The following is a 238,777-nucleotide window of genomic DNA, read 5'->3' as shown; positions in this document are numbered from 1 at the left end:
CACTTCACATCCTTTGAGGGATACACTGGGCTGAAGCTGGAGGTGCTGACCACAGCACTTTCAGCACGGGGAAGAATAAGGCCACAGACTTCCAGTCTCTTTTTTGTACCAACCATGATGCTGTGACCACAGGCCGCCCTCTAATTGCTCTTTTCAATCAGGATACATCTGCCTTACAGCGTCCTCCTCCTCCACCACATTTAAATTCTGCTGCTAAAAACCATTGCACATGCAAATTATACCTTTCTAATGGCTCGGAGAACCATTGCGATTTGTGATTATCATCGTTAATAACAGATATGTTAGACCTTTGGCTAACTGTAGATAGCACCTCCATTATTTACTTGTGGTAAATGTTTTTTAAAGGTGCTTGCTGTTCAAATACCTGGAAGAGCTACCGGCTATACAAAAATTACACAAAATTCTATTTTGGAATTTGGTTTAAATAATCCTTTCTTGATAGTAATCGCTGGATGGCTTTTGCTCAAAATCCAGAGTAAGACACCAGTCCCAGGTGAGGAAACTGCTAGAATACTCTGGGAACTTGTAGTCTCCCACCTCCCCTCTGCATCAACACAGACATATCCGAACAGATGCCTTGAATCACCTCTATTATCTGCAGAAATCCATTTGCGTGAAACAAAACAATAACCTGGATATTATGCTTTAGAGAAAGGTGAATAACATTAAGATTCCTGTCATAGGCCAGAGAAGAAAAAAACTTTGCAATTCTCAAATGTGACTCCTGTTTCTGCTGAAAATCATGGCAAAACCTCTCCAGCCGCATGGCCTTCTGTCCAGCTACCAGAACTTTGGGGATACTAACTTAAAAGGGATCTGGAAGGCATTTGCTTGACCTCTATGTCATAAATCAAATGCTGTGCTAGCACACTTCCTATAAATATTGTGTTTCAAAATAACATGATGGCTGTAAAAGGCAGGACAATGACTCTTTCTTTACCTCTGTGTTTTGTTTATTCTCCCCGTGTGCTCAGATCCCACTGGAGGCTCTTTCAGACTGAGAGTTTAAGATCCTGGCTTGCTGCACAGTGCACTCTGTAAACCCAGCTTTAGTCCAGCTTAGGGAGCCTGTTCTTCAGCCTCTCTTGTCCACCAGGAGGCAAAATGCCTCATTAGGGAGCCAGACTTCTATATTTCAGCAAAGCCCAGCTACCAGAGCTCAGTATTTTGACTGTGGGACACTGGGGAATAATCTAAAGAGCTTCCACGTGGCTTCTTTGGTGCTGAGATTTACAGGGGCAAAAGTACAGTCCTGTCAGTCGGAGGAGCAGATAAAAGCAATATGGACCAAGTGCTTGAAAGGAATCAATGGGTTAATACACACTCTTGACAAAGAAGAGTTTGCTCTGTTTAATGTTTAGACTGGCTTCTGTTTATCCTATGTAGTGTTGGCATTAGATGCCCACGACATTTCTCGATCCCAGTTACCTCCTCGCCAACATTCCCACTAATTTGGTGGCACCATGCAGAAACCGCAAAACAAATGAAGCTCAATAGTGCTCGTCCTTCGTCTCAGAACCCAAACTGCCAAGCACTATTGCATTCTGGGGATGTTTGAGCACTTTAAATGTTGTGCATACTTATTAAACTAGTTTTTTGGCGTTGGGCTTGTGCATTGATGTATAAACAGTTGTTATATGGTGTTTTTGTTACTGAGTTACTGCTGCCCCCTAATCCAAGGGCCCCTCATCATAAGGACATTGAAGTGCAGAGGAGGTGATGAAGCTGGTGAGGGGCTGGAGCACAAGTGTGATGGAGCGGCTGAGGGACCTGGGGGGTTCAGCTGGAGAACAGGAGCTGAGGGGAGACCTTCTGATCTCTGAACTGCCTGAAAGGAGCTTGGAGCATCAGGGGTGGTGGCCTCTTCTCACAAGTAACAAGTGATAGGACAAGAGGAAATGGCCTCAAGTTGCACCAGGGAAGGTTTAGATTGGATATTAGGAAAAAATTATTCCCAGAAAGGACTGTTGGGCATTGGAACAGGCTGCCCAGGGCAGTGCTGGAGTCACCATCCCTGGAGGGGTTTAAAAGGCGTTTAGATGAGGTTCTCAGGGACATGGGTTAGTGCTAGAGTTAGGTTATGGTTGGACTTGATGATCCTGAGGGTCTCTTCCAACAGAAGTGATCCTATGATTCTACAAAAAGCTACCATGTGTGCGCATCAAGGCCCGTTTTCACAGAATACGGTGTCACACACATCATTACACCTCCCAGTGGGACAAGATTCCGAAAACCCACCACTTTTACACACCGGAGGGCCCTGCTAGGAGACACGTTCCGGCTGCCCGCAGCCCGGCTGCCACACATCACTAAACTCACCTCAGAAGGACCGACGAGGACACCCCCCCGCACACCGCCCAGGCCCGCAGGGGTTAACGCTCCGCCGCGGCGCGGGGGCGGGGCCGCGCTGACAGGTGGCGCATGCGCCCTGGCGCCTTATTGTGCCCGGCCGGCCCAGCCCCCGCGCGCCTCAGTCGGTGAGAGGCCGTTGGCGCGCGTGGAGCTGCTGCCCCCTGCGGCCGGCGCCGCGCCACCTCCGCTCCCCCTCCCCGCCCTCCCGCCGCCGGCACTCGCCATGGAGTAAGGCCCCCGCCGGCCGGACGGGGGGGTTCCCGCCGCGCCTCGATGGCTCTGGTCACGGTGCAGCGCTCTCCTACCCCCAGCGCCACCTCCAGCCCCTGCGCCTCGGTGAGTCCGCCCGCGAGCCGCCCGCCCGGCGCTGGAGGGGAGCGCGGCGGTTGGTGGCCGTTAGGGTCCGGCACGCGGCGGTGCGCATGCGCGCGCCAGACCGCTCGCGCTGCTTCCACCCCCCCTCCCCACCCACCCCGTTCCCGCCGGTCGCCGGGCCCTGACAGCTCCGTGTGGGGGGAGCGGGGCCGGACACCCCGCGGGGCCCTGGCGGCGCGGGGTGCGTCGCTGCGGCCTGGTGACAAGCGAGGGGAGAGGCGGGGGACCCGGGTGCCCCTCAGCAGGCCCGGGCTGGGGCCGGGGGAGCCGGTGGGGCTCCGCGGTGCCAGCCCTCCGGGGCACCGCGGCCCGGGTGCTTCCCAAAGGGTCGTGGGCAGAGCCCCAGCCGCTGTGTCAAGGTGCTGCTGCCCCGAATAAAGCGGTCTGGTTTAGTTTTGTTTCCGCCGTGTGCGGTGGGAGAGAGGCGGGAGCTGTGTGTGGAGGCAAACTGACATTGTTCGGGCTGCGGCTGTTTCAAGATGATTTAATCTGACAGTCCCCTCTGGGTATCTCCAGTACGTGGCCCTGCCTTTGTGAAGAGCTAAGATATATAATTTTTTAAAATTTTTTCCCCTTTTCCGAATATTGCTTATAATCTTACGATCCTAAGAGACTGTCAAGCCCCAGCCAGCCCCAGCAGGGCCGTGTTTCCAGTCTCAGGTGAGATGTGCGGGAGCAGATGCTCCTCGCTGCCCTGAGTCAGGAAGCGAGGCAGGCGGCTGGACAGACTTTCTGCTTTCCATGCTCTTTAAACTCGGGATGGGCTGTTGTTTTAGTACTTCTGTATTGTAAAATCTTGCATGTTAACCCCTTAAACTCCTGCCTACCGATTATGTGGCATGTTTCTGGTACAACTAAGGATGAGAAATAAACCAGTGAGCTTGCTGTCGCTTTCTATATGCTTAGTTCTCAGTTAGCTTTTTTCCTTAAAAAAACCTCATGTGTTATCACTGGTGTCGTGTCTGGTTTGCAAATGTTTGGAGCGGAAAAGAGTTGAAATCCCAGTTGCTTCCCTCATGCGGGGAGGATGAAAAAGCCAACTACTCTGAAAATATTTCTCCTTGTGTTAGGTAATCTCTTCTGAAACTAGATCAGCTACTTGACAAGTCCTGCCTGCCCTGACAGCAATTTAGCTGTCAGAACACTTTTTTTTTCTTTCATTTCCATGTCTCTACTATGTTTATTTAGCGACACAGATTAATTTTGCTTATATTCCTCTGCTATGAATATTAATGTGCTGCATTACTTCAGAGGTTGCTTCTCCTTTTTGACTTCTTTACCCTTTCCACTATTCCTTTTCTGATGTATTTCTTGCATTTAAGACATCTTGTGGAAATAGGCAGGTGTCTCTTGGCATCTTCATTCTTTCTCCTACTTGGATGCATAACGTCTTCCTTTGTTAAATATTTGATATATATGAACAATTCGTTGTATTCTACAAGGCTTTCCCATCTGGAATAGCAAGGCTGTTTCCCTGCCAGTTAAATTGAAACTGTACTGATTTTCGAGCACTACTTAGTTTTTAAATATATAAACAACTCCCTCTAGGCCTGATAAATCCAGAGAATGCAGCTTTCAGTATGTTTATCTATGTTCTCTTTCTTCAATCTCATAGTACGGAGGCATAATCTGTACCAGTGGTCTCTATAAATCCTTGGTGCCCTATGCAAAAAATAAGTGTGTGACCTGGTTCTGCTCCTCATAAGTACTTCTACTTTCTCAGACTTCTGTTGCAGTTTAAAGTGGAAATGATATTCATCATAATCTGCCCTTAACTGCCATTATTTGAGTACTTCTGCATTTCCTGTTATAGCTTTCTAACCACACTGTAGGGTTTTGACTGCCCTCTTGGCCTCTTGTTACATAGCTGGGGTTGGTTGTTTCTCCATCCTACTGTCAGAATTTTGTTGAGCTTGTGTGTGTTCCTGCTCTGTCACAAAGTTGTTGTTTCTTAATCAAAACTTTAAATATGATTTTAGATTATGATCCTCCCTAGGCTGGTAAGGGTTGGTGAAGAGTGCAGTCACCTTTTTTGGAAGGCTTTGGTCCTACAAGCTTGTGACGCTTGCCATTCTTACAGATCTTTGATGACTTCAGGGGGACTTTATTCTTTTAGTATAAAGTGTAATTGTTTCAACCCATTTGTTGTAAACTGCTTGTGGTAGCGTCCTTCTATATGGACTGATAACTCTAGTTCCAAGTTACATCTTTAAAAGAAAACTCCTCTTGTAAAATAATATCTATGAGTAGTGTGAGGGTGTAACTTGCTGCCTGAAACCTGTCTGGTTTTGAACAAAGATTATCTGGTAACTACTGGAAGTTTGCTGTTCCAGCTTGTGGGCAAGGAAGAAGCATGTTGGTGTGCAACCATATGGCTATGTCTAATTCTGTTTCCAGGTCAGTAAGAATTTTGAGGACAGAAATGGATTATCTTTTAAATTGCTTGATGAATCTTTGCTTTAGAACTTCTCAGACAAGGAGAAAGGGTGAAATTGATGTCCTCAAACCAAATTTTTGCATTAAGTATGCCCTATAAACAGCTATAATTGGCTCATACGGATTCAGGGGAATAGCTGATCTGAATCACTCTGAAATTGGATGGCTTTTATTTATAGGTTTTTATCTTGTTCTCATTGCTATAGAGCCTTTCATGAGCATTCATTTCAGGGTAGTTCATGCAAAGTGTTGATTATACATTTACAGCCCTCTGGTTGCTTGATGACTTGTAAAATTCCCTTAATTGTCTGTCCAGACTTCTGCTATCTGTTGGTTTTGGCCTTTGGTTATGCAGCCACTTTTGAGAAATAAGACTGCAATGTTCTCTACAGCAGAACAGTTGTCTCTTGACATGCTGTGTTAGCAGAAAATGGCAGAAGGCGGGACAGTACTACAGTAAAATGTAAAAAATCTAGCCTGTTGCTTTTTTCTTTGCAGCTCAGATTCTTCAACCCTACTTCCAAATATCTCTGTCATATTCTTCGTCTCTTAGGACAGTATGTAGTCAAGTGGTAGGGCTTTGCCATCCTTCCCTTCTAGCACCTTCATTTCAGTGCCCTCATGATGATGGGAGCAGTGTCTAATACTCATTGTGACTTTCCAAAAGACTTTTGATAATTCCCTGTGTTGGGAAATAGTCTATTGAAACTTGCCCTTTTAGATTATTTTATGCACAGTTCTAAAAAAAAAAAACCAAAAAATCTGTAATTTCTTTTAAGTGCTGTTTTTCCTTTGTCTATGACATCTCTCTGCTGAGAAGTGAAGAAGCTGGGCAGGCAACGTGGCCACGACTGCTCTCGCAGCTCGCTTGTCTTCCCTACCCTCAGGGAGACAATTCGCTTTTATTGGAAGGAAGCGACTGACCCAGAAAGAGAGGCTGTGCTGCATATATTGTTCTGAAATACACAGTCAAAAAAAAAAAAGTTTAAAGCAAATGAAAACCTAAGCCGTTTGACTTCCCCTCCTTAATCCCAGGAGAACAGCTTGAGCAGGAAGCAGAGTCCTACAAATGTGTCTGGGAGTCTCTGTCATGTTTTGCTTCAGAGCTCCTTGCTGGTGGAACATACAGGAAATATTTTCCCACTTATTTATGGGGAAGCTATTTGTAGGACTTTGTCAGTGTTGACCTAATGGCCATTTTTAGGTTAAGAGAGAAATTTTGTCTTTGTACTTATTTCACCTTATTTTTTTAATTCCACTGACCATGATGCCATTTGATGCACTTTAGATAAAACAACTATACAGCTCAGTTGCATCCTTTGAAATACGAAGTTAGATTTAAACCGAGTGAAATATACATGGAAGTTTTCTCCTCTTGAGGTCTAGTACATAAATTCTTGTATTTTGAAAAGGAGCTTGTAATTTGAAAATGCAAATAGCCTGTGATGCTGTAATGAGTCATTATCTGACCAATATTGATTCTTTCTGTTTAAGCAATGAAGAAAGGTTGAAAAGGGCAGGGTCCTGTAATATCTACAGCTATGCTGAGGGTCAATGACATGTTTTCTTAAGTGGAGAATGGTATTTTGAGTGAAGACTGCCATTGAAAAAACAGTCTGGAAGTATTTTAGTGTAAGAGGGCTGACTTCAGGCAGGGGTAATGTCTGAGGATTTCCAGTTCCTGGAAAAAAATCCTGAAAGATCTATAGCTGCAACTATTTTGTCTTGGGAAATTAAAAAGAAAATAGCCTTTAGGCAGCTTAGCTCAGTGTAGCTGCTCCCTGATCACAGCCTGCAGCTCAAGCTTTCATTCTTCGGTCCCAGCAAACCACATCCTCCCAGTGCCACCGTGCAACTGCGCTGCGCTGGAAGGCTCTTCTGGCTCTCGGCAACATCTGGACACTGGGAGCTCTTGCTGTCCTTGCAGGAATGCGCTGGACGAGAAGACTTCAGAAATGCTCTTGTACTTTTTGAGTTCGACACTGACTTGAGTTTTTACTGTCGCATAACTGCCACATCCTAAGGGGCTGGTCTTCTGTGACTGCTGCTTTAGACAAACTGGCCTTGCAAAATGAGAGCACCAGGCTTGTCGACTGCCTGCTCCAAGTCTTTGAGTTGTGTAGTTCAGCCTGTGAATTTAAGAGGAACCTCCTCTCCATTCCATTCATTGCCTGAGCATCCTTTAAATTTGTTTATTAGATAGTGACAGCGAAGCTTATATCTTTATATAAAGGTTGGGGGAATCTTGGAAGCAGAGAAGGAACAGGTGATACCTATTGTTTAAATTACTGACTTCTTCCAAGGCAGAAAGGGTTTCTTTCTTACCTTTTGGCTGGAAGCTGTTCCTCTAGAGCACTCTCTTTTAAGGGATAAACATTTATGAAGGCTAAAAACCTTTTTTTTTGCATTTCTGAGTTGGGCTGTATAAATTCATTAGATCACTGTCAACCATCTGCAAAATGTCTTATTGCAACAGTATAGTATTGCAATGTTTGCGTTATGTGATTTAGCATTTGGACGGGCTTCGGTATATGCAATTTTGAATGTGTCCATAGCTTTTTGCCCAAATAGAATTGCTCTGAGTATGCATCTTATCAGTATTGCTCATTGCAGGCTGATCTCCTCTCAGAAGGCATAAAACGTTGCTATAAGATGAGTCACACGGTTAAACAGCTTGTTGCTTCCATGGTGAGACGCACCCTTGCTGTGTGTGCCAGCAATCACGAAACTCCTGGCAAATACCCTGTGACGTGAACTTCTTATGGCCTTGGTAAACGAAACGCCTGTGACACTCGCTCAAATGCATTTTGCTTGTGGCCGCTCGCTGCGTTTGGGTATGAAAGTCCTTCTTCTCCCAAGGAACTCCTCAACCAAGGCTTCAGGGAAAGGATGAAGTTGCTGCATCAGTGTACGCTGTTTCAAGGTGAAATTAATGAGGAATTTAAGGCCGCAGTGCAAACTTCTTGTATTGAAGTGATCAAAGACATCAGAATATTTAATCTGACCTACTTTGAAATAACTGTTTTATCACAGATCGTACTGTCCCTGTGCTAAGCTCATACCAGAGCTTAGGAGGTGGCTTGGGTGCCTGAGCTTTCCACTGTATGATACTTTCTCATTAAGAAACAATTTGCAGGCTGCTCTGGTAGTGTGCCTGCAGCTTCGCTGTTGTAGGAGTGGGGATACCCCAAAGGGAGGTTGGAACAGGTTCCAAATCCAAGAATTTGCTCTCCCTCTTGGAACAGAGGAGAAGCGATAGGAAGTGGTTGGGGAAGGATGGACTGTGAGGGGTTGTCTGAGGGATGCTCCCTTCAGTTGGAAGATCTCAATACCTCCTGAGCAAAAAGACAAAAGCTGCTGAGCTTGGCACATTTGTCTTCAGCTTTTAACTGGATTAAATATCTGAGACGTGGATTTTGATGTGGAAAGCTGGTCCTGTCGCAGGGGACTGTGGTTCTCCCATTACTCTTGCTGGCTGCTACCATGTCCCTTTTGGTTTTGATGAACAGAATTATCACATTTAAAATTGCCGCAAGAACATTGAAGACTTGTTCAACTGGATTGTTTTGGCTTCAATAGCTAACATCTGAGAAACGTGTGTGTTAGGATTCTTAGGAAAACAAAACACAACACTTTAAGCTTTTCATCTCTACACATTTTAGCGTGATGATGAGAGGGATAGGGCATATGCCTTGCATGTGTAAAACGCTTTGTCTTCCAAAGGAGAGCTTTGTTGTTAGTTAGAGATAGTCTCAGTCTTCAGCGTGATGCAGCACCAACCCTTTGGCTTAATCCGTCTGACACTGGAGTTTCCCACAAATCTCTGAAGCTGCTGAATGCTGTTAAATGTTCAGGGTGACACAGTACAGGCATTTAAAAATAAAAGCCTGTAACCTTCACTTGCATGTGGAAAACCTGTGGGTTGCTGTCCCTCTGTCTGAAAAACATTTGGGAGGTCTTGCTCAGGCAGGAAGGGGCCAGTCCTGAGCAAACTGTAATTAAAAGAACAGAACTTCTGTGTGCTAATGTGGACGTGCAGGAGCAGAGGGTTCCGCGGTTGTCTGCGAGCGGGCCCGCTCCATGCAGGGCAGCGGGTATCCTTTGGGGTCTGCTCTTGCTTTTGGAGTAGTCCTGAGTTCTGAAGCATCTTCTGTAGGAAATGGGGTGTCACCCTGAAAATGTAGCTCATAAATAGCTGGGGGGCAAGCAGGGAAGTGACTCAGCTCTGACCCACAGGCGGGAGCTAAACCTGGTTGCAAGAGGAAATGCTAGGTGACAAAATAAAGGTGTTTCTGGAATAAGGATTGATTATTTTTGTTGTTGCCTTTTTATTTTCCTTTCTGCAGTCCTCCTCAGCAGTTTAAAATAGTTTAAAGAGAAACAACTCTGGGCATGTTCTTCAGATGGTGCTGTAACCACTGTATTTAAAGACAGTGCTTCAAAATGTGGTATGAAACAGTTACCTAGCTGCCATATTATATTGTCTTCCTGAATGAAGGGTAAACCTTGAAATGACAGCTTTCTCCTTTGCCTTTTAAAATTGCAGAATGGTTGCCAAAGACTTAATTCACTTTCTGAACAAGTGCTTTTCTTGTGTAACATCTACCAAGTTTCGTTACTGGGAGTTTCCTCTGTTTTTGTTTTGTGCTGAACTGTGCATATGTGGGGTAGCGAGCTTGTGACTTCAAACAGTGAAGTGAAACAGGACGACTTAGGCTTTTTTGTTCTTTTTTTGGCATTTCTTCCTTCTTGGGTCGTATTTTGGTTGTGCAGCACTTAATAAAATGTGTAAGCCTGAATTTTGACAATTAAACCAATCTCCAGACAGCAGCTACCCCTGTTGTGTGGGTCAAGTGCAATATTGCATAAACTTGTCAGTACGGTTGCCCATGGAAATCATACATTAATATGTTATCTCTTCCTTTTTGTGTCAGCCTGCCCCTGTGTCCCTCAGCGCTTTCCCGTGTGGTGGCTGGGAGTGAATTGTCCTTCTGTGCAGCTGCTGCTCTGCTCCTGGATCTTAAATAAAAGAGATTATCAGGGCAAGCCAATATGAGCATAGCGTATTTTCAGATGCCTTCCCAAAAGTTGAGTGTAGTTATATAAACTTTAAGGCAAGGGAGGCACGATCAGTTAGCGTTTATAGTACGACTGGAATAGAGTTTGTACAGTCTTAGTGGGTGAAATGAATATTTTTCACATATACTTTACAGATCCCTGATCTCAACTCGTGCTTTCTGCAAAGATAACAACTGTGCCACAGGCTTCTGCAACCTACACTTCTGGTCTTTGAAGTGGATTTTTTCTCTTTTACACATATACCAGAAACTGTTCTTGTCTGGAGAAAGCTCTGTTTAACTTAGATCTGTTCGTGTTGACTGTAGATAGCTGAGACGGTTATTTTGGGGCAGTTTCTATCTGGTTCTGCTATAAGTAAGGAAGTTCAAACTTGACTTCCCCTTGAGGAGAACGGAGAAGTTTTAGGTCTTTTTACTGTTTGAGGAGAAGATGGCATGAGCCAAAATACATTTTTAAGCTTGAGTGATTGATCACATCTTGATTCTAAGCCTGAGATGTGCCTCATTTAAAAGCAAAGAAAAAAATCCCACCCAAAAAAAAAACCCACAACCAAACACAATCCCACTCCTTCAAACACCCCCCCAAAAAACCCCAAATCAACCCTAAAACAAAACTCAAACCAGAACTACTTAGCTTGAAGTTTAAACTTGCAAGTTTGGTTTTAGGACAGATGAGCACAGAAATGCCTTGAGCCAAAGAGGGTTAGCACGAAGATGGCTTGAAGGGAGAAGCAATCTGTATTTGTCAGAATTTCATTCGCTTGCTGTGAAGTAGGACACCCTGAACATACTTCACTCTTTTTAAACTTCGCTTTGATGGCGAACGCTTCTTTGCACATGCTGTGGGAAATACTGAAAAACCCCAGAGTGATTACGAGATATCAACAGGGTATTAGTGAAGAATCTTTTCTGGGGGCAGAGGATGGGAAGTGATTTGCAGCTGACTTCTGATAGCAGGCGGCTTTGCCAACGTTGGCGTGGCTCCGCTTGGCTTGGTTTCAGTGCCTGTGTGTGGTGTGGAAACGCGCTGTGTAAAACGTGAGAACCTCCCGCTGTGATAAGGAACCAACAGCTCTTCCAACAGGTGCAGCCTTTAGCTGGAGTCCTGAAGACGTACGTTACAGACACGTTTGTTGCCGTGAGCCTTCGATATTCTCAATCTTAAACTGGGAAGGAGCAGAACAGGCCTGGCCTGGGCCTGTTTGGAAAGCAGAGCTTTGTGTTCTTGGTTGCACTGCTCTGATAAGAGAATTAGGAGGTGAAGCTGTGCTCAAGAATCTCTAATCCATTATGGTGGCTCTGACTGAAATGGAATAATCTTATTTTAAAGGGTGCTCTAAACCACTAAAGCTTTATAAATATTAATTTTTCTTCTTTTGTTTCCTAATAAAAGGCTTTTATTCATGAAATCACTGTTTATTTATTAACCTGACAAACTAATAGCAAGCTCTCTTCTTTCAGTGTATGCATGTGCCATATCACAATTCTGCTTGTCACTGTAATAAGAACTTCATTCATCTGCTTTAAAATGTCATTGATAACAACCTGGCAGTGGCCCAGCTTGGAGCAAGTTAGCTACAAAACGCTGCATTGTAAACCTTCCTGAGAGTACATGCTACGTTAAGTCTAAATTTAAAGAAAAAAAAGGGAGAGAGAAAAATGTGCAGACTGATCTGGGCTGCGTGCAACTGCCAAACTGCTTCAAACCTCTGAAAAAAATGGAGTTCTGCTGAAAATGGCATCATTTGGCATTAAGGGTGCATTCTGCTCACTTTAAAACCTTGAAGGTGCCTTGCATAAGCCTCATCTTAAATGGATGGAATGTTTTACTGAACCACAAGCAGCTAAATAAGAACATGTACACATAAGGATTTTGTTCTTTCCTTTAGTCTCTTCTTTCTTCGACTGAATGCCCAGGATAAAAACTAGATTGAAAATAAGTCACAAGCCTCTGGGAGTTAACTACTAGTAACTGTGAGGCAGTTTGTCTCGGTTACAATAACCTTCCCCGACCCCAGCTGCAGTCTGTACACCAAATGTATTTATCCAGCTGTAGGGTCATGCAGCACAAGCAGCGTGTCTGTCACACACTGAAGTTCAAGTGCTTGGTCCTTCTGCCAGCTCCTCTGGAGGCACCTGAGCTGTTCCTTGCTCTGGCAGTGCTGTACATGGGGCTTCGCATTCACGGCAGTTCAGGGCTTCTTGCCTTTGACTCTCCCGTTCTTTAAACTATTACAAATGCAACCTGTAGCCTGGACGAGGGTGAAGTGAATTGTCCTTAAAACAGATTCAGAGCTTGTGAACTTCTGTGAAGGAAGATCCCGTGCTGTGTTTTCATACAGACCCTCACTGAACTCTCTAGTCTCACTGAACAGTTTAACAGAACGTGGAGCTCTAAGGCATCTTCACCTGAGGTCTTCTGGGAGCAATGCAAACATGCAGTAAATCCCCGTGGCTCTCATCTTGCAGTCTAGAAATGGGAAAGGTTTGGGCAGTGTGGTGAAGAGCTTGCTCGGAACTGATGAGTGTACAGTCCAATTTCTTAACTGGAATGAGGACTTGTAAGAGTCTTTTAAAAAAGCTACAATTTCATGCTGCTTCACTTCTATGGTTTTTTTTGTTTTGTCTCTTTCTGAAGTATAGTGTATGGACAGCGCCACGGGTTAGGGAGCACTTCAGCTTCATCTTCAGAGACTATTCGTATGTAGCCCTCTACTGAAGTCAATGGGCGTGGAGGTAAGCGGTGCTGAGTGCTTTCTGACCACACCAACTGCCACCCACTCTGGAGCCTGATGCACACAACACAACTTGTACTTGAGCATTGTTTTCCTCAAAAAAAGTCGCATGCAGTTGCACAATGAAGACACTGCTTATTTGTGTGATGCAAAAACCTATTCCTACATGTTGGTGCAAAGTGCAAGCGCTGAGCATCAGAGCACGGGAGGCTTCACAGATACTGCATGAACACTTGCCACCGAACTTTAGTGACATCCCTGTATTATGTCAAAATAAAAGGCGACTTCACAGTTGGTCTGTGAGTGAATGGGATTTGAATGTAGGGTTGAATGTTACTGCCTGAAGCATTTGTGCTGCTGATGCCCAACACCAATTGCCCTGCTATTGTTTATTTTTGCAACTGATGAGTTTAGCCTCTCAATAGTTAATCATTTTATCGCAGCCAGTCAGAATCAGTGAGAGTTTCCTGTTTCTTTGTCTTTTGGTTGATTTCCTTTTCTGTTGAAACACAACTTTCTCTGTTGGAACAACTTAGTTGCCGCATTCTTCAGTTTCCATCTAAAGGCTTAAAGTGGAGGGAAGGGGAACTGCCTGAAATGGCCTGATATTCTCACAGACATATTGACAGCTGGGTCTGGTGGCTAAATTGTTATGATAAAACACAAATTCATTAGTTGATGCTGTTGAAATCCGCTGACTTTTCTGTACTCCTAATAGAAGGCTTTAAAATACCCAGCTGCAGACTGAGCCTCTCCAAGCATGTGACACTGACATCAGTCCTAGAAGTGAGGCGTTGAACCGCCTCCAAACATGAGCTCATTGGGTGATATTCAATGCACCGATTTAGCAAAATATTAGCTAATTTGATTACATGATCACCTGTACATACTGTTCAAGAGATGGAAAGTCATGCCAATTTTAGCTGCTGTCATTCCAGATATCAGTGTTATAATCCTAAAATCTTTTTGGTAGGATGCTGTGGTCCCACTGTATGTTGGGAGCTGAGCTTGGCAGAGCCCATCTCCAATTGCCACTAATCTGCTCCAAGACTTGCCAGTTTCTTTGCTTTTCTTCTTTCTGCATCCCTCCCGTTAAGTTATAGGAAGTAAGAGTTTAGGACTCTTATTAAGCAGGCTCTCTAATAGAACTTGCTTAAATGGCAGCACAAAAAACCAGCTGTGTCCATTCCCAGGAGTCGGGGTAGTGGTTCATCTTCAGCCAGACCTGCCACCCAAAGCAGAGTGACTTGTCATGACCAAAATAAAATTAAAACCTGGCAGAACCGTCTTGGAGACAAGCTGCTGTGTGCACTCAGCTTCCTCCCCTCTGTAGCTTGAGCTCAGCAGTAACCGCCTATTTTCTTTTATAATGTGCACAAAGTTGTGCATTCAGGCAGCACATCAGAGCGACGGTGCCCCCGAATAAACATTATCTTGTAGACTTGAAGAAATTCTGTATTTACCTGCAATTACAGTGGAAGTATGTTCTGGATGTTTGTGTCCAGGCATCTCAGCATATGCCTGACTATTTATTTATTTGAAATATGGGCACAACAGAAACAGCAAGTTAGAAGAAGAGTTTAATGTGAATTTGTGCAGAAACATTATCTCCCTCCCCCCGCCCAGTATTTTCTGCCTGTTATTGCACATTACAGGATTGTTTGGTTTGGATGCTGTTTCCTGCTGAATAGAAGTCTTTATTGAGCTGGCCATAATGTTGCTCTTTTCTTTCAAGAAATACTGCTGCTAACTTAAGACAGAGGAAGATGCTGTATCTTACAGCAATGTAACAGTGTTGCCTAAATTATGATCTCTAGTGCAACTAAAGGATTACACTGTGAAAAACTGAACGGAAAAACTGCTGATAATGTATACAGGAAGTTGAGATGATGAGAAGCTCTTAAAAGCCCTACGTGTAGAGCAAGAAAAGAAGCTGGATTTGAAGAGCAAGCAGCAGAAAATTAGATGGTCAGAAGAGTACTCCTGCAAGAGTAAATGACCCCTTGGAGTAGCCCAGGAGGCTGGTGGATGCGAACTCGTGCTCCATGTCCGGGGTGATGCTGTCTCTTCCTATTCCTTGTTCACATGAAGCTGCCACGTTTTCTGAATAAGCGTCCAAAACATCCTTGGTGGAGAGGAGGATTGGGATGACAACGTATTCTTTTGCATCTAGAAAGTCAGGTACAGTGGTGACTATTCAAGCTGGCTTAATGTCTGCTGCCTGATTTTTGTTAACTTTGGGGATTGTGCAGGTGAGAAGTGAGGTCTTGGGCTAGGACTGTACAGTCCCTCATGGGCATACTTCAGGTGCTGCAAAATGATGAAATAAACTTCTCCCTTTCCCAGTAAAATGCCTCTGGTACCCGCATCACTCAGATCTTTTAATTCGTCTTGATTTAACAACAGCAAGAGTTGTCCAGAATACGTGTAGGGCATGGAAATGGAGACCTGAGCCCCATCCATCCCCCGCTGGTGGTGGGGAGAGAGGGAGAGGAGGAGAACAGCTTCATCCCTGCCTGTTTTGATGCTGAAGAGCTCTCAGTGATTTGAGAAGGGGGCGGGGAGGGAACCAGATGCTCTTAGGAAGTTCATACCGTTGTTAATAATGTAATTCACAGATGGTGGCGAAGGCCTTGAAGAGGCTTTCAGGCAGTACTTATGCTCTGTAACAGACAGATCATCACATAAGGCTTCGCAAATAGAGATGACTTAATCCCAAGGATGAGGCCACCGTGATCTGTTTGATAGTGGCCCTGCAGATCATTGTAACATTTTTAGCCAGTGAAGAGCCTTCAGGATCCCAGGATTGGACAAATTCCTAATTAAATTGTCAGGATAAAATGTCAGTATGGCTTTGAGACTTTTCCTGTGAAAGTGGCTCATATGAAATAAAACCCAAGTTTGTTTGTTCTGCTATGGAAATCAATACAGGCTGTAGAAGTGTGAAAATCAGTTTGTACAGTGCTATCTTACTAAGAGGTGGTTCTGCTTTTATTGGTTGGAGTTGGAAGCAGACCTTGTACGTTTTCTTCTGAATAGCTGTCAGTACTTGTTGACAGCTGAGGAGAAGGATTGGGGATTACACGTTGGTTTGGCTGGAGCGGGTCGAGTGCATCCACCACACACTCTTACCTATAAGCTTTATAGCACATGAACAGACTCCTGGTTTTCAAATGTGCAGAATCAGAAACATTTTAGCTCTAGTCTGTGCAATTAAATTCAAATATTTGTATGTTTGTGACAGCCTTATTGATAAGGACTTCACTGACTGCTGGTCAACTTTTCTATTTGCTGTAAGCCTTGCAACTAGAAGTATATATTAAGGCATTCTGAGCAATACTAGCTCACTTGTCTAGCCCTAGAAATCATGTTTCAGATAACACGAGAACTTTGCTGCTCTATTTTCAAGTGTGGCTCCTCCCTTCCTAAGAGATGTTTCCATAATGGTTTTTATTATTATTCTTAACTTCTTAAAGTTTAAATTGTGTTAGTAAATTGGCTTCTTGTGATGTTCATGAGCCCCGAAGAATGTGCTCCTGTGACTTCAGCCGTGTATCTGCCCGTACCAATGCAGGGATCATGTGTTCTTGTTGGTGTTGCGTTTTGAGCTAAGTAGTGCAGGGGGTGGAAAAAAGGGGGACTATTAGAGGGCTAAGATACCAGAAATTCTCAGACTACTTAATTTGTGACCTTGTTCACTAGTTAAATACAATCCAGGATTTTCTGCCTCTTCCATATTTCACAGAAATGTTTTCTGCAGTAGGAACTGGGGTTTTTTTCTTACTATCCTTTTCTACAAAAACCAACCCTTGGTGAGGGGTGTGTGCTTCAACCAAGAAAGCTGGAAATCACCTACTCTGTTCCACATTTTGCATATATCAGCTGTGGCATCTGGAAAGCAATATTTTTATTACTGCAGTGAAACAAACAAAGTTGAAATGACTGTATGTGTGCCAAGAGTTTACTGTTTCTCCATAAGGGCCAAAGGTTTTGAGCACCAGAAGTGCTGTTACTGAGCCTGTGCACGGCTCCCAGTGCCGCTGTGTGATGTCTGTGTCCCTCCCACCTCTGCACAGGGAAGCTTGGCCCTCCGAGGGCTGAAGACTGACAAGGTCGGACTTCATGTTAGGTTTGTTTTAAGCCATGATTTCAAGCATGAACATCCTTTTATTTAGCTTTAATTTCCTCCCGTAACACCCTGTAATACTGTTTTTCACACACGCATGTGCTGCTACTGCTGTCCAGTGCTCTGTTTCCCCTGCCTTTGGTCCGGCGACCGCTGTTGGATATAAATTGGTGTTCTGAATGGTCTGAGATCAAGTCTTTACAGGAGAGGTGACTGTCAGCTGAAGGTGTTTGGGCCACCGAAGTCCTTGCATGTGGATGCCCTGACAGTAACGCTGCCCATCTTCAGTAGCTTTTGGTTTTCAGCAGATGGGCTGTGCTCTAGTCCACATACTATTAGATTTTTTTGACTTTTAATGTCTGTGTGGGCTAATGCATTTCTTCAGATTTGAATCCAACATCAAAGTAACCCTGGTTTCATTCACTGTTTTATGTATCACCTTTTTTCCTCCAAATGGGATATTTTTTCAGCTCTGACTGTACTATTTGTTGCTTCATAATTTGGGGCTTTTTGCTTGCTCTTCACATTGTTTTAAAAAGAAAAAAACCAAACCACAACCCACACACAAAACTCTGTTTGCTTAGCTCATACAGTATTTCCACTTGGCTCAGAAGATGTGGATCTGTGAGCAGAGGGAATCCTCATTTGGCTGGTCACCCAAGTTTTCTTCAAGAGCATTAGAAGGATCTACAGCTTAAGTTCATCTGAGGGCTGACCTGCTCTGGTTTTAATGGGATTTATTATACATGTACCTTTTGGGTGCTAAGGCTTTGATCTTCAAAATGATCTGTATAAACCTGTTAGCAAAAGCAAAACTGTTGACAGAAAACTGACTCTTCACACTGAATCTGGCCTGTCTTGAGATTATTGTTTTTTGAAATGAAAATAATATGCCTTGTGCCATTGGCATGCAACTTACATGTGGTGTTTGGCTAAGTGTTTGTATTCATCTTCCCTTCTCCGCTCCTCCAATCCCTCTTCTCAGAAAAACACATTGATAAACCCGTGATATTGCGGCTCAGGCTTGGAGAGGGCAGAACAAACCTGGATGTTACAGTTGATGGGTGATTGTTTGTGAGCTTTATGGGTACAGCTGCAATCCGAATGCATGTAAGAGAGATTGGGAGGCTGGTGGATCTTGACCAAACACGAGTGTGTGTTTTTCCTAAAATTGTCTTTGGCTTTCATAAGTGCTTGACAGCATGTAATAATTTGAGCTTTGTTAGCTTAAGAAACCTGGGAGTTCTTGACTTGCTCCAAAACAAGTTCTTGTGAAGCTTCAGCTTTTCAAATACCCGGAAGGGCATCCAGAGGTGCTGGCGGGATGCAGATGTGCATTTGTTATCACTGAGTGAAGGCAGCGCTGGAGAGCGTGGGCAACACGAGCAGGGAAACTGGTGTGTGGATAAGAGATCTGGGTCAGCCTCCTCCAGAGCTGCAGGACACCTGAGATGCTGCACTAGTTGTGTTTAACTTTGGTGACTTCTGTAGCTGTGTTTGTATCTCTGTGAAGATGCAGGTTGAGAGGCCTAGAGGAGAGATGGCCAGTGAATGCAGTGACTTGTTCCATCGGGATTTGGAAAGCCTAGCGACTAGGTGGTCTCTTGAGCTGTGAAGAAAAATGTGGCTTGTCAGTAAGAGAATTCAGTAGCTTTGCTTGCGCTGGGTGTTTGTACATGCAGCCCTCAAATGCCTTGCTGGGTGTAACGCCTTTCCTTTTTTTTTTTTTTTAATAAGTGTACCTATTAATGGAAGCAGAGTGCATAATGTAATCTTAAAATAGCTACTCCGTGAATGCAGAAACATTCCACTTCTGACTAATCGGCCATTCAGAATGAGCATTTAAATATGCACCAGAGTCTGAGCGGCAGCTTTCCAGATCTGCGTGAATGGAGTTAGAAACGTAACGCAGCTCAGAGCTGTGCAGGCATCTTGCTCCTTATTTTGTCGTCTTACACGGAGATAAGCAGGTGTGGGGTAACTGCTGTAGCCTGGGAAGCAGAAGCATATTCTGCTTGCTGTGTCGCTGTGGTTAGACAAGCAAACTGATGGGGTTGTTCATTCTCACTGCCCCTGAGACTGAGGAATTTGGAAGGACTAGGCTGATAAACAGTCCTCAAAACCAGATTTCTGCTACTCTTGGTTGTGAATGACCAGCAGCACAAAGAGCTGATGGTCCGTGTCCTGGCTCCGGTGCCCAGCTGAAGAGCCTGGCAGGCACCAGGGAGCACACGTGCAGCGTTTGCTGCTCCCCAGCGATGTCTGCGGCTCCAGAGCCTCTGGCCCAGTGGGAATAAGACACGCAGATACACGGTGGGGCTGCAGGGGCAGGATCTCTGTGCTCGGTCGGGTCACTGACGGAAAGCATCTCCCAGCTTAAGGCTTTCTCTTGGAACTGCTCGCTGCCTGCCCGGGGGACAGTGCCAGGTTACACAGGACTCCCTCCCAAGGGACAAGTGCCATCGCAAAGGGACACGCTTTCATACAGCCACTTGTCCTCGCTCGCTCTGTGCTATAGCAGGGAGCGGGAAAGACTCTTCTTAGGATTCCTCTGCGTTTTCACTGGTTGTGTTTTGGTTTTCCTGTGGGGCAAATGTACGTTGTAACTGCATTAGACTGTTGATGCCTGGTGCTCATGGTCTGTGTGGCGGCTGTGCTGCCCGCTCCGAGAGCTGCCTCCGCTCTCCTGCCCGGGTTCAGCGCTGAGGGACCTGGCTGGCCCAGATCAGCCAGGCAAAGCCTAAAGAAGTGATTTTTCTTTTGCTGACCAGTGTTGCTTTCCCAAATACCCCTTGGCCTCTGTGACTATAATTGTATAGCCATCTCATTTAGAGCTGACCTCGAAGGCAAGTTCTCTCGTCACAAAAAGAAGGATTTTCACATAAGGGCTTACACTGGTTTAAGGCTGCTTTATCTTAGTATAAACCTGTTTCTAGTTATCTTAAGGCAGAAAGCGACTGGGGGATTTGGATTGGACTGGATGATTGATTCCCGCTGACTTAAACAATCCATAAGGAGTGCCTTTTGCCCTTACCTAGCTAATCTTGATTTCCTTTTCTGGCATAGGCAGTAAGTACTTCTACGTTCTCTCTTGCATCAGGACAAAGGAAGTGCCAGACTCTGAGCGTTGGCTTCTGCAGCTCCGCTCTTCAGGTGGTTATTTATGAAATACACCAGCCAAAGGGAAGGGAGAGTTTTAACTGGATTAACCTCAAGAAGAGAGTGTGGGGATTTAGGGATTAAGGAACCAAAGGCAGCCAGCAATCACTGACTTTGAAGCAGCTGTAAGAGAGCCTGTCTCTATAGACTGGAAATACGGTCCTTCCTTACCTGCATAGTGTTGAGATTGGCAGCATTTTTACCTCTGAGGCATTAGAGAAAGTGCTCTTAGGGATGCGGAGTGTTTTCTTCTCAAACTTGTGTATTGATTGGAAACCGTTCATAATTGTCACCTCTTTAAGAAAAACTCTTGAAGCACTGAGTGCTTTGGTGAGATCTTAAGCCTGGCACTCAGAAGGTGTGTTGGTGGCTGGTTCCGAAACATCTGGTTTCGATAGACCTGTAGCTCTTCTAACTTTGTGCACTCCGCTTTTACACATTCTACCCTTGCCCCGAAGTGTTTCTGTTGTCCCATATATTTTTTCACTGATGCTGTTACACATCCCCTGCAGGGAAAATCCTGGTAGATTACAGGATTGATAGAAAGATTGGGAGGCGCGGGAGAGATCAACAAAAACCTGTTACTAAGGAGACATGAGTTCTAGCATTGTGTCTCTAATGGCCAGTCTGCCGAAGGGGAAACAGATGGTACAAAAGAGACCGGGATTATATAGACAAGTACCACAGGGCCACAACTCTGATGCAGCTATTGAACTTCCAGGGGTCAGGCGAATTCAGTCTGGTGCCAAGACCACTGTGGTTCCTTTGCCTTTGGCACAGCGTTTTTGTCCTGCTGTCATTAAAGGCTGTTCCGGACAGGGGGGGTTTGCATGGGCCATCCCTGCTCCTGGGAATAGCCACGTTTGGCATGGAGAGAGTGAGGGCAAGTGGCTGTATGGAAATGTGTCCCCTTCTGACTGAGTGTTGCTCTACTTCCTTTTCAGAGCCTTTATTTCACAGTGATACTTGCATCCTGAGAAGGGAAAATAACCAAACATAACATTCTGCTTTCGTACAGTTTTTTTCTTCCGTTACTGATGTACACATGTAGGAATGTGACTTCTATCCTGGGAGAATGGGAGGACGGTGGCCGCAGTCGCTCCTGGCTTTTGGCACAGCCTGGCCCGTATTGCAATAGAACGTTGTGCAGAGGTTTAAATTTCAGGGGCTGCGGCCCCTCCTGTGCCTGCTGGCCCTGGGGAGCGTGGAACGACACCGCTGGTCTGGGTGGAGAAATAAGCAAAGGCAGAACTCATCCTGGCCGATGACAGTCAGTGCTGGAGTCACTTTTGCGAGAGACTAATTAAGATCTGCTTTTCTTGTATTTCACTTCCAGGCTCTAGAGAGTTTTGCAGTAAACAGGACACTGATTTGTTAATAAATGGAGAGCGCTAGATGACTACAGTACTGGAATTAATAGCTTGACAGCATTTCTTTTTTCCTTTTCTCTCCTCCCACAGCAATTTGGACTGATACCCAAATAAACAATAACAAATAGATTTTTTGGAGGAGCTGGCTGGGAGAAATAACAAAAGTCAAGGGGCAGTCGTTATGCAACTTTGTTCTGCTCCTATTTGACTCATCCAGAAAACCCTGTTCTACTCCTCAGATTCATTTTCCTTTCTTTTTTTTTGTCCAGCCCTTGTTGGAGGAGGTGTCATTACATTTGCTGCCTTTTTTTGGTCCCTCGGAAACCGCTCAGAGCCGCGGATCTCCAGCTGGCTGTGGGCATGCAGCGCTGTAGGAGTATAGAGTTGTACCGTGGAGAAAGTGTACAAAGAGCCTATAAACCAGCCTGTATCAGGCGACAAAATGGTTCAGCGTGTTCGCTTGAGTTCCAGCAGCATGAGACTTATACCTGGGTGTATTTTTGAAGACGTGAGCGATTCTGAGTAGTTTATAACCATTATGTGTTAGTTTTAGTAGCAGGGGTCCCCTGGCAGAAGTGGGGCAGCCGGGAGCTGTTCTGCGCCCCGGGGAGGGGGGATGTGAACACGGAGTACGCTTCGTACCTTGTGATTCTCTCTGCAGCGTCTTGCCAGGGAATATCTTCAGGCGTTCCTTTCCCTCTGCTCCCCCAAGACTCTGTGTCCTGCATGTACAGCAAGCTGTCCCAGCAATTCCTTTTGAAGTTTTGCCTGAAACACTCGGGGCTTTTTTTCCTTACCCAAACGGAGGCTAGAGGTGAAGAGACTTTCCTGCCAATTCCTCTTCTGATACAGTCTAAACTCCTGCTGTTAAACCTCTCCCAGCCGCTTCTGTTCTAGATCTGTCACTGCGATGGAGCAGAGGCTCCCCGGCTGCGCTCCTGCCTGAATCGGGTTACGCAAGAGCAGCCCGCGAGTGCCAGCACAGATGCTGCTGCGTCCACACCCGCTGTACAATGGGCTTGCTTGGATACTTCTTATTGTTTTTCTCACAAATGCAAGGTAACAATTTGCAACTTATAATTGTATTGCTGAGCACAGATTCAGATTAAGCAATGTTAAGAATTTGAAATATTAATGACTTCCCCTCCATATTGCTTTCTTAGAGGTTGGGTATCGAGGAATTTGAAAAGACTGAGTGTTGCTCTGCTTCCTTTTCAGAGCCTTTATTTCACCTTTTTAAGTGTTAAATAACTCCCCACTTTGAAACATTTTTTCATCCAGAAAATGATTCTTTAATTATTGTTGCAGTAGGCCAAGGGCAATTAGAGTTCACGTAGGTCATGGAGATTTCTGCACTTCTCCTAATTCATCCCCTGTGTCGTACATTTATTACGTCAAGGGCAGATTTGACGGGAGCTCGCGGGGGTTGGATCTCAGAGGAGCTGAGTGGGTGAGAGTCTCTTCTGCCATTCTGCTCCCAGGTTGGAGCCCCTCGGCTTTAAGGGAGAGCGGCTGAGCCCGTGTGGGGTGAAGATGCAGTTTAAATGTGTCTCATAAATGGCTGCATGTGCTTTCCTCTGTGTAGTTTAAGGCAAAGTGTCAAAATAAAAAGCCCCTGCCTGGTTATGCTGCTGCTGACCCTGAATTAGACTTTTATATAGATATAAGCTGTGCTGGTGCAGCTTCATTCTGTAGCTACAGTTATGACATAGATAGGAATGGTATCCAGATAGCTCTATGCTTGTCCCGTTATGGGAATAATATATTTCATATAAGATGCAGGTGAATCTGCATTGCTTTAGTGACCCTACTACACATTCTGGGAAGAGTCAAAGCTCTGGAGTTTAACTTGAGCTGTGTCCCCTGGTTTTAATGGAGATAATCACAGCAGGGATAGAAATGAGGCTGCTGTGAGCGTGCACCATGGTGAACTGGACGCGAACAGGAAGATGGCTGATTGCAAGACAAAGACCCTTCCCTTTGCAGTGTGCCTCCCTTCCTTCCACCCTCCTCCTCCTGAAATAGCCCTTCAGTACAAGCAGCGAAAACCAACCATTTCCATCTTCCAAAAGCACCTTTAGTGGGTTTTGAATGGGAAACTGGCTTACTGCCTTAAACCAGTGTTGTCTGGTCTACGTCCTTATTCCTTGTAAAGCGTAATAGTATCGCTCATGAATGATAAAAGATCATCAGCTGCAGTTCCAGGTCTCCACCTTCTCTGCATATGGCTCATTAGCCTGTTTGCTTTTCAGGCTCCTTCAGCCTTGGTTAGTTCTGGCTGTATTTTTTTTAATCACTGCAGCAGTTGAGGAGACTCTCCCAGCTGGAAACAGGCCCAGGTTCTCAGGTGAAGGTGCCAGCCCAGGGTGAGGAGCTGCACATGGCCCTGCTGCTCCCGGGAGCTCTCGAGGGCACTGGAAGGTTGAGCAAGGTCTGTGGATTAACAGGTAGTGACCGGAGAGAGTCTGAGGTGTGAATGTCCATCCTTTCTAATTGCATAGGGACAATTTAATGGATGTAAATGTGTCACCCTGCATGAATGGATAATGAGCGGCTGCTCATTGCGGTAAGCTGTGGTGCAGGGATTTCGTTTTAATCACAGCCTGTTTGTTGTGTTGAAGCCCTGCCCTGAGATTCACCAGCGTACACACACGTATCTGTGACTTGGTCTCAGTCAAACTATCCCCTTGACGTCAGGAACAGCTCTCAGTATGAAAACTGGAGTTGTGGTGCTTGTGTGTAAACAGCAAGTGAGTTTTCTCACACTTGTCCCATTACCGTAAGCATTTATTATTGTTGTAGGGAAGCAAATGCTTCTAGATTTAAAGATTTACAGTGGACAACTTCATTAGCTTTGCCAAAAAGGAGATTAAGCAGGTATCTTCAAGATGCTGGGAGGCATTAAATCTGGCAAAGCATCATAATTATTTCAAATATCTGCCTTTTCTGTCATAGTTGTGTGATGTTGAAAGGCCTTTGAAAAGTTAGAGGAAAGCTCTGAACAGATAATATATATATATTTTTTTTTTCTTATTGTTGTAAGGTCTAGAGATGATCTGCTACTACACAGGTTTAGAGAGAAGTTATATATAATACTCTTTCGGTGTAGGGGTATTTAATGTGAATATGTATCCGTAATGTTTGTATTATTTTTTTCCCTTGGCTGCGTCCCTGTGATTAAGGCAAAAGCTGTTGTACTGCCCATCGGGCAAGCTTATTTCATTGCAGAAATTCAGTTGACAGTAATCTCCTTTTTAATCTGCTCTTGTGGTGTCGTGTAGCAGGCTGTGTCACACTGGATTTCTCATCCTGACTCTCGTTGTACCAGTTGGAAGCTTCTAATTTTTGTCTTCAAGTGTCTGAGTTTTATTTCTGCAGTTTTCAGCGAGGCCCAATCTAAACAAGGTTTGCATAAATCTCTCGGCTCCAGCAGGAAGATGAAAGCTTGCAGAAGGAACTTGTTCTTTTCTCTCTCTAGAGCAGGAGTGCATTGTCTTTGACCTAAATATACCAATTACTGACACAGCAAAGTGATAGAGAAAACAATCCAGAAGGAATGCCAGCCTCGGAATGAACGCTCGGCTACAGACAGCTATTGCTTGTGTGGAACCTCAAACACAGAAGAACCGCGAGGAGGAAAACAGTGTTCATTCAAAACACTTCATGCAAATAGCAATGGGTGAGGGCGAAACGGCTGGAGAAAGCTGCTTGTTTACCCCGTATCCCTGTAGCTTTGCAGAGGTAGCAGCGCCATGCAAAACACAGCGCAGTTCCACCGCTTCCCATTGGCAGCCTAGTTTGCTCAGCTTTTATGTCAGACTTAAAGGCTTCCTGATAGCAGCTTCTATTTTTAAAAAGCGTGTGATGGCAAATGTAAGTATTCAAAAGGTGCCTATGAGCTCTAGGGAGCTTTCTGGAGCATGCTAGGTGATTTTAATTAGTTTCATAATTTCTAATAATGGGGAAGGTTAACCATCTCCAGAGACCAAATATTCTGAAGTGAACTGGTTTTCAGTTCAGCTTTGAGACCTGTCCTCGTATGTGAGTACTTGTGTATTGCTGCCAAGAAGGTGGTTTCCATAAAATGCCGAATAAATAGGTTCCTACAAACTGCTGCAGATTTCTGGTTGTCTTTGTTCTCCACTTGCAGCTGTGGAACTTGTAAGCTCTGGCTGCCTATTTGTTGGTGGTCAAATCACCCTTTTTAGTACCAAACCGGTACTAGACACAGGCTGGAAATGGTACGCGGTACCGTTCCACATCCCCCTGGAAGCTCTAGCTGGTGGATTTGTGTGTAGTCTTGGACTTCTTGCAAGAAAAAGGGGAACCTTTTATCACCCCAGGTTTTGGAGTCAGCCCTTGTTTCTCTTACCAGCCAGAGTGTTGTTGCTGGCACTTCAGCCTTACTGCAAATGCAGTATGTGTGGGCTTTTTGCTAGCACAGTTTATTTAAGAGATTGATACAACTCAGACTACTGTATGAAAGTCTCTCTGCTACAGAAATATGTCATAGATATTTGGCAATCTGACTCGAACATTTGTCTTACTTTGTTCCAGCAGATGATTTGAGATTATTGATAGGACCAGCCTTGTGCAGGGTCTACTGTTGAATAAGCATCTGTCAACTATTTCATCTTGGAAGGTGTTGAAATTCAGTTCTGTGTGATCATGTCAAGGTCCTTTGGACTTCACAGGCCTCTATTCATTTGCTTCTTTGGGCACCTAATGCCAGTCCCGTGCAGATGTCAGATACCCCAGGGCATCTCTCATGTCACCATGTGCCTGTGTCAAGAGTTGAGCCCTAAGGAATCTGAAGTGGATGCTCTTATCTGTAGGTGAGTTGTGTTGCATTAGAGGAGAGGCTGTGGCTGCAGTCAGGCCACCTTCTCTGCAATACTCAACCACGCTGGGTTACCCACACGTTGGGTAATAGCGGAGGGAGGGTGGTTTTTGGACTGGCTTGCTCAATACTTGCTGACACACAAGGAGAACTCTCGTAGGGAGCAGCTTGCAACTCGCTGCATGGCTGTAACCTAAAGAAAGATACACTGGAGAATCGGTGGAGTGTTTGCATGGTTTAACAACTGGATCTCTGCCTGGATGCACAACCTCTGATGTGACTGAAGCAGCTGCCTTCTCCCCAGGAAAGGTCATGTTCAGCTCAGAAGCGCTTAGTGTGTGTTTGAACAACTGGATGGGATCTGGCCAAGGAAGAGTGGGCAGAGAACTAGAAGATTGCTCATTTAATTACAAGCCTTTTCTTTGTGGTGCCTCCTTTGAGACTGGGTCCAGAGTTGTTCACATGATGGTGGCTTGATAATGTTAAGTGAAAAGCCTCTCTGATGGCATGGCTACGGCTGAATCTTGCTGCAGGTTTGGGGAGATCTATATTAACTAAGTTTCTGTTGTATAGATAAGAAGCTGCCGGTTGCACTTCACTAGGAGAGGTGAAAAAGCTTCAAGTTCTTTGTCTCATGTAGTTTCTCACAAAATAGCTTCTGCATTCCTACTCTTGCACAAGGCCTCTCTGCCCCTGCTAATAAGGATCTTTTTAACAAAGAACAATACTGACTTTGAAAATTAAGAGCTTCATGAAATGACAGTAGTTTCACATCCATCTCTTGGTTCTGCCTTCCCATGAGGAATTCAGGATCACTCACTGCTGGGGGTTGTTGTGCAGAGGATTCCTGTGAAAGGGAAAAGTGTACAGAACACTGAAAATAATGAAGTTGCCCATCCAAAAAGCAACACCCAGCCAGGATTTAGAAAATGGAGAAGGGAAAAGTTCTGTAGTGTCTGAAGTGTGTATGTCACAGCTATGAGCAAAACGTTGACTTGTGAGATGAGAACTGGAATCTTTGTCCTGTCCAAATTGTCAGTGCTCTCTCAATAGCGACGGCTGTGACCTCTCAGCTTCTGATAAAAGCACTTCCCAGGCATTGTCTATACAGTCGGGTATGTTGGCATAGAGTCATATGTAGCAACCACTTATCAAATTGGAATCTCTTTTAAGGTTTGAAAGATATATTTTTAGGGTGTAGCCTGTGTGAAATGTTCCTTGGTGAATAGAAATGTAGTGAATGTGAGATGCATGACTTGTGCTAATAATCATATCTCTTACAGTAAAAGAACTTGCTGTGATGTTCCTGATGTTAAATACAGGCAGACAGCTCCAGTCTGTCTACGTAAGAATGCAGATTGAATCTTGTTTATCATTACATCAGTCTGCAAAAAGGAGATTTGTAGGAGCAGAATTGTTTGCGTGACATGGAGTGACTCCCATTGTATAGAACAGAATAGCACTCAAAAATGTCTCTCCTCTCCCTTGCCCTTTTGATGACAGATAGTTGGCAGCGGATCAAAGAACAAACAGGATTAATGTTTTGCATATTCTGTCCTACATGGCCTGAAAGGAGCAGAGATGGAATTTTTCATCTTTCACTTTAAACGGCATTTAATATCGTGGCCTAGTTTAGAGCTATGCGACTCATTCCTTCCATTTCCCCCGAGGCCTCTGTTTCTGGTCAAGGAAAGCAGGGCAGGACTCCCTCTGGAGCTCATCAGTGCTGCTCGGCTTCCTCCGCCTGGCGGGCTGCTGGAGAGGCTGCTCCGAGCACCAGCAATCGGCAATCGCTGCTGTCTCTCGCGCTTATTGCTGTGGTTGTAGCACGGGGAACCCATGGCAAGATTCAGGGTTCTTGCTACCTCCAGTACTAAGGGTCACTGTCACGGGTCATGTCTCCAAATGGCTGGTTTCGGTGCCCAAGGATGCTGTTCAAGCGTGTTTCTTCTCCAAGTGCGAACTGCCTTCTCAAAGATGTCCTCAGGAAGGGATGTTTCCAGATGTTGATCCACTTTTTGGCTGATGAATAGTTGCACGGGCAGCAGTGCCTCCTCCTCTTTGGAAATGAGCTGAAAATGGCCGGAAAACGTGAAGGTGCTTGTTTTAGTTGTTGTGTCAATATTGGAGTCATTTCCTTCACCGCAGCTTGCACTTGACCATGCGTTGGACACTTCTTCTCTGTCCTGCCCTCCCCTCTAGTGGGGTGACTTGTCATTGCAGCTTAGTTTTGGCTGATGGTTACTAAGGTTTTTGTGATGTTTCACAACTGCGGAATTACATGGTGACCAGAACGAAGTGCAGAGGACTGTAGGACAGGTGCGGTATACACTGGATGGTGACACAGATTTATGGAAGAGGCGAAATAGTAGTGGTGGGATATGCGAAATATGGAATACTGAATGCCCTCTGTCCGTGAGAAGGTGTGGATGCATTTGCAAAGGAAATAGTTGATGGGGTGAAGATGATTCAGGTATCTAAATCAGATCACTTTGTAACTACCAGGACAAAATATGAGCCGCAGGGAAGCCGTAGGCTGCAGGCCCGTCAAAGTTGCTGGTGAGAGGAGGAGGAGGAGGAGGCTACTGAAGGTGAGAGAAGGTTGGTTTTGTTCCAGGTACTGGCGATGGATCTCTTGCTCAAATTGCACTTGTTTACAGTTCTGTAATACATGTGTTTCTCACACGAATCTGCTACATTTATGCCTAATATTAAAAAGATCCTGTAAGAGCTTCAGCAGAGACAGGTGGGAAGGGGCTGGGCCCTGTCTGGCCTGTCCACACTGAGCTCTCAAGGGCTGAATTGTGAGTGGAGCTGAGATAATAATGATCTGTGTATTTCAGGATCTTCCCCTGTCATTTGTGGAACTCTGGCTATGGCGTACCAGGCTTGCCACTTGCTGTGACAAGGATTTTTTTGGCATGTGAAAATGACCATTCATTATAATACTAAAAATGTTTGCATAGCTCAGGTTTCTGAACAGCGCAATAGAGATTTCAAGTGCTCTTTCAGTTGTTTTAGCTTACTGTGGGTTTGAGGAACTTGTTCTCTAGCCAAATACATGCTTTTGAGCTGTTTTGACTTACTCAAAAACCCCATCATGTCTTTAGCTACCCTGCATGTAATGAAACCTCTTCCTCTTCCCTCTGGGCTCTTCCTCTTGCTCCCCCAAGTCAACTTTTTGTGTCAACCCGCAAGGAACTCACCAGAGCTTATGCTTGGGCAGGATCTAAGAAGTTCCAGCTATAACAAACACGCCCATAGAAGTTAATGGTGTTTTCAGAAGGACTTGAGATAAATAATTTGTTCAACAGAATCCAACTGCACACCTGATGCTGGATTCCAGTTTCTTGTTTTGCTGATCTCCTTTAGGACATTTAGCACAGCAGGTCCTTAAGGTGATGCAGCATCCCGAATGAAAGGTGTTGTGGTTCTAGTGTCTTTCTTAGGCTCGAGCTTGTCGTCCCCATCTAACACCAACACCCGAATGCTGTGAGGCTGCTGCATTGGGTCCTGCACCCCGAAGCAGTGGGATGGGTTTGGGGATCGGGCAAAGCCAAGTGATGGGAACTGTGGTGCTGGTGTCTTTCTCAGTTTAATCAAGCTGATGATAGTTCACTGAGTTGACCCTTCAAAGATCTGAGTCCTCATCCTGCAGGTCTTGTATAGAAGAGAAAGGAACAGAGTATCCAGCAGGAGTCTCTGCATTTAACTCTGTATTAAAAAGGGAACCGAACATGAGCTTTGCATGCAAGAAGCACAGAGAATGTAGTTCAAAAGATTCTCAGGGAAAAAAAAATCATCTGTTTATATGGTTATCTTAGAGAAACTTAACTTTTCCGTTCCTCCCCTTTTCTGAGCTTGACGCTTTAATGTGTTCGTGTCTGTAGGTTTTGTATATGTGTCTATTCCAGAATGTCTCCGTCTCCCATTGCTCCCCTTGCTCTCCTGCCCGTATCCAGCCAGTGCCTGGCGGTGCATATGTAAATGTACTCTGAAGTGGAGTTAATTGCCGAGATCTCTCTGTTGAGGTTATTGCTTTGGGCCTTAGTAGGAAAGCCTAGGAAAATTCCACAGCATATTAGAAATTGTGTGTGTTAGTTTTGCATCCAAAGCAGCATAATGTGTCAAATTTCCACTTTCTAGTCTACCTGCGCTCACCCAGTCCTATTTGGCACGGTTATTACTTGCTGGTTTTGTGGATTCTTACACTTGATTGCTGACACTGGACTATGAATTAATATGATCTATATAAAGGTAATAAAAAAAAACAGAGTTTCTTTGCCCAGAAGTAAAATATGTGTTTGGCTCTTGGCCTGCCTTGTTTGGCAGGGTCATGGGAAGTCCATGCAGAAGCACGTTAAATCCTGCAGTGGCAAAAATTCTTGTAATGTAGAGTATTTAAAGAGGTTTGGAGAGAACATGAAGTGACAGCTGAGCAGAAAGTGAGTTCCTGCGCAGTGACAGCCACATGCAGCAGGGAGAGCCTGAGTTTCTTCTGCCTTCTGCAATCAAACCACTGAAACGCGAGTCTTTGGATTCTGCATATATTAAAGAATATTAACTTTTTTCTCCTTTCCTATGTATGCAGGAGGCAGACAGTGGGGAAGAAGAATGCCGGTCCCAGCCCAGAAGGTAAGATTGTCACTTGAGGCTCGTAGGAGTCCTCGAGGATGCCTTTCTGTGGGAAATGCTCCACAGGGGGGTTTGTTGTTGTTCTGGCATGTTCGGCGAACATGCAGCATTTTCTGCCTGTTGTTAATGTTGAAGAACCGTCTTATGTGTACCTTAATGAAAAATATATTTCACTATGACCTAAATGATGTTCCCAGTAAAAGGGTTGCTGCAGCAGGAAACAGGAAAAGTCAGATTACACACTAAATATATATATGTATGTATGTATGTATGTATGTATGTATGTATGTATGAGCTCTTTGGCTGTTAAAATTCTTCTCTTAATGTTCTTTGTGTCACTAGGTAACAACAGAAGCCATAAGTTCTAGTATTTAAACAAAATTTGGGCTTTGGGGCCAACTTGGATGAATCTGCAAAAGCAAAAGCTGTCCTGCTTGCACATTCCCGTTATTTCAGTGTAGTCTCGTGATTGTGTGGCCCGGGAAGGTGACTGGTCTGTTTCCTTCAGTCTTCTACCCTTAAATGATGATTGAAGAATGGCTATTTCTTCATTTTACAGTTTTCATGACTGAGAGGAAAGCTGGAAAGCACAATTCCCAAAGGCTCAAGCTGAACTCAGCTAAACTCTGATTTTTAATTTCACTCTTAGCCTTCCAGCAATCACAAGATCAACTCATGACTTGATCTCAATATACATAATGTATTGGAGGGGATGGGAGGTATTTAATTGTTGTGGACACTTAGCAACAACTTTAGGTTAGGTTTGAGATGAACATTTTTAAAAATATATTTGAAATAAACTTCCTGGGGTAGGAAATGACAACCCGCTGTTGATGTGATCTGAACACCATGCCTTCTGTTGCTGGGGTCAGAAAGCGAACTGAAACCAAGATCCTTTTTAGGGAAGACAAGGGGGTGGGCGTTAAAGGTATTTGATTGCAGCAGGATAAAAATAATACAGTCAAACGTGGTAAGTGGACAACCTGGAGTCCTGCTGTGGAGGAGCAGCAGTTGTCTGTAAACAACTTTTGAGTCTATCTATCTATCTATCTATTGAGATACATAGCAAGTAGTAGCTATAGGGAACATAGCAAGTAGTAGCTATTATAAATCCAGACAGTGAAAAGGCCACGGACTGGGATTAGCTTTAAAAGCAAGGTACGATATCAGCTGCGATGTCACCACCACAGCGCTCTGCAGCGGCCTGACATGCCGAGCTGCCTGCCCGGACAAGGCCGCGCCGGGGAAGTTCTCCTGAGGCACAATTCGGGTGACCTGGCTGGAGCTACAGTCAGTTTTTGGGGTGGGATTTTTGCTATTTGTAAAATTCTTCTGACAAGAAGTCCTTTCACCTCCTGCACTTACGTGTAATTTGCTCAGACACTACCTCAGGGTAGTATGGTCGGCATCAAGCGTGCCCAAACTCATCCCCTTAACTGGACGTTAAATGCAGGAGTACTGCTGTGGCTAAAGCACGTTTGGGTTAATGAAATAACTTTTCAGTATTTATTAAATAGGGTGTTAGTGAATAGAGATGTTAATGCTTGCAAGAGAATTGGCTTAAGACATAAGCACGTAGACATATTTGGTGTCAAAAGATTTTTGCAGCAGTCAGTCTGGAAGGTAATTTTGTACAGTCTCCATGTCCATGCGCGAGTCCCCGTGTCCCTGGGCAGTCAAGGGATTGCTGTCTCAAATGAGACAAATGTTCCACTTAGATCCAGCTCAACAGCATTGCCAGTCCTGTGCCTAGTGATTTCTAGATAACTTCTTGTGTTAAGTTGCTGCTGTTTATCTTTTTGCACTGATGAGAGAGGGGTTACATATTGAGGTGAAGGGGAACGTGCAGAAAAGACTGTCAGTGTGACAGCGGGAGTGACTATGGGCTTGTTGAGTGGAGGTTATGAAGAGCAACCAGTCTAAACGTCCTCCAGAGAGACGGAGAAATGAGCTTCAAACAGTGGCTTAAACTTGTAGGTAGGTACATCGAGATCATTGTTACTAAAACAAATCATCTGTCTGGGTGTCGACCTATTCGTGCAGAGAGGACTGTGATCGCCTGGACTCCAGTCTCACAGACATGGGAGAAGTATGTGAAAATGCTGTTTAAACTTAAACCTGCTTTACAGAGCAAACGACACGACAGGTCTGCACTCGCCGCAAGGCCGCTTCTGCCAGCACCATCACGGAATCAGGAGTTTTCTGCTTTGTGAATGAGCAGAATCCACTTAAAGCTTTTCTGCAAAAGATGGAAAGAACTATTAGATGCACAGAGTGTTCGTGTGCTCTGCAATTACCCTTGGAAGGTGCTTCAAATGGTATTTTCTTGTGAACTCTTTTGTACTGATGCAAAGAGGAATGCTTTGCTTTCCTACTTGAGGAAAATACTTGGGTAGCATGAACATGGACCTAATTTTTATAAAGGCTTCCATCCGTTACTAAAAACCACGGCAAATTAATACTGCAAATACCTAAAGCTGAGCAAATAGGTGAGAAACAGCTTGGCTTCTGGAATTCCTTTTCCTCGCGCCCAAGCTCTGGGGGAGCCCCGGGGGGTCTCTGTGCCTGCCGTACCTGTGGCCATTTTTGCAGTTTACTTGTGAGATCCCCAAACTCCTGATGTGGGCCCAGGTTCTTGCTCTGGAGTCCCTGATCCAGCCAGTCCCTGTCGCCTGCATAACTCTTGGCTAATGGGGCTGAGACAGAATACTGCATAAGCAGATGTCCTGAACAATCTATTTATTACATTTATTACCTTCATAGCTACCTCCTAGACATTTTTATTAGGCTGTCTGGAGGCTGCACAGCTAGCTGGCCTGACATCTCTCCTGCTGTCCCCAGACGTGCTGCTACCACGCTGAATATACTCTTAATGAAGCATCTGTGTGAACAATCTTTTCGCATCATCCCAATGTTGTTAAAACTTACCTAAAATGTATGTGCATCGAGTTTCGAGTTGCGTTTACACCAACTGACGTATTGCCATTCAGGTTTTGTGCGCTCTCCACCAAGGTTGCAAGGATTCAGCATCTTTGTTTTGCTGACAAACAACGTCTCCAGGGCCAGGGGCAGCAGTGGTGCTACAGTCTGCATTGGATTTGCTGTCAGAATCAGCTTTTTGGGTTTATGATTTAAATTGTCCCTCTATTTCCACACTAGCTGTGAATTTACCACTTCATGGGCCTTGAACCAGCTCTGGTTGCTGAAATGCAGCATTTGAGGCTGCATAGTAACTGCCGCACGTAGAACTGAGTAAACTGTATTGCCTAGCAGAGGAATTCTTTGTAGTTTTATGGCCTGGTGCTTGGTCAGACTAAAGTCCGTTTGCTCAGGTAAAGCTGAGGAGCCAGTCCTTCAAGTGCCATAGAAAGTGATTAGGTCCTGCTTGAAACCTGGAGTTTGTTACCTGAACATATTGTTTTAAAGTGCTTGTCCTCCCATCTTCAGGTGTGGGCAGGAGAGTGGTAAAAAAAAAGGAACCAAAAAAAGCCCAACTCAGAACACCTTTTGCAGCTGAAGTACATTTACCTTCTGGTTTGGTTTTTTTAGTCAAAATAGTTCCTTCCAGGAATAAACTGGGAAGGAAAGCAAATCAGATTATTACCATGATAACAGCTGGATGTGCCAGGATGCCTCAAGGTTTCAAGCTGTGAGTAAATACCTTTGTTTTAGGAGAGGAAGACCACAGTCCAGTGCAGGAGCTCAGGGTTTGTAACTGTATAAAAGTTATTTTCAGATAGGAGGTGGAATTGGTGCATGTGTTTCCTTGTATAGGGCAACAGCTCAATAAATCATAAGCCAACTTGTTTGATTTTTAAATGGAGATCCCATTGTAGGCTTTGCACTCCCTGAGGATAACAGCAGACGTATGGGAGTGATTCTGTGATATGGATTTGACCACACTTCAGAAAGCTCATTTACAGTCCGCATTGAGATGTGTGAACCTTCAGCATCCTGTGTCGTCGTGACTTTTGGAGATGTGTATCAGTGCCATTTGGTGCTCCTGAGGTTGCTCACACTTCGGTTATCCTTGAGCATATTTTATGCTACAGGAGGGACTTCCAAAAACCATGTGCCGTGAGTTCTAGTGATTAAACCTTCCTTCGCTTGCTGCTGCAGCTGTCAAACATTTATTTTGTTGGTACTTGAACAGTAGCTGGATCTTCTAATGGGTGTGCAAGGCAGTTTGTTAACTCCAGGTCTTGAGTAAGAGGGGACTGTGTGTGTATAGCGTACAGGAAAGCTGGTGTTTATCCATGCCGGAGATTACTAAGCTCTTGTAGTATGAACCTTATCTTTAGAACGTGTTTCCTGAATCCATCTTTCTGCCTTTCCTTTCGGTGACAGCTTAGTCTCTCTGCGGCATTTACTGCAGCTGCTTGTGGAGTATGTTACAGGGAGATAAAGGACTGTTCTGTTCATCTGCCAGCTCTGCTGACCACCAGGAAAAGTTCTGTGGGCCACACGAAAGTGGGTCCGTGGTCTTCATTTCTGAACACCAGGTGTTTTATCACCAAAGTGTGAGCAAAGGCGTAGCACTCGTAGTAAAATCTGGGTTTGTTAGATTAGGAACAGATATCCGCAGGGCTGGTTCGCTGCGAGGTCTGTGTCTGTCGTTACAACATGCTCAGTCCAGTGCGATTACATACTTGTGGATCACAATAATGTGAAGATGACTTCAGATGCGATCATCAGGCTGAAGGATCAAACAGACTTAAAATCGTTGCATTACCAAATTACCAAGTAAACATATGATGCTATAGCAGGGAGCTCGCTAAAATAGGAACGCTTAGAAACAGGTTTTTTTTGTTTGTCATTCTAAGTGTGTGAACAGAGGAGAACGAGGAACGAGGCAAAGACAAACTGGGAAATAAAAGGAATGAAGGTGGGTCAGATCCTTCAGCTCCAGAAAGGTTCTGCTCGGCGCTGAGCAAGCCCAGAAGAGCTGCCCCATGAACCCGTGCTCTGTCTTCAGCGGTGAGCGAGATTCCAAGATTCCATACGTGCTTGTGTCTCCTGCTGAGCATGAACCAGGTGCTCTGAGCTGGAGGAATCTAAGGAAGGATTCCTGTTGTAAATAGAAAGGGAAACTCCAAAATAGCTGTTCTGGTCCCTCTCCTGGTAGGGCACCTTGGCAAGGCTTCAAAGCTAAACATGAATCCTCAGTGTTTTCAGTTCTGTGTTGATTTCAGGTGCTTAAAGGTATTTTGAGCATCTGGACCAGGGTTTCTGGAGGACTTGTTGCCATTCAGCTCTTTGGTATCTTTGGATCAACAACGTTCCTTTATAAAATTAGGGGTGTGGGGTTGACAGTTCAGAGGATTTAGATACTTCAGAGGTCACTGAAATAACACATTAGCTATTTAATGATCTCACACTTGTCACTCAGGCACGTTTCTTCCTTGCTGGACTTGGAGCAGCCTTGTAACAGTTTGCAAGGGTCTGGATTCACTTTTTAGCAGTGATGTGAATGTTTGCATCCTGAGCAGTTCACTGTGCAAACAGGATACGTTGTAGTTCTTGCATCCAAAGAACTGGTTTCTTCAAAGCTCCTCTTGAATTGCCCCAATACAAGGGGAAGGCAGAAAGCAGGAGGTGGCTGTGCGAGAAGATGTTGCAGCAAAAGTTGCTCAGGTCCCTTCAATGTTATTTGCTTCTGCGCTTGTACAACGGGTGTAATTGAGCATTGACCTCTTTGTGTCAGACCCTCTAAGATTTGATGATAAGTAAACTATACAATGATTGGGTGTGGGGTTTGTGAGGGAAGGGTTTAATGAAGTGATAATATTGCAAAATAGGTGTTGAATTCTCAGCTAAGAAGCCTAATCATTGATCATGATGGGCAACTGACCAAATGGGCTCTAAAAGAGGGGTTTTGTTCTTTCTGCGATGCTTATCACTCTACCCCTGTGCCCGGCTGATTTCTTTGCTCAAGAGCTGGAAACAGAAATACTCTTTGACAGCTTAAATAACCAAATTTAGAATGCAGCTTCCTGTTCTGACTGGTTCTTCAGGATTCAAGTGTCGTTTTGCGTGCTTTCCCTGTTCCTGCCTCCCCCCACCTTTTTTTTTAATTCTTTTTAACTAGATATGGGTTCCTTTATAATTACTTTGTTAAATTTCCCTTACTGTGTGTAACACCGCTGTAAGTGCTGCCGTGGTGGGTGGTATGCCTCTTCCTCACTGCAAAAGCTTTGTTTCTTTGCTATATCTCATTCTGCCCTGCATGCATTGGCTTGTTTCTGATGGCTGCTACTGAAATGCCTTCGTGTTTTCCTGATAAATTAGACTACAATTGTCTCCCATGGTAAAAATGGCCAGAAGACTTGACAGATCATCTTCTCCCTCCAAAGGGGGAGGTGGCGGTAAGAGATGAGCACAGGAGGTTCTGCTCTCTCAACAGACCCGTGTCTACCTATGTACAGGTTTGCTGTACTAATTTGAGGCTCTCCTTAGATAAGTCATCTGTTTGGACTCTTAATCCACTCGGATTCATCTCTAGACTCTGCTCATTGCTCAGTCACACGTCCTCCCTGCAAAAGGCTGAATTAACTGACCTCCCACCGAAAAAACAGAGGCATCGGACCCTTTGACCCTCAAACAGCTGGAGTGTGGCACCATATTCTTCATAGCTCCCTCTTAGGACACTTTTGCCCCATCAAACCTGATACCGAGACACTTGTCTTTGCGGGGAAAGATTAAGTTTAGCTCGGGTGAGAAAAACAAAGCGCTCGGCCCCACCTCTGCACACGGAAATGAACTGGCTACCCCGTGCTCGTGCAAGGCTCCAGCGCTCGGCTGCGGCAGCGACGTGTTGTTTTCAAAATTGAGTAACTTCACAAACGACACCGGAAACAGCTGCCCAGCAGTAAAGAACAAACTTTCCATGTGCGCGGTGAAGGTGGCTGAGCAGGCGCAGCGCTCTGTGCAGAGAGGATGTGATGGGGAGGGGGTGGTTTGTTTGCCTAACGCAGCAACTTCACTGTTTTTTGTTATAATAATCCCCTGAAAACGTGGGTCTGTGTTCTGCATTGCCTTATGTATTACACTGATGCTAACAGATTTAGGCCAAAATTCCTGCGCCTGACGACATCCCACTGTTCCCTTTACCTCGAACATTATGGGAGTACTTCCCACAGGTTTACCCGTTTTACAGCGTGTGTCTTGCCTGACGTATGTAACTGTAGTTTAGTAGTTTTTGCAGTGCTCAAAGGTTAAGTCCTGTTGCCCAACAAGGGTCGCGTTGTACCGAGTGCACACACAGTGGGTTTTGCCGCCGGCCCTGCTAATCCTGTGAGCTCCTGGGGGGCATGAAATGCCGCCCCAGACTCGGCCAGGCAGGGCCCTTTTCCCTGCAGAAAAGTGTCATTTCATGCACTGGGCTGGGAAGCGCTTGAGACCCTCGCCAGACTTATTTACATCTTGTCGCACAGTGATTAATGCTGTGCTCACATGCTCGCTTGCAGCAGGGTAGTGATTTAGACTGTCACCTGTCAGCACTGCCATCTCGTGCACTTGGAATTCCCGGGGTGTCAGCCCACAGAGCGCACCTGCTTCCAGCAAGGAGCAGTTCCTTGGCTGTTTTGCAACCTGCTGCCTTCAACTCCATCTCGTTGTCCGTCCCCTCAAAGCCCCTTTGCTCTGCCTGCTCCTTGCTCCTGCGTGCCGAGGGATCTAGTTATTAATACTTCTCGCTCGTGTCTAAATGTAGAATGAAACTTGGACAAAGAAATGTGTTTGTTCCTTAAGTCTGGTTTTAAAAGCAGAATATGAAAACATCACGTGCTGTACCAATGGACAGTGGGAACTGAAATGTGAATCTCACTGTTGCCTCAGGCCGGCCTTTCGATCCTGGTGGCAACAAAAACACTCAAACACCTTTTATTAGTGCAGATTTCAACATATGAACTTACTCGAGCATTTCTTACTCCTGTTTTTTAAAGGTTCAAAAAAAGAAAAGCTGGGATATTCTTATCAGCATTGGGTCTCCCAGCATATGGAGATGCAGCGCATCATTATATTAATCTGGGACTGATTAATTTACAAATCTATTATCCATTAAGGATCTGCATTCAGAGTGTTGTTTGTAGTTAATCACTGCAGTTGTTTTTTAGCCATTTTGAAGGACTTGCCTTTGTAATGTTAGTTGCATGTAAGAAATCTGATATCTGTCCAGACAGTATCTAAGTGCATTTATTCTTCTACAGTGCTTGAGTAAAGCCCTTAAGTTATTAATTAGAATAGAAGTTCTGGGTTTGTTTTTCAGTCTATGAATGTGTGGCATGTGTTACTACTGAATATGAGGTTCTTGCCAGTCTCCTGACCTCGGGAAGGATTGAGTTACCCTCCATTTCTCTAACGTCCTGATTTTTCCATTGCTTCTTGCAACTGACTTCATTTCTGCCTAACGAAATGATTTTTCTTGGCACTGCAGCAAGCTGGCACTGCGTTTTCTTTACAGCTGTGAGGAACCATTACCAGAGATGTGCTCTTGGCTATGTGAGATGACATTGCTTAAATTAATGCAACCAAACCACATTCTAGCAAACCTGCACAATCACCAATTCTGCTGCTCTGCTACTCTGTGAATCCCTGAAGTGGGGTTGGCTGAGACATTTCAGACGAGTGTCCGTCTTGCTCTTATGAAGTCTCAGACCTGAAGCAGTTGCCATCACGCTGTTTTTCAACCCCTCTCTGCTTCTCTGAAAGTTTTAGCTCATAGTTGGAAGGAAACCCTAGATGAAGCTTGCTTTTGGCTGCCTGATCATAGGGGCAGTTCTGCAGTGACACCCCAGCAATTTTGCTCTTGAGTAGGTGTGATTAATTAAGAACACGTGTTAAAACTTACATTGTCCACGACCACCTCACTTGTGCCTTGGTACGGGGTCTGAGCGTGTGCCATCCGCACCAGACAACTTAAGAATCATGTTTGTGTCCCTTTGTGCTGGGATGTCCCGCATTCCTATGGGAAACAGAAAACCGAGCCAGCTTCCAAGGTTTCTTGGTTGTTTTCCCACACTCATAGTTAAACGGCAAGGGCTGAAAAATGCAGATCTGGAACAGACAGTTGGTGCAAGACTGGATGGGGCACCTTGCCCCCCAACCCTCCCCACTGGAAAACTGGATTAACTTTCCCTTGTGCTCTAACATCTGAATTCCCAGCAGCCAGAGAACAAGATTTTTGTTCTAAAGAGCTTCCTTTCTTCCTTTTCTCCTGAGGGGTGATGGAGCTAAAGATTAAATAGCAGTGAAAGGCAGCTGCTTCTCTTCTCCTTTGGCAGAAAACAAGTCGTCAAGTCTCTGCATATGAAACTTATTGCCAAGAACTATTTCCCCTGTCTTCTGCAGGAGAGAAATTAAGGTCGTTTCCTCAGCACCCGAGTTGTCGCTGCCTGCCTTTCGCAAAGAAAATCTTTTGATGTGCTGCTTCAAACCTAGTGTCAAAATTTGCAGCCGGGTTCCCGGCTTTTCTGCCCTAGATTTCTTTTTTTTGGGGGGAGGAGGAAAGATAATTTTTAAAGCCTCGCTTGGCAGTGTCCCCTCTCCCCTCTCTCCCGGGGGAACCAGCGGTCCAACCCGGCCCCGGAGCGCCCCTGTCCCCGTTCCGTGTCCCCGTTCCGTGTCCCCAGTCCCTGCCCCGCCGCCACGTGCGGGCTGGGGCGGGGCGGGTCCCTCCCGGTCCCTCCCGCTGCCGGGGCCGCTCCTGCGCACTGGGCGGGGGCGGCGGGAGCGCGGCGGCCCGGGGGGCAGAACGGTGGAGCTCCCGATGCCGCGGGGCAGGGCGGCCGCCTCGGCGGGGAGCCGCGATGATCCCCTACTTCTCCGACAACGCCGTGATCTCCCAGGGCGCCATCGCCCAGCTGTGAGTACCGGGTGAGACCGGCACCGACCGGCAAAGCCTCCCCTCCGCCGGCACCCCGGGTCCCGCTCCGCCTGCCCTGCCTGCTGCCGGCTCCCCGGTGTGCCGGGCGGCTGCCCCGGTTGCGCTTTCTCCGCTCTCGGTAGTTGACTCCGACGCAGGTTTCCTTCGGGCAAACTTTCCTCCGGCCGCGGAGCCGGCACCGGCACTGCGGGGCTGCCCCGTTCTCCGTTACCGCTGATTCGCCGGTTTGGTTTGGTTTTGTTTTCCTACAAAAACTCTGGGTCCCAGCCAAGCGTTTTGAGCAGTGTTGTAGAGGAGCTGCCCAGGGGAAACTCGGGGCTGCGGGTCCTCTCGGCTGAGCTGCCGGCTCTCGGGTCCCGGTGCGGGTCGGGTCCCGGTGCGGGTCGGGTCCCGGTGCGGGTCGGGTCCCGGTGCGGGTCGGGTCCCGGCTGTCCCTCGCTCCCCTGGCCGCCCCTACCCCCGGTGGCAGTGGGGTGCAGGCTTCCAGGGACTATGTACCTTGGCCGTCTTGTAGGCTTAAAGTACAGATTAGCCCCTTTAGTTGATCTCTTGTTTTGGCTTATCACAAGGTGGCAGATAGGGGCTGTGGATTTGGGGTTGGTTTTTGGGTCGGTTTTTTTTCAGGTCGGTGCCATAGGAGCGGGGACTGAGACTTTACACTCAGCACCTGCAGGTCATGAGGGAGAGACATGAGCTGATTGCCAGTTTTTAGGTACTGTTAGTCTTGGGCAGCTATGAAGTGCAGACTGTGTGCCCCTTACTAAACCGCTTGAAAAATCAGTCTCTCCAGCTGCACACCCTCCTTTGAAATGCAGATGCCAATAATAATTTAATTTGTAGACCATTAACAGTGCCCGCCTGAGTTGTGGGGTTTGGCTGCAAGGATTAAGGAGGGAACTGGCTGCTATGGGCTGGGAGATAAGGCTTTTGGAGAGATAGTCGCTGTGGTCTAATCATGTTTGATATTTCTTTAAAGAAGCCAACGGTTGTTTTATCTCTTGGAAACATCATGAAAGGCTTAAAGATAGTCGGATAAAATGCTGGGTCCCACCTGAAGCATGTTCTTGTTGCAAGAAGCTAGAAATTGAGCTGCTTTGCACTTACGAGGTCTTTAGTAGATATCCCTGCTTACGCTTGGTATGGAAATAAGTCCTGGGACTCTGTGGCCTCTTTTTTGAGCATAAGCAATCACTGCTGTAGTTGGTAATCAGTTTAGTTAAGTCTCTCTGAGCCTTTCATACTCTACCCAAAATGCTTGTAATTAGTTATTTTTGTATTCCGCTGGCAGTGTTGCCTGTAAACATTACGGTTTTCCCGGTGGTTGCTGATAATGAGTGTTTAACAGTGATACACTCGAACTGTTCTGTGGAAGCGAGGATGCAAACTAGATACGCCCTGGGCTTTGGGAAGCAGCACTAATTCTGGAATTGTGGGGTAAAAACCCAAGCTAGTATAGGCGGAAACACTTCCTTACAACTCAAGATGATTTACCAAGGCATCTTACGTAGTTAGGTAACAATTTAAGTCATTTTAAGATGTTTATTTAATGCACTGCTCAAACACTTAACCCACAATTTGATAGGGTATGGAAAGGGATCAAAAGAAAGGGGAAACACCGCTCGTCTTTGCCGGCTGGTATCCACTAATAGTTTAAATTGCCACCGGCTTGGAAGAACCACCCTTTCCTTTTCTGGAGGGAGAGATAACTGAGTTATCAGAAGAGCTTAGGCCGTCCTTTGCCTCCTGGAAGGGAAGATTAATAAGCATGAGAATGACAGAGCTTTTGGCCCACGCATAAATATTTGCAAAATGCTTGAGCGCTGGGTTAATATTTTGATAGAATTCTCAATCAGGACAGTGGTGTGGCTTTCAGGCTGGTATAATAAATATTTAAAGTTAGAATCCTAATCACGAGTTCACAAATGCTGATTAATAATAGGTGTCCTAAAATCCAGCTTTTGTTGTTTTACTGTGCTGAAAATGTGTTCTCTGTGGAATGAGAAGGGCAGTAGTGACCCAAATGTTATCAGGAACTTCTGTTTCAGTGTATTTTTTAGGAGATGCATTTGGCTAATCAGCTCTGGCTTTCAGAGATCAGCAGAAATTACTCTTGTGTTGACACTTTTTAGTCAGTAGTGTAGTCAGCTGCTCCGGGTCTAATTTATTTCAGGTTCACAAGGATTTCAATAATATCCGAGAGGCTTGTTTTTAGCAAAATGCTCAGAATTTGTAGCTGTAACTCATTCCAGAAAGTCTTGCTACTCTCATTGAACCTAGTGGGGATTCTGCTGATTTACTAGTTTATTTGTGTGCAGGATTCAAAATTTACTGTGCTCTACTAAAACTCTAAGGCAGTTGATGGGGAAAAAAATAGAACAAGGCAAAACTTCACACAGTTTGCTTGTACCGAAGGATTTTTAACAGAAACCCGGAGGAACAGCCACAGATCAGCTCTTCCTGCCTGCGGCCGCTTCCTCCACCGTTGGCCAAGTTTTCGGTATCTCATTCATTGTTGTGTCCCAGGAGTGTTTTTTCCGTGTCCCTGTGATAGCGCCTGATTCCTCTGTCGCTCGCTTTTCCTCTTTATCTCGGTGGCAAAGCAGGTTGTCCAGCAATCAGGGAAGACCCAGCCACATCCTTCCTCTGCGGCCCGGCCGGTGTTCAGCAACGAGCGGGGGCTGAAGATGCACATGGATGTTTGGCCTTTCTTTTGCACCTGAGGATGAGCCACCCAGCTTTGCTGCCTCCACCCCCCCTGCCATTTTTGTGCCATTTTTGTGTGTTTAAATACTTGTTGTCTTTCTGAGCTCTCCCTCAGCTCCCATTGAGCACACGTTAAAACGCTCCAGTACTGATTACTCCTTCCAGTACTGTTTACTCCTTCATCCTCCAACATTTTAAGAGCCAGATGGATCTACACACATGAATATGCTTGCTACTTTCCATGGTTCTCTTACTTTATATTACTCTGTTTTCTTTTATAAGATGTTAACTGATAGTTTTCATAAGTATTTTAAAGTTTGGGGAAAAAAAAGGAGCTAGAATAGAGTTTCTTCACAGTGTTTTGGGTGTATCTTGGAGCTCTTAAAAAAAAATAAACCCTCCAAGTTAAACAGGATTATTTTCAGCTAAAGGTAGCCACAAAACATTCTCGCAGACTTGGCTTATCAGCCTGTTGCTCTCTCACATAATCAGTTTTTGTGTAAGTGACAAACCTTTTTCTGCATGGTGTGAAGAAACAACACTTCCCAACGTCAGAGGAAGTTACGGGCTGTGCAGGTAATTACAAACTGCGCTGAATTACACCGCCAGGTGACTCGGGCTCATTGTGCTGCCTCCTGTTTGTGCCCGGCCTCCCCACCCCTTTCATTTACCTTTGTCATGCAGCTCTGGCCTTCGTGTGAGCGTATTTCATGACCACCTAATTTTAAATTATGCCAAGTCGGGAACTTAGGTGTGTGGCTGCTCTTACCATTGTTTGAAGAGCTGCTTATTTATTTATCTATTGTATGTGAAACCTTACAACCTTTTTACCTGCTTGCAGTCTTATTGCTGTCGAAAACCTTGACCGTTCAGCAATTAGACCGTAATCCTCTGAGCAGCGTGTTATTGGAAATCTTTAATTGCCTTTGTACCATTGTAAGCGCTTGTACCTTTGTGAGCATTTTACCATTGTGCTGAGAGTTGATGCTATTTAAGAGCTGACGAGGAGATGTTTGGAAACAGCTGCTCAAAAGCCTGGCAGATAGCAGAGTGATTCCCGTTACCACCGTCAGCTGTGGCTGGAGTTGCCTGAGGGTCCCTCTGGTTGAAGGCGCTTGAAATATGGAAAGAAGTTGGTGATCTCGTCAGCTCTTGTAGGGGCTGGTGCCAGTGGGGACGGCAGCAGCGCTGTGTCCCCGTTGGGTGTGTTGAACGCTGGGTTTGCTGCAGGACACAGCGCTGTGCTCCTGTGGGGGGGGGCAGGAGAACCTGGTGACTCAGCCACGTTGGGGGGGATTTCTCATCTTTTTATTTCTTTGCCGATTGCGATAACACAAATGCAATGAGTAAAAGGCCCCTTACAACCTGCTGATTATCAAAAACCACACAAATAAGTTTTGGTGATTGGGTAAAAGTAGTGTGCTGTGTGCTCCAAAGTTGATCATTAACTAAGCCAGGGCTGTATTGTTCATTACTACTTTTCCTGTTTGGCTTTTCCTTTGATTCCCCTGGAAGCTCTGAGTATTTGTCTCACCGATCCTTCCTGGTAGGGGGTTGGAACAGAGACAGAGATGGTTATCGGATGTAAAATCAAAACCTGAGCAGCAAACTAGCGTTCAAGGACAAGCCCAAGCCCCCCACGCACATACACTGTTTTTCAAGCAATACGTTTAAGTTAGGAAGCCCATGCTGCTGGGCTGCCAAGTCCATGTTTTAAAAGGTTGTGAATGGTACAGTTGCCTCTGAGATTCTGTGTTTTCTTGAAACTTCTGCAGATGTTCCAGTCTCTGGAAATACTTGGGATTTTTCTACAGACTGCAAAGCAGAAGGACCCGAGCGAGATTATCAGCAGAAAGGACCTTTTGGGGCCAGTGAATAGACCAGCTGGGATTTTCTTTTGCACGACTGTACTTCCTTGTACCTTTATCACAGAGCCCCTGGCTAAAATATTACTTCATTGGTTTTTAAACAACTTCAGGCTAACTTTCTCAAAATGTTGCTTCTAACCAGTGTTTATGGGGTCAGAGAAAGTTTAAAATGTTGCATCCCATTCTGCAATAGGCCCTGAAGAGTTGCCGTCTCCTCTGCATCGATCTGACAAACAGCATTTAAATTATCAGCCCATATGAGCCTAAAACTAGTTCAGCAAATATTTTTTCTCCAGTGTAATGGGCGGAATGTGTGCAGAGCGAATCTGCAACTTGAGTTTCCAGCCGCCGTGTTTTTTAGCAGCTGGCTGAGGACACACACACGTGGGGTAAAATTCCCTCCTGCCATTAATTCTGATTCCTTGTGCTTTTGCTGAAATATCCTGAGGATCCATCCCCTTTGCTCTGTGTGTGCACTGGGGCCAGAGCTTAAGTTCAGCAGCTTGGGATGTAACTGGAGACTGGCAATAGTTGTTCTGCAGCCGCCTATTGCTGTGTTGTGTGGGATTAACCCAGTGTTTTGTGACAGAGAAGCCTTCTGGTTCAAGGACATCGGCCCACAGATGAGCGAGGTTGGGGAGGAGAAAAACCTGGAGAGATTAATGGTAAAAGGAAGCGTTTGTGAGGGCTGCGAGTGATACGGGAATCCAGCCCGTGAGCTCTCTGTGTAGGGTCGGCGCTTCTTGGCATCGGCAGCTTTTCAAATGTGGGTGTTGCTAGGTATATTAAGGCCACAGGCTCTTGTTCAGTGCATTTTCCTGTTGATCCAGTACTTATCTGGCCCTCATCAACATTGTGTTCAGCCCTTTGGGGTCTCTGGGTTTATTTGTAATAAGCCATTTAAGAAGCATGCTTTCTCTCAAAACACCTTTGTTACAAGTAGGCTAAATCCATCAAGTGCTGAACCATAAATTTAGTCCTTTTCTTTTAAACAAATGATCTTTGTCAGCTAGTAGTGAAGTCCGTGGTTTGTTCACACACTTCTCACAAGTGGCTTAATGAGGTCCCTGCTGTCCCAGCGGCCTGGGGTCGCCACAGTTCTGGGCTTGGTTCACACTCGCTTACATTTCCAGCGCTTCACCAGAAAAGTGCAGATGGGTTACACCTGAATTTTCTGATAGGGCTCTTGTTGGAGGCACAGAGATGAATCAGAGTGAGCCCGTCCCTTTGAAGTGCCCAGGGTGGGCTGGGACCCCTGCAGAGCGCTCTTGAGCCGAGCTTAAACTTAATTATCCGTACACCAATGTTACCGTGCATAACGAACTGTGCTGTATTTCCTCCCTCCCTGTGCTTGTTCTCCAGCGCGAAGAGAACAAATTGCTCATCTGCGCCTCTTGTCCCGCAGCCTCAGTTCTTGCGGTGTCCCAAGGGGACGTTTTGAGGGGTTGTCACTTGGTCTCGGCTCAGCCACCTCTTCCTCACCTGCAGCTCCGTGCTGCTTTAAAATGAACCCAGAACTTTTGTTCTTTCTTTTTTTAAGGCTCATTATGTAGCGGTGTGTGAGTAGCTTGTCACTGGCTTTTATGTTGTTGTTATTGTTAGGGTTGTTTGGGTTTGTTTTTTCTTTATTTGCTTTGTAAAAGAGATGGAGAAATCAAAAAACAACTGCGAAGTGGAACAGCTGCATTCCTCTGTGTTGCAAAGGCTGAAAGGTAGTTAGTCTAAATAAAAACAAATCATTTGTCAGCACCATTTCTAGCGCTCCTCTTGGTTTGCCAGGAGGAGAAAGTTGTAAGGACATGAAGGGAGGAGGATTCATGTCCCTGGTTGACAAGCGGGGCCGAGGAGCACGGGATGGGTGCTCTGTGGGACGTGGGGAGATGGCGCAGGACATCACCGAGTTTCCCAGCACACAGCAAAACCTTGATGCCTTTGTAATGTTCCTGACTTTTTTGTCCTTAGCTCCTTCAAGTACACCATGAAATGTTTTATGAGAGGCTCTCTAGCTTGAAATTAAGCAAATATCTGTTCTAGAGCCTTTTAAAAAGCCGTTTAAGAGTCTTTTCCCTAAAGTACACCCTGTTCTTGTTAGAGACTTTGCTGGGTCTGTGATATTCAGCGGTGTTTAGTATTCCGTTGGTCTTTCTGCTTTAATGTGTGGTTTTTAAAGGGGTTTGCATGCTTTTAGGAAACACGAAGACCTGAGTTAGCCACTGGAAATTGGCTGCCGAACTGCCTAAAGTGCGAATTCTGATGAAATTTAGCACCTGACTTTTGCAGGGTTAAACACATCTGGAATCTCTACTCTTCGGAGTTCAGGCTCTTGTAAATTAAAACTTTATTTAATGCGTTTCCACTCTGAGTCTTAGCCAGCAAAACTTTGGAGGGTTTTTATATTGAGTTATAAACTCCTTAAATGCATTTTGAAGTTAAGCACCAACGTCTTCAGCTGAAAGTCACATTAAGGTGCTAAAAGAGTAAGTTAATTTGCAGCTGCCCTGAGGGGTCACAAAGGCAAAACTGCAGGGTGATGCTTTAGACGATGCAGGGTGATGCTTTAGACGATGCAGGTTGCTGTGTCACCTTTTATTTGCTTGTTTTGTGAGCAGATATAGTGAAGTGCGGATGGTTCAAATGGTGCTGCTTCCCTGCTTTTATTTAAAGCCTGTGGGGGTCTGTATAAAAACATTGCAATGCTCGGGAGCAGTTTGAAGAAGTTCACTTGTCTGCTATGTAGAAACCCCCCGATTCCTTTTGCCGCCTTGGGCTGCCCTTCATTTCAGCCGTTGTGTAAGTGGGGAGATGCTGCGGTGGTGTTAGACGTCCACAGTGTGTCAGCTTCTGTTTTAAGTGGTGTATGGTGAGTGATTAATGGAAATTATTTCAGGCATAAAGGGCTCCTGGTAAGCTGATCCCTATTCAGAGAGCCAAAAGAAAAAGCAGAGTCACCAGGGACGTTGTCTCCAGGAAGAACTCGGCATCTGCGGGGGGAAGAGTTGGGTTGGAAGGCGATGCTGAGTCTGCGTTTTGAAATGCATCATAATTACATCTCACGGGCTGATTTGGAGAGCTCTTCCTGATGGCTCCAGCGGCTGATTGTCACGTACACCAGGGGAACGCTGACGTCCTTCTCTTGGCTGTGTGCTCTGAGCATCAGGGGACAAGGCAGCGAGTCCCCATCTGCTGGGGAGCAGAACGGCTTTAAAGGCTCAGTTACCCCATTCCCCGCCGTGTTGGGTCGGTTAACTCAAAGTGATGCTGTATTTCTTTCTTGGTTTGCAGCTTTAAATTGAACCCGAAGTTTGTGTTAACTTTGCTTATGCTAAGGACTGTCCTTCTAAGTGTCGAAGACACAGGAATCCATTAAACTATGCCAACTATGAAATGTTTCTGATCCTTTGGCTTTGTTTTCTCGCTACTAGCTGATTAAAATTTCAAGTCACTATTCACAGCCACTCTATAGTTTGCACTCCCTCAATTGTGGCTTTGCTCCATAAAATACACTGGTGTATTTGCAGTGGTGAGCAGATCAATCGTCTGGTTATGGGCCGTATCAGCACAACAGGTAAAGCTCCCCGTGACTTCCAATTTCAAATCAAAACCTATTGAAAGAAATCTGGCACGTGGCTGTTCTCTCTGAAACAGTTCACAAACCGTCTCGCGGTGCTGGTTACCGCTGACTGTCGGTTTTGCTAATCTAAAGGGACAGTCAGTCCTGAACCGATGGTACTGTTCCTGCTGGAAACTCATTTAGGGATCAGAGAGCCCCGTGCATGGGGAGGCTGCAGTAGGAATGAGATAAAATTGAAAGTGCTGAGTGCTGCAGAACTTAAAATACCGAACAAATAACTTCCTTTTAATTTTTTTTTTTTACAAGTTAAATCCAACAGCCTCTTGATGATTTTTTTTTTTTTTATGCTTTTGGTAAACAAGCATCTGCTTCTTTTTAGCACAGAGGAAAAGGCTTATTATTCAGCATTGATTTCTTTGTGCGCAGACAGAGTGGTCCTTGTTTTGGTGCTCTCTTTACAGGGGTCCATTAATATATTTACCGAGGGCAGGCAAGAAGGCTGCGAGCAGAGCCAGGCTGCTTCCCCGGCACAGTTCCCCCATCCCATGCCCCGCCGCGGGTGTGGGGATGGTTACAGAGCCGAGTCCTGGCACGGGGCCGCTTCCCCGGGCAGCCCAACCTCTGCGCCTGTGCCGAGCGCGCAGGGTGCCCCAGTTTGATCGGGTGCCAGTGCCCTCGCCAGCTCCTGGTCAGACGGTCCCGTCCTGGGGATTCGGCCAGCGCTGGCGAGGCTTCAGGCAAACCAGTGGGCTCCTTCCATCTCCAAAGTGCTGGGCATATTTTGGCTAAATATAGATGCCCCTGGACTTGGCTGGTGTGCCGGGGGGACAGCGTGTTGACCTCAGCATGTCTCCTGTGACTTGTGTTACGGGCGTATTTAAAGCACAGGGTTCCTTCTTGCGGTGCTGCCAGTCAGGCCAAACATGGTCAGGTCTGTAACGGTGATGAACTGGGCACGTGCGGGGAGATAGGAGTGAAAATTAGTCATAAAATATCCTGTCTTAAACATTGGTGGGGAGAGACCTTTCAGGCTTGTTAACCAGCTGCTTGAGGATGTGTCAGCTAATGTTTGAGGTTTAAAAAGAAATGCGCTTTCAAACTCAGGTGGCAAATGAGTTTTCTGTGGGATTTAAAGATGATCAACATGGACTTTGTTAATTCAGACAGGAAAAAAAGATAAGCACGTGTCAATCAGAGGGGTGCTCTTTCTGACGATAACTAGCCAAAAAGCTGTTTGGTTTTTGGTTTTTTGGGTTTTGTTTGTTTTCCTCTAATCCTTGATGCGATAGATTCTCCTTATGAAGTTTTCGGATGGTGATTAAAGTGTTTTTAGGAATGTATTTCTGAGGGCAATTTATTCATAGTGCAGCAGCTGGCTGGTGTTGGACAGACTGAGCTGGAAGGACGGCACATGGTGGTAAAGCACTGCGGAGCACTCCCGGGGGTGTAAGTGTCCCGCTCCGTGAACCCGATGGTATGCATTAATGTCCATGGATATTTAAACAGTATATAGTGCAAGAAGAATGTCATGTAGGGCTTTAATCTGGGAATGTCTTGACTTGGAGACCTAGAAGCCTTTGGGGACTATCATGTAAAACAAATTCCTTTCATGGTCTCGCTTCCGGTCTGGGTCTCTTGCTTAAAAAAGTGCATAGAATCAGATTTCTTCTATAAACACCAAGTGCCCGGATTTCTTAATAAGCATCCTAATTGTCTTAGCCGCCCCCTTTCTAGTACATGAACCACCGTGCTCGGACTGTAGAAATTATTTTGTGCGTATCATCGGTCTTGAATTCCAGAGCACGTCAGAGATTTGCTTGCACAACTTGTTTTGCTGTTGCTTTTTGGCATATTTTTCTTTGTCTCCGGGTGGATTCTCTGAAGCTGCCTTGCAGGCTGACTGCACCTTGCTGTGATGCCCTTGGTGTTGTGCGGCAAGGTACAGTCAGTAAAGCTTTTTGCTCTATGTGCTCTGTGGGAAATGAGTATGTTTCAGTGTGTGACACCTTCTATCCATCCTGCATAACTGTTGGTCATTGCCGTGGTGAATCATACAGTCTGTGCCCAAGTTCCTGTTCCTTGAAATAATTACCTGCCGATCCGTGCTGCAGCGGGACGTCCCAGCCCAGGTTGCGTTTCGGTGACGGTTTCAGCATCACGAGCCGGTGCGTCTCGCCTATGAACTGCTCAGGTTTGGCACGAGGCCGTTCGCTCGCAGCTCCGGGGCTGCCGAGCGCTGGCAAGAAGCGCTGGAGCCGGGCTGGGCAGCGAGGTGGCTCGGGGAGGGCTCCGTGTGTCGCTGGAGGAGCTCGCAGTCAGCAGCACCCCGGGGACACGCGACCCGGACCTGCTGGGAAGGCAGCGCCGAGCTCCTGCCTGCAGTCTGCCCGCATTGCCTTCACTTACGGGTTTGTATGTTGTTGGGCTGGTTCATTTGTAGGCCAGGAGTGCATGAGAGGAATGGGAAGCCCACGCACACTTTGACTTTTATCAGAAATGATAAAATGTCTTTTGGAGTCCAGCTTAAAATGCAGCCTGCTTTCCGGTGCCTGTAGCAAATAAATCCCAGCCCTGCCTGCGAGGGAATCCGGTTGATGGGAGTCCAAAGGTCGGCTCCCGCAGAGCGGGGCCGGGGGCACCGGGCGGCTCAGGAATGCTCGTGGTTGTCTCTGGCATGGGGCAGAACCATTGTGGCTGCAAACAGCAGCTGTCCCCGCTCTCCTTGCTGGCAGAGGGGCGTATCTGGCAGGGATGAGTTTCCCAGCCCAGAGCGGGCATCTTCTGTGCCACCTCCAAAGGATGCCACTGCTCTCACCAGCGTACACAGGCTACCCAAGCTGCTTTGACTCTGAAGTTCACAAAAAGGTTTTTGGAGCTCAAGTCAAGCGATCGTGGTGCCAGAGGAGCACGGGTGGCATGTGTACATTTTGGTTTTTCCAGTAGCGGGCTCGACTCGCAGACCGTTAACTCAGTAGGGTGTTGAGTGGGTGTCAACACTCCTTATGGCCTTGGTGGATGACCCGAGGCTGGTTAGATCCCATCTCTGAAACTGCTTCTGCGTGGTGGTTTTGTGCATATGAAGTGGTTGCTCTTGCAGACACAACCGTGCTCCTCAGTGCTCCCTTTTGCAAGTAATACAATATAAACTGCTTCTTCACTTGGAGAAGATAAAGGGATTGCCTTGGAGTTGCCGTGCCTTTAGAGTTCAGATTCACGCCCATCATCCTCACCTTCTAGCCAATTAAGCTGTTGTCCTAGCCCAGCTTCAGCAGATGTCATATCAGAGACCAAAGCCAGGGACGAGAAGACTTGGCTACGGTGGGAAGGGATCATAGATAAGTCAGTATGAACAAGTTACCGCTGGCATTGCAAATCATTCTGTGCTTGTGGCTGTGTCGCTGCAGCTGAGCGGTGTCCCCAGGGGGCCCCACCTCGGGGCACAGGAAGTGCCTGGAGACAGTTCCTTTTTCTTAATAATAAAAAAAAAGGGCAGAAATGCAGATGTTGCTAAAAAAGCAGTTTGCGTCAAACATCTGCGATGGCCTGGGTTCCCACGCTTGCTTTGTTTTTCTCCTCGTACCGTTTCTTAAGTTGCAAAAGCACTGAGTGGCGAGAGACGGCCTTTGTCGGAGAACCGCTTCCCCTTTCCCTCCCTGCCCTCGGTGTTGTCACCTCTGTTGACATTGTTACAGAGCCCTTTTCGGTAAGTCGTGGCCCTTGTTTTGCTCTGCACTGGGTTTGCTGCTATTTCAGATATTGGAGATGCCTGGACTTGTCTGTGTGTGCTGCCAGCTGACCCTGTTAATGCAAATGTCAGTGTAGAGCAGTCCTGAGGTGTCCTTGCCTTTTTCATTTCCCTGTTGTTGTGGTGGGTTTTTCATTTTCTGAGGTTATTTTATTATGATTTTTATTAGCGTCTGGCACCGCTTTGCTTTACACAAGCCTGGGTTCTGGCCTCTGTGTGAAGAGAATCAGGTGCCTTCGTCACTTGCCCAGCAGCAAAGGCTTCAAACTGAAAGCCAAACGTTGCTCTCCTCTACATACTTTGTTAATGCTCTTGGCAGTTATTAAACCAGGTGCTTTAAAAAGTAAGCAAGGGAAATAGAGATGTTGTTTATTGAAAAACAAATGACAACAAAGGTGAAAGAGTTAGGCTCTTCGCTAGGGAGGGATGCTGGAGGTGTGTGATGCTCTCATCTGCTGGTTCAATGGAGAAATGCCCTTGGTTGCCGAGCTGCACTTATTTCCCACACTGTCGCACCCATGGCTGGGGAAATGATGCTTCATGAACCAGGACTCTTCTTGTGGCCGGGTAAAGTCTGGGGGAGGCTGATAGTGAGAGCTGGTTGAGGAACCGTACACTGGGTTGGCCTGTGCGGGAAGGGAAACTGCTTGGGAAGGGAAGCAGGAAGGGGGAGGGAAATGCCTTGAGGTGCTCAGAAGCCAGCAGGCTGCTGGGCCTGCCGTCCTGTCACCGTTTCCACAGCAGGCACAGCGAGCTGCGCTGGAGCCGCTGCTCCTGCAGGGCGAGTCCTGGCGTGCTGCGCGAGCTTTGCTCCGTGTCCCCGGCTGCCCTCGCTCGCGGCCTCGGGAGCGAGCGGAGTGTTGACGCCGGCTGCGCCGCTCCTGCAAGCATCTCGAGTCTGGTCTTTTTCTCGGTTTAGTGTTTTGCAACTTATCAATTAAAGGAGGATGATAGACCTGAGCTGGAGTGGGTGAGAAGCGCAATGCACAGATGTGCACTCCCTCCCAAAGGAGCAGTGTGAAGCTTCACTGGCAGTTATTATTACAGCTGTCTGGACATTCCTATAAATTTTTGCTTCTCCTCGCAAGATATTCTTTACTGCTTGAATCTTGGAGCAAGGGCTCAGTTGCGTGTTTGTGCATTATGGTATTTTTTTTGCCAGGATGCTGTGCTGGATGCTGATGTGTGTGTGGTGTTGGGAGTTCGTGGCAGGTGATGCTGAGAGTGCCAATAATGTGCTGTGCCCTTGTCCGTGCACTGAGTGTCCCCAAAGCTGTAACTGGCCAAAGGACGAGGCTCTTGTCACCACCCATCTGCTCTTTTCCCACCCGTGCCTTTGGCCATCCCTACCTGAGGTGCTGCCTGCTTGACCTCCCCGCTCTACAAGAATTATTTGCTTTGCCACATTCTTCAGCTGCTCCGACCCTTCCCATGGACAATTACATTCTCTTTCCCTAGTCTTACCAAGTCAAACTTGTTGTTCATGGTTAGTGGCCCAAAACAAGGCTCTTGGTGGCCTTAGGAGAGGAGGTGGAAGGACGTACCTGGTGGGAATGGCCTTAGTTTTGCCCGTGTTTCCTTTCCAGGCAGGTGGCCGAAAGCTGAGCGTTGATGATAAGAGAAAGTGATGGGAGTGAGAAAGTGTTTAACCTCCCAGCTCTCCAGTTCCGTGCTGCTTTATCCACTAAAATAGTTGCTAATTCAGCCTTCTGGGGAAAGCTCAGGCACAGGCTAAAGGGTTGCTAATAGCAGTTGTTGGCTTTGCTGATAAAATTAACTATGTGCAAACTGGCTGTGACTGCTGAGTTTCTTCTCCTCCTGTGCAGCTTGAAATTAATTTGCCTCTGTAGGGAGATTGTAAAGGCTGGAGAAAGCAAGAATGTCTTCGCACTCTTTTTAAAGTCAATGGCTTTGGGATAACTTGGTGTTTCAGGCTTTAAGAAACTGTATCTTGGGGCTTTCAGGGGATCTGTTTGTCACCAAAAGCTAGAAAGGCTCAGTCAGATTTTTTTATATGAGAAGGGTCTGAGGAAACATCTGCGCTCAGTGTGCCCAATGGATTTAATATTTTGTGTTTTGTTTTAAACTTCAGCATAGGTGAATATCTCTGATCCATTTTAATTTGTGATGAGTGCTTTTTTTTCCCTTTTTAAAATTCTGGGTTTTTTTTGAAGCATCCAGTGCAGATTTGACTTCTGGTTTAATTTTAGAAAGTAGTCCTGGGAGAAACTTTGTGAGTGAGGAGGAGTGCTGGGGTTATGACAGGCAGTACAGTCTGAACATTGGGATGCGCTACAACCTCAAAAAAGGTCTTTCCGAGTGTGCGCATCTGCCCTGCTGGAGCTCAGCAAATTGGATTTTCGTATCCCCACCAGGACAATGGAGAGGTGCCCAGAAATGTGCTTGAGGATAGGGGGAAATCCAGCTTTAACACAAGCTTTTCTAATCCTTGTTAGCAATAAAAACATAGTGGACAAAAACAATTGCTAAAGCGGTCGAACTCAAATCGTGAAACCAGAAGGTGACAGGTTTGTGTCATGTGCTGTCTGCTGGTTCTTGGTCACGTTTGATCTCCCTGCGATGCTGTTTTCAGTCATGCTGAGACTCACAAATGCCTTTGAGGATCCACCAGAAGGTCCCCAGGGCGGGTGGCAGCTGATGGCAGAGCAGAAGCAGCCGTGAAGGTGGCGAGTTGGCGTGTTCCAGCCTTCACCTGCGTTTGGGACATGGAATTTCTTCAAATACATGGCGGGGGTTTTTACTCTATTATTATTATTTCCCGGTCCTTGTCTCTTAAAGGAAGGGAATAAATAATTAGTTTTGGTATTTGTTTAAGCAGAGAAAGGAACTAAGAAGTTCTAGTCCCTTGTTGAGTTGCAGAGAGCAAGCCAACGGCTTTCTCGAGGCGCGGAGCTGCCGGGGTACGTGATGCCAGGGACTCTCCATCCTGTCTTACCATATTCATCAACCATCCTGTTGACCGTGGAATTGTTTCTGGCTTTTTTTGAACCTTGTATGACTGTCTTATCAATTCTGAGGAAAGCAGGAACCCCTTAATTATGCAACAGGATGGCTTAATTGCAAAATCTGTAGCATGTCTCGTCTTTTCCATGAGCCACAGCCATTAGAAAACTGCTGGAAGACACATTTAGAATATCAGCTGTTCCACAGAACTTGCGAACTCTTTATTGCCCTTTTCCATGAACCTCTCTCCTCATGTGCCTTCAGAAAGGGCAAAATCAAGGCAGGAAGTGATGTTTGAATTCATCAGCATTACAGTTTTGCATTTAATTTATAAGTCTTTGAGAGTTAATTATCGCACAACTCATAGACAGTAGTTTCATGATTTCTTAATCTGTTATGTACACTGCTGAAGGGAGACATTTGTTTCTGCAGGGCATCAGCTGCGTCTGAACCACAAAGCACGGGGTTAACAGAATCCGCAATTATAGTGATGCGTGGGCTCGCTGTATTAATCACCGTTTAGAAATGTGGATCTCTCATCTTGACTTTCAAATGAAAATATAGCCATAGGTTAATCCCGTCTGCCTGCTCAGGTTCCACCTCTGCAGGCGAAACGGCACCAGGCATATGTTCTTGTGTTCAGTGTTTCTGTGTTTATGTTGTTCTCAGTTATGTTTGCAGTATTTATATGAGGTGGGGAGTTCTTTACCAACAAAATAATTCAGTGTAAATCACTTTCCTTGCAGAAGAACAGAGCGTGCATTCAATGCCTTGAACCTCTCTTGTTCCCTTGTGTTTCTCCTTTTAAAGGCAATATAGATTTACCCTCATTTGCTGTTTGTCTCTCCCCTTGCAGCATCAGTGAGAGCTTCCTGACCGTGAAAGGTGCCGCGCTCTTTCTGCCGCGAGGAAATGGCTCGTCCACCCCCAGGATCAGTCACCGGCGCAACAAACACGCAGGTAACGTGTCACTGAGCCTGCTCTGTTCCCCAGGACACCTTCTGGAGTTGGTTCTCACCAGACAACACACGTTTCTGTTTACACCAGCTGTGTATTAAAGCCAGACCTGCCAGTCTCAAGGCTGCGATATTTAATGCTGATAGAAAAAAAGGTTTCCGTACTCTTTTGTTTATACTGTAAAATCAAACAGATGAGTGGCAGTGGGGCAGCAATCATGACATCACAGGGAGTGGAGAACAACTGCCCCCCAAATATCATCCTGTAATTTGTGTGTGAGAGCAGGGCTGGGGGATTGCCATCCAAACCAAAATGGGTTATGATACAGGATGAGTAATTGTGCTTCCTGATCAGAAAGTAACTGGTTGTTATAGAAGAGAGGGAGGAGACACCTCTACGTGGCGGTGGAGAAACCTCTGAGCAAAGTTGGTGTGACTTTTCAGACATGTGAGCAGAGTGAATAAGACGGAGTCAGTCATGATCCCGCCCTCTTTATCTGCTGAAGGTTTGATTTGTGTTTTTGCTTGGACTCTTTGTTTGAAAAGTCAGTCTGAATAATGAAACTCAAACATTTCAGAGTAGGTTGCTTTTCATTGTGTTTATGGTGCTTATTAACTGATGGTGTTTTTCAGGGATCAGATAGTGCAGGGTTTGCTGTTCCATTAAACCATCAGCAGGAGAAAACCAACATTGAGACCTTCGGACTTTTGTGGATGGGACAGAGACAGAAACAGAGAGGCTGGAATCAACTCTCTTTGCCAAAAAGTGACCAGCAAAAGGTGATTTGGTTTGGTTCCAGGTGTAGATTTCTTTGATACCATCAGGCTGTCATTCAGCTCTACACCTGGCAGAGTTACATACCTGGTGACTGGTCCACCTCAAAATCTGTTTACAAACATCTTTACGGAAAGAATTTAAGTCAAAAGGTGATTCATTACATCCACACAGACATAGTACAAGCAGTACCCAAATTGCTTTGAGTGAGATGCATGAATTACCAGTTGGTGTCTTGGCTGTACCTTGCAGAGCAGACACGCTGAATGTGTTTCCCTGTGAACCTGTGCAAGGCAGCACAAACAGCTTTCAAGTCACTTGTTGCCTGATCGACTTGTGTGAGGGCTGGAGACCTTGGTGGAAAACAGTTGCTCATCTAATCAACCCAGAACTTTTAGGAGCCAGGTTGCCAAGAACGCAAATCCGGTGTGTTGTAATTGCTTACAGCAAGATGTTTTGTACTGAAGAGGCTGAGTTGCCTAAGGGATGGGATTTTTGTTCTTAGAAGATTCTTTTTATTCCTGTCTCTTCAACTTACAGGGTGAGATTTAATGAGGCATCAGTGCTTGTCCTTTCCTCAGTTTCCCTGCTTGTCAAGTGATGTGAATATATATATTTTTTTATGGTGCTTGGAGATTTCACTGAAAAGAGACGTTTGTATGAGTGTGCACCATCTCTCTTTTCTGTGGGCTCTTCTAATATACAATATATACCAGCAGACCAAGACACCAAGGGATCAATGTGTCACCTTCCCGAGCAGAACATCTGTGCCACCAAGATTAAACCAGTGGTGTAGAGAGTGTGGCTCTGAGAGGTGAACCGGCCTTCGGCAGCGAGCGTGTGGCAAAGAAAACTGTCTCCTTTCCTGGACTCCGATAATCCGTGCTCAGCTTCCATTCCCGTGTGTGTTGTGACTTATCTCTGACGCACTAAATTATAAGAGGGGTAGAGAGCAGACATAACTTTCCAGTATGAAATTGCTGCCTATGGATGCAATAGTGTTTCAAGTGGCTACAAGAGCATTTCCTAGGAAGGCTGACTAACCTTCCCAACCTCCCTCCGTAATTCATCAGAGGTGCTAGAATCCAGCATAAAGAGTAAATGCGTAGCAGGAAATAATTAATGCTCACACCCATTTCTTTAATCATATCATCTTCAGCAATGTAAATCACTCGTTGGCAGATGGACTAGATATGGTACCAGCTGTCCATGCTCCTCTGGGTGGTCCTGTGCCCCAGGCCACCTGGCAAACGGGCTGGTTCTCAGGCTGGTGGCCTTGCTGTTGTGCTCCAACAACGCTGGAGGCCAGAAAAGGATGCAACTTCCCCGGGGCTTTTGGCATCTCTGGGATGCTGTAAATCACTTTTGAGATCCCACCCTAGCTGATGCTTTGCACCTCGCCTGCCAGCTCAGAAGGAAACAAAAGCATCTGCTTGTCGCTGGACAATGTGATAGGAAGCAGCAATCGTGCCGTGAATGCCAGCAAAGCCGACAGCTCTTCACAGGACAGGATGTGATATCTTTGTGCTGATTCTGGCACGTTAAAACCTTTCCTTTGCTTTTTCTTAATCCAGGAAGCTTACAAAATGCCTTGTGTGTTTGCGGCTGAAAATGTCGATTAAAGCTGGCCAAGGAAGCCATACGTTGCTTTCCAACTCTGGAGCAACCAAGGCTGGCAGGGCAGGTGGGGAATGGGGAGAAGGGCAATAAACTTTCTGGGGATGGGAGATGGTGGAGCTCCTTGACCGACCCTTGCAGAAAGGGTCGCCTTAGAAACTTCCTCTCTTGGTTTTAAGTATTGAGATAATCCAGTAGTCCTGGTGGTGGTTTCTTTTTCAAACTCTGGAAACTTTGTTAAACTGGCTCCTGATGTTAAGTTACTGGCAGCAGTAGGTAGGAACTGTTATGCCTTGGGTAGGGAGAAACTGAGGTGAAGCATCTTTCATTTCAAGCTGCCTAGGACATGTGAACAGGACCTCTTAAAAAGCCCACAGGATTTAGCGGGAGAGAGCGTGGCAAGACAGGAACAGGTGAGCACACGGAGCAAAGAGCAGCTGACTAAGAGATGGGGTTTTGTTATCTCTGAGTGGGTGGAAGTGACAACGCTCGTGGTGACGTGTCAGGTTTCCTGGTGGACGTTTGCTCTGGCTGGACAGCCAGGAACTTGCATGTGATTTAAAGCTATTTTTGTACATTCACCTTTCCCTCCTTCCCGCAGGGGATCTCCAGCAGCACCTGCAGGCCATGTTCATACTGCTCCGCCCAGAAGACAACATCAGACTGGTAGGTTGGCTTTTTGCTTATCTGCTGTTAACGAATATAAAGGTTAAGTTCCACTTGACAAATACACCTGTGTAATTCATGAAAGCAGTGGTGCGTGTGTGTTTGAGTGTTTGAGCAGGTTTGGGGTTTCTTTGCAACCACAAAGGCAGGAAAGCATCTAATTATGAAAGGCCTGCTTATTTGGTTCTTTAGTGAGACAAATTGCATGGCTACAAGACTGCCTTTGTCTGAACCAAGCACTGAGTACTTATGCTCTCAAGAAGTACTCTAACAATACCAGAGAAGCTGGGTACATCAGCTGGTGTCCTGTTTAAATCAATTGTCTCTGACCAGTGTGAACACCTGCCCTTCCACCTTAGTTCAGTTGTGCTCCTCACTCTGCTCTCCTAACTTGCTGCGTCCCAAAAGGCCGTGGCTTATCAGGAAGGAGCAGGCAGGATCCCCATGTGGATGTGCACCTATAGTGAACCTTATCTTCCTGCTTTTCTGGGTTGTTGCCTTCTATAATGATGTAAAGAAAATTAGGTATTGCTGTTCATAGCATTGGTGTGCTGTCCTAAAGACCTCCAGCAGCTGAAGAAGAGCAGTGAGGAATTTTGTTTAGGACATGTGGAAGTGCTCTACAAGGTCAGGCACGACTGCAGTGTATCTGTATCTCTCATCACTCAATAGGCTGAAGTTTCTTTCCTGTGTTGTCTTGGTGCATCTTAGCAACGTAGGCCCAAAGCAGGATTGCCAGTGTCACAAGTGTCTTCTGGCACCTCTGGTTTGCTGAGTCCTCCTGAGCTGTGCTGAAGCTGCACTGATCTTATGAGTATAGCTAGGAAACAGCCAAGGTTACTATGGAATGCTTTAACTTTAAAAATGAATGCAGAAAATAGTTTGCCATGAACAATCTTTGTAAGCAAACTAAAAGACTTACTCCTGAGCTTTGTCAGGTGCACCTTGCTGTCCCTAAAATTTCAGTGAAAGTGATGGGAATGGGGGTTCTTGGTGCTTTTCAGAATCTGAGCCAGGGTTAGAACATTGGAAGCTATTGAACAAGTCATTGTTCAGCAATATCAGTGGCTACATTGTGTGATTTGGGACAAATTAGCCTTAACAGCTGAATAAGGACTTTGTGGGCTGAGACATAAACCCTTTTGTTCAGAGCTGCGTTTGGAATGCTGAAATCTTGCATGAGGTTAAGTTCGATAGTCTACTTGAATTTAATTGATTCTTGACGAACGAAGAGTGTGCAGAGCTGCAGTAGACTCACTTATAAAATAATAGATAAAAATGAGATTTGAAATATAAACAGTGCTGAGAGAAATGCATTCTCTTCTTGTGTTGGCTGCTGTCATTCGGGGGGCAGACTTCACAGCTCAGAGGGCAGCAGAGGAATCTAATCCTCAATAAACCTAAGCTTAAAATTTGGAACAACTCTTGTTTCTGTTGGAGCTATTGGCAGATTTTTTTTAGCCTTCCATGAGAGCAATGGTACCAGTATAAGATCAGCGGGGTCTCTTAAGTGGTCCTTGGAAAATCCCACCATAGTGACTAGAAGCAACGTGACCTTTGGCCACTGCTTGTCTAGCCCTGTTCTAAAGGGTCTTGTGCTAAGACCACATCTCCAATTACTGCTGGCCAAATTGGTTTAGAGAAGTAAATTAAATTGTGTTAATCCTCTTGTTGCTGGACTGTCCTCAAGAGAAGCAGAACAGAGCTCATGTGTGGATGCCCAAGACACAGGGCAGCTGTTGTTCACCTGCACGTCTTTGTTTCTGTTTGAGGTTTGGTTCCTACTGTAGATAATGCCATTAACCACCAAGACCTTGGTGACTGCTTGCTCTTCTAGGTTGAAGAGCACCCTTTCTGTTCTGCTACCAGTGGTTAGTTGTAGAAACAACTGTCTTTGGCTCTTTCCACCTTGAAGCCCTGACCACTTTGATCCTCCGTGTTTCCAAAGGAATCCCAGTGACTCAAGGAGCAAGAACGAAAACAAGGCTGGTTTTAGCATGACTTATCCTAAAGAGATGGGGTGGGGCACAGTCTCTTGCTGTACAGAGCACATCTGTCTGCTGGCATCAGCATCTGGGTAGTTTCTGTTCGTCTTCAGTCCCATTGGACAAGTCGAGAAGTCAGCACCATCTCCTGCCTGCACTTGCTGTTCCACCCCCGTCACTAGAGCTGCTGCTCCCTGCAACGCCACTGGGAAGCTTTCCCTGCCGCTCTCAGCATCGTCCCCTGCGGTAGAGCCCTCCAGTGAAACGGCGAGCTCTGTTCCCACTGCCGTGTGCTGTTTTAACCTTTGTGGTGGACTCTGCCACATCTTGTGGCCTAGAATTACTGGCTAATTGAGAAGTGAGGTGTGAGGAGGTCAGAGGAGGCTTCCTCTGAGCTAGAAGGTGCCATTCTGGCCTCAAGACGAAGTTAGAAAGAACTAAAGGAGTGTGTTGGGAAAAACAGACTATTGAGAGATCCCACACAATAGTTATTTTGTGAGCTTTTTTTAAGGGTAAAATGACTGGTAAGCTGTTCTGAGCCATGACCTCCTGTGGGCCACCAAGAAGTGTCTACTCAAGCAGTGGGTCAGGAGGGCTGCTGGTGTTTGAGGAATTTCGGGCTCAGTTTGCAAAGGATGTCAAACTCCGCTTCAACCTTCAACCGTTGGGTCATGGGGAATTGAGCAACTGGGTCCCGTTGCAGCAGGCAGGTGACGGCTCCTTCTTGCCCATGTTTGCTCTCTGTAGGCTCTGCTCAAAGTCTAAGAAGCAGTTTAACACTAAGGTAAACACTGAAACCAGACAGTGTCGTGGGGTTGGATTAGGCTGTGCAAAGTTAGGATTTAGTATACATAATTAAGACACTTCTTTTCTAGGGATGTCCTAGTTTCTCTAGTTGGGATCCTGTGACCGAAATAACTGCAAATGGCTTGGAATGGAGTCCAAAAAGTGTTGCGAGACTGCCTACTGCAGATGTTCATAGGCAAAACCTGCTGGGCTCCTTCCCTGGGCTCCTCACTAACCAGCAGCCTGGCTGTACCAAGTCTTGCTGGAGTCGCTTCAGTTCTCGCTTCCTCGTGGCTTCTGGAGGAGCATCAGGCTTCAGCGTAGCCCTTCAGGACCTTCAGTGTTGGTGTGATGCCCACAACTTAGTTGCACAGCCCCTTTCTGAATGCTGTCAGTATTGGATTTTTGGGGGAGTTTGGGGTGAAATTCAGGCATCCTGCTAGATCTCTCTTTTGGCCCTGGGGTGCACATGTTTGTGGTAGGAGCAATGAAACCTGGCAACTTGTTACCTCTTCTGAGCAATCCAAATCCAGCCATGGGTACACCCTAGGAACAGGGAAATCCTGCCAGCTGTAAGGCAGTCGGGCTGCTTCTGCACTGGGGAGCTGCTAGAAAAATGCAAAGGACCAGCAGGGAACCACGTGTCAATTAGATCCTGGTTCTCCAGCTGTCTGGGAAGTTGGTGGGAAGTCTCGTTGGAGCTGTTGCAGCACACAGTAGCTTAAAGGAAAGCTCCAGCTCTTTGGACAAAGCCCTCCGAGAGGTGAAGAGCACTTTCAGTGCCAGCTGAGGAGTACCAACCATCCATACTAGTGCAAACTGCATCACTGCTTCTGCGCCTGGCACTCAGCATGAAAAGGTGGCTTGTCAAACAAATTGTGTGTGTTTTGCTGACCGCACTGCTCATCTCTCCCCTTCCTTTCCTCAGGCTGTAAGACTGGAAAGTACCTACCAGAACCGCACTAGATACATGGTGGTGGTGTCCACCAACGGCAGACAAGACACCGAAGAGAGCATTGTCCTAGGAATGGATTTCTCTTCCAATGACAGGTACTCACAGCGTCCAGGTGGGGGAAGTGCTTGTGTTCACCCACCTGTCAACTGTAGAAACCACTGTCTGGTGTCCGTGCTTTCTGGGGACAGACTGCTTCAGATTTTCCAGCCTAACACCTTTCCTGAGATCCACAGTACCCTTTTTATTTCCCGAAAGGAGGTGGCAAATGGGAAGGCAACTGCACAGCTCAGTGTTTTCTCCATTCCTCTGAGTCTCAGGCTGCTGTGAGGGCGTTAAGTGCCCTCAAGTGTGTCTAAATGGTGAAGTCCTTAAGCCCTGCATCTGCACACCAGAAACAAGGACAACTTGCGTGCAACAAGAGAAAAAGCTGCAATTAGAGAAGCTGCACATCAGGGTTCAGCAGAGCAGCTAATAAGAAATTGACTGTCAGGAAGCCCCTTGCCCAGGTCATGGCACAAAGGGCCTGACCGGAATGTCAGGGTTACTGATGGCAGATCTTGCACAATATGTGTGCTCCCCAGACATCAGCATGTCATCAGGGTTTAGTGCTTTTGCTTCATTAATTGAAGTTGCTGCTGACCTGTCCAAACAGCTGCGGAATGTGGCTGGGAAGCAGCTTTTAGCTGCTGGAGTGACTATAAGCCAGGAGGCAGCACCCCAGCAGCTTCACGGGCAAAAGCTTTGGTTTTAAAAAGGGGCATTGGGCACTTTGGAGAGGGCAGGGGGCACATGGCTCTTTTAAAGGGTCATAAATCAGTTTTGGACTATGCAGGGAAAGAAACACCTGGATATTTGCACCATTTTAGAAGGTTTCATACACATGCTCTGTTCTAGCACAACTGCTACAAGAATGAGTTACTTTCAAGTAGTTATCAGGGTCACTAGAAAATCTTTTTGAGCTGTTAAGCTGCTAAGAAATGGCCTTCCACACAGCCTGCCGATCACAACAGCCACCATGCCTCATTTCAAGTGGCTTGATTTGGGTGCTTAGCTCAAGTGACGCCTGCCAAAAAGGGGGACCAGCTTGATGCTGCCCCTGGCTCCTGCTCCCTGGCACATGTGCCCAGCTGTAGCTCGGAGATGCTCTTGCAGTAGGGTAAGAATAACTTGTCCTTGCACAGGTTGGTGTGAGTTTGGAGGTTGCTGTTGGCTGTGATATACCAGCACAGCCACCTTTGATAACTGAGAGCTCGCTGGTATTCAGCCTCTAATAACATAGCGGGGTCATTTTAGCTTTCTGCTAGAGTTACTGAGATTCTGGATGGTCAGTCTGATACACCCTCCCCTAGCCCACTTGGTATTTATAACTCAATGTAGACTTGTTGCTATGGTCTCTGATAAGCGCTTGCTGAACAGTATCACTAAAAATACCCTGACCACCTTGGGAAGCCTTTTAGAAACACATCTTTCCATGAGCTCATCTCATGTTGTCAACAGAAATAGCTGCGTGCTGCGATGTCTCCCTGCGCTGGGCACCAGTCGCTGCGAGGCGTGTGCGTTTACGGGGCTTCATGTCTGTTGACCCTCTGAAGCCTCGAGTCTCGCCCTCTTCCCCCACTTCTCATGAGCTGCAGAGACTGGGAGTGTTGAGTTTGTGGAAATTTGAGAGGATTAGTGCAAAGCATTAGAAGCAGCAGCAGTTAAATTCAGTTCTTTTTCAAGTTGATGATTTGAATATGGTTTATTTGACACCTTTAAGACATTCAGCTTTTTCATTTGACAACTTGGCACAGGTTTTCTTGGGGTTCCCCCGCCGCTGCCTGTTTTCTTTCGCTTGATTTCTGCTTTTAACTTGGCTTTTTGCTCAGCCTCACAGAAAGCAGGTGACCGTGAGGGCAAAGAGGTCGGAGCAGCTGAGAGAAGAGCGGGGTTGCCAGGAGGTGTCTGTCTGAGCTCCTGTCCTGCTCACCCTCGGGGTGTGGGAGGGTGAAGAGGGGCAGGAGTCACCAGCGGGTGACAGGCTGTGCTGCGAACCTGCCGTGCTGCCGGTCACCCACCGTACCCATCCCAGGTCCCAGCAGCTGTGGCTGAGGGACAAACAAGAAAACAAAGCTGTGGATTGCAAAATCAGAGCTGGAACCAAACCGCTTGAGCCTGAGAGGGACTAATCTGTAGAGAAAGCCTTGAGCTGACTGGAGACTCTGAGCCCCCTCTGACGTTCCACACACAGCTTGCTGCTCCTGAGTCCCGTTTGCTTTTCTCCTGGGCATGTGTTGACCCTTTAAGCTTGCTTGAAAGAATGTTCCTGTACCCTGTGGGTGATGATCCTTGCCAGACACCTGCAGAACAACACCGGCACTCTTTGTCCCTGAAGCAACAGTGGGATTTTTCTGTTTGTTTGTTTGTTTTTTTTGTTTCTAATGGGAACAAAATAACTCAACCATTGCTGTAAAACTAGAATGATAACATGGTGGTGTGGTAGGCGGGCTGACCTTCTCTTTCTTACTACAGTAGCACTTGCACAATGGGCTTGGTGCTGCCGCTGTGGAGCGACACCTTGATCCACCTGGACGGGGATGGGTGAGTGTCTGCTCTGTGTCCTGAGTCAATGTGTGAGATTACAGCACGGTGTATGGAGAAGGATTGAGCGATTGCAGAGCCCTACCGGGTCCAGCAGACCTCCTGCTGTTGACCTGTATCAGGTTAGGAGGCTCAGAGGCCCTAAATCACAGTGATTGTAGCAGCAAAGACCAATAATTGACTTATCTGTGAATAAACATGCACCGAGACAGTGGCTTGTCTGTGTGTTTAAGCTGGCGTAAAGGAGCTTTCACTGGTGAGTGGGTGTGTAGTGAAAGCTCCTTAAAGGGATCCTATTATGCGTTCCTCCATCACGCTTGCAGCAGGCAGTGTTCAGCAGAACATAAAATAAGAATGGTGTTTCTCTGCCAAATAGACACCTGACTTGCAGCCTCCTGTTGGGGCCAGTTACAAGGGCTGTCCAGTGCAGTGCGTGGAATGACTTTTCTTTCCTTGGTAGCTGCCCCAGGATCACTTTAGCTGGACTCTGTTGCTCCCAGCTGTGGCACTGAATTTGTGTTGCCAAGGTAAACAGCACAGCCCAGCACCATCCCACCGCCTTAGTTTCATTCCCAAACAGCAGCTGCTTAAAGAAGTTATCTTAGAGCTTTTAGTGCGCTATTTTGATCTGTTTGCTAGCTGAACTCAGTGTGTGCATAGGGCTAGTCCTCTGCTGTTCTAACATGCTACAAACTATCAGTTATTAACTGAAAAGTGGCTTTTGGGACACATTTTTACTGTGCCTCTTTTCCTCTCTCCAGAGGGTTCAGCGTATCGACAGATAACAGGGTTCATATATTCAAGCCAGTGTCTGTACAGGCAATGTGGTGAGTACTTACTATAATCTGTCCCAGTGATCCTTTTTCCAAGGTGTTTTGGCTGCTTGAGCTTTTAAAAAGCCAGGTGTTGCTTTGTATTATTGGTATCTTGAGACCTACTCAAGCAGCCAGAAGTCTCCTTCAGAGACAGGGAGGGAAGTTTGATACCAAAGGAAAAAAAACCCATGCAAGTGCTGGTATACAGCAGTGAGTTTATAATTCTGCTGCAGCTGCACCTTGGGCTCAGCTGGGGGCAGGAAGGAATTTTCCTTGCAAGGGGCTGCTGAATCCCTGCGAAGCAGAATTGCCTTGAGCATGTGTTTGAAATGTTTCTTTTTATTTGTCGTAAATAAGGAAATACCCACTGTGCGTATTTTAGGAGTCTCTGTCTCCAGTGAGGCATGTTCATTGTGATAGCGAGAAGGAGAGAGAAGCTGCCTGCATTTTTCATTCCTTTTAGGGTGGTTCGTGTAAGAATGTAGTGGCCATCAAAGTATTTCTGGCACAAGCTGCTTTGCATTGCAGAAATACATCCCCTGTCAGGGTGTCATGCTACTGTGTCACACCAGTGATTTTGACCTGGATCCTTCTGATCCCAGTCAAAGATTTGAAACAAGCTAAAAATAGGAGAGGGGGATTTGTTTCCCAGCAGCAGCTGAAGAAACTTCTGACATCACTGGTGCAGTGAGGGAGGGAGAACACCTGAACAGCTCAGTAAAGTCAAGTCCTCAGCTCTCGATTGTGCAGCTCTCTGTGTCTCACTCCTGGGTGTCTGCCCCTGCAGTAGGAGCTGTCAGAGCACCCTGCCTTGAACAAGAACTCCCTGCGTCTTAGTGATGGCTTAGGCAGCTGTAGCAGTTCTTAGAGCCAGAGACACAGGTGTCCTCTGAATTGTGGGCACCTTTGCTGCTATCCAGGCATGTCTTGGCACGCTTAAGATGCAGAGGCTCTTGCAGCATGTGGTTACCCATCCCCTTGGGGACAGCCTCCTGCTCGGGGCTGTCACATATAGCACTGAGTTTGTACCAACTGATGGGACGTGAGCAGCATTCCGGATTCGGCTGCTGCTTTGTGCTCAATACCAGCCTGAGGAAGAAATTATAATCCTGAAAGTGTTTTTCCCTTTCTAGGTCGGCTCTGCAGAGTTTACATAAAGCTTGCGAGGTAGCGCGGAGCAACAATTACTACCCAGGGAGCCTCTTCCTCACGTGGGTCAGTTACTATGAGAGCCATATCAACTCCGACCAGTCGTCGGTCAACGAGTGGAATGCCATGCAAGATGTCCAGTCCCACCGGCCCGACTCGCCCGCGCTGTTCACAGATGTGTAAGTTGGTCTGGCTCCGCTGAGCCAAAGCGCTTGGCTTCAAGCACTGCAGTCTCCAAAAAAAGGAAAGATTCCACAAGAAATTACTCTTAATTAGGTATTAATGAGGAGAAGTTTCCTGTTCCGGGTAATAAACGGACCCCTGGTTAGGTAAACACCAGCTCTGGAAGTTTAGCCCTCCCGGGGCTCCCTTGCATCTCCTCCAGCCTCTGTTTTCAGTCTGGTTGCTTATCTTGGCCTTTAGGCTCACAGATCTTTGATCTTTCAAGGTAAATCTGACGTTACTAGTGAGAGATGTGGTGTATCCTAGTACCTAAGCCTTCCTCTTTGCTGGTTTTGTCCTCTGGTTTCCAGACTTCGTGTCTCCTGGAAGGAGCAGGTTTCTCTGGACTTTGCTCTTAACGCTGACATGTGTCTGAGCACATGTTTAGAGTAAAATGGTCCTTTTTTTTTCCTTTCTCAGTTAATTTTGCTGTAAAGTGTTTATGTATGGACTTCTGAGACCGTGAGCTCACCAGCATCTTTGTGGGCATCCAACTGGTACACACAAAAATGGGGACAAAGAGTTTTCTGTTCATTCTGAGGAGCTCTGCGAGTGTAGAACAGGACAGTTGAGAGGTCCCATGCTGTCTCCAGCCAATTTCTTAGATGTGTGGTGCTGTGTGGTCCAAAGCAGTGGCTGAGTTAGATGGGGAGACAGTTTGGAAACGCAAAATATAGGCTGTATCAACATTCAACATTTACAACCCCAGTAATTAGTATATGTTGATGGTACTGATACCGTATAACCTCAAAGTGATCTGTGTCCAAATGTGATGCCGAGTGTGAGGGTTTAGTTGCCTGATGTGCAGAAGAAGAAATGACTTCACTAACAGTATAACAGTGCCGTTGGTTGATTTATGCTCTCAGATATTTCCTGTTGTTGGAGTTCAGTGAGTGAATAATAATGCTAAGCAGTTGTTCAGCTGTGAAGAAGTCTTCACACTTGATTGTTTTTTAATGTACAAGGAGGGTGACTGAAAAGTTTTGGCAGGCTGTCAGGTTAATATTCTCTTGTAGCTTTTCATATATAAATTTTATCTAACCCACCCTTTCCCCGGTGGCAGCAACTGAATTATTTCCTGGGGCACCTAGACAGCATTCTCTTAATTGAGTCCTGAAATAATGAGTGAGGTTAAAAGGACCAGGAACTTTTATGATTTTTGTGAACCACCAGTTGGACACTGATAAAGCAGAGACGTGTCTGTCTGACAGCCTTCCCGAGACACAGAAAGGTGGTGGGAGATGTCACTGCTTCTAAAGCTGCTGGGTGAGCCAGCTCTGTGCTGCTGCGCTGCTGCAACTTCCCCTGGTGTTAGTCGGGCTATTTTTGCAGCTGGTGATAAGGCCCCTGGCAGCAGAGGCTGGAGGAATGCGCGCAGGCTTAGCTGCCCTCTTCTCTCCATGTAAGGAGCTGTGGAGCTGTTACCTTCCCAAGAAAGGTAGGGGGAGGCTTAGATATTGCTCCAGAGAGTATAATGCAGCTTTCCCAATTTAAATTTTACCAAATACCAGAGGTTCTCTGGATGACTACACTGGATTAGGAGCATTCAGTTGGTGTCTTTCATATACAACTGGGAATCTAAACTGGGCTTTACAGTCACCTGAATTCTCTCCAGCTGAGGATGAGTCTGGGGGAAGTACTATGAGTATCTGAGACTCTGCAGAGTATCCAGTCTGTAGAATACCTGTGTAAAAAGCACCATGAGTCCAGTTTGTTTTCCCTCATGGTGACTCTCTTGCTTTCTTCCGATAGCCCAACTGAGCGGGAACGCACAGAACGGCTAATTAAGACCAAGTTAAGGGAGATCATGATGCAGAAAGACTTGGAGAATATCACGTCAAAAGAGGTGAGTGGTGAGGAAACAGCACTGGAAGTGCTGTTGCGCGAACTAGAGAGCTCTGTGCTTGATGCTGCGAAGAAAGGCCAGAACAAAACCTTCATGTGTGTTCCTCCTCCCCACCCAGATTCGCACGGAGCTGGAGATGCAGATGGTGTGTAACCTGCGGGAGTTCAAAGAGTTCATTGACAATGAAATGATAGTGATCCTTGGGCAGATGGACAGCCCCACGCAGATATTTGATCATGTCTTTTTGGTAAGTCTAACAGTGAATTCAAGAGTAAACACACCTCAACTTTCCTGTGTTAAAAGGAGCTCTGAAGGAGACAGCGGCCGATCCTGGGGTCGTGCACTCTAGAGCAAGACCCAGGACACTAGTGCTGTTGAACAGGAGCAGCCTGGCTTCTTGGCTTCACTAAACTTTGCCAGAAGGGAGACAATTTTAATTCTGACTACTTTTCAGGGCTGTTCCTATTGATGTAAGACCAGGTTTGTAGCTTTAACTGTCCAGTGTACCCACACACCAAGTTCTTGGAGTATCTGTGTGTTTGGGAAGGGCATGACTACAGCTGAGGATGGGAGCTGCTGGCAGAGATGTGTAAGATTCAGGTGGAATGACGCTCTTGTAACGTGGAAAGCTCTTGAGTTCACATGATCCAGGAGGAACAGAGGAGCTTAACAAAGAATCCTGGAGATAAGTCACTTAAGGAAACATAAACATTTTGCCTTTTCATGGTTTGCTTGCTTACTTGCCTTTTGTTGCTGCTGGGGCCTGTCTAATGACTGCACCTCTTCCTGGTGAGTCAGCGCTCCGTTGCTTTTCCCAGCCCTGAAGCCACGGACGCAGGTTTGGTTGGGCTGTCTGGCCTGTGAGTTTGGCTCAACTTGAAACAAAGCCACTGCTCTTGGCCCAGCTGGTCTTTCCAAATGGAGAGAGCCTCTCCCAGTCTCCTAAGCTTAGTGCCATGGCTCAGAAGGGATGATGGATGTTAATCCGAGTGCTCCCAAGAAATTGTGGTGGGGTAGAGCCAGGAAACTTAAAGTACTTACAATGTAATGGATTATTTTTTTTTTGCAGACTGTGTGTTCTCCAGAAAGGGAGACCTGTTACAGGCTGCAGGGCTTGGAGTCTTGGCTCTGAATGCGTTTAATGGGAATGAGACCTTTAAAATGAGGCTTGCAGGCAGCAGCGAGGAGAAGGGCTGTGGCTAATGTGTGCAAAGCAGCAATCTGCGGTGAGGAGCAGTGCCGCTGGCGCTGGGCAGCAGCTCGTTTCAGGAGCGTGTGTGCTGCAAGGCAGAGTCGTACAGCGAGGTCTCTGGGAGGCATGAGCTGTTTCCTTCCAGGTGGAGGCAAGAGCCCAGTGGGATCCCACTTCGGGAATGCTGAAATAAATAAGCAGGAAATAAGAGACCTGATGATGTTGGTGGTTGAGGATCAAAGGACAGGAGAAAAGGCTTTCACTGCTCTGGTATTGTTCTCCGTACCTGTGGAAGCTGGTGGTTCCCAGGCCTGAATGAAATTATTCTTCCTTGGCCAGAAAGAGGCAACGTGAAGCTAAGTCTGGTGGGGTAGGGTAAATACAGCAGGGTTAAATGCGTGTGTCCCTCTGTTCACACAGGCTTGGAAGAGAAGAGATGATGGGGAGAAGAGGTGTAATCCAAGTGAGCTTATAGCATTGCTGCCTTTGATGTGCGAGATGGGTGTTTCACGTATAAAGAGCACCTGGATGGTTTTAAACGCAGGCAGTCATCCTTCTGTGGGGCAGAGCTGGCAGCAGCCTCCAGGGAGAGGGTGGGGTGTGCGCATCTCTGCCGAGGTTCATTTGTCAGCAGTTTGCAGGAAGTGCCAGCACATGGTGCTGGGCTCCTGCCTGCAGAGCTGCCTGTTGCTTCAGAACAGATTCGGTTAATGGAGCAAGATAAGGTTGTGAACATCAATCCTGTTACCGCTCTTCTGTGTTCACCTTTGCTCAGAAGCCCCCTTGCTCTCCAACACTTGTCTGACCAGCTTCCTTCCCCCGTTTGCTGCTGACAGTCCCTGCTCCACCAGCCGGCTGGCCGTGCCTTCCTTCTGCCTCATGTGTCCCTTTGCGTATTTTCCCTGCAGGGCTCGGAATGGAACGCCTCCAATTTGGAAGACTTGCAGAACAGAGGGTAAGTAGCTTCAGGTCAAATGCTTAAAAGCAAGAGCCTGGCCTTCACGCTTGTCTGTGCAATAAACTCTATTCCCTACCTGCTGTGTAACCTGAGTCTTACTAAAGGGTTTGCAGATCTGAACAAGCTCTTGCTTCCTCCAAACTCTGCATCCCACAAACAGGCACCCTAAAGTAAAAGCATCTTGTTCCCTGACCTTGACTGACATCCCCTTGGCGAACAAAGGCAGGCAGCAATCTCATAGCTGTAAGTAGCAAAAAGCTGCAGTTACTGCACTGGGCGCTGCGTAGTTGGCTCTCTGCCTTCTGCTCCAGCCCGTTGTTCTGGGCTGAGGTCTCAGGGTTACAGAGGCACTTCGGAGTCTGGACCTCCAGACTGCAGCAGGAAGGAAAATATGTAAAAGGGCTTTTGTTTCTTTGAGCGGAGCCCAGGAGGAAGGAAAGTCCTGTAGCTCTGGGGCTCAGCACTGATGGTTCCTCTGTCTCCTGCCCCTTTCTACCTCTCCAGCTTAAGCTGAGTGTCCTTTCTCTAGGCCAGGTGGATCTAAGCACCAAGATTTTGCAATTAAATAATTATTTGTGCCAAGCCAGTGGAAAAAAATAATCACTCTGAACTGAATCGATCGCATTGATAGCATTGACTCTTCTCATTCAGCTCAGGATCTGCTGCAGTTTCCTTGGGTCAGATGGGTACTGAGTGCCAGTGATTTTGTACCTGCTGGGGAGAGGGGATGTCACTCCCTTGCAGTCTTCTTGTTCTGTCTGATATCCCAGCATGAGCCCAGTTCATAAGCATCTTACAAGTAACCCTGAGGACTCAAAATGCTAGATATAATGTACCTAAATACCATATGCTTTCTCTAGCAGTTTTCAGAAAAATGAGGGATAAGAAATAAATCCTTCCCGGTGGCTCATTGTCTGTTACATCTCTCTGCAGTTATTTATGCATTTGTTTAACTCTGGTGTTGCTTGTGAGCTTATGTCTTCAATCCTCCTTTGTTGGTGGTGCAGCAGGAGAGATTCACAAAGAGGCTTTGAGAAATTGTTGAAACATGAACAGTCTTTGCAGGAGATTCTGTGACACAAGTGTTGCACTTAAAATAAAGAGACATGAGCAAGCAGAATAACCTGACATACTATTGAGGAGGTTTCTCTCCAGTGTGGATGGAAGCCCTTTTATCAGAGACTGGGCTCTAAATTGCTCAGTAAAACCTTTTGTCTGTGTAGCTGTGCTTCCTTGCACCAAGTTCTGATCCCCAAGGGTATGTTCAAGACTGCAACTTTAAATGCTTCGGGTTTTGCCACTCGCAAAGCCGAGGCAAGGCTGTTGTGTAGCAGCTGTGATCTCTCTCTGAACTTGCTGTGTCCTGCTCACTCTGCATTTTTATCTGCTCTCTGTTTCCGTGCAGGGTGCGGTATATTTTAAATGTGACTCGAGAAATAGATAACTTCTTCCCTGGGCTCTTTGAATACCATAATATTCGGGTATATGACGAAGAAGCAACTGATCTTCTGGCTTACTGGAATGACACCTACAAATTCATCTCAAAGGCAAAGTAAGTCTTTTCAGAACAAACACGCTAAGCATTTTATATTTTACTACTGATTTTCTTCACTGCTGTTCTTCCTTGCCTACCTGGGATCAAAGCATTTCCATTGTGTAGCTTATGGCAAAGTGTTGGAGTTGCCTTCCACGAGTTTTCATTCTCGCGGGTGCTTGTGCGAGGGCGGGCAGGGCTGGTGAGGGGTTTCTGCCCAGGCGCAGTCCGGGCAAGCGGAGGAGATGATTTCTGTGCTGGAGAGAGAACGGTTTGCCTGGTGCTTAGGAAATTCAATGGATCTACAGAGATACCGGTGGGAGGAAAGAGCAGTAACAAATCAAGTAGAGTTTAATAAAAGTAAGAAGGAAAACTTTATAAACTGAACATAAGCATAAGTTGTTCCATACGTTATAAGGTTGTATGATGAAGCCCGCAGTCTGAAGATGATTTATTGTAGCGTAATGCTCCAGAGCAAACTCTTCCCTTTAACGGGAGGAAACGTCTGTGCAGGTCTCTGAGCTGTCACAGTGAGTAATCCGATAGGGGATGCTGAAAGTAGGGCCTTTTTACTGCAGAGAACTGCATCCCGGTTACATGAGCTGTCTCCAGTTAATTCAGCAGCCTTCTTCAGGGAAAGCTGCTCAGAAAGCAGATTGGCATATGTTGCCTTTAAAGTATTATTTCCATTATAGAAGTCTGTCATCTCTTTTGCTTGTAGTTTCTTACAGCACTGTTTGAATATTGGCTCTTTTGAACAAGTTATTAGAGACTTATTTAAGATGGTTTCTTTAAAAGACATCATTCTATTCCCATAAATATTGATTTTGAAGTGTTGTCATTCTCAGAAGTACTATTCTGCCCAGAATATTTGCCATTGGGGTTTAAATGATTGGGCCTTGGTACAGCGTATGGGGTGAGACGCAAGTTAATAATCTCCCAAATTCAGGCAATTACAGTACCCCCTTCTTTGTCCTGTCTGCTTGTTGTGTTTGGCTTTTTTAAGTCGCCAAAAGCATTGCAATGTTTTGATTAATTAGATTTGCAAAGGAAGTCTTAGAGCAGTCTAAATGCTGCTGTTACAGCCCATTGCACCCCAGGCAGTGCAGAGGTCCCCGTTTCGGATGCAGGTTCAGGCTCAGCCCGCTGCCGCCAGCCCAGGTCTGAGCCTGTCGAGGCACGTGCCAGCGGCTGCTCTGTGGCCTCCCGGTCTGTCCCGGGGGAATTCCACGTGGCTGGCAATCCAGAGCACCTTTCCTAAAGGAGAAAATTCAAGGTGCCAAACTAAGGTTCTCTCAGCCCGCTCCGTGCCAGTGCTGCCCAGCACACGGAGCTCACAGAGAAGGGCCATCGCTTTCCTCCTCGTATTTCACAGCAGACAAGTACTTCTTAACTCCTTGGAGCAGAGAGCTGGCTGCCCTTTGAGGCTCTGCACCAGCCTCACCAAGCCCAGTGGCTGCTCGTTGCACTCAAAGGCACTGGTTGCTTTGCCTTCAATAAGAAAAATGGATTAAAGCAGAAGGATCTTCCATCTAATTGCAGCAGGTCGTCTTTTCCACTCCCCTGCATTTGGACAGGTGCTCAGGTGAAGACTTAAAAGCAGAGCAGGGGGTTGAGTTTTCCACCTACAGACAGTCCTAAAAAACAGTGGTATCAATAAAAACCTGCCAGGTTGGTCCCTGGGGCTTTTGGCTGGATTTGCACCTACCAGTGCCCCCCTACGTGGGGTTTCACACGGCTCACTAGAGCAGTTTTGGTCTTATTCAACCAATTGTCAAGACAAATAATATACCATCAAAATTTTATTTGGAACATGGCTTGATACAAGGAGTCCGTTTGGGCTGAGTTCAGGGATGCTGTATTAGTCTTTAGCAGTCTTAACATCAGCAAGCAACCAATGTTTGTCCAGTTTGTCATAAAAACTTCAGAAGAGCTGTTGTAACAAAATCTGTTAAGAAAATTAAGATATTGTTCTTCACTTTCCTTGCGTGTCTTGCTCCAATTTGCAAAGTGGATTATCAGCTCGCATCCCAGAGACTTCAAAATGTGTTTGATAATGCTCTAGTAGAGAATTTTGCTGTTTTCTCAAGCTTCTCAGAGGCTGTGTCTTCTGTGTAATGACCCTCTTTGTCTTTCTCCTGCTCCAGGAAGAACGGTTCCAAGTGCCTGGTGCACTGCAAGATGGGGGTGAGCCGCTCGGCGTCCACGGTGATCGCCTACGCCATGAAGGAGTACGGCTGGAACCTGGACAGGGCGTACGACTACGTGAAGGAGCGGCGCACCGTCACCAAGCCCAACCCCAGCTTCATGCGGCAGCTGGAGGAGTACCAAGGGATCCTGCTGGCCAGGTGAGCAGAATCACCCGGGTTACCGTGTTAAGGCATAACGAACTATTGACTCCATTATTTTAATTAGAACTTCCATCACCATGTTAAGTAAGCTTGTGGTTGTCTTGTGAGAAGGTAGCGCTCTGTTTTCCTGGGTTATCTCAGCTGAGCCTGGGAAAATAAGTGTAATAGAGAGCGTTTAGGAGGCTATTTGGCATCTAGGGTGGCTGGTTTTTAGAGAGTAGCATCCTGTGAACTGCCATCCGAATGCCGCATTCAGAGCTGTGCAGACTCCAGCGGGGATAACTGATGTCCCTGTAGCTTGAAACATCACTTGGCAGGGAACTCGCTTTGTCTCAGCCTTGCAGGTCCCTGTTGAACATGCCCCTCCTCAGCAGCTGGTCTGGTTTTATTTAGATCCTCTCGGTAAGTGTTGGTGTTAGAGGAGAGGACAGGATGTTCTGTGCATTGCAACAGCGGTTTTGATTCCTGTGTGCAGTCCTGAGGCTGGTCTGGAGCTGGGCCTGGGTCTGGGCAAGTGTGTTGTAATCCCCAGGCTATCACCCAATTAGTGAGAAGACGTAAATATTGCATGTTTCTAAGAAATCCACTTGTAAGCTGTGTGAAGCAATATCTTCACGTGATCGGCTGGAAGGAGGTAGTGATACTCTGTGTTTCGCCAGATTACGGTATTTTGTTTAGGATCGTGGTGTGCTTTGCCAGGGAGCCGATCTGAAGCAAGCAGAACTACCCCAGCTGAGCCTCCTGCTGCAGGAGGTGGCTCTTAGCGTGTTTTGACCAAATTAATTATCTCATAGCTTCTTGGTTCTGTTGAAAGGTGCCTGCTGTTTCTTTACAGCACCTCAGGTACTCATGCCTTCTTTAGGGCACACTTCTCACCTTTGTCTTCTGCTTGGTTTTGTCCCTTTTAGTCTGTCCTATCGCGACTTGTGAAGACATCCCTTCCCTTTTTCTGTGCTAAGGACTTACCGTTCCTCCTTTGCTCTCCACCTGCACCCAGCAGTCTTGCTGCTGGGCCAGGTCTGGATTCCCTCTTTTTACACCAAACCCCTGGTGTAAACTCCTCCTGTCGCTGAAATGTGCTGCTTATTTCCCTCTCTGTACAGATGAGCATCCTGAGGTCTCCTCTCAGCTTATTCCCTGATCAGGTGAACCCACAGGATCCTTGTCCTCCACCTGTCCCCATCTCTGCCTTCCCCCCCTCTGCTCCCCAAACGCTCACTGCCATAATGACTCTTTCACTCTGAAAAAGCGGCCAAGTCATATCAAGTCTCAGGATAGATCACAGTGGAATAGATACTTTAAGAAAATTGTGCTCTTCTGGACTGAAACCCTTTGAGACAGACCCCACACCTGTCTTTGATGCCTTGTGTGGCACCAAACGTGCTGCTGGCACCAATTAATAAAGGTCAGTGCTTAACTCTGAGCTAGAGGTGACCTGACCAGTGTGCTGTGCTACAGGTGGGAGATTAAATCTCACTGGGGTAAACTGGATGGAAGAAAAGCTTTTCAGATGGAAAAGCACATCAGGGTGCTGTGTGACAGTTTGAACACCTGTGAGCAGCCCTTGGCTGGTGGCAGCTGGTGTGTCACATCCTCAGCCCTACAGCTGGTGTGGGTAATCTGCCAGTCTGGTAGTTGGTGGCACACCTGCAAAGCCCCCCCGTTACAAACATTTGGTTAAGGAGTCAAGTCTTTCTTGCTGTTGTCATTTATATGGTGTGTTGTTCCCCTCCTACTCAAGCACCCCACTGCTGCTGACCTACTCTGCAAGTCCCCATGGTATGGCATGAACGGGATTACTTGCGAGGCTTTAAAAAATGCAAGAGCAGTGCATTACGCTCTGTGTGTAGGACTGAAAAGCCGGCAGTAAATGGAGCTTCACTGAAGCAAGGAATGGCCTCTCTGCTGCAGAAATGGTCCCGCTTTATGCGGTTCCTTTCTCAGCTCCAAATTACTTTTTCTCCTCTTTCTTCTCTGTGTTATTTAGCTTTGCCCTCTGGCTGCCTTTTTTATGGCTGTGGTATTCCAGGACAGGTTAAAAAGAAAAACACCAAAACAACAACAGATTGATGTTCATGTGACAGCTCCGATTTCAGAGGGAAGGTATGTGAGGGCAGCCATGTGCTCACGCTATCTAGTTACGGTTTTGTGTTGGGATTATAGCAACTGGGATATGTTTTCCACCTGCAAAATGAAAACCCCCCTGCCTGCTTTTAGTCAAAACAAGTGTGTTTTGCTCTTTGGGACTGTCATGCTTCTTGGGTTTATTTAAACTGTCCACTCCCTATGGTGATAGACACAGAAAAGAAGAAGCTGAGCCAGCCCTGTTTCTTTTATTAGTTATGGATAAGTTACAGAAGAACAGTGTTTGGGATCCCCTGTGCAACTTGTGAATCAAGAGCAATAGTTGGGCTGCCTGGGAAGGGACATGAGCTCCTGCTTCTAGCACTTGTGGGTTGTAAGGCTGGAGAAGTGTGAGGTTACGAGTAAATACAATCCACCTCTCCCAGCGGTTGTTGCCATCTGTTTCGATTCTCAGGTCAGGGCTGTGCTGGGCAGGTTTGCTTTGTTCGTGCACGAGGGTGATTATGACTTGCGGAATCAGATGCGCAGCTGAGCGCTGGATTTGAGCACTGAGCACCGGAAAACAAAAACAACTTCTCCCCAGGCCACGTGAGCAGAGATGTGGGAAATCATTGGTGTGTCGTACGGAGCGTCAGCGACAACCTGCCTCACAGCCAGCCCTGCTTCTGCTGCCCCTCTCAGACTTCGCTCCCAAACCCATTAGAGACCCCCAGAGCAATACTGTTTGCCCTGCTCTCCTCTGAAAGGACCAGATTCCACCCTGTGTCCTACACGAAGGTTGTAGCTGATTATGGGGTTAGAAAGCAAAATCTGTGAGGGATTATTTTCCTTAGCTGTTGGGCACCCAAAATTAAACAGGTATATTGTAATTAGTTCGATAGCGTCTGTTAATTAACTTACTGCAGCCAACAGACGTGTCTGGGAGCGCCTGCTCACGCTGGCAGGGGACTGGAGAGGTTTTGCAAGGTCTCCTGCAGATCCAAGGACCTTTCTGTGGTATCTGCTCTCCTCCTAGGGGCAAACGGTGGAAGCACAGCCCGGTGACCGCGGTCACTCGGCAGAGCCCTCGCAGCCACTGCTGCTGGCGGGTTTCAGTGGGACAACTCGCCTCCTTTGGGGTCTGTAAGCCCAGGGCCATGGGCTGGGTTTTTTTGGCAGGTGGGGATAAGGAAGGTGGCAGTTGCTTGGCCTCGTGACTGCTCAGACCTTCCTAAAGGGGCTTTCCAAAAGCTGGAGAACTCGAGTTTCCTTCCTGTGAAAGGTGGTGTTTTGTTGGCTATTTGAGGATCTCTTTGTGTTTTACTCACCCCACTCCCTTGGTTACCAGAGCCCAGTTATTGATCACGGGAGCTCTTCAAAGAAGGAGCCACAAGGGAAATGGGATTTAATTCAGTGTCCATCATCCGCTCATGTCCAGGACTAGGGACTGGCCGTTGCTCACCTGCTAGCAAATGGAAATGCTGGCTGGGAAAGGAACAAACTCTGCAGTCAGTCAAACATTGTGTTTATTGAGCACACCGATAAAATCCTGCTGCGGGATACGTGTCTGTGGAGCAGAACAGCGTGGTGGGATTCGGCTACTGGAAAGTGGCTTGTTATTGGATCAGCTTCTCCAGCAGCAGGTTTGGCCCTGAACTGTTCAGGTGAATCTGTGGTGGTTCAATGACTGTTTTTTGGCACAGTCTTTCATCCTTTTACACCAAGGTGGGTCTGGCCCTGGTGTGTGAAAACACTACTGAATGTTTTCATTTCTTTTTTTCCTGCAGCAAACAGCGACATAATAAACTGTGGCGCTCACACTCAGACAGTGACCTCTCGGACCACCATGAGCCCATCTGCAAGTCTGGGCTGGAGCTGAACAAGAAGGAGATCACCACCTCGGCCGACCAGATCTCGGAGGCCAAGACCAACGACAACCAGCAGCCCATGTCTCCCATCTACTCGGCCGAGCTGGGCAGGGAGCAGCAGCTCCCCGAGGATGCAAACATGACCGAGGAGATGTGTGTGAAGGAGAGAAGAATCCACTTAGAGTTTACGTGTCGAGACCTCCATGCCGAGCAGATGGAAGACAAGCTGAACCTGAACAACATCAATGGCTGTAGAGCAGGCTGTTGCGTAGACTCTGTCCCCCCTGATAACTGCCATGCCTCCGAGGCCTTAATGCAACTCCAGCACCCCTTGGAAATAACAGAGTTTCCTGATTTGACAGTGGACGATCTAGAAAAAGATGCCCTTAAGCCTGATATGAACGTGCACTTGGTTCCCATGGAAGAATTCACTTCGTGCTTAAAGGACTTTCCCCAGTCCCCAAACCAAAATTCCCCAAGTCTCCAACAGAATCCCCAGCCCGAAGTGTCAGACCTCAGTACAGACAGGATTGATTTCTTCAGTGCTTTGGAGAAATTCGTGGAGCTTTCCCAGGAGAGCCGGTCGCGCACCTGCTCCCATTCCAGGACAGATGAACAAGGCGGTGGCAGGAACGGGGTCTCCAGGGTGCCGGTGCTGGAAGTGCCCCCCGCTGCGGATGGGGGTACGGATGCTCGAAGGAACAGCTCTGGAAACTGTCCTCGGGCGTCGGATGACTCTTCCACAGATGAAGAACAACAAAAGGTTAAAAGAATTGCCTTTTTGGTTCTTTTTAAGGAACTGCTGCTCAGGCGGGGTAGCTGTTTGGAGAGGGCTTGCTGGATGCTTCCCCTTTGCTTTTAGATACTTGCCCCCTTGTGCGCTTTCTCCGTAAACGTCTGTGTACTGGCTGTGGTGGGGCATTGGTTGAGTCGACCTTGACCTGACCTGCTGTGCTGTTCTCGTGAGAAACTTATTTTTGAGCTGTGCATCAGCAGAGCAGGTTGGTGGCACTTGACCCACTAACGCAGCTGAACAGCCGGGGCCAGCCCAGCATCCCCATCCTGCGCCAATAGTTATCTGAGCAGATCATTCCACCAAAGAATGGGGCAAAACGGCACCTTTCCCTGCCTGGGAAGCACCAGCATTGGGAATCAAGGCAGATGTAGAACTTCCACTGATGCGGGAAGAGAAAGAGCCTCTCCAGTTCTGGGCTGATGGGATTTGGCATGTCAGGGCTCACTTCTCTCCTGGGTAGAGAGAGATTCCTGACAAAATTTAGTAACCTCTGAGCAGAGGTACCTTTCTTTATAATTGCTTTGTACCCTGCAGGGCTCTTGCAGGGATTGATGTTGTCCAGGGCCATGGTTTTCTGGGAGCCTCTCTTATTTAAATTCCACGCTGCATTGCTTGAATCTTTTCCATCTCCACGTGAGGCAATAAGGCTCTTCCAAATATAATAGGGCACCGCTCTCTCCAGTGATTTGGCAGGAAGAGCGTCTGTGTGGATGGAGGAGCATCTCTGGCCATTTTCCTCCGGGAAACTAGAGCATTTCAGCGCTTGGTCATTCTTTCTGCTGTACTTCTGTTCACTGCCGTACGTGAGCAGAATCTACTTTTCCAAACTGCACTTTCAGCAGCATTAGGATTTTTTTTGTTGTTGTTAACTGGATTTTTCTTTCTTTTAAAAAAAAAGGCTAAATTTCCTTTGGAATTAATGGCAATTAAATAAAAGTTCTTAAATCTCAGTCTAGGTGAAAATCTGGCCTGAAATATGTTAAGTGCAGTCCCAGAGACAATATTGCTTCTACATTAGTGATCGAGGTACTTGCAGTCTGTCATCACATACGGGCACGTGTGCTTTTTGTTCCTCTGGGGACATGCACCCCATTTCCTTTAAGCCGCTGCCATTTGCACTGTATCAGCGCAGCTGGTCCACTTTGTAACTCTCCTGTTTCTGTGTTGCAGGAGGTCCCTGAGCTGCCTGCCCCAGGCCATCTCACGAGATCCCACTCGGAAAATGCCATTTCTGTGAAGGAAATCATCACGGAGATTGAGTCAATCAACCAGGGAGCAGGACCTGCCCAGCAGAAAGAGAGTTCAGCCAACCTCATCCAGACACCAAAGAGGAACACGGTGCACGACCTGCCCGTGGAGGCGATTTGGGCGTCAGAAAGGGTGGAACAGAGTGAAGGAACCTGTGCTGGACACCAGGAAAAGGAGAAAGACCCTCTGCAAGCTGAGCAAGAAGCTGCCCCCTCGCTGCAGCCATCTTCTGGTAAATCCAACCCAGAGGAAAGCAGCCCCGGCGGGGAGCAGCAAGAGCCTCGTGGCTCCGTCAACCCTGAGCCCAAGTGGTGCCCCGGCTCTGTCCGACGAGCCACCCTGGAGTTCGAGGAGCGCTTGAGGCAGGAGCAAGAGCACCAGCACACGTCCCCAGCCTGCGTCTTACCCACCCGCAAGAACTCCAGGAATGACCCTACCGCTGCCGAGCTCCTGCCGCGGGGGAAGAGCGAGGAACCGTCCCTGGAGCCGGCTCTGGACGGTGACAAGACGCAGGACCTGGGCACTGAGGGGGTGCTGCCTGTGCCCCTTGTGTCCCCCGCGCAGGAGTCCCTGCCCGCAGAGCCCGGCACGGGGCAGGAGGGAACAGCACGGGAGCGCAGGACAGTGGTCTCGTTTGATGGGACGGAGGAGCCATCGCTGCCCTCCCACCTCCCAAAGAGAATTGAAATCATTGAATACACTCCCACGGTCAAGTCCACAGACACAAGCTGTGAGCAGGGCGGGCTGGCCACGGCCGTCCCATCTTTAGATGAAAACTTGAACCCTTCGTTGTGCTTGGAGAAGGCACTGAGATGTCCCAGAGCTCTGACGCTGGTAAATCCCTCGCTGCCGGAGCACACGGTACACAAACAGGCCACCGGTGAGGAAGGTGGTGGGTTATCTGCTCACCCCGGTGCTGCTTCCCCCTCCGTGCAGGTGAGCTCCACGCCTTTGGCCAGCGTACATCGCTCTTCTTACCCCTGTGTGATTCACCTGGAAGGTGTCACTGAGCAGAGCACGGGCACAGACGATGAGCCGGTCACACCGGGTGGCATTGAGGGAGACGTGACTCTCCCGTTCAGGGACAGCCCCAAACCTCTCTGCAGGGGAGGTGCCGGCACCTCAAGGCAGCTGAGCGGTGAGGAGTTCACCAGCCAACGTGCTGAAGACATGGACCTTCTGGACATCTCTTTCCTGTGCTACGGCCTCCCCCACAGCTCCAGCAGCCACAGCGTGGGCGAGCGCAGCAACAGCCCCGGGCTGGTCAAACAGCGAGCGAAGGAAATAGAGGCTCGGATCCGGCACGCCGGGCTCACCACACCCTCCCACATGAAACGCTCAGCATCCTTGGCCAAACTGGACTGCCTGGACCTCTCCAAGGACGACTTATCCGAGAGGGAGTCGACCTCTTCCGACGCCAACCCGGTGCTTTTTACCTGCGTTGCCCTCGGTCGAGGTTTTTGCGGGGGAAGGTTGGAGAGGGGCTCGGAAAGCGCGTGCGGAAAGCATCGCCTCTCCTCCCCCGAGCCCGCTAAGCATTTTGTGGAGCAGCTCAGAACAGCCGAGTGCATTGCCCAGAGCAAGCCGGTGGAGCGGCCGCTAGCTCAGTACGCCAAAGAGTGCAGCTCCAGCCAGCAGAGTTTGTTCTCCAGCGCAGATCCCACGTGGACTAGCTCCGAGGAGGGTCCTCCGCTGCTCCAGGTGCAGGTCCTGGACTCCTTGTCTCCGGCTCGAGGTCTGGCTGTCGGCCCCCGGCAGCAGCACGGCAGAACTCACCCTCTGAGGAGGCTCAAAAAGACCAGTGATAAAAAGCGGACAACCAATCCCCTCTACAATACCATGTGATGCTGGGCCCTCGGCTGTGATTTCTTACCGAGAAGCCGTGGTGTTGCGTTCACGCGAGGGGCAGGTGTAATATGAGGAACATGCACTTTATTGGTTAATTTTATATATATTGTCATTTTACTGTTCCTGGCGCATGTAGGTGTGGGTTGGTTCTTCTGTGTGTGACTCTGACTGCAGGACTGTTTGGGTTTTTTTTAAGTTTTATAACTCGGATAACCTCAAATGTTTTTTGTTGTTAGTTTGTTTTAAAAGAACACCTTTACCATGCGGATATTGATGTTGGCTTGCTTCGGCAAGGTGGAGTTTTGCTTAGAACCAGATCCTAGCTCCTAACTTGAATTTTCCCCATGCCTCAAAATGGTGCTGGGTGGTTGTTGGGGTGAGAGCCCCCGTAAATGTGAAGGCTGTGCCAAGGTCCCTTTATTTGGCCTTTCTTTTATTTCTGCAAACTGGAACTCCACAATCACAAAGCTGCTTCAGGACAAACCCCCTGTGCTCGGTGCATCCCCAAGAGGAGCACACGGGGTGAATCCCAGGGTGAATCCTCCCCATGGACGGGCTCTGGAAACCCGTTTTGTGGTGAGGTGGAGCCTCACCTGCCCTAGACCCGCAGGTGAGAGGAGGAGAACCCCCAAAGCCAGAGTGTTCTTTTAAAACAAATGCCTCATTACTTGAATACTGCTGTGGGCCTTCCAAGTTCATGGCCATATCATCTGTCCTCTGCCCTCCTGCTGCCTCCCCTCTGCCCAGAAGTCGTTCCCGTCTCGTGCTCTGGACTTTCCTCTCCCCTCGGCCGCGCTTCTGGTCGCTCCCAAACCCAGAGGCTGTTTTGTTACACGACATGTTGCCCCTACTGAATGCAAAGCTGTGTCCTCTCTGCTGTCACTCCCAACACTTGACCCGGGGGGGGAAGATCTTTTCTGGAAGTTCTTTTTTCTTTTTTTTCCCTAAATTGTCTATATGGTATTTATAGAGAGGTTTTTTGTTGTTGTTTCTATGTTGGTTTTTCCTTTTTTCTTATTTTTTTTTAAGGGCAAGACTGCATTCTGTAAACTGGAAAACAAACCCACCTGACTCAAACTCAGTGCTGTTCATTGTAACCTGCACAGAAATGGGAGTGGATTTGACCTTATAAGCTGTCTTCCCTTTCCAAAAGTGAGCCTCGGTGCCAGCCTTTGCCAAATGTGTCCTGCGGGAAACCCCTTTGCCCCGCTGCGGGAGGGGACTGCAGACCTGCCCATCTCCCTCGCTCTTGAAGCTGCGTTTCAGAATCAAAAGCCGTGAGCTGCTCAGAGCCATTCTGCAGGTTCTTGCTTCTCCGGAGAACCCGTGTTTGAGGGGTCTGCTCCAAATTCCAGCAAATTATTTTATGGTTCCTGAGCAGTTTGGCTAAATCAAAGCTCCTCGTTTCCAGACGTGCATATCAGCGAATGGCGCGGGTGCAGTTGGAGAAGGGCACTTGGCGGTGGCAGGAGAGCTCTGGGTCCTGTCTGCGGCCCCGTGGCAGGTCTGGAGCACCAGAGCGTGTCTGAGCTGGTGCTTGGCTCTGGCCCAGACCTGCCCTTCAGGGAGGAGCGAAGGTGCAGAATGGCTCCAGCTGCTGAAAGCCCAGCATGGAGAGGACATGGTGTGGGAGGAGCAGCACAGGCCGTGCCTGGAAAGCGACGCTGGTGCTGCAGAGCCTCGCAGGCTCCGATCGCATGAGCTCGTTTTGAGCCAGAGAGGAGCACACGGCGTCAGGGCATTGCAGAGCATTGGGAAGCAGCGTGTCTGCCCTGGGGACAGGGTGTCCGTAGCCCCCCAGCTTGCCTGCAGCAGTTTGTAAGGTAATCCCGCCTGTAGCTCCCAGGGTTCCTCCTACCCTGCCTCATGGAGCTCAGTGTCCCCGGCCTGGGCACGGGGCCGTGAGCCTGTGCTTCTCCAGCAGCAACATGGCACGTCGTCCCTTTGGGGCAGGTTGTCACCCCGCTAGCTGCAGGCTGGAGCCCAGCCCGGAGTAGCCCAGCAGCCCCCATCCTGGGTCAAATAGCCTGTCACTACAAGTCACCCAAGTCCTTGGCCCAGGAGGCTGGATACTCCTTTGGGACGCTGAAAAACATTTGGCTTCTCCTAGCCAGCTCCAGCTGGCTTTGGAGCTGGGCAGGCAGTCTGGAAAGGCCAAGTGGCTCATGTCATCTTGTGAAGGACAATTTTGGTCCTTGCCTCCCCCCCAAAGCTCACCAGACCCTGCTGCCCGCCACTCCTGACCCCACAGACGTGTCTGCCTCTCTGTGGGCAGAAAGGACGAGGTGCCACCAAGCCTGTCCTGCGTTGGAGGGAGAGTGCTTGGCTGGCAGCTTGTCCTGGTGACAAGGATCTGCTTGGGAGGGGAAAACCCTGTGTATCATTTGTTCTTGAGAAGAGAGGAGGAGGAAGGAGATCAGGTTTCTTTGCCCTGCTTGATCTCAGGGGAAATGTCCTATAGGAAGGCTCTTCTGTGCAGACCAGAAATGCTGCTGCTTCCCAATGCTCTGCTGCTGTCCGGGTGCCTCAGCTGGGGAGCGAAGGCCCCTGCGGGAGGTGCTTTGCTGTCCCCTTGTCCTCGGCTCTGGGCCAGCACAACTGTGGTTTTTCTCTGGGAAGCCTGTGGACAGGTGGAGGGACTTGGGGAAGGTGGTTGGTTCTCTTGCAGAGTTATGAAGGCCTTGGAGGTCTGGAGGCTCTGACCTGGTGGCAGGAAGGGGAACGGGCTGGAGGGGCAGTGAAGCCACCAAGTCCCTCGTATCAGAGCTCTCTACCTGGGGACGGTTGTCCCTTCTCCGTGCTGGTGGCTCATGGGTGGGTGGTGGCTCACTCCTGGTCCCTGTGGCCACCCCCTGAGAGCTGCTTGTGGCCCACAGAGCACGGGGGAGCAGCACCTCCAGGGCGCTGGGCCTCGCTGATAGAGGGGTTTTAGGAGAAACCTGTTGTTCTAAGGGCATTTTTGTACAAAGCAACTGTTCCTTTGGTCTCTTGCAAAGCCCTCTCGGAGGATGCTTTATTGTTTACATTGACTCCTGTACAATATCTCAGCCATCGCCTCCCCCCTTGCCCGCCCCATCTCCGGCTGTACTGTAACGTGTGAGCCTTGCACAAACGGATAGCGTGTGCGTGAAACTGGTTTTTACACTGCGTTCTGTTGCACTCGATGGTGTGTGTGTGCGTGTGTGTGCCCGGTCTGCTTGAGAAGTTGTGACATGTACAAATCTTTCCCCTTTCGGCCCTTTCCTGGGGGCGCGGTCCCAGCGGGTCAGCAGGTGATGCTGCTTCTGGCTCACTTGGATGTTAAACGGGACAGGGATGAGCTCCGTGTCCCTCTCGCCAGCAAAGGCCTGGTGGAAGGTGTCCCACCCCAGCTCCGGCTGCTCCGGGGACCTCTTGGGAGGAGCGAGCCGCTGGGGATCGGCACAGGCTCCGAGACCCCCGCAGCTCTCCTGGCCCGGTGGCAGGTCCCCTGCTCCCATCCTGCCTTAATCTGGTCCCAGCTCCATGCAAACCCCCACGGTTCTCCCTAAGGGAGGGACCCCAAGCCCTTGCTGGTGCGGGCAGAGGTGGGCGCTGGCCTGGCACTGGTCCGGGCTGGGCAGGGGCTCTCGGTCGCCCTCCGGCAGCGCTGCCAGAGGTGCTAACAGCCTGCCTGTGCTGCAGACCCCTCTGTTGGCACAAAAGCAGGTGCCAGTGCCTTTTCCTGTATAGAGATGTGATATTTGTGTGCCGTAGGGATCGCCCCAGGGCCGGACAGTCCGACCGTGTGCTGGATCGTGACCCCTTGGGGACGGCTGGCGGTGCAGTTGCAAACAGGGAGGGGAGTGGTTCTGTCTGCCCCTCCTGCATCTTCCTCAGTGGCTGGGATCGTCTCCTTTCCCCCTAAAGACTTTATGACTGATGTGCTCAGCTGTTTTTAAATGTGAACTTGTGCACTGATGTGCAGATTCAATGTTCTTGTTACCGAATGAATAAAGTTTTATTTTGAAGATGACACGGGCACGCTGCCTCCTGTTTGGGGTCAGGGCTGGGGGCGGTGAGCGATCCGGAGCTGTCGGAGCGCGGGGCGGCAGCAGGATCGGAGCAGCTGGAGCGGGGCTGTTCACTCCCGTCTCCTGCCAAAAGTGAAGATGGATCCATCCTGTCCCAAGCGATCTGTGCAGGGGCTGAGGAGTCGTGCTCCCCTGCAAGATGCTCTTCCAGATCGTGCCGCAGTCGCAGGGGAGATGCTGGGGTTGTGTATGTGACACTGTTGGCATGCTGCGGGGGCCCTCCCTGCGCTGCTGCGGGTGGAGGAGCTGCGAGGAGGGTCCTGGCGTCTGAGCTCCAAGGGGCTGTGAGGTTTCAGCCAGACCCTGGACCAGACCCTGGACCAGACCCACCATGGCCAGCCCAGGAGCTGAGCTGAACCTAAGCACTGAATAATCATGGCCCAAGTGGGTTGGGGAACAGCCCATCTCAGGTGAGTTGACTTTGCTCCTTTGTGTCCCCTGTCATGTCAAGCAAGCGTGGCACAAAGGTCTCTGCGGGTTCCTTCTGGCCTTGCTGTGAGCACGGGGGTACGGAGAGAGCCAAATTCCCCAGAGCTCAGCCTCACTGTCCCTGCGCGGAGCTCCCTGATGGGCCAGGGCTGAGCGGGCACCAGGGCTGCAGGGCCATCGCTGAGGGACAGGGCAGTGTCCCTGGGGTGCCCCGTCCCTTCCTCTGCCCCCCAGCACAGGCTGAAGAAATGTCTCCCAGGGCTTCTCCACTTGCTAGGGATGTGGATTGGAATTGGGACTCACTCCATCCCCAAGGTCTAAGGGCATAGTGAGCCTGGGATAGGGTGGGACAGGGCAGGCAGGGGGTGCCTCTGCAGCCCCCTCCCTCCCACCCTTTGGCTGGGTGAGCAAGGATGTCACCTCTCCCCTGACTTTTTGCCAGTGGCCCCCTCCTGCCCGGCTCAGCCAATGCTTGTGCAGCTCTGCGTGGTGCCCTTGTAGGGTCCAGGGCTCTGCTGCCTTTCCAGGAACCATGGCTCCCCTCCCGCGGGTCCCTGAGCCCTACAATCCCTTAATCCCCTTGGGCCAGGGCATCCCTGCGGGGCTGGGCTCTGCTAAATTCCAAATCTGGCTTCTGAATGTGCCTGTAACCATCCCGCTACACAGGGCTGGGGCTGATGTGGGCTCACCCCAATGGGGTTGCACCCAACCTTGCTCACCGGGCAGGAGGCAGCTGTGGGTGTCAGGGGCCCCAGGGCCTGCCCATGACCATGACCTCTGTGGGACTGGCCTGGCTGCAGGGCACGGGGGGGCCGTCCAAGGGTTGCAGCCCCGTGAGATGCCCAGCAGCCCCGTGTCCCACTGAAGTCCTGGGCAGAGGTGACCCCCGGGGTGATGGTGGCCCGGGGGTGCTGAGTGCTGGTCCTCCCCTTGGTTTCCCCCAGTGCTTTAGGAAGGTGCTGCCTGGCAGGAGGGGGCAGAGGGGCTTCTCCTGCCCCCGCGAGGGGCTCCCGTGCACTGCGAGCACCCTCAGCGCCCCCAGTTCCAGGAAGGGACTGAGGGCTGGCTGCGCCCCAGCCGCCCCCATCCCTGCGGGCAGACCCGGGCGGGGGGGCAGCTCGGGGGCCGGGCAGGGTGCGGGGGCAGGCGGGGCCGGGCCGGGCCCCCCCGCTCCCTCCCGGTGCCTGCGCGGGGGGGCTGTGCCGGCCCCGGCGCCCGGCTCGGCTCAGCTGTTCTCTGCGGCAGCGGCACTGCGCGGTGCCGAGCCCAGCGGCGCCGGGCGGAGCGGAGCGGGGCCGGGCCGGGCCGGGCCGAGGGGAGCGCAGCGGGGCCGGGCCGAGCCGGGCGGAGCCGAGCGGGGCGCAGCGCCGGGCGCGCCCGCAGCGCGCAGGAGCCGCGGAGCGCAGGTGGGAGCCGGGGCACGGGGGGAGCCGGGACCGGCGGCGGGGACCGGGAGGGAGGGAGGGGATGGCGGGGCGCTGGGCTGCGGCTCCCCGGGCCCCCCGGGCCCTCGGCCGCCCGCCGCCCGGCAGGAGATGGCTATATTTGGAAAGTGACCTCTGGTCGTTCCCGAGCAGCCGCTGCGGATTCAATTGTGGCAACGTAATGGCACGGCCGGGAGCGCGGAGCGGGGAGCGGGGCTGTTCTGCCTGTATCGGGCTTTGCACCTTGCCTGCACCCTGCCTGGATCCCGCCCGTACCCCGCCTGCACCCCCCCTGACCCCGCCTGCACCCCGCCTGCTCCGTTAGCGCCCCATCCGACCCCACCTGCGCCTGCCCGTATCGCGCCTGCACCCCGCTAACACCCCGTCTGCACCCCATCAGCTGTCATGCCTGCAGCTCGCTAGCACCCCGTCTCTAGACCGTTAGCACTCTGCTTTGCACTCTGCCTGAAGACCGTTAGCACCCTGTTTGCACCCTGCCTGCACCTGATTCACCCCTGCCTGCACCTGACTCACCCTTGCCTGCACCCTGCCTGCACCCCATTCCACTCTGCCTGTACTCTGCCCAACTCCACTTGCACCCAGCCTGCACCCTACACATTGCCTGCACCCCTCTCAACTCTGCCTACACCGCGTCTGCACCTCACCTGCACCTTTCCTGAACCCCACATCCTGCCCGCACCCTGCCCGCACCCTGCCTGCACCCTGCCTGCACTATGCCGAGCCGGCCAGGCCATCACCCCCTCCCTGGCCCAGCCTGCACCCCAAGTTCTGCTCACACTAGCGATGGATGAGGTGCTGCAAAATGCGTGTTCCTGAGGAGCCCCCTCACTCCTCCCCAGGGCTGGGGACTGTGCCTGGGGCCATGTGGGTGGCACCAGTGGTGCCGGTGTGCAGCTCCTCTCAATAGCAGGGCTCTGGGCCCCCTCAGCACCTGGCTCTGACCCACACCAGCTCTGCCAGACCAGGGGTGATGCTGAAGGGCCATGGGGACTCCCGGCAGCGTCCAGGGACCGGGCAGATGTGGCTTGGCTTGGCACTGCACGTGCCCTGGCCAAAAGCCACGGGCTGGGACATGGAGGAGCAGATGTGCTCCTACCTCTGCCTGCAGCGACCCCACAGGGCAGCTGTGCCCGGCCCTCCAGGCTGTGGTTTGGTGACTGGATATGGCCACTGGCAGTGGCTGAAGATCCAAAAGAGCGCAGGGGAGTCCCCAGGGCGGTCAGTAGCTCGTGGGTGCTGCAGAGTCCCAGCTGCAGAGGTTTTGGGCTCCCGAGGGGCTCAGTGTCCCCCAGGCAGGTCCCAGGAGCAGCATGGGCTCTGGATGGAGATGGGTGATTGCAGGCAGCGTGTCTGACTGTGGCCACGGGCTGGAGACCCCGCTGGGGCTGTGCTGAGCACAGCGGGGGTTCTCTGCACTCCGGCGTGCCCATGGGGCTGTGTGGCTGTGCCCATGGGGCTGTGTGGCTGTGCCGGGTCCAGGCCTCACCCAGGGTCAGTGCCAGGCGGGTGGTTTGGGGGGCAGAGTGGGTGACAAACATGGAGCCCCGGGGCAGGGGCCTGTGGGGGGAGGCATGGGGTGGGCACCACTGGAGGCACCACCTCCCTCCTGGGTGCTGCGTTGAGCCAGACGACCTCAGACCAGCGATGCAGGATGGGACACAAGGGGACAAGCTGTGACCCTGTGCATGCACCTCTGTGTCCACCCCAAACTCCCCTCAGCCCCACTTTTCCATTGCAGCTGCTCGTGTGCCAACCCCAGTGCCAGCCGTGGGGCAAGGCACAGCCGTGGGGCACAGCACAGCTGCACATCATGGCACGGCCGTGTCCCCATGTCCCTGCCCAGCTGTGCAGCGTCTCCAGCTGTGGGATGCCCATCCCCAGCACTTGCAGCACGCACACCCCCTGCACCAGGGCTGCCCCCAGTCCCTGCTGTGGGGTCAGGGCCACATGGGGCACCGTCCTGCACCCTCATCCCCCAACATTTCCACGTCCCCAGCCTTCCCCCTGTGCACAGGGTAGGGGGTTCTCTCAGAACATGAGGCCCAAGGGGGAAAAAACCCCTCCGTGCTGTGCAAGTGTGGGGGGATGTGGCCTGACCCTGCACCCCCCCAGCCATGAGCCGCCGCGTGGTGCGACAGAGCAAATTCCGGCACGTCTTTGGGCAGCCGGTGAAGGCTGACCAGATGTACGAGGACATCCGCGTCTCCAAGGTGACGTGGGACAGCTCCTTCTGTGCCGTCAACCCCAAGTTTGTGGCCATCATCGTGGAGTCTGGCGGCGGGGGGGCATTCATCGTCCTGCCCCTCGCCAAGGTGAGTGGAGAGGCTGCTGGGGTCTGGCCCCCCCGGGATGTATTGGAGGGGACATGGGGATGGGCTCTGCTTTTGGGGCGGTGCTGTGGTCCAGCTTACAGGGGGCATTGCTTTGCCTCAGTATTCCCATCCTTATGGGGGGCTCAGGCGGGGACAACCTGGGGCGCTCATCAACACCTGTGCAAGGTGACGTCTCAGGGGCAACCGAGGTAACGTGGGAACCCCCAGCTGCTTTTTCCCCAGCCCAAATTCCCCAGGAACACGCGATGCCCAGGGACAGTCCCAGTGGGGTGGGGGTCTGCCCTGCCCACCCCAGCAGAGGGGCTGAGGACGCCCTCCCTGCCCCTCCTTGTCACCAGAGGGGACACAAAACAACTTCTCCCAGGACACACTCCCCCCTGTATCCCTACAGGGCCTCGTGCTAAATGAGCCCTATTCCCACTGCATGCCTCGGTTTCCCCCTTCGAGGGGGGTGCAAAGCCCTGGCCACCACTAGGGCTCTCTGTGTGTCCCTGCTTATGTCATCTGGTGGCCAGGCTGGGGCTTGGGGGGCACCTGGCAGGGCCCCCACCCCAGCTGCTGGGGACTCAGCACCTCGACATTGCAGACAGGACGGGTGGACAAGAACTACCCGCTGGTGACAGGGCACACGGCGCCCGTGCTGGACATCGACTGGTGTCCCCACAACGACAACGTCATCGCCAGCGCCTCCGAGGACACCACAGTTATGGTGAGGGGACGGACCCCGGGCGGGAGGGGGCGGGGGAGCTGGGGGGGGGCGGCACAGAGCATCCCCCCCTTCACTGCCTGCAAAGTGTCACTGGGCTATTTTTAGCCGCGGTGCCATGCGTTCGCGCTGGCGGCGGCTGCTCTCTCCATGATGCAGCAGTTTGTGCTAAATATACCCGTCCCGGCGACTCAGCACCCAGGAATAGTTGGGCGGGTGGCTGGGGGCTGCACCCCGGCTGTGACCCCCTCCTTGTGCCCACAGCGCCCCGAGCACTGGGGATGCACCCCAGGATGGAGGCGCTGCTGCTGTCTCCTCACCACCCTCCCCACAGGCTGAGCTGGGATTAACGATGAGTTTAATTGGCTCCAGAGCCCTCAGCCGCTTAGCACTCACCCGCGGGGTGATCCCCACCGCCCCACACCCCGGTCTCCATCCCCCACCAGGTGTGGCAGGTCCCCGACTACGTCCCCGTGCGCAACATCACAGACCCGGTTGTGACACTGGAGGGACATTCCAAGCGGGTGGGCATCATCTCGTGGCACCCCACTGCCCGCAACGTCCTGCTCAGCGCAGGTAAGGGGGGCCTGGGTTGGTGGGGTTGGGTGGGATCTGTGGGGGTGACAATGTCCAACCCATGGGTCGTCTGCAGGCTGTGACAACCTGGTGATCCTCTGGAACGTGGGCACCGGGGAGATGCTGCTGGCGCTGGAGGACATGCACACTGACCTCATCTACAACGTGGGCTGGAACCGCAATGGCAGCCTCCTCGTCACCACCTGCAAGGACAAAAAGGTCCGCGTCATCGACCCCCGCAAGCAGCAGATTGTGGCGGTGAGTGTCCCCGCTGTGTCCCCCTCATCATCCCACCGCGGGGTCCCCCCCTGTGCCTGCCTGACCCTACTAACCACCCGCACCCACGCGTCTCTGTCTTTGGTTTTAACCCGCTAACGGCCGGCGCAGGAGAAAGACAAACCTCACGACGGCGCCCGCCCCATCCGCGCCATCTTCATGGCCGATGGCAAGATCTTCACCACCGGCTTCAGCAAGATGAGTGAGCGGCAGCTGGGCCTCTGGGACCTGGTACGAGACGGCGGCTCCCGCCCGGCCAGCGCCGCCCCGGGGACCCCGCGGAGCCGGGGCCGTGCCGGGTGATGGGGATGCTCTCCAGCAGCACGTGCACCCTGGGAGGCTCGTACACTGCCCAGCAGCAGGACTCAGCGGCTCTTTTGGGGGACAGTTCCGGACCCCCTCATTTCCCCCCGCTCCCATACTCCATGCTGACTCTCTCCCCCTCCCCCCAGGAGAGGTTTGCCCCCCACGAAGGGCTGAGGCCCGTGCGGGCTGTCTTCACGCGGGAAGGACACATCTTTACCACGGGCTTTACCAGAATGAGCCAGCGGGAGCTGGGCTTGTGGGACCCGGTAACGAGGCCGCATGGAGTGCTGCCCCGGGAACTTGGCCCCCCAAAAACCCTCTGCCCCCCTCCACCCGGGGATGGGGTGCCTGCTGCATCTACCTTCCCAAAAACGCCAAGTTCCCAAGTGTGCCGTGCTGTGCCGGGCATGGGGAGGGGGCTGGGAGTGCTGGGGGGCAGGCTGGGTGCACTGAGTCGTGCAGGTAAGCAGGAGCGGGCAGGGGGGGTGCCAGGCTGCCTGCCCGGGGGGTGTGTACTCCGGGGGGGACGAGCCCCGTCCCCGCAGTGTGCTGTGGCTAACGTGTGTGACTAACGTGGTGGGGGCTTTGGGGCCACTGCTCACCCCCACCCCCTGCTCCGGCCCCGCAGAAGAACTTCGAGGAGCCCATCGCCCTGCAGGAGATGGACACGAGCAACGGGGTCCTGCTGCCCTTCTATGACTCCGACTCCAGCATCGTCTACCTCTGCGGGAAGGTAACGCCCCTGGGGCGCATCCCCCCATGCCACCCCATCCCTGGGGGTGCCGGGGCCAGCTGACACGCGTCCCCACGCCCACAGGGTGACAGCAGCATCCGGTACTTTGAGATCACAGACGAGGCGCCCTACGTGCACTACCTGAACACCTACAGCAGCAAGGAGCCACAGCGGGGCATGGGCTTCATGCCAAAGCGTGGGCTGGATGTCAGCAAGTGCGAGATCGCCAGGTGAGAGCCCGGGGGACTCTGGGGGAAGGTGGAGGGGCTGGGGGGACAGCTGGACCCTGACCACCCCTGTCCCACACAGGTTCTTCAAGCTGCACGAGCGCAAGTGCGAGCCCATCGTCATGACAGTGCCGCGCAAGGTGAGCCCATGGGGGTCCCAGGGGAGATGGGAGATCTGGGGTTTGGGGGCGACACCCTGTCTCACCGTGATCTCCCCTCCCTGCAGTCAGACCTCTTCCAGGATGACCTGTACCCCGACACACCGGGCCCTGAGCCGGCCCTGGAGGCAGACGAGTGGCTGTCGGGGAAGGACGCGGAGCCCATCCTCATCTCGCTGCGGGACGGCTACGTCCCCGTCAAGAACCGGGAGCTGAAGGTGGTTAAGAAGAACATCTTGGACAACAAGCCCCCCCCAGGCCCCCGCCGCAGCCAGTCCACCTGCGACTCTGACTTCTCCGTGAGTGCCCTTGGGGGTGGGGATGTGGTGGTGGGGCTGTCCCCCAAGATGGGGTGGGGGGGGCAGAGGGGACTCCCTAGTGACCCCATCTGTGTCCCCCCCAGCAGTCAGCCTTAGAGGAGGTGCTGGAGCAGATCCGTGTCCTGAAGGAGACAGTCCAAGCGCAGGAGAAGCGCATTTCCGACCTGGAGAACAAACTCTGCCAGTTCACCAATGGCACGGACTAGCGTGGTGGCCACGGGCAGGGCAAGGACTGTCCTGGCCCCCCCAGGGATTAAAGCCAAGTCCCCGCAGAGGGCAGGAGCCCAGAGCCATGTTCTTTCCCCAGGAGCCAAGGCTGCAGGGAGGGGGTTGGATTCTGACCCCACTGGTATCATTCGCACCCTGCTCACGGGGTGGCCCAGTACATCAGCCCCATGCTGCAGCGCCCGGGGGGGTCCTGCTTTGGTACCCACGGGCTGGGGCTGCTGAGCATCCCTCCTCGGGGACCTGCCAGCTGCGTGCCAGCATCCTCCCAAGGTGAGGGGGCTGCCGGGCCCCCCCCGGCCAGGATGTGCTTGGGTATGGTGCTACATCCCCCACGAACCCCTCGCCTCTCTCCACCCCATCGCCCACTCCACTGGGTGTTTCCAACCAGCGCTTTGCTCCTGGGTCCCCTTTTAATAAAGGGCTCGGCCACCTGTGGCCACGTGGCATGTACCGGGGCTGTGGGACCACCACATCAGGGGGGCCCCTGCCTGCACCCCGCTGCCCACACGGCCCTGGTGCAGGCAGAGAGAGGCCGAGAGAGACAAACATTAAAGAGCATTTATTGGTGTTGGCAGCGGACGGAGCTGCTCGGGCTCCCTCAGCCTTGGCCCAGACGTTGCTTGTGGGGTGCGTGGGGGGGTCCACCAGCTGTGAAAAGTCCCAGGGGAGCGAGCCTGCCCCCCCCGCAGCCCCCGGCCCCCCATGTGCAAAGGAGGAGCAGCCCGGGGCGGGGGGGGCAGGGGTTAGCACCATTTGACGTAAGGTTTCTTTCGGGGTCAGTGCCCAGGACAAGGGGTGCGGCACTGGAAGGGGGGGCATCCAAGCGGGGCAGGGGGGGTGCGAGCAGAGGCTAAGGGAGAGTGGCACTGGGTGACTTTTCACAGACACCCCCTCAGCTGCCCCAGCCGACCCCCAAGCTGGGGTGGGGGGCAGCCATGCAGCCCCATGCTGGCTGTGGGGTGCAATGGCGCTGAGCCGCCCCCCCCCCATTGGCAGGCAGAGCAGCTCCCAGGGTAAGTGCACTTGGTAGCGCCTGGGCAGGGGGCTGAGGGGGCTGGCTGGAGACCCCCAGCTCTGGGGGCACCCCGGGACCCCACACAGCTGGCAGCCCCCCCATCTGGGGCAGGATGTGCCCCCCACTGCCTTCCCGGTGCAAGGGGCTGAGCAGCACCCCGCAGGGCATTTGGAGGGGCTAGGGCTATTCCAGTGGGGCAGTACAGTCTGTGGGGTGCCCCCCCCCGGTCCTTGCAGGGCTGTCACCCCCACCCACCCTGTCCTGCTGCTGGGTGTGTGTCCCCCTGCACCCCAGTTCCACCCCAGCTATGGGGATGATCTCCCCCATGCCAGGGCCAAATCCTGCACCACCCCCCTCCCCGTTTCCCCTCCACAGTGCTTGGGCTGGCTCCCCCCACCTCACTCCGTGCCCCCATACACAGCACTGGCCACATCCCCATCCCCATTGGGGATGGGGTGGGGGGCTCAGTGGGGATGTGGGGTCACTTCTCCGTCAGCGAGAGCTGCAGGATCCGCTGCAGCTCCTCTTCCTCCTGGCGCGTCCGGCGCTCGGCCTCCTCCTGCTCCCGCGCCGACAGCGCCATGGCCAAGCGCAGCTGCTCCGCGTAGCTGGGGAACAGGGTGCTGGGCCCCCCGCCACCGCCCCCCGGGGCCGGGCTGACAGGGGGCTGGGGGGCCGCCGTGTGCTGGGGAGTCCTGGGGGGCAGCAGGGTCTCAGCGGGGGTCCCTGCAGGACCAGCACCCACTCCCACTTCTCCCGGGGGGCTGGCCAGACCTTACCAACCTGTCTCCTCGGCGGCTCTCGTGCGACATGGGGTGGGTGCCTGGTTTGCTGTTGGTCAGTGCTTCCCAAATGGTGACCTGTGACCGGTGGCAAAGGGGTGCCTGGAGGGTGGCATCACCCCCCAGCAACCCAAAACCTACACCCCTGCCATGAGCTCTGCCCCTGTGCCACGGGATGCAGCAATGGGGCAAGGTGGGGTGAGCATCCTGGGGCAGCACTGGGACAGGATGGGCAGCGGGTCCCCCAGCTGGGAGGGGGACAGGAGGAGGCGGGGGGGTGGCAGTGCCCACCTGGTCATACTCGCTGCCCGCTTCCAGCAGGCTCTGCTGGATGGCAAACTGCAGCAGGTCATCCTCGTCCTCCCGCAGGGCGTCCTGGTGGGTGCCCACCACGCTGTACCCCCGCGGCACCTCAAATAGCGCCGGGTCCATCTCGCACGCCCGGCACGAGGCTGCGGGGAGATGACGGGCATCATCATGGCCGGTGTCCCCCCTACCCCGCCAGCTGTGTCCCCCCACAGCACATACTCAGGGAGCTGGAGCTGCTGACGCTGGAGGAGTCGCTGCTGGGCGAGGGCGCCTCGCTGCTGGGGCTGTGCCGCAGGGAGCTGACGGGCTCGTCGCACCCGTTGAGGTTTCCGAAGGTGATGCGGGCATTGAGGATGTGGAAGATGGGTATTTCTGTACGAAACGGGAACAAAAGAAAAGCAGGGAGGGAAGCTGGCTGCGCTACCCACCCCAGTGGCAAAGACACCCCTTCTTGTACCAATCTTGACGGGGAAGCCGGGCGGGAGGCGCAGGGTGATGAAGTCCCGCAGTTTGGCGAAGAGCGCGTTGCTTATTGCCATGAGGTCGATGATGGGGGCAACCTGCTCGCAGAGGGACAGCGGGTGGTCCTCGCACAGCCACAGCTTCGCCTTGAACCTGCTGGGGACAGGCACCGGGCTGGGGACCCCTGCCTGCACCCCCAGGGGGGGACAACAAGGGGAGGGTCCCCAATCTGCTCCTTCCCCCCTCACTTCTGTGTCTTGGTGGTGAGCTCCATGGGTCGCCCCATGTCCCTGTTGCCCAGCTCGAAGTTGGGGTTGAAGTACTCCTCGGGGGTGATGGCGGTGGGGTTGGCGTGGCTCAGAGTCTGTGTGATCAGCGTCTGCGGGACACCTCGGTGGGGTAACAGTGGGGTCTGGCCATGGGGCCCCCCACCCACCGTGACCCCCAGAACACTCACCCCATTGTTGGGCCCCACGTGCTGCTCGGCGATGCCCAGGAAGGATTGCAGGGGGGTCTTGCTGCCTGTGGCAGAGGGGGGGTGAGGACCAGAGCCGGGCCCCTGTCCCCCCCCAGCCCCCGCTGACTCCACCTTTGCTCTTGCCCTTGTGCTGGTCTGAGAGGTGCTCAGTCCGCGTCCGTGTGATCAGCTCCACGTTGGACGCACCATAGACCTGGCCGAAGAGGGGAAACACCAGGGATGGATGCCACCAGATATGGATATCCCCCCCAAACCAGCCGTAACTCCCCCAGGAGGCTCACATCCCCCTGCCCCTCACCTTGGCCTCGTACCCATTCACCATTTCAGTCTTTTCACTTCTCCAGCCCAGGATCCCAGACTTGTTCCTGGGGTGACACAAAGCACCGTGATGGTCTCATTTGAACAGCCCAGGGTCTGAGGACCCTGGGGGGCTGCACATCACTGCAGGTGGGGAAGGTGGTCTTGGTGCTGCCCCCAGCCCACCTCTCGAAGGCAATGTTCTTGGTGTCGAGCTGGGTGGTGACGACGGGGGCCGTCAGCCGCCCCATCACCTGCTCCTCAGTGGGCTGCACAGCAGCCAGCAGCACCTCCTGGTCGTGGCCAGCCAGGGCCAGGGTCTCCGAGTAGACCACCCTCCGGTCGTGGTCAATCTCCATCACCACCGCGCTGGTGTCTGGGGGAAGGGGGAGGTCAGAGTACACAGGGACAACCACATAGGATCATTTTGGTTGGAAGAGACCCTCAAGATCGAGGCCAACCATAACCTAACTCTGGCACTAACCCATGTCCCTAAGAACCTCATCTCTGCATCTTTCAAACACCTCCAGGGATGGTGACTCCACCACAGGGCAGCCTGTTCCAGTGCTTGACAACCTTTTCCATGAGAAATTTTTCCTGGTACCCAATCTACCACGGTCCCCACCACATCACCCAGCCCTGCTGCAGTGCCAAGGGGCTCTCCTGCTGCTCCCCGGCAAGGGGGGACACCTGGGTGCCAGCTCACCTTGTCCCCGAAATACAAAGCTGCGGTTGCCCCGCTGCCACGTCATATGGTCAAAGCCCAGCAGCGTGGTGTCCACCCGCAGGTTCTGGCCACTCTTCCACACCTTGTAGGTGTCGCTGGGGCAGATCTTGGACACCAGTGGCACTGGGGAGAGACACCGATAGCCCAGCCAGGGATGGGGCCACCCTGCAACCCCGGGGGGGCTGCCAGCACTGAGCTGGGTGGGACATGTGCCCGAGAACCCAGCAGCTTGGCAAGAGGGGGGTCTGCAAGCTTGGCGTGTAGGGAAATAAGAGGACAGGCGCCCCCCACCCTGGGGATGGGGATGGATGCTGGGGCTGGGGGCAGTGCCGGAAATGGGGGAGGCTCTGGCAGGAAACTCCTGCTCCCCCTGCCACACTCTGCCCTGAGCTTACCCCAACTGGTGAACTCCCACTTCATCTCCACATAGAAGTCCTGGGCCTGCGGAGAGCGTGGCAAGGTCACGAGGAGCCCCTGGCCGGGGTCTCCATCCCGTCCTGATGGCCCCTCCAGAGGGACGTACCTTGCGCAGCTTCTCTAGCAGGATGGGGATCCCAGCCAGGCGTTTGATGGCTCTCTGGTAGTCCCGGTAGCGCAGGACCAGCTGCACCAGCTCCAGGTCACGGGTGCTCACAGCCTCCTGCAGGACTGCAGGGCAGAGAGGAGCAGTGACCGGGGGTGGCACGGCACAGCCTGCCACTGCACAGGAGACACACGCATGCACCACTGTGAGAGCTGTCTCTTGGGAGCTGCAGCACCAGGTTGAGCGTGCCCATGCCCGTGCCCATGCCAGGGCAGCCTGATGGCCGCCCAAAGCAGTGAGTCCCCCTCCTCACCTGTCCAGCCGCTGCGGTTCTCCTTGCCCACGTCGGCGCCATGCTTCAGCAGCACCCTGGCGCACTCGAGGTGGCCCAGCGTGGTGGCCAGGTGCAGCGGGGTGCGTCCTCGGGGGTCCAGCTGCTCAATGTCGGCCTGCCAGGAGGTTATGAGGCTCAGGGGACACGGGGGTGGCTGGACCTTGCCCCCCGCACCCTCCTGCAGACACAAGGCTGCCAGACAGAGCAGCCAGGGAAAGCAGCAAACATTTGCTGGTATCTCAGAGAGCATCCCCATCCCTGTGTTCCCCTACGAGATGCACATGCACCGCACCCCAAAAAGCTCCCCCTCCTCCCCGCAGCCACCGCCAGCTCCATGGGGACGGCAGGGAGAGTGCGGTGGTGCTACCAGTGCCCGGCACAGCTCGGCAAGGTCAGGATGGGCTGCACCCACCACACAAGCACGGAGCAGGAGCAGTGGGGGCCATGGATGCCCCTGGTGCAGTGCATGGAGTTCTGCACGGCTCAATGCAGCTGCAAGCTCGGGAAAACCCCCCACCTCTGGGATTTGAAGTGGGGGGAGCTGCTGCCCAGTTGCCAGGCAGCAGCTGCCGGCAGCCCCCCCTGCGCCGGGGCCGGGAGCGCGGCGGGCGACGACGTGGGCTGCGGCGGGCGCACGTGTTCCCCTGCCTGAGCCGGGGGTGGGCGGCTGCGTGAGCGGAGCGGCTGCTGGAGGATCCCGGGGCCCCGGGGAGCCGCACGTTGGGGCTGCCGTTGTTTGTGCCAAGCCCGGAGCCTGGCGCCCAGCCAGCCCCAAGGAATCCCTCGCCCGCCAGCAGCCGTGGTGGGTGCCACGAGCACCCATGGGCTCTGCTCCCCGCACAAGGTGCAGCATCGCACCCAGGGATGGGGGTACAGCTTGGGGCTTGATGGAGTGGCAGGGGAGGCTCAGCCTCTGACCCCCCAGCACCGAGCCAGAATTCTTGTGCCTGGAGAGGAACAGTTGGATGCTGCCGGGGTAGGAGGCAGTGGGGACAAACCCCAAATCAGGCCATGAGTTTGGGCGTGCTCCTGGGAGCACAAATGTGGGGTGCAGCACCCAAAGGTGCCAGCTGGGACTGGGCATCCTGGAGGTGTTTGGGGCTGGGCAGGCAGTGGGGTGTGAGCTCAGAGTGTGAGCTCTCTGATGCCCACAGCAAGTCCTCATCTTTCTCTTGGGCATGTCCTGCTGTCCCTCTGACCCAGGGATGTCCCCATCCCTGCCCAGGTTGTGGACATCCCCACGTTCCTCCTCCCTGGGGGCTCCCCAGGCATTGGGACCCCCAGTCTGCCCACACTGCCAGAGCAAAACAACCCCCCAGTTCCCCAGGAGCCAGCATGCTGCTCTAACACTCTCCAGGCGACTGCTGCTTTTTAATTGCGCTAATGAAATGACTCTAATTAAAGCAATCACCCCCCAGCCGGAGGACGGGTGCTGCAGGCTCAGCTGGGCTCCCCAGCCGCAGCCCTGCCCCAGCACCAGGCGAGATGAGGGTCCCCGCTCCGGGCACATGGAGCCACCCCCAGGGGACATGGCATGACCCAGTTTTTGCCAGCAAGAGCTCGATCCCGGGCCCTGGTGCTGGGATGGCTCCAGCTCGGGGGCTGTGGCACAGAGCTCCAAGTGCTGCCCGTCCTGGGGCTGTGACACCCCCCGGGGATGGGGACAGGGATGGGGATGGTTTTGGGGTGACAGCGGTTCATCACAGCACCACAGCTCAGCCGCTCCTCCTCCTGCGCCAGGCAGGCGCACAGCACAGCACGGCCCCTCTGCCGGGGTTGTCACCGGGGTGGGGGACCTTAGCGTGGGCACGGACCCAGCCCCTGCTCCCAAGTGGCAGCAGGGGACACGAGACAGTGCACAGAGGTGGCCCCAGGTCCCTGCCATGCATGATGGGGCAGGCTGCAGTGTGGGGTGTCCTGACACGACAAGCTCTGTGTCACTGCTTGCCGTGTCCTCATGCTGTCCCTGCCACAGGCACCCACTGGCCCTCGCTCCCCAGGTGGAGACAAGTGTGGACAAGGACCTCATGCTGACAGTTCAGGGTTGACCCACACAGGGCCCTTATGGGGACAAAGAGAGGAGCAATGCTGCCAGCTGCCTCAGCGTTTCCCAACCCCAAACAGCTGCACATGGAGCGGGGGGGGGACCCTGGGGGTGCCACTGTCCCTGTGCAGGTCCCTGGGGTGGCTGGAGAGCAGAGCCCCCGGGTAGGGGGACACCCAGCCCCCAGCAGCACACAGCACCAGCTCCAACCCGGTTACCCGGGGGATGCTCTGGCCAGGAGAAAGGCTGAGACTTGCCCACAGATGCCCTGGACAAAGGTGGCAGGTTCAGCCTGGGCTGGCCCCCACCTGCTTCCAAACCCACACCTACCCTGGGGTCTGACCCATGGGCCACCCCGTGAATCCCTGGTGTGAAAACAGGGCTGGCTTTGGTCTCACTCTGTAAAGGGCCATGGGGTTGGGGGGGTCCATGGCAGAGCCCCTCCACTGGCCAGGCGTGGGGAGTGGGTTAGAAACCCGCTCTGCAGACGAGCAGGGCCAGAGCCACCCTCACAGCCCCTGCATCTCCCCGTGCCCGCCGAGCCGCCGCCGCTGCTGCCTGCACCCAGCTTTGATCTGTGCCGCGCCGGGCTCCTGGGAAAAATGACCCCAAATTACCACGGAAACAAAACCACTGGCAATGGGGTGGGGGGCCAGGGCGATGCTTGCGCAGCCCCCCCGAGCTGGCCCCCACAATAGAGGCGGGTGTGGCGGGAGCCATCGCCTGCATCCCAGCAGGAGCATCGCGGCACAGCGGCCCCCTCCCCTTTCATGCATCACCGGGGTCCATCCAGCACGGCCCTCAGCACCCCAGGGTGCTGAGAGCTGGGCTGGGGGAGAAGGGATGCTTGGCACAGCCTCATGGTCGGCCTCCCTCCAGTGCCTGCGGTTTCCAGTGTCTTCGGGGTTGGGTTTTAATTACCTGAAACGCAATGCCACTGGGGAGAGGGAGGCTGGGAACCTGCCTGGGGACATGCCCACGGCCCCACTCTGTCACCAGCAGGCTGGGAGAGTTCCCAGGCTGAAGGGCACAGTGGGTCCCCTCACCCTGTGAAGAACCTGCTTGGCATTCAGGGGCTGGGGTTCTGCACCCTGGCAGCATCAGGGCCCTGTGTCTCCCCGGAGAGGGGCTCAGCCTTATGGTGGGGAGCTGGGGGCTGCACCACAGCAGGGCTGACAAGCACCCCAAGAAGTGGCACAGGGTTTGGGGTGATAGGGACCCACAGAGGCCTAGCAGGGAGCCGGGCACACGTGGGGAGGGATGCTTGGGGCTGCATGTGCCAGTGGATGCAGGGGACCCGCGGGTGGTACCCACTGCTCTGTGCCAGCCCTGGGGGCAGTTGGCACTGTCCTGGCGTGCAGAGGGACACACGACACCCCCAGAGCCATGTCAGACCCGAAAGGCAGCCCATCCCTATCATCATCTTCATCTCCATCCTCATTCCAGCCCCGAGCAGAAGCCCGGCTGCATCCCGGCAGCATTGCATCAGCCCCGAGCCGAACCGGGCCGTACCGGCGCTGCCCCCCCCGTCGCCGCCCCACCTGCTTGGCGCTGAGCTCCCGGTCCAGGTCGCGGGCGCGGTTGTGCCAGACGAGGTAGTGCAGCGGGTACCTGCCCTCCGGCCCCTTCCTGCCTGAGCAAGACGCGAGCATCCTCCGTGCATGCTGGAGCGGCGCGGCGGGCGCGGCGCGGGGCGGGGCGGAGCGGGGCAGGGGGGGCGCGGGGCGGGGCGGGCACGGCACCTCCCGCCCGGTGCTTCCCCCGCGCCCCCCCGCCCCGCCCGGCCTCATGGGACTTGTAGTCGCCCTGTCCGGCATCGCCCCCTTCATCCTCCTCCTCCTCGCCGCCCCCCGCCTCTCCGCACTGCTCGTTCTGTCACCGCGGCCCCCGACTCAGCGGGGGTGGCTGCGAAGGGTCACCCCGCTGGCACTCAGACCCCCTCCAAGTCACCCCCCAGGTTGATTTCCCCCCTCCCGGCTGACCCCCGTTTCCCCCATGGGTCAGCAGGTCCGGGCACAAGACGGAGCAGGGGTGAAGGGGGCCTGGCGGGGTCCGGGCAGGGGTCAGGCCGGGGACTCCAAGCTCCCCCCCCCGGCAGCAGCAGGCGCGGGCCCCCAGCCCCGTTTCCTTTTCCGCCTGCGTTTCTCCGGGGCGGGCGTCGCATTTTCCGGCTGCCGCCCGAGAACAATGCGAGGCTGGGCCTCCGCCGGCCGTCTCGGCCTCCTGCCGGCGCCACGCTCCTGGCCCCCCACCCTGCTGCCCCCCACCCTGCCATGGGGCCACTGCCGAGCGGTGCATCCCCCTTGTTATTATTCTCCGCTCAGCCATGACAAAGGTGGTGGTGGTCGCATCCCCCAGCCCTGGTCCCCACACAGCATCCCCCATCTCCTCGCCAGCCCTGCTGCCCCATGACGTCATGAGCCGTCTCCCAGGCAACCAGCGGTGAGGTCACCCGTGGCGCAGGCCGTATAGCCTGGTCCATGGTGGTGGGGTGCAGGATGTGACCCCGAGCTGGTGGCTCCTGCCTGGGGTGGCTGTGCCACCAGGGTCTGACTTCCACAGTTGCCTGCAGGGCCCCTATGGTGACACTGGGGTGTCCCCAGCTGCTGCAAGCCCTTGTGGGATCCCAGAGAGGGAAACAGACCCCAAATGGGTCCCACTCCCTCCAGGCATCCCAAAATCCCTTGCTGAACACCCCAAGGAGGCTATAACCCACCCCACTAATCCCCAGTGCGTTGTCCTGGACTGGGGCTGCGATCAGGACCAGGGGGTACCCAGGAACAGGCGCATGCCCCAAACCAGGACTAGGGGATATTCAGGAGCAGGACCAGGAGCAGGATCAAGGGGATGCTCGGGAGCTGGACCAGGGAGATGCCCAGGAGCAGGCTGGGTTGTGCAGCACCAGGCAGGGCGTGCTGAGCGTTGGAACCAGAACCGGGGGCGGATACCCAGAACCGGGACTGGGACCGGGACCAGGCTCTGTCCATGGCTGGGCGCGGGAGCAGGACCGGGCGCAGGAGCAGGCTGTGCTGGGGGCGGGTGCTGCCGTGGGTGCGGATGCAGGTGTTGGCGCGGGAGCGGCGCGGTGCGGGTGCGGTGCGGGTGCGGTGCCGGCGCGGGGCGGGGCGGTGCCGGTGCCGGTGCGGGGCGGTCGCGGCGGTGCTGCCGGTGGCGGGGCGGGGGCGGTGCGGCCCCTCCTCCGCCGGGGCCGGGCCTGCGCCGCTTCCTGCGGAGCCGCCGGGCGCTGGGAGCAGCCGGCAGCCCCCGGCGCGCCGCGGCCCCGGGCCCCCGCCGCCCCCGCCCCGCCCCGCCGCCCGGCCCCCCGCTCCCCCCGGCGGGTCCGGGGGCGCCGCCGCCCCACGCTGGCGCAGAGGCCCGGGCCCGGGCCCGCCTCGCCGCTGAGGATGTCCCGGAAGGCGCCGCGGGCGGAGGTGTGCGCCGACTGCAGCGCCCCAGGTAAGGGCCGCCCCCCCCGGCACCGGCCCCGGACCCCCCGGTACGTCCCCGCTACGGCCCATCCCCCCGCCAGGTTCCTGCGCCCCTCCGAAGGGGCCCATCACACCTCGTGCTGCCCCCCGGAGCCTGCCCGGCAGCTTTGCCTTGTGCCCCCCGGTACGGCCGCGGCACCCTCCGCTGCACCCCGTGGTGCACCCCATTGTATCCCCATGAACCCCCTCTGCACCCCGGGGTGCAGCCCCCGCGCTGTGCTCCCAGGAACCCCTTTTGCATCTCCTGCACCGGTCTCTTTGCACCCCCTGGTGCACCACAGGATCCCCGCGCTGAGTCCACTCTGCGGTGCACACCCCAGGGATCCCCGCTGAGTTCCCTGCTCTGCCCCCAGGAACCCCCTGATGTGCCCCCAGTGCACACCCCCCGGGGCCTCCTTGGTGCACCCCTTTTCCCCCCCAGGATCCTGCCAGTACACCCCAAATGTGACCCTGGCAAGCCTCGTTGCCCACCTCAGTGCCGCCCTGGTGCACCCAGTGTGCCCCCAACGCCCCCCATGCACCACCCACAGCCCTCGCACCCTTCAGCGTGGGGGCTGCTGGTGCAGACTGGGGATGTGCCGGTCGGTGGCAGCAGCACCGAGGACCCTGCAAATGGCAGGATGGAGGGGGGACACCCTCCTGCGACCCCAGCACCCCGCTGCCAGCACCCATGCTGGCGCGACGTGGGCTCGGCGGTGCAGCAGCGTGCTGCAAGCCAGAGCCTGAGCCTGGGCAAGATGATTCCCGTCCCTGGCAGTGCCAGTGCCTGCAGGCCCCACGCCAGATATGAGCCTGTGGGTGTCACGGTGGAGCTGGACCCCCAAACTTTGTCCACAGCAGGGCAGGACCCCTAAACCAGCCTGAGCAACCCCATGGCGATGAATGAACGGGGCCCAGCAGCAAGGCTTGCTCCAAGCCGGCCCCAAAAAGCTGCCCGTGGGCCAAGGCTGTGCCGAAATTATTCCGGCCACGTGCCAAGGGCCGGATCCTGCCAGGAAAGACAGCGGCACGCGTGGGCGCGGGGCTGCCCTGCCTCCGGGTGCGTCCCCCGTGCTGGTGGGTGCAGGGGTGCCCGGGGCGGTGCCGAGGCTCCCGGCCAGGGCGGGGAAAATGGAAACCAGTTTCTTCCAATCTCTTATCACCCGGCAGCCATGTGAGGAAATGAGTTATAAAGTCCAGAGGCCGTTTCCTACCATGCCGGCAGCACTCTTTGCCGTCACCAGGGATGCACTGGCTGGCTTGGCGTGGTGGGGTGCCGGTGGGGTGCCCTGGCCCCTCTGCCCGGGCACCCTTGGCTTGATCCCGCTCCACTGGCCTTGTGCGGGGTCACCAGCCAGCTCCAGCCCTCCCATCACCAGTATGGGGACGAGTGCAGGGGGTCCTGGCATCACCCTGCATCCCAGCGAAAGGACGGAGGTGGCGAGAGCTCCCTTGGGCTCCAGGATCCTCCCAGGGTTTGAGGTGTCCCCATCCCAGAGCCACCACCTTGTCCACCTGCATCCCGCTGCATCCCAGCTGCCCCTGCAGCGGGACGGGGTGCTGCCCGGGGGGTACCCCAGATCCGCCTGGTTGCGGGGCCACAGGCAGCCTTGCCGACCCGCTCCCCCCGCGCAGAGCGTCCTGTTCCCGGCGGCCTCCGTGGGCAGCGGACGCGAAGGCACAGATGCCGCCGCGCCGGCTGCCAAGGCTCTGCCATCTGTGTGTGCCGGGCTGCCAGGCTGGGGGGGCCACCACTCCCCCCAGCCACCCCACCTCAGCCCTGGGGCACTGCAGCACTTGAGGGCTGAGTGACACCCAAAACAGGGTCCCCAGGGCTCTGTGGGGGGCTTGGGGAGGGGGGTGGGCTGGGAGCCCGTGGGGAGGAAGGAAGCAGGGGGAGGCCTGGCCGCCCACACACCTTCCTCTGCGGGGTCGTGGGGCCACCGTCGCCCCCTCGGAGCCATCACGGCCGGCCAGTGCTGCCACCACCTTGGGCTCTGCCCCTCCGGGCTCGGGGCTCCCCACTCCCGTGGGGCAGCATGGTGTTTGTGTAGGACCTACAGAAGCAAGGGGTGGTGGGGCTGGGCAGAGGCTGGCAGGGCTCCCCTGCAGTGCCCGGGGAGGGTTTGGCATCATCACCCTGTGCCTGGCTGTGTGTCATGGGAGGGGGCTGTGACCCAGTGGGGGACCCCACATCCTGTCCTCAGTGCAGCTGGGGACAGTTGCAGCCCCACAGCCACCCCGCGGGGCTGGACCCACACTGGACCAGCCCCAGGACCCATTTTGGGGTGCTGGTTTTGGGGGCTACCACCCAGCTGGGAGCGGGGCCCCTGTGGGTGACGGGGCCAGTGCCAGCACGGGGCCGGCGTGGCCGCTCAAACGGCCCTTTGTTCCCGGCAGGGACACAAAGGGCTCCAGTCGGTCGGGCTGGGGCCGGCAGCCGGGGCTGGGGGGGTATGGCAGCGTGGGGGGGCTGTGACACCTGCCCTGAGAGCCGGGGTGCCCTGTGGGGCCGGCCTGGGCTGGGTGCCGAGACTGCAGAGCTGGTGACCAGCAGACATGGGAAGCCACGGGCTGGGGTGCCCACCCACTGGGGTCGCGCTGACCCCATCCGGGAGCCCCCCGAATGCCCAGCGGGGGGCTCAGGGGGTGCGCGGCCTCGACGAGTGCTGCAGCAGGTCATGGTGCCCTGCTCAGAATGTGCTGCCACGGGGCTGGCATCATCCCTGCCACCGGCCGCCCTCCTGGTGGGGGAGGCCAAATCCTGCCCCCCGCTTTTGGCTGGTGCCTGGTTGCTATGGGAAACCTGTGGGTTTCCCCTGGCGATGGGCTGAGCCCCTCGCCATCGCCAGGGAAATGGTTGCTATGGCAACGCATCCCCCCCACCCCCCGGCAGCAGCGGAGTGGATGGGGAGGGGACTGTGTGGGGAGGGGGCCGCAGCAGCGGGGACAGCCGGTGACACCCCCATGCCACCCCATAGACCCCGGCTGGGCCTCCATCAACCGCGGGGTGCTCATCTGTGACGAGTGCTGCAGCGTCCATCGCAGCCTGGGCCGCCACATCTCCATCGTCAAGCACCTTCGCCACAGCCCCTGGCCTGCCACCCTGCTCCAGGTGGGTGCTGACCCCATGGGGACACAGGGGAGGGGACACACAGGGACCCCCAACACCCACCAGACCCCGCCTGCCCCCCACAGATGGTGCACACCTTGGCAAGCAATGGGGCAAACTCCATTTGGGAGCACTCACTGCTGGATCCAGCCCAGGTGCAGAGTGGGCGCCGGAAGGCAAACCCCCAGGACAAAGTGCAGTAAGTGCCCCCCGTGGCGTGGGGAGGGGAGTCTGTGCTGGTCGGGCGCCCCCTCCTCACCCCCTGCCATCCCCACCAGCCCCACCAAGTCGGAGTTCATCCGCGCCAAGTACCAGATGCTGGCCTTTGTCCACAAGCTGCCCTGCCGGGATGACGATGGTGTCACTGCCAAGGACCTCAGCAAGGTGGGGTGTGGGATAGGGGTGCATGGAACCCCCACTGGTGGTGGGGACGGACCCCCCAGTTACCCACCTCTCCCTTCCTCAGCAATTGCACTCGAGTGTGCGGACGGGCAACCTGGAGACCTGCTTGCGTCTGCTCTCGCTGGGCGCCCAGGCCAACTTCTTCCACCCGGTGAGCGCCGGTGGGGATCATAGGGGTCCCTGGGGACAGAGCTGGGCTTGGGGGGGGGTCCCAGAGCCCTGTCCCGTGGGCAGGCTGTGGGGCTGAGCCCGCCCGTGCCCGCAGGAGAAGGGCACCACACCACTGCACGTGGCTGCCAAGGCGGGCCAGATCCTGCAGGCAGAGCTGCTGGTGGTCTACGGCGCCGACCCTGGGGCACCCGATGTGAACGGCCGGACCCCCATCGACTATGCCAGGTGAGGGTGGGAAAGGGGGGGGTCACCCCTGCCTGCACCCCCCCCAGGATGGGCATCACCCCTGCCTGTCCTCTCACAGGCAGGCAGCCCAGCACGAGCTGGCGGAGCGGCTGGTGGAGTGTCAGTACGAGCTGACCGACCGACTGGCCTTTTACCTCTGCGGCAGGAAGCCGGGTGAGTGGGGGGGTCCCCAGGGTGTGGGCTCAGCCCCGGGGGGGCGCAGGGCCCTGCTCACCACCCCTCTCTTTGTGCAGACCACAAGAACGGGCACTACATCATCCCGCAGATGGCCGACAGGTGAATGCCCGGCACCCGCGGCCCCGCTGCCCTGTCCCGTGTCCCCCGAAGTGTCCCCGCTGGGCCGAGGGGGGGACCCTGGTCACCTCCCTGTGACCGGCGCTGGAGAATCCCCAGGGGGTCGGGTGGGGGGGGGTTCCACGTGCCCAGGTGTTTAACATCCACCTTTGTCCTGTTCTTCCCTCCGCTGCCTTCTCCGGAGCGCAGGGTGCGCCCAAAGTGCATGGCACAGAGGTATTGTCCGCTCGGCTCTCGGCTCCGGGGGCACCCCCGTGCCGCCGGCGCGGGCCCCCCCTGCAGCCCTGGCCGCTCAGCCCAGCCTGGCACCCGGGGGCACCCGGGGAGGGGGGTCCTGCTCTCCCCCTGCCACCTCGTCCCCCTGTGCCTGCCTGCCAGCCCTATTTGGTGAAGCCCCCCATGCCCGGGGAGGGGTCCCTGTCATGGTGGGGTGCAGCTGGGGACCGATTCAGTGGAGATGGGCTGGGATTAACCCCCACTTTGTGTCTCCTGCCTCCCTGTGCCCCCCCAGCCTGGACCTCTCGGAGTTGGCCAAGGCAGCCAAGAAGAAGCTGCAGGCGGTGAGTGGGGGCCGGGCAGGGCTGAGGGGGTCCCATCCGCTCCCCCCATCCTGCCTGACGCCGTCTCCCATCCCGCTGCAGCTCAGCAACCGTCTGTTCGAGGAGCTGGCCATGGATGTGTATGATGAGGTGGACCGCAGGGAGAACGACGCAGGTGAGCGGGGGGCGCGGGTGCAGCCCCCCAGGGCTGGGGCTGGGTTGGGCGTCCCGGCGCGGGGAGGAGCAGCCAGCGGGGCCGTGGCTGAGCCCGGAGCTCCCCCCCAATCTGGATCCGTGTCCGCTGGGACCGCAGGCCCCTCCTTCCTCATTCCTCTGGCCGAGGAGCTTTTCTCGGCGTGAGGGACCACCGCTGGGAGCCGGGGCTGGGGTGCTGCTGGAGGTGGGTGCTGGGACCCCCCAGGGACAGGGGCTTAGCCCAGAGGGGTGCCCTTGGCTGGGGGGTGGCGGGGTGGGGGACACCTCATTTCCATGGCAGGGTTGGCGCTGATAGGCACGCCAAACCCTCTGCGCACGGGCTGGGGGGGCACAGGGCTGGTGCCCCAAAGGGCGAGGAGTGAGGGGTCCCGGTCGGGGGGCGCAGGGGGGATCCCAGCCCCGCGGGGCGGCCGGGGGAGGCGATTCCCGTCAGCCGGGTTGGGCTCCGCTCCCAGCCCCGGCAGGTTGGCCCCGCGCCCGCGCCTGCGTCCTGCCGGCTCCGCTGCGGCCCCAGGCCCTGCAACCCCTTCCCTCCCGGGGGGTCCGGCCCCTGCAGCCCCCCGGGCTCTGACAGCTGTGCCTGCCCGCAGTCTGGCTGACGACGCAGAACCACAGCACGCTGGTGACGGAGCGCAGCGCTGTCCCCTTCCTCCCGGTCAACCCCGAGTACTCGGCCACGCGCAACCAGGTGACCCTCCAGCCGGGATGGGATCCCCCGCCTTGCACCCAGAGCCCTGCTCACCCCCTTTCCCCTCCGCCTTCCCAGGGCCGTCAGAAGCTGGCCAGGTTCAACGCCAGGGAGTTTGCCACCTTGCTCATCGACATCCTCGGGGAAGCCAAGCGCCGGCAGCAAGGGAAGAGTCTGCTGAGCCCCACAGGTGAGAGATGGGGGGCAGTGAGGGGGGGCCAAGCATCCCCCCTGCCCTGTGCTCAGCACCCCTCTGCCCTCCCCCAGACGCCCTCGACTACTCACTGCGGAGCCAGAGTGACCTGGACGACCAGCACGACTACGACAGCGTTGCCTCCGACGAGGACACGGACCAGGAGCTGCTGCGCAACGCTTCCCGCAACAACCGTGCCAGGGTGAGCCCCGGACCCCCACCCTGCACCCCCCAGCTCTGGGATCCTGGTGCTGAGTCCCTCTCCGCACAGAGCATGGATTCCTCGGACCTGTCGGACGGCCCCATCACGCTGCAGGAGTACCTGGAGGTGAAGAAAGCTCTGGCCGCCTCCGAGGCCAAGGTGCAGCAGCTGATGAAGGTGAACAACAGCCTGAGCGATGAGCTGCGCCGGCTGCAGCGCGAGGTGGGTGCGAGGCCGGCGGGGCCCCCCTTGGCGTGTCCCCCCTTCCCGCTGATGCCTCCTTACCCCTCCACCACTGCAGATCCACAAGCTGCAGGCAGAGAACACGCAGATCCGGCAGCAGACGGGCCCCGCGCACCCAACCCCGGCCCCCAGCGAGCGGCCGGAGCACGGACACCCCCCGGGCACGGCCCCCCCGCACCGCCGGGACCGCCAGGCCTTCTCCATGTATGAGCCGGGCTCGGCGCTGAAACCCTTCGGGCAGCCGGTGGAGGAGCTGGTGACGCGGCTGCAGCCCTTCGGCACCGGTGTGAGTGTGCTGGGGTGGGCGGGTGGGCGTTTTTTGGGGTGCAGCAGCCCCCCAGGGTGCTGGGGTCCATCCCCATGGGGCCGTAACCTTTCGTGTGTCACCAGGAGGTGGAGGACGAGGCTCTGTACTCCATGCACATCCCGGCCAGCGTGTACCGGGTAAGGGGGCCGCAGTGGGGGCGGCTCCTGCATGGGACATGGTGGCCTCTGCGCTTTCCTGGGCCATCCCATCCCCCCATTGCCCTGCACCCCCCGGGTCAGGCTGGGGACCTCCCCGTGGGACGGTGGCCACAGGATGTTCCTGCATGCAGGGCGGTGGTGTCCCCTGTGCTCGTCCTCCCCTGCACGTCATCAGAGTTGGCTCCGGACCCTTCCACACCCTGTTGAGCACCCGCTTCCCCTCTCTTCCCCCTTCCAGATCCGGAAAGGTCCGTCTGCCTCCTCGGTGCCCTTTCCCCCATCCTCCCCGCTGCTCTCCTGCCCGCCTGATGGTGCCCGGCACATGGTGACGTACCGGGGCTGGGGGAAGATTCTGGGGTGGGGGGACCCCAGCCCTGCATGTGGACACAGCTCTGCAGGGCCTGACGCTGCTCCTTTTCCCTCCAGAGCAAGCTGGACCGGCACGGCAGCGGCACCGACAGCGACTACGACAACACACAGGCGGGTGAGGCCCTGATCAGGTGAGTGCCAGGGCTGAGGACTGCGCTGGGGACATGGGGACACGGGGGTGGCGCTGAGCCCAAGGGCCTGGTGGGTCCCTGCAGCATGGAGGGGAAGCGGTTTGTGGAGCTGAGCAAGGACGAGGATTTCCCGCACGAGCTGGACCCGCTGGACGGGGAGCTGGACGCTGGGCTGCCCAGCACCGAGGACGTCATCCTCAAAACGGAGCAGGTCACCAAGAACATCCAGGAGCTGCTGCGGGCAGCGCAGGAGTCCAAGCACGACAGGTGGGGCTGGGGCACAGCCACAGGGTCCTTCTGGACCCCCCTGATCCCAGCGGCTGCGTTCACATGGGGCCATCCCTGCCACCCCATGGTTGGGAGCCATCACCTACCCCCACGCTCACCCCCTCTGCTTGTCCCCAGCTTTGTGCCCTGCTCGGAGAAGATCCACTCGGCTGTGACGGAGATGGCGTCGCTCTTCCCCAAGGTAGGAGGGGTGCGTGGTCCCTACCAGGCACCGTCAATGCCCCCTTGACACACATCCTGACGCCGCTTCTCTGCCCCGCTGCAGAAACCGGCGCTGGAGACGGTGCGGAGCTCCCTGCGGCTGCTCAATGCCAGCGCCTACCGGCTGCAGAGCGAGTGCCGCAAGACCGTGCCCCCCGAGCCGGGCGCCGCCGTGGACTACCAGCTCCTGACCCAGCAGGTCATCCAGTGTGCCTACGACATCGCCAAGGCCGCCAAGCAGCTGGTCACCATCACCACCCGTGAGAAGAAGCAGTGAGCACTGACCCGCGTCCCCCCGCCCCTCCCCGGCCCCGCGCCCTCCGTTTCTCCCTCCCCTCCAGCACCCGGAGCGTGGCTGCAAGTGGCCTTTAGCCCATGGGGAGCTGAGGTGTGGGGCGAGCCCCTTTGTCCCCCCCATGTTGCCGAGGAGCTGGTGCTCAGCCTGCGGGGTGGGTGCCCACGTCCCCCTGTACAGACCCCTGCCCGCCCTGTGGCACGCGCCTAACTTATCCTGTACATAGCCTGTGTAGCTGTCCGTGGCGGCGGTGGCCGTGTACCCTCCGCCTCCCCACAACGCCCCTCGCTGGGCGGCCGGTACCCCTGGGGCCCCCTGCAGCATTACACTGGACTGGGGCGCCCATGGGAGCCCTCCCTGGGCGTCCTGCCCCCCAACCCCGGGGCTGCGCTCCCTACTGTAAGATGTGTCCTTGTACATTTGTATCAATAAAGGTGTGAGCATTGCACGGGCCCCGGCTCCTGCGGCAATGGGGGGGTCCTGGCCCCCCCTTGGGGCGTGGCTGGAGGGGGTTCCCCCCCCCCCGGCCCCAGGCAGGACTTGGCCACATGTTCCTCCCGTTTCACCCAGTCCCCTTGGCCCCAGCGCTGGTCACGCTGTCCCCGTCACAGCCCCGCCGCTCGCCCAGCCCCGGGGCCGGGCTTCCCCAGCACAGCCCCGCCATCGCTCTGGGAACTGCCGAGCACCGGGAGCCGCTGCCCCATGGTGTCCCTCGAGGGTTTGGTGGCTGTGGCTGTGGGGCTCGCTGGCCTGGGCCTCCTGGCCTGGTGCCTTTGGGCAGGAAGGCTGGAGGTGCCTGGAGCCTGGGGTGAGGAGGAAGAGGAGGGGATCCCCCTCATCGCCAAGGACGGCTTGTGGCGCTGCCGACTGCTGTGCAAGCCCTCGGCGCTGGCCCAGCACCTGGTGCGGAGCTTGGGGCGGTCGGCGGTGCTGCGGGGAGGCCGCTGGTCGTGGCCGCGCTGGCCACGGCTCCAGATGCTGCGGCAGCTCCTGCAGCCACCTGAGCCGGAGCCGGCGCTGGCTCGGGAGCTCCTGCAGCTGCCCGACACCGGGCTGGTGGCCCTGGACTGGCTGGTGGGGCCGTGGGGAACCGCGGGTGCTGGCGCGGGGGACTCCAGCCCTGTGCTGCTGCTCATCCCCAACGCCGCTGGGAAGGTGACCGGGGCGCTGCTGCAGCTGGGGCTGCGGGCGCTGGAGCGGGGCTTCGTCCCCGTCATCTTCAACCGCCGGGGGCACAACGGCTGCCCCCTCACCACCCCCCGGTTCCAGCCCTTCGGGGACCCCAGGGACCTGCGGGAGGCGGTGACGTACCTGCGCTGCCGGCACCCCGCGGCCCCGCTGCTGGCCGTCAGCGAGGGCTCGGGCTCGGGGCTGCTGCTCGCCTACCTGGGGGAGAGCGGCTCCTCCAGCCGCCTGGCCGCCGCCGCTTGCCTCTCCCCCGTCTTCAGCGGCCGGGACTGGTTCGAGGCTGGGCTGCCCTGGCTCTACGAGTGGCCGCTGCTTCTGCACCTCAAGCAGGGTCTCAGCAGGTTAGTGGGGACCCTTGGGCATGGGGGGGGCTGGGGAGGGGTGCCCCGGGAGTCCCTCGGTCATCCCCCGGGGTGGGTGTTTGCAAGGGGTGCCGCTGGCAGCACCGGGAGCGCAGCACGGGGGCAGAGGTGCTGAGAGCAGCAAAACGCGCTGGTTAATGAACACCAGCAATGAGCCAGCTGCTGCAGGGCCGGCGCGGCCACCGCCGGGGCTGGGGCAGCATCTCGGGGTCCCCGGCTGGGAGACGGGTGGGTTGGCAAAGCCCCGGTGCTGCTCTGGAGCCCGGCAAAGGGAACTGAGCAGGGTTGGCCACCCCCTTTGCCCCACTGCTTGGCGCCAGCACCCAACCCCAGGTGTCTGCCCTGTGGGGGCCGAGGGGCGTCCATGCCCAACCCCCAGCCTGGCAGGGGGCTGTGGCAGCTGCCCCCCCACCTTCCCCTCCATGCGCTGTGTCCCCATTGCCCAAAACAGCTGCACTGGAGTGGGCCAAGCGCCAGCGTGGGCTGGGACGGGACACAAACCGCCCTGTGCCAAGACCTTGAGCAAGCGGCACCTCCCCAGGCAGTGCTGATCTGGGGGCCCCACTTGTGGACAAATGAGGTCCAGAAAAACAGCAGATAACCCCCCAAAACTTCGGTGCAAACAGGCACCAGCTCGAGCCTCAGCAGCGCCCGGGGCGTGCAGCCCGGCGCAGTGTTTACTACAGGGACGCAGTGTGGTGGGGGGGGAAATTCTGCTGGCCAGGTGGCAGTGGGGAGGGTGGGCAGCAGGGTGTCCCCCCCCATTTCCCGATACCCATTGCAAATGCCGCTGTCACGGCAACAGAGCCGAGCGCTGGCTGCCTCCCGTTGCCATGGCGCCTGGGCTGGCACAGGTTGCGCTGCAGGGACCCCCCCAGCATCCCCAGCAAGGCGCTGGGACCCCCAACCCAGCTGCAGGGGGCTCGAGGCCCCCCCCACGGCGGTCACTTAGGGTGTCCGCGTCCCCATGGCAGCCGCCCCATCCCGCAGGTACGCGGGGTCCCTGTCCGAGGCGCTGGACGTGGACAGGCTGCTGGGCAGCCGCTCGCTGCGGGAGCTGGAGGAGACGCTCTTCTGCCGGACCAGGAGCCGCCCCACCAGCTGGGACACCTACTGGGAGCGCAACGAGCCCCTGCGCGACGCCGACGAGGCGGCCGTGCCGGTGCTGTGCCTCTGCAGCGCCGACGACCCCGTGCGCGGCCCCCCGGCCCGCAGCCTCCCCACCGAGCTCTTCCGCAGCAGCCCCTACTTCTTCCTGCTGCTCACCCGCCGGGGGGGACACTGCGGCTTCCCCCGGCAGGGACAGGGACGCTGCTGGGGACACGAGGTCGTGCTGGAGTATTTCAAGGCCATGGCCGAGTTCCTGCGGGCGGAGGAGAGGAGGAAGGGGCCGCCGCGGCCCCGCGGGTCGGGGGGTCCCGCCGTCGAGCCCCCCGTCTTCACCTGGCAGAGGTCGTACACCCGGTAGCCCGGTGCCGGGGGGCTCAGAGGGGCAGGCAGACACTCCGTGTACTAAAATTACTTTATTACAGTTGATTTTTTTTTTTTTAACATTTCCTTTGCTATGATACAAAGGATACTTACAAACAAAATATTACATATGACCTTATTTTTTTTTGTTTTCTCTTCTCTTATTTTCTGACAACTTGGTAACAGCTTTAAATGCACAATCTATACAATTAATACAGGTTATATATGAGCTATAATGTATGTTGAACCAGAAGAATACCAGAATACTGACAATATACTGTACATTAATCCTTACCAGTTAGTGCTCGTGGCATTTTCTACAAGAAGGAAAACGCACACCTGTAGATTCACTCATACCAGCTGGTGCTACCAGACACAGAAGCAGGAAGGAGTTTAATTCCCCTGGTTAAATCCTTCACGGCCCATCACCATGGTGCTGGGCCTGGAAACCTCAGACCAGTGTTCATAGTAAAACAGCAGATATGTGTGGGTTTTTTGTGGTTTTGTTTGTTTCTCTACCTAACGCCCTGTGGCACAGCGGCCGCCGGGCTTTGCTTTGTCTGGATGATGCCCCAGAGCTGACGGCGCTGGGCGAGCTCTTGTTGGGGAGCTGGACCTCTGCAGGGAGAGGGGGAGGAAGAGGAGGAGGAGGAGAGGAAAAGCAGCAGCAGCTTTCCAGCCATCAGCAGGCAGCTCTCGGGTGCGCGGACCCCAGCGATGGGCACCCACCCCAATGACGGGCACCCGGACCCCAGCGATGGGCACCCGGAACCCAACGACAGGCACCCAGAACCCAACGACGGGCACCCGGAACCCAGCAATGGGCAACCAGACCCCAATGATGGGCACCTGGACACCAGTGATGGGCACCCAGAACCCAACGATGGGCACCTGGAAACCAGCAATGGGCACCCAGATCCCAGCGATGGGCACCCGGAACACAGCAATGGGCAACCAGACCCCAATGATGGGCACCTGGACACCAGCGATGGGCACCCGGAACCCAACGACGGGCACCCGGACCCCAGTGATGGGCACCCGGATCCCAACGATGGGCACCCGGACCCCAGCGATGGGCACCCAGATCCCAGCAACAGGCACCTGGACCCCAGCGATGGGCACCTGGACCCCAACAACGGGCACCGGGGGTCCGAGCGAGCCCGAGCGCAGGGCCGGTGTCCGGCCAAATCCTCCGACCCGCTCGCCAGAAAAGCTTCGCTTTTGTTTCGCAGCCAAAGCTCGAGTTGTGTGGCTACAGGTGTGCACTTCCCCTCCTCCCGCCATGGGCTACGTCCCACTGATAAGGTTACATTTTTAAATTTTTATATTGTTTTTTTTACCTTTTTTTCTTTTTTTTTCTTTTGTTTTTTTTTTTTTTTTTTTAAGCAACCAGCAAGTGAAGCGTTTCTTTAGTTGACTGGCAAAAGAGCTGGCGTTTGCACAGAAGCTGCAAATGGAAAATAGGCATCCCCTCCACCCACCCACTGCATCCCAGCCCAGAAAACCCCAAACTGTTGGCGGATTAGAAACAAACCCAAACCACGGGGGCGGAGGAGAGGAAGGGAGGGGAGAACAGGTTGGAAAACCCCAGGTTTGAGTTCCCAGTTCCTTGACTTCACACAATGCTTGTGCAAAAAGAAACAAAACAAAACCCCCAAACAAACAAAAACCAAACCCAGAAACATGCTGGAAATAATGAAAACAAATGGAAAGTAATATATATATAAAATTAAAAATATAAATAGGATGTCTGGCTGACTGGTAGAAGAATAGGTCATTTAGGTTACAAAAAGGAATATACATTCAAGAGGCTCTGAACCCAGTGGGGTAACTGATGTTAAAACTTGTGTTAATAGTTAGGCTAGAATTCTCAAGTTTGTCTTTAAAATCTTCACAATACAAGCAAGCTATTTGTAAAAAATGTACACTATACACACCTCACACAGCTCTCCTATCCGTATCACACACGTTACGCTACCTTCCCATCCACTAAACCAAGGGGGTTCCCGCGGCGAAGGTACCGGGGGGCACATGGGGGTACACAGGGGTCCCCCCTTCCCGACCCGTCCATGGGGCAGGTGGCTCAGAGCCCCGGGCAGGTCCCCTGTCCCTCCCCTCTCACCACAACCACCTCCTCGAGCATTTACAAGTCACCAAAGGGCTGTAGCCTTTTATGTTATACACACTTCACTTTGTAACGTTAATTATTTACATCAGGGCTGCTCCCCCCCTGTATCTTTTAGCTGTCTCTAGGCAGGTAAAAAAATGTTCCTGTTCCAAGCAAGCAGGGGGAAGAGCCGCGGGGGGCGAGGAGGGAAGAAAAGCTGAAGAAAGGAAGGGGGTGGTTTGCTTGCCAGAAGCCAAACCCGTACGCACACAAACGCTTCACCTTCTCTGATCCTGGAATCCTCACAAGCTCCCGTCCCCTACGAGCCCCGGGACACGCGGCCCCGGAGAGCGCGGCGCCCACGCTCCGCTCGCGCCTTCCCGGGACGCTCAGCAGATATTCAGGACTCGCCTCTGCCACAAGACACGGAGCACAGGTCCGTCCTTCAACCCTGGGAGCGCAGGGCAGGCCGGGGGCAGCGACACCCCGACCCTCGCACCCAAAACGTCACCCTCGGCATCCGCAGTCGGGCTTTGCCGGAGCCGTGCTTCAGGTTGTTAACAACCCCGCGCTGATCGCTGAGCTCTGCTGAGCTCAGAGTTGCCATAGAAATGCGCGATCCTGGCACTAAAAGCAGGCAACAATCTCAAATGAAAGTCATATTTCTTTTTTTTTTTTCCTCTAGTAGGCTTAGATGAACTCGGGTTTAAGACAAAAGCAGCCGGAAGGGGAAAAGAGATCATTTCAAGAGAGGTTGAAAAACATAGTCGTAAGCCGGTACTAAACTGCAGCGAGGAACCTGAACTCGGCTCCCGTTGAGTTCGGCTCCAGGGGAGCTGAGCGCCGCTCGTCCCTCGCGCTGCCCACGGGGAGGAGGCGACACACGACGAAAACGCGGCCGGGGGCTGGGAGCCGAAATCCGGTGCCCCCAGCGCCCCTGCGGCACCTCCCCAGCTCACGGTACCGAAGCACAATTCCTCACAGCATCACTTGGACAAGTCTCGGGGATCAGACGCATGCGGAACTACGACTGGCAATTACAGTAGCTTTTTGCTAGCTGGCACATACTGTATCTAGAAATTTTAGTACAAAAACTTAAAAAATACAGAAACTAGGTCAATTTGTTAACTACATATTTACAGGTAATTACAATGCTTTTCACTCACAATAATTAAACTAATTGTCAGTGAAAATTCAAACTGTGCATGTTCTGAGGTACCCGTACTCAGGGGTGGGGAGCGGGGCAGGGGACCGGAGGGGTGAGGTGGGGGGGACGATCCCCCCCACGTTTGTTCACATCGTGGGGGCAACACTCGCTCCTCCTGGTTCCTGGACTCAGTGTGTGCACTCAGAGAAAGCAAGGAGAGAGGGAACCGATGCTGAGGCTGTAATTAGTTTTCCTACGACATGGCTTTGGGATGTTCTGAGGACGCCAGACGGGTGCAAAGCCAACAGTCACGTACCAAACCGCCTTCTCCCCCCACAAAAAGAGCCTTCAGGTGAAGTGCAAGTATCGGGACCCATAGCTCGGTGGTTAAGGTGCTTGTTTGCCAGCAAATCCGATTTCCTAAGTCCCTCTCTAGCTGACAATGGCCTTTCCTCCCCCAGCAAAGCGTGGGCAGGGCAGGGACGCAGCTGCCTGAACCTCATTGTGCAAGAGGAACCGGGGTTATCTGCTGCCATCGCTCCCTGGTGGGGTGATGTTTGCTATGACCACTACATCTATCAGCTGCTTTTTTTTTGGCTGTAAACAGCTACCCACAACCCCCCAAAGCGCCTCACATGTGTTTCTCAACAGACTCCGGCTCAACCGACTCATAAAAGTGCAAACTGAAGCAAACACAGCAGAGGGACACTGACTGTTGTCCCTGCCTGAGCATCCACTGCTCCTCCATCTCTGGCACGGGCTCCGGGCTCTCTGCCCCACGGCTCAAGATGACACCAGTCACTGCGAAAGGGTAAGGACGTCCCAGCCAAACCCCAGCCTCACCTAAAAAGCTCACAAGAGACCTTCCAAAAGGGACGGGGGAAAATTGCCTCCAAATTTGTCTGGTAGCACAAAGAAGCGAGCCCCATGGTTCGTGTGTTGCTGAGCTGGCCGGGCTTCCCCGGGGGGTAAATGTCACAGTTGGGTGACTTGACACATGCAAGAACCATTTATCGCCCAAACCGGCAGATGTCTCACTAAGATGGGGTCTGCAGAGGGCAAAGGAGAAGGTTTAGAAGGGTCTTCACAGCTCCAGAAGCGTGTGGTGTCCAGCACAGCGCTGGTTCCTCCACTATGAGGAAGGACCAGGACAAGATCCACTAGAAATGCAGAGCAAGCGCCCAGGAGAACAAGGCCGTCCTCTGCGTCGCGGACTTGAATAGCAAAACACACTTGCCTGAGCAGAACAAAGAAGAGCAGACCAAAACCGTCCCTCTGTGTGCATATACATACATATATGTTGTACACACACACATTTATTTTAAATCTTCCAATTTAGCTTCTCTTCTGACCCTCCACACACCCTGCCCTAGTTATCAGAGGCGCACAAGGGTAGACAGCGTTCAGAGTCAGCGGCGGCTTCAACTCAGGAATGCCAGAAGTGAGTGCCGGTGCAGAGTGCCAAGACGGTGCCGGGCTTGTGATCTTTCACAGCCAGGGACCCGGCGCTCAGCGCCCTCCCCGGCATCCCTCAACTCCCTTCCTATCCCTATACCATCTTGCTTTCTTCTCCGCTGTCTTCTGACTTTCTGGTACCCTCTGGGAGCTCTCTGGTGTCCTCCACAGCACACCCGGCCTGCCCTCCCGTGCCCCACAACGAGCAAGCTACAATTAGCAGGGCAGGATTTAAAGCGATGGCTTTAGGCTGAGCTCAGCCTCGCGCAGACGTACGTGCCCTGCCGCAGAGGTTGCTTTTGCTGACGAACAGGAGCGCTAAAGAACAGCAGAACTGAAGCGCCCTGACAGAAATGCACAGCGTGGTGTGTGTGTGCGCGTATACCCACACACACATACCGAGTATATAAACATATACAAATGAGATACCATATATATATATCCAGAGAGATGTGCGTATTCAACGGAGTAATGGTAGACAGTGGTACAATACAATTTATTGCCTCTCAAGAAATGGCACGTAAGCAGGGTCACGGGGACAGGGCAGCCTCTAGTGCCTTTTCCCTGGGGGTGGAGGGTTAATTTACAGCATCGCCCCCGTATCCCCAGGCTGCACCCCCAGGTGTGCAACCCGCGCTCTTCTGGGGCGGGATACGGAGGGATTTTCTGTGGGAAGCTCGGTATCGTACCACATTCAATCCTTCAACCCCTTGGGAGCTCAGGGCAAGCGCAGGTGAAACGGAGCCGGGGTCTCCATTTCGGCGCCGCGTCCAAGGGACAGAGCACGAAACGCTCGACAGGGACGGGAGAGGTGGCGCTGCCTCCCTGGGACTATGGAGAACAAGGAGAACGCAGCCCCTTCCACTGGGTTTGGTTAAATAAAATCCAAAAGAAATTCGAATCAGAAAAAGGTGAAAATGCTGGCTCCTCTTATTTTCATCTGTGGGCTAAACTACATCAGAACTTTAGGTCTTTGCAAAGGGGAAAGAAAAACAACCACAGAGTAACAGATTTCAGGGGGTTAAGCTGATGAAAATACCGCAATAAAGTTTGCAAAGCAGTCCGTACAGACGAGCTTCCCCAGTGTGAAATATGAACGTAAGAGATGTAACAACGTCTTTGCTGAGGTACTGGAGTAGTTTCCACGATTTACAGTATTTTTAAAATGAGGGTTAGGACATGACTGCTATAGACAATATGGAGTAATTGGTCTTACTTTTAAAAACAGAGTTTGCAAACTGATTCAGAGAGTGTTTGCGTCTCTCCGGCCTGTAGTTGTTAATGTATCTCAGAAATACACCTGAGATACATTAAAATTCTCAACACCAAGGGCCTCCTCACATACCTCCAAGGCACAGCCTGACCCCGAGTCCCTCTGGCTATGTAATGGGGTGTTTTCTCTGGAAATCAGGCTTGTTCGGGACAGCTTTCCTTCCCCCACATACACACAGGGACACACACATTTAGACCAGTTGATCTGAATCAGTTTTTGCAAACTATTTTAATTAAAATATTAACTTGTTGGAATAGTCCAGGTCTGCACATGATATACATGTAAAAATGGTTACTACACAATTCTTTTTGAATACAAAAAAGCCAATATGGGATAGCCATCATTTGGATTCAGCATTCAGTCATGCTCGACATTACACAAAGAGATGGGTTGAGAGAATTCTGTTGAAGTAGCTCAATTTAAGCCAGAGACTTTGACCAAATTCAAACCGTAACAGAAGCAAAAGAATGAACCCACTGAACTTGCAGGTATAGCCTGTCCCCAATGCTGCTGTTTGTGATAGAGGAGCTGAACTTCAAAACGCTGTGTCAGCACCGAGCTCTGGGCGCACCCTCCACGCTCACGGTAAATCCCAATACGAACACAATTTTGGCCCTTCCTTTCGTTTTTGTCTTTCTAACCCCAAGGAAAATACAGGTACCTTTCCTAAATCAGTTTCGCTGCATTCCAACAACACTGCAATGCAAAAGAATGACCCTAAAACATCCAATTCCACATGAAAACATAGCAGAAGAAAGGACAGGATAATTCACGGTCACCACTTGCCCCAGGGGGGGACAACCAGAGTCACCTCCATGGGACCACCACCTCACCCCAGGCTTCCGTCAACTGTTAGTACTACAAAGCTCCTTCCTAAGGGGCTACTCGAATGTATTTTGGTAGTTTCCATCTTTGATTAGAGTGATATGCTACGTCAAGACGCTAGAAACCCCAGTTGGATTCACTGGACACTGGCAGAGAGTTAAGGACTGGGAGTGGATGTTAATTGAGCTAACGAAAGAACGTCGCCCCGTTGAGAGTACTGAACAGCAGCGAGACACTATTTACTATATAAATATGTCACATGGACAAACACATTCGGAAAACCTTGCTTTTGAGCCCTATAAACATATTAAAGGCAAATCCTAGAGTTAGCAGCTAGTGTTTTCTTCAAGATGATTAGTGTGCAAGGAAAAACATTTACAAAGAACCCTGGCTGGTCAGTCCCCAAGATGGAAATCTTTGCCTCAAGCCAAACTTCATCTACCTGCTCCTTCCTCAGCCCCAGCCCGACCCGGCACGTGGGGACATCTCCGGTTCCCAGCACTAAGGGATGACACGATGCCACAAAGTCATTCGGTTAACCAAACTCCCTGACCCCTTTATCGCCGTCTGGATTTCACAACCTCCTTTGCTTCCTTTCAGTAGTACAGCAGCTCCAAGGAGCCTCTGGAAGTAGTGCCTTCTCGCACGGTTCAGCGTGATATGCTGCCAAAATACCACAGCATCTCGAGGGACTGTAAAAGCTGTGAAGTATTGCAGCAACAAAAGTAATAAAAAAAGGAGCCTCACATGCAGCCAGATCTACAGTGGTGATGTGGGTTAGTCATCAGCTGGGAAAGTCATTGGCTCAGCTCCTCCTGGTACACTGTGGCAACTAAACATTTAAACAGTTGGCTACACTCTACATGTAAACAGGAAATTGCAACAAGCCAAAAAGGTAATAAATTGGTGGATGTAGTGTGATAATGAAAAACCCGATCAATGGCATTTTGTGACTATGGCATCCTTCAAAATACCTCTGGCATTTGAGATTGATTGGCTGAAAGTCTAAACATTTCTGAATGGAGCAAAAAGGACTACGCTGGGCTCCAAGAATTATCCTGATGCTTAGCTAAGATGAGATGTCACAGTATTAGCTGTACAAGTGCATTATTTACGCTCCTCTGCCCAACCTCGTCTGAGCTACCAGCAGCACAGTCAGGGAGTGCCAAAGCAGGAATCATAATTTTGAACATTTCTAGCCTGTTCCCTCCAGACACGTTCACCCACACGCTTCTCGGGAAGCTGACCAGTGCCTTCTGAGAGAACGTCACTTCTGACACCACACGGAGCGGGCACTTGGGTAGAAGGGCCCTGCTGAGCCCTGGGGTCTCTTGGCCTCTCTTCTCACCCTTCTTCCTCACCTATGAGTCTTTGAAAACGCCTCCTGGCAGAGGCAATACCCTAGAAATGTATCCAATTTCATGACAAAATAAAAACGGAACAGAAGATCCAGCTGTTCCTCCCCTGGATGTTGGTTTAAAGGCAGCTCGCCTGGTTTTTGCAGGGTGGCAGTTCGAAATTTATGGACATGGGAGGAGGTCTCGGTTCTCCCTCAGACTTCCTACGGATGGCGTGACGAGGGCAGTCTGAGCCCCTTTTGTCCTGTCAGTGTGACGACCACCAGCCAACTCTTCTAATTGCATATATTTCTCAGACGCCCTCCCAAGACCCCTCCAAAAAGTAAAAATGAAAAAAAAAAAAAAAAAAAAAAAAAAAAAAACCAAAAACAAACACAACAAAAAACCACCCCCCCAAACCCTGCAGCCAAATACTATGACATCCCAGTTAGTAAACACAAAACGTAATGCTTTACAAAATGAATACAATATTCCATGTGCACCCAGCTTCCACACGTCAGCACCGCACTGAGGAGGCTGCTGGGCTGGTGTCTGTAGGCAGTTTCTGTAGGCAGACAGCTCCAGTGGAATTGCCACCCTCAGTTATTGTTTAAGTTATGTATAAGACATGTGTGAACCATTGGATATTTGTGAAGTAACACTTGTGCTCCTGCTCATGCCCTGTTCCGTCCGTCCCCCAGAAGCTGTCCGCCTCAGAGCCTGGGGGCTGTTGCGGACCCCTATAGCACTACTTCGAGGCACCCCCTGCATGGGCCCCGAGGGGTGACCCCATGGCTGGGGTCCACCTTGCATTGGATGGCCCCAAGCTTGCGGTGGGCCACCCATGGGATGACCCCAGTGAGGTCCTGCACCCCCAGTAGGATTGTGGGACCAGCCAGAAGCTCCCGGGTAGCTGTGGCTGAACGCCTCGGGGGAGAGATTAGAAAGAACCATATTACTAAAACCTAGCCTCATGCTCTCTGAGTCAAAGGCTTCGATCTCGCGAGCTTGACGCTCCAGCAGGCTTCGTATCCGTTCGGTACGCTCGTTCTGCAACGCCAGCATCTCCTCCTCAATCTGGGAAGGAAAAAAAGAAGAGACAGTGTGTAGCAGCACGACTCCTTTACAGGCACGGCCTCCAGTCTCCAAAGGACCTGTAACAGCAAGCGCACACGGAACCTCCTCCCCACATTTCTACATGAGACTGGATCTATATCAGATGCCCACTGACACACAATCTGTTCTCAACACAAAAGGGTAAGTCCCACAGACCTGCACATGCCAAAGCATGGTGAACACCAGTTGGAGGGGCTTGGTCCCCGTTCCCTGGTGAACACAGAAGTTTTAGGGACACAAATCCAAAGTTTGCAGTGATAGTAACAGCTTGACATGGGTTAATTGATGTAGTAAAGTCTACAGCTTCCATAGAAGCCTGCTGGAAAAGCACCTTCAGACACAGCCAAGCACAGTGCCCATCAAGTCAAATACCTGCCAGCACAGTTTAATGTGACCTGCACTGTTTATAGCTGAACCTGATGATGACAACTGCTGTTTTTCTCCAGGATTCAATGTATGAGCTCACATTCAGTTTCCTCTCCAACGTTCACTGGTCAGATTTTCTTAGCTCACGCTTATCACCTCTTATCTACCCCTTTCCTAAATTGTTTTTTCATGTTTCATTACCCCGAAATTTTCTCCAGTGGGTGTGGCTGACAGAAGCAGGCAGTGATGTTTGAACTGTGGGGCAGACTATTAGCTAGATGATATGCAAGCTGGCAACTCCAATTTCTTGCCCATAACTCTGTTCCAAATCAGTTTCCAATGGTACTGTCGTAGGGGCACTGGATCAGCTCTCTAAGAACAGAAACATGGGACTACAGCCTCCTGACACCTCTCAGACAGGGCTGAAAGCCTTTTCTATTGAAATCAGTCAGGTGGAGAACCAAAGAATCACTCCATTATCTTCTTGCCAGCACTGAAAAATCTACTTTTGGCCTCGGTGAAAAAGACCAAATGGGTAAAAAGCAGCAGCCAAGACTTTTATCATAGCTCAGTGGCATCTCCCCTGCTGCCAGCAGCACTGCGGCCAAGAGGTGTTATCTTGGTCTGTGCTGAAGGTACTGGGCAGAGTGCTGTACTTGTAAACGCTCTTGTCTTAGTCAGGGAATAAGCACCATGATTTCATCTGGAATTTAGGAAACAATCTGCTCCAGCGTGAGTCATCTCCTGAGCCATTTGGGGCTTTCAGAAACAGCCTTACCCACTTGCCTGTTTCTCAGCACTGAGTGACACCGACTCTCTCCGCAGAGCAGCCTTGCTCCCCCCCGAAAGCCACGCAGCAGTCAGCTGCCTTGGAAAAGGCAGAACAGGAGGAAGGTGCTATCTCTAACATTAGCTCTTTAAAATGCTCCACTTGCTTTTTCCAGTCCTGCTATCTAAGCAGAATCCTCCCCTTCCTTCTCCAGAACTACATACAGTGTCTTCAGCATGTCCAGCTGCTGAGTTTTCAGGCTTCATGACAGCGCAACACATGGGACTTAGTGTCGATGAACTTCACAGCAAGGCACACCCGACACACCGCAGTGAAGTGACATCACTTAGAAACGACCTCGGGATGCAGCACGGGGTGTCTGAGGCGTGTGGGAAGGAGATGTGTGAATCTCAAGTCTTTTAAAGATGCTCTTGGGACACAGTCATTACTGGTGCAACACGAACAGCATCAGGCAATTGCTTGTACAGCGGTTCAGTCACTGGCATGTTGATGGGCCTGGCTACTCCCTGCTCAGCCTAAGTCAGATCTGTGCTCTGGTGAGTTACTATGGTGATGGGCACCAGCAAAAATACAGAGCACTGCGCTGAGAAGGAAGCAGAGTCCTATGCACGCCTCAACTTCTGGAATCTGGCTTATTATTGAACTTCAAGGACTGACTTTGCCACAGGCTATGTATATTTTTGTGAATATAAATTCAGACATTCATCTTGCGCACACACACCTGCCCCTTCTCTGGCTGCCAGTTCCTGTTTAGCACAGGCACGTAGATATCAGGCGACATCGCTGAGCGACCCACACCAGAGTACTCACAACTCTTAATTCTTACGAAAACAGAACAACGCTCCTTCCCACACAGAATACCCTTGCGAAACAAGGATGCATCTACCTTTGCACCCACATCTTTTCCCTTGGGTTGCCGCTAAGTGACTGTAACCCCAGCAAGAAACAGCCTCATCGTGGGTCCATGACTTTGAGAGTCGCAACGTGACAGCACTGCACGTACTGCTGACGAAAGGCTCCCACCTAGGGAAGCTGAAAAACCACCCAATCTTCTGTTATTCTAATGCAGCAGTCACATAGGGACACACAGGGCACGAGAACACATGCAGAAAAATTATGCTAGCTCTTAATTTTATCATTTTTTCTATGATGTAGCATTGCTAAGTTTTCTACCACCACTACTGTTGCCAAATGCTTTGCAAGGGCTTTCTGTGCACAGAGACTTCAATCCTGGCCCACACTGAAAGATTTATACAACATTACTACCAGTTGATGTGTGTTTTTCTTAAGTCACTGGCCTTGCTTCAACTTCTACCATAACACTGCATGGGATGCAACACACGCTGCTCCCGCAGAGCAGAAGCGATGACCAGCAGCCGGCTCTCGGCAGATGATGCCACCAGAGGGCAATGCACGTCCAGCACAACACACCCTCCAGTGCAGGGCTGTGACGGAGCTGTCCTCTTCTGGATGGGAGCAAAATAACTCACGGTAGGGTCTAAAGACAGCTATCGCACAAGTGAGCTCCACACGAGAGCTGTGTTTTCACAAATTCAGTTACTTTCAGAGATTCAAGTCTATTTGCGGGAGGCCAAAGCTCACTAGGACTGTACTGGCTTCTTGGAGATGCTTCCCTGGCTGACCGTGAGGTGGAGCAGTTTTGTTCTGATGAGGTCCCTCTGTCAGCCCAGCATCCATCTGTTCGCCTCTGGGAGAACTGGAGTGTGAAGAACCTTGAGGCCACAGAGTAATTGCCCTAATTTAATAACTGCCGATCAGCAAAGTTGGAAAGTGTCGCGTGAATGGCGATGGCTGACACCCACAGGGCAAATCAAAGGAGAAGACATTTGCAGGATGAAGGCAGATTGTGTATTTCCTTTCCCTGACTGGTGCATTACCCTTCCCCTGGTTTGCATAGGCCACTCACATTTCTATACACACCACATGTCTGGCACTGCATAGAAAAGCAAACTTCGACAACGAGCACCTTGTACAAGCCAAGTACAAGCTGAAAGCTGGGGAGCAGCAGGTCACCCATGCCCCTGGGTCTGGCTGCTTCAGTTTGCTCAGGGAAATGCTGCAGACAGCAGCATTTCCATAACAAGGATGAATTTACAGGGAAGCTGCAGCCTGGTCACCACAGAGTGACAAATGGAACAGATCTGCAGTAAAATAGTATTACCATAAAACACAGAGTCTCAAATACATTTTACGCCCCGCCTCCCTCTCCAAAGATACCTACTGCTGATATCATGGAAAACTTCAAAAAAATCCTCTCGCTTTAGGTTGTTATTGTCTGTCCTCTAATGAGCTGGGGAAGCTCATCTGCAGCTCAGAGACAGAAAGAACAGTTCCCTTTCCCTTCTGCCCAGAGCGGCACGGCTCCCTCTGGCACGCTTCACGCAGCTCTATCCCAGCCAGAAGCTGCTCACGCAGGACGGCTGAGCTGGCAGAAAGTTTAGCCTTTGTGTCACCGAGCTATCATCCCAGAGAGGCAAACACCCAAGTGAGCTGTGCTGCCATACACAGCAAGGTAAAGGCAATTTCTCTCCCTATTGTTAAGCGCAGTGCAATTTAAGATCTGAAATATGGAGCACGCTCACGATGCTCGTCTGCCCATTTACCTTCTGCTCAAGGAGGGCCCGACGGAGGGATACCCTCTGTTCAAGATCACGCAGCTCCCGATCATGCTGGGCTTCTGCCTGCATCTTGATTTTACTCTGATATGCATTCAGCAGCTCCAATTCTTGCTGCAGCTGCATCTTCAAAACCTGGCACTCTGCTTCCTGTGCTTCATCCAAACGCAGCTGGGAAAGACAGACAATAGAGACGTTTCACTATGGGGTAACCACTCATGACACTCAGGGGGAGGACTGTGAGGAGGGGGAGAGAATGGGATGGGACTTTGTTTTCTTAGCAATACAACTGGTCTCTATTGTACTTCGTTTCACTGAACAGAGGACCTATAGTGACAAAGAGCGGTGACAGTGAGCCCACAGTGCTGATGCAAGTGATGCTGATGAGCAGTGGCGCCTCAGGAACCACGATCCATCCTGCAGAGACCAGACTGCTGGAGGTGCCAACATCCACGGCTCTCCTTTCGCTAGAGGCAAAGAGAAAATCTCTTGCTCTGTTCAAATGGATTAACCAATTACCTGTACACAGGAGATTCAAGTCCATATCCCTGCCAATGCAGGACTTTGGGCAAAAAAATATAATTACATATGATACTGAACTTTTAACCTTTCCATATATAAATTAAGACAGCTACCCTGCCTCACAGCATCAAATTTGTGCAGAGTGATGTGAGCAGGATGCAATATGCAGGAAGTGCAAAGAAAACTGCACGTTCAGTTGTAGCAAGGACTCAAAGCATTGCTCATGCGGTCATTCCTTAAAGAAGGAATCTCTTAAAGGAGTCACAGAACTTTCACAACACTTTAAGCATTATTTCAGATTTACAGTCAAAAGTCTGGACTCCTCCATGACTCAATGAGCATCTTCCACCAGTGGGACACCCTTCGGTTGGTATCATTGACAAACCAAAACCTAAATGACTTAAGACAGCAAGCTGCACGTTATTTAATGATGCTCTGACAGGGACATCTATGTTCTCAGACTTCATGCCAAAGCAGTCCTGTGGCCACACAGATGCATCACTTTGCATCTCTGCAACAGCAGCTTCAATTCAACCTCCGTGAAGGGGGTAATACCTCTTTCCTCCGCCTTTGAATGCTGCTTTTTGAGCAGAGGAAAGACTGTGCTGGGTATGGTGCAGGTGGCAAGGAAGCAGCTAGCCTGCTGTCAGGATACAGATTTTAACCAATGCAAACATCCCTATTTGGCTGAGGAACCCTGGGTCCCTCGGAGGCGACTCACAGCTTGTGTGGAGAGCATTTCATTAATGCTGTGATCATACTGCTCAGCCAGGATAGCCAGCTTCCGCGTCTGCTCCTCCTTGAGCCGTTTGAGGACAGCTTTATGTTCACTCTTTGGCGTGGTCTCCAGCAGATGGTTTCTCAGTGCTTTGTACTGTCTGGTTTGGATCTTGCATGTATCCTGAAACTGCTTCTTTATCTGTAGTTCTTTTGACTGGAAAGATGGAGGGGACACAAAGAAAAAAACAGCGTGTTTCAAATGGGAGAAATATCCATTCAAATGGATATTTAGGATTACATTAAGGATATGAGTTCAAGAATCCACAAATGTATATTAACATCTACAGTGCAAGGAGGGAAGCAAAACAGACAAGAGGCAATGACTATTGCTGCAGCTGCTTTGACACTGCTACTGTGCGAAACAATTACAATACAGACACTTTTATAACAAAGCTGCAGCCTAAATACAGCTGTCTCTGCACAAAGAGCCTCACATTTGTCACTGGATTGGATCCAGCCCTGGGTGTTGCTTTTCAAGAAAAGTTCTTGAGGGACAGGGCTAATATTTATTAGCACCGAAAGCCATACTTACACGTGACTATGGCACATATATATGAACAGTACTTAATGTCATGGAAAGAAGCAGATCTGGTGCATGGGAAGGGACAGGGAAAAAGAGCAACACTTTTTCCATTGAGGGTTTGATGAAGATGTATGCTAACCCTTGATATTATGACCTTGGTTTTCATAAAGATACTCAAAAAATGGCTGGGAAAGATTAGATGCTTGAAGATGTTCACCACAAGCAACATCAGCATTGTGCTAGTCTAGCAAACAAAACAATTCTCCAGCCCCAGTGCAGGGTTCCTGGGGACTGAGTTTTTCCTTTGCACTTTGCTAGCATCTCTGTATTGTTTAGAGACATAACTTGGTGATTGCACACAGGGCTGGAGACATTAATCCCGAAAAGGTACCTGGATCCGATTTTGTTGTATGACCTCGAGGAAATTTAATTATTACTTTTTTTCCTTTCACCTGCCTTACCTGCCTGCAGAGCAGCTTGTAAGTGTTTTAAGACCCTGAAAAGGAGCGTGTTGTGGAGTTCCCTGTATGTTCCTACAGGAGGGCTGGCAGGGATGCTTCTAACTAGCAAAACCCAGAAGTGATGAGTGATGGTGGTTAACTGACAGATAGTCAAGTTCACCATGGTAAGAAAAACCAAACAAACCCCTAAATCAGGGCAGTCAGCATCACTATGGGCCATTCCCACTGTCAGTCACCATGGTCAAGTCCTAAAGCACTGGGGGCAGAAATAGATTTGTGTCTCTTGAGTAAGGTGGAAGAGCTCCGGGTGTGAGGCAGCGAGGCAGACACGTCCATGTTCATGTCCCCTGTCAGCTCCTGGCGCCAGCTCCAGGCTCAGCAGCGCAGGTGACAAGCGCAGCACTTGGAGCCACCCAGAAAGATGCTGTGGGATCAGACGACACATCCAGCCCCATTTAGACATCATCAGCTTTGCTGCATAAACCAACAATTCCACTTTGCTAAGCTGATGCTGAAAGCACGACAAAAGTGGGCTTCATTCAAACCAAAACACATACCACGGGGAGCAATACATCACTTTTACTCTTTCTAAAGTCATCGGAAGCTACTTCCCCCCAGGAAACCTTTAAGGTTGTTTCTCCCTGCCCCTAAGGAAAGCATCAGCAGGTTACACATTCCCATCAGGGACCTGGTCACAGCAAAACACCAACGATCTATTTTATCCCCACTGTCTGTGAAGTCCCACTTGGACACCAGACTCTGTTTACAGGCTTCCAACCCAAAGGCTTCAACAACAGGAAACAGAAGGGAGGGGTAAGATTTCCAGTCAGACTTCTGACAAGAGCGTTTTGACCCCTAGTATTGTGAAATACCAGCAAGAAGGTATTTGCATCACAATTAACACTCTCGAAATAATAACAGAGCAGTTTTCACTGAAGGGTGAATTCTAGTTATGAGTCCTTCTGGTGCTGTAATAGCGGCAACAGACACTGACCGTTAAAAGTCTGTTTTCAGGACAAAGGACCTCACTAAATAACAAAGGGAAAGCCTGAAACATGTGCCCTCGAGGGAAAACGTTGCTGAGGAGAGAAACTGAATAAATAGTCAAATTATCTAGTCAAATAAGAATACTTGGCTGCATTGGCCAGGAGCAAGAGAAGAATTAATGCAAGGCAACAGCCTCAATAAAGAGGGGATTGTGCTACAAACCAAACGGTTGTCCAGCAGGCTGCATTATTAGCACTGGGTGTACGCAAAGGTGCTGGATTGACAGCTCAAGCCTGAAATCCTTGGCTAATCACAGAACAGCCACACAAATCAAGTACACGCTTCCCATGCCCCGCGCAGACGGTCCAGCCCTGTCCTCGCTGCGCAGGGACTGCAGGGGCTGGCGGGGACAGGGCAGCTGAGATGAGGATCCTGCTGTCCCACCTGCCGCAAGGGGCGGAGGACGGACGTGCTGCCCACCGTGTTCGCACCGCGTCACCTTGGGGAGGCAGAACTCATTCATGCTAATCTCAGAAGGATCAGCCTAATACAGCTGCTTCAGTTTTATTCAGCGCAGAGTGCAGCGCAGCTTCCCCGTGAAGTCATCAGCTATTTATACACTATACCCTTGGAGACTCTCAACAGCGATCTGATGGTCCCTTGTTCTCACGAGCTGGGTTTTCACTGTTTAGTATTATTCTAATATTGACAAATCAGGTATTTATTTCTATTTTCAAGTTGGTTATTTTCTCTGTAAGAAGATAACTTGCAGGTGGTGAAAACTAAGTCAGGTGGGAAATACCATGAAGAAGAAAGACCTAGAACAATAAAGAAACCCCATGCTCAGTATGCCATACACTCGTTTTGTTACTGGCACAGCTGAACACTGGGTGGAGAGAAGAAATCTGCCTCCTCAAAGTAAACGTTCCAGGAAGCTTTGTGAAAGGCCTGATACTCCCTTCTCAGACACTTCAGAATAAACCACTGGGCTTCTTTGGATGAAGCGAAGGCTTACAATGAAAACACTAAAAGCCTCAATTAGAGGGGCCCTACAGTTCTGGTCAGCGACCGCAGTTCCAAGAGCAGCGCGAGAAACCCATGAGAACACAGGACAGCAAAGGTCAGCGCCAGGAGCTCCCCGGGGACGCTGCTGTCGGCTGGCGTCTCGCTCTCTTCCCCTCACACTTTCTAGCACACCAGCCTTAATACAAAAACAATAATCAGGTGTGCTGGCCAAGACCGATAGCACAGTTCAGTTTTGATGTGCACAGGAATACAAAGCTCTTTTTTTTTTTATGACATTGCTTCATTAGAGAAAAATAGATTTTCTTCTTATATATGGGGGGAGAGAAGGATCAGAAAATGGTGTAGGAGGAAGAAGAGGGCAAAAAAAGGGCACTGCAAAGATTAAATGCATTTTAAACTACCACAAAAAGGAAGGCGTGTTGCTGAGAACAATAGTTTTTCAAACAAAATGAGGGAATAGTGCTGCTACGGCCTGCCTACAACGCACTGCAGCCCTGACCGCCACACTGCGGTGGTTCATACATACAATGCTTGCGGGGCTGCAGTTGCACAACTTGACGAATAACGCTGTTTTAAAAAGGTATTTGTTACAAAGTGAGAGACCTCTGCAAATTCACAAGCTCCAAAAGACCTTGGACCCCCAAATGAGAACTGAGCTGCCACGTAGCGCTGTTCCACCACCCCCAGCAGCTCGCGCCCCAACCCCCGTTGGTACCTTGAGGCTCTTGGGCTGCTGCCGGACCTCCATGACGTGCTTGCGCCTCAGCTCCCGCTCCCGGCGCTTGTTGTATTCCAGCTGGTTGGTGAGCTCGGTCTGGTGCTGGAGTCGGATCAGCTCGCAGCGCATCTTCTGGATGGTGCTGAGATGGCGGAACTCCAGCTCCTGCATGGACTCGTGCTGGCGCAGCAGCATGGCGTGCTCCAGGTCCTTCTGCGTCTGCCTTTTGTTCAGCTCCTAAAGGGAGGACGGAGGGAATTATTAGATTCTTTGTACTTAGTTGGATTTCCGTCCACAATGTGACATTTCGCTTTGTTCACAAGGGCATTTCTCTCTTTCCAAGGCATCTGAGGACAGAGCACAGAGTTTCAACATCTTATCAGGAGCAGACAGCACCGCCACCGGTAATTTTTCCTTCCTCATTTCACTTTTCTTCTTCCTGTTCTAGATGCTCAACAGGATTCAGAGTAAACAGTTTTTGGAAAGGACTGCAACTGTGTTGTGTCTGCTGACTTTTTTGCTCCAACAATTCTCCCACAATAGGGCACTAATGTGAACATTTGATTCCGCACGACACCCTAAAAGCCAAGACAGCATTGCAAAACACATCAAACCATTATTTTACCAAAAAAGCCTTCAGATGTGGTAATTAACACTTCAGTGAGACTGGAGTTGGATGGAAGGTGCTCCTGTGAGGTACGTTTCACACAGGTGGTTCCAGATCTCATCTCTGCTTGGTCTCTTACCTCTCGAACCAGATCCTGCTCCAGATTGTGGCGGCCAAGGAGCATCCGTCTCTTAAAGCGGCGACACTCCAGCTCCAAGTACTGCCTCTGACGCCTCAGCAAATTGGCTTCTTCCTCCGCCTGGAAATGCTGGATGTTCTCCTTCTGCTTGGAGAGCCACTCCTGCTTCTCCTTCTTTGGAGTGCTCTGGTTTTCATTCAGCTCCTGGTAAGAGCAAGGTCATTAATTGGGGAATAGTCACATTGAGCTCCTTGGCCCTGAACAACTGGACGGACCTGCCCAATCTACCTTGTCTTCTCATGGCCGGCACCATCCCAGCCTCTGCAAAAACGCATCCTATTGCATATCTAAGGGAACACCAGGAGACAATTCACAGCGGAGCAAATTTAACTACAACTTTGCATTGGCCATTTTAACCTGTCAAAACGCTGGTTCATGCCCACAGTTTCCAGACATCCATATTAGCTCAAAACATAAAAATGATGGCTTGCCACTGGACGCAAAGCCACTTGGAGATCTCTCTTACTTCCTGAGAAGCGTTTTTACAGGCTCCCAAAGGAGTGAGAGAAGGAAAACACCGCCACCCTCATTTACAAACGTTGTTCATATGAAACTCCAGCTGCATGAAGCACATTAGAATATAGAAATAATATTAAGAAGTTCACATGTCAGGCCACAGTTTCCACATTTGTATTAAATTCAATATACAGCTTGAAGCATGTTTTGCGAAAGACCTGCTTGAACTCCATACTAGAGATGTCCATACAGTAACTAGACTTGTCACGATATGTTTCAACTTAAGTATGAGACAGAACTGCTCTATATTTCCTTGGTGTTTCTTGGTGCCCTGTGATCTACTGCCCACTCAGAAAAAGATTCTATGTTATTATAAAGAGCCCACGCTCCTATAGTTTTTGTGAGATCTTTCTTGGCTCTGCTGCTCTTTAGCCTTTCTTTCTCCTGGGAAATGTCTATGTTTGGGAATGTTCCCCTTTGGAGTAACTTCCAAATTTGCGTCACACAAGTTGATGGTTGAACACTAAACGGTTCTTTCAAAAAAAATTATTTATAGTGTTTATGGTTTCAGTCACTCCACAAAAAGAATCAGCAAGTTTGATTCTACAGTTTCTCTGCCTTTCACAAAGGTCATGATTTTCACTACAATACAATGATTATTGAACTATTGCACAGCTTTCTCCATGGATGGTGTTGTACAGATACTTTCCTTAAAAAAAACCGGCATGTTACCTTTGCTGTTCTGTTTTATTGCTGCTACAGAAATATCATGTAAGTGGTAAGAAACTTCACTAACTGCTGCAGTGCACGGTCAATATCTGCAGCAATAAGGTACGAGAAAAATACTCACGACCTTTCTTCAACTACCTTTTATCACTCTTTAGGATTGCCAAATTTGCATGGTTTTGGCTAAAAAGTAATATTAAACAATGGAGAAATTTGTATGTTTACAAGATGAACATTTAGGTACCAATAAACCTTCTAAAGTCAAAGGTACAAAGCAAACACAGGAGACTGCTCATGAAATGCATGACTTGCTGCAATCCAAAGATCCCTTGTGCACAGCGCACGCTGATTTCTGAACGTTCACGCCCTCACGCTGTATCGTACGCTCCACTATCGGTTCACATTTCTCATTACAGACGAGTTACCTCTTTCAGCTGCTCTTTACGGAGTTTATATTCTCTCTTCTGGGACTCCAGGAAACTGTTCAACTCTTTTTTCTGTTGGGCCTGAATATGCTGTTGAAACTTCTTTTCTTCGTTGGCCATCACTTTAGCCTACAGCAAATCCAGCAGCAAATCAGTTCGAGCCCCAATGGATTATGGCTCACGCTCCATTTCAGCCCCAAGACCCAGAACTCAGGGTACAGTCACCACGATACTCACCACAATGAACAAGCACAAGTCTCAGGAACTTGCCCTCACTCTCTTATCTTTCCACCCCCCATCAGGGCACCCAGCAGGAGCCCTTTTTCAGTCCCTCGTTTCCTCAGCCCTATTGCTCTGCTAGTCTTGCCTAACCAAGTCAATACCTTCTGATAAACTACCTTAGCCCTCCACTGAGAGATTCAAGATGAACTAAGAACCAACAATGATCACCGTAGGTGGCACCACTTCATTATAAATTATTTAAAACCATAAAACCCCCATATCCATAAGGAACTAGACGGTGAACGTTTAAGCGTAGCTGGCAAATTTCTCTGCCTCTGTAAAACTCAATTGCCGTCAGTTACTGACAGCATATACATGGCAAAAGAAAAGAAAAACCTTACAGTATTTTCTCTGGGGTCAGTGCACTAACATTTAGGATAACACACTGTGATGAAGGACATACCTTTCCTCTAGTTACATAAACCCCTTAGTGTAAGGAGGTGATGTATTAGCCTTTTTCTAATTAGCAATTTGCTTGGTTCCTGAAAACAGACACGTAAGAGACTACAATGTCATCTCTTCATCAGTGAGGGGAAGTGGACAATTCAATGTAATGAACAAACATAGACTGGTCTGCTAAACCGTAATCTCCTACCTCTTTTTCCATGGCTGCTTGGTGTTTTTTAATCAGCTTTTCCATTTCTGCAGCAAAATTGTTACGCTGTGTTTCGAGATCTTTGTCCAACCTGAGGCGATGCTCGTCCATCTCTGCCTTCAGTTTATTCTCTAACGCCATCAGTTGCTTCTGGTGTTGCCGTCTCATACGTTTATAGCCAGACATCTGCTCTCGCAGTTCAGAGTCTTGCTCATGTTCCTGCATTTGCCTTGTCACCTAGGAAGACAACCACATTGGGCCAAAGTAAGTTAATGCTTCTTAATCTGCTTTTCAGTAATCTTCAAGCAAAAAAAAACCCCAAAAAACTAACCAACACCAAAAAACACCTCAGTAAAGAAATATCATTTTGTTGTAAAGAAAAGCACACGTCCTAATGGCAGCAGAGCAGATTAGAAACTGAATTCTGCTGTGGTAGACATGGTCACACGAGCTCCCGCAGAAAGAACTCTGCAACTGTTTTAAAACTGTTACTAACTGTCTTTTTAGCCCACTGTAATATGAGTGTGTGTATATACATACATACACAAATATACGTAATATGCATATGAAAAACCCCAGCTTACTATGATAAACACTTTCCTGCATTGTACTAGGTACATTGGTTTAGAAAATATCTAATACACACAAATTACATTTGCATAGGTGTTGCATTTAAGCTTTTATTAAATTAACTATTTCAGTGATAATATCTTGGTCAACGAGGACAGCTTGTATCCTGATGCAATCCTAATAGCTCTAAGTAGTTTAATAGTGCTATATATGTTCAAAGGCATTCCTTCCTATACAACTTCATCAAAATCAAACCTGAACGTACCAGCGATGCTGTGCGTATAGTAGCAAAGTGCTCTCGGTTGCGATAATGAGACTTGTGGCGAGATACTTGGGGAGGAGACTGGGGTTCTGATGCCCTTGTTCGAGGATCTGACTCCTCTCTGTAGTTTTCTTCCTCCTTATCAGCAAATATTAATGTGAGATAATAAAGAGAATCTGTGTTACTCGAGATTTTTATTTTGGTCTGGTTCAAAAGACATTTAAAAGGAAACAAAACAAAAGCATTTTACATTCAGTAGTCCTGAAAGATCCTCCTGCCAATAAGTTGGATGAAGAAGTATACTCTGATCTAGGAGCCTTGCTTTTGAAAATTTCACTGCACATTTTTATCACTAGGAGGAAAATTACTAATTAAAGCTGAAAATGAAAAAAATAAATGGAAAACTGAAGACTGAGAATGTTTACTTCACCAAAACATAAAAGCTAGAAAGTAGATTATATCAGGTCTGAAAGACAAAAACATCTTTGTAACCCTGAAAGACAGAGGAAGATTTTCATTACGCCCACGACAGAAACACCTCAAAGCAAATCTTTAAATTTGTCACAGTGTATTCTACATTCTTATTTTGAGTTTGTCATTCATCGCAGAGCGATTAGTAGTTAGATATGATATCCTAATTAACTCCCCGAGGAAATACCTGCATCTGTTGCATATCTGGGCAAAGAACAAAACATTCTAACCACACCTCTCATTAGCCGGGGGAACGTTCCTGCTTTGAGAGAGGGTGCGATAACCCCTCGCAGCGAGAGCAGCTCGGTTCAGCGGGACGCTGCCCGCTTCACCCTTCATCGTGCGGGGATAACACGGGAAGAGCCTCACGCCTTGCCACGGCCAGAGTGCTGCACTGCTTTTTCTATGCATCTTTGTTCATGAACCAAATATTCAAGTGTTGGGATGCTTTGTGCTTCAGGAACAGATTTCAACCACTGCTGTGGGTCTTGTCTCTGAGAATTCACTAACTAGGAGGTAAAAGGAGGGAATGTTCGCATCCTTTTGTTCCATGAAGCGGTGTTCTGCAAATTAAGGGCATCCGCTGACTATTAACAAACCTATTCACAACCTGCCATTCTGACTCCTCACAGTAATGCAAACTGCTTTTGAAACAATTCAACTAGTAATTTTTACTGAAATCGTCAGGAATAAACAGTTTTTACAGCGACCTTCCTAAGTTTCCCGTGCACATTAATATATTTGGGGCACAATATTAGAACCTCAAAATAATGTCTTAGGATAGGAAGCACTCGACTTTTTGTCATTCTGTCAACCAAATACCCTCCCATTTTACACCTTCAAAGTTATCCAGTAAAAATCCAATGCTTACCGGCTTTAAATGAATGACAGAGCTATTTGACATCACGGTGTGGTCCCCCTCCATCATATCCAGCTCGCTCTTATCATCCGAGGCATCTGGAAGACTGTTAACACTACTGCTTTGGCTACTGGCACTGATAGACATACTAGGAATGGACTGATTACTCCCGACACTATTGACCGTTCCCGTCCTGCCGACACCGTGATCTTGTTCCTAGGAGAAAGGGATTATTAAGAAAATCCACATCCATCGCAGCTGTATCTGTGGACATTACCAAATGAAATGCTCACTCGCTTCCTTTCTAAAGGCATCTACCCGCCGTGTCATGGCAGTTCCCACCCTCCAGGCATTGCCACAATACATTTCTCTTGTGGGATGCTGGGGAGAAAAGGAATCAACCTTGTCAAGATGAACTGGCTGATGTCAGATTCTTTTCACCAGCGAGCCTGTTAACAAGCTGAACTCTATCACGTATCAGCAGCAGTGCGTCACCAGAAACCGTTCTGACACCAGTATCATCCCAGTGCTCGGCTGGGACCCTGCACCTCGCACGGTGCCTTTCTGTCTATGACAGAACTGCAATTCAGTCTCAATTTCTGCATGGTGATTGCAGCACGCAACCCAGAAAAGAACAATTCATTTCCTTGATGACTTTTTTAAAAAAATAAATCAAGTACAAATTTCTATGTCTTAGACTCAGAACAACATTCTCCAGACAAAACCAGAAGACTGTCAAGAGCCTTGTATATACGCTCGAAATAGAGGTTAACTGCAGTTGCTGAAACAGCCCTCACACAGCCTTATAAACAGGCAAGGCAAGCTGGGATTTACGGAGCGGGAAGCTGACAGCCCAAGCGTGAACCAATGGCACAGCTTCTTGCCAGCACGAGGCATCTACCCTGTTTGTCCTTGTCCGTGCCTCGAGGTAGCGTTATTCCGAGCGCAGGGAGGAAGGCAGAGTGTACAGCCGGGCGTGCGAACAGCCTTCCTTCGGCTTAGCAATATCTGAGCTGGGGTTATTTAAACGACAGCATCATTCTCTGTTTCAGTGATGGAATCCAAAGTTTCTCTCACCTCCTCCTCCTCCTGGGTTTCGACTGCAGGGCCATTGTGCGCCTCCTGGAAGAGGAGCTTCTTCATCTTACGGTACTGCAGGTTGTCCAGTTCTCTCACTGCATCCTTTGTTCTCTGAATCAAGTCTATTAACACTGTTTCAGGCCGCTCCCGAAGAACAAACATGTGCTGTAGAACACACAAATAGGCGAGTGACCTCTTGTGCACATGCTTTGAGGACACATTATGAGCTCTAGTTGGGTTTGTTAGCCCTGTTCCCAGCACAGGAGGAGGACACCTTCACAGCTTACGTTGGTGTTGGTTTTAGACTTCACGATCTAGATAGATGTCAGAACAACTGCCTTCTGATGGGAAACATCCATCAAAAGATATAGTAGTAAAAAAACCCACAAAACCCAAAACAATCCAGAAATGGTATTTCACGTCCCATGAAAACAGGCTTGGTTTAAACCTAGACTTCTTTGGGTGTTGGGATATTTGGAGACGTTATCTACTTGTGGTTTAGAGGGGGAAGGGTAACAAATAACGTATAAATGCTAAAGGTGTTAGACTGGTTAAGTATCTCTAACCAAATGTTAATTAACTCATGAGATACTCTTGCTATAAAAGCCATTCGCGTGTTCAGAAAAGCTTCAGAGTCAAACATTCGACATACAGCTCTAAGTCATAAAACAGACAGTGAACCTTCAAGCCTGGTCCTAACACCGTCAGCCACGTTACGCGCCTTTTTGGGGGATATTCACTGCATTTCACTGCAAAGGTGGTTACGTTTTGCCAATAGGTAAAACAAGTCTTGTCTGTATATGTCAGAAGCAGCTTTTGCAGCCTTCAGATGAAATGTGCTGTGCAAGCATGAGTCATTATTAACACCACCGCTAGTTTCATTTTGTTCCTTTGGAGAACTGCGTTGCCATTTCCAACATGCCACATTCCCTACCTGTCCCTGCAAAGTGGCGTGCAGCTGCTTCAGACTATAGACATGGAAGGAATACATTCACAAACGTTTCATTTCCATCAATGTTCTCTTTAATTGCAGTGCAATGCTCAAAATAAAACCAATCTGCAGAGTTCTGAAGTGGCAGGACTACACACCCACACCAAAACCTTTACTGGGTAATTGCGTTCGCTTTCTGAATACACAGTTTTTAAAGAGGCAAAAGTCCTCAGAACCTTTTAAGCAAAAACATGCAAAAAGGTGACGATAAAACCTTCATAATAGCATCTATTTCCGAGTAATGCCCAATTTTGGAAAACTGCTGTTTAACACAAAACATGGCTGGGATAAAAATCCCCAAAAATAATGTCACGAGCACTGTGAAGAGAATGAATGACAAGTTAGCAAAATCCTGAATGCCACCTGATGCCACAAAGGAAATCCATCACAATCACACAATAAAGCAGCTCTACCACCGAACTTCTGCGCGAGCTGCGTTCACTTAGGAACACGTCAGCTTTTTGCAACAATCTACCACATCGGCTTTGTTTCCAGACAAGAGCAAGGAAAATCAAGTCTCTGCACCATACAGGAGCACAAACGAAGAAAATAAAGGGTAAGAAATAAAGCAGGAGAAAACCTGCAGACGGCTTATTCATGTCAAGGAAAAGTATGGGGGAAAAACCTGCTCTCCTCTGCTCCCGTTCCTCCAGGGATACTATTAGAACAGCGGATTTCAGTTCTACACGTAAAGCACATGGGGATGGGAGAGGATAAAAAGCCTTTAGGGGTGTATATATAGCATAGAATAAAGCGGGAAGTAACGCAAGGTATTTGTTAACTAAAGCATGGCAGCTCTGTCAGGATTAATTATAATCACTGGAAGGATAGACTGAGCTTAAGAAACTGAAACTCCTGACAAGTTGGTGGTCATTCAGTGTCACTCGCTGGGGTTCTTTGATGATGAGAACAAGGCTGGCTTGGAGAGTCACCTGGGGACCACCTGAGCCCCTGCAAAGGGGCAGTAAAGTGGGACCCCCAGCTCAGCATCCTCCTCAGCTCAAAGGTGTTGGGGCAACAGGCAAAGAGCATCGTTAATCGTAACCCGGTACGGTAGGTGAGATAGAAGAGTGTCACAGGGCACAGACCCTTTTAAATAGCATGTGGAAAACAAAAAGGACGAGCAAGCCCACCTTCAGAAGCTCCTCTGATGTAGGCCTGTCTTGAGGAATTTTCTGGAGGCAAGAATCTACGAAGTTTCGAAAATAATCAGACCTGTGGCAAGAGGAAAAAAAAAACAAAACAAAACAACAAACCAAACAAACATCTGAGTTAACAAGCCAGTTTATTTTTCAAAGCTCATTAAGGAATCAAGACATGGACATTTGGGCAGTGCTGGTAGAAAGAGTGGGGAGAAACCACATGGATCCAGCACTTCACACCACAGCCTCTGACATCCCGAGTCAAGCCAAAGCCCACTGCTACTAGTAGGTAAATCCCTTTAATTTCAGCTTCCAGACAAAATGTTTCAGCTTAAGAATGCAAAAATTGGGGCAATTCAAGAGGAAGGGAAGTTCCGCATAAAGACAGACACCCATATATCTCTGTGAGAGCATCAATCCCGTCCAACTCTGTATGGCACAAACTCCACAAGGGCAGAGCCCTTGCCCCATCCCACCTCTGTGCCCAGGTGTTTCACCCACAAACCGTCAACGCACAACTCCCGAAATGCCTTTGGCCCCTCAGACACAACCTCTACCCTATTGTGCAATCTGTCACAAGCGAGACTTAAGGCCATTATTTGTTTAGTAACTTCTCTCCTTCTGCAAGCTGAAATTCTGTATTTTGCCCTTTCCTTCTCTGAACACAAGTCTTCAGAAGGGCAGGATTGTACCGCGAAAAGAGCAGCGCAGCGGTTGTATGGGGTTTATTTCTTTCCTCCCCCACTGCTCCCCCCTGGCCCATCATGTAATGGGGGGGTGTTGCTACTGCAATTTTTCAGTAAATCAAATTATTGCATTTTTTTGTCAGAAAAACGCATAAAATGAGTTGAATGTTTTGTCAAGCACCAGAGTGTGAAACAGCCTGACCAGAAAAATCTCAGCAGGAGAAAACATTTCTAAAAATAAGGTACAATGTATTACGCTAGAGGCCGAGGACTACGGCTCAGAAAAACACAGTCAGGAAGTTTTTAACTCTGGAAATTAGTTTACTGTGTTTGCTGTTTCAAAAGCCAGTTGTTGAGGCTGGGAGGCACAATATTTGACTACTGTGCTTTATTCTTCTGAAGTTTATGCCACCGACACTTGCCACACACAAGCAGTGTCTTCAACTTGCAAAGCAGCACTTCAACAAAACAGGATTTAGGAACTGACAGTGTGGTTTGTGATTAAAAAACACTAAACCCCACATTTTTGGCTAGCAAGGGAGCTTCAAAAGTTTACTGACCCATGAACTGAATTTTTTACAGGATCCGATGCTCTTCTGCTTCTACTACATTCTAGAGTCTAAAATGCATATTTAGTAATCGGTCACTTTTCTATATAAAATGTATAGTGAACTTAATAGGAACCTTCCAGCTCACATCCTCCCAACAGGAATCCAGCCATTTCAAGAACTCGGCATGACAAAGCACTCCATTTACAGCAATTCCCTGCAACATTCCTCCCTCAGTAATACTCACCATTCATTAGACTGGAGTGTAGGGGATTCATTCTGCGCTATGTGATATAAGGCACTCATTGCGTTCATATTAAACAAAGGAGGCTTCCTTTCCGCTACACACAAAAGAAAATAGTTTTTATATAGGGAGATAGTCTCATGTTTTCACTCTTTTTTAGTTTACATCCCTTTAAAAAGAAAACCACATCAGCAGAATCACTGTTGCCTGAACACGGAACCCCAAACCAACCCTACCCTGCAATCAGACAGATATGTTGGCATGTGTCCTATACCATTGCAGAAGATGAAAGCGCTTTGAAGATCAAATGCCTTGTCCTCTCAAGCTTTTAAATTACGTGGTTTATCATAGTTGAGTTCTCTGACTCATTGTAATGTACTAAAATAGGAGTAAGTTAACAGTAAGCTCTGTACTCGGTGTTTAGCCACTAAGCATTCTTGAGTTCATATCCCCTCTTCCCCCTCTCTTTGTTTTTTTTCTAAACTACAACTGCTAAAAAGCTAACAAATATTTAATTCTAGCAGCACAGCAGTGATGAAAAAGCTGGTTACAACAACCAGCAAATCGCACTTAACTGACTAAGCACATGGGCAGGAAGTCAGAACAGGCCAACTCTTTAGACTATTTTGAGAGTTGCATTCTCCTTTGCTCTTCTCTCTTTTCCAAGCTTGTGTTACTCTTATAGACTGACACAGCATGAAAGCTTAATGAGGAAGGATATGATCTCACTGTAACAACAAAATTGAAGCTTCATCAGAATGTTTATGGGGTGAACCTATGAAGCTCAGCCTTGCCATAAACACTCTGGAGAAGCTGGTCAGGCCACAAGGATGTTCCTACGCAAGTGAAAATGCAACAGAAAACTTTCATCCTGAAAAGAATTTAAAACCAACAACAAAAAACTCCACACGAACAAAAACAAAGCCACAAACAGCAAAACCCAAACAAACAAACAATATTGCTATTTTCTCATTCTGCTTTTCAATTTTGAGTCGAATAGAAGCAGTAAGCTACGCAGAGATCACGGGTCACCCATGGCTATCACAGGATGGACTAAGCCCTACATATTCCTCAGAACGGATAAATTGAGGAGTTAAGCCTTTCCTCAAATGTGGCACTTTACCTTCTCTAATCTGGCAGATAACTAGCTGCTGCTATCGAGGATCAGACTGATTATCCATTAAACTATTTTAACTGACCCCTTAAACTACTTCAACTGACTGTTCTCCGTAGCTTTTTTTTCCTCTTAACTCAACCTGAATAAAACAGAAACCTTCAGGAAATGGTGAAACTGAGCCCTCAATGAGGCCACCTCCAAGACTAAGTGATAATTTGAGAAGCCTACCAGACACCTCATTTTTCCTGCTTTCTTCCCATGCTTATTCAAACCAACACAAATGAGATAACCGCACCGACCCAGCCTACAACGCTCTACCGCCCTGACCTAGTCTCACCTCCCACCGACGCTAGAAGCCGTCGATGAAGCCTAAACGCTTCATCTTGCAAAAAGGGAAGGCGCCCGGGGGTGTGGTGGCCATGAGCTCACCGCATTCCTGCAGCCGGCCAAGTCTCCTCACTGCGCTCCGAGCAGGGCTCTGTCATGACAGTCACACCCCTTCGACTTGGCTTTATATGGGTAACCCACCCCCCCTCACCTCCCAAAAAAATCTCTGCTCTGAAGAATCTATTTCACATCCTGGAAGAAAATGAAGTTGACAGTTTGGAATGCCAGACGGTGTTTTTAGCTAAACTGTGCGGTTCGCATGGATTAGTGTGTTCCTGAGAGCTCGGGCTGCCCGGGGCGATGGGATGTGACGAGGAGGGCAGGATGGACCCAGGCGCAGCGAGACGGCCCGAGACAAACCTAGAGCTCTGTGCTTCCACAGAGCTGGGGCTGACTCACACCTGAGCAGCGCTGTGCTTCACATGTGCTTCACAAGGGGTATTTTTGTTCCAAGAAAACACTACACGTTCAATTTAAATAGAATGCCATACAAACGCAGCCCTTTAAAATTGATATGCTGCTTTAAGGAGTCCATTGTAATGGCAGTGCTATTGTTTCTCTTGTGTTTGATTTACAGGTTACCGCTTCAAAACTGGATTATTCCCTACCTTTTTTTTTTTTAAAAAAAAGATATTTTACAGCCAAATCTATTCACAAGAGACAACAAACACTGAATACAGCTTTGAAGCTGTCCGCTTATCCCAAACGTCACCGCTGCAGGAGTTGTTAATATACCTTAAGTTTTCATGCAAACAATATAAACTTATAATACTAAATATATTTTTCACACTGGCACTTTTAATGGTTCATTTCTAAAGGGGTTCAGCAAACAGACTGTTTTTCAGTTCAAAAGTTAACTGCCTCTTCCATAGAATACGAACACCTTTAGTGAAGTAGCTGGGCTATTTCCTTTGTCTATATAACTCTTTTTCTTTGGGTAATGAAAACACCAGTTCAATAAACATCAAATTGGAGACTTGGCTTGAATTCTAGAGAGCACATTTAGCTCTTTCCTCTAAAATGCAAGTCCCAGAGAAACCCAGACAAGGAAGGAGGCATAGATCTTCTGCACTGTAATGCAGGTTAATAAGTTCTAGGGATTAAATAACTCCATTTTATAAATTCTCAAAGAAAATAACTTACCTAACTCAATACAGGTAATTCCAAGAGACCAAACATCTACTTTGCCATCATACTGCCCTTCATCCATGGCTAAAATCACTTCTGGGGCCATCCTAGAAAAGGAAATCGTTGCTCATAAAATTCTGGGCCACGGAACACATTATCATCATCAGTATTTCAAGAAAACAGGCTGGTTTACTGATTTCAGCTACCGTGAACGTATCATTCCCCATGGTATGAGGCATGAACATGGGACATGGGGAACAACGCCCAGGCTCCCTCTCTAGTACGAGCCTACAGAGGCCACGCATTTCTCCTGCTTTTTTAGGTTACAGCAGCATCACCTTCTCGCCCTCCCGCATTTCCAACCATTTAGCTGGTTGGCCAGCTCTGGTGAAATAATTATAGCATGCAGTTGTGTAAACACCACAGATTAGGTGTAAGAGATCAAAAGCATACAAGGGATCTGCAAAGGGTTTTGTTCAATGAACCTGGCCTTTCCTATGAAAGAAAAAACACTTCAGTTATTTCAACAACCAGACGTGGTGAGAACATAAGAATTGTTAAAACCACTGGGGGGAGTGATTAAAATATATTACAGATGATTTAATCGACCAGTTAAAGTGAGGTAAAGTAAAACGACAAAATATTTTTATTACTTTTTGGGAACAAGGGTTCATAGTTTCTTGAAGTCAGAGCCTAATTACTATTTCATCTTTTTTTGCAAAGTACATTTTATCGCTACCGCAACCGGAAGATTACAAAGCTAGCTCCAATAAAGCCCAAGCACCTTAAATACCCAATAAATGATCCTTTTACCTCACAAAGCCAGAAATGCGTGAAACTCTTGGCTTACCAATATGGCGTCCCCACAAATGAGTTGGCAGGAGATGCTATGGAAGCAGACCCGAAGTCAGCAAGTTTCACCTGTCCTGGCTCTGTCAGCAGGATGTTTCCTGCCTTGATATCTCTGGTTATAGAATACAAATGTCAGTATTATTCCTCTCCGAAAAAAGAAAACCTTCTATAGGACTGACTACAAAACACACCAGTTCACACATGTTCAAGCTGCAGAATACCCACATTTTCTCCAAATACAAAAGCTTTAACCTTTAGGTTAATAGCTTAACGTGGCTCTTGATCTTAGAATCTAGTTTGTCTTAAAAATCAGCTTAACATATCACACCTGGATAAGCTTCATATGCAGCGCAGTAAAACCTTCTAAACCAGCTATGTCCTTTATAAAACCTTCTTCAGAAAGTCCTAGTAATGTAACTATTCAAACCCTTCATCCTACTGAAACGCAGCAGGTACTTCAAACACAAAGATCATTTGCATCCCGTGCTTACCGTGTGTTTCTCAACACGTGTGTTCATGTAAAACTCATTTTTCAAGCATTAGCGCTGCCCCCCTCGCCAGCAATGTCTGCCCTGCGGCTGCTACACGCTATTCGGTGAACTCAGCCTGCTTGGCTATTCCCTGCTCCATCCAACAACCAGTGTTGTGTCAATTACTGAAAAGCTGAGCAGATTCAAAGCAATTCTACAGAAATTATGAACACCAGCTGTAAGAGATAGTGCACAAGGAGATACATAACTTGCTAGTATGTGACTGCTTTAAATCACTAGTTTGGGAGCATCCAGACACTGCGAAAAGAAAATCTCTGCTTGCAAATATCAACTTTGGGATGAAGGAGATACAATCAACAAGTAAATTACCTGTAAGCATGTGAGACAACAGAAGTATAACCACTTACCTATGGATCATATTGTGAGAATGCAAGTATGCTAATCCCTGGAGAGCACCATGGGTAATTGCTGCTATTTCCACTTCTTGCAATGGCTTTTTATGAACTTAAGGAAAGAATTTATTTGAAATTCAATATTAAACAAAACAAGGCAGTTTTCAGCATGCAAGTGCATAGTGTTAACAATGTAAACAGAGAGAAAACACAACAACTTCTTTTTTACTAGGTTTGGTATGAGAAGCCAACGTAAGAATAGTTTCACAGCGTAGAGTACATTCTATAACGAGATGTAATCTTCTGACTGTAAAACGGCAGCTATTTACTATCCAAAAGAGACTACTTTGCAACCATAAACGGCATTCCTGCCAGTTCTGTGGCCATTCTCCCAAATACCTATTTGAGACTCAATATTCAATTTTTCTTTAATGAAGCTAAATTACAAACCCTAGAACTTCACGACAATTCACACACGAATAAATAAACTGCAGCAATACAGATGACTCTCTGGCCTTTTGTCCTGAAACGCTTCTGGCAAGGAAAGGAGATTAACAACTCACTGCCCACACATACATCTTCAAAGAAAGTTCACTTCAAGAAGCCTGATAGAAAAATGACCATTTAACTGAAGGCCTCATAAAGGAAAACTCTATTTTAGCCCACATGTCTACAGTTGTTAGTAAGCATTAGGATCAACAGCCAGCGTTTTCAGAAATAAATCTTGAACTGTCATGACAGAAGAACCTAAAACTCAGAAGAAAATCAATAGCTGACTGACAACTTTAAAATAATAGGAACCAAGGAGAAAGCAGGCACCTGAGAAAGCCGATATTCTATAGAAAAACCGCTACAGACATGCAAGAATTTGGAAAAACGCAACTGTTCGCACACACTCTGCGGCCAAATAAAACTATATACTCAGGGACAATCTGTGACGCCGTACCCTCCTACTTCAGTACTACACTTCTGACTTGCAATCAAATAAACGTGCGTGACATACCTTCTAGTAAGTCTGATGCTGATCCTAAACAATATTCCATAACGAGCTGTAGGGGAAGAAATCAAAATAGTTGTTAGAAGATCTCTAGAATGCACTTTTTCTAGATTGCTATCTAGAAATGACCATTGGTGCGCACAATGCGGGTTCTGACACGAGCCCCCTCCGATCCCTGTCACCCTGACCCGGCCCGCAGGGACAGCTCAGCTCCCACTGGAATTAGCACAGCAACAAGCAACGAACTTGTAAGGCAAGCAAATGCACCTTCCTAACCAGTTATGTGTTGTATTACCTACCTTATTTTATATGCACGTACTTAACAGGAATGTTAAACTGCATTTAACAAGCTTATCAGAGTATTAAGATTTTGTCCCAGTGAGATTTCAAAAATAAAAAAGACACTAAAACTTTGTCCTACAGATTTATTGAAGCTAATACATGAACAGTAGTACTTACAAATTAAACTATTACTTCAACAATATGATTTATTTTTTATATTGTGCTACATAAACTTTGCCAATGAGATGTGTACATCCCACTTTTTGTTTGATGAAATGCTTTCTCTTCATAGTCAATCACATCTATTCCTACACACATGTTTTTATGCACAAAAAGTCAAATAAACCCAATTTAGCTTGGGAGGTTTGGGTTTTTTTTTTGTTTAAATCAAATGTAATAAATTAATTAGGAGATGACAGCCAGAGATAAAACCAGCTGGTTGGTTTTGTCGCCTGAACACACACACACACACACAAATAACAACAGTAGTAAACAATATACAACGGAAGAATTTAGGTAAATAATAGAAATAGTAATGACTCAAAACATACTTTAATTACATTTATTGGTAGGAATTCTAACATTAAAGTGCATTAAAGTACAACTGAACACTTGTTTCTGGAACACGTTCCGTTAACCTGTGAAGTACTGAATTGTTACTACTCAGTGGCTACTCAACAGTTACTAGTCAACAAACACTTTGTTAAATTCTCACCTTTTCTTACAGCGAGAAAAGTGACGGATACATTTGCTGGATTCCGCCACTACTATTTATTTCAAACACTCAGTCCATCAAGCTAAATACTCAAGAACAACAACCCAATCACCTTACTCTGCAGGTGAAAATTTCCCTAAATCTTGTTTCCCAAACCTACACTCAGTTTGCTGAGCATCTGTAAGATCCTTGGCTTTGCTCATCTGAGTCTGTGTGAGTGTTCAGGTGCCTCTTGAAAGCAGCTGGAGATATTTTAAAGTGTCCTTAACCACGGCAAGAGAAGCGCAGAGCGCAGCAGATGCTTACCCATGCCGTATGCTCCCGCAAATAGCAGCCTTTGTATTCTATACTGTTAGGGTGTTTTATTCTTTGGAGGAACTTGACTTCCTTAATAATATCCTGCCATTTCTGTAGAAAATAAAAGGAATAGAAAGAAGTTATAGAACTGTTACCTTTTTTCAGTTGTTAATTTAGTATGTCATTTAATTATTTAACAGGCAAAATCACCTTAAGGTTCCAAATCAAAATAAATTTACATCAACACCATGATGTTCACTGCTTAACTCCTCAAAGGATCCACAACAGAAGAAGCTGAACGATTAAGCTGTATGGGAAGAGTCTAAGGATCTTGCATCAATGTAATACTTGATGTCTATGCATAGGATATACTGGTAAACACTTAATATCTGAGCAAATCCTGAAAAAAGCAGCAATCCTTTTTTAAGGGATACCAGTTCTGTTGTCAAATCAAACATACATCCCAACCTGAAAGAGATGTGGACAATAAGAGTCCTTCGGCAAGATCAGCTGTTTCCCACTTAACTCCTGTAGACATACAGACCTATCCCTACTAGTAACTATATTACACTGGATGACACTCCATTTATCAGCCGCCAAACATCTGACTACATTCTTCATAATGATTCTCCATTACTAGTTTAGTCTCTACAAGGACTGACTTAAAATGAGTCACCTATTAGATAAGGGCATGGTTCTGAAGGAGTGAAAGAATAAGAAGATAAAACAAACCTCAAGTTTATAATAAGGGGAGCTCTGTCAGTGCAACTTTAAAGTACAGGAGAGGCCAAAATGTCATTTTCTAACGCATGCCTAGACACTGCCATTCCTCCCCTTGGAGGAAAACACCAAATCCTCCCATTTGCTGGGTCAGTGTTGGGTCCAGTCCTGTTTAACATCTTTATTGATGGTTTAGATGAGGGGATTGAGACCATCATCAGCAAATTTGCTGATGACACCAGGTTGGGAGGGAGTGTCGACCTGCTGGAAGGCAGGAGGGCTCTGCAGAGGGATCTGGACAGACTGGAAAAATGGGCCGATTCCAATGGGATGAAGTTCAACAAGGCCAAGTGCCGGGTCCTGCACTTTGGCCACAACAACCCCCTGCAGCGCTCCAGGCTGGCACAGAGTGGCTGGAGAGCAGTCAGGCAGAAAGGGACCTGGGGGTACTAATTGACAGGAAGCTCAACATGAGCCATCAGTGTGCCCAGGTGGCCAAGAAGGCCAACGGTATCCTGTCCTGTATCCAAAAGAGCGTGGTCAGCAGGACAAGGGCAGTGACCCTTCCCCTGTACTCTGCATTGATGAGGCCACACCTGGAGTATTGTGTTCAGTTCTGGGCCCCTCAGGTCAGGAAAGAGATTGAAGTGCTGGAGCGGGTCCAGAGAAGAGGAACAAGGCTGGTGAAGGGACTTGAACACAAGCCCTATGGGGAGAGGCTGAGGGAGCTGGGGTTGTTTGGTCTGGAGAAGAGGAGGCTTAGAGGTGAGCTCAGCACTCTCTAGAACTACCTGAAGGGCAGTTCTAGCCAGGTGGGGATTGGTCTCTTCTCCCAGGCATCAGCAATAGGACAAGGGGGCATGGGCTTCAACTCTGCCAGGGGAAATTTAGGCTGGATATTAGAAAGCAATTCTTTGCAGAGAGAGTGGTCAGGCATTGGAATGGCTGCCCAGGGAGGTGCTGGACTCACCGTCCCTGGAGGTTTTTAAACTGAGATTGGATCTAGTGAATGGACTGGAGTTGGATCAGGGGTTGGACTTGATGATCTCCGAGGTCTTTTCCAACCCAGTCAATTCTGTGATTGTGACAGAGGTCCCGCATATCCAAGTGCTTTGGAAAACATGTACAAAACCCAGATCCTCCACAATGAAAATGTTATGGTTAGAGGAGCAAATTAAAGCAGGGAACATGGCAGATACAAGCGAGGCAGCTGCCCCAGCATTTCCCAACACCAGAGACTTGGTGAGAACGGCACAAATGCAGCTTCACCAACATAAACTCTCACACCGACACCTGCGTCCCAGGACAAGAACGACTCGTTTGCCTGTTACCTTCAGCCTCAAAGGCGCTGAGGTACTAACCAATAAAAGCCAAACCAAGAAAGCACCACGCTAAACTTCTATGTTGGGAAGAGAGAGGGGATATATTAGTCAGACATATTCATGATTTCCTGTGTAAAAAAAAAAGCCCCGAGATCCCATTAAGAGCACAGTACTACATATTTCAAAGGTTTTAAACTTATTTTTAGAATTAAAGATGTCCTTATTTTAGAGAATAATTGGTCCCACCAGTGGTAAAATCTTATTATGAAACCAAAGTAAATATAAACGATACCAGAATGCCCTTAATCAGTTTTCTTTACATAGGCTAGAGCGCAACTCCAGCAAACTTCTGAACAAACCAAATAAATATAGAAGTAAAATAGAAAGTGTTTTAATCCTGGTCTTATTACTTTCTTTAAAATAAAGAAACATACACATTGAAGACAAACAAAAGCTATTTCTGAAGCATGCACAGTTTGTTTCATTCATGTGAATAGCATATTTATAGCTCACAGTAATTAAAACAGTAGGACAAGTAGTAAGTACAAATTATTCTTTCTTCAGTACACAGTTAAACAAGTCACCGCAGTGACAAAATAGAAACACGCATCGCAAATTTAACTATGAAGCGGGAATTGAGGGCTGCTGGAGAGACACTGCCACCTCTACCTCCCACACAGACACAGAATGGAAGGAACGGTTCAGCTCCCGGCAGCGCCCGCGATCAATACACAAAAGGCGCAGAAAGCAGCGAGCTGTTGGTCCAACTCATCGGAGCAGGACTGCTCCTGAGACTGGAGTATAGAGAACGGAGGGAGGGACCCGTAAGGGCCTTGAACAACACGGTTACAATAAATGCTTCTGTTGAAAAATCATGCCGCGATTTGACGGATGTCGTTTACCAGAAGTAACACCGGCTCGGCTGCTCGTGTCACGGTGGGCTTCTCAAGAAGCTGTATTAGCACTTAAACATTTGAAGTATAAAATCAATTATCTCTGTTAAGCGTCCTAGGGAAAAACCACACATCTGGGGTGGCCATGAAAACACTTAACATTTAAATCTCAGCGGCCTACTTTTACAGACCTCTCTGCAAAGGCTGCCTTAATCCCCCGCTCCGGCAGTTCTGCCGTAATTATGCTGCTGTTCAGATCTTCACACTCATTCATTCGCTGCTGCTTTGCTTTTGTTTTAGCTCCTCATCAGCACAGTCGGTCCAAAGGAGGATTCATTCTGCCTTACGACTTTTATCAGCAAGATTCCCCCTCAGTCTTTCACTACTGTATCCACTGCTATTATTCCTTTGCCCACTAAGCAACATGGTTATTTTAAAAGGTATTTAGAATTGAAAGTTTAAGGGCAACAAGACATTCTAACATACAAATCTACCATTTTAAATTTTATTTTCTGCTCTCTACACATTTATGTGGTCCCATAAAAGAGCCCTTTGTGCCCAAAAGCAATGAGTCCCACACATCTTTTCCAGGAGCAGATTAGGTAGAAATACACTGTGAACAATAAACCAATTTGTTTTGTTTACACAGTCCCCTCATTCACCTTTACAGTTAGAGGAAAATTTCTCCTGCTGTAACCCAGGTTAATTTAAATCATCCCATAGAGCAAGTATTTGCAATGGTCAAGATTTAATATGCAACACGTTCTACATACCTCATTGGACTGCTTCCCACTATATGACATTTTCTTGATGGCCACCACTTCATTGGTGCGCACATCACGTGCCTGGAACATGAAAACACGATGCATTAGTTTCTTCAGATCATGATTTCCCAGAAGATGTAAATCAAACATACAATGAAGCAATGAAAAAAATCTTTCTCCTGTAACTTTCACAGAGAGTTAATATCTTCCAAGGGGTCTGATTCCCGCATCTATTAGACATTTCCTCCTGAAGTTCAAGATCACCTCCTGTTTGCGAGACAAGGTACAACAACTTTCCACGCTCGGCGTTCAGTAAGGAGCGTGAATGCCGTCAGTTTTAAACTGAAAATCACAGCTTATAAAAGGAGCTCTGATTCAAGGGGAACAGACTTTTCCCTACATTGACTTCTCCCCATGCCCAGGTCCATTCCAACCAAACCCCTTTGTTCGATCCCAAACACAAGCGAAGATGCCACAGGAGATACAACTCCAGACATGGGCAGTTTACTCCACAGCGTTCCCACAAATCACCTGCTGTGTTTTCAAGGAAAGCAGATGATACAGAGATGGCAGCGACCTAAGGGACCCGTCTTCACATTCCTGTTCAGATTTTCACTTTCTCAGTCCAAATAATACGATTATTTACACTGCACAATAAGTGTATGTAGTTTTTCACACTTCCTGACTTCTGACAGCAACAGTTCAAGGTAAGACTAGACAAGAAGTTTTGTTTCATTTAGCACCGAAGCGAGGGCTCATTGACCCCCCAGGAAAGACGCTCCATCAAGACCCAGCATCTCTCCTAAGGATTTCAGCAGCACAGGGGTGTGGTGGAGGAAAAGACCTCTGAGTCTCTCTGATAAGAATCACCAACTCGGATACAAAGGATATAAATCAAAACAACGTGCATCGCAGCATTCACTGATGACTGATGAAAACGCTGATTTTTAAATATATTTGGACGATCAAGCACAGTCTATCAGAACATGGATTAATGAAGTACCGGGACTCTGCCTTTTGTAAAAAGGTTTTTCAGTTGTGTTTTAATTCTGTTGTTCATTAAAAAGAGATTCCCAGAATTCCCTGTCAGTCTTTATTTCAACCAGTTATGATAAGATTGAACCAATACTATTTTTAGTTTTCTTTCTGTTTGAGAGAATCCTTCCCACCATCTCACTGATAGCGCAGCACCACTGAGGTTGGGGACGATGACTATTTTTGGGTTTTGAGACAAAAAAGGAAGAATAAAATTCTACCTTGTAGGTCTTTACTAATTAGAGCCAATCTCCAAAACATTCAAAATGAGTGAAGAACTGCAATAAAACAGGCCGGCAAAAGACTAGAGTAGAGCAGAAGGAACGCAGCTCTAACAAAAGCGAGTGGGTTATTCCTCAGCTCCATCTGCAGCGTTCAGTGCGGCAGGTTTCCTGTGTCAAACCAAAGCTATTATTACACTGCAGAGCAGGGTAAGGATAATATCAAAGTGATTCAGAGGTGCCAGACTTGCAGTTTCTAAGAAACTAAAACCATGAGGTGAACCAGCAGAATTCATGTCAATTATGAAATGAAAAACAAAACAACCAAAAAACTCCCAAACAACAAAATACAAACTTTCTGCCACTGCAGGATGTAACAAAGAAAGAGGTAAGAGTGAACACTCTTATTAAATTTATATTACATGATAACTGGCTAAGTATATCACCCCTTCTTGGGATCATCACTAAAAAGTAAATATAACTAACAGCGAAAGACTAAACTGCATTTTTAAAAAGGCAGAGGGAAATTTGAAGAATATATGGATTTTTCTACTCGTTAATGACTCCCACATCTATTTATCATCAACATTTTTGGCCTATGCTGTACACAATGAAAGCAGCCAGGTGGTGGGGGTGCCGTGTGTGAGAAAACCCCAGCGAGCACCCCCCGATGCCGTGGGGCCTGGAAAGAACCATCTCACCTGACACCCCATGAATGCGAAAAATCACAGCGTTTCATTTGCTTTTTTAGTTTCCTCGTGATCTTGAATAATTGAAAGAAGACGGTTCCCAGACAAAAGCCATGAGGATGTTACGAGGCCAGCTACCCTAAACCATCTAAATGAACGAGGCTCGTTTATGGTAAATATTTACACTGATATAGCCAGCTTTCCTCTGCAAACTCCACACAAAGGGTCAGCATGTGGTGAGCAGAGTAACTGCAGCAGCGCTATGAGCAAAGCAAAGGTGGGGTACGTCACCAGCTTTGGCAACATGCTTTTAAGCAGTTATTAACTCCAATCCAATATTACATTGATTAGAGAAAGTTTAATTGTTTGCATTAGCAGAATCAAAATCTTGAGAAAGTGAAGATTTTTCCCTAGCTTTACAGAGGAATAAATGACACAAGACGTACACTCCTCTACCTCAGTTTTTTGCGCTTATTTGATTTATGTTAAATTTCTCTCTCCATGTTGCCTTTCTCATCTTTTGGGCTTGTTGGAGGTATTGAGTACATTACATGAAACAGTTTCAGACTCAAGATCTTAGACTTGCTACTAGTAAAACCATACAACACAAAACTTAGAGGTTAAAACTTCGTAACACAGAAATAGCAACAGGGTATCTTCTTTGTTGGAAACTCTCTGTTACTTGACAAAAATAAAGCCCCCAAATGGGCTGGAACAGTGCAATGTGCTGCTTACTCTTGTATTTTTGCAAGTGCCAAATTGGACGTACTTGCTGTCAAAACAGCACAATCCAAACACCATCAAATAATCACACTCTTTAGTGGATAAACATCAACGTGTAATGAATTGGTAGTGGAAAATGGTGGGGAAAAATAAAAAGAATGGCCTAGAAATGAATGACCTCTTACTTTTGATCTGCTTGCAGAAGGAGTTGGTAACAGGCAACCCGCCCTCATGGCAACTACAAATTCAGGCAGCCTGCAAGCAACACGGGATGGCGTTTGGGAAGATTTGTCAGTTCCCTCCTTTTATACCCAACTCTTTAACCAAAGCGAGTAAATGAGATGAAGTAAAGGCCGCAGGTGAGTAAATTGCGTTAGAAAACACGTCCTCCCCCAGATCTGTTCCCAGACAGTGGAGGCTCATTGTTTTAAGCAGGGAACAAAATTAAGAAGCTTTTCCTAATTAGTTCATCCGTGCTGCATTAAATTTGTGCTGGAAGGTTCCCAACGTGGTCTGCTGCAATTATTAACAATGAATAGGCATCTCATAAAATACTGACACAAATGGTTTTCTGGAGAAAAATTGGCAGGTTTGGCCACACCTCCTATAATTATAAACGTGAAAAGGTTTTCTGAGGAAAATGGTTTTTTAATGAAGGTCTCGCAGTTTGCACTTTGGTTACCGGAGACATCCCAGCGCTGGGATGGGAAAATCCTGCTGTCCAGATGTTCGTATCAGGTAAGTTTTATGCAGATGAATACTGGGGTTCTTGCCTGCAGTGGGGAAGGATGTGACAGGACAAGTGACAACAAAAGCACCAACACTGAGGTGTCAACCACAAAGAATGGCTTTAAGGGAGCCTGGGGGTATGCAGGAAGGGAGAGAACTCAATTTCTTCCAAGGGACCAGAGATAAGGAGACCATCAGACCGAGAGAACTGCATTGCCAGTCAGAACTGATGGAGCAGAAACCCATGTTTTAATTTGCAGATAAATCCCTGCTTGCAGCATAATGATGCACCTAAAAGCAGTAGGCAAGGGCCACACTTCCAATCTTTCTTTTCAGTTTGCATGCAAACACCTTACAGATAGTGCAACTCTGTGAATGGACTGAGACTGTACAGACACACAAGAAAATGCTTCTGCCCCAAAAAGCATATTAAAAGATTCACAGCAGTTTCTGTTCCTCAATATGCTCAAAAAAGCCTATGGCCACAGTTTAAAGGTGAAAAGAGACACAGCTAAAATTCAGAAGTCATGGAACTACTTACAAAATAAACTGCTCCGAAGCTTCCATGGCCAATCTCTCGGAGATCTGTGAAGAGCTTTTCTGGATCTTCTTTGAAGAAGAGCTCTGCAATTTCTGGGTCCTTCAGGCTGCCCGCTCGGCTGGTTGATGGCATCCTGCTGGGCAGAGAGCCGACCGACTATCTGGGTTTAAAGTGCTGCCTCAACCCTTGGTTCATCTGTATGAATGGAGCCTCTTCAGCATGGATTACTGCAAGAAAAAGATTGCAATCCTTCACTGATCATCCTCTTCTCAAAGAGACAGAAACAAAGCTACAGCTTCCCCTTCCTCCAGAGCAAGGATCCCTGTTGTGTGAAGCGACACAACCTGTCTGCTGGGATAATGTCACAGTCCCGCTGCGACCGCGGCCAAGCATTGCTACAGAACACAAACCAAAACCAAGGCGCTAAATGAGCCCCATTCCGTGCGGAGCGGTCAGCAGAACCTCTCTGACCTGCAGTGATAACCCGTTTGGCACCAGCGAGCCCATTTTAGCTTGATACCTCCCTCTGAAGAGTGTCGTTCGGACTTTGCAAAGTGGAAGACACAATTGCATGTGTGTACATATATATATATATATATATATAAAAAATGATCTTTGAAAGAGAAGATACATGGTACACATGCGGTATACAAACCCCCACTGCCATTTACCAATCTCTACACCTTTTAAATTCAGCTCAGTACCTTATTCTTCTGCAACTGTACGGAAGTTAAGAAGCAGCCAGCAATCAACTTATTTCAGCACACACGCACAAACCTTTCTAAAACTTCTCCGTCCACAAGTAAATAACTCATGGTCCTTTTTGTTTGCTTCTCTTATCTAAATTCACGATCTCTACCTTAAATTGCCTGCTCTTCAGAGTTTTATTTTGCAACCCCCTTCTTTAGAGGAACAGCATCCAGAACCCACTTCCACACAAGACGCAAGCAGAGGCGAACATACATTGTAATTGCAACAACACTTGATACAGCCTTCTACAGTAGCCCATTGGCAAACACTTTCTTCAGAGGAACCTGCAACTTCAGCCACAGGGAACATATAAAACCTTTTCTGTGTGCACTGTGCGTTTGCTTTCATTTACTCCAAGTGTGTCTTGGAATCTATCCAGAATAAAAGTATTCGGAGTTGTGCTAAAATCTTACTGAAGCTTTACAACAGGTGAAGCCAAACGACTATTACAATTAAAACACACTTTTTTTTGGCCCTCATAAAGGAAGAGCCTGCGTATTGGGATTTCCTCTCAGTCCCCTGCAAATTGTCACCAGTAAAAACAATTCTGTGTTGCTGGCAAACAGCTAATCACACAGCTCACTTCTTTCCAAAAATGCTTGTCTGGTCAAGACTAGTGCTTTTTAATTCAGATTTCTTATCCCAACTTTAAAATAATAGTTTTACATCTTCATAATCAAGAAAAAAACCCACGATAAACCTGAGTTTAACCAACGTATCAGAAGGCCATGTCCCTGTCCATGTCCCCTCCTTTTGTGGACACTATAAACTCCACCTTTCTCCAAGCCTCTAGACCATCAATGCACCATTTGTTTTCCCCTCCCGGCGGAGCAATTCCTGCAAGAATGGCCAACGATCCTCCTGCGTGTTTCTGCTCGGTGGTGCCCTCTGCACAGCTCCTGCGTGTGCGAGCGCCCCCGACCTGCTCCTCCCGACTCCAGATCACATCGCTGCGAGGGGAGCGCGATGGTGCGAGAGGCAGCCAGGACGTACCTGGTGGTGAGGTCTGCAAGAGCCTCCAGCTTCTCTGCTGAAGACACGTGTGGGAGAGAGAACACAGGGAAGCGAAATCCAGCATTTTCAGAGCTTTCCTCCAAGCAGGTGGCATTCAGAAAGATTTATAATGCAACTCAAGATGTGTTTCCATGATAGCCCGCTCTCAGGGGCTAAGGAGAAAATGACGTTCAAATCCCAGTGGTGGACCCAATATAAAAACATATATATATATATATATATGTACCTAGAGAAAACACACAGCTATTCACAAGTGCTGTACTGCACTCGTGAGCACATACACACACATTTTGTATCGATGCAGGACCATTGCAGGAGCCTTCAAAGCACCAGCGCACGACACACCAGCTGCCAACGGAGCCGAGATGCACAGAACACGACTGCGATATCTCCACCTTCCGTTGCATAACGCAGTAACTAACACCGTGTGGGAAGGGAAATAATTAGCTTCAATTCAGCCTGTACCTGCAGCATGCTATGGTTATGAAGACTGGAAGAAAAGTTGGGGATTTTTGTTATTTTTCTTTCTTTTCTTTCAAATAAGCCAACAATATTCCACTTGATTCCAGCTCTAACAAGCACATAACACTGAAAAACAACTGTTTCACATTTACAGCCCCCAACGAAACAATAGACAAAAAGCATCAGTCAGAAAAGCGCGAGAAAGGAGCTGGGGGAAGGGAGCTGATAACCAGAGCACACTCAGTATTATTGAAGGAATGTTTCTTGGATCGACGGTAATGATGTCATGTTCCATCTTTTAAGAAGCATCAGATTCTTACAAAAAGGACATTGTTGTTCCAAAGCAACTGCTGCAATCCCAGAATGCCCTTTTCCCTACATCTGTTAGTCAGAGGGGCTCGGCTTGGATAAACCTGCTAATATGGCCCAGCGTCACGTGTGGCCGCAGCGAGCCTGCGTGCGGGGCCGCGCCGAGGAGGAACCCGCGCACGGCTCACATGGATTGCGGCTTTTCCCCCTCCCCACCTACCCCCCGATGCCAAACCAGCCACCACACTCGCTCCTGGCGTCATTTCGGAGCACGGCTCTGCAACGTCACCAACAAACAACACTTTTTACCGCTGCTAAAAGTCTTACCAGGCTCATTGACAACACGGAGTGGAACGCGAGCGGGTATTGCGAACAGCACATCGGAGCAGAGCTCATCTGCTGTGATACACCTGCAAAAACAGCCTTTTCCCCTCCAATCCTGAGAGCATCGAGGCAAATTTAATTATCTGTACTCTTAGAATTGCTGCTTTGAAATGCACGAGAATAAAAACATTAAGTATTAAAACCTCTTTAACAGAACAGTCACAAATATGTATGTGACACTATGCTTATCATTCCATCTGCTTAGATGGAACAATAAAAGGCATTAATGTAAATTCCATCCATAAGAAAGCTATACACAGTCTCACTTTAAAAAGTGCTCCCATTTTTGACGGATGCTACAATATTCCATTCCTTCAGTTGTCTTTTCACCCAGACAACATGCGTGGCCAAGATGTTCTGCCTCCTGCCTCCCAATAACGACACCTCAACGCTTTGGGGAAATGGAAGTGAAGTCAGGAAAAGTGGCGTTCAATGTCGTTATTGCATTATTTTAAATGTATTAAAAATGCAGACGAGTTAAGATTATAAAAAAATGCCTGCAATTGAACTCCATGGAAAATTAAATCATATACCAGCAGGCAGCTGGTTTTCTAAATTAGGGTCAAGTTGCACTTGGTATCTTACATTCTTTTGCCAATAGAGTTGCTACAGGTGTTTTTGGCCCGGTGCGGCTATACTGTTAAACACCATCGTTCCCAGAGGATGGGACTGGTCACCTCACCTCAGCTCCATCAGGTGGCCGGATCCTGGTTGCGGCCAAGGGACAGACCCTGCGAAGGGGACACGTCACCCCCTGCTGTGCCCGTATCCGCTGGGTGAACACGCAGCCTACCTACAAACCACCCTGCAGGCTGCTAAAATTAGAGAAAATAAATGCCACCGTTTTTCCGAGCTGTCACTCATACAGAACGAGAATATTGCATTGCATAAAGAGAACTACCGGTAACTAGATCAATTGCATAAATACAACTACTGGTACTTAGACCCGCGAGGTGATGTAGGAATATGAAAAAGATTCAAAATAAGCCAGGGAATGACCAAAGCACAAGACTGCACCAACCATTTCCATGTAGTAGGCTAACTAACTACTTTTAGTTAGTGGCTACGATTTAATAGCGTAAATTACACCGATTCCAGGCCAAAACGTTTTATCAAATTACTTTCATCTGAACAACTACCAGTTAGTAGAAACCTCATCCACAAAAGTCTGTGAGTCAATCAGACTCAGTCCCTGTAATGCTGGCTGTATTCAGCGAACACACCCCAAACCACTGACAGGAGGAAGCTGAGGATGAGGACGGGGCAGGACCTGATTCTCCGCAGCTTTGTGCCTCCCTGCCCTGTCACCTGCGGCTCCAGGAGGACCCAGCCCTGTGACTAACAACCCCGGGATCCTGCAGAGCACAGCGAGCAAAGCTCCTAATGCTCAGCTGCCATATTTAAAGTGTATATTTAAGCCTTATCCTCCAGAGACCTCAGAGAAATTAAAATCTGTCCACAGTAAAATACCTGATGGTTGTCAAGTGTCATCGACAACTGTTTTCATGTAGTAGTGTACTTAACCTTCCCTGCAAAGCTGAGATTTCCACCTATCCATTGTGTTATTTCTCAAGTTCACATCCAGAGGAACCCACTGACTGTGACGATGACCAGAAGGTATTAGGTTACACTAAACATAAGCGCATCAAAGCATCTGTAGTTCCTCAAGACGGTTTAAAAGTTTGTAGAAACCAAAATGTGACAATCACCGTATAGGCTTGCTTGTAGATTACCAGCATTAAAAAGCAGAGCACTTCATCTGTACAAATGAAGTTTTGAGGAATCAACATATTCAACTTCAAAAAAATGCCCTGGTAACCCACCAAGTGTTGCGGACGTTTCTTAAAACCTCTCTTAACCCAGGCTCTGGTCCACCTAGTTGACTCTTTTTCCCTCTTCTGACAGTAGCCGAGCAAGTCTCGCATCGCACACGGGAACACGAGTGACTCCGCTCACAGCAGAAGGCGACAGTTTCCTCCGACAGCTAAAAATCCGCTTCCCATCCGTGCTCAATTACACCGCGGCAGATGGTACCGAGACAGTTGTATTCTAGGTGACTATCACAATGGAAAGTCGACTGGCATCTCCAAGCCTCTCGGAACGAACGGCAATTTTAGTCACTCGATTCATACAAAACCACATACCACAGACCACTCGCGTACTTGGGTAAGCTTCTCCCACCAAGCTAACAGCACGTTACTCTTTCTCCTCCTACTTCTGCAGTTTGGAAATCTTCCTAGAGTGGTAATTAAGGGGGGAAAAAATATTCCAGGAATGAAATAAGAAAAACCTGGAGATTCAGCAAGTGGCATTTAGCTGCTTCTGTGCCCTGAAAAAGGGGCAAAAAGGCACTTGGGGACCATCTCCCATGGGATCCTGCTAACTTAGTTTTACCACTTACTAGTGAGCTACAACTGCGATTAAAAAAACGCTGACAAAGTAACAAACTTGCCTTAATTATCTTAAAATGACTCTTTTTTGTACACTTGTTCTCCCCACTGGATCCACTAGGAGAAACTGTCATGAAGGAAAAGGGAGGTGTGGATGAATTGCGTTCTACAAGACACTGTTAAAACACACTTAATATTCAGAAAAAAAAAAACCCCAAAGCGCTGTCACAAAAGTGATTAAAAAAGGAAACCATCCTGAAACAATGGCAGCCACAAGAACAAAGACACCTGGAATGGGCTGAGTGGAATGTGGAAGGTAACTGCAGACGTGGAAAGCCCCATGGAGGTGTTGCTCTTTTCTATGTTGCTTTTCAGTCTCGAGCTTCTGTCCGCGAGATGCTCCTCTGCTTTCTGCCATCCCCAGGGGAAGGGAAAACCAAGAGTGGCCGGTCCCTGAGGCAGGAGCCCCTTCTGCTGCCACAGCCTGAAGCGGGGGAGATCTCAAAGACACGCTGGACCCTCCATACCTTGTGCTGTGCCAGCAGGGAGCACTTTGTGTGGTCCCCAGCCCCGCGTAGAGCTGTGTGACAATAGAGATCCCCCCGCAGCAGTTCACGAGAGAATGGTCATCAAATGCTGTCCCCCTTTGTATCTTTCACATTCCCTCCTCTGTGTGTTTCTAGAAGGAACAGACTAGAAGTATAAGATAAATCTGCACCTGCATATTGTGGTGAATTGTGGTAGAACCTCTGTTCAAACAGGCTTTTCTTCCCCAAGCTGGTAAATTCTTCTTCGCCTGACAAAGCGCAACGCTACCACTCCAGTAAGATTCCTTTTTCAATGTCTTTTAAAACGATCTTTGAGGAATGGTTCTACCCTGGAAAAATCTCTTTGCAGATATTTTTTCTTTCTTTCTCTGCTTCTCCACCTGTATTTTCTCTTGTATTCTACTTCTTCACAGAATAGCCTTAGGAAGACACTTTTATGTGAGAGTACTGCTCACATTTCCTATACATGCACTTGCAGACTGTGTGGCTTACTTTGATTTCCTCTCAAGATTCTGACACTAAAATGTCCATCATCAGCTCTCGGAATTACTCACCCCAGCGCACCTTCCGACCCCCCCGAGCCGCTCTGCTGGCTCTTTGCTTTCCAGGAACGCCACCAGCAAAAGGGTCGGAAAGCAACGTTTCCCAAACCCCCGTTGACAAGCCCAGGATCTGTGTTTCTGGGCTGGGCTGGGTGTAAATGTTTGTTAGGCTGATCCACATCAGCAGTAAAGCCAACAGTGCAATAATAATCCTGTGCTTGCCACTTAAAGGAAACAGTTTTCTGTATTTCTGATTATTTCTCCCATCTTCCCAGTTTTCCAAGTAGTGGAAAAGATAAATTCTGTGAAAAAGACAGATATTCTGAGCAAACTAAATATATTTTGACAAGTTACATATGCCAGTTATAAACAAACATGAATATACCCAACGCTAACAGTACTCCTGAAAATACTAGTTTTGTTAACCAGCAAGTTTTGCAATGTCACTTGAGAAACACCAAATTTACCACTGAGTCTACCACATCACACAAATAAAAGACATTACTGATGCACCTGAAAGAAATATTAATGCCAAGATGCATCCTGTATTTTTTTCTCCTACTTGAAACAAAACATCCCACGGGATCAACAGTTAGACCTACAGACCAGCTGAAGAACAGCCAGCATTCACTTCTCAAAGACCAATGTCATGAACATTCAAGAAGCGTGAACCATTCCCTGCCATATTCAACACTAACATCTCCCGAATGTCTTCGCTTGTGATAGTTCTGGTACATTTATTAAGAAGGTCAGCTCTAAATTTAGTAATTCCTTAGGCTAGCAAAGCTATGAGGAAGGCAACTGGAAAAAATGAAATCTTCTGTCCCCCTTCTTTTGCAATTAATTAAGTTCATAGTTGTTGCCAAGTCTTTTCCTTTACTATGTGAAGCACGGCATTAATGCACATTCTGCGACTAAATCACCTTCAACTTTGGGACTATAGAGCGTACGCTGTGATGATTCCAGTGCAGGACACGCTGTGCTGGCAGCACACAGGCCAGGAAGAGGTTAATGAGCAGCCAGCTGATGAGTCAATTAAGTCTAGAGGCCAAAATACTGGGAAACTCCTGCTGCCCATCAAAAAAACCTAAAAATATTGGTCAGATACCCTAATGGGACTTGAGTCTAAAAAACCCTTTTCTTGACCCCTAAGCAATTTTGGCCCAGAATAATAAATATAGTAGGCATAAGCACATTAGCTATTTTAGATTAAGCATAAATAACTAAGAAATAAGCTACTAAACTCACAATATAGACAATCATTCTTGAGAAAAAAAGTAATTAAAAAGTAGTGGTATCACACACCATTTTAGAAAGGTGGTCTGAAAGGAAATATTGAAAGCCTTTATGTCTGATAAGTTGGAAAATAAATATGTTTAAATTGAGCTTGGAACTGAATTCACTGGGGTGCAGGAGAACACAAGGATGCACATCCAGCCCGACATGTCCCACCCTCCCCAGGCCACAGCTCAGACTCTTATTTGAGCAAGTGAACCTGGTGAAACTGAAGCTGGTAGGAAGAACCTAAGGTAGAAAATAAAGTCAAATACAAATGGAAAAATCCAAGTGAAAGCCAGTGTGGGAATAATGTTAGAAGCCAAGGTGTGACAGCGGGAAGCCCCGGGCGGTCACCCAGCCTGCTCCACTGCTGCGCTGGAAAAAGCCACGGGGAACAGCACAAAGCCAACGAGCAGGTGTAACGTATGGTGCTGTCACAGACCGTACATCAAGAAAGCTGGTCCTTCAATAAACTCATACATTAAACACCGCTGACCTATGGAGATGAGTAAGTAGCTGCCCTGAGTCTGACGTAGCTCCAGTGACATTTGCTTTTGTCACAACTGTCTCCTTCCAACAGCTGCTGCTCCACAGAAGCTCCTCACAAGGGCTGCAGCCAAACTGGAGAATTAATTGAACGAATAATTAGTGGAAGTAACATGCTAATCACTCGGTGACTGCGATACACCAAGAACTAACAAGCCAAACATTTATGCACTAGACTATGTGTCATTAAAATAACAGAACGACTCAAAAAGATATTAAAAAAGAAGTGGGCAGTCTTGTATACAAAATTAGTATGAGTATTAATTAGTCATAGATGGAGAACAGAAACATCACCTCTGAACCCTGAGCTGAAATACTGATACAACACTGAAAAAAAGCAAGCGGTCAGATACATAATTACATGTTTTCAACAAGGGAAAAGGCCTCTGCAACCAGAGCGACCACGGGTACTGTGCAGAACCTGCATAATATTTGCATTTAAGATCTGGAACAGGAGGGAGAGGAACACGACAAGTTTTAGTGAGGGCAGCTGACAGTATCAGAAAGTACACAGAACCTTAAAAACTAACGTGAGCAAACGAGAAGGCAGGAGACGAAAGCTCAAAAAAGTAAAGAATGATCAAGCACATACCTACTCGTAAACTAAACAGAACTCGGAGCTGAGTCTTGTGCAGACAGCTCAACGAAAATAATTGCATAGTTATACAATGACAGACTTGTAAAACAAAACAAAACAAATGACATGAATCAATTAGGAAAATATAGAATTTCTGACAATACATCAACGAAATCTCTGCCATGGTCTGCTCCTGGCTATTATTCTTCACTCGTATCTAGCAATAAAATGAAAGTACAGTACAAAAAGGCCTCAGACATAAGAAGTCATCAATGCCCGAGAAGACAAGCTAAGCTTGAAAAGGTGTCAGAGTTCCAAATCCTACCTAAGAAGGCCATGTCAGGTACTTGGACTCCAAGACCACAAGGAGAGTCCATAAGACGTAAGAGAAGCATCTATGTAACAGAGTGAAGGAATTCAACCAAACGAGCTATAAAGAGCAAAATTAACCTGCAGAAATTACTGCAAGGTACTGAGCCGGAGTGACACAAACATTGGGGTTTAAATTAAACATGTGCAGGAGTCAGAACATCCCCAGACAGGTCAGGTAAGGTATCCGGAGCGCTCCTGGCGCTTCTGCTGAAACATCCCGCTGCTGCCAGGAACAGAAGGCAGGACCAGGCAGGCGATGCCTTAGATTCTGGGTGACAACTGTTGTATTGCTATTCTTCTAGAGTCAAACAAGCATCATCAAAAAATACTTTGTCATGAAAAAGGTCAATTTATCCAGTTTTACTGAAGCTCGGGTTGAGTATTTATTTTTCCTGTCTCCACATGACTGAGCAGAACAACTTTTTACACAGCACGCAGCAATGGGGTGAGTCAAATAACCAAAAGCAAACAACAACAAACCGAAAACCACCTTTTTCACTCTGTTACCTACTTGAAGAAATGCTTCTCCAGTGGGTTCTGCGAGGTCTAGATTACTTCTCTTTATGCCTTCCACTTCAGTTTTCAGTGTGTATTAAGATAACGAGCACACCTTTTAATTTGATGATTTTTATCTGCTTTTATGGGGAAAACACTCATTTCAACTAATATACAAAACAGCTTAGGTAGCAGTGGTTCAGACAGAGAATGTGTCTCAATTGGACAGTTACCATCATAGGACTGAGGGTCCTCTTAAGTCCTGTTCCTGCTATTTTAAGCAACTATATAATAGAATTCAATCATCAAATAATAACCAACTCCCAAGAACTTCTCAAAGCCACTACCCTGATTACAAGGCTGCTCCAGAAACCCACTCCTATTACAATTAGGAACCAATTTAAGAACTGATTAAGACTGATTTACAGTTTGTATTCACTTGTCGGTTCGCACTGATCTACTCTTTTGCCCACACTGTCCTTAAAAGTTTAAACGGTTTTCTTCCCTTTTCAACATTAAGGGATAAGCACAAGTAAAGAGATACAAGATACGTCTTTTTACCTGAAAAAAGGGATGAGACAAGAAGCATATGAGAACCACTGTCCTCTCCATTACGCTGCCAGCAGCTGGTCCACTTTTCTTCCCGACAGTGCCTAGGATGCTCTTGCTCCCCATCACCTTCCCCAACTGCCATTGCTGAGCAAAATGATGCTGCTGTAAGGAACGCAACAGCTTCTGGCCAGGACTTAAATCTAAGTATCAGCTGCAGTGCCCAAAATCTGTCCTGGATCCCAGGGGATGGCAGATGCGGGGCCGAGCGCATCCCATGTGCTCGTGGTCCTGCACTTCCAGGTGGGAGCACAGAGACCTCCCTGTCCCGGCACGTGGTCTGTTTACCCAGGAATTCTGGGCAAGTCTGCTGAAATTCCATAAACCTGGAAGATTTATTGTAGAAGCTCTGGGATCCCTTTCGCCCAGCAACAGACATCCCCGCAGCGAGGGACAAGACTGAAGCAGGAGAAGTTTCCTCTCCTGCTTCCCAGATTCAGGCAGTCACCGGTCTGTGTGCTACACCACAGCGGTTCCGTTTGCTGACATCTTATCTCCTATGTACTTATATACCCATTACCATGGTAACCAAATTCCTCAGAACATCAAATGTAATTTTTGTATCTAGTGTATTAGAACAAAATTATTAAGGTTACAAAGGCAAGCACTCCAAAATTAGACAGTGTCAGAATTCAGACTGCCATCTCCCTTGCCAACCCGTCTTCACTTGCTGCCTCCCTTCCCATCTCCACTCCTGCTAACCCCAGGCTCCATTTCTCCACCAGCTGCAGCTCCTTCCTCTCTGCAGCCACAGTTTGCACTTTACTCCTGTCCTGACATATTCTCATCGCTCCTCTCTCATCTGACTTTCATCCCTCCTGCATTCACACCAGGCGTTTTCCTCCTCCACACTGCCTGGGTGCTCTCCAGGAATGATTCACTGAACGCAGGACAGAGATTCCCGACGGTCTAGGAACTGGGAACAAGAGGAGCCTCTCTCGCAAGGAAAAGTCCTTCTGATCTCCTGTAGCCCAGGGCTGGAGCATCTTCAGCTGCTCTCGGAGGATAACTGCCTGCTCAGCACCAGGAGCTGCAAAATACTTGAGCAACACGTAGCGCTGGTTTACTCTCTTATTAATATTACCACTGCACATCGCACTGTAAGAGCACCCCAAGGGTCCCACTAAAGGATAAGCCCCTGTTCCAGGAGGTGTTTTGCAAATACAAAGAGAATCTGCATCTTGATAGAACTCGTATAAAACAGATTAACCTTTGTGCTTTACCTGCCTGTATCGCTATTCTATACATACATCACTAGGGGGAAGATGCATGCATGGAATGCTCAAGTGCTGTTTTCTCTTAACACCAGCATCTGCAGACACTATAGAAATGAAGAGTGGAATCCACTGCAGTGGAATATACCCAATGAATTCAGCAGATCTCTCTTTACAGGTTTACTAAGAAGTCCATCAAATCATGGACTTAGACATCCTGTTGCTTGTCTGCCTCTCCACCAGAAAGACAGGTTAAGTCAATATATTGCTGTGCACACACAGAAGGTAAATGACTACGTATTTCCTCCAAAAACCTGCTTCAAAACCATTATCTGTCTCTTTTCTGGTTTCAGCAGTATTACTAATTGTCCCAAATACAAGGGATGAAAGAGGTAGGTCAGCATCTGCACCTGAAGCAAATACTTGGAACAGCCATTCTGAAACTAGGCCCACAAAGCAGGTTTTAATGCCCTAGGTCCATCCTACCCGGCTGACTCTTACTGGAGTATTTAAAATAAATTTCTCCTGTACACCAACTTCAGCTCCCAAGCAAGAAATACAGCACTTCTGCTGGCCTGAAGCGAGGAGGAAAGCACTTAAGTCACTTGAATGTACCTAGAAAGCGTTAAAGTATTTTAAGACTGAAAAGGCAATTTCAGCTCAAGTAGGAACACATCCATCCTAAATTTGACGGAAAACTGTAATCAGAAATTGGTCTATTCCAACAGCACAGATCCAAACACCTTTACATTTCATGGGTTCTTTGTGTGCTCACGCACAAAGCCGCTTAATCCAGCTGTTCTCAGCAATCATTCACAAAAGCAAATGAATGAAAAAGAAATAATCAGCAACCATTTGCACTCCTACCCTTCAGTTGAGGTGAATAATTTGATTGCTTCCGTCAATGGACAAAACTATTTTCTGTGCCTTTAAATAAAAGGTTAATGGAGATATGGTAGAACTAGCTCTCACACTTTCTGAAAACAAGGTTGTCCTGCCTGTCCCAAGGACTCCGGCCTCAGCTTTTGCATGAGGTGAATGTGGCGGGGAGGTGCCAATGGGTGACTTTTCCGGGACGGACCCGATCTTTGAGAGACACAGCAAAGGAATGGTGTTGCAAAGAAAAAGCCAGTTTAAATAACCTTATACTTCTCCTTAGCATTCAGCCCTGGCAGGGATCAGCCTGGGCCGTGCTGGGCGGCAGCGGCGGCCGTCGTGAGGAGCCTCTGGCCTGCAGAAAGCAGGGCTTGGGTCAAAGCCAAAGCGCGCTCCTCGGGCACACAACCACACCACCTAACCAGGGATGGGAACTGCCCGTGATAAAAACCACCACCCAGAGCCACAACCACACAGCACAGCTGCAACAGGATTAAGCTGTATGGTCTGAAGGGCTTCCTTAGGATTGCCTATGAGGATGTGACACAGTGGTCTGGCTACGTTGGGGTATGGAAGTGAAGCAGTAGGGGACAAGGAAAGCCATGAGAATCATCCCCAGAGAGCAGGGAACAGACCTTGCCAAGGGGACATTGGAAATTATAAAAAATAAATCACCTGCTGGTTTGTTTTGGTGGTGGTTTTATTTTTTTTGGTGGTGGTTTTATTTGTTTGTTTTGGTTTTGTTTTCCAGAAACAGGGTTTGGGATTCTCTCTCGACAACACACAAACCGCTACACTCCTCTTACATGACACCTCCCAGAGATCCTCCCATTTCCCTGGAGAGTTTAGCAAACATTTTTAGAAAAAACAAGAGAAGTTGGCTGCATCAGAGTTTCAACACTGTCACCATGTCTCTTCAGGTTCCTTTAAAATGCTCCTCTCCCTTGCAGTGTAATACTTAAGAATCTGCCTTATACACAGCTACACCTGCAGTGAACTAGTCCTCATTCTGAGGCAGAAGAATATGCAGCGTTTTTCACTTAAATTTTAAGAAAACGTACAGAATTTTAAAAGAGCACATGAGAGGACAATCGGTCATTACCTAAAACCCAGCTTAATTAATGACAGCTATGCGTGTTTAGATTTTATCACACCATAGATATTTTATACTGAGAAATTGTATTAGAAAACTTGTCCTGGTGAAAAGCAGAAGCTTTTCCAAAGAGCTTTTCCTTTTGGGACAGAAGCGATGGTTTACACTGGGGATGATGGCATTTAATTGTTGGCAAAAAGTAAAATAAAATCATCTCTCTGCAGTGAAGACCATTCATCCTGAAGTTGAAATATTATCAGTCTGTGGTATTCAAACGTAGTGTCCACAGAGATGAACGAAGCGGCTCACGGCTCCGGCCGCTGGTTTCGCAGCCTGCGGAGCGAGGACGGCTCTGCGTGACCAAGCTGTCACTCCCCGGGATGGAAACCACACCTGCAAGGCTCCGTTCACAGGTTCTTTGCTATTCCTGAGGTCTTATGCTGGCTCTGGAAAAGCGTGGAAAGACCAGAGGCCTGGTCACTACAAGTTACTACTCTCTCCTAAGAGGATGTTATTCAACTGCCAAAACTCACAATGTCACATCTGACCTACACATTCATTACCAAGGCTTAGAAAGCACTGGCATTTGTTGAGCCCTTAGCAGAGCTGCAGTAAACACTCTTACCTTACAAACACACAAACTATGTGTCTAAGAGGTGACCTGTCCAAGACCACACACGTTCACAGAAAGGTCGGAAAGGTCTGATGGCACAGTTCTTATGCCAACCACTAAATACACAGGGTCTGCGTTTCCTTTTCAAGTTTCACCCAGTGCCTAGCCTATAAAAATAAGGAGCAGTATTATTTACCTATTTTATTATCTTCTACCTCAACAGAATTACAATTATCCCTAGACAGAGTGTTAAACCTTTGCAGAAGAACGGATAAGTCAGTGAATAACAGAGTTATGACCACTGGTCCCAGTCCGCACACACGCGGGGGCTGAAGGCTGCCTCTGCTACAGGCAGATGTTACCAAATTCCTTTCACATCTGTTCGGATTTCAGGACACAAGTGCCCACACCACTCACAAAAATACCCACCCTCGCAGCCTTTTGGTAGCCAACTATTTGAAGGGGCCCAGAGAAAGGAGGAGACACCCCTAGAAGCTGCTGGGAAGGGCACTGGGAGGGTGGAACAGCAGAAGAATACAGGAAATTTTTACACTATTGCAGTCTGCACTGCACCTACTCCAGGGATAAACAAAATTCCAATCTCCACAATCTCCCAAGGCTGGCAATCTGACACCTTTTGTGAATACTAAATTCACCCGTACAAAGAACGTTCTCCTTTGTAGGTTCTGAAACATCTCACACGCCGTTTCCTACCGGTAACTGAACAGGCAGCATCATTTCGTACCTGGCAATTGGAAGCCTCTTTTTCAGCAGTCTGGAATAATGGATTACACCTTTTGTTTGTCAGTAGGAACATTAGTGTTCCCGAACACAACGGGGCAAGGAATATCAGCTCCAGTGCTGCTCGCTGCGCTGAAGTTCTTACTACATCTGGACCACCAACCTCTCCTCTCACAACCAATTCTCAGTTTATAGTCTCCAAATACCTAAAAACACCTCTCTGCAGAGTATTTTGCAAAGTTATTTTGAGTGAGGGAACATCTAAAGCTCCAGCCTGAAAACTAATAAACCTGTCCGTGTTTATACGAACGGTGTTACTCGGTACAGCAAATAACCTGCACAAAAGCTGCTGGGCCACAGAAGGGCTCCTGGAGAGAAGGAAGAACTCGGATGCTCATTTATATTAAATTTCACAGGCTTGAACAAAAATAATCAGCCTGGTTCTATCAGTCCTGCAACTGGTTTTGGCTGCTCCCATCTGAAGTGGATGGGACAGTTCTCTGGTAGAAACTAACACAGGTGTGACAAGAAGTCACCGTGCAGTGATTATTCAAATATCTCCAAAATAGTAAAAAACAGAGAAAGGTGACATTAAAAGACATACCTGAAGCAAGGAGGACTTTGGTATATACTAAATGTCCATATATTTGCATCTGGCACATAATATGCATCAAATCCAGCAAGGCAAGAGGAAGTTATTTTTGAGAACTGGATAGTAAGAACTGACAAGAATATCTGTGCTTTTCTCGCTCTCTTTTTTTCTATTAAGCTAATTCCTGTTGTATAAAGTCAGCTTGAATGCCCCTTTCAAAGAAAAAGTGGGAGGGGGGAGAAGAAGAATCAGATCTGCTTGGATTTTTGCACTTGACATTCAGGTCTCGTCCCCCCGTTTTGTTTTCCTGGAGGACGCGGCGGCGCAGACCTTGCAGAATGATGATATCACACCTCCCAAAAAAACCCCACACGGGAGAGAAGCGGCTTTCCCTCCACCAGAACAGCAGCTCCGATCCTGCACAACTCAAAACTCAACTTGACCAGGGCTAAACGAATACTCAAGTCATATCCCCAGCCCAGAGAGCAGCACATCCAGATGGGGACAGCGACAGTCCTGACGCATTCCAGGCCAGGCAGAATCGAGATAAAAGGTGTGTACTTACTGTCTGCCTATAAAGGTAACTTGAATGCTACGCTTTGTGCTTGTTTGCGCCTGTTTTATTGTTGTTTTTGAGTTATACAAGCAAGTGGCTTTTCCCATGATGAAACAAAGTGGAGCATAGCATGTTTAAATCACTGTAAATTGGAAAATACTCTTTATAAAGTTATTTCTTCTATATGAGGGAAGCATTCTAAGCAGCATCTTTCTTGCAGAGCAAATGCATGCGCTCCAGCAGAGCCAGAGGAGCGGGAGGTGTGTGTGCACGGAGACGGCAGCACCTGCAGAGGGATAAAAACACGCCTTTTGCGGCAAAGAGCCATTCGTACCTTGTCTGTGTTCATTAAAACTCAGGCGAGGCCCATGTCAGAGCATGTGAACTGACTGCTCCACGTCACAAGATTCACCCTTCATGCAATACCTGAACTCGACAGGTTGACGTGACCGGCAAGCTCGGAAATCATAGGTTGTGAGTGAGAAATAGGGGCAAAAGCTTGGAAGCAAATCTCCAGGATGCTTCTTGGAGATTCAAGACACCAAGCTAGATGGTACCAGACCGTTTTGCTTGCTCCTAACAATTTATGACTTAATTTTAAACGGCAATGACAAAAACCAGCAAAGAAATTTAAAAAATAAGAAAAAAGGAGAATTATAGAAGGGGAAGATATTAAATACCCAGTGTCACATGGTTCCACTGATAGCTACTGAACAGCACAATGGTGACAATTTGATAGCTCTTTGCTGCCATTTTTTAGGAATTAAATACAAAATTAAGGAGATTGCCATCTCTACCTTATGCACAAGCTAATCAGTATTAGCAGCCTGCTCCATTCAGACAGAATACTAATAACTTCTCAAAGCAGCAAACAAACACAGCCTCGCTATTGACTTAGGGACAATGTACCAACAATGACATCAACTCACCAGGTATCGTTCTCAGATCTTGTCCAGAAAGAGATTTTTAAAAGATGCCATTGTCCAGGATCTCGCCTACCTCCCAAGTCTTGTTATTACTATTCATCATCTACCTTGAGAAATTCTGGCGTAACAAATAGTTGATTTCAGATAAAATGCAATTACAGATTTCGGTGAAGCAGCTGAAGTTCTCTCTAGAGTTTGACTTTAAGACTTTGAACAGTAAGACACTAGAACATGCTATCTAAATATCTCAATCTCCTGCCCCGGTGACTAACAAGAAAGAAAATGAGACATGCAACTGCAATTAAGGAAGCATCAAAAGGAGGTGGTGACTCCACTCGGAGAAGGAATTTTGCTCTTCAGTTTGAAGTCCGAGATCTGTGGTATCACACGGGCCCAGCGCAGCGTGCAGAGTCCTGCTGGGATCGCCCTGGAGACCAGTCAGGACAGACGGACAGTGACCATCTCTCTAATTTTCTGTTTATGTATGTACGGAAGGTATTTTAGTGGTGAGACCGTATGTGTCACGTCCTTAGAAATGCTAATCACGGGCACGAAATCACATACAGAAAACCCCTAAATCAGCAGGTGCTCGATGCCTCCAAACCAGAAAATAAGCAGACAAGTAGAATCACAACTCACACCATGCTCTCCTTCCACTCATGCTGCTCGTACCACTCATCCTAGTTCCTATCATCCTTGTTTCCCCAACACCTATGTAAACAGGTAGGTAGATTTTGCAATGCGCATGATAAACAGGTACGAACTATTTCAAACTGGCACAGGTAACATAAGTTCCGAAGCCGAAAGCAGATCTTGGAGAAAACTTGCTAAATTTCATACTCCATGGCTGTGCCAACACTGAATAAAGACCCCTCAGAAAACCAAGGTTCCAAAATATAGGGCACTTCCACACAGGTACTCAAGGCTTTTATGCTTTTGGGGTTATTCTAGTTTAAAAATAACATGATTGATTCAACAAAAACCTTAGCCTTATTATTTCCAAATGAGCCCTAGCAATTTTACTGCATAGATGTGCTTTAAATGAATATTGACACTGCAAACCTCTCTGCAGGGACTGTGAAGGTAGAATCTAGATGGAATTGACTGGTGAGGAGCTGAGCAACAGCTCGCTCGGCAACGCTCACAGATCCCTGACGTGGACATGGGACCGAAGCTCTTCCCTCCCCGTGCGCCCGTGAGAACACGTTCAGCTTTTCACAGCAAACAGCCGCATGTGTTTGCATTACACAGTGACCGGACCCCAAGAAGATGCGAGATGCAGCTGCAGAAGGGGCTGCACAAACAGGAGAAAACGATACACTCTGCATCCACGGATCTCCACAAGGATGTCCAGACAATCCCCAAGTCTTGCCATTATTTTTACTTAGGAGAGCAGTCCCGAGTTATCCTTGCACATGACTGATTCCCAAATGAAAATACTTAAGTTTATTGTTCATCAGGTTCAAGGATTGGCCTACAATGGATTAAAGGTCCCTTTCAGATTTATTTTGAAAAATAAAAACCAAAAAAAGTCAGGCAACAAGTCACATATATTACGGATTTCAAGATTTAGCCAGCTCATGCATGAACAGCACTAAACTGCCATTATGATAAGAAAAATCTACATAGTGCTCATATGATGAAACAATGACCAAAAAAATCCCCTGCATTATTAGTAGGGCAGCCAGATCTGGGACGGTGGTGCTGGCGACCGCGGAGCCCTGAGCTGTTCCACCTGCACATGGAAAATGCAGCATCTCCTCCACTTCCCAGCCTGGGAGGGACCGTGGTCCTGCGGTCAGACACTAATTGGGGACCAGGGGGACAAAGTCTTCTACCTCTGTCACCAGCTACACTCGGCAAATCACTCGCTCCACCTGCACTTCAGCATCTCCACCTTGTAAATGTGAAAAATAAATACACATTCATCACTCGTTTAAAATACCTTGAGCTTTACGGATGAAATTAAGAACTGGGAATTACTATTATTATGCTGCCAACTCAGAGAAAAATATAAAAACATCACATATGTAAGATAATATTTCTGTGTTACAGCTTACTGAAATTTCTATTTGTGTATTAATATTTTATTTCTCATCATATTAATATTAATGACAGCTATTGCTATTTAAACATAAAAATATTTGTAATACCTACAAAAGCGTAGTGATTATACTGATTTATAGTCACTACAGTAATTAATTTGCAATACCAGAGAGTGTGATGGGAAGACTATTCAAATGAGGATCACAGCCCCTGGTACTGGACCAGCCGCTGTGGGAACAGTCCGGAGCCCCAAGGGACGGTCAAACTGCAGAGTCACCCACAATCACCAATTCCCGCAACACGGGAAAATGCAAGATGCTTAAAATACTGCGTGAATTAATATTTTCAATAGATAGGGACTATTCAAGAAAAAGCACCTACCATTAAAATATTTTGGAAGTGTAGGGACTCTTAACAAATATTTTAAAAAAAACAGTGTGCATCAAAAACTCCACGACAAATCCTTTTCAATAAACTGGCAAATTATTATTATTTATGAGTTCTTTACATTCTTTTGACTACTTGTGAGCTAGTGAGGGCAAAACACGTTATTTATAAGTAAACTATTTTCATGTTAGTCTAGTATCCAAAGCGCTTTGCTTGTTACGGTCAAATCAGGAACAAATCTTTTGCCCAATCTTGTTTTTGCAAACAGATTTTAAAAGTCAGACTTGCAATGAAATTGAAAGTAATGGTGAGGATGAGAACTTGCTTCTTCCATAACATTTTATTCTGGATTAAAAGCATGAGTATAGACCTCTCCTTAAGGGGAGCTTAATGTTTGGGACCCTGCACGTTGCCTTCTCAGGCAGCAACAGAGGGAAATTTTGCAGACTCTGGTCAGTTTGGGGCTGCTGTGTAGGTTCATCTGGTAAGAATGTGGTCAAGTTCTGAGCTAGCGGCCCACAGCAACATCTTCTGATAGCGGGAGGGGGAAATCTCTCCAGCGATTGTCATGCAATCAGCTAAACTCAGCCCAAGCATCCTCGGGAAGCCCCTTTCCTCCAGGGCTCTGGGCGCTTGGTGTGGCTTTTGGAATGGAGATGCCCTGGGATTCTTCTGCCCATGTATTGTGTCAAATGAAGGAAAAATAATCCTCCACAAAGAACAGATGATCAGCATTCAGATGGGTTCGCCTGCATTCTTGCTGCAGAACGGGCAGGTCCCAGCAAGAATTAACAGGAGGTTCTACCACACACCTCCAGCCAGCGACTCACCTAGTTTGAAATACTTCAAAGCATCGGGTAGAGGGGGGTTTGTGTGGAAAGGGAAGAAGAAAAATTAAGCCAAAAACCCAGGTAAGAGTTCAGGGTTTGCCTATATGGCAAGCAACCCATAATAAAAATGGAGCTTGGCATTCTTAGTAAGGCACTGCCTCTGAAGCGTATCATTATTTCTTTCCCAACTTTGATACGCGCTTCTAAAAGCCAACACGAAATTTTGTGAAGGCCTAGTTTACCCTCTTTTATAATTAAAGTTGAAAACCTTCATGAAAACCTCAATCTAGGAGCCTGCCGACATAGTAGGATACACTGAGCAAGTATAAAGTGGGGTTTGTACCGGTTCAGTTGATGCCAGGGAAAATCATATCACTGCAACACAGTTAAGTCTTTATGGGTGGTGAAACCACATTACTACAGTTAGTCTGGTCCATAATTCTCAAGACAAGACTTCCAAGGTGCAAAGAGTAATAAAAAAGGCCACAGAAATACGGTGGGGTGGCGGATTTAGAGGCAGATGATCAGGTGCTGTGCACAGATTCTGCGTGACCCTTGCAGAGCCCACCTGGGGCACAGGGCCACATCGTACACAAATAGATTTCAAACCCAGCGTTTAACTAGTTTGCTATCTAGGCCAAGAAACAGTTCTGGAACATATTTAACACAGTTTAATTGCATCAAATCATGGCTGGCCCAGAACTGATTTTAACAACTGTCAACTGCTCTTTGGAACAGGCAAAGCCAAAAAGCAAAGCTCACGGCGTACGGTTTGGGGGGAACAGAGCCGACCCAAACACCCAGAGCAGCAGCAGCAAAGCACATCCAAATCCCACAATCTTTATTCAGGTTGGGTTACAAGGAAGTGGGAACTGGGAGGAGCTGGTGCTGGTGACAACTGCAAGCCAGAACTGAAGAAGAAACATGTTGCACTACCACTGGGTCACAGCTTGAGAAATCCTAATAACCGATGGTTTCCCATGGAGAAAGTTACTGCACTACTTACTGTCTACTCATGGCCTATTTGAGAAACCGCGTTAGCAAAAATAACCTCTCTTCTCATCTCCTCGGCTGGGGGAGGGAGAGACAGGCACCAATTAAAAGGGGACTGAGGCGGGCAATAAGAATTGCATATTAAGAAGGGGGAGGGAGGCAAAAATAACAAACACGTGCAACACCGCATGCGATTCTTTCCAAGAAATCCCAATACAACAGTTCTCTGGGAACAGGCTCATGGGTCTGTTATTGCCTTTGAGCAGCGGTTTGTCAGGGAAGAGGAAGGATTGCTGGATGCTTGGAAAACAGACTGAACACATGGGTGGGGAACAAGCCAAAAACTGTTACAAGAAATGTTCCCTACCCTTTCAACATACTTGCATTCGCATATTTCACTTTCCCGTGCTCCCGGATCGCAAAGCTTTGCACAGGTTAGGAATCAGCCAGACCAGAATGAACTGAAGCTGAACCAGTGATGCAATGAGGACTACAGGATCTAACCCCTCAAAACCCAACTCTACTGATGCTCAGTGAATTGCAGCAGACTGAACGGGGAAAAAAAAGGGGGGTGTGAAGTTTATCTGAACTAAGCGAAAGGCTGAAAGCAACTTCATTCACATTTTAAGAATTCAGGTATAATATATGTTGGCTTTCAGTCTGAAAGCCATAAGCAAGAATCTCCGAGATTAACACAGAACACCGAAATTTACTTTTCCAACATGGCTTGACATCAGCGACATGCAGCGAAAGCTTCAAACTAAGTTCACAGGCATCACTCAGCCCATTTGGATGGAAGGCTGTCCTGGAAACACGCTGCACTTAAGGAGCGTAGGTGAAAACTGTTTTTATAAAACTACATCTCACTCTAAAGAAAACATTGGCATGGCAGTAGCCAGGACTGTAATAAGGGTCAGCAGAAGATCACAGGCACAGAAAAATGCGGAGCCTGCCAGCTTTAGAGTTCTGTGATTTTTACTTCTTTCCTCAAGATCTAAGTTTGCCCCAAAACAAAACATTTGCAGCCTTTTCCATTCTAAGGACAATATTCAATATGTAAATCTCATGCTGTCACCCCATCCTGATCCCTAGAGAAAAATCAAAACTGTCTCTAGCCAAGCAATATAGCAGGAAAAACTATCAGCTACTGTCCAGTCCTATTAAGAAGTCATCATCACTGTAACTGGTGTTGGGCTGTCCTCACCAGACCGCTAAGAGAGGGAAAACCTCATCTCCAGGCTGCAACATAGGTGCGCAACTAATTCTGTGAGCTGGGCTCAGCTAGCTCAGATTAAACTGGAGAAACTTTTCTGTTTAAACAGAACTTAATGCTGCTTTGGCTATTTCATGCTAGGTTTACAGTGGCTACCTTGCCTTTTCTTCTGGCAAAGAAAACAAGATTTGGCAGGATGTAAAAAAAAAAATTGTCAAGAGTACAATGCACTAATTTCTCACCAAGTATTAGAAGTTCTCAAGAGCTTCTCTTCGATAATTAAAAAAATACTGTCATTCCAATGATCACCAAATATTTGTTTAAAAACCACTTTTGGAGCACCCATTGTCTTCTCTAATGTCCATTGTGTTTCTAAAGACCTTCGGAGAGTTCGTCTTCCTCCATGTTTTGTACTGTAAATGAGCACTTAGACAAGGAGGAGGGAATACAGTGTCTAAAAGCCAACTATGCTTTTAAGCAGCCCTCCATCCTTTCCTCTTGTTTTGTGCACACTTTTCTCCCCTCAGACACTTTGCACTTCACCTCTGATTTCATGTTTTCATATTTCAAGTTCTGCTTTCCCAGGAAGGACTCTGCTCCGCAGCTCCGCACAGCTGAGCTCCCTCTGGAGCTCCACACAAGGGGATTAGTGGTTTTCTGACCCTTTATCCATTGGATTTCTTCTAGAGTCTTCTCCACACAGAATCAATGAGTGATGAGCAACCCCTCAGAATGTCAAAAGAACAATGAAAACAAAGAATCTTGAAACCCAACTGTTACAAGTTTAGTAAAAGGTGCCACCGACCACCCCTGTCTCCATTTCTCTTTGAACAAGCTGTGGTTCCGTGGCAGCACAAAATAATGGAATTGGCGGCTGCCGCAGTGCAGCTCAGGCCCTTGTGCTGTCCCTGAGCCCTTTCAGGTCACCAGCCTGGCAAAACACTGCATTTTTCCTTATATTTTGCTTTCTGCTGGTGTGGCTCAGCGCAGGAATGACATAGATGGACAAGCAGGTGGAGGATGGGACCACGCACCCAAATCAGCTTCTAACACAAGAGGAACTTGCCAGCGAGCACCAGACCACACAGCCCAGGGTTTCATCCCGCGTCATGTCGGTCAGGAATGAGCAGTCTGTGGAGATGAGTAAGACACATTCAGGAGCTATAAAAGAAAGGACAGTTGCCAGTCCCAGAAGATACCAAGTTGGGCCTCTGTCCTGCTATGGGTGAGTTTGTCCCAAACACGGTTCACTGAGGGAGAACATTGTGCCACCCTTAGTCAAATCCTGTTGGACCCAGGGTCACTTTCTAATTCAGACGTGGTTCTAGGCCAGAGTTGAAGTTAAGCTCTTCCCTTTGTCCAGGTTCACAAAAGGAAATAAAACTAAAAATCTTCATGTTCTATAGCATACTTGAACAGAAAAAATGTAAGGGCCACCCATAAGCTCTGTAATTCCAAAGACAAGAGTCTGGGTCACCATTGGTAACACCAAAGATTTTTATGGTTTCTGGTGCGCACTTCAACATAACACTACATTGTTTACATGATTTTAATATGAACATGAACACAACAGAAAACATTTCTAAGATAGGATCTTCATGATTATGCAAGTGTCCCCAAAATACACTGAGATCAGAATAAGACAAGTGATATTTATCATAATTTCCTTACCACTTCTGGATCACAAATCATCAGACCAACCCTAAACATTTTATTTGACAGAACATCTATACTGACAAACTCACTGGAGGCATATGACTGTAGTCTCTACTCCGTTGGATCAGGAGTATATCCTTGCAGAAGAGAGAGAGGAGAGACAACAGCAGCAACACATTCAGTCTATCTTTGCTAGAAAGAGAATTAGCACCTGAAAATAAAAGTACCTGGAAACCACCTAATGCTCCTGTTGAGTGTGTGTGTGTTGTGTCCAAGTGGAACTCCCTACCAGTGTCAGCCACCTACAACATCTTTAAAACAAATCTCTGAATTCACTGCCATATCTATTGTTCTCTACAAAACATCCTCATTGCAGGAAATCCACTATGAGGATACATCTGAAGATGTAATTATTAGTGTGATATTCGCTTCTCTTCTAATGTATCTCACCAAGCATAAAAACTGAGGTTGTCTTACAACTCATTAAAAATATGTTATTCTGGTGAGAAAAACTGATGAATTATAATGGATAAGCAAAGATGAAAGCTGCACAAATGGAAATGGTATTTAGATGGAAGTAAACATTTAAAATTCTCCAGCTTAGCTTACACCAGAATATAATGGAAGGACATATGATAAGTAACTTTTTCCCATCGCCTAACGTGAGGCCTAAGTCACCTTATCTGTACATAATTTTAATGCCAACATCTGGTCCTCCACATGCAGCACTTAATTTCAGCCTAGTTAAAAAGAAAAAAAATATCAAACTATCCAAGGAGTTTTTACTTCAGGCAGTTGTTTTTCAACAGGATTAAATTCAATTTAAGCTGTTCTACCAGAACTACTTTCTCTTCAGTGAGACATTCTTAACAGAGGAGAAAAACATTCTCCCAAGTTCAAAGGACAAATTAAGGTTCAAGTTTATCAATGTATTTGAGTCTACAGGTAAAAGGAAGAGGAGCCCTAAAAATGGCAAACGTACCAGTCAGAACTAGGCCAATGTTGTGGAGAATCTAATATGAAGGCTCAAACCAATCGTTGATTAGGTTTGCCCTTGGACATAAGTAGCAAAAACTATGACACACTCACTATGAACAGACACAAAGGCAAGGAAAATGTAGGCTCCAAGTAGTTGCAAGAAAAACGTATCTAAAATCATGTTTACTGCAACAGAAGTTGTTATTCTGTAATCCTGAAATATGAAAACAAACCTTCACTGGTGTCAAAATATATCACAGCTTTCCACCATGTTTTCACTATTATGATGTGCTCTCTACTAAAGCTTTTTCCAGACACTGAAGATCTGAACTATACTAACCAACAATATATACATACATAGCATTAGGGGTGGTATTTTGGGAACATTTCATTTGAAGCATTCCGAGCTATAACCTTTATCCAAATACACAAAACAAAAGCCATCTCAAATGTACTATAAATAGCATTAATAGTAAAGAATCAATAACATCCAAACCTTTAGGTAACATCTTATTAATCCACCTTTGGCATGCATGGACACACTGCTGTAAGGGCTCTCAAAATGCAACAGCCAAAGATGAAGGACACAATTTGTTCAACTAGCTAATGCAACTGCTATTTAACCAACTTGGCCACTAAAATGCCACCTAATGAAATATTCCATACCGTGATAAGCAGCGGAGACAAGCACGATAAACATGATGCATTTTTCTAAAGAAAATACATGCAAGTCCTCAAGGCTAATACCATTCTGTCATCTTTCCTAAGACATATAAAGATCTACATTCGACAACAACCATTTTAATCCTTGGTTCCCCCCCTCATTTCTTGTACCGCGCCCAACACAATGGTACAACTGCACATTACAGCACCCAGGTATCGCGTTTATATTTATTTCTGCTTTCACAGTGACAAAGGTGAACCCTAATGCTCCAAAGCTGCTTGCAGCAAAGCAGGCTGAACGATATTTCTAAAGACAAGCCCACACGCGGGTTACAGAGATCTAGCCTCCATGAGATGTTTTAATCTGACAAATTAAAATGGTTGGGAAACGCTATGTGGCTAACGGAATCGGCCGCCACATGCATTGCTGAGGGGATGCAATAAAAAAAGGTCTTTAAAATAGGTCACTTTCATCCAAATCCCACACCAGCACCGCATAAAAATGGTATTTACACTGAAAACTCACCACTTGGGGAGAAGCGAGAGGTAGGGAAGAGAGCTCGGGGGAAGGAGGGAAAAAAAGGGGGGGGGGGGGGAGATGAAAAAAGAGGGCAGGAATCCGCGGCGGTCTCGGAGGGACCCCCAGCCCCTGGGGGCTCCGGGCTCGGCCGCCGAAGCCCCCGGAGCCGCGCAGACAAAAAGGGCCCGAAGCGCAGGGCACGCCTGGCCGGGGGGAGCGGAGCCCGGCCCCAGCCCTAGGCCTCTGGCGGCCCCTGACAGCGCCGGCCGCGGGGAACACCCCGCCGGCGGCGGCCGCCCCTCCGGGGGAAGCGCCATTTCGCCTCCCGCTCCCCGCCGGTGCTCCGCGCCCGCCGCCGGGGCCGAGGGAGGCGGCAGCCCCGAGTCCTGCGGCACTGCCGCAGAGCGCGGCGGGGGAGGCGCCGGCCCCACCGGGCCGCTCCCCCCCCTCCCCGCTCCTTCCTCTCCTCACCCCTCCCGGGGGCGCCCCCGCCGCCGACCCGCCCCGGCCGAGCCCCCCGCCGCGGTGCCCGCCTTACCCTCCGCCGCAGCCGCGCTGGGAGCGCCGGTCGGCCCCCCGCGGAGGACGAGGAGGAGGAGGAGCGGGGCAAGGGGCGGCGGCCCCGCGGGGGGAGGCGCCCCCGGAGGGGCGTCGGGCCCGGCCCCCGCGGGTGCCCGGGCGCGGCGGGCACAAAGGCGGCGGGGCACGGCACCTAAGATGGCAGGGCAGGCGCGGCGGAGCGCCCAGCCGCCGCCGCCTGGGCCCCGCTCGCCGAGCCGCGGCCAGGCCGCGCCGCGCCGCGGGGGCACGGCGTGCGGGAGGGCGGGCGGCGCCGGCCGTGCCTGCCGCGGCGGAGCGGGTCCCTCGGCCGGGCCGCACCGCGCCGGGATGGCTGCCTGCCTGCCTGCCGCCTCCCCTCAGCGCCGCCCGGGCTCCGGCTCGCTCCGTCGCCGCCGCTCCGCGCTGCCCGCAGCCAGCGGCCCCCGCCCGCCCCTCTCGCGAGACTTCGCCGCCCTCTTCCCCCCCCCAGCACCGCGGCCGGCGGGAGGGGCGGGGGGCGGTGGTTGGGGAAGGCGGGGCCGGGAGGGGGCGGCCGGGGGGCAGTTGTGGGGCGGCTGGACTGTGAGGGGCTGTGTGGGGCGTTGGTGTGAGGGGCGGATTGCGGGGCACGGCCGGGGCGCTGTGCGGGGGTAGTTCGGGCCAGGGGGCTCTGAGGGAGTAGAGGGAACCGGGAGGGGCTGTGAGGGATATAGAGAGGGGAGTGTGAGGGGGGGGGTTTGGGGGAGCCAGAGAGGCCTGAGGGAGAAGGTGGTTGGGGGGTGCTGCTGGGGCTGTAAGGGCCCAGCTGGGCTGCTGGGGGTGGGAGGCTTGAGGGGGAATGGGGAAACTGAGGAAAGACCAATGATAGGACAAGGGGCAATGGGTACAAACTGGAACACAGGAGGTTCCACTTAAATTTGAGAAGAAACTTCTTCGCAGTGAGGGTGACAGACGCTGGAACAGGCTGCCCAGGGAGGTTGTGGAGTCTTCCTGACATTCTGCGAAAGGCGTGGGGAAGCTTAGCTGGGGGCTCTGGGGAGGAATGGGGAGAAGGAGAGCTTGGGGATGTGGCAGCTGGGGCCAGGGCATGGGCAGGGAGATGAAGAATGAGGGCAGGGGAGAGGCCTGGAGGCAGATGGGAGCTTGTTGGGGGCAGGTGTGGCAGAGAGGGTGGGTTTGGGCCAGGCCGGCTGGGGCGTAGGATGGAGCTGCCTTGCTGGCTGGGAGCAGCTTGGCTGCAGGCGGTGACCCCAGGAGGTGGTAGGTGTCTGTGTGTGCTAACCCTTGTGCAACTGGCCTGACCAAACGGGCGCCATTCAGACTGTCTGCTCTTGGCCAAACTATTCCCGGTTTATGGCCAGAAGAGGGGGAAAAAAATAATTTCACAGACCAAGCACATGGCCTCTCGAGCTGTAGTCTTGGCCCTCAGTGGTGGGTTTTGAACTTGGTGGGTTGTTGAGCTCTTGTGTGCTTTGGTGTCTCCATCTATGAACTAGAGATAATGTTGGCTCCATGTGGGGATTAATTATCGCATCTTGTAGTCACATATTTGTTTATTTGTTTTTACTATGGATTACAGCTGGAGGAATTCTAAGCAGCCCACCTCTTCTTGTCATGGTGTTTAAGTGCATTGTGCTCCTGTCTGAACAGAGGAAATCACTGAGGTCAGTCTCTCCTGTGTTTATAGTTGCTTTCCCTTTCAGAAGTATAGGGGCAAGGAATCATCAAAATAACAATTTGTACTGACATCCTGATAATAAATTAACAGAAACAGTTATATAAGACACACAAAGTTTGTGAAAAGTGTGTTTGTAGACATTGCTTCCACTTTTAAATTCAAGATTATACCTGAAGGGACAGTGTTCTCAGCTATAAAGTACCCTGAAAATATTCACAATTTTGAGGTGTCCCCAATATGAAATAGTACAATTCTGTAAATCCAGTATTACTGATACTGCTGCAATAAAATAAATGACACAAACTTCCATCCTATTTTCCTATAAACTAACTGGTATTTTGTATCATAAGAAGGCTTTGTATCCAGTAGGCATTGAGGATGAAGCTGGATGCTATTTATGTAAACTTTGCATTTACCTTCAGACAAGCAGAACTACTGGGGCTTATTTAACCTGGGATGGGGAAACCAAAGGAACGTTGAGAACAGAGATTGGCTGTAATAATTGTGGACCACATCTAGAGTTTTGCGAACTTGACACAGAGTTTGATACTTGTTTCTCTTCAAATCGCAACAGGAAAAGACAAATCTGGATGACTTTGAACATATGTTGTTTTAAGTACTGGGAGAGGCAAACTAAAGGTTTATCTGATTATCTCAACCTTGAAGTTGGCAGCTATGACTGGAAACTTGGTTTCATTCATCTGCCAACAATATTTGTAGCGTATCGTTTGACAAGTTAAAAGGCATTTTTGTAATGGCACAAAAATAAAACCATCTACTTTCTGAAACTACAGTTTTTGTCTGCTAAAATAATATGGGTTTGGAAGCGTGCTTCTGGGGAAATTAAGGACATATTTGCAAGGTAAATATTTGTGTTTTCAAATGTTAGAACAATGGTGTTTAACACAAATCTGCTCAGCATGGCCTATCAATATAAATGTGGTTTTATACTTGTTTTGTCAAATTAGTGGGTATCGTTTACTTTTGATGATAGGAGAACTAAACGGAGAAGTAAGAGGGCATGATCTGCCCAGGGTGTCATAAGGCAGAATTAAGAATCAGGTTCTTCTGAATCTTAATCTTGTACTAGTTTTTGCAGACAAATTGCCTTTAAATTTCATGAATTATGAGAGTAAAAGCTTCAGATATTGAGGTCCATGGCACTAACCCATCAAATGCCAGCAGAGAGTCTGGGCCTTAGCTCTTTGTGTTATACATATAAAAAGATAATGATAGCCCTAGGTAAAGATTCTTAGAGTCTCTAACAGTGGCTGAAGAAAAATGTGAATAATGCTTTACCATTAACTATCAAGTAAATTACTTAAAATATTAGATCTGCATTTGACACGTATTCAGAGATTGCTTCAAAAATAAACAGTATTATCTGTGGACCACCGGTTTGGAAAATGTCTGCTGAAATTCTGAAGAAACAGAGAGTATGAAAACTACAATGTTTATTGTCACTAGCTGAACTATATAGGTGCATTTTAGCATGCTTTTCTAGCCCTGTCCTATTAGGTATGCTCTTGCTGCCTTCTCTGACGATCATAGTAGGCATCTAGAAGGTTAAATTAGTTTAGCTTAGTTTGCTAATTTCCTGATGCAATTTAGGTCATTTATAGAAGAATTTAGCAGGTTTATGTATGTCCGCATCTGGGACTTGCACCAGTTTTTCTATCAGATAGCTATACCCGAAGTTAATTCCATCTGAAGGAGGTGCCAGAACATCAATAAATAAAAATTACAGATTGCTTGGTGGTTCAGCTAACGGGCAGAGCTGGTTTCAACACATCGTTTCCAATGTTCTGCCACAGAGCTGGTCCTGGGGTAGACCCATACAACTTCCCAGTGTAGCCAGGGCCTTTAAGAGCACACACCAGTACTCCATAATATTGTAGGAGAGGAAGTAGAGAACAATGCTATGTCCAACGGAAACTGTGGCAAGAATTTATTCAAGGCACACTGTAATTACTCAAGCTGGGAATTTGGCCAGGACATTGGGGTTAACACCCCTACTTCTTTAGAAGTGTCATAGTTTATTTTTTTAATGACTTTAAGTGATGAGAAGCTTGGCTTTCTGTCTCAGCAGAATGACAACACCTCTAGCAGCATAAACTTCTTACAGCAACATGAAGGTGCTGGTTCAGAACTAACTCAGAGCAGCGATGGGGCCTAATACAGTAATCATTGCTTTATAAATACTTCCAGTAGATAAGAAAGATAAGAGTGTGATTAGGGCAGTGTTGCAGCTGTTATAATCACAGTTACACCTTCCTTAGCGTTCAGTCCACCTGCTGCTTTAATCTGGCCTTCTTTTAAGCAAGCAATTGTAAAGTTTAGAATAAATTGTAGAACTTGAACCAATGAAATGCGGTTATTAATTATGATAGCGGTGATGAACTGCAGTTGTCAACGCTTTTCTTTTAGGAAATTTGTTTTCTTAGAAGCAGAATGTTATTTAGCCAAATTATGGAGGTTTTTTAATTCTTTCAGAGCATTGAGATGTTTAGATCTTCTCTGTCAAAGAAGATAAGCACTTCGTGTGGTTTTTAGTGTGTGAATAATTGTGAAATGCTCAAGCGAGGAATTGTTTTGCTTTTACTGGCTCATGAAACCTGCCCTCTTTCCTACAGTGTAGTTTGGGCCATTATTATGGGTTACAAGGTTATACAGGAAAAACGTGTTCTAGAGGCTGGTCAAAATAAATGAGGTAGAGTCTTCTAGATTGGTGTAATCTGGTTTTGCCTCAATGAGGTAAACACTTCAGTGCATTCAGTGGGATTAAGATACCATGTCAGACAATCCCTCTGACAGTTTATGTCATAATGACAGAAATGAAGCAATACTAATGTTACTATATAGCCACTTCCGTATTATATGACAACAACAAAAATACTTTGCTCTTCTCTCTTTCCTTTTTTTAGATAAACAAATGTATTCCTTGCTGTGCACTTGTGATTGTCCCATGAGTCAAGGGAGTGGTTTTATCTATTAAGAAATGGGGAAACTGTGGCACAAGAAGAAGTACTTACCAAGGTCAGATGGGAAATCAGTGTCAGAGGCATAAACAGAATCTCAGCCCTCTGACTGTCCCACTCTACCCTCTGGGCAAGCAGACAAAAGTGGAAAAGTGGCTTGCAGTGTGACTCAACAGCTTTTCCTTCCTCAGCAAGTGCCATGCTGGGCAATTACAAATAAATGCCAGTAGGTCATCTCCACGTGTGTCAAACAGGTTTCCAGGGGATGCTCGGTAGGCACATCATCTGCTGGAGAAGGCTCCTTGATGGATATCTGCAATGGTTTGGCTTTGAAATATTTTCAGAACTTGAAAAAAGTTCTCTTTTTGCCAGATGTATGTTTTCTCTGATTGCTTTCAGGGTCTTTTGTAATCCGTGTTGCCCAGGGACAGCCAGGAATTCTTTTACCTTTCTCTGCCAGGGAATGACAATGAGCTGATTAAACTGTCATTTTGCAGGTGTGGGGGTTTTTTTTATACATAGCTTATAACATATATGCTAAATGAACTGATATAGGGAGTACTTCCACAATATCAGTGCAATGTGTTGTGACCAATACAGCACAAGATGCACTGTACTTTGATAAATCAGATGGGATGCTTAAAGATAAGCAGGGTGTTGGGGTGTCTCTTAAATACAGTTGTAGATAACCATTTTGTTTACTCCTTTTTAACAGCAAAGTCAAAATATGTTGGTCCAAAAAACTGACTGTTTTTCCAGGCCATGACAACTGAGTATAAGGAGGGTCTGTTTGAGTATCTCAGATCTTTTCCCCATGGCAGTGTTGAAAAGGGTTTTACTCTGGAGTTGGTTCAAAACGGCTGGAATGGGCAGCAAGGATCAGTATTGTGAAGGCCTTGACATTGGAGAGTGACTGATGGAAAGAAGCAGCACAGGAAAAGCTTGTGTCTTGGCTCTGGTCCTTGGAAGGATGGGTAAGAAGAGGCCTTTGGCAGAGAAGGGTGAAAGGTGACTAATAATGTGAAACTGGGAGGAAACTCATTATAGTTATGCAATCTCCAGGTGGTTTTCTTTCTCTGAGAGAAGGTACCTTCTCTTAGTTGTTCTACTGGCATTTGCTGCTCCTGCTGTCTTCTGAATAGAAATTTTAAATAATTATTTCTCTGCTTGACTTAGGAAGCTTAATTTAGCTTTGCAGCAATGAGACTACAACAGCACTTCATTTCTTTGTTCTCCCCCTACAGAGTTTCTTTTAGATTTACTTTACCTCTCACTTTTCTGATTGATTCTCTTTCTGGCTGTCCAGTAGTTTAGCCAAAATGAAGAAACTTTTTCCACTGTCAGGCACTTGGTCCCCACACCTCACTTGTTCCCTGGTTTTCTGTGTCCCTCTTGCCATACTTCCAAAGCTTTCATGGACGAGCTCCACTGAATTTTGCTGTGGCAGTTCAGGATGTTGCTGTTGTCTTGTCTAGTCCTTCTCCACAGGCTTCCCTGCTGGTTTATGTCTTATCTCAAATCCAAGTCAAAAATCCTGTTACGACACTGGTCTTTGTGCTAGATTTGCTGGTGTGCAGATGTGTATTCACACCTGGTACAGAAGTAGCCCCAAGAAGAGCAGCTTGCTGGAGGTGATGATTTAAACTGCTGGAGCAAGAGTTGGTGGAACTTTGCTGAGAACCCTTCGATTCCTAATTAGCATGGCTGCTTTTCCAGTGATCTGCAATAAACAGCTCTGCTGCTGACCCAATCTGGATCTTCATCTTCCATTTTATAGGTAAAACAACGCATTTTTGCATTGTTGTAAACATACTCCCAAGGAACTAGTTATAATTGTGAAGATATGGCCTTGCTCTTCAACAGTTCTGCAGTGCCCTATCTCTGAGACACTGTGTTCTACTCTTGAATAAGATTCTAGACGAAAAAAAGAGTTAGACTGCATACAGATTAACAAATCTGTTGCTAGTATTTCTGGCTACTGCAGCATGACTCACCGATCAGTGCTTGTCAGTGTCTGGTGTGACCTCATTGAAAGCTCCAGCATCTCATACGTGAAGGCAGGTTGTAATCCAGTGTGGGAATCCTAAATAGGCGGAGAATTAAGTTCTGAGCTCTAAGAAATCAGATGTGCCCTCACCAGAAATATTCTGAGGATCTCTTAATGCCAATTTTGCTTTTCCCATGCTTCTATTAAAAAGGACCTGTAACTATTCAAGACAGTAATAGAAATCAGTGCTGGTGGGGAAAACTGAAGGGTGGGTGGGACGGGTCAGGAAATAAATGCTCTGTTATTTGCAAGGGTGAGAAAGAGCTGATGGTTCCTTTTTGTTTCTCACAGGTTCTAAAGGCTTTTTCTCTTTTTCCTATGTCAGCACACAGGGCTTCTGGAATGCTGGTTGAGGGAGATGGGTGAGGAAACAGCAAGAGGGGCTGTCAAAGGGAGTAGATCAGTGAATTAGCTTGTGGTACCTTATGTGTGTAGCTTAGATATGTAGTGTGATGATGAGAGAAAAAGTGGGAGGCACCAGGAGTTTAGAAATCAGATGGTTCTCTTCAGCTGGTGCTTGCTGAGTAAACACGAAGCTTGTGCTCGGTGCCGCTACCTCCTTCCCATGGGCTGTTACACACTGGCAGATACTGGCAATGCTGCTCAGTCTAAACTGAGCCAGCTGCTGGCATTTGAATTGCAGAACCCACATCTAGTAACAGGCACAGCAGAAGCTCTCATCCTCTCACCTGCTACAGAGGGAACTTTTAGTCTCTAAAAGCACAAGGCTGATGTTGTCCCACAGGTACCTGCTGCCATGTGAACACCTGGCTGAAAGTGAAATCCCCGGCCACCGCTCCAGTTGCTGTCCTTAGGGTACGTGATTGTCTCTCTCTGTTTTGCCATAGATTATTTCTGTATGTGGCAAAGTTGTCAGTACCAGCCTGGCAGCTTTATCCATAAAAGTAGCAATGGTTGCTGCATCTTGGCTTCGGAAACCTGCTGTCCTCAGATCTGCTGCTCCTCACTGGCTCTGATGAGGAGCCCAGAGCCTGTGAGAGAGCAAGAATCTTGCAAAAGATCTCTGCCTCAGTGGATCACTGTGTACCCCCTAATGATTGTGACAGCAGCTTCTTACGTAGTACTTAGAAAAGTCAAGAGTGGCTGGTATAACAGGATGGAAAGACACTCTGCTTTGAAAGGTGTGCCACCCTGGTGACGTGAAGGGATTGTCCTTAGGAAATGCAACAGGGCTGCTTTGTCACAAAGCAGCCAGTAACTGCAGAAGTCGCTGTGTCCTGCGCTGTGGGATGGACCTGGCACCTGTCTGAATGTAGTTGTGTCCCTGCTGCAGACGTGCTCCTCCTATTCAGACTCTTACCTGGCAAGTTAGTTCTCTTACGCTTTGCCTCAAATGCTTGGTATTATGATTTCTGCATTCTCTGTTTTTTGGTGGTTGTTTTTGTTTGGTGATGGTTTGGGAGTTTTGTTTTGTTTAGTTTTTTTTTGTTTTTTTTCCCTTGAGACTGGGAACACGTTTCTGGGTTTGTAGGTTTTTGAGTTTTTGTTTGTTTGGTGGTGGAAGCAAAGATCCTGTTCTGAACAGCTTCATTTTATGTTCTGGTGCTTCTTTAAGGAAGGTGAGGCATGCATGCAATTTATAAGGAGGAAATAGGTAACCTTATGATTCCTTACCACAAAGATCAGCCAGACACTAGCTGGTTAGCTGTAATTCCAGAGTGAAATAACTTGATGGCTCTGCCCAGTTTTTAGCACAGTGATGTGCACATACATATAAAATAAAGCTAGTTCTAGAAATGAATGTCTCTGCTGTTCTTTGCACAGAGGCCAGGGCCTAAATGATATGTTGAGACTGAGCATGTCTTCCCTGGGTGATCCGATGGATATACAGCATGATAGACTTGCAGGCAAGAGACAGCAGCCCCGTAGCAGTGCTGTCCATACTGCGTTCAGCCATAGGTGTGTTGGGTTAAATGATTGATCCAGTATTTTAACTCCCATTGCTCGATTTACACGTTGATTTTCAGTATCTTGACAGACTTCTCTTTCACGTACTAAAGCATACCTAAAACAGAATCCTGCTCTTGCATCAGGCTCCAACCTTATTGCTGCTCCCTGTGTTCAGCTGGCGATGGACAGACACCATTTGTGGCTGCCTGAATATCCTGAGTCACCGATTACCAGCTGGAGGGTGTGCTGCAGATTTCATTTCTTCCTTTACGACTGCACTCCCTAGAGGAGACTTGGAACAATTGCACTTGCACGTTATGTGCATGTCTGGATCCACACAATTGGTGGACAACCTCTGACTACGTCTGTGGGGTGAGCTGCCTCTGATTTGTTACTGTATGCCTGGCGTTTCCATACCAGGAAATAGAACAGGTGTAGGAAGATTGAAAAATGTGTTTTCTTTATATTTACTAGTAAAATATCTACATTGTGGAGATGGTGATATGATGTCTTCTTTAAATAACTAGTGGAGGCAAGTGATCATTCCGGTAATGCTCTTGCAGTAAGATAAATTGCATGAAAATGAATGAAGTATAAGGATCTAGACAGGTGATGAAAGGTAAACCAGTAACTCCCTATGCTGGCAAAGCTCTGCTAGCAGGAGCATGGGCCCGCTGCACAGGAGCTGACACGTTATCAGTTCTGTCAGGCACTCTTGTCCTGCTGCGTTTGTTACCCTGGCTCAGGGTCCCAGGCCAAGGCTGCTGAAGCTCAGCAGGGAATGAATGCAACATGTTGCTGTGTTTTTTCGTCTCTCCAAAACATTTTCACTATGTAACGCTTGCTGCATTGGTTTTGTGCATAGCTCTGGAAGAAACTCAAACGCAAAACACTTCACTGAGCTTTTTGAGCCAACAGGTCTTGACATATTGCTGTTGGACATGTCTCTGTGTCTGATCTGAACTGCGGCAGTTCTGTTCCGTCCTGCTAAAATAACATCATATGAAACAATATTATTCTGTCTGTGCTATTTCCACCTATTGGCTAAAATGTTAAATTCTTACTAAACCAACTGAAATTTACGTAATATGTTAAATATTGCATATTAAGATTTAATTTCCATAAAATATTAGTTAATGGTCAGCTGATTTCACTGGTATGAAAATCATATGGACAGATTAGCGCTTGCCTGGGACCACATGAGTTAAAGTAGCTCCTTCCGCTGAAATACCCAGTGAAACACAGTGATGCTCTGTAAATCAAATCTCTGTTTGCAACAGGTTGCCAGTGTTTGCCTGGGACAGTCCATCATGTTAGTGGGTGGAGGAGAGATGTGGGTTCTGCTCACTCATGAAAACAGGTGCCAGTTGCGTCAGCAGAGTAAGGAGTGGCTCACCTTGGGAGCAGGATCTACGTTTGGTGTGAGAAATCTTAAAGAAGAACCTTTAGGAGAAAGTTCAGGGGAAACTACATGAGAGAGACTTTGAAGTCTGACTCAATGAGACTCTGGTTCTCCTTGCTGCGTGAGAGGCTTGCCTCAAATGGGGTGGGGTATTAAGAGTTGTGCGCCTGTCTGAAGTGTCTTGGGAAAAGCTGCTCTATAGCTGAAGACAGCAGTAGTCCTAAGAGGAGTTTTCAGCCGTAAGAGGAATTTTCTGGGGAGGGACGGCTGGTATCTGTTCAAAATCTTGCATATAGTTACTCTCTTGTTCCTCCTTTATAGATCCGACTCATCTGTCCTTGTCCTAAACACATCAGTTTCAGTATTTTCTCTCATTTACTTCATATTTCATATCATTCAAGCTTTCTTTTGTATCTGTGGGTTTAATTCTATTAAATCCAATTGCCTTGGCCTCTACTCTGCCTGTGCTTTGCACCTGCTGTGAGCTTGGCAACCAGCCCTTGGGCGCTCTAGAGAAAACTTCTGCTTGATGCCCTGGATGTACCCCAGAGCTCCCAGGCATCAGGCTGTACTCGGAACAATGTGTTGCTGTGCAAACGGTTCCTTTCTGCTCCTCCTTCTACCTCCACAGAATCATGTGTGCCCGACTTCTCAGCAGGCACTAGCCTAATGTTTATTGATCTTTTGCAAAGGTCTGATGCAAAGGAACATTGATAAAAATCTTGTCCAGTGTCTTTGTGGACTCATAATTGCACCTGTCTCCTCCTAGCGAGTGAGGCAAATGGGAGCAAGGGAGCCCACGGAATAAATAGCACCTTCAACCGGCCTAGAGGACAACTGTGAAAGGCTCTGCAGAGCCTGGTATCCCAGCAGAATTCAGGAAGATGTGTTGATCTTATCGAAAATGATGAGAAATCACATCTTGGTGTGAAGTTCTGTGGCGTAGGAAGGGCAGAGAAGCCGTAGTGCAAAGTCACAAGCCATTCTCATTCACAGTTAAAGCCCCTGTTGCCCTAGGCTAACACAGAGCCTGTCAGCGTCCTGCAGCTTCCACTACAGAGATGTGACCAAAATAGCTCCACACCTTTACAATATGGCTAAAAATAGCTTGCAGGTCAGCTTTTTTCTTAAAGGTAGTGGTGACATCAGTGGGAGAGCACTCTTGCTGCCATTCGGTGCAGGTAGAACTGGGTAAATAAAGGTGGAACAGCAGCAGTTTAATTAGCTAAGCAGCCTTGAGGCAAGAGAAGTGATAAGGGGTGGAAAAGGACTAAGGAGGGTGCAGCAAGAGAGATGCACAAAAACATGTAAGCCGGGGCAGAATCTCTGCCACTGACCAAGATACTCTGCGCAGACTTCTCCCCGGGGTTTGATTTCCGTGATGTTTAGGAAGCATCAGTCTGCCCATTGCTGTCTCGTTGTGGCTCGTGTTGGGATGTGTCACTGGACTGGCTGGTCAGCCAACAGCAGCGTGTGTCTTACTCCTCACTTCCAGGCAGTGAACACCGCCTGTGTCAGATCGGAGGCTACGGCCAGGGCAATGCCAAGTGTGTTTTGCTATAGCCATTCAACCAGAGAGCTGATCCTTTACAGTGTGATTTGCATGGAGAGAAATCTGGATAGCCCTTAGTTCTAGAGGGATTTTGATATTTGTTCTCAGGCCAAAAAAAAAAAAGCTGTTTTTATGGGGTTGAACTGTCTGTTGTTGTAAAGCTTTACATTTTACCAAAGGAGCAAAGCTGCTCACCACAATCCTCCAAGTTTTAGTCTCTGTTGTGTATACTAAGTCTGGCCGTGGAGATAAGTCTCGGCCAAGTTTGGAAGTGCCTGATTTGAAACATTCATTACGGGAATCAAATGTAGGTTAGGAGAGGTTTGCCATGCCTGCAGCCGCCTGTGCTGCTGAGGGAACTGCGCTGCAGCGGGCTGTGCTAGCAAGAATTGCCTTTGTGCTGCAGGTTTCATGCCTAGTGATTTTTTACAGTGCTGAAAGAGAGGAAGGAGGTGACAAAACTGTGAAAAATTGAGGCCAGGTCATTACTGTCAGATGAGGACAGAGTCCTGTAGCCAGTCAGATGTGACAGAACACACTTGCTGATGCTGCTACCAGGAAGCTTGAGAGAAATGTGACAGAATGATCGCAGCGCGCATGTGCCTCTGGAGAAAGGAGGCTATCTGCAAGCTCTTGCAATGCTTTTCTCTGCCCAGCAACATCGTTGCTGCTTTTTCTTGTGTTCTGCTTAACCAGCTGTTCTGCATTTATGATCTGATCTGTTCTTCAATAGGGCCATCTTCATCGTAACAGCAGTTATCTGAGATGAAGGACTGATAGGAACTCAGGTTTGCTTTGAGCAAGCACGTTAAATAGGGCGAAAGCACTGTAGTTACTGTTCTCTTAAGCTAGCGTGAGAGCCTTATAGGGCCAGCCCCAGCCTCCACCTGTGCAAAATGGCTCCTGTTGCCTTGAAAGAGGGAGACATCAGCCAAATGCATCTCCAAATTGACAGTTATGGAGAGAATTCTGGGCAAGATCAGCTCGCTAAGGATTTCATTTGACGCACAGCTAAGCTGAGCTGAAAGCTGCCAATAACAAAGGACGCTCTGCGTCTCTAGCTGTGTGCTTCCAGTGCAATTGGAAGCTATAGGCCACAAGGACTGCGGACTGTAGTTAGAATAGGTTAAAGGTAAAATCAACTCAACACCACTCCCACAACCATTTAGCACAGTCATTCCTGAGCGCTGCAATACAGCTCTCGCCTGCTCCTTCCATTCAGTGAGAGTTGCTCCCTGGTCTGCCCTGCCCAGCTGGTAAATGTAGCTCGTCAGCCTCTGCTTCTTTGCAAATGAGCTGCGTAGGTAATGGGAGGAGGAGGCAGCTCAGCAACCTGCCCATCCCAGCCAGTTGTGCTTCTTAGGCTTTCTGGAGTGTTATTTGCCATGTGAATTGTGTGGGTATAAAACTTTGTTTCCCTAAATGCTCTCTTTTGCAACAGGAGGTCATTTCCCAGTGGGGAAAACAGGCTGTTGATGTGGTGGGCAGTCAACTTGTCATTTGGATAAAACCCAGAGCTGATTAGTTTGGGTGCAGCAGTGTGCTAACATGGGCAGAATGTACCCAGACTGGCTCCCGTCTAGATAGCGCACATCTCCCCACACCGCTCTCCACCGTCCCCGCGGCTCAGCGAGCGCGCAGGTCGCTCTCCTCGCCTGTGCCGACATGCCCACACTAAACCGTAATTTGCAACCAGTGCTGCTTGCCTGGGTCTCGATTGGTGGCAAACCCTCCCAAAGCAAATAGTGATTTGCCTGTCTGCACTGACTCAGCTCTGCTGAGGGCAGGAATCGGAGCTAAATCCGGTTCAGTAAAGTCTGTAAGTAAAGAATAACCTTCCATAGCAGATACTGAGGCATTTTAAAGGAATTTGACTGTGTCCCAGGAAGTTCACTGAAGTGAGCAATGCTGCATTGGGCAAGAGCGCTGACCCAGGAGCCACTATCTCCCATCTGGAGCCCTGTGGCTGTAAGCACTGGGGGGTTTCTTCCCCTGCCTGCAATTACCAGCTAGCAACTGGGAATTCAAAGGAATCTGGGCTATCTTTAGGAAACAAGTACCTACTCTTTGCCTCCTCTGGGGAATCAAGGTCCTTCATTACAGCCTGTCATGGCAAGGGGCTCACAGATAAGGACGAAGAGCAGCAAACCTGCCAAGCTTCACTTCTTCAGCAGCTCTAAATATTTTCCAGAGTCCTGTGAGTCAGCATTTCTAGAGCCTAGATTTGTTTACAGCAGCAATCGGCGAGATGGTATAAGGTAGATGGGGTGTGTGTTTAAAATGAGAAACCCTTTGCCCAGGTGCAAGTGGGGCAGTTACCAAATGTCTTTCCAAAACAGCACTAATAGGGAGCAAAGGACTGGATACCCTGAACAGTGGCTGCAGTGGAGACATTTGCAGGGTAAGGAGTTTCCTAGTGTAAGGGAATCAGAACTTCACAAACCTTTATATATTGTGTTGTCTTAATTCACACGAAATTAAAATAAATAAATAAATAAAAGGACTCTGCAAATATTTGGGGTTATCAGTACAGTGGGATAAAGGTAACACTTCACCCTTCAAGTGGTCATGGATTAATTTTGCATTGGCCTGGCCAGACCGGTTGCGTGGCAGGAAGGCTCCCAAAATTGTACAGGTAACAGACCAGACACTGAGGTTTCTGTTCATGGCCTGTACCTGCACTGAAATAAGCAACACGAGCCACAGGATGTCTTATGTGACCACATGCAAGCTTTTTGCCTCTGCCTGGCTGGGCAACCTGGACGGATCTGGTGGCAAAAGGGAGGTGACATCGAAAACAGCATGGATTATTTTAGATCTGCAACCTCAGTTCTGCAAAGGTATTTTGAAAATTCTGGTTTCCATAGCAATGTAGTGCTGTTCTCTCTCATCTCACTCTTATTACTTCAGTCGTAGCAGCCATTAGGTAAATTATCAGTGAGGCAAACCTTAGCATTTTTTTATCTTGAGTGATTTTATATATGTTGGTTCCTTAGTGAATCAGAGCCAGTTAGTCAAGGATTGACTCATATCCTTTCCTAGGGCCAACATGAGGTCTACTGCAGTGCAAAGATTATAATGAAGAACAAGTATTATTAATTGGACTTGGTGCATGAATTCTTAGGCTACTTTCCAGTCGAGTGGGAATCTTCTATCTAGAATTCTGGATCAACTCTAGATGAGTTGTTTATGTTACGTCTTTGGATTTTACTTATTTTTCACTATAGCTTCATTAGGGCATAATATTCTTGTTCCATACATGTAGTAAATAAACACTTTAGTAAGGGTTGCTGTGAACTGCTATTCAGCTGCTGGTTTACAACCCAGAGGTGACTTCTGGACACAGTCCCCTTTCCCCTTGTTAACAGAGCCAGTGCCTGGAGCTCATTCATTCATTCTTCTCTTTCAATATGTGCAAGAAAACAAAACAAGCTCCTCTTTTTTTCTTTTTTGTTTATTTTCTTGGTGCATCTTGTCTTCCTGGTCAAGGAACTACCAGACTTGCCAGAATAGTTATGCAGGTTGGAATGTAAAAATCCCAGACCTAACCCCGCAGCAGCGATGGCATGCAAAAAGCAAAGACGTAGAGATGATTTATTCTGACGGTGTAGTTTGCCTTTTAAGGAGATGCTTTAGTGAGTTCTTTTGCCTATATGAGCTGTATCTCCACCTGGGGAGCTGTGCCAGAATAGCTGTTCCACAAACCCTTTGCTGCGAATATCCTTTGTCCTGTAATTCAGTCCTTAGGAGCAGGTAAGCAGTGAAATAAAGGAAACTGTGGGAGAACAAGAGTGGCGCCATGGACCAGATTCCAAGATAAGGAAGCAGGGCTGAAGATGAGGTCAGAGTTACCTTTGACTTCTGCAGGGCTGTCACTTTTGGTTACTAAAACATCTGAATATTCTAAATTGGCACAAAGTTCCACTAAGATGAGGATGCAAGAATGTTCCTGTGGCATCTAGATACCAACAGGCATCTGCTGCACAGTGACCCTTGCTTGCCTTGCCAGTCCTTAAAGGTCAGTGGTGCCTTGTGTTTTCCTGCCTGTCCAGCCAGAGCCATCAGCTGTCTCGTTTATATTCAGTTCATGAGTTCTTTGGTGTAGGTGGTTTTATGATGAGTAAATTTGCCCCCACTTCTATTTGAGCTCTGCAAGTACTGGATACCTTGCAGAAATCTCCTTGTAAGTCCTAAGAAGTAGAAGCTCACTTGTGCCCTGAAGAACAATTGATAATAATCCTTCTAAAACCTCTATTTTAGATGTTCAATATTTATTCTTAGCTGAATTGTGCCCATCCTTTGAGAATACTAACAATACCTTGCTCTTAACAATGTTGCATGTCAGTGAATTCCATATATATTTTATGCAAAGCATTAAACAGTGGTTGCTTATCTTTTAATTTACCTTTTTTTTTTCCCCCTTCATGTTCTTGTGTTCCCATGTTTTGAGATAAGGTGAACAAAAGTTCTCAAACTGCTATCTCTAGGCTATGCATTCTGTAATACCTTCACTCCCTCAGGGGTGAATGGTCCTGGTCTTTTTAATTTTCTTTCAGACAAGGGCTCTTCTCAATCCTTGATCTTGTAGTCAACCATTATTGCCTTGTGTCACATAATGAAATGGCAATCTTTGTAATAACTCAAATAATAACCCTTCCAGATTCAATAGGTTGGAAACCGTGAGTCCAAATACAAGTATTTGAAGTCCTCACATGCCAGATGCAGACATTCCCAATGCACATCTTAAAAATAATAATTAAAAAAAAAAAAAAAAAAAATCCCTGTTTCAAAATAACGTGTTTGGTATCCAAACGCAATGAGAATGAAATGTGACTAGCAGACCTTGTGACTGTTGTGTTGTATAACAAGATAAAAAGTGCTTGGGATTTGTGGATTGAGCTTTTTCTCGTTTGTCTTCCAGAGGTCAAAGTCTCCTGCCCGCAGTGACTGACCTGGCCTGCCCGCGCCTCGGGTCCTAACGCTGACAGCAGGGCGGTTTTTGCAAGAGCACCTTGGGAGGTGTTTGTGCGGGTTTCTCCGTGTTCCCTGTGATGATCCTGGGGAGCAGGACGAGATCCAGAACCGCCTGAAAGGCCAGAGCCAGGATTCCCTAAAATCCCAGACAAGTAATGATGAGACACTTGGCTGAGGCCGACCTGCTAGCCTGCATCCCGTGCTGCTTTTTATATGTGTCCAAGAAGCTGCTTTCAGTTTATATGATTGCACTCTAGTAAACAATTTTTCATGCAGATATGGGCAGCAGATGTTACTCATGCCTGTGTGAACACTTCAATGTGTTTACAACAGGGGACGTTCCTCAGATCTCGTCCTATTAAACAGTGATGTAGCCACCAGAAGGAGGTCCCGCTGGTCAGAGCCATTCTGTTACAGCTTGTTCAAAACACTTTGAAGGGTGGTCACGCCATCCCTCTTCAGGCACTCGAGGGGATTGACTCACAAATATGAGCAAAATAAAATTAGATGGCTTAAGTGGCTGCAGCCCCAGCTGTGTCCCCACTGCCCGGTTCCCAGAAGGGGTCGTCCCTGCAGCTGGCCTGGCTGTGGAAGGCAACTCCCAACTTGCTCTAGTTACAGCCCGTTCTTAAGGTCATTAATATTTGTCTGGCTCCTCAAACAGTTCAGGAAGCTTAACCAGAATAAGAATGTGCATATTTTCAGTGGAAGAGCTGCCTTTTAGTTTAATTTCTCAAACAGGCTCAGAGAAGCACCGGAGCTGCTGCGAGGGCAGAGGGAGAGCCCACCTTCCCCTGGGGGAGCAGCTGGCTCTTCTGTCAGGTTTGCTGCCTCACAAAACTATGCCCTATGGTTATTTTCAGTGTTGGGCTGCCTTAATTTTCTGGAGACTGAATGAAGGACTAATGTAGTGTGCTTATGGCTCTTGGTAGTTAAATTTTTAGAAGAAAAAAAAATTCTAAATTTGGTATGTGCTATTAGATGAAAATGCTTAAATTGTTAGGAAGATGAGTGTTCACAGTATCCATTCCTACAATTCAGTTAGGGGTTATATTTATTTATTTATTTATTTATTTATTTATTTATTTATTTATTTATTTATTTATTTATTTATTTATTTTTCTGCTTTTTAAGACCTCTAACCCAAAGTCTACTATCAAGCTGTCTCTAGAGAGAAGTCTTTATAGAGACTGGCTTTGTAGTTATAAATAATGTACACAGCAGAGTACAGAAATGGAGTCAGGGAGAGGCTGCGCCTTACCTGAGCAGAATTGCGACAGCCAGTACCGTGAGGACAGCCGGACCCTGGTCACACCAAAGGCTCCAAGGAGCATTGTCACCCCCATTGTCCATCCTGACTAAACTGCTTCTGAGACCTGAGTCTTCCTCCAACATCAACTGGTAAATCATAACTGCATTGTGCTGAAATAGTTTAGCTTTCGGGGGCCAAATGTAGAAAGGTTTTGAGTAGTGTGGTTATAAACGTATCTGGAACTAAACAACTGCTTGAATGCTTTGTTAGGTTGGATATATTGGAATACAGAGCATTTTGCAAGTCTGAACTCTTGCTAGAAGTGAAAACATTGTGCAAAAAATAGGTAAATAAATGCCACACATTCTTTTAGTATAAGAGCCCTTCCCAATATCTATAAATATGGTAATTTTGGTGTTGCCCAATTTTGAGTCTTAAAGCAGGACACGGACACAAGAAGTGTTACAATGCTAGCATTTTTCTTTTCATGGATTAATTTTATAATTTCAGTTTTAACATACCTGAAAACACTTAATGGAAGTTAAATGTAGTGCCTAAAAGAGGACTGGCTTTGAAAGGACATTATTTGTTCTTAGAAAAATCACCGAATAGCTTCTCAGTTTAATTGCATTTTCACATGAATTAAAAACTCATCTCGGGTCAGACTCTCCAGGAAAACTTTCTCATGATTTCTGTAGCAGTTGATTCATTCTTTGCTGTCTTCATTTTGCAGCTTTAAATGGCAGGTTCTCTGAAAAGCCATCTACTTCAAAGCTTTGTAAAATAAAGCTTTGAATAAATTACTGAGCTAGAAGTTACGTTGGCTGTACCCAATTTTGTCCCTAGATGTGGGAATACTTGGCACTGGGTGTGGAATTCCAAGGAAAATTACCGCTTTCCTTGCTTGAGACCCTGCTGGCTTGCCAAACTCAGAGAGCAGGGGGAAGGCGAACTGCAGATGAGGAGGCACCAAAGTCTCTAGTTTCCCTTTTCCGCAGCTCCAGAGAACGCGTCCCAAACAACCGTTGACTATTAATACGCAGCGTAACCAGCGGAGCATTGCGCTAATGATGGGATTAATATGACGCAGAGCTTCTGGAAACTACGTGTCCCAGCGTGGCAGGTAGGAGACACCAGGCCACGTGCAGCACTGCACTCTGGAACTTGTAGTAGCTTTACAACATGTCTCTGCGCTCTAAAGGAGAGAACCCCCCTTATTTGGGATTTTTTTTTTAACTGTTTTTGCAAGCTTTAGATAATGTAATACTGACAACATGCCTCTTCGCAGCAAAATAGTATTTCATGAAGAGGCAACCCACTGCCCTCTGTATTTAGATTTCTGGTATACATGTCTGCAGAGCTGATTTGTCCCTAACTCTTTACTTTCCTCAGAGTCTCTTGAAGTTTATGTCTTCAAGCTAATTCCTTATATTAAAAATAAATTCTTCCAGGCCACCAATAAAATGTCAACTGTGATTAAAGCCTGACTCCTCATTTTAAGACTTGTCTCCTAAGCAATGTGAGGTCACTCTATGAGTCAGCATTTCAAAGGACCGTTATTCCTGAGAACACAGGTAAAGCCCAAAGTTCACAGTTGCTCACTTAGATGGTTTTGCTGCGTTTTAAATTGCTTTGCATGGTGCTGAAAGAAATGTAAACTGTGGGGCAGGTTTGGTGCAGAATTCATGATGGTTCCAGCACCTCAAATCTCAAAAAAAAAAAAGAATTCTCTATATTATTGAAGAAGTTGGGTTTCTGGTAAGAAAAGTTTTACCTCCTATGTATTAAAGAGGAGGGTGGAGTGGTAAGCTGTGCTTGAGGCATAAACTTTAAACAATGTTTATTGAAATAAAACTTGGGAACTGTAAAATCTCTTTTGTACAGTGCCCAGCAGAACAGAGCCAAAGTCTGACAGGGCTTTCTGGTCGCACTTCGTTTACTTTATTAAAATCCAAAAAGAAAAATACAGATGGGCATTAAAGCTGCAAGTGCAAGGCCTGAGAAGCAAGGAAATACTGGTTTTAAGAGTGTCTGTGCAGCCTGTTTATTCTTGTTGTGCATGATCACGTTTTTCTTTTGTCACTTTTCCTCCCTGTTTGCTGCAGTGCACACTGAGTATTTGGAGGTAGTTAATCACACCAGAGCAGTGAGTACCTTGGAGAAGGACTCTGACTCCAGCTTATATGTGTTACCCTTGGGTCTCCCCATCTCTCTCTGCCCTTTTCTTACCCTCCTAATTAACTCGTCCCTCAGTTCCTCACTGCTCTGTGTTCAAATCAAACCCCTTTTGTCTTGGTGCTGCTTGGGTGTCTGTGGAGAATCCCTGGGTCTGTTTGGACTCTGTTGGGGTGTTGAGGAGAGAACCAGGAGCTGTTGGCCCAAGTGGTAATTTGAGGGAAAAGTCTCGCCGGCCTTTTCCTCCCGCGGTGGAGCCTGCTCAGAGCAGAGACAGGAGTTCAGATCATTCAGCTTCCAGACACCCTTGGAACATGCTCCAGTGGGGATTACCAAAGGTTTGAAATGGTTTGTCAAGTTTCAAATTGTCTTCCCCTCTTCCAGTCTGACTTTTCAACGACCTGGCTGTGACTTTTTGCCAAGCATCAGTCAAAATCTCCAACGTTTCTCCCAGGAGTATTTGTTGGAACCTTTTCCACCCCCACTCCAGAGCTGGTACTGAATATACACTGTGCTCGGCCGAGGTCGGGGAGGGTGGCGGGGTCTGTCCGGGCTGCGGGGACAGCCCGGGAGCGGAGCGGGGGCTCCGGCGGGGACAGCCTGGGAGCGGAGCGGGGGCTCCGGCGGGGACAGCCCGGGAGCGGAGCGGGGGCTCCGGCGGGGACAGCCCGGGAGCGGAGCGGGGGCTCCGGCGGGGACAGCCCGGGAGCGGAGCGGGGACAGCCCGGGAGCGGAGCGGGGGCTCCGGCGGGAGCTCCGCAGCTCAACCCGGCGCCTTTCCGAGGCGCTGCTGCCGCTCCCGGGTTCTCCGTGACTGCGGCTGTACACCCGGCAGGTTACGGTTTTCCTGCTTCACGTTCCTGACCAAATCCCCTCCAACGTGGCCCTGGCACTATTGCAACGGCCCCTGCCCGCTGCAGCCGCCGGCTTGCGGCGGGGCGCGGTTTATCCGCTCGGTTACGGTAAAACGCGGCTTCGCTGCCCCCCGAGCCGCCCTCCTCCCGGGTGCCCCCGCAGCGAAGCCCGGCTGGGCCACACTCCGCTCCTCTCCGGCGCCGGGTTACGAAACGCGCCGCTTCTATGGAAGCGGAGCCGCGGGGCTGCTCGCCAGGCTCCGGGCCTGACTCAGCGGCGAGCGCAGGGGAAGGAGGCGGCCTCGGCGCTGCCCCTCTCCCGCCTCGGCCGTGTTCGCGGGGGGACGCGCACACATCCCAAGGCGGCCCCGTCTACCGGCAGCGCGGCCTCACCTGCCGCTGCCCCTGGGGAGGGAGGGGGGCGGCCGGGCGGGGTCCGCCCGGGACACGCCGCGATGGCCGGGCCAGGTCTCCCCCCACCGCCTCTCCTCTCCGCCGGCGCTTCCTTTTCCGCCGGGCGGGGCGGGGGGCGGTCGCGGCGGCGCCGCTCGCTGATTGCAGGGCGGGCGCTGCCAGTCCGCCGCCTTCCCCGCGCCAGCCGCGTCCCAGCGCCGGAGCCGCACGGCCCAGCAGCGAGCGCCCAGCCCGGCCCGGCCCCGCTCAGCCGCCCCCCATGGAGGAGCAGCCCCACCACCACCATCACCACCATTACTACTACTACGGCCACCACCACCACCATCCGCAGAGCGCCTACCTGCCGCCGCCCGACGGCCGAGCCCAGCCCAAGCCGCCGCTCCGACACGAGCACAAGCACGGCGGCCCGCAGCACCAGGACACGCCGAAGCGGAGAGCAGGTCGGGGCGGGCGGGCGGCGGGCCGGGGCCTGTGACCTTCGCGGGGCGGCGGCGGGGCCCTCCTCCTCCTCCTCCTCCGCCTCCTCCTCCCCCGGCCCGGCTGGAAGCTTCTCCGCCGCGCTGGGGCCGCTTCCTGTCCGCCATGTTGGGGCCGGCGCGGCTGCGGGAGCCGCGGGGCCCGGCCGGTGCCGCCGCCGCCCGCCGGGCACGTGGGGCCGGGCCGCGCCGCCCCGGGGCCGCTGCCCCCCGCCCGGGCCGCGCCGCGCCGAGCCGGGGGGTGGGGAGGGGGCGAGGCGCTGGTTAAAAATTGATGAGCGTAAAAATCAATGAGTCAGATAAGACGGAGGGGCCCGGCGGCGGGGAGGCGGCGCGGCCTGGCGGGGCCCAGCCCGGGGGCCTCGGGCTGCAGCCCCCCGGCCACCGGCGGGGACGGGGCTGCTCCGCGGGCCGGCCGGAGAGGGGCTGTGCCGGGCGGTACCGCCGCAGGGGCGGTGACCGGGCAGCCCCGGCTGTGGGGGGGCTGCTCCCCATCTTATTCCTTGGGGGGGCTACTGTGGTATCTGACCAAAATCCCTTTTGGGGGGCTTGTGTGGGTTCGCAGCAAGTGCGCGATGACTAGAACAGACAGAATGATGTGTATATATTTTTTTTTCCTTGATTTTTTTCCCTTACATAAGCGGGCGGAAGGTGGGAAGGGCGGGGGGCCGGGGGCGCCCAGGGCCGGGCACGGTGCCCCCCCCCCCTGTGCAGCCGCTGGAGCGGGGGGGAGGGACCTCACCGGACAGACGCTAAAATAAGTTACTGGGCAAAAATAAGTTGACTAGTCATTTCACTGTTCGCAGGGTGCCGGGTTTTTAATACGCGCGTACTCTGACACCCCTCCCTCTCCGGCTATGAAACGATTTGTGAGGTTGCCGAATACTTTTCACCTGTTCCTTTTGACTTTTCTCCCCACCCCACCCTCCCCCCCTAAATTTTGGTCGTGGCTCTTGTGTGTCCAGCCCAGAGCCAGCTGTGCCAAGTGTTGGTTTGGAGAAAACTCAGGCAGCTGAGTTGTGAATACTTGAAAATTGGAACTAGAAACTGCTGACACACTGACTTACTGAAATGGATTTTGTTCTTCATCTTATTCTCATGCTCCTCATCTGCAGTGGTCTTATGACCACTCTTACTGTTTTGTTTCATTAACAAGTGGTGTCAGAAGTCTTGAGTCATACAAGGTCAGCTATAACGTTGCTCTTGAGAACGTTTCCTCTGCACGCTCTTCTAAAATACTTAATTTTTTTGCCCTTGACTCAGCTGAGAATCCCGTCCTATTGGTTTTCTCTGGGATGAAGTATTTATGGTGAATATTCTTAACAGCGTAGTTGAAAGTTACAGTGGCAGTCGTGGTGGTTACAGATACTTGTGTGCAGTAAAATCCTTTTTGATCCCTCTCGGCAAACTCAGTTGCGGAATTTCTGTAAAGATTCCTACAAGGATTCTTGTGTTCCCGACTTCCAGAGAACTTGAGCAGTTACATCTGCCAGACATCTGACTCTCCAGGATGTGAGGATAACAGTGATTTTTAGCATAGCAGTTAATTTCAATAACATCGGCAACAACAAAAACATTCCTTTTCCAAGCTGGAGTTTTGCCCGCTCTCCTTTTTGGGGGGACTCCGTGGGCTCTGTGCTGACTTTGTGCCACCCTGGCTGCACATGGAGCTTTAGTTGGGTCAGTGGTTGCGGGAGGTGGGATGAGTCAGAGGAACAAGGACTTTTCCAGGAGGAGGGAGTCCCTGTGCTCCAGCCACTGCTTGAGCTGGGTACAATGCGCTCAGTGGGGCTTCAGAGCTTCTCTTGGGGTGTTGTAGCTGGGGTCCTCGAAAGCAATAGGTCTCTGATCAGAGATTTTAAAAACAAAAGGTTGAGGAAGGTGAGTTGGTTCAGTTTGGACTGTCCCGGGCTTCCAGCTCCACTGGGGTTGCGCTCAAATTGCACTCTCGAGATCCGCTTCAGAACCATAAGGCCTAGAAATGGACTTAAAAAGCGAAAAGGACAGCTGAGAATACAGCATAATGTTGGGATTTGATAAGCGGGAGCCCTCAGCCCGTGCTGTACCGCGCGTGTCTCGCAGGGCTCTGGAACAGCAGAGTTTCTGGGTGGGCAGGAGGCCAGCGGTGCTGCACGGTGCTTGCAGGGATCCGCTTCTCCCCAGGTTCAGCACCTTTCCGCAGCTAAAGCGCACACGTGGGGAGGTGTTGGTTGCTATTTTGAAATAAAGCGAGGAGGTGCAGCTTCCAACTGGACTTGCACGTGTCCTTTTGGAAAACTGCCTTTTTCTTTCCTCTTTATTAGAGGCGCTTGTGAGGGGGGTGAGCAGGAGGCTGCTGGTGTCGCAGGCTCATGAGCTGATGCAGATGACAGCATTAGGCCCTTGTTCGCAGCGTGGATTCTGAACCTCAACAAACCTTGCAGCAAAGGCAGCGGGTCCCTCTGCCTTGAAGCATCCTGGGAATTAATTTTCCTTCCTCTGTATGACTTGGAAATAGTAGCTGATGAAATAGCTTGACCGTGATCTTTCGTACAGGATATCTTCTTTGCATAGTATCTGTATATTCTTTTGCTCTGTTTTGTTATTTGTACATCACCCTGTTGTATGTGAGAGCCAGTAGCTGCTGCTACTTTCTGCTTAAACCTTCTTGCCACGGTTTCCAGCAAATAAGCATTTGCTCTTGTACATCGCAGATGAGATATTTTCCTATTTTAAGATGTCTCTTTGAGGAAACTGAATATGTTTGGGGCTGATTACAGCTTTCTGCAATCAGAAGTTGAACGTTTCGCGTTGTAATTCTTGCCTTTTGTTGTTTTTGGCTTTCTTGTAGGCTACGGAGAGCTAAATGGTAACGCAGGAGAAAGAGAAGTGTCATTGAAGGGCCTGTGCTCTGATGAAACCGCCACCCCAGGACCCAGGGTACCCAATGGCAGCCAGCAGCTCGTAGACACTACGGCGACCCCGAAGCAGACTGTGAAGGCCAATGCTTTGGGTAAAGCTGGAATCAAAACCAAGAACTTCATTCAGAAAAATAGCATGGACAAAAAGAATGAGAAGTCCTACGAAAACAAACACAGAGAAAGCCAGTCCTCAGACAAGCCAGAGGGAGTGTCTATTCCAAACGGCGTGGTAACCAATAATTCTAGCTATATCACGAATGGCTACATAGGCAAAGGGGCCGATAACGATGGTAGCGGCTCTGAGAGTGGATATACTACGCCTAAAAAGCGGAAAGGCAGGCGCAACAGTGCCAAGGGTTGTGAGAACTTGAATCTAGTACAGGACAAAATAATGCAACAGGAGGTCAGCGCCCCGACCTTAAAACAGGAACTTGAGAGTTTCAAGCCTGATTATAGTGAACAAAAGGGGAACCGAATTGAGAATACTAAACCTGTTTGGAAATATGAGGCTGGGGCTGGTGGAGCAGGCCGGGGGAAGCCTGGGCTTGGGGATGTGCAGCGAAAGAACTCTGATGCCAAACCCGGGATTAGCAGCAAGAAGTTTGATGACCGGCCCAAAGGAAAGCACGCATCGTCGGCCACGTCTAAAGAGGACTCATGGACCTTATTTAAACCGCCCCCAGTTTTTCCAGTGGACAATAGCAGTGCTAAAATTGTTCCCAAAATAAGTTATGCAAGTAAAGTTAAAGAAAACCTCAACAAAGCAGCGCAAACCCCATCCACGTCGTCTTCGTCATCTTCATCGTCTGCCGGGGAAACTCAGGCCCAAACATCGAGTCGACTGTCCCAAGTCCCCATGTCTGCTATGAAATCTGTTACTTCTGCCAGCTTCTCCAACGGGCCAATTCTCGCAGGGACCGATGGAAACGTCTATTCCCCAGGGACCCAGCCACTGCTCGCACCTGCTGCTAGTACCCTACCATCCACCTCCTCCGAGTCAGGGCCCCAGGACATGAGTACAACTTCAACAGCTCTCGAACAAAAGAAATCCAGCCTTTTTATCTACCCTTCAAATATGCAAACTGTGCTTCTGGGTGCAGCGCAAGTCGATTTCCCATCACAGACGAATCAGCAGAATCTGGGAGATATCTTCCAGAATCAGTGGGGCTTGTCTTTCATAAACGAGCCCAGCGCCGGCCCCGAAACTGTTGTGGGGAAATCTGCGGATAATCAGTTAATGGAAGTGACATTTCAAGGGGAATATCCTGGCACTTTGGTTTCACAGTGTGCTGAAATCATTCCCTCAGGAACTGAACAACCTGTGTTTCCCAAGGCTTACGAGCTGGATAAACGGACTAGCCCTCAAATTCTTAGCGCTCTTCTTAAGCCTGGGACTGCTGTTGAGGGTGGTGTCTTAGCTTTGGAGTCGCATCACACAGGTGACCTACAAAAGGCAGACACCGGTAGCCAAGGTGCTTTAGTGTTTCTTTCAAAAGACTATGAAATGGAGAATCCTCTGGCCTCTCCTACGAACAATTTGCTAGCCTCCGCCAAAGAACAGAGGTACCAGAGAGGCCTAGAAAGGAAAGATAGCTGGGGTTCTTTTGACCTGAGGGCTGCTATTCTATATCACACTAAAGGTAATGGCTTAACTTGCTGCCTAAGGGTGCTCTCTTTTCTATTTTATTTTTTTAAGCGCAATATTCTAACGTGATGTGTTCCTTACAGCAACTCTGGTTGGTTTAAAAGTGGGCTTTTGGCTTACATATCTCTAATGGCAATAACGGTATTCTTATGGTTGTTTAATTAATGTTAAGAGGTATTTGTTTCCCCATTCCTGTGGACAAGCTGAGTGATGTCAATGGGGTGATACTTAGCTGGTGTCTTTTACATTTTAATTCCTATGGAATGAGCAGGTCCTCCTGAGCCGCTCAGCACAGAAGGAGTTAAGTGTGTAGATTCACCTGCTGTGTTCCAGCTTTCCCAGGTGAAATTCTGTCACTGAAAAGGCACTCACACCTCTACCTCCAAAGTGTTGCAGTTTCTCCCCTGGGCAGATTGGGCCATGAAATGACAGCTTGAAAGGAAGAAAAAAATTATTCCTGTGGCTTTACATGGTGTGATTTACTTTATTTTTCTAAGCAAACCCCACATCCACACTTTTCCGCTGCCAACAGCAAGGCAAATCTTTGCTTATCAATTCTGCTGCAAGCTGCAGATTGAATTCTCTCGTTGTCTTTGTAGGCCACATCTTTCAGATGATTTTATTGCTTTCATGGAGCCCTTTGTAACCCATCTCCTTTTATCCTGTTTTGTTTTGGGTTTTTTTTTTTTTTGAGACTATGATGACTCAAACATGATACAGATGCTTTAAACTGGGAACAAGCACAGGGAAGCCTGTGGGATGTCTTGCTTTGTGCTTCAGCCTCAGCCCCAGACACAGTGAGGTCTTGGCTGCTGGTCCTGGCTTGGTGTTAGCGGGAGCCCAGCTGCCTGTTCCCTTTTGTCACCGTGTTTCTTCCCTGTCCCTGATAAACACAGGGACAGTTCCTTTTTCATTCACCCCCTTCTCTCCCCCTGAAGGGAAGAAGGTGATCATCCATTTTCTGTTTGCTCTTCCACATACTTGTGTGGATAACATCTTGCTCCCGTCAGCAGAGGGGTTGGGATTTTGGTGCCATTGGCAAATTTGGTGTGTTTTGACCCACTGCCAAGTTCTTAAGTTACCTGTTCACAAAGTCTTTGTGTAGCACACAGAATCTTAGATGCTTCCCTTTAGTAATAGTAAGCCCAGTCATTTAAAAATAATAACTCCAAATATTTTCCAGGTTATCACGCTCTCAAGACGTTAATGTTTTAAGCTCTATGATTCTCGAGAAGAGTGTTCCTCAGTTGATTTTATCTGGGTCTTCATCCTCTACTCTCTGCTCAGTCTATTCCAGTATTAAAGCAAGCTTTCCGTTCTCATTTCTTGTATCTGCCTGCAGCCTAAATCCCAGTTTCTCATCAGAAAATGGGTGTAGCAGGAACTAGAGCATGGTGTCGAAGTCCTGGGCAGTCCTCTTCTTAACAGTTTGCAAATTTTTCTTAACACTTAAATCTTTCTCCCTTTGTTTTTGTCAGCCTGAGCTTCCTTGTAGCAAAGCAGCTCCGCGCAGCCGCTGCAGGACTCATCAGTTCGCACTGGCTGTGTGAAAGACCCCAGTAAAACAATGGTAACAACAGGAAAATAAAGAACACTCCCTTCCCATGTCCTCTTAACGAGGTGTTAACTTCAAAGTCTGGCTGAGTTCAGTTCTCCTGAACACAGGAGTTAATCACATTTGATGGCAAGAATGGACACCTAAAGCGCTCTTTAAAAACTGTTGTCTGCTCTTTTCACGGTTCTGCATGTGAATGCTCTTGAGCAAGCACCCTTGTGAGCCCTGGGGAAAAGGTTCCTGCCCCACCACTGCTCTGTGCCCATTTAGTTTTTCAAGCTGTGTTTGTACCAACTTCAAGGTGTTACTTAGGGGTGAAAGATGATAAATGTTGCTAATCAGTGATGTCAGATGATAGGGCTGCTCCAAACAGCTTGAGCCTGCCTTTCTCCTGCTTAGGTTCTATTGCTGGTTTACAAAGCAGGAGATTAGGCTAGCCTGGTAAGTCCTCTGTGATGATATGTGTTGCATTTCTGTGTGCGTTCAAGTCCTTTGGGTTGAGTTGGGTTAAGGGGTATTGGGAGGAACAGCATTTTTTGCAATTTCTGTCACTGCTTTTATTTGAAAACCCCTTGTTTAGATTTGAAAAGCTCTGCCCATGCAGGTGGAAAAGTCCCCTCCTCACAGCCGCGATCCTGCGGGTGGGCTCCCGTGGCACCGTGTCCTGCAGAGCGTTTGGAGCACAGAGCTGCTGGGGTGTGTTCGCAGGACAGCAGAGCAGCGGTTAATTCTCACACCACTTTGCGTTTATCTTGGGCCGTTTTCCTGAGGTCCTGCTCCTACCAGCCAGTTCCTCTGCAATAGGAAAGGAATTATTTCACTGGCTTTATTTTCCACAAGCGGCCTTCCACTCCTCCCTGTTGAGAGCTTAAGGGTTTCCCTGGGCCAGTGTGAGGGTGTCCTGGGCGTCTGGATCCTCACGTTGTTTGGTTTTGATTTCAAGAGGAGGGTGAACTTCTCCCTCTTTGCATTGATCTGTTTGCTTTTGAGCAAAATCTCAGTAGTTTGATCTTCGAATCTGCCCTGCCTCTGGGGTTATGAACACAAAGAGAAACGATTGCAGGGCGAGCACGGGGGGAGCGCGGAGCTCTGGTGGGTCCCAGCGGTGCGAGCTGCCCGTGGTGCAGGGTCGGAGCTGTGGCTGTTGCAGCGAGGAACGGGCTCCAGCGCGAGCGGTTGCCCTGCTTTGACCTGTCTGTCGCAAGCTCGTGCCGTCGTTTGCGCTGCTGGTATCTGTAGCAGTGATCAGGTTGTGTGGATCCTCATCTTGGACTGTAAACAGACCATGGGAAACCCTCCAGCTTGCTCAGTACTTTTGTTCTAGCAAACCAGGCTTTCCTGGGCACGGTTTGCCCAGTGACTGCAAGGGGCATTATGGATCGTAATTGCTTCACAGCTTCCCTGGGGAGGACGGACGGAGGAGGGAACGCGCAGGGTGGGCCGTTCTGGCACAGTGACCTCCTTCAAAGCCTGTGTGCGGGGACAGGGCTGTGCCGGGGTGTGCGGTGACACGGGTGTGCAGCCGGGTGGCTGCAGCGCAGAGCGAGGTCCCGGTTTGGGAAGCCGTGCTCATTTCTGTGTGTTTTTTCCCCAGAAGCTGGGGCACTGGGAACACGCTGGCAAGGCTGATGATGCACCCTCCTGCCCCTCTCTTGGGTGCTTTTTGTGCTGGTTTCCTCTGTGCCCCTGTGCCGTGCTTTTCTTTCTTGTTTTTAAAGGGCAGGGAGACTCCCATGCTGATCTGATCTGCTTGACTGTAAAACACAATCCTTCAGCGCGGCTGCCTTCATTGACAGCCCATGCCGCTGCCTTGAAACGCTCATGGGTGACACACCTGATTTAACAAGGTAGATCTAATTTAGCTGAGCACTGGTGGGCTGTTTATCTGGTTAGAGACAGTAGCTTGGTATGGGAGACTGGAAGGACCAGGAAGGAGTGATGCTTTCACTTAGAGACATTGTCCCTGTCTAGGTTAGAACTGAGCTCCTGCCTTGGTGTAGCATTGCCAAAATCTTCATCTTCTCGAGGTAAACCTGGTCCTCACTGACTTTTTTTTCAGTCATTCAGAAGAGGAGGCCGGGGTGTATCTCAGCTTCACTTCTATTAAAATCACTATCTTCTGACTGCTTTAATCCTCCTTTAAAGACAGCTGGTTTAAATATTTCATATTGGAATAATTGTCAACGCTTTGCAGAATTTCATCATGTTGTAACCTTCCAGGCTCTGCGTGGCAAACCTTATGCTGGGAAACTCAGTATTTTGCTTGTCTTTGGCTAAAAGGCAGATACTCGAGGTCTCCAGTTCACCTGCGCAGTAGCGAAGACCACATAGGTGGAGAGGAGGAGAATTCAGTGTTTTCCTCTCGGGTCTTGCCCCCCAGGTTTCTGCGTGTGCTGCTTTGTTCCTTCTCAGCGTCTCACTTGCGCCAGCGTCTCTGCTCGCATGAAGAAGCAGAAGAGCAGGATGGAAAATAGAGCAAGGCAGCGTGGGCCAGCCAGGAGTGGCGTTTGCTGGAATGGTGAACTGGGTCAGAAGAAATAGCAGAGCTGTGAATTCAGCAATTTTCATCCTTTACATCAGGAAAGAAAAAAAAACAGGCCTTCGTTTCCCATCCCCCTTGGTGGGAAGGGGTTAGATCTCAGTCTGCTTGTGGTCTTGTGGGGCCTGAGCTGTGGGGCAAAAGCTGATTTAATTATCCCTCAAGTCTCTGCCTTTTCCAGTTGTCAGGATGAGTTCAGTGTATTTGATACAGAGATGAATCTCCACAGCACTGAATTTTTAATCTTTGCTTTGTTTCTGAGGCAATCTTCTCACTTAATTGTTATGTCCTGCAGATAGAAACAGAAAAATCAGATGAGGATGGACCCTCTGTTATTTTTTCTTAGCTCTTCGTTTTAGAGACCATTGTCAGTTTGTATGTTAGATTTATAAGCACAAAGAACTAATACCATGGCATTATGCAGCCACTTCTGTTCGCCTCTCTAGCAAGGAAAATGTGCATAAAAGTGCCTATCTTACCAAGTTATCACAGAAAGCCTTCTTTGCCCTCCAAGGTTATGTACCAGTCCTGCTATAAAGTTTATTGACCTATGAGGAATCTCACCGCAATTCACCAGAGCGTGCCTTGGTCTGTTCCTGACATCAAAGCCGTCTGCCACCGACCCTTTGTTTTGCTGCAAGTCCCCAGAAAAAGTGGTTTCCTTCTCCCTAGAGCTTGTTCAGTGGTTGTGGCTGGGGCTGTCGAACCCTCAGCGAACCGGGGGGCTGTGGAGAGGCCGGCTAATTGTAACAAATCCTGGAAAACATGAGGTTGGATGGACGGGAGGTGACCTAGTTCTGCCCCTGGCTCGCAGCAGGGCTGGCGTTGATGCTGGATTGTGCAAGAGTTTGTTGGTGGCGTTTTCTCCAGCTGGGTTGGAGTCTGCCGAGAAGGAATTGGGCCATTTCCCAGCCACGTGTCTTGTTTTGGGAACGGTGACCCCTGTCTGTTGGTCAGGTCTTGACCTTCTGCTTTGGGAAGCGGCAGTATCGGGGTTTGGGTCAGCGTATGAGAGGTGGGCTCAGAGTGGTGGTGGGGACACCCCGTTTCCCACGCTGGGATGAGCGATGCTGAGAGTCCTTATCCAGCTTGCCCTGGAAGCTTCATCCAGGGAAAGTGGGCTCAAGAAAAGAGCTCCTTGAACCCAAGGAAGAAGGTTTGGGGGCTCTAACATGACCAGCTTCTGGGGGCTGCCCTTTCCTCCGCCCTGCGTCCATGTGCCTGCTGCCTTGGGTTGGAGCTGGGTCCTGTGCCGCGGTGGTTCTGCTGAGCTGCCGGGTCGGTCACTGGGGTCTGTCCAGCTGCTGCTACTTGTCACAGCCTCTCAGGACCATTGCAGGTGACCACAGCCTGTAACCAATCCAGAAGCGGGAGGAAAACTCACTCTAAGGTATTACCAAGTAAAACAAATCATAGAATCGTGTCTTAAGATTGAAGCCAGTTCTGTGTTGCAGTTAGCCTAAGATTTCCACCCCCGCCGCTCTGTTGTTTCAGTTGGCAAATGTGCTTAACCTGTGCTGTCCCGTATCCACGTGCTGCTGGCCAGGTAGAGGGGAGACCTTGTACTTGCTCTTCTGACAGCAGATTATCTTCAATACCGTTTTGCAGCCGGTTGGCTGATGCCGTTTGGTTTTGTAGGATTTTCAGGCCAAGCATCTGCCAGCCAATGCGTCCAGGTGTTTGGGATTTACAGGACACTTTACACCAACCACCCTCTCTCCTACCTCTTTTTCTGAAGGAGAAGCAAGATTGTTTAAACTCTGAAAAGGTGTGTGCAGGGATGGTTTTTCTTTGTTACAGAAAAGTTTTTTGTTATTTTTTTTGATAGTATCTCGCTGTCCTATTGTCAGACACATCTTAATATGAGCAGTTTGAGTTCTTGTGTCCAGTGAAGTTAGGAGGATGTGGCAGCACAAAACCAAGCGTGGTCTTTTGCATGGACATACAGTAGTGGGCAAAGCTTCAACCTCTGCTTGTATTTGATGCTCTAATGCGGAGGAACCAACATCTTGCGAGTATTTTTCTATGCCCTGCCTTTGGGAACGGCTGTTAAAGTAAGTGATGTTCTTTAGCAGATAGGAAATGATGCATCTGCCTTCACTGAATGGAAAACTAGCTCTGTTGGAGGTAATTTTAGTAGCTGGTTCATTTTACTTCTGGGGAATCTGCATCTGTGGGATGAGGGAGTTATTCCCTTGCCAGGTCGCTTATATCCCAGAGGCTGGTTACTATTCCACTTGGGGTTCCTCGATGAAAGTGCAAAGTATTGCTGTTATTATCGTGGTACAGAAATAAACAGACCTCGTAAAATTTTGTCAGGGCCTTCCTACAAAAGACTTAATTGTGCAGAGAGGGCTGGCTGTATTTATTTGTGTGCAATTTCCTGCCCCGGGGAGCTTGAGGTTGTAGCGGACAAAGGCCAGATGAAGGCTTGGAGAAGGGACGCGAACAGGCGATTGATGGAGGTGACACTTGGCACACGTCCTGCTGAGGCCGTGGCTTTTGTAGGGTTTTTTCTTCTTCCTTTCCCATGAGGGTTAGATTACTTATTGCCTTGTTTTGTGCTTTACTGCACATACTGTCCAGCTTAATAATCCATTGCCATTCTCTGTTCTTAGCCCCTGTTGAGGTCTTGTCGCCCTCCTTTCTGGCAGGAGGGAAGGATTGTTCTTGCAGGTTGTGTTCCTACCAAACGCTCCTCTTCTATACTTTTTTTCTGTTAAATTTGGACGCAGCATACACTTTGTGTCTTATAAATATTCCAGCTCGCAAAATTCCAACTTGATAGCGTCTAAATGTAGTTATTTTGAATCGGTCTCTAAAGATGCGACTTTATTTTGGGGACATTTTAAAGGGAAGAGCCTTCTGTTTGTTCACGTGAGCAAGAAGAGCATTTCACTTTGCTGTTATTTCTTAGGTAAACAGAAGCATCTGCTGTTTCAGCGAGAATTGGGGAGGGTTGGTTTGTCTCCAGCCCCCGAGTGTGTTGCAGAGGCCAAGTGGGGAAGGGGCTGCAGCCGGCGTCTCGAGCACCGCGGCTCGTTTTCGGGCGTCTCGAGCACCGCGGCTCGTTTTCGGGCGCCGCGTTGGCAGCGCTTTGGCGGCGACGTTTGCAGAGCCGCGAACCGTGGGAAACTCGCTTTGTCCAGCGGGTCCGATTTCACACACGCTAAGCACCAACTCCTAAAAATCACATCTCCGGGCTACTTGTCGAGGCTGTAACGTGGGAAGCGGCGTTGGAATAGCGAAGGCTGAAGTTGAGGTTGTGATTTGTAGGAGCGGAGGACGGCGGTGATGTTTCTGATGCTCGGTTTGACCATCTGACCCTTCAGACCGTGTTACAGCCGCTTCTCTGCCTTTTATTGCTGGATCGTTCACGTTAAATCTGTGCAATCCTGTGGGCTGGGCTGGGGGTAGATGGGGTTTGTATGGGGCTGGGTTTGTCTGAAAGTGTCAGCACAACGGCAGCGGTGTCGTGCTGCGCTCAGAAAATTAAAATACATTTGGAATTACCTCTAATGGCAACGTAAATCTGCGTAGTAACAGTGGTCTTCTTGTTTTGCCTCCACAGAAATGGAATCGGTTTGGAATTTGCAGAAGCAAGGTAAGGATATTGGAAAGAATAAATAAACCACATTGCTCTGTTTGTTGGGATGGGTCGTCTCGGTGACCAGAGATGCCCGAGTTTAGTTCTTCGGTGCCTGCTGGCACTGGGTTGATCTGTGTTTTTGGATCACTAAGTCGGGTTTGCCACAATGGTTGGGGGTTCAGAGAGAGGCAGAGTCTCTAATTGCGTCAGATTAGATTAAATGACTTCTTCCCATTGTGAATTGGGGGTCCTAAGGAGAAGTTTATTAATGGCCGAGTGCTTTGCAGATCTCTTGTGAACATCTGCAGCCACAGGTCTGCAAAGTCGCTTGTTGAAAACTTAGGATTTTGCTTTCTTTCCAGATCCCAAAAGGATAATCATTTACGATGAAGCCATGGATCGCCCGGATCAATGAAGGTAGCAAGACGAGACTGCCTGTTCTAACCTGTCTGCAGCATTTGTGCTGTTCGTGGGGGACAAAAGGCTTTTATGCTCCTTCTAAATCTTCAGTGCAGCAGAGGAACCATACCTAGAATCACAGGATAATATATACAAATATATATATAGTTATTTAAAAATGGCAACTGAAAGTAATTAGACTTCTTAAGGAATCAAAAATTTATTTCAACGAGACTACACACATGATTATTTAATCTCCGGTACTGAATAGATTTTTTTTTTGTTGGTTTGTTGTTTTTTTTTTTCCGTTTTGTTTTCTTTTTGTTTAAAGAGTGAATGCAAGTGATTAACGAACACAGACTCAATTTACAAGCCCGGTTCTAAAGTTCCTGCTGTCGTCTACATGGGCAACAGCAACCCACTGGAGAGGCATTTCCACTTGACAAGGTCTCTGTTTCTTGTTCTGTGACTGTAGTGACACACTAATCACAGGGAAATCGGGATGATTCACCATCCTCCATCTCCCCTTCCACCTCCTCTCTTTGTGTGTTTGTTTGGGGTTTATTTTCTTTCCTGTTTTGTTTTCCATTGAATGCTGGAGAAATGCCTTGAAGTTTGCAGAGTTTGGTTTTATTCCAGAGAATTATAATCCGCATGTTTTGCCAGGATTAAAGCAGCCAATCCTATGCTGGGATATTGTCTTAAAGCATCATTCTTCTGGGGGAAAGACGGTGATGCTGCAGTTCTAGGATGCATGGTGAAGTCGCACAGTTGACCTGGCTCCGGTTACACATTGGACTATTGCAGCTCAAGTGTTATTTCATTTTAAAGGATAACATGCAGAAATAAGCAATGTGTTTAGGCGTTTAATATGGATAAAAAACCCAACAAAAAAACCCGCTGTTCCCACAGTTTAATGCCATTGTAATACTGGGAGCAAAAGAAATATCTGCTTTCAACCGTAGGTGCTTCATATTTGCTGTGTTTGTCTCCTAACACTAAATGTGCTGGATTGTTTTTCCCATTTTCATTGGAAAACTGAAGAGGAATTGAGTTCTGCTGACGTTCACCCTTCTCGAATTATTTCTCTTTTCTCTTAAAATGAAAAAAATAAAAAAAAAAAAAAAAGGAAAAAAAAGAAAAGGAAAAAAAAAAAAGAAATGGGAATTGGAATCCTTTTCAATCTGCCCATAGAACGGCAATGGCCGGGCTGCCCGCACCCGCCCCTTGGAAACGCTCTTTTATATTTTACCGCAGTCTGTGTATTTCCGGGCTCTGCTTCTAATGATCTCTTAATAAAAGTATATTTTATTACAAAAAAAAAAAAATGGAGGACTTAGGAATTTAAAATAATAATTTAAAAATTTTTAAAAAATATATAGAGAGATATATATCCCAAGGAGAGGAAGAGCTTCCCGGCAGCGGTAGCGAAGGCCGAGCAGCTCCGGCGCTGTCCCTGTGTCCCGTTGCCGCTCGTGTCACGCGTCCAAACGTCCTGGGGTCGGGTAGGTTTTCTGGGTTTGTTTGGAAAGGTTGGAAGTTCACAGGGTCTGGTGCAAGAGATGGGTGAATGAAGCGAAAATGGGTTTTCTGACCCGCCCGAGCTCCACACCCCAGCGCTCATCCTGAGCCTTTGTGACTGGGTAATGTATATGTGGGCAGTTGGTGTCTCCTAAATTAAACTGGGCCCTATGGGGGCATTACAGGAAGCAGATAAGCCCAAAACTCTTGCCTACCCCTTGTGCTTAGGTATATCCACTTTCTTTTTTTGTTAACTAGGAGTATGTAGCATGCGTTTCTTAATTGTTTTTATTGTTTTAATAAGATTGTTCCTGAACGAGACGCTTAGGTTCATGGTGGGACAACGAAACTTCGTTCTGTCCCTTTTGTAAGATGGCTCGCTTTCCGCCCTGCTTAGTTCTAAAAGTTCGGCTATGGATTATCTAACTCCATTTTATGTATAAAATACTATATAGTATAATACGGTAGTGTGATACTATATAGTAATCACGTGTTGTACCAATCCAGGTTCGGAAATATGTGGTTGGCCAGTTGCAAATAGCTCTGTTTCACCTATAAACTGTTCCACCGTTACAGGTGCGTGTTCACTTTCAGATGTGTAACGTGTTTACAGATGTGCCCGACATCCAGTCCTCCGGCGTTCCTGTTATTTTAATTCTGTCGAGTCTCTCAACCGCTTTGCCAAAAGTCGGAATCGCCTCCCGTTCTGCCACCCAAGAGGTGTTCCTGAGCTTTAAAGTGTTAACAAACTGGATGGTGGGTCTGGGAAGATTAAGGTGGAAGAGATGTTCTTTTTTTTTTTTAATTATTAGTATTATTATTATTTTCCAAAAGCTGAAGGCTAATAGCAAAGTTCCCAGTTTGTTTTACTGGCTTTAAGGCTCTGCTGTGTATTTATTTGCCTTGTGTAGTCACTTGTCGCCTTAAGGTCTGGGTTCCATTAAAAGAAAAAGACTAAAAAAGGAAAAAAAAAAAAAATATATATATATATATATAAAATCAAACCCTGTTTTGCTTCGCTGGGGTCCGCGCTGTCCTGTCCCCGGGTCCCCCAGGTCCCCGCTGTCCCGTCCGTGGGTCCGTGGCGCGATGCAGAAGCCGAACAGCAATAACGCGGCTTGAGCCAGACCCCGCGCCCTTAGGAGGATCCCAGTCTTGCTGAATATTTGCAGATGCTCATCTCGGCCTGGTCCTGTCTGTCCGCTAAATAGCAAAAGAAGCGCTAAAAAAGACGAAAAGGAAAAAAAAAAATAACACAAACCACGGTTCTGAGTGCTGGGGGGTTGGTTTGTCCCCAGTGTTCATCCCGGCTGCTTTTCCTCACCGCGCCTGGTCCCCGTGCAGAAACACCCCCTCTGCTCTGTTTCTGACCATCCTCTCTCCAGATGTCTGTCTGTCTGTCCGTGCTGTGTGCAGTTAGGAATCCGAGCTCCCGTCGCCCCGGCTTGCTGGGTGGTTTTGGGGTAGAGTGTTGCCTGGAGCCGGGAAGAAACTTCCTGGTGTAACTCACCCTGTCGCTCCCTGCGGTCCTGAAGTCCTCACACAATTCTTTACCGAGCACTTATTAAAAATATCTTCAGATTTAATCTGTTTTCTGATTATTTTTGTGTAAACTTATAAAAAAAAAAGAAAAGAAAAAAAAAACCAATGTGAAATTGAGCTGTGACTAATTTAGCACATTTAAATAATGCTGTGGTGTTACTGATAAGTCTCATGTTTTGTTTTTGTTTGACTCAGAGTATTAGTACTGTAGCATAAACCAAATAGAGCCCGGGAGGGGGTGCAGCCGCCCCCCCCCCACCGGGTCTGCGCCCCCAAGGGTGCGTGTGGGGGGGACCAGGAGCTCCGGTGCCTCCCCAGCATCTTCCTGGCCGAGGAGAGCCAGCGCGGTGTCTGTGCCATTGTCTTCATTACACTGAGTACAGTAAGTTTGAAAACAAACAGAAAACCAACCCTTAAATACGTGTAGTATCGGAAAGTGGCACTGAGGGTGAGATCATGACCTATTTTTTTATTAGCTATGAAGATACTAATTCAGGTTAAGGCTTCTCTCCCATTTCTGTTCCCATTGTGGGTCTGGCGATCCCTTTTCTCCTGTTGGAGGGAGGATTCCTGCGCGGGCAGGGGCTGTTCTTCCTCTGCTCCTTCCCCATGGCTCCTCTGTCCCCAGGTCCCGTCCCTTCTCTTTCTACAGGGTCTCGTGCAGCAGAAACTGGCTTGGGAACCCCCAGCTGGATCCATCCAGCACGGGATCTGCCTTCTCGGTGCGGCAGGGAGCGATTCGCCCGCTCCAAGAGATGGTTTCAAAGCTGCTCCTGGTGACGGTGCTTTGGGGACCTTCAGCCTCTCTGCTGGTTCCTGCTCCGCCTGCCTGGGGTTGGCACCGCGGTGGCTTTCAAGGTTTGCTTGGAGTTTGGGTTTGGTTCAAACCCACCTCAGTTGTCCCCGAAGCCTGTTTTCGACGTTAGGAATCTCTCGTCTCTTTGACAAAGCGGGTTTAGCTCCTTTCTGTCGCTAACCCGCTTCAAACCGTCGCCCTTTCCGAACTGTAAATCCTACTGCTTGCCTTTCGGAGCCGCCGTGAACTTCTTTGAAATGTGGAGAAAACACCCAATACCCATTAGGTTGTGGGTGCGCCAGCTATTCGGTAGCTGGGAGCGGGTGAGTTGTTGGCTAAACCAAAAGGAAAATCGGTTCCTGGTTGGAAAAAGAGAGGTGGAAGTTGTCCTCAGTTGTGTGTAATTAGTGCTCTTCACCTTCAAGAGAACGTTACCGTAGCACGATAGAGCCCTTTCCGGAGCGGCCGGTGGTGACTCGGGGAGCGACGGTGTTCCCGGCTGTATTTCAGGACTGTGCGCGACCGGTAGTTTTCCTTTGCATCCAGTTTTCGCTCTTGATTCCACGTTTTCAGTGAATCGCGATGGTGTCCGAAGCTTTCAGGAGTCTCGTCCCTGGGAGATTTTTCTGTCTGTACGTCCGTAGCGATTAGTTCTCCTTACAGAGGCTGTTTACAAAGGGAGGGGAGAGAACAAGGCTGCGCCTGATTTAAGCTGCTACACGTTTCTCACCGGTGCGTAAGGCAGGAGCGGGGCTAGAGGAGCGCGAGCGTGAAGTCGGACTCATTTTAGCTTTGCCCGGTTGTTTTCCATGTGAAAATACCCCCAGCACAAGCAGTTGAGGAGCAGGAAGATGTGGGGTCTGCGCTGCCTTCCAGTGCCCGAGCTTTAGACGTTTGCACAACCCGCGTTGCACCACAGGGCAGGGCTGGCTGCTCCGGGTCCCAAAAGCGACACCAAGGACGGGGACACCTGTTGGGGACGAGAGCCCCGCGGTGGCCTCGGGGACACCCGCTCGGGGTGTCCTGTCACCCCTGGCCTTCCCCAGGGGATGCTGAGCTGGGTTTATCTTGACTGTTAATCAGAAAGCTTCGTGTAAGGTGTCCAGAGCTCTCAAGCCATTCTGTAAGATAGCAGTATCCCTTTTCTACAGCCTTATTAATGAGTAGAGTATCTTTAAAAATATATACAAAAAAACCCCTATTTCATTTCTTTCTGTGGTATGAAACTTGTGTACTGCGAACATACAACATGTAGGAAAAACTCAACTTACAGTTTTCTTAAAAAACAAACAAAACCAACAAAAAAAAAACCCTGTCTGCTTTCCATACAGTCTTTCCTCAGGTGCTAAATAAGGGTTCCAAAAACGGATACTGCTTTAGGAGTTTCTGCTTTATTCTTAAAATACATATTTTTTTGCTTAGGTGTTGTAAAGATATTTTAACAAGAATGTTTGGGGTTTTTTTTAAATGTAAATAAGATTGTGTCTTTAATTTTTTGTTTTATCTCCTTTTTGTCCGTACGGAATAGTCTAATTTTCCTTTTATCCTTTTGAGAAGGACCCTCTTCCGACCTTCCCTGAAGACATTTCATTAAGTGTTGCTGCGTTTAAGGATGAACCTACAACTGTTCGTTGTCTTGGATTAATGCTGCTGCTGCTGCTATAAGTAACCCTGAAAATCAAGAATGTGTGATGCACTTTTTGTTTTCCTTTTGTTACGTGACCATATAGTTCCTCTGCGGATAGTTGAACCCTCGTGTGACAGCCACTAAACCTGGGGGCAGCGGGGTGGACGAGAGGGGTGACCTGATTTTGGTGCTGACCTACGGGAATTTCTATGCAAACGCAAGCAAAGGAGAACTCTTTAACTTGAGAGAACACTGTGCTTTTTCCTTTTATTAGGGTTTTTTTGTCTTTCTCACCTTCCTTTTCTCAAGCTGCTATTGGAAGGGTAGCGCGAATCCCTGAGGTTTTCAGCTTCTCCTTCCTCAATGGCCGGTGGTGCAGGAATGATGCCCGAGTGGCTTGTAAGGTAGAAAAATCTCAGTTGGCTAATTGTCTCGTCTCCAGTTTTAATATTGTTTTCTATTTGAATCTATGGAAGGAAATCGCTCATCTCTAAAAAATAAAAGATCTTTTTAATGCTTTACTCAATGTGACGTTAACCAGCAGTATTAATGGGCTCCTTGCTGCCCACACGGAGCGGTGGGTGCCCAGAATCGCATGTTTTCTGAGGAAAAACCACGCGCACCGCGGGGCTGCTGCAGGTCCGGACCCCCTTGTCCCCGTGGGTCACCCCGGGCCGTGCGCCCCCAACGAGGAGTTCACTGCAGGAAACCAAGGGAATTTACTTGACTCTTTAGAAAAGATCCTTTAGGACAATAAAGTACCTCTGTAGGGTGAGGGAAGAGCAAGGAAAGTCTGAAATCGTGTAGGAAAAATGCTTGGGGATTACAGCTGCCTGGAAAATAGTGTATAAATACTATAGGCCAGAACTCTGCCTGCTTAATTAGTTTATTCAGCATTGATTTTTTTATTATTATTATTATTATTTTTTTGCCAGCGTTTGCTCTTCTACACGCACACGAGTGTGTGTACATCTGACTAAACGTGCCTTGCGTGTGTGGTTAGTTTTGCTGGGGAGAGTCTGTGTGAGCTGCGGATGCGAAGTGACGGTCGAGGGGTCGTCACTGTCCCCGTGACGGTCGAGGGGTCATTGTCACTGTCCCCGTGACGGTCGAGGGGTCATCACTGTCCCTGTGACGGTCAAGGGGTTGTCACTATCCCTGTGACAGTCGAGGGGTCGTTGTCACTGTCCCCGTGACGGTCGAGGGGTCATCACTGTCCCCATGGCCCATCGCAGCGGGGTGAGACCTGGGCCCGAGCCCGTGCAGTGGCCGTCTCACGGTTTGGGGACAATGTCCTGTGGGGTGGCACCTTTCCCTTTCCTTACACGAGCCGTTTTCTGCAACTTCAGAGGGGAGTCGGGAGGAGAGAAAGAGAAAGAGAAGCTGCTTTGCTGTTCTCCTGCGGGCAAAACCAAGCATCGCCGTGCTTTGCAAAGCCAGAATAAATGACGGTCTGGAACCAGCTTTGCTCTGGAATTGGGGCTCTCCACAGCACGGGAACCCTGTTACCAGGGGGTTTATTCCCCCTCCAGGTTGTGGTTCTTGTTACCGTAGGGTTTTGTTTGTAAAGGAGCAGTAAACACGCCTTGCTTCAAGTTAACAGAAGGGCCTCTTTGCAGTCAGCGGCTCAGAACGCGAAGCTGTGCGATTCTCGTTTCTTCATCTCTCTCCCCGCTCGCCCCAACGTGTGGTTCCTGTCCCAGTCTTTCTGTACTTCTGCCACTGTAAATGTGAAAGCTTGCTTGCATTATTTTTTAGAATGCATTTTGCACACTCGGGTTTCGCTGAAGCTCCGTGAAAAGGTTAGTTTGAAGCAGATGAATAAAGCTATGCACATGTTTTGAAAGTTTAATTTGTGTCTCATTACCAGAAGTGACTTATCTGCCCTCTTTTGCATTCCCGTGCTGTCATTACCTGCATTATTTTCACCATCTCGGAGGGCACGATGTAAGGTGACAGTTCTTTGCTGACAGCTGTAGCAGAAAACTGCCACTTCTTAGGTTTTTTTTTAGTAGCCTATCTTTCTCCTTCGCTTTCTCTGTCTCTATATAGCTATATAAATATATATATTATTTTTTTATTTTAAAAGAGCCTACTTTAGTAATCGAATTGGAGGGAGCGGGGCGTGCGGCTTGTGTTTCGATCCCTTCGTGCTGTCGGATGAGCGAGTGCCCCCGTTCCTGGGGTGGTCCCGGCGGCGATGGGGAGGGGACGGCGCCGAGCCCGCTGCGGCGTGGCCGAGCCCGAGCCTTCTGAACGCCAGGTTAACCCGGAGCACCCGCCGCTGCGCGTCCCCACCGGGGCGCGGGGGGACGGGCTTCCCACCGCTTTACTTTGGTTCTGTTGTCACGCATTGGGTCGCAGGTGCCACCTTGGGAAACCTGTTGTTGGCCTGGAGCCTTCGTGTGCGAGTCGGGGTTCTGTGCTGGGAGAAGGACGCTGACTTTCCTCCTCATGTTCCCTTCGCCGTGGCAGAAATTTGTACTAACTAACAGCTTTTTTTCATACAGAACAGGGCTGCTTTTCTATCTACCATCACACGTGTACTTAACACGCCTCCAGCGGTTCGCGAGCCTCTGAAGGTCCTCAACTTGTTTACTGGGGGGGTGGACGCCCCTCTCTCCCCCATCCCCAGAATATTTCAGTGTTAAGGGCGGTGCAAAACACAACCACGAGCTGGGGCTGGAGCCGCCTCCTCTCCCGCCCCCCCCGTCGATAAGTTCTCATTTCATTGGGTTTCCTGGTGTGTATTAAAATCGCTGCGAGGGGTTTGTGCTCTACCCGCTCAGGAGCTGAATTACCTCTGACCCGCGGAGGGGGCAGCCCCTCTTTGACGTCCATGTCGCGGTGTGCGAGGCCACACGGATCGGTAAAGGTGGTCTTTGGGTTTTTCTTTATGATTTTCTTTATTTTCCCTCCCCTCCCCGTATTTCCCATGAGGTGACGCACCCCGTGTGCCCAGCTGGGAGGGTGGCTGAAGGGTTAGTGTAGAACCTGCTGTAGCTGCGTCTGGCGCGGCCCCTTGCGCCGGTCCGGGCGATGTCACGGACTGTAAGGATGGGCAATGTCCATGAGCTGTAATGGCATGATGTATCTTTACCAATGATGTCATATTTCACACTAAATGTTTAAAAAAAAGAAAAAAAAAATACAACTGAAATTTTGTTTATTCTGCACCAACAGGTCTTCAAAATTTATCCAAATTTTATTATTTTATCAGGAGAAAAAAAAAAAAGAAATTTGTGTAGATGGAATACGTTAAGACAGACAATAAGTGATGTAAATTGTTGAATAAAAATTTTAAAGTTTGTGGGTGTCGGTGTGACTTTCTTTGCGGCGCTCAGGGAACGTCCCTTGGGCCCGGGGGTGCTGTGTGGGTGACGACTCGACTTCCAGTCCCTTGGGCTGGTGGCCCTGGAGCAGCACAGGCTGTGTGTTTGGGGTGCCTGGTTCTGGGGGGCTCAGTGGGCTGGGGGGGCCTTTACCTTGCCTGGGGAAGGGGAGGGCAGGAGGAAATTAAGGCTGAGGGAGCTGGGGTTCTTGAGCTTGGAGTAGAGGAGACTGAGGGGTGACCTCATTAATGTTCACAGATATCTAAAGGGGGAGTGTCAGGAGGATGGAGCCAGGCTCTTCTCGCTGACAACCAATGATAGGACAAGGGGTAATGGGTTCAAACTGGAACACAAAAGGTTCCACTTTGAGAAGATTTGAGAAGAAACTTCTTCTCAGTGAGGGTGACAGACACTGGACCAGGCTGCCCAGGGGGGTTGTGGAGTCTCCTTCTGTGCAGACATTCCAACCCGCCTGGACACCTTCCTGTGTAACCTCATCTGGGTGTTCCTGCTCCATGGGGGGATTGCACTGGATGAGCTTTCCAGGTCCCTTCCAACCCCTGACACTCTGTGATTCTGTGAAAGGCCCCACACGCTGCAGAGCTGCCGCGGCCAAGGGTTTGGCTGCTGTGTCTCTGCTGTGACGCCGCCGGGATGAACTTGCCTCGGTGTCACCGGGCTTTAGTCCTGCGTAAACTGGGCACGGAAGAATCTGATCCCCGCTACCGGGATGTGCAGCTTCAATCCCAAACACACAACAGCAAACACTCACCAAGCTGGTTTATCTTTTTCTTTCAGTCACATTTATTGGCAATTGTGGCAGTTGGTACCGATTGGGGTTGGTGTTCCATAAGCAGTCACGGTACGAGAAGGGGTGGTTATTTTGGGAGGGGAGGATTAGCACCAAGAGGGAGCCGGTGAGCTTTAGAAACCTTGCAAAGATGTGCTGGAAAGTGGGGAGCTACTGCTGGACACGCCGGATGGATTGGATCTGGGAGGTCTGGGCGTGCGAACCCCACTCCCTCCAGTGCTTGTAGTCTCCTCCATGGTGGTCGGCCTCCAGGACGTACTGGTAGCCACGGTACCCAGGATACTGGTAGCAAACCCAGCTGGAAGAAACACAGTCGTCGGGCGGCCGTGAGGGGACAAGAGGTAAGCTGGGGGGTTATGGGGTGTCCCCCCTCCCGCTGTGGTAGCACAGCGATGGCAGCGGGTTGTCCCCGCTGCTCGTGGCCGTTCGCCCATCACTTACGCGCCGTACTGGATCTTCATGGAGCCCACTTCGTTGTTGGCCCAGCCCATGGCCTGCAGCGAGGGGTAGTCGTCGCTGATCTCCCACTGGCGGCCGATGAAGTTGTCTTTCTCGAAGAGGGTGATCTTGGATTCCTTGTGGTTCTAGGGGGGAAGAGCAGGGGGTGAGGTGGTTCCCCTCCCCGGTGTGGATGGGGACAGCAGGACGATGGCTGTCCCTCCCTAGGGCGTTGCTCAGAGGGTTTCCTGGGTTGTGGGCACAGCCTGAGGGTGGGAGGTGTTCAGCCCCCCCAGGGTTGGGGTTTCCAAAGCCTGGGTGTGCGGGGTGCTCAGCAGGGAGATGCTGGGCTCAGCCTGGGAGGTGTCGGTGACAGCTGTGGCACAGCTACTGTCAGGCTGGCTGTCCCTGAGCTCTGCTCGTGTGCAGCTGGCCCAGAAGCTCCCTTCAAAGTTTTAGGAAACAGGACAGCGACAGCAAATCCCGCTGGGCATGGCAGGAGAGCTGAGCTCCCCGAGGAGCCCCTGCCACCTGCAGAGCCCCCGGCATGGCTTTGTTTGTGCTTCCTAACCCGTTCTCTTGGCCTGGTGCTAATGCCTGGGACATTTTAATAGGATCAGAGCTGCGAGAGCTCCGTTGCAGCCAGGACACTCACAGCGGAGCAGACGGGGCGGAAGGACATCAGGCGCTCGATGTGGTAGGCATTGCTGCCGCTCCAGGCGTCCCAGCGCGGGTACTCGCCCCTCTCCAGGATGAACTGCTGCCCGCAGAAGCCGGTGTGCTCGTAACCGACCCAGCTGCAAAACAACGAAACACATCAAGGGCTGCCAGGGCTTCCTGCGGCAGCTCTGGACGTCCTGCTCCGGGTATGGATGTAGGTGCAAGGAGGAGGTTGGGGTCTGGTGTTCGCCCGCAAGTCTGGGTGGAAGGGAAGCGGTGCTGGGTGTGGGCAGAGCAGCCGGGAGCGTGTCACCACCGCTGGTGCCTGGGAGGCTGCCTGCACGGCAGCTCCGGTGTCCCCGGCTGCGGCGGGTGGCAGGGTCCCTCCCTCCAGGGGCCCAGCGTGCTGGGGTCGCTCGCCTTCCCCAAACGCTCTGTGGTTGTAAATGCAGACCGGAATCGCTTCAGGATGCCGCAGGACACCCACAGCTGCCCTTCTCTCCCAAAGGCCTCATTTCTTACTTGTTTCTCACTTACAACCTGGCTCAGCTGGAAAGACCTGAATTCCTAATGCCCAAACCAGGCAGAACCCACCTGGCTGTGGGCAGGGAGCTGTTGCCTTTCCCCTTTCTGGGTCCCTCACTTTGCTGAAAGTACAGAGGGGTGAGCGCCTTGCCTCCGCCTTGCAGGACACATGCCAGAGCCCGCCTGTCCCCAGCGTGGGGACCTCTCCTGGGCACATCCCCTTGCAGGGACTGGGGACAGGGCAGCAGAGCGGAGCGGGGAGGCAGAGGTTGGGCTGGAGGCTGGAAGGACGGTGGCGCAGGCTGTGCAGCCCACAGACCCCCTGCTTATGGGGTACGTGGGGTGCTGGGAGGGTTGAGGGCCTCTTGCCACTGACCAAAACTTGGGCCCTGATACCGTGTCCTGTGGTCAGGCTCCCCGTGCAAGGTGACCAGCCTGATTAGGAACACGTCAACTGGAGCAGTGAGCTGATTACGGCCCGAGCACGCATGCCACTCTAATCCCATTAGCATTACAAATCCCAAATATAGCAGCACAAATCTATCTTGTCTGCTTCCCCGGCCCCAGCGGGATGCTCGCCGTGGGGACCGCTCCACAGACACAGCGTCTGGGAGCAGCTCGGGAGAGGTTGTGCCTGTGCCAGGGAAGGTTCCCGTGCGCCGGAGAAGCCTGGATCCCTCCCCACCCCTGGCAGCGACTGGGACAGCCCAGCGCAGGCTGCGGGAAGGTTCTGCTCTGGCTCTGGGCCATGAAAAGCGGTTCTTGGGCACGGTGCTTCGTGGGGTCACGCAGACGGGCGGGGATCAGGCTGAGCTCAAGAGCCGCTCACTGAGCACTGATCTTTGCCGCATCCTTGGGCAGCATCTCTGCGGGGCACTGGGGAGCTCCAAACCTGGCTGCTCCCAGACTGCGGGAGGAAGATTTGGGTGATGCCAAAAGCGTTGTCACTGTCCCGTGGCCCTGGCAGTGCCTGTGTCAGTGCTGCCCCGGGCTGGCTGCTCTACCCTGGCAGGGTGGGATCCCCTGTCTGGCTTCCCACAGCTTCAGTGCTTGGCTCCAGCTAAGCAAAACCGGCCCTGCTTCACGCTCAGGCACCCATCGCCACACCAACCCCCCTGGGAAAGCATCCCCACTGCTGGCAGCCCGGTACTCACGCGCCACTCTCCACCTTCAGGGAGCGGATGTTGTCAAAGCCACATTCCATGATGTTGGGACAGGCTGAAGTGAACTCCATCCTCTTGCCCTGGAAGTTTTCTTGGTCGTACACAGTGATCTGGAACAGAGAGCGAGCTGCCGAGTTGGGAACTGCCCAGCAGCATCCCCAGGTGATTCAGCATCTCTCGGGGTCACGCTCTGTCTGGGCGAGAGCCAGCGGAGGCTGCACCGGGCACCCTCTGGGCTGGGACGCAGCCCCGCACGCCTCCGCACGTCCCTGCGCTGCTGGCCCCGCCGTGCCCTGCCTTGGTGTCCGGGGAGCCGCACGCCGGCCCCGCTCCGCTCTCCTGCTCACCCCTGCAGAGATCAGTTCCCGGGGCAGCGGTGCCATCCGGAGAGAGGAGCGGAGCCCTTCTGGGACGGGCGGGTGGCAGGGCTGTGGCTGGCGGTTCTCCCGGCCTCTGCTCCGAACGCTCTAGGGCAAAGAGGATTAACGGGGGAAAGGGCGAGGGGGAACTCCCTGGGGGGCTGCGGATGACGCTCTCCTCTCCCGCCATGGGTTTCATTGGGGTGCGCCCCGCTTGCGCACGTGCTGCTTCTCTCCCTTTCAGCTCCCTCCTCAAACTGTGTCCGCAAAGCTATTGCCAGACCCCTCGGGGCTGCTCCCCACCTCACCTCGCTGTGCCCACCACCCCGTTTGCAGTCCCCATGCCTGCCTGCCCTGCCTGCCCTGCCTGCACCGCCCAGGGAGGGCGAACACCAGCGGGTGGCTCTCGGGGATGCTGGAGCTGCCTGGCACAGCACGACTGGTAAGAACAGGGCACAGCTGGGCCAGGGTCCTGCAAAGAGGCTGATGAAACACCCAGGAGGTGTTTGAGCAGGTGGGAGGCAAGTTCCCGTGGGCAGAGAACAGGGAGACCCTGATTTCTGTGCTCCCCCCGCCTCGCTGCCCGCTGTGCCCCCGATGACTGGCTTTGCCACTCTCCCTGCCCCACACCTGCACACCAGGAAAGGCAAGATACAGGGGGTGTGAGGACGTACCTTCCATGGGCCCATGGGGACAGGCAGAGGGTTTGTCTGAGCCATCTTTGCTGCTGGAACGGTGTCTGGAGAAGGAAAGAAACGCTGTTTGCTCTGCACCCGCTGCCCATGGTGCCCGTTCCAAGGCAGCTGTGCTGCTGCTGTGGACAAGCCACCCCAGTTGCAGCAAGACCCTTTTGGTAGCCACGGGTTGGGGTGGGGGCATGGCAAGGAGCTCTGGGGCACGTCCAAACCAGGGTGCTCCCTCCTCACTGCCACGGTGTCCCTTCCCTCCTCCCAGACACAGCACGGAGCCCTCACACCCGATGGGGCACTGTGCCCAGCTCCCCGTCCTCCTTCCCCGAGGCCAGACCATTGCCAGCAAAAACACCCCTGAGCTGGGGTGGGAGCTGCAGGTTGGGCACAGGCTGCCCCATGCCTGGCAGTGCCAAACAGCCCCACCTGCCCCCCTCTCCCTGCACCGGCACCCATGGTGAGCTCCCATGGGTGGCCCCAGCTCACGATGGGAGATGCCAACTGCTTGCTGTGCCCAGGGCCAGGCAGGTGCCCGGAGTGGGGTACCCCATGATAGAGGGGCTCTCAGCCACCCTGGCTGCCAGCAGGGACATGTGGGCCTGTCTTTTGCCACGGGGAACGGCGTCGGTCCCTCTGGGTGTCTTTTGCCACCGGGCAGGAGGAAGGGTGTCTGCCCGGCCGGCCGGCCGCAGCGGGCAAGGTGGGAGAGGTGCGAATGGGTCCCAGGACTCACCTAGCTCAGGCAGTTACTGCTGCTTCGCCCATGTAATGTTTGCCTACTTCAGCGGCTCAGCTTTTATAGGGTGCTGCTGGCCGGGAGCCGGTGCCAGCGTTTGCAGAGCCGTCAGCACAATGCTTGCTCTGGCATTGTCCCGCTGATCCCCAGAGATTTCAGCTGCTCATCCCCATGGTCTGAGCCACATTCTTAGGGAAAAAGGAAAAAAAAAATAATTGATGATAATAAAAAAAAATAATCAGGCTGGCTGTTTGCACAGATAATCTTGGGCACAAATGACTCAACAGTTTGACTGCTCTGGCATTTTCCAGGGGCAATGCACCGCACCGTCATGGGGCGAGCGCGGGCTGGCCTGGCCCTGGCGCCGCTGGCACGGGGGCGGCGCGGTACCCTCCTCTGCACCCGCGGGCGGTGGGCTCCGCTGGGCGCTCAGCAGGCACTGCCGTTGCTCCACCAGCCATGGCAGAGCTGTGTGTCCGTGTTGGTGTGGACACCCTCCTCCCACCGCAGCCTCATGGCGGGCAAGGGGGCTGCGAGGCTGCTCCTCCCCGCTCGGCGGGGGCTGGTGTGTGGCCTCCTGTGCACTGGCCCGTCAGCCACGTCCCCAAGGCCACACTGAGCCCCGGTTCTTGCCCCCCAGCTCCACACGGCGCTGCCACCGCCCTGCTCCTGTGCGCGGGGGGAGCCGCCATGGGCCTGGGAGGCCTCAGGCCTGCGGTAACCATGGTAACGAGGCACCCCTAGCCCTCAGGCATCGCCATAACCATGGCAACCAGGCCCTGCTCCCCCTTCCCCGCGGCACGGCCCCAGCGGGGTGGGTGCTGCGGGCCTGGGGTGCCATGGTGGGTGCAGGCCCGGGGCCATCGGGGGTCACGAGGCGAGCGGGGCGGCGCGGGCTGCTGCCTCAGCGCATGGCTGCCGGCACAATGCGCCGCCCACGTCTGACTGCCCCTTTTGTCTCCCCGCCGGGCAGCCGGCACAAAACAAAGCGCCCCGTCAGCGCTGCCCGCGGCACAGCCTGGCGCCCGGCCCGGGGGACACTGACGGGGCTGAGCTGCTGGGATGGCACCCACCCAGCCCAGCCCGAGGGGGTCCAGTGGGGTACCAGGGGTCCCCTCCACATGGCGGGGGGAAGCCGGAGCTTGTGGGGCCTTTCCCCTCGCCGGCTGCTGCCATGCCCTGCGCCGGAGCCTGGGCGCTGCTCGGGGATGGGGTTGGTGAAGCTGGGGGATCACTGGGAAGCAAAGTGGGGGTACACCCCTGAGGCCTCACACCGGCTCCAGGCTGACCGTACTGCCATGTCCGAACAAATGTGGGGTCAGGGAGAGGGAGGAGAAGGGCCACCTGCCATCTGTGGGGCTGCCAAAATATGGGTCTGGTGGCAGGAACACTCCTGCAAAGCTGCTGGGCACCCTCCCTGTGCGCCCCGCCATGTGCACCCCTGGCTGCAAGGGGGATGCCAGGCTGGAGCCCATTCCCCGGCTCCTTCCCGTCACTCGACATGCCCTGGTCATGGCTTTGGTCGCCCCGGTGGTGCGGAGGCCTTGCCAGGAGCCGGTGCCACTAGAGGGAGAGCTCACCCTGAGCAGGCTGTGCCGGCGCATGCGGGTGTGCAGCATGTGCAGGGGCCGTACGGCGCCGCGCACCCCCATACACCCCACACGGGCACCCAGCTCCCCTTGAGAGGGAAACACCTTGGCTCTGGCTGCAAATGGTCCCTGGAGGAGCAGCCACCCCAGGCCAGGAGCAGGGTGGGGAGAAAGCCCCCCTGAACACCCCAGGTCAGGCATGTCACCCTCAGCAGAGAGCAGGACCCTGGGGCACGACTCGGGGTACGGCGGGCTCCCCATCCGCTCTCCCAGCTCACACCAAGCCCTGCTGGTGGGGCAGGTCACCCCTGGGGAGGATCTGGAGGGATGGCGGTGAGCGCCTGGGGAGCCGCTGCTGTGACGATGCTGTTGGGTCCACGGGTTGTCTGGAACAACCGGTTTTTCTAGATCCCAGACACTATAAAAAAGCAGTGACCTACTTAGGGAACCCCACGGTGCTGCAAAACAGATGCTTCCCAGCCCGGCTCGGGGCCCTCTCTGCTCCGGCCAGCCGTCTGCGCCTGCCGGGCCACCATGGAACACCGCTGGCCCCGAAGCTCTGTCCCGCTTCTTCCTAGAAAGCTCTGGGCAACATGGAGACTTGCCTTGTGTGTGGGGTTTGCTGGTGCCTGTGAAACCCTGTGCCGGGGAGAGAGCTGCTCAGGGTATTCCAGCCCCAGAGAGGGACTGATGATTTTGGACAGGATCTTGTGAGCAGGGGCACTGATGATTTTGGACGGGATCTTGTGGGCATGGGCACCTGGACACCTTGCTGTGCAGCAGGAGGCTGGCCCTGCTGGGTGGCTGCTCACGGCAGGGCTGTGTGAGACAGCGGGGACCCTGCGCTGCCCCACAGCTCGGCGGTTCCAACCGGCATCAGTCCCACCACTGCCTGCCCCGTGTGATAAGGAAGCAGGAACAGCCACAGGCTGTAACTGGCTGTTCACCCGCCTGTGCCGGGGAGGCAGGATGCAGGCACAGTTGCACGGTGTGTCCCCTCGTCGGTGCAGCCAGAAAACCCTCCTGGCAGCTGAGCCAGGGCTCTGCCTCCCCTCCAGCTCACCCATCCCCATCACTGCTCTCTGGATGGCTGTGGCTCCCTGCGCTTGGTGCCACATGCCTGGGACAAAGGAAAGTGTGACAAAAGCAGACGGCTGTGCTCTCTGACACCGTCCTCTGCCGCTGCGAGGGCCACATCTCCTCCACCACCACGTCCCTCAGCCCAGGGTGCAGCGCGGGGCTCCTTGCACGGCTCCCAGCTTGTTCTCACCATGCTCCTGCACGTGTGCTGCTCTGCTGCCGCATCATGGCTGTGTCCTGGGCACACGCTGTAGGCTGGAAATCACAGCCAGCCTTATGTCTGTGAGGGTACAAGGGCTTGTGACACCCAGACAAGTGTATCCCAAGAGCAGGGGGTGAACCCAGTGTGATTCCCAATGCTTGTGGAGGAGATGTTTGCTGCTGCAGAGCTGCTCTGTGCTGAGGGCTGGACAGTGGGGGCTTCTCATGGCAACAGAGGATGTCCAAGCACAGATACTGAGGGGCTTGCCCTGAAATCATCTTTCCTACAGGCAGCTGCCACTGCCCTTCACCCTGTGTGAGGCTGGGGGCGGCGCAGGATTTTAGCTGTATCTGACTGACCCTGATGTGATGCCCCAAAACTGGACATGAGTGGAAGAGGTGTAGCAAAAGTTTTGCGGCTCTCGCTGCTGGGCTCTCTGAGAGATGCTCATCATTAACGACGTGCTGTCTCCTGGCCGAGGCAGCTAGGAACCATCCCGAACGCCCTGGCTGCTGTGTGCTCACAGAACTCCCTGGGGACAGGCGGTGTGGGGAGAAGCACTGGCTGCAAAACGGCTCTGCAGGTCCGCCACGTCCTGCTTTGTGTTCCCAGGCTGTGCAGCCACCTGTGGGGACTGGCCACCCTGCTCCGGCAACCTGAAGCTCTCCCCATGCTGGATCCGGCACGACTCCTGGTCAGATACTTCCAAAAAGGGGAACCCCAGGAGCATGTGTGCGCACGGGTGCAATGCACAGGGCTGTGTGTGCACCAGT

At 49.7% G+C, this 238,777-nt stretch overlaps 8 protein-coding genes and 1 long non-coding RNA gene across 26 annotated transcripts; 6 read left to right on the top strand and 3 right to left on the bottom strand.

Annotated features, from left to right (window-relative positions):
* The first annotated feature begins 2,509 nt into the window (after window positions 1-2,509).
* SSH2 (slingshot protein phosphatase 2) lies at window positions 2,510-88,066 on the top strand. 8 transcript variants are annotated; one of them, XM_082068234.1, is made up of 15 exons: window positions 2,510-2,709; window positions 31,084-31,127; window positions 56,718-56,821; window positions 59,811-59,875; window positions 63,575-63,696; window positions 66,113-66,181; window positions 66,943-67,008; window positions 68,130-68,324; window positions 70,120-70,213; window positions 70,332-70,460; window positions 72,314-72,360; window positions 73,769-73,915; window positions 76,045-76,245; window positions 80,100-80,943; window positions 82,147-88,066. In XM_082068234.1, the coding sequence occupies exons 1-15, from the start codon at window positions 2,647-2,649 to the stop codon at window positions 84,067-84,069; spliced, it is 4,113 nt and encodes a 1,370-aa protein (XP_081924360.1). In that variant the 5' UTR covers window positions 2,510-2,646; the 3' UTR covers window positions 84,070-88,066. The 8 variants fall into 8 exon arrangements, with proteins under 8 accessions (XP_081924360.1, XP_081924361.1, XP_081924362.1 ...); XM_082068235.1 differs by lacking the exons at window positions 2,510-2,709; window positions 31,084-31,127 and adding an exon at window positions 40,811-40,989; XM_082068236.1 differs by lacking the exons at window positions 2,510-2,709; window positions 31,084-31,127 and adding an exon at window positions 50,332-50,598.
* A 1,716-nt stretch (window positions 88,067-89,782) lies between these two features.
* CORO6 (coronin 6) lies at window positions 89,783-96,311 on the top strand. Of its 3 annotated transcripts, XM_082068638.1 has the most exons (12): window positions 89,821-89,959; window positions 92,111-92,310; window positions 92,918-93,040; window positions 93,484-93,613; window positions 93,690-93,871; window positions 94,001-94,120; window positions 94,342-94,461; window positions 94,824-94,928; window positions 95,013-95,158; window positions 95,238-95,295; window positions 95,382-95,612; window positions 95,717-96,311. In XM_082068638.1, exons 2-12 carry the CDS (start codon window positions 92,113-92,115, stop codon window positions 95,837-95,839), a joined length of 1,536 nt encoding a protein of 511 aa, XP_081924764.1. In that variant the 5' UTR covers window positions 89,821-89,959; window positions 92,111-92,112; the 3' UTR covers window positions 95,840-96,311. The 3 variants fall into 3 exon arrangements, with proteins under 3 accessions (XP_081924766.1, XP_081924764.1, XP_081924765.1); XM_082068640.1 differs by lacking the exon at window positions 94,001-94,120 and having other exon boundaries at window positions 89,783-89,959; XM_082068639.1 differs by lacking the exon at window positions 94,001-94,120 and having other exon boundaries at window positions 95,720-96,311.
* A 951-nt stretch (window positions 96,312-97,262) lies between these two features.
* Window positions 97,263-104,494, bottom strand: ANKRD13B (ankyrin repeat domain 13B). 5 transcript variants are annotated; one of them, XM_082068603.1, is made up of 15 exons: window positions 104,374-104,494; window positions 100,768-100,903; window positions 100,455-100,579; window positions 100,327-100,372; window positions 99,911-100,054; window positions 99,391-99,580; window positions 99,206-99,272; window positions 99,019-99,100; window positions 98,887-98,951; window positions 98,678-98,808; window positions 98,425-98,582; window positions 98,187-98,339; window positions 97,950-98,110; window positions 97,656-97,736; window positions 97,263-97,571 (listed from the first exon to the last, which is right to left on the bottom strand). In XM_082068603.1, the coding sequence occupies exons 1-15, from the start codon at window positions 104,482-104,484 to the stop codon at window positions 97,341-97,343; spliced, it is 1,881 nt and encodes a 626-aa protein (XP_081924729.1). In that variant the 5' UTR covers window positions 104,485-104,494; the 3' UTR covers window positions 97,263-97,340. The 5 variants fall into 5 exon arrangements, with proteins under 5 accessions (XP_081924729.1, XP_081924731.1, XP_081924730.1 ...); XM_082068605.1 differs by having other exon boundaries at window positions 97,263-97,484; XM_082068604.1 differs by having other exon boundaries at window positions 97,660-97,736.
* A 1,638-nt stretch (window positions 104,495-106,132) lies between these two features.
* GIT1 (GIT ArfGAP 1) lies at window positions 106,133-114,800 on the top strand. Of its 4 annotated transcripts, XM_082068849.1 has the most exons (22): window positions 106,134-106,288; window positions 109,281-109,414; window positions 109,498-109,610; window positions 109,690-109,795; window positions 109,878-109,964; window positions 110,079-110,209; window positions 110,289-110,383; window positions 110,464-110,506; window positions 110,714-110,740; window positions 111,036-111,084; window positions 111,166-111,238; window positions 111,870-111,967; window positions 112,046-112,157; window positions 112,235-112,362; window positions 112,432-112,584; window positions 112,664-112,891; window positions 112,996-113,049; window positions 113,309-113,395; window positions 113,497-113,570; window positions 113,655-113,837; window positions 113,976-114,039; window positions 114,124-114,800. In XM_082068849.1, the coding sequence occupies exons 1-22, from the start codon at window positions 106,237-106,239 to the stop codon at window positions 114,334-114,336; spliced, it is 2,304 nt and encodes a 767-aa protein (XP_081924975.1). In that variant the 5' UTR covers window positions 106,134-106,236; the 3' UTR covers window positions 114,337-114,800. The 4 variants fall into 4 exon arrangements, with proteins under 4 accessions (XP_081924977.1, XP_081924978.1, XP_081924975.1 ...); XM_082068851.1 differs by lacking the exon at window positions 112,996-113,049 and having other exon boundaries at window positions 106,133-106,288; XM_082068850.1 differs by lacking the exon at window positions 110,714-110,740.
* A 118-nt stretch (window positions 114,801-114,918) lies between these two features.
* ABHD15 (abhydrolase domain containing 15) lies at window positions 114,919-117,374 on the top strand. The gene is made up of 2 exons (XM_082068853.1): window positions 114,919-115,883; window positions 116,895-117,374. The coding sequence occupies exons 1-2, from the start codon at window positions 115,057-115,059 to the stop codon at window positions 117,370-117,372; spliced, it is 1,305 nt and encodes a 434-aa protein (XP_081924979.1). The 5' UTR covers window positions 114,919-115,056; the 3' UTR covers window positions 117,373-117,374.
* Window positions 117,375-118,693: 1,319 nt separating this feature from the next.
* Window positions 118,694-186,776, bottom strand: TAOK1 (TAO kinase 1). Its single transcript, XM_082068848.1, has 20 exons — window positions 186,593-186,776; window positions 159,882-160,108; window positions 155,953-156,024; window positions 152,254-152,355; window positions 150,957-151,002; window positions 149,969-150,065; window positions 149,069-149,182; window positions 148,234-148,325; window positions 145,590-145,683; window positions 144,100-144,181; window positions 141,973-142,140; window positions 140,908-141,111; window positions 139,569-139,703; window positions 138,734-138,970; window positions 137,857-137,985; window positions 136,190-136,393; window positions 135,441-135,680; window positions 131,670-131,882; window positions 130,415-130,597; window positions 118,694-126,595 (listed from the first exon to the last, which is right to left on the bottom strand). The coding sequence occupies exons 2-20, from the start codon at window positions 160,011-160,013 to the stop codon at window positions 126,134-126,136; spliced, it is 3,006 nt and encodes a 1,001-aa protein (XP_081924974.1). The 5' UTR covers window positions 160,014-160,108; window positions 186,593-186,776; the 3' UTR covers window positions 118,694-126,133.
* A 941-nt stretch (window positions 186,777-187,717) lies between these two features.
* Window positions 187,718-203,527, top strand: LOC309447675. The gene is made up of 3 exons (XR_014185653.1): window positions 187,718-187,854; window positions 188,174-188,258; window positions 203,084-203,527. It is a non-coding gene; the product is annotated as an uncharacterized lncRNA (long non-coding RNA).
* Window positions 203,528-207,982: 4,455 nt separating this feature from the next.
* On the top strand, window positions 207,983-229,729 carry NUFIP2 (nuclear FMR1 interacting protein 2). 2 transcript variants are annotated; one of them, XM_082068174.1, is made up of 5 exons: window positions 207,983-208,271; window positions 211,138-212,847; window positions 220,518-220,550; window positions 220,898-220,952; window positions 226,351-229,729. In XM_082068174.1, the coding sequence occupies exons 1-4, from the start codon at window positions 208,091-208,093 to the stop codon at window positions 220,948-220,950; spliced, it is 1,977 nt and encodes a 658-aa protein (XP_081924300.1). In that variant the 5' UTR covers window positions 207,983-208,090; the 3' UTR covers window positions 220,951-220,952; window positions 226,351-229,729. The 2 variants fall into 2 exon arrangements, with proteins under 2 accessions (XP_081924300.1, XP_081924299.1); XM_082068173.1 differs by having other exon boundaries at window positions 220,898-229,729.
* Window positions 229,730-230,659: 930 nt separating this feature from the next.
* Window positions 230,660-234,990, bottom strand: CRYBA1 (crystallin beta A1; the record flags this gene model as incomplete). Its single annotated transcript, XM_082068788.1, has 7 exons — window positions 230,660-230,861; window positions 231,005-231,147; window positions 231,657-231,798; window positions 233,341-233,459; window positions 233,697-233,816; window positions 234,383-234,447; window positions 234,900-234,990. 7 exons carry the CDS (start codon window positions 234,988-234,990, stop codon window positions 230,714-230,716), a joined length of 828 nt encoding a protein of 275 aa, XP_081924914.1. The 3' UTR covers window positions 230,660-230,713.
* Window positions 234,991-238,777: the final 3,787 nt, after the last annotated feature.

This window comes from Streptopelia decaocto, assembly GCF_964273445.1.
Source record: "Streptopelia decaocto genome assembly, chromosome: 18".
Lineage (NCBI taxonomy): Eukaryota > Metazoa > Chordata > Aves > Columbiformes > Columbidae > Streptopelia > Streptopelia decaocto.
The sequence above is the reverse complement of the archived record's forward strand: the minus strand, read 5'-3'. Positions and strand labels throughout refer to the sequence as shown.

Coding starts and splice junctions, on each gene's coding strand:
- SSH2 (XM_082068234.1), top strand. CDS start 2,647: ATGGCTCTGGTCACGGTGCAGCGCTCTCCTACCCCCAGCGCCACCTCC. Junction 63,697..66,112: donor GATTTCTCTTCCAATGACAG/GTACTCACAGCG, acceptor TTCTTACTACAG/TAGCACTTGCACAATGGGCT. Junction 70,214..70,331: donor AGAATATCACGTCAAAAGAG/GTGAGTGGTGAG, acceptor CTCCCCACCCAG/ATTCGCACGGAGCTGGAGAT.
- CORO6 (XM_082068638.1), top strand. CDS start 92,113: ATGAGCCGCCGCGTGGTGCGACAGAGCAAATTCCGGCACGTCTTTGGG. Junction 93,041..93,483: donor CCGAGGACACCACAGTTATG/GTGAGGGGACGG, acceptor ATCCCCCACCAG/GTGTGGCAGGTCCCCGACTA. Junction 95,296..95,381: donor TCATGACAGTGCCGCGCAAG/GTGAGCCCATGG, acceptor CCCTCCCTGCAG/TCAGACCTCTTCCAGGATGA.
- ANKRD13B (XM_082068603.1), bottom strand. CDS start 104,484: ATGCTCGCGTCTTGCTCAGGCAGGAAGGGGCCGGAGGGCAGGTACCCG. Junction 100,580..100,767: donor GAACCGCAGCGGCTGGACAG/GTGAGGAGGGGG, acceptor TCTGCCCTGCAG/TCCTGCAGGAGGCTGTGAGC. Junction 98,952..99,018: donor GCACAAGGGCAAGAGCAAAG/GTGGAGTCAGCG, acceptor CCTCTGCCACAG/GCAGCAAGACCCCCCTGCAA.
- GIT1 (XM_082068849.1), top strand. CDS start 106,237: ATGTCCCGGAAGGCGCCGCGGGCGGAGGTGTGCGCCGACTGCAGCGCC. Junction 111,239..111,869: donor CCGCAGGGAGAACGACGCAG/GTGAGCGGGGGG, acceptor GCCTGCCCGCAG/TCTGGCTGACGACGCAGAAC. Junction 113,838..113,975: donor CAGGAGTCCAAGCACGACAG/GTGGGGCTGGGG, acceptor GCTTGTCCCCAG/CTTTGTGCCCTGCTCGGAGA.
- ABHD15 (XM_082068853.1), top strand. CDS start 115,057: ATGGTGTCCCTCGAGGGTTTGGTGGCTGTGGCTGTGGGGCTCGCTGGC. Junction 115,884..116,894: donor CTCAAGCAGGGTCTCAGCAG/GTTAGTGGGGAC, acceptor CCCATCCCGCAG/GTACGCGGGGTCCCTGTCCG.
- TAOK1 (XM_082068848.1), bottom strand. CDS start 160,013: ATGCCATCAACCAGCCGAGCGGGCAGCCTGAAGGACCCAGAAATTGCA. Junction 145,684..148,233: donor AATTACCTGTATTGAGTTAG/GTAAGTTATTTT, acceptor TTTTGTGTGTAG/CGGAAAGGAAGCCTCCTTTG. Junction 142,141..144,099: donor CATCAGAGGAGCTTCTGAAG/GTGGGCTTGCTC, acceptor TGTGTTCTACAG/CACATGTTTGTTCTTCGGGA.
- NUFIP2 (XM_082068174.1), top strand. CDS start 208,091: ATGGAGGAGCAGCCCCACCACCACCATCACCACCATTACTACTACTAC. Junction 212,848..220,517: donor TATTCTATATCACACTAAAG/GTAATGGCTTAA, acceptor TTGCCTCCACAG/AAATGGAATCGGTTTGGAAT. Junction 220,551..220,897: donor TTGGAATTTGCAGAAGCAAG/GTAAGGATATTG, acceptor CTTTCTTTCCAG/ATCCCAAAAGGATAATCATT.